The sequence below is a fragment of the Notothenia rossii genome, assembly GCF_949606895.1.
Source record: "Notothenia rossii genome assembly, chromosome: 7".
Lineage (NCBI taxonomy): Eukaryota > Metazoa > Chordata > Actinopteri > Perciformes > Nototheniidae > Notothenia > Notothenia rossii.
Genome location: NC_136905.1, coordinates 18,770,868 through 19,031,559, shown reverse-complemented (window position 1 = coordinate 19,031,559; position 260,692 = coordinate 18,770,868). Strand labels below are relative to the sequence as shown.

General features: G+C 41.3%; 18 protein-coding genes across 34 annotated transcripts in view; 8 read left to right on the top strand and 10 right to left on the bottom strand.

Annotated features, from left to right (window-relative positions):
- The first annotated feature begins 30,446 nt into the window (after positions 1-30,446).
- On the top strand, positions 30,447-51,343 carry nr4a3 (nuclear receptor subfamily 4, group A, member 3). Of its 3 annotated transcripts, XM_079641403.1 has the most exons (9): positions 32,351-32,680; positions 33,366-33,536; positions 34,281-34,362; positions 37,229-38,058; positions 42,530-42,659; positions 43,910-44,073; positions 44,208-44,407; positions 47,274-47,452; positions 49,404-51,343. In XM_079641403.1, exons 1-9 carry the CDS (start codon positions 32,594-32,596, stop codon positions 49,664-49,666), a joined length of 2,106 nt encoding a protein of 701 aa, XP_079497529.1. In that variant the 5' UTR covers positions 32,351-32,593; the 3' UTR covers positions 49,667-51,343. The 3 variants fall into 3 exon arrangements, with proteins under 3 accessions (XP_079497531.1, XP_079497529.1, XP_079497530.1); XM_079641405.1 differs by lacking the exons at positions 32,351-32,680; positions 34,281-34,362 and adding an exon at positions 30,447-30,577; XM_079641404.1 differs by lacking the exon at positions 34,281-34,362 and having other exon boundaries at positions 32,354-32,684.
- Positions 51,344-54,101: 2,758 nt separating this feature from the next.
- On the top strand, positions 54,102-66,212 carry stx17 (syntaxin 17). 2 transcript variants are annotated; one of them, XM_079694334.1, is made up of 7 exons: positions 54,102-54,280; positions 55,134-55,342; positions 55,442-55,507; positions 58,819-59,145; positions 60,341-60,391; positions 62,519-62,605; positions 64,746-66,212. In XM_079694334.1, the coding sequence occupies exons 2-7, from the start codon at positions 55,220-55,222 to the stop codon at positions 64,986-64,988; spliced, it is 897 nt and encodes a 298-aa protein (XP_079550460.1). In that variant the 5' UTR covers positions 54,102-54,280; positions 55,134-55,219; the 3' UTR covers positions 64,989-66,212. The 2 variants fall into 2 exon arrangements, with proteins under 2 accessions (XP_079550460.1, XP_079550461.1); XM_079694335.1 differs by lacking the exon at positions 62,519-62,605.
- On the bottom strand, positions 65,966-76,934 carry erp44 (endoplasmic reticulum protein 44). Its single transcript, XM_079694328.1, has 11 exons — positions 76,775-76,934; positions 73,969-74,041; positions 73,146-73,185; positions 72,691-72,806; positions 71,577-71,761; positions 71,364-71,479; positions 71,098-71,272; positions 70,791-70,902; positions 70,544-70,685; positions 68,347-68,449; positions 65,966-67,972 (listed from the first exon to the last, which is right to left on the bottom strand). Exons 1-11 carry the CDS (start codon positions 76,832-76,834, stop codon positions 67,862-67,864), a joined length of 1,233 nt encoding a protein of 410 aa, XP_079550454.1. The 5' UTR covers positions 76,835-76,934; the 3' UTR covers positions 65,966-67,861.
- Positions 76,935-76,938: 4 nt separating this feature from the next.
- invs (inversin) lies at positions 76,939-99,487 on the top strand. 4 transcript variants are annotated; one of them, XM_079694323.1, is made up of 20 exons: positions 76,939-76,956; positions 77,104-77,176; positions 77,883-77,989; positions 84,381-84,474; positions 85,254-85,420; positions 86,652-86,825; positions 87,431-87,598; positions 87,757-87,937; positions 88,648-88,757; positions 88,924-89,095; positions 90,359-90,514; positions 90,626-90,747; positions 91,833-91,940; positions 92,032-92,138; positions 92,220-92,429; positions 93,329-93,537; positions 93,746-94,310; positions 95,101-95,249; positions 98,644-98,730; positions 98,816-99,487. In XM_079694323.1, exons 3-20 carry the CDS (start codon positions 77,987-77,989, stop codon positions 98,929-98,931), a joined length of 2,898 nt encoding a protein of 965 aa, XP_079550449.1. In that variant the 5' UTR covers positions 76,939-76,956; positions 77,104-77,176; positions 77,883-77,986; the 3' UTR covers positions 98,932-99,487. The 4 variants fall into 4 exon arrangements, with proteins under 4 accessions (XP_079550449.1, XP_079550450.1, XP_079550452.1 ...); XM_079694324.1 differs by lacking the exon at positions 76,939-76,956 and having other exon boundaries at positions 77,880-77,989; XM_079694326.1 differs by lacking the exons at positions 76,939-76,956; positions 77,104-77,176; positions 77,883-77,989; positions 84,381-84,474 and having other exon boundaries at positions 85,365-85,497.
- On the bottom strand, positions 99,479-109,546 carry tex10 (testis expressed 10). The gene is made up of 16 exons (XM_079694327.1): positions 109,235-109,546; positions 108,525-108,728; positions 108,230-108,417; positions 107,804-108,130; positions 107,520-107,732; positions 106,762-107,014; positions 106,573-106,685; positions 106,176-106,423; positions 105,098-105,233; positions 104,028-104,197; positions 102,930-103,107; positions 102,079-102,301; positions 100,811-100,891; positions 100,453-100,637; positions 100,091-100,301; positions 99,479-99,976 (listed from the first exon to the last, which is right to left on the bottom strand). Exons 2-16 carry the CDS (start codon positions 108,705-108,707, stop codon positions 99,854-99,856), a joined length of 2,832 nt encoding a protein of 943 aa, XP_079550453.1. The 5' UTR covers positions 108,708-108,728; positions 109,235-109,546; the 3' UTR covers positions 99,479-99,853.
- Positions 109,547-109,818: 272 nt separating this feature from the next.
- On the top strand, positions 109,819-120,900 carry LOC307047388 (uncharacterized protein). The gene is made up of 12 exons (XM_079694329.1): positions 109,819-109,951; positions 110,229-110,319; positions 111,552-111,582; positions 112,555-112,632; positions 112,729-112,868; positions 112,951-113,076; positions 114,420-114,465; positions 114,565-114,624; positions 117,903-118,318; positions 119,889-119,993; positions 120,349-120,436; positions 120,597-120,900. Exons 2-12 carry the CDS (start codon positions 110,245-110,247, stop codon positions 120,635-120,637), a joined length of 1,206 nt encoding a protein of 401 aa, XP_079550455.1. The 5' UTR covers positions 109,819-109,951; positions 110,229-110,244; the 3' UTR covers positions 120,638-120,900.
- A 1,104-nt stretch (positions 120,901-122,004) lies between these two features.
- rbm12ba (RNA binding motif protein 12Ba) lies at positions 122,005-124,200 on the bottom strand. The gene is made up of 2 exons (XM_079694322.1): positions 124,017-124,200; positions 122,005-123,848 (listed from the first exon to the last, which is right to left on the bottom strand). The coding sequence occupies exon 2, from the start codon at positions 123,821-123,823 to the stop codon at positions 122,171-122,173; it is 1,653 nt and encodes a 550-aa protein (XP_079550448.1). The 5' UTR covers positions 123,824-123,848; positions 124,017-124,200; the 3' UTR covers positions 122,005-122,170.
- A 1,217-nt stretch (positions 124,201-125,417) lies between these two features.
- tmem67 (transmembrane protein 67) lies at positions 125,418-135,888 on the top strand. The gene is made up of 28 exons (XM_079694321.1): positions 125,418-125,978; positions 126,597-126,685; positions 126,815-126,905; positions 127,041-127,140; positions 127,733-127,796; positions 128,049-128,120; positions 128,214-128,276; positions 128,640-128,794; positions 128,922-129,030; positions 129,147-129,233; positions 129,695-129,760; positions 129,886-130,039; positions 130,251-130,371; positions 130,473-130,578; positions 130,964-131,020; positions 131,131-131,229; positions 131,801-131,899; positions 132,739-132,825; positions 132,929-133,028; positions 133,124-133,263; positions 133,361-133,501; positions 134,255-134,335; positions 134,431-134,547; positions 134,653-134,769; positions 134,863-134,970; positions 135,141-135,243; positions 135,335-135,477; positions 135,561-135,888. Exons 1-28 carry the CDS (start codon positions 125,771-125,773, stop codon positions 135,639-135,641), a joined length of 2,958 nt encoding a protein of 985 aa, XP_079550447.1. The 5' UTR covers positions 125,418-125,770; the 3' UTR covers positions 135,642-135,888.
- A 1,912-nt stretch (positions 135,889-137,800) lies between these two features.
- pdp1 (pyruvate dehydrogenase phosphatase catalytic subunit 1) lies at positions 137,801-145,244 on the top strand. 2 transcript variants are annotated; one of them, XM_079641402.1, is made up of 9 exons: positions 137,801-137,936; positions 139,954-140,213; positions 140,303-140,470; positions 140,914-141,125; positions 141,505-141,586; positions 142,175-142,269; positions 142,359-142,527; positions 142,620-142,838; positions 143,220-145,244. In XM_079641402.1, exons 2-9 carry the CDS (start codon positions 139,962-139,964, stop codon positions 143,598-143,600), a joined length of 1,578 nt encoding a protein of 525 aa, XP_079497528.1. In that variant the 5' UTR covers positions 137,801-137,936; positions 139,954-139,961; the 3' UTR covers positions 143,601-145,244. The 2 variants fall into 2 exon arrangements, with proteins under 2 accessions (XP_079497528.1, XP_079497527.1); XM_079641401.1 differs by having other exon boundaries at positions 139,949-140,213.
- A 5,243-nt stretch (positions 145,245-150,487) lies between these two features.
- On the bottom strand, positions 150,488-162,953 carry cdh17 (cadherin 17, LI cadherin (liver-intestine)). The gene is made up of 19 exons (XM_079694604.1): positions 162,855-162,953; positions 161,187-161,243; positions 160,603-160,698; positions 159,963-160,100; positions 159,722-159,857; positions 158,825-158,983; positions 158,327-158,479; positions 157,286-157,491; positions 157,048-157,179; positions 156,798-156,948; positions 155,712-155,921; positions 155,195-155,271; positions 154,931-155,119; positions 154,035-154,279; positions 152,993-153,123; positions 152,504-152,728; positions 152,287-152,397; positions 151,175-151,291; positions 150,488-151,029 (listed from the first exon to the last, which is right to left on the bottom strand). The coding sequence occupies exons 2-19, from the start codon at positions 161,232-161,234 to the stop codon at positions 150,938-150,940; spliced, it is 2,616 nt and encodes an 871-aa protein (XP_079550730.1). The 5' UTR covers positions 161,235-161,243; positions 162,855-162,953; the 3' UTR covers positions 150,488-150,937.
- A 1,811-nt stretch (positions 162,954-164,764) lies between these two features.
- On the bottom strand, positions 164,765-167,175 carry gem (GTP binding protein overexpressed in skeletal muscle). Of its 2 annotated transcripts, XM_079640168.1 has the most exons (5): positions 166,894-167,175; positions 166,372-166,796; positions 166,012-166,088; positions 165,699-165,903; positions 164,765-165,606 (listed from the first exon to the last, which is right to left on the bottom strand). In XM_079640168.1, exons 2-5 carry the CDS (start codon positions 166,724-166,726, stop codon positions 165,323-165,325), a joined length of 921 nt encoding a protein of 306 aa, XP_079496294.1. In that variant the 5' UTR covers positions 166,727-166,796; positions 166,894-167,175; the 3' UTR covers positions 164,765-165,322. The 2 variants fall into 2 exon arrangements, with proteins under 2 accessions (XP_079496294.1, XP_079496295.1); XM_079640169.1 differs by having other exon boundaries at positions 166,012-166,085; positions 166,372-167,175.
- A 6,817-nt stretch (positions 167,176-173,992) lies between these two features.
- On the bottom strand, positions 173,993-192,939 carry rad54b (RAD54 homolog B). The gene is made up of 16 exons (XM_079640166.1): positions 192,800-192,939; positions 191,777-191,955; positions 191,465-191,654; positions 184,246-184,464; positions 181,511-181,804; positions 180,422-180,584; positions 180,116-180,341; positions 179,644-179,730; positions 179,428-179,548; positions 179,185-179,324; positions 177,518-177,808; positions 176,910-177,073; positions 176,571-176,832; positions 175,973-176,039; positions 175,677-175,874; positions 173,993-174,731 (listed from the first exon to the last, which is right to left on the bottom strand). The coding sequence occupies exons 2-16, from the start codon at positions 191,921-191,923 to the stop codon at positions 174,511-174,513; spliced, it is 2,790 nt and encodes a 929-aa protein (XP_079496292.1). The 5' UTR covers positions 191,924-191,955; positions 192,800-192,939; the 3' UTR covers positions 173,993-174,510.
- On the bottom strand, positions 184,659-188,939 carry LOC307012958 (fibrinogen silencer-binding protein-like). The gene is made up of 2 exons (XM_079640167.1): positions 187,274-188,939; positions 184,659-186,215 (listed from the first exon to the last, which is right to left on the bottom strand). The coding sequence occupies exons 1-2, from the start codon at positions 187,678-187,680 to the stop codon at positions 185,660-185,662; spliced, it is 963 nt and encodes a 320-aa protein (XP_079496293.1). The 5' UTR covers positions 187,681-188,939; the 3' UTR covers positions 184,659-185,659.
- A 1,197-nt stretch (positions 192,940-194,136) lies between the features above and the next one.
- rnf41l (ring finger protein 41, like) lies at positions 194,137-199,321 on the top strand. Its single transcript, XM_079692935.1, has 7 exons — positions 194,137-194,578; positions 195,358-195,564; positions 196,708-196,847; positions 197,117-197,143; positions 197,656-197,818; positions 197,923-198,043; positions 198,663-199,321. The coding sequence occupies exons 2-7, from the start codon at positions 195,359-195,361 to the stop codon at positions 199,032-199,034; spliced, it is 1,029 nt and encodes a 342-aa protein (XP_079549061.1). The 5' UTR covers positions 194,137-194,578; position 195,358; the 3' UTR covers positions 199,035-199,321.
- A 450-nt stretch (positions 199,322-199,771) lies between these two features.
- On the bottom strand, positions 199,772-219,515 carry virma (vir like m6A methyltransferase associated). Of its 3 annotated transcripts, none has more exons than XM_079692932.1 (27): positions 219,400-219,515; positions 218,663-218,775; positions 217,383-217,469; positions 215,824-215,872; positions 215,580-215,742; positions 215,327-215,446; positions 213,827-214,054; positions 212,653-213,383; positions 212,033-212,170; positions 211,439-211,665; positions 209,660-210,187; positions 209,402-209,556; positions 208,846-208,928; positions 208,190-208,283; positions 205,470-205,858; positions 205,214-205,369; positions 204,693-204,928; positions 203,977-204,226; positions 203,301-203,518; positions 203,054-203,186; positions 202,654-202,794; positions 202,417-202,571; positions 202,105-202,201; positions 201,300-201,463; positions 200,855-201,204; positions 200,298-200,444; positions 199,772-200,212 (listed from the first exon to the last, which is right to left on the bottom strand). In XM_079692932.1, the coding sequence occupies exons 1-27, from the start codon at positions 219,460-219,462 to the stop codon at positions 199,953-199,955; spliced, it is 5,475 nt and encodes a 1,824-aa protein (XP_079549058.1). In that variant the 5' UTR covers positions 219,463-219,515; the 3' UTR covers positions 199,772-199,952. The 3 variants fall into 3 exon arrangements, with proteins under 3 accessions (XP_079549058.1, XP_079549059.1, XP_079549060.1); XM_079692933.1 differs by having other exon boundaries at positions 199,772-200,197; XM_079692934.1 differs by having other exon boundaries at positions 199,772-200,197; positions 213,851-214,054.
- A 1,000-nt stretch (positions 219,516-220,515) lies between these two features.
- Positions 220,516-232,790, top strand: esrp1 (epithelial splicing regulatory protein 1). Of its 4 annotated transcripts, XM_079691861.1 has the most exons (17): positions 220,516-220,640; positions 220,753-220,884; positions 221,234-221,395; positions 221,566-221,682; positions 222,045-222,156; positions 222,639-222,782; positions 223,279-223,333; positions 223,458-223,568; positions 223,702-223,834; positions 223,954-223,996; positions 224,268-224,587; positions 226,319-226,543; positions 226,870-227,122; positions 228,320-228,500; positions 229,691-229,832; positions 230,303-230,392; positions 231,434-232,790. In XM_079691861.1, the coding sequence occupies exons 2-17, from the start codon at positions 220,753-220,755 to the stop codon at positions 231,566-231,568; spliced, it is 2,355 nt and encodes a 784-aa protein (XP_079547987.1). In that variant the 5' UTR covers positions 220,516-220,640; the 3' UTR covers positions 231,569-232,790. The 4 variants fall into 4 exon arrangements, with proteins under 4 accessions (XP_079547987.1, XP_079547988.1, XP_079547990.1 ...); XM_079691862.1 differs by having other exon boundaries at positions 220,530-220,884; positions 226,870-227,110; XM_079691864.1 differs by having other exon boundaries at positions 220,530-220,884; positions 230,303-230,425; positions 231,434-231,571.
- A 1,244-nt stretch (positions 232,791-234,034) lies between these two features.
- epb41l4b (erythrocyte membrane protein band 4.1 like 4B) lies at positions 234,035-251,715 on the bottom strand. Its single transcript, XM_079691641.1, is given in 25 exon segments — positions 234,035-234,938; positions 235,116-235,249; positions 236,842-236,962; positions 237,120-237,272; positions 237,367-237,409; positions 237,412-237,421; positions 237,509-237,576; positions 237,579-237,621; positions 237,714-237,835; positions 238,588-238,727; positions 240,462-240,565; positions 240,680-240,713; positions 241,032-241,065; positions 241,577-241,686; positions 242,436-242,605; positions 243,172-243,241; positions 243,767-243,855; positions 243,944-244,031; positions 244,719-244,839; positions 245,379-245,431; positions 246,419-246,463; positions 246,770-246,848; positions 247,333-247,375; positions 247,674-247,778; positions 250,829-251,715. Coding segments are annotated over 25 exon segments (2,325 nt in total). The 5' UTR covers positions 251,111-251,715; the 3' UTR covers positions 234,035-234,874.
- A 1,554-nt stretch (positions 251,716-253,269) lies between these two features.
- ptpn3 (protein tyrosine phosphatase non-receptor type 3) overlaps positions 253,270-260,692 on the bottom strand; it is a 15,303-nt gene continuing 7,880 nt past the window's right edge. For 2 of the 4 annotated variants that reach the window (XM_079691632.1, XM_079691633.1), the window contains 9 exons: positions 259,861-260,017; positions 259,307-259,479; positions 258,999-259,089; positions 258,783-258,844; positions 258,525-258,671; positions 257,725-257,853; positions 255,772-255,917; positions 255,531-255,666; positions 253,270-253,916 (listed from right to left, as the gene is read on the bottom strand). In XM_079691632.1, the coding sequence (XP_079547758.1) occupies positions 253,842-253,916; positions 255,531-255,666; positions 255,772-255,917; positions 257,725-257,853; positions 258,525-258,671; positions 258,783-258,844; positions 258,999-259,089; positions 259,307-259,479; positions 259,861-260,017 (1,116 nt within the window). In that variant the 3' untranslated portion in view covers positions 253,270-253,841. Of the gene's footprint in view, positions 253,917-255,530; positions 255,667-255,771; positions 255,918-257,724; positions 257,854-258,524; positions 258,710-258,782; positions 258,845-258,998; positions 259,090-259,306; positions 259,480-259,860; positions 260,018-260,692 lie in introns of those variants that run through there. The other 2 variants (XM_079691634.1, XM_079691635.1) reach the window with 2 other exon arrangements.

Below are 260,692 nucleotides of genomic sequence, written 5' to 3'. Positions count from 1 at the left end.
GAGAAAATAATTTAGTATTTCAATATGTGAGCCCACACATGTAGTGACTTGTAAGTCTACCTGCCACTGAATGAATTAATGCAATGGCTGCAACTAAGGACAAAATCCTTTTTCCACAAAGGGAAACACACAGACTCTTCTTATGACTCTGTATGGTATCAGTATTGGGGATGTTCTTGAAGGAACAGTGTGTTCTTCTGGTCCAGCGCATGAGGCGTTGTGGTTTACATGTGTTTGAAAGAGCTCTCTATGTGTCTCTCGCTATCTACAATGCACAGACCAACAACAACAACACAATTATGTGCTCAATATGACAAGGCTATTGTCACACTTTGTTTGCGTTTCGCGCATGGCACACAATAAAAAGTCCCTCATATGTCACCTGACCAATGAAACAAAGTATGAATCTAGTTTGTTCCTGTGTTTGCATGTGTGGGCGAGTGAGTGGGGGCAGTGACGCTGAATGTGCCAATCCATAAGCCTCATCGACAGAAAAACTACTGTTCCTCAACCGGAAAGAGCATTGGAGGAGAAACACTCAAACTGGATGTCCTCAGAGCAGTTCAAACACACACACACACACACACACACACACACACACACACACACACACACACACACACACACACACACACACACACACACACACAAACACACTCAGCAGGCAGGAGAAGATGTCAATACTGAATTTTGGCAAAAATAAATATTAGACAGTGTATTGAGTGGGAGACAGAGCAGGAGAACTTGTAAAAACTAAAACTTGTTTGCACATTGTTTTCATACATTCTTGAGTTACTTAAACATAACAATGTGTATTTAAGCATGAGTAACTAATCAATAGCGATGACATCAGGCTGGGAAAAAGGATAAAGGATAACAGACATGTAACTGGAAGCTGATTGAGTCTCAGTTTAAACATTAAATATTAAGTGTCTGGTTTCTACTGTACATCACAACCTGGCTTTGCAGTTTTTATGTGTTGTGAAATACTTACATAATGATGTAAACACACACACACACACACACACACACACACACACACACACACACACACACACACACACACACATAATGAAGTCCATGGTCATTGTAAAGGTAAAGGCTACTGCTTACGCCTCTGTGATTACCTCATGTATTTTGTTTCTAGTCCTGTCTGCTTTGAATACGATGAGTCTTCCTGTGTTTCCTTGGTTTGTGTGTGTGTGTGTGTGTGTGTGTGTGTGTGTGTGTGTGTGTGTGTGTGTGTGTGTGTGTGTGTGTGTGTGTGTGTGTGTGTGTGTGTGTGTGTGTGTGTGTGTGTGTGTGTGTGTGTGTGTGTGTGTGTGTGTGTGTGTGTGTGTGTGTGTGTGTGTGTGTGTGTGTGTGTGTGTTTATATATCAGCCTTGTTGCTAATTTATCCCAATGGCCATTTGTGGTATGCAATCGAAAAATGTCCATGTGGCTTAAACATTTACAAATCACTAACAACTGTGTTGCATGAATACACACTGTATAGAAAAGTAATTATAGGCAGTTGGATGTGGTGGCAGGAAATTGAACAAATATTGTTTTGGGCTTTGATTGTCATCTTATTTTGCTAATTTGATGATCTTCCTCCAAAAAGCACCTCCCATAAGGGCACACACACATAAAAACACATAGATGCATGTATATATCAGCCAACAGCTGTTGTTGGACTGACAGCGGCAGGTTTTAAAACGTTGACACTTTGCCGAAACGTAGTTGGGGGTGTTGTCAAATGTTTTTGTACTCTGTGGGAAGAAGGCTTTTTGGGCTGAACATATTTGTCTTTTTGTAGGACCACAGTTGCCCCATGGGGAAGATTGGCAGAAAGGTTAATTGGCAGCACTTTTTCCAGCAGCCAGGAATCTCATCACAGTGTAAAAACAAGTAAAACAAAATCAAAACTAACTTTAACTACAATATATTTGTAATGAAGGTGACCAAACTCTATTTAATTACATCTCAAGCAGAGATTAAGTAAGGTATATGATGAAGTAATACACTAATCTCTTCAGGATAAATACAAAAATAAACACAGTGGTTGAATGAGTCACAGCATACTGCACAGTAGAGACTACTGGACAGATATTTGAGATTTTTGTTGTGCGAGTGTGCGCATATGTGCTCAAGTGTGTTTGTGTTTTTAAGCGCTGAATGTGGCTTGTTACCAAAGATCTTTTATGGCATGCTAATTAAAAATGCAGCTCTTCATCTGAACCGTCCAAGAAGCAACATAACACCAGAGGGAATTAAGACATGAGGCCTTGACTTTCCGCACATTGCGTTTCATCAAAGTCACATTACAAAAGGATCCAGTGAACGTAACCGTGACCCTCTGACACAACCTGTCATTTTAAAACCTAACCCTACAAGCCTCACTCATTCACACATCAATCAAACATCTCCCCCCACTAAGACTACTAACACCCACACCCACACACAAGCACAAGCACGCAAGCACCCTACATTCATGAGTGTATTTAAAGTACATGGGTAATAAGGTACAGGACTGCACCTGTCCTCTAATATTCTCCTCCAAATACAACCTCAGGCTTTGCATGTATGCATGTTCCAAAGCATGGCAGATCCATTTAGAGAATGTGAGCGTAAATGCCTTCGAGCCTTCATGTGTCTTTTTCTTTTTGCCTTGAGGAGGTTACATACAAACTAATAATCCTGAAAGCCTTTACAAAGACACTGCTTTATGCAGGCGCAGCTACTCTACAGTCAGATGGATTATAACACCAATAATGCAATAAACTTAAGGACTCTTAAGTGTTCTTAAGGGAGGAAAACTATGAATGTATTTATTTCAAGCCATATATTTAACACGTTTGGGAATTAATCTCTTGAGGATAAATTAAATAATAATCTTAGTACAATTATATACTAGAACTGCACTTGCTGCATTCAGAGGCTCTTTGAATGGCCACATGTGTTCATGATCGTTAAGATGGGAGGGAAAGTGCAAAAATAATGTGTGTATCCAGTCCACCCAGTTATTTGGATACACCACAAATAAATGGGTTCATATTTGGTCCATTTTGGTTTCATCACTCTCCTTAATAAAGTTGATAAACAAAGATACAGTACTGAACAGTATTGATGAAGGTCTTAGAAAAAAGCAAATATCTTTAGATGGAAAAATACAATCTGGATGAAAATCTTTTTTAACGAAGTTCAATAAAAGAAAATTATTTTGTCAGTGAGAATAATTTAAAATGGGACGAAAGGGAAAATCTTATACTAAGTGTAAAGTTGCACTGATGTTTTTTTGATGGTAGAGGGATGTGCAGTTTGTCATTTGGGTGAACATATCTTCAATCATCAAGAAAGTTGCTAACTTTCAGGATGCTGAAGTCATATTTTAAAATATAAATGTGTTAGTTTTGGTGTGGGCTGTGTGACATCATTTGGAAAAAAAACTGTTTCTCTCACCCTTGGAAACAGGATGTGTTTTTATCAATTATCTCTTATCCCCGCTGAGACCCCTCAAAACTCTGGCACACAAACACACACATACACGCACAAGCAGCCTTTGCCATTGAGAGGAGAGCCTTAGCCAATGAGAGGAAGCAGGGCAATAGAGGAGGAAGCTAGTGGTCACACTGTATGTGTTCATCATCAGCGCTGACAGAAATAGCTCTGTCAAAGAGAGTAAACAACACATCCCATTCATAAAAAAAAAAACAGCCAGCGAACGCCTACTCCCCTACAGTGCATCGAGAGGCAAAGCAAGACAAGTGCATAGAGAGACAGATACTGTACAGAGACAGACACAAAGAGAGATGGAAATATAGACAAAGTTAAAAAGAAAGTAACAAAAGAGAGGCATGAGACGTGGGGCCGCAGTTAGAGTTAGAAAGAAAGCTTGACGATGACGTCACATCCTCGTCACTACTGGTTCCACTTCTTTGGTTTGGAAACACCAGAAACCTACGTCACGGGGTGAGACACCACTTTCCAATTCTCACTATTTCTCAGTAAGTCACTCACACATACAATGACACATACACACACTCACAATCACAGACATAATATATATATATACAGTATATATATGTACTATCACAGTACATCATGTATAGAGTTACCCTTTGTAACACAAGTATCTTTGCATCCATGCGTGTTAATTGAAGCCACCAGCTGTTTCCCAGCCCACACATTGTGCCATTACACCAAAGCACTTTCCACTCACACACACAGACACACAATCAAAGGCTCACACAACATGGTAACCACGCAATGCTAGATAAGGAAATTGTTAGGCCTCGTTAAGTTACATGAACATACACTGTATGTGTGTGTGTGTGAGTCAGAAAGAGGAAGTGATGAAAGCTGCAATGGAAGGTATATTTTTAGAAAAGAGTCTATAACTCAGTTCTCTTTCCTGGATTAGCAAATACCCAAAATACAGAAATCCACTTACACATAAAAGCAACCAGTGAAAGTGCGCACTTCCTTGCCACAAACACCAATAGTCATCCAGCTGTTCACAGTGGTGGATCTGATGCAATGTGTGTAGACATTTTAATGGAACAATGTGGTGATCTGCAGCCAACAGAACATCCACAGGTCATCAGATACATTAACTCAGTTCATATGCACTGGTTCGGATTAAGTATCTCCTAACCAACCATTTGGCACCTATCTAACCCTACTCTATGAAATAACCCATGACACTACCAGGTGGTAATAAAGCTGTGTCATAACTGTACTGATGTCATATGATTGCCAGGGCACTGTAGACAGAGTGGGTGTTTTCAGTTCCATTTACATCACATGGTTAACAGGATGAAACCAGCAAGTGAGACCAGAGTGGGCGAGGTTGTCACTACCTTGATCACCAGACTACAGCCCCCTCTCTGTGTGACCAGACGGCTCAGGGAGAAAGATGGCAGATTGTCTTGGTGATCCCAGTTTCACAGTTTAAACCTCGATACCCACAGGACACAGAAAAGGCCTTCCTACAACACCATTAGTGTTACGCTATTTTAACCCGCTAGTGTGTTTTTCACTCAAACTTAAAATGCAGGCCCATGTAATGCTTGTGTTAAAGGAAACAATACAAGGTGCATAGAAATGTAGGTAACTCTTGGTACATATTTTTCAAAGGAAAGATTAGGTCTGATAGTGAAGTTACGAGTGCCTGTTACTTAAAATACGCCTTCTATACTGCATTTAGGGAAGCTGTGACATCCACATTTCGGAACAGTGACGTCATGTAAAACGTGATGTAACTGTGATACTGTTGTTTATTTAATTAAAATGGTTGTAGTTGTTGGCATATCATGTCGGAAGTGGGAGTTCCCCCGAAGGGATTTACTGCGTCAACAAACAAGGAGATTTCCAAAAAGAGCTGAATTACTACGTGAGGAACACACAATGCGGAAAAATCATAAAGACAACGACATATTATCCGATGGATCACGTGACTCCACAACTTTCTGTGAGGTGATTTTCATGGGGACTACCCTTCCTCCTGTGAAAACAGCTGTGTAATGGGGAGCAATGTCCAGTATGGGAACATTACTCAAATATCTTCACCAAGCTTTCTCAGCTTAAACTGGAAAAATACAATACACGCTGTTTCGGACATTTATCAGGCCTGAAGGATCTGACAAAGAGCCATTGGGAAGTTTAATCAGGCAGTGTAGGTTCAGTGTTTCGAACTTTAAACACAGGTAATTGGTTGTCAGTCATGATATTCGAGCCTCTGTAAGTTTAATAAACTTTTTACATATTTGTTTGTCTTTTGTAATGCAACATTAAATCTTTTGAGTGCCTCTTTAATGGATTTAAATATAATACTACCAATAAATAGAACAGTATAAGGAAGGAGACACAACTCTAATGTGTTTTGATGTTCTAGGTACAGGACATCATACTGAGGGAGGATATTTTAGATGCCGAATCTTTTTTAGAACCAACTCCAACCTTTCACAATAAACACACAAACATGCACACACTTACAAGTACAAGGGCCAATCCCCTCGCCCCCCTGCGGTATTCCTCTGGGGGGGTTAATGGACGCACTCACTCACCCTGATACTTTCCTCTTCCCTTGAGCTCATCTTCCAATGCCCCTGTCCTCCCACTCCCCTCTTTTTCCCCACTCCACTAGTGTTTTCCACCCCAGTGGAAACAAGGAGGGGTGGATGGCAGGGCCGCTCACCGGCGTCTACAGTAGTCAAAGGAAAATGGGTCAGATACAGGAACGGATGAGGGGGGCTTCTTCTCTCTCGAGCAGTGTGCTGGGGGCAGGGTGTGTGTGTGTGTGTGTGTGTGTGTGTGTGTGTGTGTGTGTGTGTGTGTGTGTGTGTGTGTGTGTGTGTGTGTGTGTGTGTGTGTGTGTGTGTGTGTGTGTGTGTGTGTGTGTGTGTGTGTGTGTGTGTGTGTGTGTGTGTGTGTGTGTGTGTGTGTGTGTGTGTGTGTGAGTGGGGGTGTGTGTGTTAAGAGGTGACTGGGGTGAGCTGGTGGTGAGAGCCTCCAGGGTGGCATCACCTTCAGGCCTTGCTGCAAGTGCTTCTCTCTCACAGAAAAAACATGACAAAAACAGACTATCATCACTTCTAGCTTTACTAAATATTAAAATAATGCAAAATCTAACCAAACCTTTATGGTTTAGGATATTTGTCTTTTATCTGTAAGTAGGCTTCACTTATACAAAAGGAGTGTGAGTGATCTTAAAAATTGGTTGTAATTCAGGACCTCTCATGTCTGACCAGGGTAAACAACACCCTAATGTTATCTCATAAACAAATACATCTATTTTGACGCTTGAATCTGTTGCATACGTCTATGTGCATGTGGGCGTCTTTGTTGTGTGTGTGTGTGCAAGCGTTTGCATTAGTGCATGTGTGAATGGTGTTGATGCGTAGGAGACAGTTACGTGTTTTGGCTTACAACCATGGCTGTGGTGTTGATGGTTTAAGTTGTCATGACGATTAGCAGGACTTCACCATGGTGACCATGACTGGACACACTCACACTCACACAAGCACTATTTAAATCCATTGCAAAATAATATGTCTTGAATAAGTAAATGATACAATTTTGGTTATTTCCTTTTTTCACAAAAACTGTTCTGCCTGACCTATTTTTCTTAGAGATAAAACCGCTTTTTGTCCAAATGGCTTATGCTGCACTCTTTCTACTATTGATCTTTTTCGAAATCAGACCATCAGCTCCTTTATTATAAGGAGGGTCTTAACTGGTTAATTTGGTTCCTTTGGTTAATGCAGACCTGACCCAGGACCAGGAAGTCATGGGTCCTGTTGTATTAATAAGGGTCTCATGTACCTGTGTCATTGTATCTACTTTCTGAGTGGATCCAAATGGGCCCACTATGTCACAATATGTTGTTAAGCGAGACATAAAGACTGTGTAAAAAGAAAGGGAAAATGTACTGCTGCTCAGTGGCTGGTCCTGTTATTGCCAGTGTGTTTCTTTTCTATTTGTGTTGGCTTATTTCCATCATATTTTGTATCAGATCTAATTATCCTCGGATTTAGTGGGATCATGCCTTCCTTTTCTCTGGTCCCTTTCGGATCTGGTCTTTTTATTTTTAAACAAATGTATGCCTGATGGATTCATGTAGTTTTTAATTTGGTCCATGTTGGATGAGATCTTAAAATCTCTGAAAGTATGATGCGCTATTAATCTGATATCAAGCATAATTCAGATTTATTACAACTTGAATCTTATTTTTGCGTTTTTTCTTTTATTTGTTATAATAAAATACTGGCCAAGTTAATAGGTTAGATCTGGGAATGTAACAAAATCCTTGAAGAGCAATTAGATCATTTGAATTTATTTTAAATGTATAAGTATGTTTTGACTACTTGTCAGGCTTTGTTTTAGCAAAGCCCCCAAATCCCAGCAAACAATATGGTGAGTCATATTGTTATCATAACTGATATAAATGATCGGCCAAAACTACAAAATGAAACCTAGATTGCTTACTCCTGTGCTCTGATATTTAAAATCTGAAGCTTCATAAAGCACTGGTTTGAACTTTAAAGAGCAATGATTTGATCAAATCAGTATTTTATCACAAATGTGACTAAATTAATTCTGGGATTTTTAGCATTGTTATTCTCCCCCAGATCAAACATGTTTACACTGTGGTGACAAGAGAGACGTAAATGACTCCTGTAGGATAAGGTCACAGGTCAGTTGACTGTTTCAACCACGACTCTCTGTGGCAGAGAGGGCAGGAGCCCACATAGTATCTCCCACACACACAGGACGCACTCAGACGTCAGCCAATCACACACTACGGTCTCTGACATCTTGGCTCTGACAGCTAAGCAGGAACAGCTGTGTAGTAGTTACAGGCTTCACCAGAGGAGAGTGACGCAACAACAGAAATTGTGTGTGCCTGTATGATATTGTGGGTCAGCAAAGCGTCCGTATAGGATAAACCACACTGGTGTGGTCAGCGTTGGAGAGATGTGTCACAAGGTCAACCTGAAGTTGCTTTCCAGTGAAAGGAGAAGAAGAAGAAGAAGAAGAAGAAGAAGAAGAAGAAGAAGAAGAAGAAGAAGAAGAAGAAGAAGAAGAAGAAGAAGAAGAAGAAGAAGAAGAAGAAGAAGAAGAAGAAGAAGAAGAAGAAGAAGAAGAAGAAGAAGAGAGAAGTCAGAAAGCAAAGGTGTCAGAAGTCAGATAGAATGGAAGAAAGTAGACAGACAGAAGCAGATTATGTTTTAGTGATTTCGTAACAGATCATCTTGTAATTTCTGGAGAAATAAGCCCAAAGCATAGATCTCATGCACTTTGAGTCGAGGTTAAGTCCACACAAATGGACAATGTATTTCCATGCTTTGCTGTGCTACGTGTTCATGTTGCGTACAGATAGTCGTGTGTGAATGGTCCGCTCCGCTGGGGAAACGAGGGAATCCTGCCCAGACATTCCATGGCACAGATTCCCAAAGAGTTTCCACTACAAGCAAGACACACACATGCTGCTTCTCAGGGTGAATTCCTGTCTAATGTTCAATGGGAAACAAATGAAAAACGTAAAAGAGGCACAGCACGGCCACTGTGACAGCTCCAAACCCGTTTGGTATATTAGTGTCATGTAGAGTTGCACTTAAGCACTTGATCAGGCAGGTTGTTGCTACTTGCACAGGTTACCGCAGCCTGCACCTAGTATGCAAATCCCTCACGCGACGCAGCTCCAAATGGGGCTTCCCATTATGCAAAGTAAGGGCAGCCCCTAGAATACAGGATAAAAAGTAACTTCTGCATACTGAAATATATTACACAGAAATATTTAAATATCTGGCTATTTGAATAAATTAATACCTATTTGTGAGTTTAAACTTCGAGAGAATTAATTAAAAATAGCCCACTTATGTCATATGACTTGCCACAAGACTTGAAGCAAATATAGATCATGTAAACACGTGATAGATGGAAGGTGAGGGGATCCCCAAAGTGTTTGCAATTCATCCGGAGCGGATCTTGAATAGCTGTACCAAATTTCAAAGCAATTCAAGCAATAATTATCAGAACATTTCATTCAAAAATAACAAATATCAACCTCAAAATGACATGAGAGGAACATTAAAGGGGCCTTTAGATTAGTTTTAGGGTATTTAGACTGTGAATCGTAAATGAAAAGTCCAGGTGGCTCACTAAAATCCGTAGAATAAAATATTTACCAAAATTCACGGTAATCACTTATCTGTTGAAATATTCCAATCCGGCGGTGGATCCACCAGAAAAAACAGCTAATTGACAGTTTGTAGCTTTTTTTAAAAAACATTTGAAGTTTGATCTGCTTGTTTTGGCTAACTCATCTTCATTTTGAACTGTAAGCATTATCAACAATCCTACAAAACAAAAATTAAGAAAGAAAATTAACTGTGACATGATATGACAGGAGCCTGTCATATCAATTGAAACACTGCAGCCATTGAACAAAAAAGAGCTCTGGTTTAAATAAGAAAGCAAAACGCTTTTCCACTCTCATTTTGCTGCTGCTTTCTGGCATAATGACAGTTTAACATTTCCTTTTTCTCCATCCAACCATCAGAGTCCCCACCCCCCATTCATTGATATATCCAGCCTCCTTTCCACCGCTGTCCCCACTGAGCAAAGCAGGGCAGTGAAGCATTTCCATAGACCTGGCCAGGAGAGCTTCCAAGGCGTCTCTCACACACACACACACACACACACACACACACACACACACACACACACACACACACACACACACACACACACACACACACACACACACACACACACACACACACACGCACACAATCACACAATTGTTGTTCCACAAGCTTTCCAGACACACACAGAAACCTAAAGCGCCAGGAATTATAAAAGTCCCAGGCACACCTTATCTAAAGAACAGATATGTTCATAAGTGAGGAAACAACTTGACTGTGGAAAAGGCATCTTTGACTGCCACACACACGCACGTGCATAAACACACACACAAAATGAAGTCCATGGTCATGGTCATTGTTAAGGTAAAGGCTGCTTACGCCACTGTGGTTACCTCATGTATTTTGTTTCTATTCCTGTCTGCTTTGAATATGATTCCTGTGTTTCCTTGGTCCCTGTGTGTGTGTGTGTGTGTGTGTGTGTGTGTGTGTGTGTGTGTGTGTGTGTGTGTGTGTGTGTGTGTGTGTGTGTGTGTGTGTGTGTGTGTGTGTGTGTGTGTGTGTGTGTGTGTGTGTGTGTGTTGTGTGTGTGTGTGTGTGTGTGTGTGTGTGTGTGTGTGTGTGTGTGTGTGTGTGTGTGTGTGTGTGTGTGTGTGTGTGTGTGTGTGTGTGTGTGTGTGTGTGTGTGTGTGTGTGTGTGCGTGTGGTGATAAGTGGACAATTATAGCAGGTGTCTTTCAGGAGAAGATCTAAAATACCACGCACACTGACTGATATAGACCTCTGCTTTGCATATTGATGTCATTTCCGATTTATTTGAATAGGATTGCAGCTAATGATGGCAGTGAGATAAAAAGGGATCTTTCTCTTATGCCAAAATCGTGCGCTGCCAGATGCTTTTGGAAATCATTTGTAAAGTAACAAGCAAAATAATATTATGTAACCAACTGATTTAAGTCATTATTTAACATGGTGTCAAAATAAAATGTATGTGTGCTTGTGTTCATATGTTTGTGGAAATATGTGTGGATTCAGTGACATGAAGCCCAGCTCTCCCTCCCCTGCTCGGTGTGGAAAGTGAACCGGAGCAGTGTTAAGTAGCTGCGTTTCCACAGTGGAAGCCTGTTCCTGGAGAGAAAGTGAAGTGGAAGTTCCCCCTCATGGAGTGAAGGAACACAAGGAGGGAAAAAGAGGAAAGACTGAGTGGTGAGTTTAAAGAAAGGGCAACAGAGAGAGGAGAATGTACCCGGAGACAGCAAGACAGGAACAGAGAGTAAGGGGAGAGGAGAGTGAAACAGAGACAGTGATGTCGAAGGCTTTGGTGAGGAGGAGCAGGAGGAGGGGGTGGTGGAAGTGGGTCAGTCTGAAGTCATGACCTGGCGTTGACCTGGGTCTGGTCTGGAAGCTGTCTGAGAGATTTTTAAGAGCAGCTTCTCTGCCTTATGCTGCCATGTTCATACAATATATTGATAGACACATAAAAAGTTAAATCCCAAATAAGTAGGATTTCCTAAAAACAATATATATATAGACCGAGAGAAAATATTTGTACATGGCTTTGCAAGTGTTTTAGAAACAAATTGTATTCATACAAATATTTAAGCCTCAAGGATCCTCTTTGTGCGTTACAGGCTGCATCATGTGAAATGTTCTTTTAAACAAACACATCTTTGATTAATGAATCTATGGTGATCTATACCCAACAATTACAACTAGACACAGGGGGCTTTATTTTAAATTCTTACATGAATCACATTACCCAGCAAGAACGAGGCCACTTTACAGCAAACAAAATATGTGTATTATAAAGTAAGGTTTTGTCATAATCTGGGTCAAAATGTTCTTTTTCAACCTTAAAATAAACGTTGCTTAACAACATGGACAGCGGGAGAAGTCGTGACCTGGTTCAAGGTGAAACAAGGAGACTTGTGAATCAGAATACACCATTTATTTTTTTCGAACGCCCCAAAAAACCGAATGAAAGGTCGTACAAAAATTATTAAAAAACATACGCAGATACAAATACAAATGCACAAATGTTTTTAGGGTTATGGAGGCCACTACATTAAAGTCGATCACACTTCTCATCCTATCAGAATAGTTTATTCTCTACAGTCACGGTACAATCATAAACAAAAGCGTCACTCTGTCCTGTCTAATAAACCCTCAGCCACTTATTAGATGACGATTTCAAAGTAGCACAGCAGCCAGCCAGACTGAGGCTCAAATTAAGTTATTTATCTCACAAGCACACAACTTTCAAAACATTACACAACATTACTGAGCAAACATTTAGACAACAGAACCCTCTCCCTAACAGAGTTAGCATGGTGAATCACATCCGGTGAGTAAGCAGATTATTCAACAGAAAGAGAAGGCAGGATTGCTGTCTTCCTCCTCCGAGCTAAAGCTGCTCTGATGGTCACTCCTACTGTCACAATCACTGATATTTCACATACATCAACTCACTGGTGAATTAGCAGGCAAGGCAAGGCAAGTTTATTTATATAGCACCTTTCAACAAAAGGCAATTCAAAGTGCTTTAAAAAAAATAAAAGACATTAAGAAAATGGCATTTAAAATCAGTCATTAAAAAGAAAAGATAATAAAAGAAACATTAAAAGAAAAAATACATGGATAAAAGTTACAGTGCAGTTTAAGATGTGAATAGTTCAATTAAAAAGCAGCGGCAAAAAGAAAAGTCTTCAGCCTGGATTTAAAAGTAGTAAGAGTTGCAGCGGACCTGCAGGTTTCTGGGAGTTTCTTCCAGATATTTGGAGCATAATAACTAAACGCTGCTTCTCCTTGTTTAGTTCTGACTCTGGGGACAGAACGTTTACCAGTCCCTGAAGACCTGAGAGATCTGGATGGTTCATCATTTAGCAGGAGGTCAGAAATGTATTTTGGGCCTAAACCATTCAGTGCTTTATAAACCAGCAGCAGTATTTTGAAATCTATTCTTTGACACACAGGAAGCCAGTGTAAAGACTTCAGAACAGGAGTGATGTGATCCACTTTCTTAGTGTTAGTGAGGACTCGAGCAGCAGCGTTCTGAATCAGCTGAAGCTTTCTAATAGATTTGTTAGTGAGACCTGTGAAGACACCATTGCAGTAGTCCAGTCTACTGAAGATAAAAGCAAGTTTTTCCAAATCCTGCTGTGACATTAGTCTTGTAATCCTAGATATGTTCTTTAGGTGATAGTAAGCTGATTTAGTAACTGTTTTAATGTGACTGTTGAAACTCAGGTCAGAGTCTATGACTACACCTAGATTTCTGGCTCTGTTGTTTTGAACATTGCAGACTGAAGCTCAGCGCTAACTTTTATACGTTCTGCCTTGGCTCCAAAAACCATTACCTCAGTTTTATCTTTGTTTAATTGGAGAAAGTTCTGACACATCCAGTCATTGATTTGTTCAATGCACTTACTCAGTGTTTGAATTGGAGCATAGTCTCCTGGTCAATAAGTTCAGTTTACTCATCACGAGGAGACCTGAAGTTGTGCAAACAGCTCTGAAACATCTTCAGTGGCTCTGAGAGTAGCTTCATAAAGTTTGAAGAAATCACCTTGATGATGCCATGCAGTCATCACGCTACTTAATTGCATTATGGGAATTGTAGGGCTTTGTGCTTTTCGAGCTTGGCCTGTTTAGAAACTTAAAGTCAGTATACCTCTACCTATGCTGTTTTGATTTGTACCATTTCTTTTTTGTTAGTCACCCAACTTTATGCCGAGTACAACTGTAACGAATGTGAGCTTGTATCATACAACAAGTTCACATCAGGATAAAATATATATATATCATGCTTCAAAGTTACTTCAAGCAGTGGATCCTAGTATTACAATCGCAGAAAGGCCAGGAAGGCAGAACCTCAAGCCTAAAAAAAAAACTCCAGCCTGCTTATAATGTGGTCTTTTTAATGTGTGTCGGCAAGGACGCTGAGATCGTACGTCTTCAAATGATGCTAAAAGACGTTTGTTTTTTAAATATAATTTCTCTAGCATGTCATTACACCAGCAGGTGGGTGTTTGGATGTGGGTGTACTTACAATAAAACAGATTTCCAATGTTCCTGGAAATTATACACAGGCGGCAGAACTTCTCTTAACATGTTACACCAGAAAGAAATCATAGCCACATTTTTGGGCACTGCACTCCCGCACTCCCACACTAGAGTCAGCACTTCCAGTCATGGGGAGCGGCACGCGTAAATACTAGCTCTTCAGGTATGCAGCTGGCCCTACATCAGCAGGGAATTCCTGATGCTGCTCTTTCATCAGAGGAAGTATTTCTTATGGAAATATATGGGAGTGTCAATGCGCACTAGTGGCTTCTGGGAAGACCACAATGGCACCCATGGGTTTTTTATGTGGATTGCTAGTACCCACGCAGTGGCCATGATAAGCCGTGATGCATATGTTAGATTCCCGTGCACAGGTATTGTTGAGCGCCAGGTTTCTATCGTGAGAAGAGGGTGAAATTTAAATGTCAGAGTTGAGATGCGGTGAATCATAAAAGGTGAACTTTTTAAAAGACAAAGGTCAAGGCTGAGTGTAAGCCAACTGAAATAACAAAATAAATCCTTGTGAACAAACGAGGCGCCGTGTTGTATTAGTTTATCACATTGTTGCACAGTGACTTTTAGTTTCTTAAAAAAAGTAAAGGAAGATGACTTACACAAGAGCGCAGTTGTTGTTGCCACTAATGCCACAGCGGGTAGTCCTGAAGGTGACTGCATAACGTTTTTCAGAGATTCCTAAATGATCAAACCTGCTAGCATGTATAATCTATTATTTACGATATTGTATACAAAAAACTGTACACGCTTTATCAATAGGTATTGTATTTAAATAGTTATAAATATATTCATTTGAAAAATATATGCATTGGATAAAAGAATCTAGCAGAGGTTGTTTTATATATTCTGTTAATTATCTATTATTATTACAGTATGTTCCTTTTTTGCATTCATTTTACTGTCATATTTATTCTTGTTGGCAAAACTTAATGACAGCATTTAATAATAAATTAAAGGTGGGGTAGGTAAGTTTGAGAAACCGGCTCGAGATACACTTTTTGTTATGTTTCATGGAATGCTCTTAACATCCCGATAGGAATGAATATCTTAAGTGCTTTGACAAAAAATCCATAAAAAAATGTGATCTGTGGAAGCCGTAGTACTGTAAAAAGCACGACCAATCATCTGAGCCGGCCCGGCTAAAGTAACTGGATGGCCTACCTGCCTGTCAGTCTTCCATCTGTGCACAAACTTATCTCATGCCCTCACTGGTCACGTGCACGTTTGTGTGTGTGTATTTTCAAATTCCAGCGCACTCGAGCTGGTTTCTCCAAAATTACCTACCCCACCTTTAATACAAAAATACTATTTAAAAAAATGTAGACCTTAATTTTCTTATTATAAAATGTAGAGAATATAAATCTAGAAAATGTTGACAATGACTATATTATATTTCCTTTTGAAAACCTGAAATAACAAACAGTTCTCAAAACGAAGTTTGACCCAAATAAGAAGTGAAAGTGTTTTGTTTCTGGTTTTGACTGATTGCAACTGGTTTCATACTGTCCAATTATGATGCAGTCTAAAAAAAAGTCTTAATAAAGTCATGTGATAGTTTTGTTAAAAAGGACAACTTTGAACAACCTTAAAGAACACAGGTTTCCCTTTTAAAGTCAGACCATCCAAAAGTTTGCAAATTGCCATAACTGATTCATATGCGTCTAGTATTGTCATTTTGGTGATGTTTTCAACAATATTCATTCTGAGAGCATTTTGTAGCAAATAGAAAAAAAGAACAACAAACGTTATTAAATCATTGGTTTCAGTGGAAATTCATAGAGCGAGGAGTTCTCTTGACTTTTAATCTACATGAACCAAAATATGTAAAAATTGTGAAAATACCCTAAATATTAAATGTTGAGGTTAGCTGCGAATCTCATATTTTTTAAATATTTGAATATTTGCAACAATCACATAATTTCCACTGAAACCTCATTGAATGAAAATAAGGTTTCAGTGGAAATTCATAGATCAAGGGGTTCTCATGAGTTTTAATCTGCATGAACCAGCTGTGAGTCTTATCTTTTAAAAAGTATTTGAATATTTGCAGCAATCACCAACAGCTTAACAAATCTGAAAGCTGTTGGTACCTGTAGATCCCTAAAGGTCAATCATCCATAAAGGTTAAGAAAGGTAAGTAACGTGTGACACTACATAGAAGATCTATTTGCAATAGTCCACCCACACAGCAAGTCTAAGGTGAATGGGTTTGATAAAGAAATGATGACACTTGATGAGTCACCTTGTAAACAACATTTTTAAATTATATGTGTATGCAAGAATCCACAGAAATATACAAATGTGCATGTTCACAGAGAGCTACAGGCTGAAGACATGATCAGACAGGTTCCTCTTTACAAGATGACATTTGCTGTTCCCTCTCTCTAAGCTAAGCTGCACATACCTGAAGTTTATAAAGCCTCATATATTACTTCTCATCAACAATAGATTCTGCACAACCTTTCAAGCATTTCATTCATACACTTTGAGAAAGAGAGTGCATGGCTGGTAGAGTTGTCAGTATTTGTTAACCCTTAGATGGATACAAATAAATGCATTGGGAATACATATAATTATAGAGTCAGTGACTAAACTGAACATTAGCAGACAGCTAATATGCAAAGTTAACTAAATACTGCGATGATACAACACACCATTAAATAAGTGTGTGTCTTTAGCATAAATGAGGTACAATACTGTACAATTGCTTTCTCAACCTTTCTTTGGTCGACTTTTCTGAGAGCAGTTTCACACTCTTTTTTTCTAGGAACACCATGTTGACGTGGCTTTTCACACCTGGAGTGCCTGTACGACCACAGTGTGTAGCTCAACTGGAGCAGATTAAGTTTCAGGGTTATGCTCAACCGCACCTCAGTGGTTATGGAAGAGGGGCATGTTTTGCTCTTTCATTTTCCCTGTGCAGATTTGTTCTCTCAAAAATCTAAAACTAGTGCTGAAACTTACCAAAACAAACAATGATTAACTTATTATGAATAGAAATTAACAAATCCTTAATGTAAGAAGCTTGAACCAGTAAATAGTTGGTATGTTTGCTTGACAAAGATTGAATAAGATGGCAAATAAATAGAAATGTTTTGATTGGCTTATCAATGAATGGACTGATTATTGCAGCTTTAGTTAAATTGCATAAAGTATTAATTAAGAACAAGCTATATATTTAAAAAAAGCACGTGTTGAGAAAGTATTTTTTCATATTATTATTAATTTATTATAATAATAATTATAATTAGAAACATAATAATCATATATATATATATAATGTATTATTTAAAGCAGTATCCTCTTAGCTGCTATTTTTTAACCGTTTGGTATGTGTCTTGTTCTCAGCGAGCAAATAGAGAAGGAAGGTATTCAGGTCAGGTTTGTAGTCTCAGCAAGTATGAGCTGAAGCCACTGTCCACTACAAGTTGCATTAGCAACACATCCGACACTTAAGAAAGTATCAAAAGTGTCAGCAGGGGGGAATAGCCCAAACAAGGAAACTTTCCACCTCTGCCCAGGACTGTGACTCATGCAGAAATGCAACCACTTGTTTATCTGTAAGTGTGTGTGTATGTGTGTGTGCGGGCATGTATACGTGTGTCTCCCCGTGGAAATGTCCATGTGGTCAATGTGTGACCCAGGATAACATTACTGTGAGCCGAAGCAAAGCGTCAAACACAAAGTACATATTTAGGCCTAATACGCAGAATAAAAGTCACAGAATACACACAACACAAGAACACATTCTGCTCAAGTGTTGAATATCTGAAGGGCAACGATGACACTGACTCAGCTACCAAAATGTCATCACTTTTCAATCCTTTATATTAATTAAGCCTGAACTGCAGTTATGAGCTTTCGGGCAGATACCTGAGCGCTGAAGTTGTGGGAGTGGAGCAGTGGGTTTTCAACCAGATGTTGCAAGTGTCTACCCAAAGCAGCGCCCAATTGTGAAAGGGCAACTGTTTCTCACAGAAAAGGCTGAATTCCCCAAACTTTTAAAAATATCATCCACAGTATCATTCAGGGTCATTTCCAGCATGTTTATGAATGTGAATATTAGGTTAATCCCCCATCCCTTGATGCACTGCTCACCATGTCTGTTCAAGTGGACACCTCCTGAATCTCAACCACAAGGGGAGCCTGCCCGTTTGTTATATGGTATTTCGATCTAAACAGGGGGAATCCTGTGATGTGAAACACTCAAATGACAAATCTTACATTCTAACAAACACAAACATATACACAAATACATTTGTTCCTGTTTCTGACGTCTCCTAGAAAGTGGCCTTTAAACAACTGCCTACACTGAGGTGACTCACATGCCGACTGTTCACATATTTCTACACTCTATCTTACAAATCACACCCACACACACTTAACCACTGGTAATTAAGTTCTAAACCTATAAACAAAGGAATGAACAAATTAATTATGTCTAGTAACCTAACCTCACATAACAGGTAAGTTGCAATGCATCGGATTTGCAGGTGCAATTTCTTTTTAAATGCAAGATAACTAAAGTGACAACAAGCATACCATATGGAAAACAGATTGGTTGTTCGTAAATAGTCCAAAACCATAAAAACCTGTGAGGCATGTCCTGGAAATGTTTCATCTGATGCCATTACTCAATACAGAGATTGCTTAATATTTGTACTTTTTTTTTTTTTATTGAAACCTGGCACACTTCTGTATTTGGCACACAAAGGTAAATTCTGAATATGCAAATTTGTATGCATCATTGGTTTATAGACCAGACTCGGACATGCATTAGGAAATATAGAATACTTTTATTTTGATTTCTCTTGTTGAAAAAATGCACGAGTGGAGGGCTCGCTGTAGATCTGCTCTGTCAGTATCTCCAGGATGTAAATAAGCAACCTTACTTTTGTACATCAACAATTGTCAACACTTGCACTTTTTCAGGGCCATGCACATGATCCTTGTTGTTACCCATGTGTTTGATCTTTGTATAGCTGACATGACTGATGTCCCCATCCATCAACAGACCAAACCCAACCACACAACTTGATGACCTACAGTAACTGAAGCATCTATTTAACAAGGAACAAATACATTTATCCATTTGATTGAATACTGTCTGTAGCCCGCGCACCCGCCCTAGCAAATAGCGATGACAGGCTAATAATGGAGACATCTGCTTTGTCTGCCATTATAACAAGAAGGGTGTAGACAAACTTTCCACACACAGTAATAGTTATTACAAGTAGTCAAGCCAGGTTGAATGATAAGCTGCTTTATATCACAATGAATAATACAGAGATTGCATTCCACCTCCAATTTTAATGATACATTATATACAGATACAATGCACTTATTCATATCCTAATTGTTAGAGAATCGCACACCAGAAAGACACTGCAACCGTTGATCTCCGTCAGATCATGCCTCCATACTCACGTGGACAGCACCAATACAGAAGTTTAAAAGGAAAAATTCCTTTGTAAGCATGCAAATGTGCCCACTCCCACATCTCACTGAACAGGTTGCTTGACTATCACGCTTATGCTTCAACCTTGAGTATAAGATATTGCTGCATGGAGGATTCCCTTACTGTATAAAAACATATACATGTACATAAACACAGATAAGCAAACACCTAATCAACCTAAAAAACCAACATGGGGCCAGGTTTCACATACACTGCCACACCCCCTTCAAAATGTATAGAGCAGTGAATCATGTTGTTAAATTTCATAGCAGGGCAATAATTAAAAAAGGGGATAAATCTGCCAACAAACAAGCGGGTGAAACTACAGAACATTACGAAACAAACTGCTGCACATTACCCTTCTGCACCTCTGATGGGAAACACATACACAAACACACAAAGTGTAAAAACACATCATGATAGCATCACATAATGGCTCACAATCCCTGAGTGATATACAGTACACCTCCTGTGCCGTGGCTCAGGGAACTACTTCCCTCCTGTCTTTGGGCAGTGGTGTGATAAGGCAGTGATGGGTTGTATTACTTCACTTGGGTACTCCCAGGGGGAATCCCCCTGGTGTTGCTGTGTATGTGTGTGAGTTGTGTGTGTCTCTTCAGAAAGGGAAGAATGCCACCATTGAGCACCCTGCCATTGCGCCTGCAATCCTCTCCCCCGCACCCCCTCCTCTCCCCGTCCTCGCTTGCACTCTGACGTACAGTTGGAGCAGATTTGGTGACACGAAGATAAAAGCCTTCCTCTGTTTCTCTGCTTTCCTCTTTCTCCTGTGTCACCAGAGAGCTGAGTGCTGTTCCCTTGGCCGTAGACATAGAGAGCTCATTCAAACTGACACAATCACTTTTCACTTCTGCTTTGTGATAATCCAGAGTTCAGAGTGTTTCTCTGCAATATGCCAACCATATTGTCATCAGCACTATACAGGAGGTCTAAAGATGCTATGCCACTTTATATGCTACAGCTGTGCTCTAATAACTGAGACAAGAAAGCCTAGTATAGTAGGTGCACTTTTTATGCAAAGGCCTTAACTTCCTCTCATAAATCTGACAACTCAGACAAGCCTACAGTTCTACACAGCGGCAGCAGACACTCAACCTGTCACTGCTATTCTTTATTGCCAGATAATTAGGTTTAAATGCCGTAAGGACAAAAAACATTAACTTGATTTGTAACATTCTATTTGTCAGTCAGGAAATAATGATACCAAAAATTAACTCACCATTCATATGAGATGTGTTTGCTCCCTGGCAAAAATGGCAACTCAGTGTGGAATTCAGTCAGGACAAAATATACCGTGCAAAAAAGCAAGAACAATATCAACTACAGTTCAAAGAGTTTTTCTAGTGACCTCCTCTTCAGCAAGTTTTGATTGTTCCATTTTATGGTTTTTAGGCCCTACTCTAAAAATTAAAACATGTCTCGACAGCCCCAGATTTGTTCAATTCACTCAATAGGCGCGTTCACACCGGAGTAATTTTTCCCGTACTTATCCCATTTAGTTCCGTTAGTATGGAGCTAATTTCCTGCCATAACTCCACAAACAAACTAAACAGGTTTTACAAATCCCTCATGATTCACTGACAAACACAATGTGGTTTGCAAATACAAAACACCATCTACAAAGTTTTGTAAAGAAAAAAGTTTTGAAAAGAAAAACATATCTATCAAATAAGCACATAACATTTTTATAATAAATCATTTTTCAGAGACAAATTCAGCATAGGTTTTACAAGTACACAACTTTTTTTTACAAGTGCACAACTTTTTTTTATACTGATATACAGTAAAACTGTATTGGCGAAGTCCCTCCCCTTCCGGTGGACCTCCATGGGACCTTATTTCGGAAAAATTATGTATTGAAGTCAATGGAGAGAGATAGATTATCTTTCGATCCCGTTTGAATTGTGCCACGAATTACACATATGATGTTTGTCAATTTAAAAAATAATTTCGCAAGTAAAAAAAAGAAAAATGTGTCGTAAAACTGTGAAGTAACACATTTTTTTATGTGAAACGCTCAATGAACTACATCTCTGGTCTCGCACAACAACACACGTCACCAAGATGGCCGTCACTACTGTCTTGCCAAAAAAAGGGATTGACTACCCTCACTATCACCACAATGAAACACGTCCAGAAGAATGTCATGCAAAGCTGCCTGCCTTCCTTTGATTCTCTCTGAACTGCCCGATATTTTTAATGTTTAATGTCAACCATTTGTGTAGATAGCATGAAGTAGAAAAGTTCGCCGATGCTAATGTAGCGTTAGCATTTCTTCCCGGGCTTAAATGGTGTATTATAGAATGATCACACCGGTGTGACAGTAGCCTACTCTTCAAAGGGTTCACGAAATATGACTACTACTCTTACTGTTTAACATTTTGGGTTACTTAATGTTACTTCATGTTAAGGCTAATAAAAATGACAAGGCTAAGGCTGTAATGCTAACTAACGTGCTTGCTACTATCTAGGTAGCTAACTTGATCCATCCACTCCTGGTCCTTTCATCAGACGGGACGTGAAAGAACGAGCAAGACCCATTGCTGGTATGATAACAACCTGGTACTAAGCACACAGGCATCTTGTTAAAGTTATCTTATCTTAGCTATCTCTTATTTAGCGGAGGAAAAATTGTGACATCAGTTATGACATGACTCACGCGACTCTGGGATTTGTAGTCTTTCTAGTTGTGTATTTTTCATAGTCTTATATTTCAACAGTTTTACGACAAACTGTGACTTTTTTTAGATGAAAATTATTTTTTAAGATTGACAAATATCATATGTGTAATTCGTGGCACAATTCAAACGGGATTGAAAGATACGTTTTCTCTCTCCATTGTCTTCGATGCATAATTTTTCAGAAATAAGTTCCCATGGAGTAGATGGGCGTGACTTCGCCACTCTATACACAAACTATACAAAAAACGCCTTTACGCTTTGGAGCTTGTTCATCCATCTGTGAGCAACTGCCAGCTAGGTCTCTCAGTCACTCACTCCTGATCGTTCACTGCGCAGTGGCAGCTGCTACGGGCCTGATGTGTGAAAGTGAAACTATCTGATAGATAGAATATAGGTAGCCTATCAAAACGGCCCAGCCCAGTGGGGTGTGATACCCCTCCAGGGAGTAGCCGGAACACTTACAAATGTGGACCGGAAGGATATAGGCAAAAAATATATATATTATTTTCTTTTTTTTTAAATGTTTTGCGCCTCCGGCCCACGCACAGCACCGGCCCACCGGGAAAACTCCCGGTATGCCCAATGGCCAGTCCGCCCCTGCTGTAAAGTAGCTTCTAGCTTCATGTTGAACAGTAAGTCAACATTTTCCAGAGAGCTTTCTTTGAAATCACCAGGTAACGCTAAAAAACATTACATTTAGATTGTATGACAAAGTTTTTATTTAATATCTCTGGCTAGCTATAGCTAGTTAACGGTTTAGCTTTCCACCGCGATTCAAAGTAACGTCAACGTAGCTGTAATTTATGCTTTGCTTATATGTTCGCATAACTTGGAAGTTTACTGACATTTACATACCTTGTTTACCTGGCTCAAGTGGTGGCTCTGGGGTTGTTGTGTGAGCCACCATTTGAGGATTGTCGTCTTTTTTAAGAAAGAAATGTTCTTATGGCCATCTTCAAAAACTCTGAGTCCGACTGACAGTTGTCACATCTCACAGGATAGGTACCTGTCAGCCAATAAGACAGATGTTTATTTCCATTCAACTCTCTGGTTGGTCTGGTGTCTTGCCTCTGTTGCATTCACTAAACATGGGAAATTACAATTCTGCCGTCCTCTCATGACGAGGTTCAGGTAAAGCACGGTTAATGTATTATATTATTGAGGGAGAGTTGTCCGGGGCTACAGAAAAAGCTCAGGCCAGGCGATGCCACTGGGCGGTCTTGTATAATAACGTCATATTTGCAGTCATTTGGTCATTAGCAACAGCTTGTGAGAGCAGTGCATTCATCGGTGTTCGTTTTAATGCTGCCAGTATGTTGACGGCCTGTGAGTTGATGGGACTTCTCATGCTCCCTAAATAATAGTGGAGCCTCGCAGCGGCGACACCGTGCCGCGCCACACTTTTCGCCGCATAAGCGCATAGGTGCGCCACACTTTCGGCTCAGTTGAGGCAAGATGAGGCCCCCTCCGCAAGGTGAGGCCCCACGCAGTCTGCATGATTCGGCCTGTAGGGAGGGACGGCCCTGAGTACATTTGCAGATGTGAAAGAAGTAGGCCTACTCAGATCGTGTACTTGGGTAAAAGTAGAAGTACCAGAGTGTAGGAATACTTTGATACAAGTTATAATCCTGCAATCAGAGTGTTACTCAAGTAAAAGAATAAAAGTAATAGCATGCATCAAAATATAGTTAGAGTACCAAAAGTAAAAGTACTCATTATGCAGAGCAAATCTACTCAGTTACTTTGCACTAATGAGGCGAGCAAAGAAGATGTTTTGTGAAGATTATTCATTTAATCTGCTTTATTGGACACCTAAGTGTTCAAACATTTCTGCCGTTATATTTTAAGTTAAAATCTAATGTGCAAGCTGGAGGGCAGTGGTGTCAGGACAGATTATGACACAGTGACAATTGATCATGACTATCAACGTTTCCCTGATGTAATGTGATTTGATTTTTACAGAGGACTCTGGCCGCGATGAGGCAAGAGTACTAAGGTGCTGTCTGTTATCAGTGATGATGAGCTTCTCTCCATTTCCACCATGACCCAGTGTCCACTGCCATCGATCAATGTTGAATCAGGTATTGTAATGGTGATCTACAGAAATTTTCTTTTTTGGGGGTTGTCGAAAGCTTTACAACTTGACTTCCCTGATCACACTAAAAACACTTTCAACTTAATTGCAATAGACTGATGGGTGCAAGAACAAGATTCCATGAAAACACCTGACTATTGTGGACGATGATGTCATTTTTTATTGAAGGAAAAACAATAAAAGGCATATAGTTGAACTTTGAACTGTGTCTATCCTTTGATTTGTTATGTGCAACTATAAATAGCAACATTTTAGGAGATTTGGTTAATGTTTAATAAATGTTTAAAGCACTTAAGTTATTAAAGTACAGGAAAATGTCAAGTTACCCAAATTTAAATTAATGTTTGATTCATTCATTCACACAGTATATCTCGCATAAAAATACTTGTAGGAAGTAGTAATTCTGAGTAATCTGTACAAAGTGAAGAGTAACCTTTATAGTCAATTGTTAAGTACTCACATGTAGGTACTACACTAAATAAGAATTTGTAAGTAAAACAGACAATGTACACCTCACTGAGGTCAGACAAGTACCTTTTTATTTGTTTTTAAGGCAATCAGTTTGCATTTCTTTTTCAAGTGAGGTTAACTAATTAGAATGTACAGTGTTAAACTGCATGGTGGAAGAATAAATGCAGCATGTTACAATAATATTGCATGAATGACATTGCAAGGACAAATAAAAAGGTTACAGAGGATGAAGTTTATGGTAAATAGATTTATATGTATTAACTTGTGGAAGGTATAAAGAATGTCCTTCTGATTTTGGTTTATCTGCATTTTGGGCTAACATTTTAATTGGTTACGGTAAGGGTAGATTAAGACACAAAGGAAATTAATATAAATCTAAACATGTCTTGCATGGTGACAACAAGTGCTTGTGTATGTAGCTGTGGTTGTGAATGAGTCACCTGACACGGGATGTTGGTGGACGCAGTTGATTACACACACGTCCAATTCTATAAAAAGGACACGGTCATAATCTCTAATCACTTCCATGTCTGGCAGAAAAAAGGGAGCAGGTTAATCTGGATTACACGTCACCATGGTGAGGTCACAGCCGAGGCATCCGATACCCTAACCAGCCAGGAAAGAGAGGGGAAACACAAAGACAGGTAGAAGACAGGAGACGATTAGAAACCCCCACATTTTTTAAGATGCAGTATCTATTTACAAGAAGGAGAGAACAAGTAATAATTCCATTTGCAAAATTCATATTTAGCCTTGTTTTGTTATTGCAAATGAATAACACTGAAAATACAATGGGGGTAGTCCTTTTAACCATAACTTTACAAAAAGTAATATTACACTTATGGAGAGTGAAAAGGTAACCACATGACCTGCAAACCAAATGAAAAGTCCACCCGACCAAACATAAACCTACACCATTTTATAATGTTTATTTGTTTTATTTGTAAATTAGTTATTGTAAGTACATTGTGACACACTTAGATCAAAGCATGCTTGTATATAATAACTTAATTCATAAAGACTAACCCTGGATGACCCAGACATTGCTTTAAATCTCACAAGAGGGAGAACAGAACAGGGCATGAAGAAGAACTATTAATCTATGCCGATAGGATATGTTTTTGAATTTATGAACCATGGAGTTGGACTGAAATAAACTTCATCAACAATTGAGTGTATTGAAAACTTGCACATGATGACAAACGGATAAAAACCCCATCAGAGCTGAACATAATTGATAATAATGCCTGGATTATCATGATAGCAGGGGCGGCTGGTGGAAATTATTTTAGATGGGGCTATTGTAATAGTGAATAAACCACATGGGGAACATTTTGAGAAATGACCCCTTAAATTATGACTTCTGGTGATGTTAGAGATATGAGAAGACTGATCAATACCTCCATAATCTTCAGTGTGGTTAGCTATGAATCTTCCAAAACTTCCAAATACCTTGTCCTGGACATAGTTTCTACAGTATACTGTTCAACAGTACAGTAGGCCCACACAAACTGCAGAACACCGGTTCTTTGGGAACACTCAAATGATTTAATTCCCATTTAAAATCAGGAGACTAAATACGAACATTATATGCAGACACAGACGTGGTTCAGAAACACAGAAATATTAGAAAAACAGACCATTAAGGCAAAAAACCTAGTTTGATGGATGCTGTCAAAACTCAAATATATACAATAATGTGTGTGTGTGTGTGTGTGTGTGTGTGTGTGTGTGTGTGTGTGTGTGTGTGTGTGTGTGTGTGTGTGTGTGTGTGTGTGTGTGTGTGTGTGTGTGTGTGTGTGTGTGTGTGTGTGTGTGTGTGTGTGTGTGTGTGTGTGTGTGTGTGTGTGTGTGTGTGTGTGTGTGTGTGTGTGTGTTTATTTATCACATAGTATCTGTCCCCGGCTGTTTGAAGAGCAAGCATGGGAAACAAAAGACAGCGTTTACCTGTTTGCATCCAGCTAGTCACACACACAGTTACAATCGCACTCCCTTTAATTGACATAATTAATAGATAGTTTAGCTTCTCACCATCATTTGCTGTGGCCCACTGATGTTAACGATCGTAACTGAAAGGCTGCCTGTCAAACGTAAACATTCAGCCACGTGACTCGCAAACTCTCGCGAGAGTTTTACACAAGACGGATCCTTTCTAGCCATAACCCTGCACCGGGCGCTGACATTGGCGCCCGGTGATCATCAGATTTGACGACGCTGATTGGCTGAAATTATGTTTCGGAGGCATAGTTTACAGATAGCAACAGTCAGCTGCTAGTGGCTGCTGCTGCACTGGTTGAGGGCTCCTCTCTTAGCGCCCAGACGAGAGAGGGTAATGATACACGGGCAAGGCCAGGGAGGAAACTTGTGACTTATCAGTAACTTTAGACATTGTAACACAATGTTATTGTAGATTATACATTTTACTGATACCAATTATATAATATTTACCTTGTTCATTAAAAAATAAAAAATAAAAAAATGTTTTTTTTTTTTTTTAAATATATATTTTTTGAATGTGGGAAGAGGTGGTGCGGCGCCCCTATGGGCCGGCCGCCACTGAATAGGTGTAATATTCACCCACTCAACCGCAGAGTTCACCCCCGTTTTGATGGAAGAAACAATACAAAAAATTATTAACAACTGTTTGAAAAAGTGTGATGATTGGAATTGAAGAGGGGATTTTTAAGTTGAATCACATTTTTAAATCCATGCACTGTTTTTGTTTTAGCTGAGCCCTGGTGGCATGTGATGTGCAAGCCCTGCAGCTGATCCTGGCACTGACCACAGTGTTCTGCAGCTTTTATCACCACTCAATCTTCATAGACAAAATGAGCATGACTGGAATGTTGAATCCTCTGCTAATTCACTGTATACTTAAATGTGATAAACGGGGAGAGTTTGGGGTAGTTAAACATTTTTAAAGGTTTTCTCTGAAAAGCACATGCAAAAGCACATGTATGCCTTTCTTATCTGTAGAGGGGATGTGTCTAACATGGAGAGGGGCTTCCTAGGGCAGACCGTTTCACATTAAGCTATACCATGAAGATGCTTTCTGCTATTTTTTACCTTCAGTCATAAAAGCGACTTCTCCTGCAGCAGCGTTGTATTTTGACAACAGTAATGTTCTGTCAGTCTCAGCTAAAAAAAGCCTCAGCTGGTGTGGAAGAAGCATCGCTGCTATGCGAAGATTGCAAGCCTGTAGTGTGTGTCTGTTCGATGAACCAAAGGTTATATCTTCGGACTACGAACTTTTTATTCCCTGCTCATCCCCGGCTAGACCATCCATGGGCTAGACAGAGAAGCTGAGAGCAGCAGGGAGATCCCCTCTACAGTTGTTTCTCCCTGGGTATGACGGCTATATCAGCTGACTGTAAAACAATCTCTTACTTACTTAATAACATAAATAACACTAAGTGTGCTGATTGTGTCTCATTACAACAGGTATCCTATATTGCCCAGGTCGCTTTTAGCGGGGACACGCTGTACGACTAAAAATACCTGTCTACGACTATATTTGGATTGGCTGGATCACAATCACACCGCTAAAATAGTCGGTACAATGAATGGGCTCTCTGCTATCTCACTGCCTCCGTGATGCTAAATTTAGTAACAAGGCTTGCGTCAATCACGAGCCTCAGTGCGTCAAGCCTTCCCCCGCCCCCCGGGGCTCGTCATTGGTCAGAATTGGGACGCTGACCGGACAATACGCGCTTCCTGATTGGCTCTTGTGATTTATTGTTCCTCGCAGCTCCGGAGACACTTTTTTAATTTTGAGGTAGCTGAGCACGATTGAAGGATTTTTCCTCCTCTCATATCCTGTCCACCGCTATAGTGTTCTTAATCTGGTTAGTGATAGTATTTCCTCACTATTGACTACATGTAGCTGCAATTAGATTAACTATAATATGCATGTTGCAATGGCCCCAGGATAAAATTGAGCCACATGTTATTTGTTATAACAATTTTCCTCAAGCATGGGTTAAATCCTTTTTTTAAATAAATATTAATTGTTCCCGTAGATATTTTTTATTACAAAAGCCCACTTTTAACTCTGTTTTATTGACAACCCCACAATGTAATTTCTTAGATAAAAATTGATCCCGCTGTAACTTCCCTTATCAGAATTGTTCTTTAAATAAGTGTCAATGTTATGACAGAACAAAGCGGACACTGTTATTTTATTTCAGCGAGATTACTGAAATAATTTGATTTGTTTTGAGAATTTTCTAAATACATAAATCCACTTTACAAAATAACATAAGCCCTGATAATCGACTAAATTACATGTGAGGGTGGGGATTTGAAATAATAGGAGTTAAAGAAGGTTCTCAAAACAGCTAGAAAAAAGCAATTTAGATATCCTGTCAGTTGATTTAATTGACAGTTGCAGGTTTTCAGTGTCATGACAAGAGAACATGACAGATCATTATTATTATTATTGGCTTATTAATGATTAAAGGCACAGAGTCAATATTGAACATCCTCTCAGACAGGCTGAAATAGACAACCATAAATAACTATGGCTGATGTTGCATGAAATGAAAAGTACAATAAGTATGCAATATAGTTAAGTATTAGTTGATTCTTTTTCATAATCAGAGTACCTTTATTTATCTGACAATGGCAGATATACGGCAGATGTATAGTGCAGATAAAGTGAAGAGAATAGACTTACATATTACATTTTTTTAAGCAAGCACATGTTATTAATATAAACACAATAAGTAAAAACAAATAACAGATAAGTGTACCATGGTAAAAAAAAAAAACTACGTAGTGGTAGGCCTACATTTAGAAAATAAAAATGACCATATAAAGTAATAGAAGTATACTCCACAAATATTCTTATATTTCTCAAAGGAAGTTTATCGCTTCTTTATGTGATTTGGATCATGTTAAGTGAACGTTTAGATAAATACTTCTCACTGATAAATAATATATGAAGGTATTTTTTTAAGCTCTTTAAATTAATCTTCCGTTTTATTGATACAAATGGCATTTGGGCAAATGCACAAGGACTGCAAGCTCGCACGGTGGACTCCTCTCTGCATCATCCGCTGCAACCATCAAACCAACCGCCTCTCTCTATCGTTCACTCCTCTCCCTTTCTCTCTCTCTCTCTCTCTCTCTCTCTGGCAGGGTTTATGTGTCTGGTACAGTATGAGAGCGAGGGAGAGAGAGTGCGCCGAGTGACGTCACCTCTCCCATGGCGTCACATTGACGTAGCGCATACCAGTGTGGAGGCAGAGCCCACATAAATGCACTATTTGACTTTCTCCACTCAGACGGCGCACATAAACAAACCCGCGTTACAACTCCACACTTTGCAAAGCACACCATCAGCACTGACAGACTCACGGGAGCGGACGCAGACACACTCCTTTACACCCGGGAGATTTTGATTGTGTAATGTTCTCTTTCATTTTTTTCTACTTTTTGGTAAGTTTACTTTAAATAAGGTAATAAGAAGAAACTTTTTTTGTCGCCGATGAATCCTGATCTTCTACAATATTACGAGAAAGAGATTTTTTTTTACATGTATATTTTTCTCAACATCTCTTCGACTCTTGGTGATTATTCTGGATGGAAATAGGATACTTCATGCAAGGTTATTACCACATGTAAAGACGGAACCGCTACAGCAAACCAGTAAGTAAACTCGGAATGAATGAATGAAAGTCTGATATTCTGCCGTAGCGCTTTTGACTGCCAGACTTTAAAACAAAAAAGATGGATTATAAATGTGTCCGCATGCTTTTATTTCCTAAATCCTAAATGTCAAGCTGAGTCTTCCCTTTAATATCACCCTCTGTCTGTTTCTCCCAACTTTGTGCGTCTAACCTGTTGATATGTCCAACTTCAACACGCTATTCATAATATCGCCTGATCCTGTGCCGTATGTCCAAAGAGCTAAATGAAGCTGGATTTTAATTTAATTTGCAGTGGGAAGGTATCATATCCTTTCTGGTTGTCATGGAAATTAGATGCCTCTCACTCACACAATGAATAGTGGAGTCAGACGCACTAATGGTCTGAGGGGAGAAGAGTAACCTACATTCAGGCAGGAGAGTTAAAGCTCTCTGATTTTTTATTTTCTGAGGGGTTATGCTGAAGGTCTAAAGGAGTTATTTACATGGTGTGTTGTGAGATATGTGTATGATTGTCTTTGTGACACTGATAGATAGACCATGAGCATTATAATGTTTCTAAAATAAAGTCTATACAGCATTATCATTATTAACGCTGCCTTGGTTTTTAGGATGAAAGCTCAACATGAAAGGTAATTTTTTCCAAACAGTCACAGAGTCTGAGCTGTCGCCTGAGTGGTGGCAAATGTCTCTAATGTCAGCTGTCTGCTGTCTCTGTGGGGACAAGGGCTCTCCTCTGTGTCCTTCATTGATTGCAGGAAGAAAAAAATTAGCCACATCAAATGTCAGAAGCCCTCTGAATAATTTCCTAGAAACATCTGATGGCAACAAAGACACCTAGTTCAAACCAGCTGCAAGCTTCAGGCTATCTCTGTGTGGCGAGTAACTACTGAGTTAAGGTTCCTGAGTAACTTAGTGGTTTTTCCTTTCCTTGTTCTCTGTTGTGTTCTTTATCTATTTCACACACTCAGGTTTACGCACGCGGGGATTCTGACAGGCTCCCTCTCAGGGGAGATTTACAGTACTCACATATTTCTCTGGTCTCTCCTTTATGTCCTCTCTTTTCTCTGTCTGTTTGCTGGAAGCTTCGCGCTGTCCAGGGTTATTGGTGTGAGGGGCTACCGGGGGCTACCGGCGCTCCGGGGCGCGTGCTTTACAGCTCTTATGTCGTTCACTTGGTTACCGGTGCGCGCGGGGCCAGAGCCCCACCGACCAGCTCGGCCTGAGAAGAAGAGAAAGGGGATCCGTTTGCTAATTTAGAGAGAAAAAACGGACTGAATGTCTCACTTTGCAGGAGAAAATAATTTCCCCCCTTTTAAGTGAGTTTTCCCTCTCTTAACACTCCTCGGAGGATGTGATAAGAGCCCATTTACGCACAGTTACAACCTTCACTTCAGAAGCTTATGAAAGAATTACTATTTTGTCTTGCATCAAGGACTATCTTATTTCTTATGCTGCCAGAACCAAATAGTTTTTTAAGCACTCAAATTGATTCCACACGTATTTGTGTGTTTGTTTACTCTGGTTTGACTTTCTTTATTTCAACATAATGTGCAGGTTCTGTGCAGCATTACATTTGTATAAAACCACATCCTGACCAAGGAAAGAGTTCAACTTCAGACCTAATGTTTTCTTTCAGAATTGTTCTGTAAGAGTTTGGAGAAAAGTGGAAGAGTTTGATGTGTTGACACAAAGATAAGAAATGACAGCAGGCTGCAGGTGCCTGTCTGTTGCCCTGAGAGTCGGTTATGGGGGCTGTGGCTTGTAAACAGACAGTACTGAGATGCACACCAGGATGTGGAGTGGTCTCTCTTATCCCTGAGGGTATGTGTGTCCGGCAGAGAGAGAGCTTGTGTATTTAAGAGAGTGTGTGACAGAAAGGGGGCGCTATGGGACTTGAAATCCGTCTGCCAAAGTGCGTCTCGCTGCAGTGAGGGAGTTGGAGGCGCCCGGCGCACAGGCTGGTTTGGTTTCAGATCCGACTCTCCAACATTTCTTGGTTTCTCTCTGCCTCTGGATGAACCCTGAGCAGGCGAATACGGCAGTGATCAGAGGCAAGAAAAGCGATGGCTTCGAGGCTGATTTTATAAAAGTTCTCACTTTTGTAGGTCTGTATTTCTATAAGTTTACTGTTGAAGCTGTCTTTCGAAACGCAACATTTAGATTATAATAATACTGGAGCACAGCTTAGAATGAAACTTGTCGCCCACGTAAGTGTAAGTCTTGAAATGAGCTAAAGGTCCTCAGTTGTGGTTCATATTATTTTCTTTGCAATATAGATTCAGTGTCATACTTAATGACAAATTGTTCTGTGTTTAATTTGAATGTGTAAGTATTGCGTTTGCTTTGTTTAAAATGGATTTACTTGTATAATGCAATGATCTTCTTTTTCTGTGAATGGCATCTTGTTCTCGCACAGAGGTTTGCACCCCCTGTCATCTTTCTGTTGCGTTTCATCGGATTTTCTGACTTTAACTTTCAAACGTTGTATTTCTTTTTAATTTAGTGTGTAAACATTTTTTTGTTTCTTATTGTATTTAAATAGAAGACTGACAACTTTTTTTTCTGGGCTGTAATACTGTGTGAAGATCAACCCACTTTAGAAGAAATTCGGTAAACGAAGTTTTGGAAAGCAGTGCCTATTTGAAAAAAAATCTGTAAAAGATCGATCAATGCATGTTTCTAAATATTGAGTGTGTATTGCTGCTTTATTATTGGCGCTGAATGGAGAGGACGGTACCGTTTTTCCGCCTCCCGCCACACCACTGACCCAGACATCTCTCCTCCAGACACAGGTTCGGAAGAGCGCGCCCAGCCGAGGTTGGAGCCGCGGCGATCGGACACTTCCTGTGCGACGCCCGCCGAGTCCTCCCCGCTCCAGGAACCCTGTCCCGGCCGCAGCCACGCCACCCTTCACCCCCGGACACTCAGCACCATTCAGCGCGAAGCTTTTCCATCAGGTACAGACACATCCCGTCCGTATAGCCTTCCGTCATTCGTTCTTCTTTCTTTCTTTTTCTTCTTTCTTTCACGTCCTTATATATTTTCTGGTGTGGCTCGGGTTTGTATTTCAGCACTTATTGTGGTGTGATAGGTATGTTTGATTTCTTCTGTTTTAAGGAAAAATAGAAAAACCGCCCCCCAAAATATGCTCCATTTAAGGGGTTAGGCTACATCAGAATTTAACTATATGGCTGTTTTCTAACGGCTGTCTAAATTCATAAGCAAATCATAAAGTTGTATGAACATGCTGTTGATCTGATCTTTGTGAGCGAGAGTTTCAGCTCGTGTGTGTGTGTGTGTGTGTGTGTGTGTGGTTGTTTGGGTGGCTCGCCATGCCGACTGAATTGACATTTCAATAATCCTTCTAATGACTCAACAAGGTCTTCAAAAGCCTTTGACTAATTCAGGCCAAATTATGATTATATGTTTCACTTGTTATATGTGTATATTATTTTATACTAAACCTGTCAAATGAATATTATAACATAATTTAAGGTATCTCCTGGATAAATTAAATAGATGATAAAACATTCAAAAGGATAAACTATATAGCAAATGGTATCTGTGATGTAAGGGTGCAGTATATAAATCACTTTACTCCTTGTGTGAGACCACTGAATTCAAACTCAAAATTCACTGACAACAAACAACATCCTCTGTTTTTGTATTTATGTTTGCAACTTCATGTTTTCATTTGTTAGATCTATGGCATTCTGACAATGAACAAGCGCGCACAGTTATTGGAACAGCTGCAGTTTGTCCAGTTGAAATGCACACCTCGAGGTTAGAGACTGTTTCCCTTCGCCTCACTATGCTGCACCACCTGTGTCTGACTCTGCTTGGGTTGTCTGTCCTCTTGCTTACACTCATACACAAACACACACACAAATACACATCTGCTTGCATGCAAGTGTAATAAAGGCAAGCTGATGGTGGTTTTGGAGTGTATGGAAGGTTTCAAGATTTTTCTGCAGGGGAATGAAAGTAAAGACGCTCTGGATACAATTATATTTGTATTGTTGAGTGTGTGAGGGGATGCGTACTTGTGAGCATGGGTGTGGGTATTACTGAGTGATGACTAGGCATGCCAAATGTAAAGCACCAAGTGGTTTTACAGGTTCTTCTTAGGATAAGGGTGCTTGTTATTGGCAGAAAGAGTGTATACAGGTTAGTGTTGACATCTTTAACATCATGAGAGGTGAAAAAAGTGTGTGTGTGTGTGTGTGTGTGTGTGTGTGTGTGTGTGTGTGTGTGTGTGTGTGTGTGTGTGTGTGTGTGTGTGTGTGTGTGTGTGTGTGTGTGTGTGTGTGTGTGTGTGTGTGTGTGCCACTATGTGTGCATGAAAAAATCATCACATCAAAAGTGTCTTTCCTCAGCTGACACACAGAGTCAATAATCAGAGCCCAAAAGATAAGAGATGCTATGTTTGTAGTCAGCTGTCAAGTAGATTATATTTGTTTTAAAACAATTCTTATGCCTCTCTTTTTTGTGTTTTATATCTATTTTATTTAAAGGTATATGTCTGCATAAGGCTGCCAACAAAAAAAACACAGGTGCAAAAACATATACAGTATACCTACACACACTAATGCAGCATTGGGCAGTGACTTTGACCTACTGACACAACACTGAGAGCCACAAAGTTCACCACTCTGCTCTGCTCACGATTGAGTTTGTTTTTCCTCTACTTACTTTGATGCCTAATCTGTTGCAAAAATACTTTAGGTATGACCCAGAAAGGCCCCAATGAAGCCCTTAATGCTGCGTGTGTGGTTTTCCACGTGGGTAGAGAAGAGTTGGTCACTAGTAGAAGAAGAAAAAAAAAATGACGTCAAGCACACGCAAGCCTACAGTTTGACTCATATCCTCAATTTAAAAAAACTCATGCAGCATTATATTCCCAATATGATATATAACCAAATAAATGTGAGATCTTGAATTTATTTTAAAAATAAATTACAGGATTATTATTTTTAAAAGGGGACAGTGCTTTTTTGAACTGTCTCTTTTTGTTATACCAAATAGGTACACAGGACCAACAGAAACATTAAATAAATAAATAAAGTGATAGATGAGTGTCTCCCTTATTGTTTTTTTTCTTTTCCTTTAATTACCGCTTTGAGTCATTATGTCTTTTGACCCCATACCGCCATACTGCCCCTCAGGTTGAATTTAATTGTGTTGAAGCAGCTTAAATTAATGTGTCACTCAGCTTCCGCCATGAGTGACAATCGTGTACTGCAGGCTGTTAGGCATAGATGACCGCAAACTAAAAGTTGTAGGCTATTTTCAAAACGTGTGCTTAAGCCTATTAGTAAAAGTTATTAGGGGAGAAAGAGTGGATTTCTGCAGGACTTTAAAATGATTTTAAAGAAAGAACAGGAAACGGGCTGTAATTCCCTGACTGGGGCTTCGTGCCTCCGTTTGGATGCTGGTATTTGTGGGTGCTTTAACAACAGCAGTTCCCGATGTGTCCCGTATTTGACTAGACAAATATGACGCGCGGGGAACAGGGGCGATTACGACAGAGCGCGCGCATGCTGGGCGTCAATGGGAGCCGCGTGTTGACAGTTCCCTGCTCAGGAGCGACGAGCAAACACCACAAACCCAGCGCTGACACTCATGACCGATTAGCCCGCACACGCATGCACACACACGTGCACGCAAAAGCAATGTTTTACGTAAAGGGTTTGATAAAATGAGACCATATAGTCCACGCACACAGATTAAGAGGTGGTGGCCTGTTGCTGTGACACAATTAAATCAAGGGGGGAAACACAAGACATACCGACTGGCGTCTGTTGCAGTTAGAGGAAATATCTGTGTCTGCATTTGTCAGTGTGTGTATGTGTGTGTTTGTGTGTTTGTGCATTTGTGTGTGGGTTGTGCAGCCAGCATTCAGCACCACCATGGGGTTCCATTATTATTTAATGTTATCTCATCTGCTTTGCCATCTGACTAACCGTACACCCACCCACACACACAGATACCCAGCACACACACATGTACAAACACACCCTGGTCACAGATACTTTTCAGTTTGTAGAGTGGATTAAATCTGCTGTGAATGCTTTGCCTCAGGATTGTGCACTGATGAGCTGCAGCTTCTCTAACTGAACTGACTGTAGGAGAGTCTTCATTGCCTGGAGGTTGTGTGTGTGTGCTTCACATGTCTATTTATTCAGAGAAGTGCAAGAAGTATTAAAGCAGGAAATGGTCTAAATGGCATAAAATAAAAATATTTTTTTAAAGATCCTATTAGGACATTTTTATAAATGAGCAAAATCTCTGAGATCTAAAGAGCTGAAAGTGACTGCCTGTTTCATCAGATATATGCAGAATCTTTTTATCGTGCACTGTTAATTGTTACCCTGTACTACTTTTGTGAGCATGTGCCTCCACCCTTTAAATTCACTAAAGGGTTGTTCCTGTACTGTGCTTCTGTGGGCAATCTCCTTCTTCTTGAAGTCCTGCTTTCAGTTTAAATCAGTTGTTAACTAATGTGTAATTTTCTCACTGAATGATTGTTGCCGTACAACTGTACTTTACTAACACTATTAAAATGCTTTTTGACTGAAAACATTTTGGAATACATCTGGTGTTATGTGCCACGCAGCTCTAACCTACGTCTGCTCTTTCTCTCCGGCAGACATGCCCTGTGTGCAGGCTCAGTACGGGCCCGCCCCCCCAGGCTCAGCCTACTCTGGCCAGTCCTTCAGTTACCAAGGCGACAGCTACAGCTCTGACCTCATGACCCCTGATTACACCAAGCTGGAACTTGGTGGTGGTGAGATCTCCGCTGCCGCCACCACGTCCCTCCCCAGCTTCAACGTCTTTGTGGAGGGGAGCTACGAGCCCAAGTCCTCCTGCCTCTACCAGATGCCGACACACCGGCTCATCAAGAAGGAGGAGGAGAGCTACCCGACGGCTCCGCCCATGGAGGCCATGTCCTCCTCCACCATGTACTTTAAACAGTCTCCGCCCTCCACCCCCACCACCCCGTCCCTGCCACCCCAGCCTGGCACCTCCTTCCTTTGGGACGACCACCCCCTGGCCCCTCCGTCGCACTCCCACTCTCTGGGCTCCCTGGAGACGGGCCCTCTCAAGTCGCCCCGCTTTCCGCACTTCTACCAGCACTCACCGCCACACAGCGGAGGCAGCATCGGGGGTTACGATAATCTCGGTGGTGGACTAGTTCGCACCTCCTCCTCTTCCTCCTCCTCCTCATCCTCGGTCTCCCATCCTCACTGTCCACCCCTGGAGCAGCCCATGTACCAGCTGCACCGCGGGGCCGGGGGCAGCAGCCTCGCCTTTCGTTCCCTGACTCTCGGGCACTGTGGCCCCCTACTAGGAGACAGCCTGCCATCGCCTCCCCAGCGAGGCCTCCAGGGAGAGGGCACCTGTGCGGTGTGTGGGGACAACGCGGCCTGCCAGCACTACGGCGTACGCACTTGTGAGGGCTGCAAGGGCTTCTTCAAGGTAAAAACCCTCAAAGCAAATAATTTATATCAGTGTTACTCCAAATCCTGAAACTATTATGAAAGCCTAAAGCTTAAACAATGCCATATATGGAGTCATTTCATATTTATTCCTTATGTTTCTTCCTTATATTCCTTAAGGTATTGTAAAGTACCCACTCCTCTTCTTGTCCTTTAATCCGATAAACAAACACAAGAGCAGATGCACATTCACATTCAAAACAGACAGTCAACCATAAAATATCATCAAGTAGCTGCATACTGACTAACGTTTTTGACTTAAGACATGTTTCCTGCAACCATATAAATAATCTTAAGAGTCACCACAACACACGCACAGGGGTCTTCTCTCCACGCAACCAAGTAGGCAAATTGTGTGTATGCATGGACTATGTGCTGTGTGATTGCTTGTGTTATGTGAGAACACAGAAAAGTGTGGTAAGTGTAGTTAAAAATAAATCCTCCTTGAAATCAAAGTTTCCTTTCCGAGCGTTTGCAGGTAATCAATGGCCATGAAACTGACCACATTTCTCTGACAATATAGAGGACAATATGAGTCAGTTTGAGATTTTGTCCGTCAAATAATTCAATTTAACACCCACCCCACTGTCTCACATCCCATGTTACAGCACATGTGGTCACACACAACTCATAGTTTAACGTGACCAAGTGACAGTTTTTAGTCGGACAGATTTTCTCTTACAAGTCATAAAAACACTAAAACAAACTTGTCTGGCATGTGCTCATTGAAATAACAGTAAACTCAGCAACTCCAAGTCATTTCTTTGCAGAGTTTTTGAATTATAACATATTCCGACACACTTGTTAAGTATTTCTATTGGTTGCATGAGACAAGAGAGTGAAATTAAGTGACAGCAAGAAGGGGGTGCACACACAGAGGTAATTGAATAATGCCTCTGGTAGGTGGAAATGAATTATCCTTCTTTTCAATTAGTTTCACAATTTGTTTTTATTTAGTAATTAATGAAAGCAGCGTCTGGTGGCAGGCAGCAGGCCCGCGGGCTGTCTGCTTGCTGCAGCGCTCAGCACACACAGCCTGTCAAACCTCGCTTTCCACACACATGCAGATGCAACTGACCATGCACACACAACATATGCACATGACCACAGATTCATACAGTAGCATGTACATGTGTTTCCAGTCTGTTACTCCCTGAATCCAGTGCAAGAGCAGAGACTGAAACATGCCTTACACACACCTGCTCTTTTCCTATTTATATTAGCATGCACATTACATCCATTATCCTGATGGCTTTATTGTCCCCTAAAAATATTTTCCTGACTATATTTAATTATCCCTGAATAGTTATCACACATTAAACTATAGCAGAGGCTTGCTGTAAATTGTTGTTATTTCATTAGTGCAATTTGATGGCACATATTCAATGTGAATTCATTTTAGCTGTTAAACAAAGAGTTTGTTTTTCCTGTTTTTATTATTTTTGGCAGAATAATGAAGTCCATTCACTGGTGTCCATTTATTTAGTGCACCCATTCAGAATTTGAATTTTTAAAGATAAATAAAAACTAGATCTCAGGTTTTAGTATACAAACATTAAGCTAAAAGCAAAAACACATTTTAAAAGGTGACCTGTTTTACCCCATGTTCTAACCGGTGATTTACATTAGCTTTGCTTTTATCAGACAAAATACAGGGTTCAGCGCTATGTGTTATTTTCACTGCATGCATGCTATGCAAGTCATGTTGCATACAAAGCTGGGATGTGGTACTGGCAGTCTGTGATGGAAAACTGAAAATAAAATGAAAAAGGTAACATACATTTTACTTATCAATTGAATCCCATAAAGAAAACCTTAAAATCAGCAGCTCAGAGCTACACATAATTGTTTCACTTACTGACAGACAGAGAGAGATTGCCTCTGATTAAGAAGCCAAGGAGAGGAGGGAAACGGGAGACAGAGGGAAGAGAAGGGCGAACAATGTCCCTAAAGGCTTTAATTGAAGCCAAAGCTATGTTATATGTAAAGAATCTGCCTCTGCATGCCTCTAGCCTGCCCCCCACATCACCCACAGCATGTGAGCTTCTATAAGCGTGCGCTTTTATGAATGTGCCTTCAGCACACACAACTCATTCTGTAACTCTGAAAGTCAATGTATAACTGTGCAATATTTCACTTGAATTAAGTCCTTTTCCCACACAAACATAATAGCACCCTAACATTTCTTTTTCTGATATGGCAATATTTAATTAAAAAAAAGAAGTTGTAATAGTGAAAAACCGCCAACATCATGGTATATTACAAGACAGATGAAGTTCACGAGAACAAAGTAAACTCCTCACCACACAAAAGAGTGCCTATTTGTCTACACATTGTACAGAGCGGAACACGGATCTACATATTTGCTAACCATATTGAGATAATTTGATCTGACTATCAGAGACTAGTTAGTTACAGAGCATTAGCTCTGATATTGAGTGTCTCTGCTGAGACGCCAGTCCTATTAGAAAGCAAAGTCACAAGAGCCCCACACACACACACCACACCACACACACACACACACACACACACACACACACACACACACACACACACACACACACACACACACACACACACACACACACACACACACACACACACACACATGCACACACACTCACACACACACACACACACACACACACACACACACACACACACACACACACACACACACACACACACACACACACACACACACACACACACACACACACTGGAGAGAGACAGGTGCCAGACCAACTAATGAGAGCTTAATTTCTCAGAACCTTAATTGATCATTTCAATCTCAGGCTTTTTTTGGAACCAGCTATCACAGGCCCTGAGGTCACTGATGGGAAAACTTCCTCTTATACAAACATCTAGGGTCAACCCAGCTGTCACCGACCCATATATGCTGCACGAAAACACATGTTTTATGTCAAAAGAGGAGTTTAAAGAAAAAGAGTGAAGGCTACCATTATAATACAAACCTAACGGCCCCTACACTCGACGGCGTCTTAGAGTAAAACAAATATTTTTAAATTGGAAGCTTGTCCTTGGTGCTGAGTTTCTAGAGGTGTCAATAAATGTTGGCATGCTTTGTGCGTCATCCAGCTTCTCATGCAGCTTTATGTTTAGTTCGGACTCTCACTAAACGGATGCTATTTTCCCTCAAACACATTAATGACCATAACTAACTTATCCCCGCGTGCACGGGTCACTGACCATTGAAAGGATGAGAGCGAGCCTCGGCGCCATGGCAACGGCTCTCATCCGGCGCGGGCGCCCATTACGCGCCAGTTCCGCACTCGCGCCGGAGCATATGGAATAAGTGGTGTGTTATTGGTCTCCCGGGGGCACGGGCATGTGTGGCGCGAGGGGTTCCTAATTTGATTTATTTGTTTGTATGTGTTTTCGAGGCGTTAAAGAAGAGGACAGACTGCGACATTTTCCGTGCGTTTCGTTTGTTTAATTTACAGTTTGTTCTGGTGCTGTCTCGCCTGAGTGGACTCGAGTCCAAGCATGACTGAGTATACATGTAAACACTACAAATGACAGTAAGTGTAGTCTAATTGTAAGCTTGTTTAATTTGATCCTTTAATTGTAGAGCAGTTGCACCTAAGGTAAAGGCTTGCCCAATAGTTTTAATCCAAAGGCGTCTTTACAGATTGGCAACATGCCACAGGAGGCCTCACCGGATGCCAAAGTTACACAATATGCTTATTATGGTCTAAATGCTTCTTACAAATGGGCTGTTTCAACGCAATATAAAGAATATGGTTTCTCCCTGCAGTGTCTAACTGAGAAATGTACTTCTAATTCTGCTCAGGGAAGATTTCATTGAGTAATAGAGCTCGGATTGAGAGCAGTTGTTTTTGACCAGCAATCAGAACTGCACGGGATTGGCCGATTGGTGTGCGCTTGCACGAGAGCAGGCGTGCTTTCATTGGGCCACCATCTCTATCTTGTCTTTCATCCAGACCCCACGTGGCCCGTTTCTGATTTCATTTTAATAAGGTCAGTAATAATCGCTCGAGCCAGCCGAGGAGAAAACAGCCCCCGCGGGGCCCATTGAGAGCCGCGCGATGCGCTAGGCCCCGGAGGTGCCACGAGCTGACCCGCGAGCTTCACAAACAATCTGATCACGCAGCTCTTACGGCCACTGTCCCCCTGTCTCTCGGGACCCGCCTCGCCACGCTAAGCACTCAGTCCCTATTGTCAGCTCCGGCGCTAATAAAATTGTCCCTCCTGCAGGCGAGGGTTGTTGGAAAATTAATTTTATCTAATTATACTGATGTCAACGCCGCCTTTCAGCGCGTAATTAAAATCTGACCTGCAAGCTTCTGCTTTCATTCTTTGATGGGTAAGGGGGAAACAAACTGAAATTGAATTAAACAAATCAAATATTAGGTGGCTGATTGTGTTTGGAGGCTGATTATCGGAATGCCTGTTTCTTCTCTCCACAGCGCACCGTGCAGAAAAACGCCAAGTATGTGTGTCTGGCCAGTAAGAACTGTCCTGTGGACAAGAGGAGACGCAACCGCTGCCAGTACTGCCGCTTTCAGAAGTGTCTGAGTGTGGGCATGGTCAAGGAAGGTGAGAAAAACATTTGATACACACTTTTTAAACAGATAACACACACACACACACCAGGATACACAAACCTGACCTTCAGTCCATGGTGATGAAGTTTGTCTCTGCAATCAGGGTTTAACAGGCCGGTAATTATCTGGCCTGTTGCAGCATCACACACATCCATGAAGCAGTAACTTCTCTCTGAGGTACAAAGGAAAATATACATTAACCAATTAGAACCTTTCACCCTTTGAACTCGGTATCCAGAGGATTTTAAAGCTTTGAAAGAGACACAAAGGTGAACATCCGTTGGAAACATCCTCAAACGTTCTCTTGATTTGTGTCATCACATCTGAAGCCGATACATAGCAGAGATGATTTGCTGATCTGTGTGTGGCACTTGTATTGCACCCATTTCTCTGAGGTTTCTCACCTGTTTCACACACACAGACTCACACTCAGGGCCGGCGCTTGGCATAGGCAGTAAGGCGAATGCTAAGGGCGCATCAACCCATGGGGGGCGCCGAAAATTGGGGAAATTTGAAATGGACAAATTTAAAATGAAAAATTTTTTTAATGTAATTTTCGTAACAAAACAATTTCCCGATTTTGGAACAACAAAGTACATCTTATTATCTTATACTAACAGTATACGCCTATATTGCGTACAGCGCACATAAACTATGGCGTGCCCCTCCCCCCCCCAAATCAGGTTAGTTGAACTGCCCCAGCCCCAGTAAAAAACAGAGGTTTATGTGAAATAGTTCTTTTTTTGAAATAATGGTTTTAGTATGCAATTATAGGTTTTAATTTTGTATTTGTTTTAATTTAAATAAATCAAACTCCCAAAAAACATATACAGCTTCTGTGTGTTTTTATTAACATTGGAATGTACTGTGATGCAAGCGACCGCGGTGGGGTGGGGGGATGCTAGCTAAAATCTTGCCTAGGGCAGCAAATTGGTCAGGGCCGGCCCTGCTCACACTCATAAATACACACACACTTGTCTATCCTGTTAACTGCATACAGCCGGTAGAACAGCTCCACTGCCATCTGCTGGCTAGTTGCCTCCTGTGTAGGGATTGGGGGAAGGTTAGAGAGCTCCTGTGGAAAAAAGCCTCAGTCATACTTATCCCACTATAAAATGCTGATAACAAGCCAATCAGGTAGAGAAGAGATGTTCTTTGTGCACGCTGCATAGCCACGACTAGATTCAACTGAACAACCCATTCATATTTGCATTTGGTCTGCTTTCTTTCTCTGCTTCACAGTGGTACGCACGGATAGCTTAAAGGGGCGCCGAGGCCGTCTGCCTTCCAAACCAAAGAGCCCCCTGCAGACAGAAGGGTCTCCTCCTTCCCCACCCCTTAGTTTGCTCTCCGCTCTGCTCAGGGCGTATTCCCACTGCACACCCCGTGACCTCGACTACAGCCAGGTACGCCCAATACCCCTTCTTTAGATCTAAAGAAAAAAAAATGAATGATCTAGGTCGGAGTAGTGCATGAATTCAATAAGAAAATATGACCTGTCTATGAGTTTATTCAGTAGCTTACCTCTGTGTCTCCACAGTTCAGTGCTTCGGACCCTCCCTCCTCCTCCTCTGAGGCTGAGCACATCCAGCTCTTCTACAGACTGCTCACCATCTCAATGGAGACCACGCGATGCTGGGCTGATCGGCTGCCTGGGTTCTCCGAGCTTCAGCGCGACGATCAGAACTTGCTCATAGACTCTGCCTTCCTGGAGCTGTTTGTCCTACGAATGGCTCACAGGTAAGAAAGAGGAGATGGAGACGGATGACACATTTAGCATTTCATTTCACTTAACTTGTGAACAAGTCTCCATCCATACGTACACATCTAAAAAGTCCTTCACAAGATAAAAAAAATGCACAACTTAATCAGAAACTGAATTTCCTTAGCAGCAACAGGCAGATAATATCCTTTAAGTGTGGAACTTTGTTCGCAAAGCTTTGTGCTGCTGTGTCGGTGTATTTCCAAAGTAGGAGGAGTGTAGCTGAGTAATCGCCATATGATCCAAATTATGAATGGAGTCTGCATCTATGACAGCAGCTACACCCACAGAGTTCTGCTCCGCTCGTCTGATATCTGACGCACAGAGAGCTCAGTGTGTGCTCCGCGGGCTAAAACTGTGCTAACATTGTGAACTGTGAATTGACAGGATCAATTCCATATAAAAGCCAGTCAGCTGAGAAACTGAAAAGGGCTGTTATGAAGGGAAATACATATTCAATTCCTGACTGGATTTAAAAAGAATAGTGGAAAAGGGAATCGACTTGATTTACTTCATGTGTCTGGTGGTTTGTGTGAGAGAGAGAGACCACGTGTGTATCGCTCGTGGTTACCTGTGGTGCCATTATGACTGCCCTTGCCCATCTTTGCCTCAGAATTGCCCCGGGTTACCGCTCTGCTCTTGTAAGGCATGCGGCTGGTTAAATTTATGGCGAGGACGGGGGTTGGGCTACATGCTCATCCCTTTGTCTGTGCTGTCGTCTAGGCCAGAAAACCAACACAGTCACACACAAGAACACTTACTCACACACACTCACGCACACTGATGATGTAGAATCCCAAGTTTCTCTCCTCCTCCCAGTGTAGGTCCAGGTGCAGGGTGGGTAGAGGATGGGTGGTGGCATCACAGTCCCAGCAGGAGGGGGATCAGGCTGGGACTCTGACTCACGCTCAACGGTGGACTCATATGGGCCCAATATCAAACACACACTGCTCATCTTCCTATCAGCCAAACTCCCACGGCGCAGAGGGAAAACTCACAGAAACACAGCACTGTTCTACTCTATCCATTTTTCCGTGAGAGCTACTGTAAGGATGCTGTCCATGCTCGCATCTTACTGTTGACGCAGCCCTACACTGACCCTGTCTTGAATGCCTTGCAGACCCCGTATGTCTGTATGCTTGAGTGTGTGTGTGTGTGTGTGTGTGTGTGTGTGTGTGTGTGTGTGTGTGTGTGTGTGTGTGTGTGTGTGTGTGTGTGTGTGTGTGTGTGTGTGTGTGTCTGTGTGTGTCTGTGTCTGTGTCTGTGTCTGTGTCTGTGTGTGTGTGTGTGTGTGTGTGTGTGTGTGTGTGTGTGTGTGTGTGTGTGTGTGTGTGTGTGTGTGTGTGTGTGTGTGTGTGTGTGTGTGTGTGCGGTGTGTGTGTGTGTGTCTGCGTGTGTACTCAGTGCGTGTAGAGTAAATTTGCTCCGCTCTTCTGAGCCGGCATTGCTGTAAGCAGTCCGTTACCAAACTGTTTCTGTGGTTATTGGTTGATTACCGTGGTGACAGTGTAGTCAGGAGTGAGAGGAATGTGTGGCAGACGTCCAGCTGTGTGTGTGGGCATGTGTGAGTGTGTATGTGTGTCTGTGTGTGTGTGTTTTGCGCATCTGTTTGGCTGCTTGTCTGCCAGCCTGTCTGTGTAGTTTTGCTCATGTGCTACTATTAGACAAGGGTCAAATAGTATTTTAGCTCATTGTACCAATAGGTCACGGCAGACCTTATCAGCTACGAAGATAAGAGGGATTTGGGTTCATATTGTTTTACAAGGCAAATTCCAGCCATTTATTTGTAATAGGAGTTAAATATATCCAACTTGACACTTCTATCGGTTAATTCAAAATTTTGAATAAGTAGCTTCACACACAAACACAACACACATTTTCTTTAAAGAAATTCAAAGTATGTAATTGTTTCACGCTACATTTGACGGAAATGTAATGAATGAAAAAAGGGAAATATAGGTGCACTAAGTAATCTATGCATCTTATCTAAATCCCCCTTCCCCCTCTGGCTAGTTCTGATGTTTTTGGATAAAAGTGGAAAGGTATTTTTGACTCTGCATGATCTACAGAGCTGATGATGTGCGACAGCATCTGTGTTTGTGTGTAATGCTCAGAGTGGGTGGAGTACCTCTTCTAAACGGCAGTAGGGCTCGTTAGACGTAAATGGTATTTCGCCTCATAACTGCTAAACCAATGTTTGTGCATGGTGTAATTTGAGGCTTCCTCTATATCCCCCCTTCCTCCCCTGTCTTGCTTTCTTATCAGTATCAGCTGTTTCTCAATCAAACACTTTGAGGTCAACACTTTTTCTCTCTCTCTGATGAAAGCCAGGTTCTTTTAGGCACTAATAAAGACTAGTCATAGCTCTCTTTCATTTACTTGTTTTCTTTCCCTCTCTGCTCGATGGTAAAGTAGAGGGATGTTATGTGTCATGAGTAACTGTTGGCTAAATAAATCTGAGAAGCTTTTCGTTTCCTCATTAAGGCTTTGTGTTTCCACTGCACACCGCAGCCTGGGCACATTAAAGCCTTAAGAGTTTACCTATCTGTAAATACACACTCAGCCCTCTGCCCTAACCCCTCACCCGACCTGCCAGAAGGAAACACAGGAATGTTTTAAAATGCTGTAATTTGGAAAACACAACCTTAATCAGCTGCATGCCTGTGTTTGATGTGTGTCCCGTTTCTATGTGTGCGTGCATACTGCCAGGTTCTCTCATTGTTTTTATTGTAATTGTTTCCTTGTCCAAGTATCACAAGCTATATTTACAATACTCTAAGGAAAATGCAGCATTTTATTGGAATAGTATTCTAACCGATGTATCCTTTTCTCTCTGTGTCTCAGGTCGATGCTGTCAGAGGATAAACTCATCTTCTGTAACGGCTTGGTGCTGCACAGGTTCCAGTGCCTTCGTGGGTTTGGAGAGTGGCTGGACTCCATCCGGGACTTCGCCACCCACCTCCAGAGCCTAAACCTGGACGCCTCTGCCTTCGCCTGCCTGGCCGCCCTCGTACTGCTCACAGGTAAAAACACATCAAAATCTCAAAAATCCCAGAAAAAACTGTTATATGATAGTGAGGAAAACTGCATCCTGTTTTCAAAGTTGGATGCCTCACTCCGCCATACACAAACAACATCTGTCAATCACACAAGCTACCCATGCGTGAATACAGATACAAATCCGTAAACACTTTCTTTCCTTTGTCCAGAGCTTTGCCCTCTGGGTGATTCATTGTGACAGTGATCAGGTGGATTCATCCACTGCCGTCACACATACGCTCAAATACACACACGTGCATGCTTGTTCCTACACATCTCCGCCTGAAACAAGAACCCGATACCCGGGAGCACCTGCTGCACCTGCCCCACACCTGGCCCTCTAATCAGTGTGCATGTGTGAAAAATGGAGAGGGAGTCTGCTTTCTATTTGACGTTGGAGCCGCAACAGAGAAGGCAATCATTTAGTGGTCAGGAAAGCAGATTAGAAATGCAAAAGAGATGTAGGTGACGGCGGATGCCTTTTGCAACTAGGTTCCCATTTCATCTCAAGAGTCAGAGGCTGTACATAAGTGTGTAAAACACCCCTCCCCCACCCTTCCTTACCTCACCCTGCCCGCCACCTCCTCCTCTTCCTCCACCTTCTCCTCCTCTGTCTAAGCCCTCTAACCCCATCCTCTCTCTCTGGGGGAGCACTTAACTCTGTGCCTGATCGACCAGCCCACTGTGGAGCACAGCTCTGGAATTGCGTCTGCGCTGTTCTCAGTGGCGCTCTGCCACCTCGGCAAAGCACACAGCGCACTGCCACCACAGAGCTACCAGAGCCACCAGGCTATCGACCGCTTCAGAGTGGCCTGTGCAGAAAGGCAGCCATCGATTCCTCCCCGGGAGCTCGCGCACAGAGAGAAAGAAGGGATAGGCAGAGCAAAGAGAGGGAAGCGAGAGGTCTAAAAAGCCGCCATGAAAGGACGGCTGGAGTGACTCCACGGCAGCAAACACAGAACAAACAAAAGGGTCACATAAACAAACAATAAATAAGCTTCAGATAATGGATACCTCAAAGTGAGACTGGTCTTAGGGACAGCCTCCCTGCAGACTGGCTGGTGTGTGTGTGTGTGTGTGTGTGTGTGTGTGTGTGTGTGTGTGTGTGTGTGTGTGTGTGTGTGTGTGTGTGTGTGTGTGTGTGTGTGTGTGTGTGTGTGTGTGTGTGTGTGTGTGTGTGTGTGTGTGTGTGTGTGTGTGTGTGTGTGTGTGTGTGTGTGTGTGTCTGTATGTGTGTGTCTGCGTGTGCGGCTGGACACCCTGTTCTCTGCAGAATGAGTTAGTGTCACATTAAGCCTAGTACGGGTGCCACAGGAGTTGCTATGGGCAGCAGTGAGTGTGTGTGCGTGTGCGTGTGTGTTTCTAATTTAATTTGGCTGCTTACAGAGCCGAATAATCAGCTAATTGTTGAGCACTTTTGTATCTGTCAATGTCTTAAATTGCAAGGACAATGTGTGTGTCTGTGTGTGTAAATGCTTTTTATATATATATGGCGTGTGTTTTGTCTGAACGTTAGTGTGTGTGTGTGTTTGTGTGTGTGTGTGTGTGTGTGTGTGTGTGTGTGTGTGTGTGTGTGTGTGTGTGTGTGTGTGTGTGTGTGTGTGTGTGTGTGTGTGTGTGTGTGTGTGTGTGTGTGTGTGTGTGTGTGTGTGTGTGTGTGTGTGTGTGTGTGTGTGTGTGTGTTCACAGTGTAAAGGGGTCTTATTAGGTTAGACTGTGTATTGATCTGTAGTGAGTGAGACAAGTTAAGGCCTGTTAAGAACATTAGCCATACAAGCTAATGAGGTGCAATTCAATATAAAGGATGTAGCTAATGCTCTGTCAGCTGAATGAGCTCTGACGCATGTGTGTGTGTATTTGTCTTTTTTCCGAGGATGTTATTTTTCCTGTTTAATGTATTATTTTCCTAACGTCTCACTTTCTTCCTTTCCACAGAGCAAGTTCCAGGTCTGAAGGACTCAAAGCGGGTGGAGGAGCTGCAGAATAGAGTGATGTGTTGTCTCCGAGACCACCTGGGCTGCGGGCCTTCTTCCTCCTCGTCCAAGGCTGTCCCCCCCCTGAGTCGTATTCTCAGTTTAAGGGCAGAGCTCCGTTCCCAGAGGACCCAGGGCCTTCAACGAATCTTCTACCTGAAGCTGGAAGACCTGGTACAGCCCCCTCCGTTGATTGACAGGTTCCTGGACACTCTGCCCTACTGACGGCGCGGGTCGACCATACGGAGAGAAAACACACATCACGCCCTGTTCAAGCCTCCCCCCCCCAGGAGCACGCACACGTCCAGAGAGAGACTTGCTCACCTCTGACTGATGCAGAGCAGAGAGCCAAAAAAATGCTTTTCACACAACAAGAAAAAACAATCAAGAACGCCTTTCACTCGAACGGACAACCAACTAAACGCTTTTCATCAGTATGAAAGACAATTACCCGAACGCTTTACTAGTTTTTCTTTGATCCTCCTGCTTTTCTCATGTGGGGGAGGATGACAAGGCTGAGATGGACGACAGAAAAATGACTTTTTACTGTCCTCTGTCTGTCTGTCTGGGTGGTAACTCATCCAGCTAAAAAGAAAGAAGGTTAAGGGTTTATATGTGTTTTGGCCTGAATCATCTAGTATGAGAACTTCTTTTTTAAGTAAAGAAGGAAGGGGTGATGTCGCTGTGTTTGAATGTTTTCAAAGCTTAAGATGTCCCAGTGAAACACAAGTTGCTGTGTATTCTAGTTCCTTTCTGCAGAAAGAAGGAGTAGGGAATTTTCGTAAGAAAATGTACTGAAATGTCAGAGGTCAGCCTAGAGACGCGGAAACATCATAAAGCAGATATTTCACACATGGAAGAGGCGGTTGAGTTGGGTCCTTGATTCCAAGTGCAATTTCTTAAGTGCTATCTCACTCCCTAAAAGGACGACGAGGAGGAGAGATTTAATTTCAAACTCTAAATTATTTTAATGCAAAGACTTGTCCTGTACTGTCAGTAGTTAAAATAAATAAAGACAGCCTCCGCCTGGCTTTAGCAGCAGAGGAGATACTGTGCACTAACGATTGATGACTGAGTCACCCAGACTTGAACTTGCTCTAGTATGTTTTTTTTTTGTATTAACTCATTTTGGATTCATAGGTCGAGTAGGAGTATGGAGCAATGAACATTGACAGAAACTGGCTTTTAAAGCACTTACACCCTGAGAAGGGCTAGAAGCACAGACACACACCCTACCTGCTCCCCTGGAGGGAGAGTCGGGGGGAGGAGGGTGCTCGACAGATAGCTGTATGTCCGGGGGTGAAACATTCCGCAGTCATGCTCTTTTTTCTATTTGTTTCTATTGTGGAGGCCGTGTGAGATTGTGGAGGACATGGTGGCATACTGTCTTTGTGCGTACGCTTAGAGAAGCCAGGATCATATGCATGGTGTTATAAGCTGTCAAGAGCTGACAAGAGCTGTCATAGCCTCGGCTCAACCTGTGTTTGTCAGACTGCAGCTCTATGGGGATTTCCCTGGGCCTCCTCCACCCACTCGCACTCACGGCAGCAGTTTGAAATATGAAAAAAAGCAAATTATATAGATATAAATATATATAAATATATATATATACAAAACTAATATTTTGGAGTGTTTTTAGCTTTTTCAAATATTGTGGTACGAGTTGTGCATTGTTTTTTGAAGAAGAGAAACAAAAAAACAAAAAAAGTTGCTGTTTTTTTCAATGTCCCTCTTTGGTTTGAGTTTCCTGTTCGATATTTTTTTTTTCTTTCTCTTTGGTTCACTGGATTTTCTGTTCAGCACTTTGAAATCATAAACTAGTTCTGATTATTCTGCTCGACTGTGTCATGTGTTTTGATTGTTGTTGGTTTTTTTAAATAATTAAACGACTTTCACACAAAATGCAAAGAAATTACATTGTCTCAAGACTTTTTAAAAGTAACACTATTTGAGTTGATTTTATTCACAACACGTGTGACTGGCTGGTCAGACACAAAAGCCTCTTAACAGGTAAAAGGCCTCACCACTCTCCCGAGGGACCCTTTGGGCTCTCTCAGAGACTAGAGGGGGATTAGGAGGGTGAGTAGGGGGAGGAAGAGTGAAGCGAGGACAGCTTCATGTTAGCATGAGGTCCAGATCAGCCTCCAGCCTCGTTAAACACCATCGATCGCCACGGTGACATTTCACAGCACATGCCGTCTATACTGTCACTGCCATCACTCACTCGTCCTCCTGCGCAACAGCGTGAGCACTAACACACACACACATACACACACATACACACACATACACACACATACACACACACACACATACACACACACACACACACACACACACACACACACACACACACACACACAGAGCTGTTCACACTTTCACTACAAGTAACTATCCATCACCTGTGTGTTGGAGAGAGACCTGTGTGTTGGAGAGAGAGCCTGTGTGTGTGTGTGTGTGTGTGTGTGTGTGTGTGTGTGTGTGTGTGTGTGTGTGTGTGTGTGTGTGTGTGTGTGTGTGTGTGTGTGTGTGTGTGTGTGTGTGTGTGTGTGTGTGTGTGTGTGTGTGTGTGTGTGTGTGTGTGTGTGTGTGTGTGTGTGTGTGTGTTCTGGGGGGGGGTAACATGGTGTCTCCACATAAATGTATGATGGGAATACAAAAACATACATATGTATCCTTTATAATAAAACAGAGATGTTAGGAACCAGACAAAACAAGCGCCTTTGGGGAGAAATAATAACCAGAAAGTGCACTTAAACATTGTTTCTGTGTGTGTAGGAAAATACCATTTACATCAATTTGCAGTGGAGTGTTTATGCCTGCATTTGTGTACTGTGTGTGCAAATTAACATGTGTTTTTCTTATTTCTACGACAGTGACATCTCTGAGTGACAAGTAAAATAACCCCAACACGAGGCCGATTGGTCTGCTCGAAGCTTGAAACACACACACTCAAACTGAAATGTGCGCACACATACACAGTGAGCTGTCAGTCTCCCGGCCAATCGATCAGTGTTGACAGATAGCAAATACCCCCAGTCTTAATTAGAGGCCCCATTAGAACATACACACACAAATATATATGCACCAGCACACACACATTCAAAGTGTATTCTAATCCATTCAGAAATGTAAAATGACCCCTTTCAGACTGATGATATCCAAATGTTTACATGTGAATAGAAACCTGCGGGTTTACAGAAACATTAGGGTTTTTTCACAGAACGAGAAGATAATTTGACAGTTTTAAAATCCAGGTTTAAATGATATTCATTATTGCTGAATTCCATTTAGCTGCTTCAGTTCAAGGGTCCTGTTTTTTTTGTTCATGCTGTCTAACACTTGAATAGAATGATGCTATTCATGTTAATGATTTTAGTAACACCTGTGTCTTTCCAACCATGCTGAGTTTGCTGAGTCTGCTGTGAAAAAGGGGTGTATCCACTGAGAAATCAGGATGTGTTGATCACACCTGCTCTAAAGAACAGTAAGATGCAGGAAGTAAGAAGTGAACGGGGCTTCCTGCTGCCTTCCACTCCTGCTGATTTACTTCCTGGATTAGACTGAAATGAAGGGCACCTGAGTCCACGCACCTGCACACACAAATTCTCTCTCTCTCTCACACACACACACACACACACACACACACACACACACACACACACACTTGTGATGATTTGCTATTTAGATTTGTACTGTCTGACTGTTCTTCCCCCTCAGTCTGCAACACTGGGAGTCCCCTGGAAGTGGACAGACAGACAGACACACACAAAGACACACACAGACACACACAGAACATGTGTACATAACATCACTAGGGGAAATCCTCTTTAGCTGGGGACTGTTTGTTTCACTGCGGCCCCTCGCGTGGAGCATCCGCTGAAGGAAGAGTGTGTGGGGTGTTGGCCTAAATGTCAAAGGCAAAAGGTGTCGAAGAAGAGGAGTTGAAGCATGCAATATACCCACTCACACAGGCTGATCTCAGAGTAGAGGAGGGGGAACCCCAACAATTATCTCCCAAACAAAACACAAACAAAAACACTTTTTTTTATTCCGCAGGATTGATGCTGTTTATAAGTGCAAGATAAAAGAAAACGTATCCAAATGTGTCGAAATAAATCCAATCACTTATCTCTGCTATAACCTTAGTCAGATATGTGTGAGGTATAGGTGTGTTTACCGATTAATGGGAATTGTTGATACGTCTTTTATTTCTCTTCATTAAGATCAAGTACTGTTGCAATATGATAAAGACATAGGCCTATATAATCCTTTAATTCTAATACATGTATTTAGTCTGGTTAATTTATTTCGATTTTATAGTATTACGTGTGGAAGAGAATCAAGAAATAAGCCTTAGAAATGTACATGTGAATCACAAACAACATAGTTTCAACCCATTACATATACATTTAATATTAAATTAACTTCTGATGAAAGCATTCTGAGTTTGTAACCCACTGGTCTGGTGTTATTTGTGTATTCTGATCCAGTACTATTTGTATCTTCTTTTATATGCTTTACCTTCAAATATAATTACTATAGATATAAATATGTTCTTATTATTGTATCGTTGTCTATATTCATGTATTTATTTATTCTTTTAGAAATGACTTGTCGTGGTACAGCGATCAGGAACACAATGTGCTGCGGCTGCTGGTGGAGGTCGGAAACTTTTCATGGACGCACTGAGAGGAGACTTGTTTACAAACAGCAGATTCAGAACAAAAACAGAAAGCTTTGCTCTAAACAAGAAAATAGTCAATCTTGTCAACAGTATGGAGGTTCGAGTCAGTCCTTAGTGAATATAAAATATATCTTGAAGTGATCATTTCAGGGGTAAGTGTCGCCATATAACCTTTAACTTTCGTTATCGTGTTCTGTAGTAGGCTGGTATTTCATTATTTTCGGGCTAATGAGTGAGCTAGCTAACATCTAAGACAAGTATTAGCTAAATAACCTTCATTACTAAGCTAACAGCTAATGACATGCTAGCCCGGTCATTTTGCTTCAGCTTTTGTCAAACTGTATGTCTCTAAGCATTATCAATTTCCATTCAGGTGTCTAAAAGCACAGTTCTCTTGACTTCTATAATTGGTAACTAGTCTGGTAAACTTACATTGCTTCTTAAGCCATTAAAATAGCCCTACAGTAGCCTCTACAGTAGGAGTAACATTGTCTTAAAGCATTATTATGAACTGCTGCTGCTAACAATTATTAGCATTGTTGTTAAATCTGGGGATTGTTTTTCTACAAGTACATTATAATAATAATAATAATAATAATAATAATAATAATAATAATACATAAATACATTTCTGTCATTTAAATCGACAACATGTCAAGTATTACAAAATGTCCGCCCCAGTTTTTCATATCCAAAGTCTTTCAATGCGATATGATATAAAACAGATAAAGGCACAACATTTGAATATTTGACAAATATTTCATTTAATTTGCTGTTTACTAATTTACCGATCAAGTTATTATTTCTGTGTACATGTTAAACTGTCAGTGTGTCATGCAAGTGATACTTCAGTTTCTCTTTTCACTGAAAGGATGTAGGCAAGACAAATAATTGTAGTCTTAGGGAGGTGCCAATTTGAGATATGTGGGCAGACTTGCATGTGTCACAGAGTTTATTCATTTGATTTACGTATTTAATAAAATCATACTCTGCTGGTATTTACAGTGTCTGTGGGGGCAGTGAGATAAGGCTGAGCAGGTGCCGTGTCTAAGTTACAAAGAGGTGTTGGCTGTGGGCAGTCAGCAGGACACATGGCAGAGGAAGGCAGCAAGCTGACTCTGAGGCGCTTGGAGGCACCGATCCACAAGTTCATTAAAGTGGCTCTGCCCACGGACCTGGAGAGGCTGCAGAAACACCACAACAACATACTGAAGGTGACGGATGAGATCTGGCTGGACACATGATCCCACTCTCACATCCACATTCTCACTTCCGGTCCTCACATGGATAACAGTTTCTCCTTTATTCCACAGTTCCAACAGAGCCAACAATGGGACCGGCTTCATCTGGAGCATGTCAATGCCAGCAGAACTGTGCAGGTATAACATAATAATAATAATAATAATAATAATAATAATAATAATAATAATAATAATAATAATACATGGGATTTTTGTAGCACTTTTCCTAATGATCAAAGACGCTTAACATACATACTTACATAACACTGAAAAACAAAAATAACCAGATGTGTGTGTGCGTGCGTGCGTGTGCGTGTGTGTGTGTGTGTGTGTGTGTGTGTGTGTGTGTGTGTGTGTGTGTGTGTGTGACAGTGATACTAGTCATCAGCTAGAAGTTGTAGTGTCTTGAAATATGTGTGAAACAGAGGCTATAAATTCTAGTTTATACATACCCGTCAAGTTTTTACAGTTAGAATACTAAAAGTGAAAAATGGGAATGGAGAAAAAACGTAAATAATTATCGATAGTATGATCGCGTGTGACCATTTAATTAGATCAGGCTGTACGTTCTTTATGGCAGAACCAATTGGACGTGAACCATAACAGACGTAAACATGTGCATCTTGTTTACAGTCGAAGCAAGGTTTTTTGAGTTTTGGTGAGGATGTCTGAGCGTGAGCACATGGAGATGGATGAAATCCAACACCACCCTCTGGTTTAAAGGCTAGCTTAGGGAAGCATTATGGTTTCAATGAAGTTGAAGTGAAAAAGGGCCTTGACAAAACACACAGTATGCAAAATGTGTCTCACTGGAAAAATCATATATGAGAAAAGATATTACATATTTCCTCCACCTTTAAATATTAGCAACTAGTCACACCGTGAGAGAATTGTCACTTTTGTATTGTGTTATTATTTTATTTCCAAAGTCACAAGCTAATAACTAAACCATCTCCTTGACTACTGAGCCACTCTATCGGTTGAGAGCGAAGAGATGTGATTAAAACTATCGATTAAATCAGTAAAATCTGTTAATTAAAAAAAACATTTAATACATTTCCTTAAAAAGCCTATACTACAATAACTTATTAAATACACACCAGGACTGGATCTGTTTATTATAAATAAATCAACTTTCTGTATAGAAGTTCGGCCTTACGAAATCAGGGCAACAAAAGAGCTGTTGCCCATTCTCAAATGGACCATTTTTTGTGTGTGTCTTCAAGTACTTGCAGTCTTGTTCACATGGTGGGTGTGAAATGTCTCAGAGGATGTTGTTGCCTGGAAGCCACCATGTCTCCGAAGGTGAAATAACTCCAAACAGGCACAAACCCATCCTCTCACCATTACCCTGCCAACTCCAGGGACACACACAGAGTGCTTTACCGTGTCTGCATGGTGTTAATCCAGAGAAGGGTTAGTCTACTCAGCTCCAGATGTTAGTGCACGTGGGCCGGTGTTCCATAGCATAACAGGATAGATGGATAGATGTCTGTAGACAGAAAAAGAAAGGAGGGCTGTCACTATATCAAAAATATGATTGCATTATCTGAAGATAGTATTATGTAATAATAATAATAATTCTATCAGTCAGATTGATTTCATGTTATTGTAGTTATTGTTCCTTTTTAGCAAATTAAACACACTCAAAATAAACAGTCTGTATCCATAGCTTTATAACAGCATACAGAAGGAAAAAAAAGGAGAGGTACACAATTATTAACCAGATATTATTCTGTGTATTATTACCATTATATCAATAGTACCAGTAATAACCACACCCTTTATAGATCGTAGGTCGGCTAATATGTCTATGAGATGTTTTTCAGTCTGTTTAGTCTGTTGTCCCTCCCCCTAGAAAGAACCTCTCCCCCTTCTTGAAGATTGACATTTACTTCCTAGCCTCGGTGTCCCCACCTTGACCGCAGCAGCCTCAGCACACACTGTGAGACAGGAGCGGAGTAATTCTGTTCTATCATGAATATCTGCTATTGAGTATATGTTTGGTGGGTCTGTCTGTGTGTTGGAGCTTCAAACGTTCACGGTTCATTTGCGTGCTGACAGGTGCCTGACCAGACTGCCTCTCTGTTAATCAGTGTGTTTTTCAGTTTCATGCACACGAGGACCAGTGTATGCATGTATGTTTATTCATGTTGTGTAATTAGCAGCGTGTGTTATCGGCAGTGCCTTGACCCCCTGAGCCCAGAGCGGGTGGCGGTCTGGAGGGCTGATGGCTGGGATGTAATCCTCCTGTCACCCTCAGGGCACGGTGCGATGAGGGGGCTCGTGGTTCCCTGCCTCATATCTGAACCTTATTAAGCCCACACCCCAACGCACACACATTTTCCTTCACTAGGACCATTTATTGGGATGCTCAACCTGTCAGCATGAGCACTTATTTTCTAATTGGGCAGAAGGGCCAGGAATTACATTTTTCAAAGGATTTAAAATGTGTTATTTGTACATTAAATTCATTGTTTAGGATAATTTAAGCTGTATCTCCTTCTTTATAAATAGTTTACTTAAAGGGGACCTATCATGCAGAATCCACTTTGTCATGTCTTTTATACATAAACATGTGTCCCCTCTGTGTAAAGAGATTCTGAAAGTTTCAGGAAAAAAGATTCTCTCTCTTTTTGTCCTGATCCATTTATATAAAAACCTGTCTGAAAATGAGCTGATCAGATTTTGGCCACTTTATGATGTCATAACGATGTTTTGGCTTGTGTAACCATTAGCCAATCACCTGAATCTCCTCCTAGAGCAGGGGTTCCCAAAGTGGGGACGCGAGACCCCGAGTGGGGGTCGCGAGATGATTACAAAATAAAAATGGAAAATTAAATTAAAAAAAATTGATTACTTTTTTTAATAATTTTTTTTAAAAATTATTATTAATAATAACGTTAGCGTAGACATTTTTTTCTCTGACAAACCACTAGCGCAGTGTTTCTCAAACTTTTTCTTTTTTTCCCCTGAAATTATTCACTAGCACCCCCCGTCGACAGGGGGTCGACAGTCTCTGGCACTGTTATTTTGGGGGTCGCGGGCTGAAAAGTTTGGGAACCCCTGTCCTAGAGCACCATTGTGTTTTATTTAACCAAATATCTCTCACAGAGGGGCGTGGGGAGTGGCTCCTTATTTTTATCTAAAGTAAAAGACAGAGAATCAGCACTTTTGAAACAGGGCTGAAACAGAGGGGATTATGGGATGCTGCAATGCACAATCTGTTTGGTATTTCAAGACAAACACTTCAGAGCCATGTTTTATATATATATATCTGAGACCGGTATAAATGGAATGTCTTGTTGTGTCTTCTGTGTTTTTGCTGTGAGACAGCTCAAAACAGTCTGCTATTAACAGAGACCCATCAGGCAGTCTTCACGTTTTACAATACATTTCTCTACCCTTGATCTCACTGAGAAACCTGCTTCTTCTCTGCCTCCCTGCAGCAGTTGAGAGCGAACATGAGGGAGATGGAGAAGCTGTGCATGAGGGTCCGTGCCGAAGACGCCCCCGCTCTCGACACGCTGGTCCAGCCGGTCAGAGACAGGGCGTCAGCCGCCGCCAGAGACTTCCTGCTTCTGCACTCTAACCCCGTGCCTCAGCCTGCGCCCAAAACACCACCTGCCGCTCAGCCTAACAGATGTGTGTCCAGCAGTTACCACGACGATGACGATGTTTGTGAGGAGCCACTGTCTGGCAGGCAAATCCAGCTCCAGCTCCCAGAAATCCCTGCTGATCAGAGTGCTGCTGAGTCCTGGGACAGCCTGGAAGAGGTGGGGGCTAAACATTCAGTCTGGATTTCATACTGGATACATGGATTTCATATTAATATTATTATTATTATTATTATTATTATTATTATTATTATTCTCCTTATCTGATTTTATTAATGTTATTAGTGTGTCTTTTTGCTCGAATGTTTTACGGTCCCTTATTCTTGATGTGTGAGTTCAAGGTGTACAGCATAGTGTTGGTATGCAAGACAAAGGTTCTCCTCCTTTAAACTTTAAAAACAAAACAAAAAGCCTTGCTCGTAAGATATCATCAAACTTGCTTCATCTGTAGCAAACAACAAAACTATTCCCTGACTAAAAATATCACTTTATATTAAAGACATAAAGACAACAGGTACTTTTAACCTATTTATTAAAAATGTATTTATCTTTCTAAACTTATCTCTATCAATGAATTGTTTTATTCTAAAAGAAAAATCTACCATTTTTACCTTCCTAAAAAGAAAGAAAGAAAATGCATAGGATGAAGGGTTTCTTAAACAACAGCTAAAGAGTTATGGAAGTGACCTTAAGAAGGAGTTCAGCCAAATGAAACACAGTGGGTGTTTTTCACAGCGGACACTTTGATTGACTGGCGTAAAAGCACATTACTAAAAACATAAACCCTGTTGTTGCTCTTTAAGTTTCCCAGTTGGTCGTGGCAGTAGGCAAAACACCTGGATCCTGAAAGTAAAGCAGCCAACATCCATTTTATTATTTACACCTTTGCTCTTCCTCATGTGTTTAAATGTCGCTGGATAGCTCAGTGGTTAGAGCTGGCTGCTCATATGCCTAAACTGCTGACTATTAAGCCGGTTCGAATCCCGAGCTAGCCTAACATTCAGGCAATGTCTCCCCCGTTCAACTCTATACATCTCTAATATAGACCCCAAAGATACCTATCTTCTGTGAAAAAGGCATCAATCAAAGCAGGGAACACAAAGTGCAACAAGGTGGTTTCCATACTTTGGCTGTACTAAATGTTGCTATAGTTACGTGCTTTATTTCCTGCTATTTAAAGATCATCTAATGCAGATGACCCCTCTCACCTGTTCATACAGATGCTCCTATTTAGCTGATTTACTGCTAAACATACAACGCACTTTACTATTCATGCTATTGTACAGTAGCTTTAGATTTGTGTGATAACTAAGTTTAACAATAAAATACAGGCGGTCATTTTTTCCTCTCTCAGGACCTGAAGGAGCTGAGTGGTTTGGTGACGGAGTTCTCGCTGCTCGTCCATGTGAGTACTCCACTGCTACGCTCACATTTCTCTTTCTACATGTGTGCACAGCTGAACAAAAGCAGTGTGACAGCCTATAGCGTTTCCAGGAAGTGGTGAGTAGTAGTGTTTGACCGTGTGCCTGTGTTGCCTGGTTAGGCTCCTCAGAGAGAGGAGGCTACACACATCGGCTCAGGATGACTGCTCGGGCCCCAGAGGCCCCTTCGCCCAGGCAGGAGGGGAGATTGAGAAGTAGTCAAGGGCGAGAGGGAGGACTTGCGGGAGGATGGCGAGTTCTCCACAGGGGGAGAGGTGGGGGACAATGGCTGCATCGGAGCAGGTGGAAAACAGACGGCTCAGATTATCACTCTATCCTCAGGGGTGGAGAGAGAGGAGCAGGCCGGCCGAGCGGAGGAGAGATTAACAGGGGAAAAGAAAGTGAGAGAGTGGAGATGTAGCTAGGGTAAAAAAAACAAGACAGAGGCATGGGGGGGGGGGAAGAAAGAGCATAGACATGTTGTTGTGGTGTCTCAGGGGTGAAAGGCGCCGTTCGGGGAGTAATATTCCAGCTCCGCCACAGTGGAAATACTGAGTGTGTGTTTGTGTGTGAACACGTCAGCTCCGCGCTCTCTTCTTATCTCTCTGTTTCTCTTCGTGTGTCTTGGAGGGCAGTCATCTGCCTGTCATGTGATTGCGCTGAATATGAAACCGACAAATATAGTCGTTTTAATTTAAGGAAGATTTTAAAAGCATCTTATGTGACTAACCTCTTTTAATTGCGTATTCAGTTGTATTAGAGGATTGTGATTGGATCTGAGATCATTAAAACAGAAGATATTATATTATAATATAAAACATAAGCAATGAAGTTCATTATCAATCTTTTCTTTGTAGTACTAAATGACTTTACGGTGCATCATCTGTAGAAAGGCATTCTTACACATTCATCACTTTCATTCTTTCCTAGATTTGCCCAAAACTCATAAATATACTTTAACGAAATAGAGATGCAACATTAAGTTGATAAGTTGATCCATAGAAAATAAATGAGCAACTGTCTTTCCTTTGTTTTTGATTTATAGTTTAATGTCTTTTTTGGATTATAACATGAAAATAGGCAGAGATGCAACAAAGGTCGCTGACTGAACTCGAAATGGCTCCCTACTTTTTGTCTGTAGATTTGCTGCTAGCTTCTGTTTCATATAATTGTGGAATTAATTACTTTAAGTGTTGGACTGTTTGGAAAGTAAGACAGAAGATGTCGGGTTGGGCTGTGGAAAAAAACGATGGACATTTTCGAATTTGTTGACATTTCAACGAGAAAAACAATAAGCAGATTATTCGATGAATTTAGTTTGTTGCAGCCTTATTATTTTGTTATGTAGAAAATGGACAGAACTTAATCTATAAAATAACTTTTAGCTCAGAGGAGGAGAAAGAGAGAATGGGTGAGGAGGAGGAGGAGGAGGAGGAGGAGGAGGAGGAGGAGGAGGAGGAGGAGGAGGAGGAGGAGGAGGAGGAGGAGGAGGAGGAGGAAAGTACTTGTGGTTGTTGTTTGGTCACTGTGTCCATCCAGCCCTCACATGGAGAGAGACAGCTGCCACTCTGAATATTTCATGAGATCTACACAATGCCACACACACACACACACACACACACACACACACACAGACACACAGACACACAGACACACAGACACACACACACACACACACACACACACACACACACACACACACACACAGACCCCACCCCCAGTGAAATCCTTTGAATATACCTACAACCTCCACACACACTCATACACACCCAACTTGTGTTAACTTGTGCCATGGAGCAGAATCTGTTCAGGAAAAAATAAAATAGAGAACACAACAGGTGTTTTTTTTTTAGTGTGTGTGTGCGTGCGTGCAGGTGAACGTGTGTGTGTGTGCGTGCGTGCGTGTGTGTGCGTGTGTGCGTGTGCGTGTGCGTGTGCGTGTGTGTGTGTGTGTGTGTGTGTGTGTGTGTGTGTGTGTGTGTGTGTGTGTGTGTGTGTGTGTGTGTGTGTGTGTGTGTGTGTGTGTGTGTGTGTGCGTGAACGAGCTTGCTTGAATGTGTTTGTGTGTGTGTTTTAATATGTGTTTGTGTGTGTCTCACCCTGTGCATCAGTCCCAGCAGGAGAAGATTGACAGCATCGAGGACAACGTCAACGCAGCCGCTGCCAACGTGGAGGAAGGGACCAAGAGCCTGGGGAAGGTGTGTGTGTGTGTGTGTGTGTGTGTGTGTGTGTGTGTGTGTGTGTGTGTGTGTGTGTGTGTGTGTGTGTGTGTGTGTGTGTGTGTGTGTGTGTGTGTGTGTGTGTGTGTGTGTGTGTGTGTGTGTGTGTGTGTGTGTGTGTGTGTGTGTGTGTGTGTGTGTGTGTGTGTGTGTGTGTGTGTGTGTGTGTGTGTGTGTGTGTGTGTGTGTGTGTGTGTGTGTGTGTGTGTGTGTGTGTGTGTGTCCTGATGATCTGATATGTGTGTGTGTAATGTTTGGGAGATGGGGAGATCGATGGCACTTTGCCTCCCAGCCATTCCACAGCGTTTGTCCCTATTGATCCGCTCGAATACGGAGGAAAGCTGCAATTAAGGAAATAGAGAGAGGAGAGCGATAGAGGGGAGGGGAGGAAGAGTGATAGAGAGGTAGGATGAGAGGGGGGACAACAGAGGATCTGTGTGTTTGTGTGTGTGTGGTGTTAAGGAGAGGTTTGAATGACTGTTTAATAGTTTTTCAGGAGCAGCATTGGCCTTCCATTATTCAATTCAATACACTCTCACACACTGAGTGTAACTCAGAAGGACGACTCAGTGCCCTTCACACGTATTACTCAATTGAAATGATGAACTTTTGCCTGTAATACTGAGAATGAATCACCTGTTTGTGTTAATGTACAACACACACACACACACACACACACACACACACACACACACACACACACACACACACACACACACACACACACACACACACAGACACACCAGTGAACACTGTTTCTTTTACCAAGGATTGTGACATTTTTCTAACTTTACTTTCACTATTTTGTTTGGTGATGAGAGGCTTGTGTGTCAGATGAAGCAGTCTTTTTTGATCTATGTTTTGCTCACACTTTAAAGAACATAATAGAGGCCTAAAGTAATTACACTGTAATTACAGACTCTTAGACGACACCAAGTTGAGATTCCTGTGTGCTGAAACAAACCTATAAATGCTAACACTGCACAGAACATTAAAAACAGACATTTCTTAGCTGCTTACACAGTCCTGCCAAGGCTACCTAAAGTTATTATGTCAATTACAAAAAAGTGGTATTAATCGAGCCGTGCAGATACTGAGTTGTCCTGGTTACTGAGATTTTTGCCACCATTAAAGAACAAATGAGATAATATTTTTGTGGTGTTCGATGCATAAAAAACCCCGATATTCAACCAAATCTATTCCATTTCATTTCATTGTTATTTAATGTTATGGCGTGATTCCATTCCCCGCCATAGGTGTTGGTTAAAATCAGCTGTTTTGAATGAAATGAAAGGGCGAAAAAACCTTTGACACTGTGAGCTGCAACTCTAACATTTATAAAATAAATTTCGCAAATATTAAAATATTCTTTTGAAAGGGTTATTTTAATTTAAATTCACCCAATTGGCGACACAAACAAAGGTCGACCTCTGTCACGCTGCTGCTGGATGTAGTGGGCTGCACATTAGACGGTGGGGGGGGAAGATAAAACAGATGAGAGGTATGTCAGATGTTTTCACGCGTTTGAAAGCTTGTAATCTGTCATCAGGTCATAAAGCGTCACACACACACACACACACACACACACACACACACACACACACACACACACACAGATATTTCTCCGTCCTCCACAACCTGTGCCCAGAGTCCTTTTAACTCGGCTCAGATTAAATTAAATATTCCCTCAATTGCCACAGGGGTGGGGACAAGCAATGCTAGCTTTTGAACTAGATTAATTTAATGGTGAAGTGTTAATCAAGTGTGTGTCCCTGCATGTGTGTGTGTGTGTGTGTATCTGTGTCATTAATTGTCATCAGCAAAGCGCACCTTCGACTCTGATGATAACAGCCGTAATAACACCCTGGCCACATCTCTCTGATTTCCTCTAAATGGAGATAATGAAAAGTCTTTGAAGCAGCTATGGCGGTGTTGATTTACATTTACACATGCAGGCTTGTTTGGGTCTTCTTCTTTTTTTTTCCTTCCTCTTTCCGTGGCTGGATTTGTGATCATGAAAGGATAGACGCGTCCAAACTCTACCACAAAGTACTAATGCCTCCCAAGGTGTGTGTGTGGATGTTAAATTAAACTATATCTCTTCTCCCTGTCTCTCCAGGCGGTGGGCTACAAGTTGGTGCTGTTGCCGGTTGCCGGGGCGTTGCTGGGCGGTGTGTTGGGGGGTCCCCTCGGCCTGCTGGTGGGGTTCAAAGCAGCAGGGGTGGCTGCTGCTCTGGGAGGGGGGGTACTGGGGTACGCAGGCGGAAACCTGGTCCAGAAACAACGCAAAGCCAGAGTGGATCTACAGATGAAACGACTGACAGCACCACCACCAGAACAAGAGACACACAAAGACAAATGACCCAACAGTCATTTCTATGCTCTGACCTCAGGCCTGATCACTAAAGGCTTCGACTAGGAGCTCTAACTGGACCTCCGGCAGTGTCACATTGCCTTAAAGAGACCCGCTGTAACGTCATCAGGCTTCTCTGCTCACATACTTTGATGTTCGGGTATGAATGGTTTGTCTGTGAAGAGGTCTTAACACATTTTATACACAGCTGAATTTGTATTCCCAATGCAACTAAACAGTTATTTACACTACATTATTAAGAATGGTTGGGTGAGATTTGGTGAAATGTCTCTTTTTTTTATGTCGTCAATTAAAGGTGGGGTAGGTAAGTTCGAGAAACCGGCTTGAGATACACTTTTTGTTATATTCCATGGATTGCTCTTACCATCCCGATAGCAATGAATATCTTAAGTGCTTTGACAATAAATCCATAACAAAATGTCATCTGTGGAAGCCGTAGTGCTGTAAAAAGCACGACCAGTTATTTTAACCGGCCCGGCTGAAATAACTGGATGGCCTACCAACCATTCTGTCAAATACTATCCCTAAAAAGGAAGGGCTTTGTCCCAGATTGTGCTTCTTCACCAGGGTTTGTCTCCAATGATCATGCCTTCATATTCCTTTAAGCAGGAAATAGTATCCTAATGTGAACAGCTGCACTACGGAGACTACAGTAGCAATGATGAATAGATTATGCATTGAGTCACTGTGGTTTGACCATTGCCTAATGTAACGTGTTTGTTTCATTGTTTATATAAAGTATACTGGTTATATTTACAGACTTGCTAAGTGTGAGAGCATAATTGCACAACGATTCCCAAAGTGCCACTGTCCAGCTCGCTTCAGGAAGAACCTGCACTGTGTTGATATGCCATGTTTTCTGCCAAATAAAATGTGTTTTTTTCCAACAGAAATGTGGTTGAATGAATAGATAACAGGGTAAATGAAACCAGGCAGAGACATACAAAACATCAGACAACACAATATCCTGTAAAATGGTTTTTAATTTACTTTTTTTCAACTCCTCTCCCCCTCTGAGATGACTTGGTTTAGAAATGGCATCCCCCCCCCCTCCTGTTGGTTGGCTGATATGTCACGATGCAGGCTTCTGTTGTCCTCTATGGAAGGGCTGGACACTCACTACAAACTTAGCAATGGGGTCCTCGCACTCTTAACCTGGCTTTGCATTTATTCATGCTCAGGGGATCTCAGGGATCTAGACATGTACCAAAACCTCAAAAGACATATAAAGAGACAAAACCAGTTTTAAGAGAACTTGTATAAAGTGGCCGACTTTACATTTCCACCGTTCGTCACATGGGTTTTCCCCTTTTGTCTCGCGGCTTTTTTTTTTTTAAAACACTGGGAAGTCTTTTCTCCCTTTGCATGATGACACATTTGACAACAAAAACAGCCATTTCATGAACTTTTACCATTTTAAAAGTACATCATTGCAAAACATTTGTTCCTCTTTTAGTTTCCCGGGAAAAACAACTCTGAGGTGGCACGGCAAATACTGTGCCTTTAAAAAGGTAGCAAGCCCCCTTTGACTTTGAATGTTTGACAGTAGTGGAGGTAATCAGCATTTTAGACACTGAACATTCAAATAATGTTCAGATTCCTTGGGTACAAAATGGACATAATTCCTGATTGCGTAAGTATCCATTTCCTTTGAGACAATACTTCATAGAGGCACCTTTGGCAATAGTTACAGCCTTAGGTCTTTTCACTAGGCCTGTAACAGCTTTACACATCAAACACTAATTATCTCACATTCTCCGTTTAGGTCTTTTAGATTCGGCTTTATTTAGATATGGGTTATCCTGTTTGAAAACAGACATCTATTTAACCTTCTGCCGTCAGAGGCAAGGCGGCCGCGCTACAGAAGAGCTGCACACAGCATGATGCTGCTGCCACCACCAGGCTTTACGGTAGGGAGGATGTCTTATTGGAGTTTTAGGTTTTCTTATGATGGCCAAAAGACTCATCACAAAAAATAAAATCCTAATTACATCCACTGTCATTCAGTGCTTTCAAACGGCGACACATGAAAAGGTCCAAGGGGGCGATACTTTTTATAAGCACTGTTAGAGACATCGTAATCTAGAAGCATTTAGTACCAGGGAGAGAAGGGGGTGCATCTCAACAGGCTGGAGTAGCTCTGTATCTTTATCTTCTGTCTCATGGTTTGATTTCATGTTACCCCAATCAAGCATTTAAAAATATGTTTTCTATTCCTTCAGAACTACCGTTTGTGGAGAAGATATGGAGAGAAAGCTACTTCAAACTTCTTATAACTTGTGCTATACAAGTGCATCAGACTAGTTGGTAATATTATTGAGATGCAGCCAGGAGGAGACTAAAAACGCATCTCTCGTCAGACAGGCTGAACTACCCACAGATAAGAACCGTACGACTGGAGTGAGGGAACTCTTCAGGGTTTTTTTTCCCTCTACAAAAAGCCAGGGTGATGTAAAAGAAATGAAATAAAATAAAATAAAGAAAACTCTGCATTTAATTTAGACCAACGATGAGACTCCCATGTAGCACACACATATTTACAAGCTCCGGAAAAAAAATTATAGTAAAAAGACTTCTCTTGATGTCCTAATGCCCCGCTCCCCTATCCGCACACATTTTCTTCTTTCCCCCCCTTCCTTTTGATCCAAAATAAAAATTGTACATGAAAGAGTTATGAAAATATAGGTTATTCCAACATGATTGTGTCATGGACTGTTTCTTCTCTTCATTCTCTCTTCAGTAAGGGTGTTGGGTGTTCTGTCCCGCTGGCCTGTCCCAACCCTAAACCCACCCCCCCCCCCCCCTCCCCCCGACCCTGGGGCGTGGCATTGAGTCACAGGATCTCTGAAAGGCTGTTGAGGTCACAGCTCGTCGCGGCCCCGGTTGAGGATGGTGTAGCGAGTCTCGCTGGGCGCCAGCTTCTGGAACGAGCTCTCCGGGGGGCTGCTGGCCGCCTCCCCTCCCGTCTCCTCCTGGGGGGGGGGGAACGCAAGAACAAACAGTTTAGACATACATGATGATGTTAAGCCATGGATGTTGCACCTTGTTTCTGTTAAGTGGTAGTGATGTGCTATATGTGACATGTATGTAGTAACGTGTGTTGTTTGTATGTTATTGTTCTCTTGCATCTGCTTGTCTTTCATCCTTTGTTTTATAACTAATGCTGTTTAAGTTTAAGGGCGTCCATTATCATCTGGCTGGGGACAACATCTGGAAATTAGCAATGTTTGCTAAAGATGCCCCATTTACTGTTGTTTGTGACAGTGGATCAATGGGGACTGTCCACAACAATATAAACAAATAAACTAAACTCTCAGTGAATGCCGAGTGTGTCACGCCGTCTGACCTGTCCAGGCGTGCTGTCCGTGGGGTCGGGGCCGTGGTGGAACTCTCGGTGAAGCTTTCCAGAGTGAAGGTCCAGCACAAACTGTCTCAGTTTTCCAGGGATACTGGGAGAAAAAAGAAAAACACAGAAGCAAACATTGAACATGATGCAGTAACCCATTTGTGTCCTTAAATCGTATCCTACATCTAACTTAATTGCACAAACCGGCTATAAATGAATAATTTCCACCTGATGGGTGCCGCCAATACATGAGCAGGTGTGTGTATTGTGAGATTTAGTCATAAGCACAATTGACCCCTCCGCCCCCAACTTTACAGGTGTACCTGTTCTGCTCCAACAGTGAAAAGACCAAAGCACACTGCAGAGCATCCGGCCTACTGATACTCATTCAGCCGGATCTGACACTGAGTTTAATAGATGTATTATGGGACCTGAGACAGTAAGAAGATGTCACAGTACAGCTGTCCAAAATTGGGCTGTACTGTAACAAAGATAAAGAGGAACGGGCCTGCATGGCAAATGAACTGCACTTACATGACCTTCCCAACTTTGTGAATAATTTGCTTAACAACTCAACCTTAAACACAAGTGAACTTGAGAAATGCTGACTTAAATATCTTCCCATCTTGCAGTCTGAAAAAGAGCAAAGGATCAATTCATCAATCCTGAAATGAACAACGTTCTCATCCTCCTGAGCCATAGCTCCAACAGGAAGTGGGTCCATATAGTCAAAGGGATGTAAGGGTCAGGGAGATAAGACTCAAGCATATCATACAGGGGCTGGTGTTGTGGTAGAAATTGGTTAAGGCAACAAATTCACTTGAATCCCTTGAACAGGCCTCTCGAACACCAGCCTGTTGGTATGAGTGACTGTGGGTTGGACAAAGGCATTCCTACACACACAGTTCAGCCATAAAGACAGTAGAGAGAGTTGACGCGAGACAAAGAGCTCGGTGCAGCAGCAGAGGACTCCAGTCCCTGCGGACATGTCATGAAGAAGCATTAATCCATATCAACGCTTTCCTGTGAAGTGCGCTTATTAACGACAGGTCATGAGCTGTTGTCATATCACAGATCCCCAGTCACAGCAGCATGCAGACACATGCACAAACACACACACACATATATATATATAACATACACTGTGCTAATGTAATTACAAGCTGTGTGCCACATGCGGGGGTGATGTGATGTAATTAGGTTGTGGAGGGCTGGTCAGTCCTGGGGGCTTCTGTCTATCTGATCAGACTCTGATTGGGGGCTAGGGGAGGCCGAGTGGTAGGGGGCAGAATAAATAAAATTAAGTTAGATTATACTGGATTAGTTTAGCACTTATTGCACGTGCCAAATCATGTCACATTAGCTCCGGTGTCCTGGCCCATTCATAAAGGACAGATTTTTTAGGAGGTGTGACATTTCTGTTGTTAAGCGCACAGAGTGTGTGTGTGTGTGTGTGTGTGTGTGTGTGTGTGTGTGTGTGTGTGTGTGTGTGTGTGTGTGTGTGTGTGTGTGTGTGTGTGTGTGTGTGTGTGTGTGTGTGTGTGTGTGTGTGTGTGTGTGTGTGTGTGTGTGTGTGTGTGTGTGTGTGTGTGTGTGTGTGTAATGAAATCAACCTAATTTAAGGAGAACTCGTGATGTACAATTTCACATACGGTATCAGTATCAGGCAGTAATTGTTCAAACATGTCTAAAAGGACGCTGAATGTATCAGACTGATTTGATACCTGGATGATTCATGTGTTCATTTCATTTGTTAAAGTTTTCATTTGGCAATTTATTTTCCTATGATACAAATAACATTTGAGTTTGAAAAATGTTTTCAAAATGTTTATGGGTGATGCACACAGTGTCTATATTCATTATTTATATGTATATATTCACTGTTTGGCGTATTTTGATTATCTTCTACTGATATGTATATCTTTATTGTTTTTTATTTGTATTTGATTCTATTTACTTCTAATTCATGTGCTATGTCTTATCTATGCTGCTGTGAAGGAAACATTTCCCAAACTAGGATCAATAAAGTATCTTTTATCTTATCTCAGTGGCAACGTAAGTATATGATGTTGGTATTGTTTGGAAAGACCACACATTTCATTATTTATCACACGTTGATAATAATGTGCATTTTCAAGAACTAGATTGCTTCACATCTACACTAAATCTGAAGGGGAAAGTGAACGTTGGTACTTACTTGAGGTCTTTATAGTCGGGGTAGACATACATGTGTCTGAACGAGTCTATAGCGATGACGGGACAGTCAGCGGGAGTTTTCTGGATATGGAGCAGAGGATGGCGGAATTTCTCGCAGTCTGCGTGCAGGAAGTTTATAGACCCTGAAGAGGAAACAATGATGTCATGGACCACTTCTGAAAACAAACAGTTTGACTCATGGGTAACCACAATCCCCATCCTGGATAGGTACTAAATGCCAGGCTCACCTTTCTCGCTGATGAGCTGGCGAGCCACTTCATGCTGGAACTTCTCTAAACTCTGCGTGTCTTCTTTCACATGGAACAGGATGAGGAAAGGGATCCCTTCTTCAGTCAACTCCTGAAAACACAAATACACACACAAAGCGTCACGGACAGATGGAGCCAGGGCCTTTCTGTGGCTCAGCAGATGGACTACTCAGAAGCCATGAATACTCTCCAGGCTGTTTGTGTGTAAACATCTCTGTACTTCGACATATCCAGATCCACACATCTAACGTCAGACCAGAAAGCAATCGTTAAAGCAGGAACAAACCTCTCCATTTTCAAAGGTGATCTCCCTGACCAGAGGCACACACTTGTCCTGGGCCCAGGCGAAGGTCAGGTCGAAGTTGGTGAGTGATCCGAGGTAGACCATTTCGGCGATGCTCTCTCCAACGGGCTTGTAGATGATATTGTCTCCGCTGAAGCGCTCGGCCTGAGATATGTCTCTATAAGAGTAACACAGAAAGGAAAATATTAGGATGAATACAAATCGAAGGATTCATCTAAGAATAAAACATAGATGGCGTTTTGTCTCACCCAAAGGCCGACAAGAACGTGCAGTCATCTCGAAGGATGTTGGCAACCTTTGCATATGTGTTGTAGTTCTCAGAGTCCTTACTCTCAAAGTAAGCTATGATGTTTCTCTTGCTTCTCTGTGGGAAAAGAGAGTACAAACATTAGCAGTGAGAAAATAAATGACCTTTTTGTGATTAAAATGACTGTTAATATGTGGGCAGGCTTTCCACTCACATCCAGAGTATTCATCTCCTCCATGGATTGCAGCTCTTTCACAGGGTTGACCTGCTGCTGGCGGATGAAATCAGCGATGGCCGCCACCGACCTCTGACCCCTGTACTCCCTCTTCATCATCATCCCATTGCGGAACATCTTCAGTGTTGGATACTTGGTGATGCGGTACCTCTGGGCAATGTCCGCTACACAGCGAGGGTGGGGGAAAAGTTAAGTTAAGAAAGACAAATCAATTGATGCAGAGGAAGCAGCGGAGTAAAGACACATGGGGACGGGAGGATGAGGAGGAGCGGGGACAGAGACGGCGGTTAAACCTGAAAACACTGCCTTCAGTCAGCTCTGAGCTCTGATCTCCCACATGAAAGCTGCCCCCCGCCAAGAGTAAATATTCTCCCTGCACACACTGAATGAGTGCGAGTGTGTGTGTTGGTGTGGCAGGTGTCAATCTCCCTGCGGGGGGTCTCTAAGCCTCCCGTCTTCACAGGAAGCAGCAGTTTTGTCATTAGTCTTCAAACAGTTTGCAGGTCATCAATAATTCTCTCTAATTTGCTTTATCTCAAAAGGCTGAGGCTGGCGGTGTATGTGTCTGTGCTTTGGTGTCCTGGGCATCTATGTGTACATATGTGCATCAAATGTACAGGGAGTGTGTATGTGCACCTTTTTCCCTTGTGTATATATATATATATATATATATATATATATATATATATATATATATATATATTTGAAATGAGAGTGTTTAAGTCTTTTAAGCCATCAGATCACCATAAACAAAACAAAAAACATATTTTCATAATAGAAATAATATAATATGTTCATTTGAATCCAAACATTTCTAAGATTAGACCACCTGTATTTGTTCTACATCATTGATCCAATAGATGGATCGATTGATACTTTATTGATCCCAAATTTGGAAATTGATTTAGTTGCAGCAGCAGGGTGTACAGGCATTACAATGTTAAAATCTTTAAAAGGTGGAAGAAAGTAGAAATGAATAAACAGTAAGGCTCTGGTAACTCCTGACTGGTATTTCTCATCATGTCTTAATGTTGTGCTGTAGGTTAAACAAACAAGAAACACTCAAATCCAATTAAAAGTTAGTAATACTTACAATGTTGGTCGCAGTCGACTCGGGCAAACACCACCTGCTTGGTTTCAGGGAACTCCTCCCTCACTATGTTAGAAGACTCCTCAAATATTGGGTGGAGCATCTGACTGAATCTGCACCTGCAGGAGGGGAAGTGGTGTGAGGCCAAAACCATTTCTATATCTTGTATGTATATTGAATAGCTTACGGAGTACATTGGACTCAATTTTGCAGCATATCAATGTTGACAATGATTTTAGACTATTAGAGCTTCACTACTTAGACTTAAAGAGATTAAAACAAACATCAATGTAAAAATCCTATCAAAAATAAATCCACAAAATCTTTACTGCAGATCACAGCAATCTCATTATACTTGTGTCATAGGGAATGTCTATATCATGAGCAACATTCATTTTAACATCCTTAACAAAATATAGAGAAGTCCAATGACAATGGGAGAGAAACAACACACTTACCAGTCTGCGTAAAAATTAACTATCGACACCGCAGCATTATCTGCAAGGAAACACACAGGAAATTCAAATAAGCCTCTTAACAATCTTTAAATACAGCCATGTTCATTTTGTTAGATAAACTAATTACGTTATGAGTGTTAAACCCACATTTTTGTTACTGACTCGTAGCTCATTATTTATCCATCATACCACCCTCTGATCAAATGTCTTTTTTTTCAAGCCAATGACTTACAATAAGGTCGGACCTTTAACGATAGGATTACATTGATTTCCATGTCATGCAAATATTTGAGAAACCACATTAGGTTAACACTAAACATTTGTATGAGGCCTGATGACAATCTGACAGCAATGGGTGTGGCCAATATGAACATATGTGTGGGATGGAAATAAGAACGTTTAATGGTGCTATCCACATCAAGAGCTCATTACGTGCATAAAGACAAACAAAAACTGAGACAGAGTTGTGAGACAAATCCTAAATACCTTGGTGTACGTAAGATAAAGGGAAACATAATACCTTTCTCTTTGAGACAATTGAGTTCAAGTGTTAAACTAAGATGTGAATGAGTAGTAGAGGAACATTTAGACAGTTTGACATGCTTATAAGCTTCCTTGGCCACAACCATGTGAGAAAAATACCAGGAAATAAGCTGTTTCCTCCTATCTCAAGTCCTTATGGCAAGCTTAGCCCACTAGCTGTTGAATGGACGGGCATGAGGTCTAATGATTTTTGCATCCAACTCTCAACAAGAAGGCCAATCGGTCAATTTCACTAAATACGGTTCCCTTCAGTTTTACAGAGTAAAGTCTGATGCCTTACTTAGGACATCATCAATGTTGGCTGAATCCAGACTGGTGATTTCTGCCTGTCCGGGAGTAGAGAGGCCCATCGCCTACAGACACAAAGGGTACAGATAAAAAGGTAATTAAAACATAAAAGCACAGACAGCTGGTTAAGAAAACGATGTGGGGGGGGGGGGATACAAGATCTTGAGATAACACATCTGCATTTGCCTAAAATTCTTGAAATGCAGGACCTAAATGACTTGAGACTGAGTGAAGCAACTGCTAATCCGCACAACCAGTGTTTACTGGGTCCGCCCCAGGCTTTGTATCCAGTCAGTGTTTCCGAGAGCTGGGCTAAATATACAATATAACATCAACACTGTCACCTTGCATGCAAAGCAATATGTAAATGATTCTCTCATGATCTCCTGTGTTTTGTGTGTTTTATGTACATTTAGACTGAAGTTTCAAACAGTGTTAAGAGGGATTTCCCTTCATTTTGATCCAATAAGAGAAGGTTATGACACAGAGATGGTAAATATAAAAGAAATGGTCAGGAAGTCACACAAACATGTGACACTTGATGAAGATCTATGCTTTTGTTAAGTAAAGGTATGCTTTATATGTCTTGTTTGTCTAGAACCAGTTTGTCTTGAACCTGCAATTACAGTATTTAGTACATGCTTTGTCACTAAAGTGGGACAAAACATGGTACAGTAGAGCTGCATCCATTTCTTACAGTGGGTTGACCGTTAAGCTGAAATATCTTTCATAGATCTGTCATATTTCCTTCCCCATATGTGTGGCCATAAGACACAATGATAATGCACAGTTCTATCAAACATCCTGTTTTTTTCACACATTTTCTCTGAAAGGTTATCCGTTAGACAACATGAGCGAGTACTGCAGTAGGCCTAATTATATTAGTAGGTTTGTGATAAGACAGTAGCCATTTGTTCGTTGGGCATCTCCCTCTCTGGTTTACTCAAAATAAACCAATATATAAACCAATAAGGGAATAAGTATGATTTACCAATTAATTCCATCTCCGATTGCAAAGCTGAAATAAATGTAAAGGCTAAATCTTTGAGGGCGAAATGGGGAAAGAACACCAATGTTAAAAGGGCTGTTGATGCAAATGTAGGTGTAGCCTGAATTAGCTCCTTTATTACATAACCTATTTTAAACTGGACTTCATTATTAAAACTTTATTTTTAATTAATAACTTATTGACACGAAAAGTGCGATCCCATATTTTTTTGCGTCATTGGGAAATGTACGCCCGCTTTCTAATCTCAGCCACTTTATTCAACAGTTATTAAAGTAACCTATAAAAGTATGCCTGCATTATCACTCCATCTGTGGTGTGATTTCTAACTTGAGATCCTTGTCAAACAGGATGTATGGGTGTCTTTCCTGAAAGAGTTACTGACATATTACTGGTATTTCGCTCTTTGCAAACCTTTGACTCTAATATGTCAACAACATGAAACAAGAATATGAACCTGGCTTTATCCAATGTTGACACAAGAGTTCTACATCCTGACACATCCTTGATCTACACTGTCTCAACTGAAAGAGGACCAGAAACACACAAAATATAATAAAATGTGGAGACATTGGGATATTTATCTCCCATTCTTTTACTTTTCGGGCATTTTACAGACCAGACATGTCGTTGATATCACTGTTTACCAAACTACCACTTTTTCTGAAAAATGCATCAAATGATGCAATATATGTTAAATACATGGTTTATACATGTAATTACTGGGGTTCCATTTCTTCTGATTACCTAGTTTGGGCGTGCACATTTGCCGCGCGCAAACCTACCTCTTTTGGATTTGGAAAGGTTGGCATGTATGAGAATGTGGCTAGGTTAAATTCTTTTTTAGAGTTGTGTTCTTTTCTAAGTTTCGTAAACTATACAATTCATTAAAAGAACTGTGAAAAAAGAAAGTCTCAACATTGTAAAATCAGATATAGTACATGTATACCATATAGCATGACACAGCTGCAAACTGATATGAAATGCCACACTTGCTGTGGTTAGGCCAATGAAGACACTGCTCTGCAACTCGGAGGAAAGTTATCTTTCAGGCCCAAAACTCTCACAACAGCAGCACAGCTGCGTAATGCCTATTTCCGGGTTGACAGCCAATAAGAATGAGCCACAACAGAGGAATTCATGAACCGGCGAGCACCATTCAGAGACACGAATGGTTTGACAATAAATGTATGCATCCATAACGTTACACAAAGAAATATAAATATTGATCAAACATAACTTATAATCCCTTTCAATCAATAGAATGATTAAACTAACCACGATTGTAATCAAAATTGGTACCCTGCTGTCAATAAGTGGTAACGGCTAATGCTAGCTCCATACTTCCTCCCCCCCTTAAAGTTATCAGGAGTCCAACTTTAGTCAAAGCATACAAGTTTGCAATATACGCCCTTTCTATATAAGAAACATCTTGATTAGATAAGAAGGATTATGACTTGTTACAACACTACAGCTAACGTTATTTAGCACCACCGGCTGAGTTGACATTGCAGCTGGGTAACTTGATTAGTTATGGCAGACGTTTGGCGAAACCCATTCCAAGGGCCTCCTTACTGAACCCAATAAATAATAACTGCACTTCCAGCAATGATCTGACTCCCTGGTGGTCTACGACAGTTTAAAAGCCACGTCTCTCTCATGTCAGCAGAGGCTCATCAGTTAGCTAGCAGCTAACCATACAGCGGCAGGCTAACCAACGCTAATTAGCCGGGGCTAGCTGGCTGTTGAAGCTAAATAGCAGTGCATAAAAGTCTAAAATATGTATTCTTACCAGCAGGACAACCGTGACGAAGCGGATATCGAGAGACGGATATATTGCTAACAGTTTCATTTTACAGTATAGATATTGGAGGCGGTGGTGTTTAGTCTTCCCAATGGTCTCGACGCCGCTCTTCTCTTCTAAAGTGCAGCCGGAAACCTACGGCGGAGCAATCTCACTGTGACCAAGGAAACGTGAGTGACACTTCCTGGTATTTGCTTGGCTTTGTGGGTGGTGTAGTTTTCTGAATAGCCAAACGGCTGAGTCGGATGTTGGAGAAAACTTCAATCATGGCAGTTTTATGCTTGACAACAGTAACGGGACTTGTAGTGTTTTGTCAGCGGCGATTCAACGGGACTCCTTATGAAGAAAACTTTCTCAAGATCTTCATCTGAGAGTAAAGGAACTTTAACGGTAAATATAACACCGACGAAAGAGGAGTGTAAAGGACTTGTCATTACAATAAAATACCTTTAAGATTATACTCATTTTATTCACTGTCACGCATTTGTGCTTCTTTAGCAGCCTACGCTTATGAATAACTGATTTCTCTTGAGTAAGGGGGATTGCATCATTATGCCTAACTTTTTGTAAAACTCAATGCGACCTATTTTCCACCAGCTAGCAATACGTTTTTAAGCTTTAATATGCTGTCTATGGTTTTAGTTGTTGATTAAAAATGGTTGTTACACAACACTTAGTTAGAAAACCTTTAGATGGATGGATGGATGGATGGATGGATGGATGGATAGATAGATAGCTAAGAAAATGTAGGCATTCAGTAAGGAATGAGAGATAAAGCACAATAAAAAGCCAGCTTTATGTCTGGAGTGCTGTTAGAGGTAATGCAAATACACGAAAGTAAAGTAAAAAACGTTAAATAATATTTGTATAACTGCTGCTAAATCAAACACAGATTCCACAACTCAATACCAAAGACACTGTTGTCCACAAAAGATTATTGCACCTCATCAGATAAGATTTGAAAACTGTTGTCACAAATAATGTCACTGAGGCATCCTCCCTGTGTCTGTAATCAGTTCAGTGTGCTGGCAGTTATTTGTGTGAACAGGTGGGCTTGTCTCAGTATGTGAGTGATCCTCTTTCTATGGCCCAGCAGGAGCCAGGATCAGGGCAGGTAGGGGACCTGGATGTGCAACCACACCCACCAAGGATGCACTGAACTGAGAAACATCTGCTGAAGTGCCCCCCCTTACAGCAGCTATGGTAAGAATCCAACACACTCAAAGCATCTACCCATATTTAATGAAGTGTTCTATTTACCAAAATAGTTTTTTCTTATTTTTTGGTGTATCTGTCAGTTACCTCGGTCCCTCCACTGTACTACAGTTTTGTAATTCTTTCTCTAGAGTCAATACCCCTCAGACTACTTATAACAAACCTAATTGTGTGTGCTGAAGGTCTAATTGTTAAGGAGATTAAGGTGGAATGTTGAATTGAATCCCAGCATTAATATTTTATGGGCTAAAGCTGTCCATAGGGGGTTCACAGTGTGTGAGCAACTCACAGATGGAGACAGAGCAAGATTTCTCTCTCTCTTCCTGTCAGTGATCGAGTAAAAAAGAGCTGCAGAAAGTCATTTTTGTATTAGTAATGCTGGGAAATAAGTACCAAATAAGCATCACGATATACAGAAACTATATTATAATATATCACAATATGTGCTTAGGCATGTAACAAAACTGGTTGAATTGACTATACTTGATTTAGTACTCTACTGTCTGTCAATGTGAATTCAAACTGAATCAATTACTTTTGGTGCAATTATCAAGAATTTCATAAATCTTAAGCTTTTCTTAAACTAGAAAAAAAACAACATCCCCATTATTCATGTTACTAAGAGTCAGAACTAAACATGGAGAAGCAGCGTTCAGTTATTATGCTCCAAATATCTGGAACAAACTCCCAGAAACCTGCAGGTCCGTCCGCTGCAACTCTGACTGCTTTTAAATCCAGGCTGAAGACTTTTCTTTTTGTCGCTGCTTTTAATTGCACTATTCACATCTTAAACTGCACTGTAACTTTTATCCATGTTTTTATTTTTGTATTGTTTATTTTATTATCTTTGCTTTTTAATGACTGTTTTTAAATGCCATTTTCTTAATGTCTTTCATTTTTTGTAAAGCACTTTGAATTGCCTTGTGTTGAAAGTTGCTATATAAATAAACTTGCCTTGCCTTACTAATATTCATTGATTAATATTGGACTCAAATGTAGTCAAAGTGAATTGGTGAATATGAGTCTGGTAGTTTGCTTGTCTAGTAAATATGCATGTCTTTATTCTGATTTTGAAGTGCATCATTTCTCCCTCTATTTTTGGAAATAAGAAGTACGATATATTTGAATCCACATCCATAACAAGTTGAACTCTGATGTAATAAATAAACTGGAATGCTACAAATTCGTAATTTTTAACAATGACTAATGTAATTTGGGTTTTTCAAGGAATTGATCAGTCTTTACCAAAATATATGACCGATGCCTTGTACACCAGAGCCAAATGGGTCTTTTTAAATTGACTGCATCGTCTGAAAAAACAACAAAAAGGTGTTTTATTCACAGTGACATTTAACAAACAAATCCAGGCTATCTTTTAATTTGAGAAGCCAAAAACAGCAGCTGGCGCTTGTCTTATGATTTCTTTATGCATTGAATTGTTATTTGTAGACTAACCAAAACAAGATCATAGCATGGGAATATTTTTCTTTTAATCACATGTTACAGAGTACATTTAAGTTTTGACTAGTGTGTATTATGTCTTTTACTCAGCTGCAATCTACACATGAGTAAATATTTAGGCTCGTAACCTTACATTTGTACTTTGGAGGGAACCTTGTCTGAAGACAGTGATATCACACCAGTTCAGCACAACCTCATATCACTCTGCTTGAAGTCTAATTTGATTTGTCCATCTTTTCCTATTTTGCCTTTTCATCCCTTTTCTGTTTTCTCCATCTTTTTCCATTTCGTATTGCTTCCATTGATTTTTTGTTTGTTTTTCCAGCTGATTATGTCCCTGTACTCTGATTCGCCGGTGGGCACATTGCTCTCTGCACTTTAATTGGACATTTAATTAGATCACAGTTTTAGTCCAATTAGACTCAGAGGTGCTGGGAAAGGATATGGAGGGGAGAAGAGGAAAAAGTCCCCAAGCTGCTCCCTGTCTCCCTTCCCCCTTCTCGTTCTCTCCCCTCCTCTTCTCACTCATTTTCTTCTTCTGTCTTTTTCTGTCCGCCTTGCTTTCTCTCCCCCCCTCCTGAGGGCGGCTCATTAGTGATATAATGGGATGACACAAAACACACAGCTCCCCTAACTCTTAGTGGCTCAAGCCGTGCCTGAACCCCACACACACACACACACACACACACACACACACACACACACACACACACACACACACACACACACACACACACACACACACAGAGACAGATAGTGTGACAGGGACTGTATCAGCTCACTTTTGCAGTAGTTGTGCATTTGTTTTTGGTTTGGTTTTTAATGAAATCTCTCTTATTCTAATACCAAAGCTACGAAGAGGCACGTGAAAGTGTTTTGCTGTTATTAGTGCCTTTGATTATTTTGCAGGACCACCTATCATTCTGTCAGTCACAGCAGCATCGATCAGCCTACACACACACACACACACACACACACACACACACACACACACACACACACACACACACACACACACACACACACACACACACACACACACACACACACACACACACACACACACACACACACACACACACACACACACCACAAACATTAACGACATGCTGGGCCGAACCCTATCGACTCAGTGGAGTGCTCCGGTATGATATCACTAGACCTAATGAGACTAAGATAAGCCTCATTACCAGCAGCGCTCACTCTCTCACATGCCAGTCAAATGCAGGGCTATTCTGCACCAGTTTTAACTCCCCTATGGTTCCGCCCTCTCCCCCTTTTGTTGTCATAGTTCTCACACAGAGCTCTGTCTCAGAGCATAAACAACCCAGAGCCCCAGTAGGACAAACACATGGGCGAATGTAAACACACACCCAGATGTATTGGGATCTGCACACACTTGCGCTCAGGTGTAAGTCCTCGAAGGACACAACACCCTCTCTGTCCCTTAAGCAGTCACACACACCGCCTTCTTTTCTCGCTTCCTCCTAACCTCCGCCCTCAGGAGAAAGATAGAGACGTTTCAAGTTATTTATTATTATTATACGCATACAGAATAACAGTGGAGGAGCTGTTGTTGGCAATGAATATCTTGGATAATTAAATATGTATTTAAAAAAAAAAGTGAATCACCCAGGTTAAAGCAAATATGAAGCTTAAACATAAGAATTTGATGTCAAAATATAGAGCTGACGTAATAACAAAGTAAAATAATAAGCTACAACAAGTGTTATAAATGGAAATTAGAATGTTTTTGTATTCCTTTTTTAATGGCTGAGGTGCAATTTCAACTGGTGGGTTTCTGCTGTGAGGGAAGATGTGTGTGAATGATATAATCAGAAAGTCACACACACATCCTACACTTCATATACCAGATGTGTCATCCCATCTGTACGTGTGTGTGTGTGTGTGTGTGTGTGTGTGTGTCTGCTGAACGACAGGCAGCAGGCAGGGGTGTTTTAGCCACAAGCGTCACTACCTGACCCCCGTGGCTGTGAGATTGACAGCTGTGGTCCCGCCTAATTGCATTACTCTCCCAGGTGATTGGCTCACACCCTGGGGGCTCATTTGTCAGGATGCATTGTGGTAATGATGTAAATTAGCAGATCTATGTGTCACTCAGCCTTCTCGCCCCCTGCTGATTGGCCTCGCTGTGCCCCAGGGCCCGGCCCCCAGCTAAGGGAGCTAGCTCATTGGTCCTTTGGGAACCAGGAAGTCCCCTAGAAATATGTCTTTCAGAGTGGGCATCCCTGTGGGCTGATATTATCCTTCCTCCCACCTCTTTAACTGTCAGTCAAACCAGGAACTGATCCCTGCAGCCTCTATCTGAGAGATACACCCACACTCACACACACACTCACACATTTTCACACAGAGACATGTAGGTGGTAGGTGCACCCATAATAGCCCCATGTCGACTGAGAGCCTTTACACACTCCGTTATAACCGTATAAACGTACAAACCTATGGTGCAAACATATTGTGTGTGTGTGTGTGTGTGTGTGTGTGTGTGTGTGTGTGTGTGTGTGTGTGTGTGTGTGTGTGTGTGTGTGTGTGTGTGTGTGTGTGTGTGTGTGTGTGTGTGTGTGTGTGTGTGTGTGGAATTGAAATAAAGGCCACAGGCTCTGTTCCCCACTGCTAACACAGCATGCCTTAGCTATGTCCTCTATCAAAAGCAGACAACTTCACAGTGACAGACAGGCAGCTAAAGCAAAAAGAAATAGACCCACACACACACACACACACACACACACACTTGAACTCTCCGGTTTCTTTGCCTTGCCTGTTTGTTTCCAAAGCTTAAATTGTTAGTTATAATACGTGTCTGGTGGAGGCAGCGATGTGTATTACAGCTCTCCTGTAGTGTTGCTGAAAGGTTTGGTGGGTGTTTCTGGGTTCTTTGTTAAACTTACTGTGGTTATATGAGGCCGAATATGAATAAAGACTAAATAATGTCAGCATCAGCATTAATCAATACTTATACAGATGCACAATCACTGGGTCTGGACCTCAGCCTGTGATCAATAGTTTACTCTGAGTTATTGTCTTCATATTAACAAGCAGAGTGCTCCCTGAGGAACATGTATGAATGGCTAAATGAGACCACTCCAACCCTCTCAACAGGACCTGGTGTTGTTTTTACACCCTCCTTTGTTTGACTTCAGACACAGCATTGCAAAAGCCTTTTTGGATACATTTGGATGCACTGTAGGTGTTTCCAAAACACTCAGGTCCTCATGAAACTCTAATTGCCTGCTCTATGCGACTGAATGTCCCTCACATAGATCCAAGTATCGACTCGCGTCCCTTAAGTCAGTGTTTGTCAAAATTATGATTTTTTTTTTAAATCTAAGATTATTCGTAGATCAATTTCTATTTCTTGTGACTCAAAAATGCAGACAAATATCAAAACAAGTCACAAAATAACTGAAAAAGTTTGAAATACGCTCTTGTCATGAAAAAAATATACTGAATATAAGTCATCCGTGTAAGAGGATATTAATAACAGTATCATGAAATTACTCTTTGTGTAATGCGGCCATGTCATGTCTGCTATTTCTGCATGTGTTAGATATTAGTATTAGCTGTGTGTGTGTGTGTGTGTGTGTGTGTGTGTGTGTGTGTGTGTGTGTGTGTGTGTGTGTGTGTGTGTGTGTGTGTGTGTGTGTGTGTGTGTGTGTGTGTGTGTGTGTGTGTGTGTGTGTGTGTGTGTGTGTGTGTGTGTGTGTGTGTGTGTGTGCGTGCGTGTGTGTGTGTGTGCATTACTGACTGAGCAATCATTCTAAATTAGAGATGTTTAGAGATGTTTGTGGTTGATTTTGGTAAAGCCCCTGTAAAAACTCTCTCTCACGGAAAATAACTTCCCATGACGTGGCACATGTGCCAAACACACACACATAAACACACACCGATGCTCGCACACCCCTTTATGTGCCGCACCTACCATCCTCCTTTACCCGCTACTTTACAGTAAATGTGTTAACTAACCTGTATTCAGTCTCCGACACTACTTGGCAGAGCGTGAGAAAGCAGTGAGCATGATGGGTAATTGCCATGCTGCACGCAGTGTCTACAGGAGCAAGCTTTATGAGATGACGGCGGAGGAGGAGGAGGAGAGGGGGAAGATTTCTTTTGACAGTTGCACGTTTTTAAAACTGTGACCAAAGTAATCAGCCTGCCTACACTTTATCAATACTTGTTGTCTTGTTTAAAGCTGATATTAGGGAAACATGTCTATTTGTGTGGCCGATAATGAAAATGTCTTGGAGAAAGCGCAGATTGTGGCATGAGTTTGTGCCTCCAGCGTTTATGTGTTTAGGGGCAATAATTGATTTCTGTGTTGTGCCCCGCAGGGCTTGTCCCACATCTCTAAACCCACACACACACAACAGCATGCACACACACACAGCCAGGCATGCTGCAGTATTAATGAGACATGAATAAGACATGAAGAGAGACCCCCCTCTTACATGCTCACACAGGGTCTCCCCCTCCCCAGCTGCTTCCTGTCTGCAGATTACCCTGCTTTCACTGGGCTCTGGTTAAGTGGGGCCAGGAAGAGATTTAGCCCCCTCAGCAGGAGCGGACACACACATATGCTCATGGGCGCACACAACGTGCACACACACCCACACTTACTGTAATAAAACATCAGAAAGTATCTGCTTTATTGTTGTTGACATGGTTTTAGAGGATCTAAATACCTTTACACCTCTATCTTAAAACAAACACAATTAAGCAATTAAGCAAACATGTAAATGTTGCTTGTGTGAGAGTTGTGTGAGTTTTTTGTGGGATGTGTTTGCAGCTAAAAGAATGGTAAGGAAGCATTCTAGCCTCAGCATAATGGCACTGTTTTTAACAGCGAGTGTATGTTGTTGCAGTTCAAGTTGTGACCTTTTATATGTTTTCTTTGCAGGCGACGTCCTGCCCAGGACCCGTGGCTCTCAGCTCGCAGGTCCATGCCGCCGCTGTCAATGGAGATAGGAGCGCCCTCCTCAAACTCATCACAGGTAGATAAATGGCTTTAAACATATTACACTACATACAGCGTGTCACATCAAGACTCACTTTTATAAGAAGTAAAGTATTACTTTTCTTATTCCTATAAGGACCATTTCTTTGCATTTGCCCCATCTGTAGAGGGTCAGAGAGCAGGGACAGCTGCAGCAGCTGCTAGGAGTTTGGGGTTTTGCACAGAGAAATCAGAGCAGGTGCAGCATGGTAGATTGAACCGTGGTCCATCTGCTAAATTGTCCACTCTTCTGCAAAAGTGCTGACATTATCCGGACATATAGCAATATTGTTATGCAATCTTCCGAAGTCTTAGAAATGTCTGAACAAATATATTAACAGCCTCAAAAGATGATCATCGCATATTCTCTTCGTCTTCACAACCAAACAGCTTCCAGCTGTTCCAAGTACATTTTAAAATGTGGAAGCGGATTTCCTATTAAATGCAAGTAGTAAAAGGCTGCAATTTAAATAAAAGGAATTCCCTTTATAAACAATTTATAACATTTTCCATCACAAGCCACTTAATTGTACTTTTTTAATTAATTGCATATTCCCTTAAATCTTGGTCTCTATTAACGCTTACCTGCTGACTCAACCTGTGCTGTGTGTGTGTGTGTGTGTGTGTGTGTGTGTGTGTGTGTGTGTGTGTGTGTGTGTGTGTGTGTGTGTGTGTGTGTGTGTGTGTGTGTGTGTGTGTGTGTGTGTGTGTGTGTGTGTGTGTGTGTGTGTGTGTGTGTGTGTGTGTGTGTGTGTGTGTGTGTGTGTGTGTGCGCAGCAGAGCCGTCACTGCGGGACAGAGAGGACCAGTTTGGCCGGACCCCCCTGATGTACTGTGTCCTGGCCGACCGCCTGGACTGTGCAGAGATTCTGCTGAAGGCCGGAGCCTCGGTCAACAAGACCGATCAAAGCCAGCGTGCCGCTCTGCACCTAGCCGCTCAGAAGGTCTGAACATCCACAAAGACACGACGTACACTGGAGCTGCTTCACATCAGCCTATTTTATAGCATAACATTGTCAAAGTTAAGTCAAAACAATTAATATATGGATTGATTTTTTTTTTTATTCAAAATGAATATGAAGACTAAGTGGGATCTCTTAAACTGTGAGAGTCCAGTGGGAAGCCAGTGCCCCCTAGTGGCTGAAGTTGTAGTTTAAGAGTTTATGGGGGAGTATATCAACTGATTTATAATCCTGCCACACAAACACTCAAATGTAATTCACACACAGTCTTTGAAATATTATTATTTTGAATGGAGAAAGGGCCGTTTCAAAATGTTTTGCCCACCCTTCTATATCAAACAAGGAGAGATTCATGTTATATTCACTTCAGTCTAGACTGAGGAACAGTCAGAGGAGAAAATAATAATTAAACAGGGTGGCGGGTTGTCTCTCGAGGTATGTGGTGCTAATAATAACTCTTTATAACTCATTTATTTATCTGTGCCTCCTTTTATGGGAGTGTACAGATTCAGGAACATCATATCATTGAAGAAAGAGGGGAGGTAATTGGGGTCTGTCTCATAGATGGAGTGTGTGTGTGTGTGTGTGTGTGTGTGTGTGTGTGTGTGTGTGTGTGTGTGTGTGTGTGCGTGTGTGTGTGTGTGTGTGTGTGTGTGTGTGTGTGTGTGTGTGTGTGTGTGGGTGTGGGTGTGGGTGTGGGTGGGTGGGTGGGTGTGGGATGCTAGCGATGGGAAGCCCTGTCTCTTTGACATCTGATCAATAAGTGGCTGAGACAGGAAGAGAGGCCAGGGATTACCGATCTAATTGGACTGAGAATAGGGAGGACGGGAACACACACACACACACACACACACACACACACACACATACACACACACACACACACACACACACACATACACACACACACACACACACACACACACACACACACACACACACACACACACACAAACACACACACATAGTCTAGATGCATGCTCACACACTAGATAGATCTGTCAGACTGTGGCGATATGTTCAAATATACAAATCACACTCACACGTGCACACGGCACGGCAGCATCGTATCTCACACCGTGCCGTCCAGCGACAATACATCACCTGACAGGAGTGGTGAGAGACCAAAAGTAAGGAGGACGAGGATGATGGTGATTCACTAATATTGAGGAGAATTGGGGATTTCTGAGAATATTTTGCTCGTGTGTCGCAGGGGAATTTGCGCTTCCTGAAGCTGCTTTTGTCCAGGCGAGCTAACTGGCTGCAGAAAGATTTAGAGGAGATGACCCCACTCCACCTTGCCACCCGACACCCCTCCCAAAAGGCCCTCGCCCTGCTGCTTAAACACATCGGACCTGGAGAGGTTGACACCCAAGACAAGAACAAGGTAATACAGTGAAGATATACACTCTAAGTTGTTGGATGACGGTTTCCTCAGTTTGCCCTCAGTCAGAAACCAGCCAGTCTGGGCGTCCAATAACCTGCAAAGACATAACTGACAGACTGAAGATCTTTCATAGAAGCAGCAGGAATTTAATGTCACACACACACAAACACACAGAGGCACACTCACACAGCAGTGGACGACATAACAATCTGTGGCTTTGTCCTGTGTTCTGCTGATAAAACCACAAACACACAAACACACGGCCCTTTGTCCGTTTGGGCTGATTTGTATCTGACATCAGTAGTTGGTTTTGTAATAATCCAATATGCATCATCGTGTCAGATGACAGTGGTTTCGGTAAATCTCAGAATAGCTCAGTAGCCGTCATGGCAGCACTATCTGAATTACAATCTCAGCTCACTGCCGGATCTTCAATAAGAGCTTTGTGAAGCACGTAGCCCTCATAATTCCTGTCAGAGTGGAGTAATTTCTTTTAAAGTGAATGGAAACCTCAAACCTGGTTTTTTAACGGCCTCCTCTGTTTTAAACTCCATTCATCTTCTTGGGCACTTTTTATCTAATTTTCCCTCTCTTTGTCTCTGCAGCAAACGGCTCTCCACTGGTCGGCTTTTTATAACCGACCAGAACACGTTCGCCTCCTGATCAAGCACGACTCCAACATTGGCATCCCGGACAGCGAGGGCAAGATTCCTCTGCACTGGGCAGCGCACAGTCAGGAGCAGAGCGCTACACAGACTGTCCGCTGCATACTGGTACACACTACTGTACACACACACACATACACATTCATACATATACACACTCACATGAATCGGTCATAATCACATTTCATCTCCACTTTTTAAACAACAAAGCTTCTTTACTGTGTTTGTCTTTTTCTGTGTGTTTGTGTGTGTGTGTGCCTGAGAAGGAGGCAGCTCCCACTGAGTCCCTGCTGAACTGGCAGGACTATGAGGGGCGGACCCCCCTGCACTTCGCGGTTGCTGACGGTAACGAGGCAGTGGTGGAGGTGCTGACGTCTTACGGGGGTTGTAATGTGACAGCTTATGATAACCTCTTCAGAACCCCGCTGCACTGGGCAGCTCTGCTCGGTGAGTGAACACACTTCCTGTATGTGACCTGCTGCGGCCTGAATGACTGATACACAACCAACAATATGGATTTCCCCCACAAATGAATTGAAGCCAAAATGGCAACATTTATTATTAGCTGCACATTTAGATAATGTTTTTTGTTTTAATCCATGCTAGCATTGTGTCTCTAGGGCAAGGATACCATACTCGCTTTACTGTAGGGGCTGCTTTTGCAAAGTGACATAAGGTAAGGGGCCAGTTACGACTTTTAGGCTTAGGCTTAGCTTGGACCTCTGTAGGGAACTGTGGCACTTTAAAACAAATAAATATTGAGTCTTAAACTCTTTGATGAATTACTATGAAATTGTGTACAGACATTTATGGTCACAAGAAGATGAATCATACTGACTGTGATAATGGCTGACATTTTAAATCTTGTGCCAGGTGACATTCCCATGAGCATTGTTTTTGTGCTAATTAGCACATGTTAGAATGTATAACCAGGATGATTAGAATAGTCAAATAGAGTGGTAGGTAGGAGTGTAAGTGACAGTTGACTTTTGTTGACTTTCGTTGAGTTTCTTGCTTTTCTGTTACCAGTTCTGTGAAAGTCAACTGAAATTACAAGGGGCCTTTGTATAACCAAGCAGTTGTCCTAACTCCTAACTGTAGATCCTTTTTCACTATCAGTCCCCCTCACATCCCACTAATGTAAACATGTTTTTCAGGCCATGCCAAAATAGTCCACCTGCTGCTGGAGAGAAACACTTCAGGCACTATTCCCTCAGACAGCCAAGGAGCAACACCTCTGCACTATGGGGCTCAGAGCAACAATGCTGTGAGTCTCATTCAATGAACACGCAGAACTGGGAATCCTGCTGAGTCAGCATCGTGCATCTTTATCCAAAATGTAATATCGTTGATAATGGAATAAAGCCGTCTCATTATGTATCTTCAGCATCTCTTTTAAAATCCCAAAACTGCCCGTCTCTGTGCGCCTGTAGGAGACAGTGGGTGTGTTTCTGTCCCACCCGTCTGTCAAGGATGAACCCGACCTGGAGGGGAGGACGGCTTTTATGTGGGCCGCTGGGAAGGGCAGTGATGATGTCATCCGCACCATGCTGGCCCTCACCCCTCACATTGACATCAACATGGCCGACAAGTACGGAGGCACCGGTGAGCTCCTGAGAAACAGGGGGGGCAACTGATGCTCCTAACAAATGTGACCAACACCCACAACGTTGCCCCTCTTGCTCTCTTTTTTGGCTTTGCAACAAACAAGCTCTGTTGATTATTCTGTACACAAGCACACACACTTTTATTAAAGATATCCAACATACAATATACCAGGCCGATAAATTGTTGACAATGCATATTTGTGTGTTATGTTTCCTGGAAGAATCTCAAAGCAATATCAGACATGAATCACAGGGTTTAAAAAGTTAAGCAGATTTCTTATGGACAGGCTCAATCACTTTTGTGACGAGAAGTATGACGATATAATTAATAATTATTGGTCATTTTGTTATTTTAGGAGTCGGTTTTAGAGTTTTTTACGTGGTGTTTCTTTGTAAATCAAAAACCCATTGTTGACTTCAGATTAAAATGTATTTTTATTTTGGATTGCGTGTCGTCAACCCCGCTTGGACCACTATTTAAATAAAGTTATGATTTCTCTATCCGTAATAGGCCATGAGAAGCAGGTCCTTTTTGGCTGTCTGTATCCGCTTAGAAAACTCAATATGTGCATCCCTAATATTGTTTTTTCAGAGCATGGCTTTCTGCTTGTTTTAGGCTAGGGGTGATGATGTCACAGGGGATTCCCCCAAAGGTGCAAGAGAGACTGAGGGAGAGAGGGAAGTGATACTGTCAGCAAAATTAGTGTGAGCCCGCTGAATAGACTCCCTTCTCTGCCAGCACTGTCCTCTGACACACACACACACACACACACACACGCACACGCACACGCACACGCACACGCACAAAACATTCACATATGCACACACGACTTACTGCCATGCACTGACTCCCAGGGCTGTTTAGACGTAAAATCTCCATGGCAATAACCCCCTCTGCTCAACCAGGCGTTCATTGTTTATGCATGCAGAACATGCAACGGTTGAGTCATCCTAATGAGACGGTGTGAAGGGCAGTGGAGCTGACTGGTGCCCCGAACACTTCCATGCACTTGACTTTAGTCGGTGTTGTCTGGGGACTGGACAGAGGCTGAGGAGGGGGGGGACCAAGAGGCTTAAGTGCATCATTAAATGTCTCTGCCTGTTTAACCCGCCATTGACCAGGCCTTAGCCACAACCATAGATTATCATTAACCAATAGAAAGGAGAAGTGTTCCTTAGGCGGTTTATTGTCCAGCTAGATTCAGGGACCTCCATCTTGGTTTTTTTAAATGTGTGTGTGTATTTGTGTGTGTTCCAACAGCACTGCATGCGGCCTCCCTGTCAGGCCATGTGAGCACAGTGAAGCTGCTGCTGGAGCGGGGAGCGATGGTCGACTCTTTGGATGTAATGAAACACGCGCCGCTGTTTCGGGCTTGTGAGATGGGACACAGAGATGTCATTCTCACACTCATCAAAGGTTAGTCTTGTAATTGGTGCACAGTTGGTGCAAGCGTCCTGATAACTATATAATATCCGTTTCAGTACCACAGTGTTTTAAGTATACATTATTATTTATTTATGAAAAAAGGTTCTGCAAGTGTGGACCTGGTAGACGTGGATGGTCACGCTGCGTTGCATTGGGCAGCTCTTGGAGGCAATGCTGAGGTCTGCCAGATACTCATGGAGAATGGGATCAGTCCCAACGTACAGGTATTAACGCGTACACTCAAAACATACGCATACACCTCTGGTACAAAGCACTTCTGTTTCGTTAAATCCCTTTTTGATGCTCACCATTCACATATACATATTCTTAATAAGATATTCAAGTCGTTTTTCTTGTTTTCCATCCTTAATCCTTGTTTATTGCACTAGAACATTTACAGTTTAGCAAAAGGAATCCCTAGGGGTCATTTGAAATCAATCTAGTCAAAATGAGATGTTCTCACCATCCATCTGTTGCACTTGTCCATCTGTATACGCCCAAATTTGATGGCAATGAATGACTACTACATTTCAATATATATATAAATGTAAACCCTCATTTGATATGAAAGACAGCTTTAGCATTCTGTACGTTTTGGCTGCACCACACAGGGAAATCTATCCACTGAACATAGATTGCAGATTTGTCGGCTCGAGCAGTATGTCCAGTATAAATCAAAGGATAAATGTGGAATCCTCCTCTGCATTGCTTTACGAGCAGTGTGTATAAAAGCAGGGAGAAGCTCTTAAAGGTCACCTATTATGCAAAATCCACTTTTTCATGTCTTTTCTACATCAAAATGTGTCCCCTCTGTGCAAAGAGATTCTTAAAGTTTCAGGAAAAAAGATTCGCTCTCTTTTTGTCCTGATCCATTTATATAAAAACCTGTCTGAAAATGAGCTGATCAGATTTTTGGCCACTTTGTGATGTCATAACGATTTTTTGGCTTGTGTAACCATTAGCCAATCAGCAACCAAGGTAACCCCCGCCCACCTTATCACCTGAATCTCCTCCTAGAGCACCATTGTGTTCTTTTTAACCAAATGTCTCTCAGAGGGGCGTGGCTCCTTATTTTCATCTAAAGTAACAGACAGAGAATCAGCACTTTTGAAACAGGGCTGAAACAGAGGGGATTATGGGATGCTGCAATGCAGGATCTGTTTGGTATTTCGAGGCCAAACACTTTAGAGACATGTTTTGTATATAACTGAGACATATAATATATTGATGAAAAACAGTACCTTTATATCCTGAGCTATTTTAAATTGTCCTACGCCTGACTGTTAAATATGTGACTTCTCCTGGGTAGGACCAGGCAGGACGGACTCCTCTGCAGTGTGCTGCTTACGGCGGATACATCACCTGCATGGCTGTGCTCATGGAGAACAATGCAGATTCAAACATACAGGACAAGGAGGTAAAAAAAAGCATATATATGTGAGCTATGTTGAGATTTTGGACACAAAAATGTAGTTTGAGTAAGTGCTTTTTTTTATATGGGTGCAAAGGGGCGGACCGCTCTCCACTGGTCATGTAACAATGGCTACCTGGACGCTGTGAAACTGCTGCTGGGATACAACGCCTTTCCTAATCACATGGAGCACACTGAGGAGAGGTGAGAGCCTGTCACGAGGAAGGATCAGCGGGTGAGGAGAGGGTGAAACACATGAATGACTGTGGTGTTTGTGTTGTGAAGGTACACCCCTCTGGACTACGCTCTGCTGGGGGGGCACAGTGAGGTGACTCAGTTCATGCTGGAGCACGGCGCTCTGTCCATAGCAGCCATCCAGGACATTGCTGCTGCCTCCATCCAGGCGGTCTACAAGGGCTACACCGTCCGCAAGGCCTTCAGGGAGAGGAAGCAGCTCTTCATGAGGCACGAGCAGCTGCGCAAGGATGCAGCCAAGTGAGAGAGGAGCACACACACCTACACACTTCCATATTTGTGTATATAGACATAAAAAGGCCACACATGAAGCGAAGCATCATGATCACTCACTGCTGTTTCTGTCTCCATTATCTGTCTCTGTCTTCTTCTTCTTCTCGCCCCCATAGGAACAGTCACACTCTCTTCATATCTATCTTTCTCCCTGTCATCCCTGCACACACATACATCTTCCCCCTGTCTCTCTCTCCTGGCTTCTTCTCCTGTTGCCATTTGCTCACCAGTCTCACCTTTATTCTGTCTTACATAACGCTTGATTTAAACTCTTCTCATTATTTCAAGCAGGAAGTTTTATTGAGTCTTGATGATGTGTTTTTCAAATAAACAACAACAAATATCTCACCTTCTTATTAGGGCTGCTCGATTATGGCAAAAATCATAATCTCGATCATTTGGGTCAATAATTGTAATTGCAATTATTAAATGCGATTATTCATTGACTTTGAAAACATCCATTTATTGGAGAGAAAATAATGTGAACAGTATGTTTTTAACAGTTGATTACCCTGAACTTTAAGTATAATTCAACAGAAAAACCCCAAAAATATATATTTAAAAATAATAATAATAATAATAATAAAAAATTAATCGTTTTATTTCGATTACGTTGTTTTCGTAATCGTTGCACGCCATAATAGTAATCGCGATTAAAATACGATTAATCGAGCAGCCCTACTTCTCATCTTATCATATTTCCGATTTCCTGATTGATAACCAAGCTGTGAGCCATTTTTCTTGCTCGACGACTAAAACACATAATTTTTAAACAGTTTTTAACAATTTTATTGAGTAGTTATAACATAGCTTAAATGCATTAACCTAAGACCGCGATTAGACCGAGCGCTTTTCTTTTTGTCAAGGAAACGAGGAGAAGAAGAACAGCGGAGGAGAGAAGCTGTGCAGCTGGTCTCTGTGGACGCTGCAGAGAAGAGAAGGGGCCCTTTGGTGAAAACAGAGCAGGACCAACTTGTGAATATTATAGAGGACTTATCCATTAATGACTCTGTGGTGGAAAAAAAGAGATCATCAAAAGCTGAACGCACCAGAAGCAAAGAGGAAAGACTCAAAGGTACAAGAGTGTCTTTCTCATTTGAGCATGCAGTATGAGCGGTTATATAAACTGACAAAATGACAAAATGCTAAAAACTCCAAGAAGATTATATTTAGTTGGAATTCAAAGCCGCTTTTCTACAAGTAGACGCAAAAAAAGGGCCAGCATTTTAAAATATAACCTCTTTGATAACTCATGTCTTCTTTTTATCCCACCAACCCAATAGCCCACAAGAGCAAATCCTCCAGAAAAAGTAAAGCATCTGAACCACATGAGGTTCATGATGCTTTGATCCGCAACTGTCATGTGCCCGGTGCTCTCCAGACCACCAGGCTGAAGGAGCTTCTCTCTCCTGCCGTCTGCAGCCCGCCACCCAGCCTCAAACCCCGACCCCCCTCCACGCCCAGAGTCAGGGAACGCCCCTCTTCAGGCACGTGCATTCCTTCCATCAGCGTCGCAGGGACAGACACTATTAACAGAGAATGCATCCCTCTGAGAAAGAAAGATGCTCACATGACTGTGCACACTGCCGCTGGCAAGGATGATGCTCCCACTGCTCTACAAAAGCACAGAAACCACAAAGAGCAGACTTCAGAAAAGGCCGCCACCAAAGACCAAACTCTCATTCCCTCATTAAGAGGCAGTTCATCTTTAGATCATAAAAGCCCCTCAAGAGAGACTCAGTCTGCCACACAAGCACCCATCTCAACACGCACGCACAAGGAACACAACAAAGAGCAGCGCAGGCGGAGGAATGAGGCTGCGTGCATCATCCAGCGTGCATGGCGGAGGTGAGTTTATGTGTGTGTGTGTGTGTGTGTGTGTGTGTGTGTGTGTGTGTGTGTGTGTGTGTGTGTGTGTGTGTGTGTGTGTGTGTGTGTGTGTGTGTGTGTGTGTGTGTGTGTGTGTGTGTGTGTGTGTGTGTGTGTGTGTGTGTGTGTGTGTGTGTGTGTGTGTGTGTGTGTGTGTGTGTGTGTGTGTGTGTGTGTGTGTGTGTGTGTGTGTGTGTGTGTGTGTGTGTGTGTGTGTGTGTGCCTGGAGGGGTGTTCAGTAGCCGAAGCCTCTATGGCGGTGGGAGATTGGCAGTGCCATGTGGTGCCCACATGTGCACTCTCCCACATACAGTACATGCCACCTTCTCATCTCTCATGTAACCCCCCCCCTCGATCTTCGGTCTGGATGCCATCAACACTTGAGCAGTGGGGGGGACAGCGTGGGAGAGGGGTGAGACAAGGAGGCAGGGGACAGACAGGCTATAATTTCGAGCTTTCATACCGGTTTAACAAGAGGCTAAAAGTTCAGCCGTGCTGCTCTAATAGCTACCAGCAGCCTCTCTTTGCTTTTCTCTCCCTTTTACGCACTGTGTTCCTCTGAGAGGCTGCCCGTCCGCAGCGGGAGGCCCTCTGTTTCCATTCAGCTTCACCATTATATTCTGTATGTGCTGACTATTAACTGCCTTGAATAAACTTTGTTTACTTTGTTTATGCTTGGTGAATATTACTGTGAGGTTTTGCCAGCTTTTAAACCTTTGAACACAGTCTGAATTATTTTTTATTTAACATTGTGTATGTGCGTCTCCAGGTTCCACACACGCAGGAGGAAGGTACAAGCCTGCGAAGAGGCGGAGTCAAGTGATTCAAACCACGCCCACAAAGGGAAGAAGATGGACATCCGAGCCCAACCCGCCAAACTGTCAGCGAGTAAGAGCTCAGTTCTACAAAGTATCTACGGTAAGATCACTGGGTTTTTTGTGTTGCGCGCACAAACCAAAGATAAATAAAAAGATATACAAATTCAACAGGGTTTCTACATACATTGTGTGGAGGAAACCTCTGTGTAGCAGGACGAGTCACCGACTCAAAGGAGACACGGGGAGAGCTGGAGCTTTGATGGCAAACTCTGATGGGTTTATTTGGAGCTTCGGCCGGAGAATTCACAAAACAAGAGTCAGAGGTTCTGACTTCACGACAGAGTTGCCACGTCAATTATGAAGAACTCTACCCCAGACCCATGTATTTAGTCCAGAGAGAATAATCAACATTGTGCATAACAAGATAGAATGATAACACCTCAATCAGCTGACGCCAACAGGCAGGAACAGGGAGACAAAACACTGAGAGCACATCAGCCAAGGTTACAGGTGCGTGTGCTCAGTCAGGACAGTTTGACATGGGTCAAAGTTATGGGCCTTGGAAAATATTTCCCCAACGCATTGCAAGAAGGGATCAACATCAGACAATTTAACTTCAGCAAGATAAAATACTTTTGATTAAAAAAAGAAACATTTCAAACAGTAGTAAATATGTTCAACTTCTTGTGGTGTTTATAAGTAACTCCCTTCCTAAACAGGAATTGTTTTTTGATATTCAAATGTTTGTTTTTGATCATTAGGAATCAAAAATCAGGCCCCAGGGAGAATTGAACTCCCGACCCCTGGTTTACAAGACCAGTGCTCTAACCACTGAGCTATGGGGCCCTGTGAAGGAGCTCCTATTTGATTAATGTTATAAAGTCACCTTGAACAATCATGGGTGTGGATCCTGACAAGTTCAACAAGTTCGAGGAGTGTCCTGAGCTTTGTTATGCAGCACCGGGTGACTGAATAGGGAGATTCAAATGACATGATATGTTACTTCTTAGACATCACATGACCTTACTAGAGGGTTTTATTTTCCCTGGGCAACCCTATGCCCAGTTGAGGTGGTTCATTTCTAGATTCTCAGTCAGATGTTCCTGGCCATACCTTTTTTTTTTTTATTACACTCTACATTTGTTTTTTTATATATATTTGTATTGAAGACACATAGAAAAGACATTTGGTACATTGACAGGGACCTCAGTTCAAAGCTACTAGTAACCATTTAGTCTCTACTATTGTGCATCAATTGACAAGCCATACATGGTTAATTTTCACTTGAAGGCATACAGTATGTAGGCCACCTTCATAACTCAAACAGACCAGATAGCCAAAATATAAGGGAGTAGTGTACCGACTGACAGAACTAAACAAGATAATAATAATAATAATAATAATAAAATCAAAAATAATAATACTTAAACAATACAATAGGAATAGGTTTAAATGGTCCTATACCTGAGACAGGATACTGATGCTGGAAAGCATGGCACAAATACACTGTGGCCCCTGGTCTGTCATTGGATTTGTTGATGGCAAAAATAATGAATACCACCTACTGTGAATTATTGTCTGTCCCTTGAGTAGAAACTTTCCGTGATGTCAGTGATGTTAAAACGCCTGTCTTGTTTACGATGCGAGCAGATGTGCAGAATTCTGTAGATTACAGTGAGTCGTTCAAAAGCAGCATTTTGACAACCTACAATATGAGAACTATGGCTTCAGGTACATACAAACACACATTGGAAGCACATCATCAGGATGGTTTTGGTACCAGTGTAGAACACAGTGAGCGACAAACAGGAACCTGTGTAGATGTCTGGGCGACGCTCGGATCACACAGCAGGACAGTATCAGCCGGCTGTCCTGTGTGGAGCCTCTGGAGCTTTCACCCCTCAGACAGGCCTGACCTTCATCACACATCACCAGGTGATGATGGGGGAACAGGCAGAAACCTTGCTGCGCCAAAACATACAAGCATGCACACCGTCACTGATTACAGATAGACAGATAGATAGACCCCCGACGTGGTTTCCCCCTCCCCTTTTTCACCTCCCTCTTTTTCTCTCCCTCTTTCTCCCCTTCTCGCTCTCTGACAGTCCTGGCACTGTGAAAAGTTCAGAGCTGTCAGGGGGAATGTCAGACGACTGCGTAGAGCTATCAGCTGAACACACACACACACACACATTCTTGAGACTCATTGTCACACTCCTTTTTTTTCATGAGAATTAGACAGGCATTTGAAACACAACTCTGGACCGGGACACACTGATATGTTAATCATCATAAACCATTTTCGAAATTGCCTGTTAATTACTTTATCTCAAATGTGATTTCATTTTAATATCTGTTCATCTTTCTGTAGATAGACATATGTGTTTTTGCATTCCCGATAACAAAACTGTGTCAAAGAATTGCTGTGTGAAAGCTTGATAGATTTGTTAATTACAAATACTATACCTATGCAGTGCAAATGTTGTACATTAATATGCAATACCTTTACTGCACATTTTAAAGGACCAATGTAATGACTTTTAAAACTTTTTTGAAATTAAATGAAACAATAACACTCATACTGCCGGAGAAGAAACCCTCCAACTCGAGTACAGTATACAGGGTTTTGATTAATATAAATTCAGTGCAGTAGACCTAATCCAGTGGAAGATGATGCCCCCTGCATTAAAGCTTAATGATATGCTTCATTAATCCCAGAGAGGAAATGTTGGAGTTATTTACATTACATCACACATAGGATCCTTGAAGCAGGTGGTTGTTTTGGTGCTTTGCTCAAAGACACCGCCCCAAAATGCTTCGCCTCCTACAATTCCCCCAAAAATGTAAACCTTGAATATCAAAAATGTAATTAGAGACTTTTGCCTTTATTAGACGGACTGTGCGCAGACAGAAATACCAGAAAGGGGGAGAAAGGACCTTGACTTACTTACTGTTACCAAAACAGGCCGCTGTGCTAAGGAGCCAGGTTTTGTTCATGGGGTGCCAGCCTAAGAGATGCCCGGACCGCCAGATTCAGATGTAGCACAGGGATGCCGATTACACAACAAATGTCCTCCTGTCAAATCCTTGTGTTTGGTGTCGAGTTCTAAATAGCTCTCTTAATACATAGGATGTTTTTTTGATCATTTAGATGTACATTTGTGACCGCTAATGATAAGAAAAGTGACATTCAAGGCCCTAGTGAGGATTGAACTCACGACCCCTGGTTTACAAGACGAGTGCTCTGAACCACTGAGCTATAGAGCCTTTGACGATGATTTTAATATGTTTACTATTAATAGGACTACACCTTATACAACGTATGGGTGTGTGATTGACTGGATCAACAAGTTACAGGAGTGTCACACCAGCTGATGGGATGCAGAAATTGTTCACCTGATGTCAATGCGAATCAAAAAGGGTTGTATAAAAAACAGCATATTGTAAATCAGCAAGAATCCAATATCCAAACTTTTTTCTTTACCATACTATAGGAAACTCTATGGCCAGAAGGGGGCGCTCACTTCGGGGCTCTCAGTCTCAGCTGCTCCTGGAGATGCCTTTCCGCACCCAAAGCCAGCGTACGTTAATGCACATCCACAAAAACACTGTTTTAATCAAGTTAAAGTTTACACAAGTTAATTTTATCTTCTTTTTTTTTTACAGTGAGCGGTATCGAGGGTGTGCATCTGACTGACGCCATGAATCAAGCCAAGCAGTACTCTTACCACCTGAGGCCACACAGCGCTGGACAGGGGACCACAGGCTGGGGGAAACATTGAAACCCCACACACACACACCTCATGTTCTTTGATGTTTTCTCAGCTGGCTGGCGGCCTTCCCTCTATAGAATTACTTTACACATTGTTCGCTCAATGTGCCAAGATTTCTAAAATTAAGCCATATGACATCAGAGCCATGACCTCACAGGGTGGGGTTAAGTCTACAGAAATGGTGTGTGTAAAAGATAACCTTTCATCCATTGTGAAATGAACACACACACGCCTTCCCACTCATTCTCCATCGCTCTCACACACACTGCGATAACCTTTCCTTCTGTTGTGGAGAATGAGGCAGTCTATCAACAGCCGGTCATACAGATAGCCCACCTGCAGCCCTGCAGCCCCACACACACACACACACACACACACTTACAGTTGCTCTCCACACAAGTCTGGTCTTCCCTCTAAAGAAACATTTGTGTTTCTTTACTATGAATTTTGTATTACTTTAATATGCATTTGCACAATAATAATCCAACTTGTGTCATTTGATATACCTGAATGTTGTTGTTTTTTAAAATGTGTATTATAAGAAATAAAACAAATATTGACAGAAGGTAGCCCAATGGATTTAGCTTTATTTGCTCCCTTTTTAGTAGAGATTTTTTTTTTATCAAAAGAGGCCAGGTGCCCCGGTAAGCCCTGGATAACATCCGGCAAAAGTACTCCAAAGAGGCAAAGAATGATACACAATTACCAGTCTAAGAATGAAGCAATAAAAGAAGCACACACAGAAAACAAAAATAGAAGTTGAATGTGGAGTATCCATTTTCACTCAAAATACAAAAACATGTCACTCCACTGTATCTCTGACTGTAGGTTTCGTTGTATGTACTCGTCACATTTGTGCTCTGCGAGTGTTTTTGAGTCATTGTAAGATGCTTGAGAGGGTGTACTGAGCAACACACCGGGTGCCGGTCGGTCAGTACATGTCTCGAAGGCCCAGGTTTCCACGGCGAGCGGAGGAGCCGTGAGCCACGGTGACACTGTAACAGTAGAGCAAGTCGGTCAGCCACTGCTCCCTGGTCGCACCCCGGGAATACCTCTGAAACACACAGAGAGAGAGAAATAGGTAAATGCACTCCATGAGAAGCTTCATCTCTCCATCCAAATCCCTAAAATCCCCCCCTGTAGTATTGTGAGTAAGAACTGTGTTTACCGTGAGCTGCTGTATGATGTCCTGCAGCAGGGCAGCGTTAGCCAGCAGCTGGTTGTGGATGGGTGTGTGCTGCAGCAGCATGGACAGGATCTGTCCGAGCTGTGGCAGCTCCTCCTCGCTCAGATCTCCAACACGCATCAACTGCAGAACCATTCTCAGCAGGCGAGGAACGCTGCTCAACGCTGACACACAAGCACCCCATATTGCCTCCCTGCAAACATGACACATAGGTGTTAGAATCCCAATCCCATCTTTAGCGAATGATAATGGGGAAACTGCAACTGGTGAGGTCAAATGTCATATCAGTAGGAGATTGTTTCAAAACAAAGATCAGAACATGGTTGTAGTTGCTCAACACACACCGTTTGTGGTTGGTTTCGGCAGGTAGCTCCTGCTCCAGGGAGATGAGCAGATTCATCAGGCTGAGGCAGCACTGAGACAGGAAGCGCAGCACGGGCTCGATGGGGAGGACGGACAGGTCCAGTAATCTGGATACAGCTCTGAGCAGCCCGGCCGCCATACTGTCAGGCACCACCCCCAACTTGATCTGAGACACACACACACACACACACACACACACACACAAGATATACAGGATGTTAAGTCAATAACGTGTTTTCATGTTTTTCAAATAAAACATCAGTAAAGAAAAAAAAAAAAAAAACTAAATGGAATGAAATCACGCTCTAAAAAAAACTACGACTCAACAAAACTTCTTACCAGGTATTTGCAGATGCCATTTTGTACGATGTCAAAGCACTGAGACTTTGAACCCAGAGTTTCCAGACAGTGGCAGACTTCCTGTGAATGAAACAACAAAATTATTTCATATCAAAATCATTCCTTTTCTGATAAACTGCTTTCAAGAGGGAGAGACCTTTAAATGTAGGCAACGTGACCACAATGCTTTGTGCTGGTAAATGGAAGAATTAAAGGTTTCTTGTTAGATTTTGGTAGAAATCTTTTTACGGCAATGGACTGTAAAGATGCATTTTCTTCTTTAAACACAGGATGGTTAAAACAGCGGTAATCATATTGAAGATAAATGGAGGGAAAGAAAGAAAAGAACAGCTTTACCTGCAATAATCAAACCACTGATATTTATGCTGTCTGAATAAAGTCAGGCCTTTACCTCAAAATACACTAAACAGCATCTAAATGCAATTCCTGCTGAGGTGACGACAAAAAGCCGCAACAAACTTCCTAAAAGTGAAATGTAAGGCTCAGCTTTGCCCTCATAACTTCACATCCAAATCACATTTCTCATAATCTTTTATCAAATTGAGTTTAGAGCGTGCCGAGGTGCAGCAGTGAGTCGCGGGCCACTGTGTGTCAGAACATTGCACCTGTTGGCATTCTCGCCGTCATTAAAAACAATCCCGTCTCATTAGTTGAACCAGAGTTGACACAGTCCATCCCTTAATGTTGCCCCCCCTCGCCACCACGTTCCCCCCCTCCTCTTTCCTGCCACTTGCCTGTGATTGACTCAGACAGGGAGATGAGAAAGGCAGGATCTGAGGGCTTAATTGAGGAGCTGAATTAGTGATTATAAGCCCCCCACTTGCTCACACACACACACTTGCCCCAGGGCACAGTTACGTTAACTGTAATTTCTTTGGAGAAATGTCACACTCCCATCATGCCATGGGCTCTCATTAGCATTTGTGCATATGCCCGATAACCACACATGTCCAACCTGCGCAACGCGATAAAGGTTCCCCTCTTAGCCGTAGTGCCACGATAAAGCTTCCCCCCTCTGAGCTCTATATGAGAGACAGCGAGGGACCAGCGGGCGCAGAGAGACCACAGCGCTGTCCAGAATATCAACACTTTTTCATTTTCAAAACAATGTCATTTCGTCCACCTCCTTATCCTTTCTAGGTTTTTCTTTAATGTTTCGCCCAAGTGCTTCTGATTGGCAGCGGCTTTGGTAAGAGTTTGAACGTATGAAAGGTTTGGGGAAGTGATATGAAAGACAGTGAACGCACCTCAACAACATCCCAGTGGTGTGTGAACTGCTCCATCGGGGTGGGGTACAGGCTGAGGGGTGAGAGAGGGGAGGGAGGAAGGATGCTCTCGTCGTCAGCCTCCTGCAGAGCGGCAAGCTTCTCCGTCGAGAAGCCCGTCAGGGTGGAGAACAAGAAGCTGATGTAGTTCACGTCCTCCAGAGCCGCTTCCTGGCTGCCAACCGACCAGCCACTCAGGGATGATCTGGAGAACACATTCAACTAATTATAATATAAAAAAACACACAAGCACAAAGAGAATCAAACATTTCCACAGCTTGCAAATCATGCAACTTCAAAAAGTCACACTTTTTCTACCAAGCACTTACTTTAATTTCCAAATTACAATTTCAGTCCTATGCATTTTTTAAGTAATTATTAGTATTAATCATATTGAGGACAAGGACGCACAGAAACATAGTTATTACATGGTTCCTTGTCGAGAGGGAAGGATGGATCCATAACAGTAGGAAATGTGAGGGAATTACAAGTGTGTTTTGAAGCCCGTGAGGCACATGCAGACATAACTATCATTGAGACGACTGCAGCATTCCAGCTTCCCAAAGAGCTCTTTGTATTATACCCATTACACACATCCCATGGAAAAAATACCAGGACTCTATCTGAAAGTGCAATACTGCCATCTGATGGTGACAGGCTAGAGTGCTCTGACTCTCCAACCCCATTTCCTGACAAGTTTATCTGTTCGTCCAGCAGTAAGGTCATTCCTGCACTGTCAAAAAGGTCTTTTTCTAAACAGGAGTGTCTTGTGGAACACACGTTTTCACAAGTTCATGTGGCCTCTGCAGGTGTTAGGGGATGCTCAAGCTCACCTAAAGTGTACAATACGAATGAGAGAGGCAGCGAGGCCGGCAGAGATTCGTCCGGTGGTGCAGCAGCAGCTCAGATTGGCCAGAAGAGACTGGGACATCTTGGGGAGAAAGTAGAGGAGCTGCACCATCCGCTGCTGGGACTCTGCTGGTAACAGCACCACAACTCCTTCCTGTGGGTCTTCACACACACAGAGACGCACACTTTGCATGTTATTACGTAGAAAGAAAAGTCATTACGAGCTTTAGGGATGAAAGATGAAGCTTTATCAAGAAAAAGAGAAACCAGGAAAACCAGAATGTGTTGAAGTTATTAGAAAAAAGGACAGACGGATGTAGCTGCTACTACAGTGACGGCTCAGATAATGAGTGTGGTGTTCTCCCTCTCTCTGACGCACATGCTGATGTCTGAAGCGCTCAGACAAAAGGAGTCTTGTGAGGTTCAATTGCTGGCTCTGTGGCAGTTTCTATCAGACCCCCCCTCCCTCCTCCACTCCAGGCCCCCTCTGTCACACAGCAGCTTGACTTTCTGACGTTCCTCAGAGCAGCGGATTTGAAGAGGGGTTTGCCGCTCTCCGCCTCTGGTTGTAGTTCATTTATACAAAGCTGTGTGGGGCGGGAAACACGCAGTAACAGCGCCGCCTAGGGAAACTATGGAGTAACTAAGTATCTTTTTTCTTTAGTAAATGAATATTGTTTCTGCATTCTCTATCATATTAAACTGTTAATGCATTTGAAAAGAAGTATGTATTTCTTACAACATTGAAATAAATAAAAGATCTTGCTTAAAGCGCAAGTCATGACTGATCTGGAATTGTATTTAACAAAACCAGAAAAAGAAAAGATTACTTTCTATTATTCTACTACCCCTCTTTGGGTTTCAAACGTTAGCCCCTGACCCTGATCAGTGCTGCCACAGAAATGTGCCGTCTGATGGAAAACACCTGACAGGCTGAGTGGATGTGTCCAGAGGGGCAACAAATTCATACAAGAAACATTAGAGCAATAGGAATCTGATGAGTAAATTCAATATAAGAAATCACATCTGATATAGTCTGATCTTGGTCGTTTTGTCTGTGCCTCTGATTGAGTTGTGCTTACCGTAGAGCTTGCAGGCGTTTGTGAGCAGACTCTTGAGCAGGTCTTTGTGTTTTCGAGAAGCGGCAGCCTGGATGGACAGGATGAGTCGTTCAGAGAGAGTGGGGTTACGGTGGCCCAACTGGGACAACTGCACAGGAAGAGAGGCCAACCAACGACACAGCACCTTGCTCCTACAGAGAATAACATACAGAGGCACACATGAACCAAGCAGGTATTGAAAGGTGCAGCGAAAGGTTTTTGAAACTTAAGAATTTGTATTTGTGAGTCCGTAAAACTATTTTTGCATAGACACATTTTGTCAATATGATTTCTTTACATTTTTAAAAGCCTCACAAAAAAAGTAGGGTACTGTTGTTAAATACCCAAAGGCAAAAATGACTTTGTCGTCCATTTCCTTTGCAAGCAAGAATAACAATCCATTGTTTTTTCATGAAGACATATTCCTGGATCAGTTGAGTTAGACGTCATTATATATATGACCGCATATATATTGAAATATTGCAATCAGGTATTTTTGCATTAGTTGAGAGAGACATGAGTAGAATATTGCACTTTAAAGTTAACTATATCTTTCATCCTTTCTGTATTGTTTGCATTATTATATTAGTTAAATAATGTTAAAATATTGGAAATATTTATTGTAACAAGCTATTTGTTTTTGGTTTCTTGCACTACATTTAAATCGTCTGAATGGCAGAAGGGATTGCACTTTGAAATCTGTTTTCTTATTGTATTTAACATCACTATTGGGATATTAGACAACCTTTTGCATATTAGGCTCATATTGTGCTGCACCAATTTCAAGTAGACAATACAAGATGCAATGCTCAATCTCAAATACTTCCCAAAGGTTATTGGGCTGTGCTCAAAATGCACAAAAGCTGAGCTTGTGAGATTATTAACATTATTAAGGTATTGAAAGTAACGTTCCATTAGTTGGATTTTAAATCACCAAAAATACATTGATATACAAATCAGCTACCCTACATATGTTACTACTGCTGTGATACAATGAGCAGCACGTGCTTTAAATCTCCAGTTTGAAGGTCCTATTCAAAAAAAGAGGTTACCTTGCTATGTGTGTGTGTCCTTGCTCTTGCAGGTAGAGCTTGCTGTAGAAAGACAGCAGCAGAGAGCGGGTCTGTAGAGTCAGGTTCCTCTGCTTATAGTAAACGTACACTGCTGCCAACAGGTCATCTGTCACTGCTGCACAAACACAAACACATTGATGTTAATATTCAGTGTTTCCCCTAAGTACATTCAGCAGCGGCGCCGCGCGGTGAGACAGAGCACACCTTTATCTATTTAACATAGTTGTAAAAAATAAATTAAGAAATCATTCCAATGTGTACTATAGGACAGTACAAAAAAACAGTTTAAAAGGGGAGGGATTAGTAAAATATGCAAAAAGACAAAGAAAGAATACTAACTAAATAACATAAGATAAGAATAAACAAGTTTAAATGATTTGTTATTGGTTGTGATCATATTCTAAAGATGTTTGGATTATTGAAAAGTATACAGCCCCCTTTCATATGAGTGTTGAGAGCTGTATCCATAAATTCATTTTGTGCTGAAAGTGCACCAGATTGATGCATTTCACTTCAACTTTTAAAAAATCGTCCCGGGGGTGCATGCCCCTCCCAAACAAAGCAGGTTCAAATAATTAAATTGCATATATTTTATTTTGATTGTTTGTTATGTGGATGTGTAGATTTGTGTTACTGTATGTTCAATAAAGGTGATTTAGCAAAATACACATGTAGAGCCTCAAGAGCCTTTCTTGTGCTGGCAGACACAGAAACATATTGGCGGGGCGCACTTCGCACGCACTAAGAAATACCAATCGCTCCGCGCTCACATTTTGCTGGGCCCGCGTGCCTTAGCACCGCTGCTACGACTCCATCCTAGGGGAAACACTGATCTTACAATACAAATATATTCTATTTAAAACCCTAGTATCAGGATACTAACATATCCTCTTGTCATAAAGCACTGAAAAAAACGTATATCTATTAAACATGGGGAATTGTCCTGTGTCCCTAATTGCTTTATAAATAACATTGAACTCCTCTAATCTCATTGACCTCATGCTTTTGTGTCTATTAAAACCAGACACTGTTTCACAAACACACAGCACATGCTTACTTTTGCTCCTCTGTGTGAGCACCATCTTCCACACAGTGCCCAGCAGCATGTGCAGCTGCCTGTAGCTCAGTTTCACTCCGCTGCCCAGAGTGTCTCGGACAAACGTCCTCAGAGGCGTCAGCCAGTCTCCGTCTGTCTCTCGCCCGAGTCCTTGTCTCTGGCTGAGGGAAACCATGACTTGGCAAAGTGTGATGTTAAGGGCCAGAGGCTCCACCGTCAACCCCGGGACGACTGCAGTCTGCTTACTCCTAAAGGAATAGTTAGTGGCATGAGAGAAGTTAGTAAAAGATTTATAAAATTGAAGGTACGATTGCAGTTCCTGGGTCGTTTATACTGGGATGATCAAAAACAATAAGTAAGGATGTTTTCTTGACATATTCACTCAAATATTCCTTACCTTTTGAGATCCACCTTCTTTCTATGTCTGGGTGTGTCCCGAGCATCATAGGGAAAGTTCTTCATGAAGTGCTGCTTAAAATCTCCCAGGTATTCTTTATAAAACCATGCATCCTAAAGAAAGGCATTTTTTTAAGTTACTACTTTCTTGTACAAAAAGACCACTGTGTTATATTTGTCCTCTCCTCACCAATGCATCCTGGTGCTCCTGCTGTGGTGCCAGTTTCCTCAGCAGCTGCAGGATAGACAACACCTGGAACATTACTGACATGGCATCAGGGCTGAGCATGTGAGCGCCCTCAGAGTTGTTCCAGGGAGAGTCACTGGTGCTGGCTTCCACCCACACCTCCAGCAGGAGAGGCACCAGTGTGGCTGCAAAGCTCTGAACAGCCTCAGCTGAGTCCAAATCCTCCCCCACAGCGGGTCCAGTGTCAACCTCTGGTCTACACGGCCAGGGAATATAATAAAGAACATGTTAAACATATATTTATACACATATATAATATATAGAATAATATGTTTAACTGGGAATTTAAAAAATATTTTTTAACAACTCTAAATTTATTAAAATGTTCAGATCACATGAGTCAGAAACAATCCTATACAGCCAGCCAACTAAGCAATCCAAGTCTATAATACTTAAAGTAGTACACTAATACATACATTATATTGATGTGGCCTTATTTTTTATCTGCAACTGTACACAAATACCAGGTTTGAACCAAATGCATGTAGTTTCAAAGAAAAAGCTGCGCAGCATTTCAATTTAGATTTAGAATTTGAATGGATAAAGCTTCAAAACCTCAAACTAGGTACAGCCCTACTATAACAATGATAGTATTTCAAGTCAAATCAAACAAAGTAAAGTATTTGTTATGTCATACGTTAAAATAAATCTTGTCTCTGATTCCTATTCCTTGAGGGTTGCAGGAGTTTGTGGTATTGTACCTGAGTCTAAAGGTGGACCGTGGAGTTGGTTTGGCCCCAGAGTGCTCATACACCTTCACCCCGACCTTGCTGTAGGTGAGCTCTTCCCAGTTGAGATTCAGAGCTATTAGCCGGCCCTCTCCACTGGAGCCAAATACTCCTTCAGTTGGACTAAAAATATCACTTTCCTCCACTGGTCTTTCCTCAACTACTGCCTGCAGAAAGCGCCCAAGCCTGAAATACAAAACAAGAGTTTAGCAGCTAGAAGTCAAATGTAACTAACTCTTTAGAATCTGTGTGCTTACCTAAGGAGCACAGTGAGCCGCCACTGCTGACTAGTCACAGTCCTGTTAGGGTTGACTGACAGTGTCCAGTTCCGCGCCTTAGGGTCCTGGGCTTTTTTGGAACCTCCACTGCCTTGTCTGTGAGAGATCAACTCGAGGAAGTTAGTGAGGAGAACGGCAGGCCTTGCTGCTAGCAGGGCAGGGTAGTGTTCCAGCAACACATCAAGGATCTTCATGGCGTCCTCCTGGATGCTTATCTCGATGTGGGTCATCGCACAAGAGAGATGGGCACTGAGGACGGGGGAAAAAGGAGCCACTCGTTCTGCAGGCACAGACTGTGCAATGAACCTGGATGAAGAGCATCATTTTAAACAGTTAAGCCATTATCTTATATTATATTATCTTTACTGTACGATTAGATTTCTGTATTACTGTTACTTTCCTAACCTGAGCACACGTGTAGCTGCCAAACGAACATTGCCATCCTTGTCTGTGAAAACAGCTGCAACTTCAGAAACCAGGCGAGAGAGTTGCTGCTCTAACAGAGATGGATTAAGGGACAGCAACTCTTTCAGACCCAACAAGGCACTATGTTTGATATTGGCACTGTAATGGTGGAGTTGTGACATGAGGTCCTGGTGAAGGAGGAAAAGGGAAAGCATACAATTTGTATTATTCCAAAAATGCATTTGTAGTGAAAACATGCTTTTGCATACAAGTGAAACATAGGTGAATAACTTACATTCAAACCAAGCTGTCTGTGTGTGGTTGGGCCGCTCGTGTCTCTCTTTAGCTGTTCAGTTAGATGAATTCCCTTTGAGCGGAAGTTGGTGTTGGTGGCATTATCAGCTTTGGGTTTCGTCTTTCCCACCTTTAACTTAACTTTCTGGAAGTCATCCTGTCTCTTCTTCTTCTTGGACTTCATCTCTGCAGTCTACACTGCGGTCTGCATAACCAAAACATAAAAGTGACATAATGAGTGCTTTGATTTCAATTTCAATGTAATTGTGTATACTTATTCGAATACTCAACTATAGTACACATGTTAGGTACTTGTACTATGCTTTAGTGTTTACATGTTTCTTCTACTTAACCATTTTTCATACTGTTCTTGTCAAGTAAAAACCACATATCTCTAGTTGAGTTTATTGTAATCTTGCATGATAAACTAAGAGATGAAACGCTCCTTAATGGATGGTACTGAAAATGATTATTATTATATTGAAAAAGTTCAGATTTGCACAACCTTTGGAATGGACCGCTAAAGAAAAGTAAACATACATTTATTAGAACAAACAGTACAAAGAGCAAATGTTTTCTCCGAATAGTCAGACTAGGAGAGCGTTCAATTAAAAATAAAACTCTGCACCTGTATTAACGTTAGCTAGCTTGTAGCTAACCATGACGTACCATGGTCAGCAGCATGCAGGACAGATCGTTTATTTTACTTACCAAAGGGAAAAAGTATTGGCTTATGCAGTGGTAAGTTTATATAACATCAAACACACACTCGGTGTCTAGCGTTAAAAGGTTGCCCCTTGCAAAAAATGATCAATACATATGAAATAAATTGTTCTGTCTACAATCTCGTGCTGATGCGTCGGGTCCTTGGACTGTGTGTGCATATCAAACGCACCCGGTGAGATGTTGGCACAGCCACTGCGGGGCTTATAATTAAAAACCTCTTTAGCTGTGAACCCTGTTGCTGTTTATACAATGTTTTAGGCACTTAATTTGCATTAAAGATGAATAACATACAATAGTTGTCACCAAGTGTCTGAGAAATATAAAAGTGTTCAATGTTGCTCCAACAAGCTACAACGGTAAAACCTGGCTCACAAAACAAACGCACTACATAGTTGTCCTCACAAGTGCCTTAGCAATATTATAATAAGGAATTAATAAAGTAAATTATATATTTGATAGATGTCCTATGCCCAATATTGGATGATTTAGTGTAACTTACACTAATACAGATGTATTATGAGGGTATGTTTGTTTTTGTTTTATAGTGCTGAGGTAAAATTGTCCAATATCGTATTTTTCAAACTGGCAGAAGCGCCGCTTCCCCATTGGTTTCGAGGCTGCTTTGTTTTTTAACAGCATAGCTATTCTGCGCTGCCGACCTTGTGCTTGGAGAAACTCGCTGTTTGTTTTAAAATACATCAGGTAAGTTTTTTATTAGATTACCCTTTAACTAGTCGAGATACATATGATATTTGGTGTATAGACTTGCGTGTTGCGTCCACAGCTAGCGTATGATTGACAAAAAGCCGTTTTATTTAAGCCTCGGCTGGGCCTCAGTTGAAACCATGTTTGAAACCAAACAACGCAACGAGTTTCTGCTCAGATAAGATAACATGGACGAATGTGAGCGTGTTTATGTAGAATATTAATTGCCTGGTTTATAAATGTTTTTGATACGATCTCTTTCTCTGTCTTACAGTAGAGAAACTAAGGAAATGGAGGCTAATTCTTCAGCTAACAAGCATCCACCTAGAAATGGGCCGCAGTCCAATCCAAAGAGAAATAACAGGGTAAGACGGCACTCAGCTGAAAACAACACAACTTATAAAACTAAACTCATATAACAACATGCACATGATGCTGCCTTCTCATAAAGAAACCATGATTGTTGTGTTAATGATAATGTGCACTGGCTGTTGTGGTGCGTGTTTGAGAGCCAGGCGATAGCAGTCCTTGCAGGTGGACTTGGTGCCAGCCCGTGTGCTCTCAGGCTTAAAACGTGCCCACTCAGTGGTCCTGGCCTTCCATATGTGGCCTGTTATCGCTGTTGTGATTCAAAGGAATGTCTGTGTTTAGCAAAGTTTAGTTTGTTGACCTCAAAATGCCAATATTTCTTCAGTTCACTGAAACAGCTTAAAGTTTCTATTTCTGAGACTTGGGTTCACTGAACCAAAGTCTAAGGGCAAGCTTCTCAGTTTTTACTTCTGAGAGCAGTCCTGTTGTGAACCAAAAATGGCTAAAGTTTAGCAGGGCTCCCTGTGGGATTCTGTAAAAAAAAAGCGGTTAATAGCATATTTTTACATTTAATATGCAAGTCCGCCGCTACAAACCAAGACTATCAATAAACAGCACTTTTTTTTATTGCAACAAATATAAATGTTACAATTGTGAATTTGCTTTTTCGTGAGAGATATTTGCGCCAAATGGAACATTTCGAATTCCCTTATGAAATTCAATTTGTCTCAGGTTGAGTAATTGCCATGATGGTTTCCTGAGAGAAACATAAATCAAGGCTACAACGTTTTGAAGGAGCTAGTTCTTTGCCCCTCTTTAGGAAAAGGGGTGAATGTTTTGTTATTTGTGTTTGCTTATTTCACCTGTCAAACTTGGATGCACACCCACAATGGGTGTAAGGCCAAAATACACAGTGGAAGAAAACACAGGAAAAGAAGAGCAAAGACTTGGTGCAACATTTTAATTTCATTCTCATTGGGAAATTACTGAGGTCTTGATCTCAGGCTTCTTTCATTTGACCACTGTGGAATGTTTGAATATTACACTTGTCTTCATTTAAGTGTATCAAGTCTCTCACATGATTCAGACACTATTTAATAATGTGTCTGTTTGACTGTTGCTGCTTGATGCAGACGTCCTGGGGAACATGGGAAAATAATGACTCCATGGCATATATAGTGTGGCGGACATGGACAAGAATAATCAGTCCTCTACTAAGTCTTATCCTGTCACTAATGCCTGTATGTGTCTCTCTCCTTCATGTGGGTTAATTCCCTCCTTTTGACAGAGAAAGCAGCCGCAGCATTCTGCTGATATAGGTAAGTCATTTATACACAGTGCCACTGCCAGTGCTAAGAGGAGAAGCTTGAGATCTTGTTGATTTCCCTGCTTCATTTGATGGGTGGTGGAATGTTCTCCACTTTTTGAGACTGACACTCTCAGAGGTGGGGGCTGTTGGGTGCCATACATGGTTTTGCAGTAATAATCTTGCAAAACCTTTTCCAGTATCTTCTTGCCATAATGCTACTATTGTAGATTTTTTTTTTTCAACATTTAGAAGTTCTGAACAATTTTAGAAATTTCAACCCATTCTCCTAAAATGTTGCTACATTATAAGACCAGCACCATAAGCTCCAGTAGTCCCTCGTGACACCTAAAGCAGCGGCACATACAGTAATACAACCATGCGGCTGCAATGGTTGCAAGTTTTGTTGCACTTTTTGTGCTCTTGTGCTTTTTTTGCTCACCAGAAAAACTTCTTTAGACTGCTGGATGCAGTATTCATTGTGGTATTCAGTTGCCTGTGCTACACAGGCTTGAATGCTGTTAATATTTTTTTATCTAAGTAAACCTTTACTGCGTTCAAACATTAGGACTGCTTCCTTAGTGCAACACAGAATTGATTCTTCTGTGGTTGACACAGTGAGAGACGGTACATTACGGGAGCTGATGCCCTGCATCAAAGCCTAAATGGGGGTTAGCGGAGAACTTCTGTTCCTGTCCTTCCCTCTGGCTTCAAAGGCACACAGGAGTTTGGGTTTCTATAAGTTGTTCAGTTCACACATAATTCTAATTAATTGGTCATCACCAGACAATGAAGGCAGTGTTGGAACCTAACACACTTTCTGAATTTCAGTGTCTTCCTAACTATGATTATTATGATCCCAGGGGTCACCCCATAAATGTATAACAAAGTGTCCTGCTGAAATAGTCTTCTGGACAGGAATGTTGTTCAGTCGTGTGTCACGATAAAGCTCTTGCTTTGTGTTGACCACTGTTGTGTTTTCCAGTGTTCTCCAAAGGGGCAACTATCCAGACCCTGCCCGCTCTCAGCAAACAGTTGAAGGGGCTCACAGAGTGTGTCATTGGTAAGCATAGGGCACATTTCCCTACTAAACATCTACTTTACCTTCTTCTCTTTCTATCAAATGGATTTTTAAAAAATGATCATGACTTGTTTGCAGGTCTTCAGTATGTGTGGGAGTACCGTAGCCCCAGTAAATCTGTCCCACCACACTACCAGTGCAAACTCTGTGCCGTCTCCCGCTTGCAGCATGATATGCTTGCCCATGTGAAAGGCTGGAAACACAGCTTCAGATATTTGGTGAGTATTGATGGCTTTTTAATCTGCCCTAAATGCACAATATTGGGAAATGTTTTGTATATATGTATTTGTCTTTACACAGAAAAAGGTGTACCCTAACAAGGTAACCCATGAAGAGGAAGAGGCCATCAGGGACCCTGCTGTAAGAAAAACCATTAAAGAAGTTTCAGCCGAGGTGGAGAAGACTGAGGGAAGAGGACAAATCAAGGTAAGTGTCAGATGTATATCCCTGCGAAATATGGCAGAAAAGCTGTGTTTTTATCTTCCTGGGAAGGATATTGCTAGATTATTTGCTTAAAATGACCATTGGAAATTAATTGTCTGTTAAGGGGTTGCGTTGGCTTGCAGATGTAGATGAGAAGGTTGAATACAATCAAGAACAGCAGTTTTCAAAGTGTGAGGCGTGCCTCCCTGTGGGGGCGCCAGAGAGCTCCAGGGGTGCTCTACCAATTTGGGTGGGGTGGGCTGGGCTGGGTGAGATTCCAGGGCTGATTTTTAGTCCCAGTCCCCCCCTGCCTCCGCCTACCTGTGTGAGTGCGGGTTTTCCGCATTGACTTTGATCAAAAGCAAGTACCGGTCAAGGCTGCAGCCAGAGGATGATCTGCGTTTATTCCTGTCTGCATTGCATCACCGCATCATCCGCCTGTGCGCATCAAAGACGCAGACTAGTTGTTCCCACTAAAGTAGGGGTGAGTGTAATAAGAAGGCAAAGTGGACGTTCAGTGTGTTGCCGGGAGCATATAAGAATTTATCCACGATGTTGAAAATGTAAAAAAAAAAAAAAAATTAAAGTTTAAAACATAAAGATAAAAAAGTTATTGTTTAATGTTTTAAGGAGGTGACGCTACTCAGCCAATCAAATCGGTGCAATCAGTGAGCACGATAGATTCAAACACACGAGACAAGAAGAGAGAAACAGTCGGAGTCATTTCAAATGGCGTGCTCAAAAAAGAGAGAGGGAGACGGAGCGAAAACAGAGCATTTAATGACATTTTCTCTTACTGGACCTCTTTGAAATGCAATTGAATACCCCTGCATTATAACAACAACAATAATAATAATAATAATAATAATAATAATAATAATAATAATAATTGGGAGGGGGGGCGCGGCTGTTCTTATGTTCTCTGAGAGGAGGCTCACCTTCCCACACTTTGAAAAGCCCTGATCTAGAAGGTCTAGTTTTAGTGCCACATCCATGAACTTAAAGGCTTATTGCACTGCAATATAAGTCATAACATCCTTAATAAGTTAGATAAGATTAGAAATCTATTTCAAAGGTTGTGAGGGGTAACAATCTATCAGGAATGTGTTTATTGTAGGCTTGCCTGGCATTTCAGCTTACATTGTGCCAGATTAACTGTAAGGCTGCATTTTGACAGCCTTTACTGTTAAATAAATGAAAAAGGAGTATCGACTTTACGCAGTGTTTTCCCAACGGTTCTAAATAAAATATTCTTACTTTTGCGATTCAAGGTTTTACATTTGAGTTTGCTTATTTTATTCATGATTGTGGATTTGACATCTTTTTGTTCCTGTTGTGGCTTTTAGGTCATTCTGAAGGAGCCATATGAAGTTCTTGCTTTTAAGGGACTCCGTAAGTTTCTCTTCTATGAAATTGGTTTAGTAAAAAGGATTTCCTGTTGGTTGTAAGCCTAAGTTGAGAATGTCTCTCATTTCCCGTTGTCCCTTACAGGTTCTGCGGCTCCTAAAGCTACGGCTCCACTTGCGCCAGGGATGGGACCGCCACCCTTTGGTAAGTCATTTTTATAATTTAAGCTAGAGCTGCAGCTATAAGTGAACTAATCGATCATCCATCGACTTAAGAAAGTACTTGTCAACTCTTTTCACAATCAATTCATCTTTAAGTTTACCTCAGTTTTTACCTTCTCGTATATGGAGATTTTCTGCTTTTGTTTAAAAAAACTAAAACGGCAAGTATACATACAGAAGTACCCTACTGTCTTTCATATATTTTTGACAAAATATTAATTTACTTTTGTGATGTCACTAAATCAGGGTTCTTACACCTTTTCCAAAGTGAAATTCAAGTGCTTTTCAAGCATCTTACAGCTGTTGTAAATTACATATTTATATACTCAAATGATTATTTCCCTACCTCACATTAAATCAGATGTTCTTTATGATAAACAACCAAATGTGTGTTTCATAATAGCATTCTACATGAGGATGAAAAATTAAAGAAAAGAAAACTAAGTTTAATATTTCAAAATGAGTGACCCATCTATACGTAGACAGGGCATTCCATATAACCTGGCTGAGCCAATATAAAACAATCAGCCAAATAACTTTTCAATACATTATTGATTACTATTTTTGAGGTACTTTTAGGTTGGCAGTAAACACAAGTCAGAGGTAAATGGTGTACTTTTACTCCATTACATGTATTTAATACCTTTTAGATACTTCACAGATGTGGATGAATGATGTGAAATATAATCAAGTGTTAAATCAGACTTTAGTTCCACCTGGAGTAAATCCACCAGCTACCCTGCAGTATACAAAGTCATTCAAACTAGCTGCACCTTTACCAGCTTTGAGAACACTTTAATGATCAATCATTATAAAACATATCATATCTATTATTCTGAAATGGACCAATCTGCACAATGACTACTTTTACTGTCGCCACTTTAACTATATTTTCATGAAATAAATGTAATCTATTTATTTGTGTTCACCAACACGATTTTCCCCTTTTTTTCGTGTCACACAGAATGATTTAAAAGCAATGTATTTCTATTGGTAGTGTTTCGTGCCTGCATCTTTTTGTCCGGTCGGGTCTTGGAAGACCGGAAGCTGTGGGGTTCATAAAAACATGTTCTTACTCAATATCAAGCCACGATTATTGTTTTTATTTTTAAATCGTATAATGACGGGCTTTTTTTGCTGTCTGTGAGGAAAGGAAATGGGGCTCAGAGCCTCAGAATACTGAAATCTGTATATATATTTTTTTTAGGGCTGTCAAACGATTAAAATGTTTAATCAGATTAATCACAGCTTAAAAATTAATTAATCATGATTAATCACCATTCGAACTATGTCCAAAATATGCCATTTCTTTATGTATATCGTTACGGGAATGGAAAGATAAATGAAAGAAGGCGGATATATCCATTTAACATTATATATATTATAACATTTTTCTGTGTCAAAATGAAAGACAGCCCACACACCTATCAATCATCAAACCGTGGGGTCTTAATTGATTACGTGTTGATTTCTATCAACGGGGGAGTACTTCAGGAAAGACGACGACGGGGGGGTTTTAGCGCAGTTCTCCAGTGAAGGGAGGGAGTCTCCCTCCGCAGCCGGTTGGTGTAGTTTTGGCACAATTCCGTTGTACAGACCGACGTTAACAGCAGCCCTGTCTGTGCACACGGAGACCGACTCTGTCCGCCTTCTGGAAAAGCTTCACAAGTACGTCGGTACGAAAATGCGCTTTGTGACACAAGTGACGGTACGCATTTCAGATTAGGCACATAACCTGCTTACCAGTTATGTGCACCCCTGCACTAAAGCAAAAGTATTCTCCGTCGGGACTTCCTGCAACAACACCACGCCGTTATCTTGATTCTGATTGACCAGAAGACATTATCAAAGATGTTCTATTGAGAAGACGATCACTACGTGACGAAAGTTTTCAAAACCGTTTCTGGTCTTCAGTATTTTTTCCAGACAAGTGGCTACTGAAATCAATCTTAATAACTACTTTCTGTGCAATTGTCGGCGCGAGTTGGCGGACTTTATTTTGCTTACTTTAACATCATTTTTCATGGTGGGGTTAAGCCATTTCTTGGTATGGGTGTAGCCTACCCCAGCCATACCCTGTCGCTGCCACTGGTGGGATGTATGGGGCGGGCCATTCTGTACATGCGTTAAATGCGTTAAATATTTTAACGCAATTCATTCAAAATGTAATTACCGCCGTTAACGCGATAATTTTGACAGCATTAAAACAAAGTATTGGCTTTAAGAATATTAAACTTGTTTCCGCAAATTCAGATGATAAATACAACTTTGAAGCTTGTAACGGCATAATTACAAGCGGAGAACGGAGTAACTTAACGTCACATCAGGCATAACAACAGCCGCTACACAATACACACAAACGCAAAAATACACAAACACACACACTCGCAAGCTTCCCCCAGACCAGTAACACAAACGAAAATGTGTCTTCGGGTCAATGTGACTGATTTCGATAGAGCAAGTTGCATTTGGTTTAGGCACGAAACATACTACCAGTAGAAATACATTGCTTTTAAAATCGCTCTGTCTAATATTTTGTGACTATAACACGAAATGCCGTGAGACTGGGTTGAATTAGTGCTTCATCCTCTGAACATCACAGGATGGCGACTGTAAAACACATAACATAGGTACGCTCCTCTGAAATGATTGTCCCCTGCTATTATTATTATCCCTCATCGAGTTCACTATTCAGCTTGCTAACGTTAGCTTAAACAAACGTAACATGCAACGTTAGCCTAATTTAAAATGCTCAACTACGGCGTACCTTTCATGTGGCTCTTCAGCGCATACTCTCCCATCGTTATTTTTTGAAAACTTTGAAGGAGGCTACTCGTGGGATTGACCCTTGTCTTAGCCATGGCTTGTATTTGTCCTTCTGCTAGCCAACGCTCGTTGTAACTGCAACCTCCTGGCATACTGTCATCTAGCACTCATCAGAATGCCCAGGTCACACATAACAAAAACACTTGCAGGTCACGCGCATAGTGTGGGAAGGCTGGAGCAGAGCTGTTATTTAAAAGCGAAGCAATTAAGCGCGCTCAGTTCTTTATTTTCTTTTAATCTAAAAAGCGAAGTAAAGCATTTACAATTTCAAGCACTTTATCCCAAATTCAAGCACCATTCCCAAAATTCAAGCACTTTTCAAACCTTGAAAACACCTCGTACAATTTCAAGCATTTTCAAGGATTTCCAGCACCCGTACGAACCCTGATAAATGCTGTTTTTCCATTGACCTAATATGCAATTTTAATGTAACAGGTCCCTCAGGACCCAGGTTCTCCGACTCAAGGTTTTCAGGGGAGTTTCCTCCTCAGCGAGGACTTCTCTCTGACTATCCAGGGGCAGAGTATGGGGAGCCCGGCTTTGGAGGCTTCGATTACCCGACCAGACAAGAGTCCCTCGGCTCGGGAATGGATCAAAGATCTTACCCAGATGGTATGGGTCATCGCCCAGCTGGGATCAGAGACAGTTTTGGATCAGGTGGTGGAAAAGGTGGCTATGGAAGGGGTGGATTGCTGGAGGACCCGGTCGGTATGTATCCTGATGAGTACCATGGCAACCAAATGCGGAGGAGCCAGATGAACAGACCAATGGACAAGGCACTGGAGAGACCAGGCTTGATGGGGGCTGCTCCAGAAACTGGCAACCTTCCTAATACACTCCTCACTTACCTGGTACGAGTTACATTTCTCACAGCAGGTTCCTCCATAACTTAACAACTGTCCATTTATTTTGTAAAATTACTCGTTTGTATTAAAGGTCCCATGTCATGCTTTTCCGGTTATTACCCGTCCCCTTGTGTGTTATGTAGCGCTTTCTGCATGTAAACGGTCTGCAGAGTCACAAACCCTCAAAGTACACCCTGTTGCGAGTAAAACTCTAACACAGAAAAGACCTGTCTATGCTGCCCCAGAACGCCTCGTTGGAGATTTTTCTTTTTCCATTGTTTTCTTCCCGAGTATGGTGACGTAACCACGCCCAGGTCCAAATGGACCGATCCGTGGAGCTCCACACACACACACACACACACACACACCTTTTCTCAGCTGCGACTCTGGATTTCTCAGCCTGAGACAGCGATACACCGCGAAACTCAGGCTGAGTTCAGGTGAGTTTCGTGCTGTCTTGCAGACCCCACACAGCAACCAGGAAGCGACCCCAGTAATCCAGCTCACACTGTCTGCAGCAGCGAGCCCCGCAACGTCCCGCCAACACGGCACCCAGACCCCACGCAGCATTCTCATGTTTGTCATTACTGGTGTCATTAGCCGCGTTCACACCGGAGTACTTTTCCCACTTTAGTTCCGAAATGTCGCGTTCACACCAAAAAGAGCCGGAACTAAAATTAGTTCATGAGAACCTTTTTACCCCCTTTTCCGTCCCTGCTCGAGAGCAGGGACTCTCATGCGGCTCTCTTGTGAGAAAAGAGCTATATTTCTGATTGGCTGGGCGGATTGCAAACCACGCCCTGTAAAACTCAAAAAAAGTGTTGTGAAGCCACCATTTTATTATCCTCGCATTAGCATAATTAGCATTAGCATTAGCCCAGCGCAGAAACGCAGAGGGACTAATTTAAGGCAACACAAAATAAAACATGGGAGCGGTGGAGATGAGGAGGTGTCGGCGTTCTGGCGATTTACTCGGAAAGCTTCAGTAGAAGCTGCTGGGAGTCCCAGCAGCTTCTACTGAAGCCAGTCCAACTCCGGGGACTTCCGGCCGGGGATTTTGGGCGGCAGTATACGCCGTGAAGTTGTTTGCGGCCTGCCAGTAAACCCAAAGCAGAAGAAGAAGAAGTGACGTCAGCGGTTTCATTTGCCTAATCCACCCCCAGGGACTTATTCCGGTGTTTACGCGATCTGTATTTAGTTCATCAGAACTCTTTAGTTCTGATGAACTAAGTTCTCATGAACCTTTGTGGGAAAAGTACTGCGGTGTGAAAGCGCCTATTTTCTGGTTGTTAACGCCATTGAAACACATAATCACTGATGTTCCGCTATAACGGTGGTGGACTCATCAGAAGAGAGCTGACCAATGAGAGTACAGTGGGCTCATAGGGAGGGGGGCAGGAGCTCCAACAAGCCGTTTAGGACTGAGTGAATACACATACTATACAGAGATGCTGTATGAGAAACCAATGTCATTTTGTTCTAGTATACCTCAACAATGGAATTATGATCAGTAGAAATGGACATGACATGGGACCTTTTTTAAAACGTTTATTAACTCCTTAAATTATATTTGAAGGATACTTTCCGGATAGAGAATGAGAGTGACGCACAGCTGGTGCTGAAGGTGACACAGAAACTGACAGATGTACTGATGGACTACAGACTGAGGAGCGTATCGTCGGTATGGAGCTTGTTTTCACTATGACCCGTTTCTGTTCTTGTATTTATTTAGTAAAAACAAATGTAAGAAAGACATTTTATCTGATTTGTATGAGCCCATATTTCTCAGTATTATCTGTATTACTATTACATATGTATTTAGAAACCTGTGCATGTAAATAATTGGTCTACATCTCAATGTATAATCATTTCAATTGTTTATATTTCATTTTCTGGTTCTTACTCTTTAACTTATTAACTGTTTGTATGCACCATGTATACACCAAGGCAAATTCCTTGTATGTGTAAAACTACTTGACAAAACCCGTTTCTGAGTCTGATCTTTTCCTAAATGTTTGTCTTCATTTCCTCCTCAGGGTTCTAGTCTGAACAGCTTCTCCATGAGCTCCACAGGCTTCTCCTCTGAAACCCCCAAATTGATGGGCAGTAGCGATCCATTCTCAGGTATGTGACCAAGTCTCCTCTGAGCCTTTCCATTTGAAGTGAACTCAAATGTAGAAGTTTATCGGTTGGTCATTTGTTGACCTTCTATGTATCACATATTCCTGTTGCTTTCCCAATGTTCTATATTGTGCCATTTTAATGTGTTTCTGTCTCTCTGCAGGTCCATCCAGGTACTCTACGGGACCCAAGTATTACAAATGAAAATCACAAGCATCAATTATGACCGGGCAAAATTTGAAAATGTCGATTTTATAATTTCTTTTTTTACACTGATGCTTTTAGGCATATTTTTTGTTGCTACTTAGTGGTCTTCCTTTTTTAATGTTTGTATCTATTTTAGAATATGTGAAGATTAAAAACTTGGGAAGTAAAACAAACATGTGTTCACCAGTTTAACTCAACATAAGTGTATGCCTATTCTTTATTTTCCAAGGCCCTGTTCTATTAAAATGAATGACATTACAGGTGTTTGTTTCGTTCCAACTTTTTTCACAACACAATCTTCAGGGTGTTCAGATATCTGGGATTCAAATCTGACCTATTGTCCTTAGCCTCATGGCATCTCCTCTTTACTCTTTGTTCCTGTCCCATCTTTTGAAATGATGCACAGATAATTGGTAGTGCTCAAATAGTCTGAATATAGTCCTACAAGTCTTCAACTGGTCTAGTTTCAGTGAAAATATCAAATGACTTCAAGCTTTCCTTAACTACATTAATAGTTTATTTCCTCCATGACAAGTTTGTTGAGTTTTTTTCCTTCCCATTATCATTTCAGCAGCATTAAAGCTGCGAGTAAATCCTTTTCTTAGATATATAGCCAGAAAAATATAACCGGAGAGCGCTTTCTGCATGTAAACGGTCTGCAGAGTCACAAACCCTCAAAGTAGACCCTGTAGCGAGTAAAACTCTTAACACAGAAAAGACCTGTCTATGCTGCCCCAGAACGCCTCGTTGGAGATTTTTTCTCCGAGTATGGTGACTTAACCATGCCCAGGTCCAAATGGACCAATCTGTGGAGCTCCTCACACACACAGCCTTATCTTTTCTCAGCTGCGGCTCCGGAGACAGCGATACACCGGCTGAGTTTCATGCTGTCTCGCAGACCCCACGCAGCAACCAGGAAACAACCCCAGTAATCCAGCAAAAACAGTCCGCAGCAGTGAGCCCCGCAACGTCCCGCCAACACGGCACCCAGACCCCACGCAGCATTCTCATGTTTGTCATTACTGGTTTCATTTTCTGGTTGCTGGTCTCATTGTAACACAATCACTGATGTTCCGCTGTAACGGTGGTGGACTCATCAGAAGAGAGCTGACCAATCAGAGCACAGTGGGCTCATAGGGAGGGGGGGCAGGAGCTCCAACAAGCCGTTTAGGACGGAGTGAATACACATACTATAAAGAGATGCTGTATGAGAAACCAATGTCATTTTGGAACATCGAACAATTTAAATCTATTCTAGTCGACCTCAACAATGGAATTATGATCAGTAGAAATGGCCATGTCATGGGACGTTTAACTCCTTAAAGAGGAGTAAAAAGGTAAAGAAAAGGTTAAAACCCAGAATGAACAGTAAAAAAACATTTATTTTAGAATACATGGAATGTTCAGAGCTAACGATATTCTTAAACATTTGAAAAGTAAGAACAACTCAACATGTTGCAGAAGTTAAGCAAAGTAACAGTTGAAACAAACTTAGTTATGGCCTTGAGCCACAATGTCTGCATTTGAGCGTTAATGTTTAACTGCTTCAAAGTTTTTTGCCAAGACGTCCTCCATTTGTTTCATGGTAATGCAAGTAAGAAGTAGTTTTGTCCCCTGGAATTCCAGGCCATGGAGCCTGTGAGCCAGTGAAGCAAGTTTTGGAGATTTAAACTGAACCAGAGCCTCACCAATACTCTCCCCATTGCTGTTACGCAGTAAAATGATATTATTCTTCTTGAGTCTGAATGTGCTGAAAAGCATTTGTATATGACTTTCTTGGACATCTGCAGGCAGGTTTCTGACGAAAAGGCAGGTCTGAGCTGCTGGGTCAGATGTATTGCTCGGCACAAGTGGATTCCGTTTCCCCTTGGGTCCACTATTTGGACAAAGTTCAAGACTTCTGGGTAGGATTTTGGCCATCATCTCTTTCATCCTCTTTTTAGTGATTGATGAGACCTCAATGGTATCCGAACCCACATGGCAGCCATTGAGATTCATTGCATAGTCATAATCCTCAGTGCACTCAAATATAAGGAAGGCTGTAGCTGATCTGTTGCCTTCCTTGTCAAGCAGATGTAATACATTTGTGTGTGCAATGTTCGGACATCCAAACAACTCTTTTATTTCAGTCTTGGTCATCCCTTTGTGTAGATTGTTTACCATGACGTTGTACTCCACAGCTGGCGATATGGTAGTGATGGAGTCACAGTCAGCTCTTGGCTTTTTTGCCAATTTTGATGGAAACTGGTTGATAAACTGCCTCCTGAGCTGCAGCGCAGACATGTTGTTTTTTCGGTGGTGTGCACTTTCCTTGAGAGGCTTTTGCTTGGTTTTTACTCTCTGCCCAACATTAACAGCAGCTTCACATTCCTGCAGTGCGCTGGTCCACATCTTCTCAGTTGCTGCACGCACCTCCACACAGATGGGGCCCAATGACTGCTGATTGAAGTGAAGAGCATCAAACGCATCCTGTGTGTTTGCAAACTTCACGAGGCATGCGTGGCTACGTCCCAACTCAACATCCACGATGGCTTCCTGTACTGTCAACCCTTGGAAAAACTGGCAGATGTCCTGTTTTTTAGTGGAGGCTGGCAGACCAAAGAGCCTGACGTAGCCTGGTGTCTTTTTTGGTGACATAATTTTATCAACCACTCTTGGAAAGTCAACCGTTTGCTCTGCCTCGGTTTTTTCACCTGGACAGGTTGACTGGAGACCTTTAATGATAGTATACATCCCAAGAAGAAAGGCAGCTTTGAAGTCTTGTGAGTCTGCATTTGAAGGTTGTAGATTTGAAGTATCTGGATGAAGAGGCTCTGGCAGAGTGTTGGCATCAAAAGGGATATCATTTGAAGGCAGCACATTAGCATCTGAAAATGGCTGAGGTTTCTTCACAGGAGGCTGTGGGGGGGAGGGCTTCCTCCTCTTCAGCAAATATTTTAGTTTTTTCTCAAGCTCTGCCATGCTGCTTAGGTGTAGACTAACTTTAGAACCTTTTAGTAACCTTCCGGTGTACCGCAAAGCAAGCTGTGCATGTTTTTCTAAAGTAAATGCAATAAATGCTTCTTGCAGACTTCCTCCCACGATGTACACTCCTCCGTCAGGTATGTGAAAGCGTCTGAAAAACCTCCGTACATCTTTAGTGCCTGCCTTCACATCAAGACCTTGCAAGCGCAGAATTATCATTTTTTCACACCCGGTGAGATGGTGTCTGAAAAGTAAGACAACAATGGTGAAAACAAAAAAAATGCAAAAGCGAATTGTTGAGATTTCGGCAATGACGAAAACACGTGGTGTGTTGTTCGCACCGCTGAAAGGAAAATAAAGCCCGGGAATTGTAGAAAACTTTTCTGTCTCCGTGAAAAGCTCAACTACTCACCACAGCATGGACTGTAACTAGTTGTTTCTTCGCGGGCTTTGCTGTTGCATTCTCTCATGTTAGCCTCGACTAGTTGCTGAAACACTTCCTCTTCCCTTTATGTATCTATCCGACCGCCCCCACTGTTGCTCAAGAATGCGGTTTATTCAGTCAATCTGGTTTTGGTCTGAGCCTGGTTTTGGTTTTCCCCCTTTTTATACTTGTTGTATGTGACGCATTTCCGCCACCTACTGGACTGGAGTGAGGTCAGAACAGAACTTGATTTACACATTGATTAACTGTGTTAGGCACACAGAAAACTAAAAAGGAAACGCCACACATTATCACATATCTTATATGCATTTCACCTGCACAAAAGTTTTTCTTCAGTCCAAAATTAATGTTTATTTCAGTTCAACTAAAATCATAACACCCAGCCAGCCCCATGGGTTGCTTTTCTCTGCAGAGCTCTTTTGTCCCTACCAGTGACAGTCGATGATCCACACGCACTGAGGAAAAATTTCATATTTACACCTTATGATTCAGTCTCAACCTTTGAGATCATTAAGCTTAAACAACATTTTTAAAAAAACACAATACCACATACATAATAACAGACTTCAGAGGAAGTGAATAAGATGCAGCTGCAGAGCATGTCGTTTCCTGCCAAAACTCATACAACTCAATGTGTGGTGAACCAAAACATCTTTCCAGTCAACAGAGTTAAAAAAATGTCCTTCTGCAAATAAAGGTTATTTAGCAACAACATTACATATTATGACTAACACAATCTGTATTGTTTTGTATCCATATTTTTTTCCACTTTTGCCTTAGCCTTAGTAAAGTGGTGCACATATTTCTCTTTCCTTGTCACGCCTCACATTTAGAAAAAGTCTATATTTTTTAATTAAATGTACCTATAAAGATACTGCACAGAAGGATGGTATCTCAGAAGAAAACATGCTTTATTGGATTCATTAAGACTGCATGAAGGTTGTAGATTTGAAGTATGTAAGAGTTGCTGTGATAAGGCAGTTTTGCATCTGGAGATTGTCTGGAGATAGTTTCTTCACTGTAAGTTTAAGGTCAACAGTTAGACCATTTGAGAGACTTCATTGTATCGCATGGCAATCATGACACTTCTATCAAAGATGAATGCAATTCAAATTTTAAATGAGATTCATTGTGTCTTAACAAGGCCTTCCAGGTTAAAACACACATCCCACAGTACATAGTTACTAGCCTTTTTAAATAATTATAAAGCATCTGCTAACAATTAATAGTTAGTCATAGACTGGCAGAATAAGTATTATTTGTCTTGAGTATAATATAAATTGATTATATTTTACGTGGCAGCTGGTTAAAATGGAGCTAATTTTAATGTCTTTATTTACTGCTAGGTAGCTTAATCCATGACAATATATCATAATCTATCAATGGATTTTTGTATGAGGTTCTAGTAACATAAACCTGCAGTAACTAGCTGTGGAGGAAAAGTGTGCAGTACAATATTGAGATATAGGTTAAAAGCACAACGTACAAGTACATTCAGACACTGCATTGAATAGGGCCTTTTGAAATGTGTTTATTCAAATAGAAACCCACAGATAACTTGTATTTGTATTGTATTGCTTCAAATGTATTCATATTATTATTATTTACAGATTAAATTCAGTAGGTAAAACGTGACGCACACGTGAACTGGTCACGACGTCATCACGCATGCTGAATAGGATTGTGGGTAAAAAAAAAACAAAGAAGGTCCGTTGTTTACCATGGCGACGGGGACGCTACCGTCTGTTGTTAGCAGATACAAAGTGCCTATTATAACATTATTTCTGTCTGTATACATAGATATTTTTGATTGCCAGCAGTTTGTCATTACTTTCAAGTCTCCTTCAGAGTGTAGTGGGGACACATTTTTCGATATCTCAAGTCTCTCGTGTGTGAGCTGCGGTTCAAATCAGCTCCGGAGCACAACAGGTAGGTTACCACCACACAACAAGTAGCATACTGACAATATATATGCCAATAAAAACGTGTGGTTTATCAAAAAGAATTAACTCGAAAATGACTCGAACAGCCATCCACGACCCAACAAATCCACAATGAACTGGGTAACAGTTAGCTAGTAAAAGGCTAGTTAGCTTAGATAAAAGTATTGATGGGGAAATGGGGAAATCCACCTACAAACAGGATGCACAGTTTGACGTTTGAATGAATGCCTCTGTGCCGAAATGCTTTATTTAAGGAGATATACGATAACATTGTTTCTGACTGATCTAAAGTCTTGTCATCTATTATGGACATACTTCACAGTAGTTTAGATCACACAAAAAAATCAAATGTGTGGTACTGTTAATATTTTCCATAATCTAATAATTACTCTCTATATGTGTGTAGGTCCTTTTTTCTATTTAACTAGTTCATCAAAAGGTAAAACTCCATAATGATTATAAGTCATGATTTATAGCAAGTATTTCCTCGAATTGAGGCATGAGCCCATTACCTTAAATATCACAATAACTAATATCTAAAAACGTACCCCTCTTCAATCCCTGTTTCTTCTAATCAGCATAAATTCTCTCCTTTTGTTTGCAGGACTGAGCTGCATTTGCAAAACTGGTTACCAAACTCTCATAACCGACAAGACATCCATCACATGTCAGCAATGTCCCACTGACAAACCTGTACGTACAATTCCCCTGGCAATTGCTGTTAATCTCACATTATACTGTCGATAATGCATCTCACTTTCACTTCACAATTGCAATCCCATTGGTAATATTGGTTTGTTGACAAGTTGTCTCTCATTATAGGCAGTAATTACAGATGGGTTTGGGTGTGTCCGCTGTCCCGGCAGTCTCAGTGATGAGGGGAAGTGCCAGTGCCCACCAGGCAATATCCTGGGTGAGTCACCATAGACACTACCAGTCATGAATAGCAAACATGCTTCTCAAAGTTTTAAATGTTAAAAGTGCGTGCTATAAATTTAGCAGCATTTTGTGTTAAAAAAAAGGCTGAATATGGGCTGTTGTTTTTCAGTGGAGAGAGATACCAATGGAAACCTTCTGGATGAGGCCAGGTGTGAAATATGTAATGGAAATACCCCTGGTTTGACTGTGCCAAACTACAGTGGAGACAAGTATGTACAGCACCAATACCTCACAACCGAAACACTGGTATATTCAGTTTCATACATATTCACACTCAAGAAGTCGTCCAAGGCATCTGAGTTAGTCAGTGCAAATCCATGTATTGTACTGTCCTGTAGACTGATTACATTTCATGTATTAAAGCATGTTCAGTTACAATAGTCCAATAGTCTAATTTAAGAGGCGAGCACTGCTACAATTTGAGTTTGAAAGGCTGGACGTGGGATTTATCATTGATTTTAAAATGTAGAATACAGAAAACTGTTATTATGTTAGATACTTTCTTTTAATGAAAACGGAACAATCCTCTTTTGAGGGATATTGATTCTAGTCTGTGTGTCACCCTTGCACAGCAGACCTACAGTCTTGCTGTATCTTCCCTTTCTTTATCCCTCTGTGCCCCTCATAAGCACTAACCCTTAAAACCTCATAGTTATTACAATGCCAGATAAAACTCTTTCACACAAGTGGTTTGTTCTGATAAATGGCGTATGAGTGTTAACTGCCTGTCTCTAGCATCCCTAGTGTGATAAGAAAAGATTGATAGTACAGTATGTAAGGTTTTTATACTTTGTTTTTCAGATGTGAGAGATGTCAGGATTCCTTCATTAACTCCTCCTGTGTGTGTAACCCTCCTAATGTCCTGGTGAGCCCTGCTGACCCTTTTTCCTCACACCCTCCTCCAGACTCATCATACATATTCTGAACTATCTGTGTTGTTGTATTAGCTGTAAAATGTCTCTACTGTAGGCTATTTTTATTATATGTACAGCACTTTGGCTCGACCAAAAATCGTTTATAAATGTGCTATATAAATAAAACTTGATTTGATACACACACCATTCAGTATCAGACTCATTCATTAATGCATCTTCACTGGTTGGTATGCGATTTGCAGGCCGGAGGTCTATGTTTCCCTTCAGGCAGCCTCTCCACTAATGTGAATCCCAGTGTTACCTATGCTCAGCTGGTGAGTCTTCCCTTTCCTCTCTCACTTGCTCACTCAATTTTGTTTATATTGATGCAATCTGATTGGTGTTTTCCGCTTTTTTTCCCCTTGCAGAAGTTCAGTGTCCAGTCTGCCTGGTTTGTCAAAAACCTGTACTCCTCGTCAGCAGCCTGCCTTGTAATTTCTAACTCTTTATTTTACTGATCCAACATTATGTTCGGACAGCAAGAATATTCTATCATTTACAATGTGGTGTTGTAACTTAATTGTTGCAATTGTGATAGCTGTTGGTATTTATGACAATTCATAGCCTTTCAAATAAAAAAAATGCAAATTCATGCGAAAATGCATCTCATAAATGTCCACATGTAAATACAAGGATACAGAAAGGGTTGTCTTTTGTTAAAACAGCTTTTAGAACACATTTTCTGTGCTGTGAAATTGTATCTTATACGGATCTTTTACTTTTATGAGATAAGGATTTTCTTAACTTTCTGTGTATATTCCAGCTGTTTCATAAACAGTTTTGTATTGTTACAGGTATTCTCCAACTTGACGGCATGTCAGGCTCTTGGGAACATGTGTGTGATGAACATGCATTCCTTCAGCAGCGTCTCCAACGACGCCTGCGGCCTCTTTAACACCATCTTCAGATCTCAGGCTGCTTTAAGCTCAACTCAAGACATCTCTTACTGGTAATCAACACTATCATGGCACACAGTATGTGTATATGTTGTGCCATCTATACAAGTTATGGATTAAATAGCATGATTTCTAACCATATACTGTAATTATTTTGCATTTTGGTTACTTCGTCTCTAGGAGAGTTAATCTGCCGTGGCTTTACTACGGGGACGAACCTGGGCTGGCAGGTCGAGTGCTTCAGACCGATCCTGTTCCCATTAAGTTCAGTTTCAGAGGAAGAAACAAGGTCAGTGATGAACTTGAATCATTCTCCAGTTATCACAATGAAATCAACGCTTAAAGATTCTACAAATTCAGCATTAAACCGTTTTGTTTATCTGACACATTCTGTTTGTCTGACAGAACACGGACATTAGGCTGCTTGCTGCTGTGTATAATGTCAGAGGAGAGTTCCTCAGATGGGAACAAGTAGGAGCAGGTAATCTCCAGGTAAGATGGAAAATGACTTATTAAAAGGTTTTACACCTGAAAACAAAAAACAAGTGTTACTTATTTTAATATATGATTAGAACTGCCTAGTTTTACAACATTGGCCCAATAATGAAACCGAAAGTCATTCTTCTCAAAAGACTGACTTCAAGAGATTGCACAGTTGAGATTTCCCTCAGTATAGAAGAGTTGACCAGAAACTGAATTACAAAAGCCGTTTGTTATTGTTGACTCCATGCTTGTTTGTTAAGCATATTCATTTAGGTGTATCTGGTAAATACTTTTACTTGTTACTCAGTTTCCCCAGCCATGTTGGTTACACATGTTCATACATTTCCTTAAGTAACAATCATGACAGCTTGAGCATATACATTTTGGATCGAAAACATTTTGAAATGTGTTAAGTGCTTCATACATAGTATATAGATAATTACACCTTTCCACCTTTGTTCTTCTTTCAGCTTTGTCCAGGAACAACTTCCAGACAGTCTGCAGCCTTCAGCTTTGGCACTGCTTACCAAGAGAGTGTGAGTATCTGTTCTTTCAATTGATCTCAGGGACAGTGCACAAACTATCTTGCGATGCCCAGTTGTAATATAATATAATGTGTGTGTGTGTGTGTGTGTGTGTGTGTGTGTGTGTGTGTGTATAGTGTGATCTCTCAGTAGCAGACTTGTTGGACGCCCACCCGGAGCCGTTGTTCTATGATGTGTTTTTGGATCTTGGTGGAGGCGAGAACAGAAAACTTCTCCCCCTGCCTACACTGGTCTATAACCAGCAATACAATGGGCGCCTAATCAACCAAGGTGGGATTCTATTCTGTTTGAAGTGTGTGTGTGTGTGTGTGTGTGTGTGTGTGTGTGTGTGTGTGTGTGTGTGTGTGTGTGTGTGTGTGTGTGTGTGTGTGTGTGTGTGTGTGTGTGTGCGTGTGCGTGTGCGTGTGCGTGTGTTTGCGTGCGTGCGTGCGTGCGTGCGTGTGTGTGTGTGCATTGCTTTAATATATCTGCCATTTTGCAGAGAGCATGAAGAACTGGTACCTGTCTCGACGCGTGTTTGTTGTCGATACGCTGAGTGGAAGAGAGAAGAGCACCAGTTCCCTGCCCAAAGTCATCCGTGTAGTCAGCAGTGTCAAAATAAGGTTGGCTGCCAATACTTCAGCTTCATATAAAATAAAAATAGTCAAAGCTTTTATTTGTAACTGTTTGAGAAGTGGTTTTTAATCAACCGTGTGTTTGGTAGGTTCCAGCTGGTTCCCCGAACCCAGGACGGACAGGTTTTCCCCCCTCTGATGACTGTGACCTACAGAGACGTTCCAATCACGGATATCAATACACAAACTGTGACTGTGAGTCAACACACACAAACTATAGCTGCTGTTTTCAATCCTAATTTCTTTTTTTTGCGTGTTGCTGTCTCTTAATTTGTCTCATATGGTTACATTTTGATTGTCTTTTGATACAGCTACTTCGTACAAGCAGTTATTAATACAAGAGATGATGTGGCCACACGGACTAATCTTCTCTTATGTGAAACTCTGAAGGTGCATTCTGATAAATAGAGTTCTGTCCTTGCTGATATGCTCCAAGACAGCTACCTGGCTGGCACACTGCTGTACTATGCTAGAACAATAGGTCCCTCAAAGGTCACGGCTGTATTTCTCTGTGTTTTTGCTACTAAATCTCCAAAACAAGCCTTTGTTTAATATGTTGAATAAATTATTCTGTTTGTAGACAACTTTTGCTGTGGCGTATGAGATGGATCAGAATGAGGCTCGCATAAAGACAGATGTGAGTACAAACACGTATTGTTAAATGGCCTAATATGACAAGGAGAAGCTCTTGTGTACAGTATGTGTTATGGTATGAACTGTGTCTCTGATGGTTTTGCGTATGCACAGACCGCTATCGGTGTGATGGCTGGTGTGGCCCTTATCTACTCTCTGCTGAAGACAGTTAGCTGGAAGAGGAGGATCGCCTCTCCGCTCATTGATGCAGAGGTACTGCATCTTTGAAAAGTCATAACCCCTTTTAATCCCACCCCACACTCTTCCATGCCCAGGAATATCAGAACTGGGGCAGGCCAGCTTTAAAAGTTAGTGGTAATGGGAACTGTATTTCCCCATCTTTTATTTCCACTTACTGTAACTGTATCATATTCCTCAATTTATTTAATTGTGTTTCTGTTTCAACGCTTTGTGTGCAGTACAGCTGTTATGTTTTGGTTTGTAGTGTATTTTCTGTTCTATATTCAAACAAGAAAAGGTCATCACAAATATATGTCCTTGTCAATCCACACTTTAGTGTAAAGCTTGGTAAGGTACGTTTATTTATATAGCACATTTCAGACGCAGAGGCAATTCAAAGTGAGAGGAACACAATAAATAAACATAATGGAATAACAGATTAATAAAAACAATGCATTAATGAGATACAAAATAGTTTAAAAACGACATTGTAAATACGGTAGGTGCTAAAACAAGTTAAAAGGCTTGTGGGTAAGCAGCTCTAAAAAGTAGTGTTTTTAGCCTCGACTTATGTAATGTATGCCTCTCCCTCCTTCTCCCTCAGACTCTGCTTAAGTTTTTGATTTTTTATGCCGGAGATCTGGCCAATGTTTTCTTTGCCGTCACCGTGGGGACCGGACTTTACTGGCTCATCTTTTACAAGGTTAGTATAAGTCCTTAGGGGCTTTCTTTTATAGGATTGATACTTTCTTTTGTTGAGTTTATACAAGTATCTTAATTCTTCTCTGAGACCTTCTTTAAACTTTATTTATTTTCCACACACAATTTGTGTTTCTCTTGTTTTTGCATGGACTTCCTTCTCTATTTCCCCCTCTTTGCGACTTTTAGACGTTAAAGGCAAGTATTTTTCCTCCTTTACCTTTTGTTTCTAAACATCATTTTCAATGCATAGATTTACGTGAGATTGTTTGACTGCTGTGATTCCAGGGTGTCCACGGGGTCTTAAAAAGTATTAAAAGTTGATCAATCAATTTAGCGAAAATTAAGGCTATTAAAAAAGTATTAAACGGCATTTTCCAAGGTGTTTCATTTTGTAGCTTGTTTTCAATAAATCTATAAATGGTCCAAAGAGGTTGTTTTCTACAGTCTGCCTGAATGTAATCATTGCGTAGGTGTGTAGTGTGATTCTGTGTAGTTTATTTATGGCATCCCGTTGGATTTGACGTCATCTGAACAGGACATCGCACGCTCACTGCTTGATAGCGCGCGTTTACGTTTACGCCGGTTGCTAAACAACATCGTTATGGGGAAATGCAAGTCTGCGTCCAAATGGTTGGAAGATAAGGAGGAAGGACAATCAATACTGTATACAGTAAATGTTAGGTAAAGTGTAACGCCAATGTAACCGGTTAAAACTCAAAGTGGCGATGAGGTCTTAAAATGTATGGAAAGGGTCTTAAAAAAGGTCTTAAAAGGGATTACATTTGACTTCAGGATTCCTGCATATACCCTAGATTCATTTGTCTCTGTGTTTGTGTTTAGGCTCAACAGTTTGTATCAGTGCTCTTACCACTACCTGCTCAGGAGGAACAGTTTGTGACCTACGTTGGTTGTGCCTTTGCTCTCAAGGTTAGTCACTTACTAAACATATGTCAACTTGTGTCTTTTTGAAAGCTAGATGGTGTGCCTCTGTAAGGAAATACAAAATATTGTTTTGTGTATTTATATCCAGGCTGTCCAGTTTCTCCACAAGCTGTTCATGCAGGTGTCCATTGATGTTTTCTTTATTGACTGGGAGAGGCCACGATGCAAAGCTAACAGAACGGTTCAAGGTACGAACAAATTGAGATTATATCTTAAAGTCTTAGCAAGAAAGCATATTCTATTTTTTATTTTATTCCATTCAACATATTCTCTGTTGTTTCAGCTGCTGGTGAGCCGAAACGTGACCCCTCTCCTGTCAGCATCTGGAGGACCTACTTTGTGGCCAATGAATGGAACGAGATCCAGACCATCCGCAAGATCAGCCCCACTTTTCAAATCATGGCCGTGCTCTTCTTTCTTGAAGTACATCTTTCAACAACACATCCAATCAGTTCTTTCAGTATTTGTTATTTAACGGTTCCTCATTGATTACATTGCTAACATATGTTGTAATGTTCAGGTGCTAGGGTTCTCCAACCTCGCCCTGAGGGACCCCTGGCCAATTTTACAGCGCTCCTCTCAGGAGTACACCCCCTCATACAGCATCATGCTGCGCTACGGTCTGTCCTCCACACTGTGGCTCTGCATCGGATTTCTGCAGGTAAAACGTCCACCAGTCATTCTCCTCTCTTTTCTGTCACTTGCCCTTTGATTTCTCACCTCTGCTTGTCTTTCTTAAGAATTGAGGGGAGTACTGTAAACCAGAGGTGGGGGACTCGAGTCGCATATTTTTGTACTTGAGACTTGCTTGACTAACATTGATAAAAGACTCGACTTGACTTTGACTTGGTATTCATGACTTGAGACTTGACTTGACTTGAGACGGATGACTCTAACTAAAATTAAATATTTGCATTTGTTTTTGTATTGTACGGAGGGGAATGAAAAACGGTTACGGTTACCGGTGCGCCAAGGAGGAAGTGGAGCACACAGGAGACAACCGTTTCATTGCAGACTGTTAATGTTTATGTGGGGAAATGACAGTGCATGCAATATTTGAGATATATTTAAAACTGGACTTCATTTTAGGGACATTTCGGCTAGGGATGTAAAGCTATTTGTTTAAGCACCGGATCGGCAAAACATGTGAGTGTGTAAACCAGTCTGCCTTGATCTCTGAATTAATGTCCGTGACTCTCACAGTATCCGGAAATAAATAAATAAATGCGGAAACTGGAGTTATTCATCAGAATTTCGTATGACTTGACTTGTTTGACCTGAGCATGACTTGACTTGACTTGCTTGAGTCTCACCACAGTGAACACTTGGGAATTGCTTGAGACTTGTAAATGTATGACTGTAAACAGTAACATTTTGGAAAGTTCCATTAAAAGAAAATTATTTATCCCCACAGGTTATTTTCTTCACTGTGTTTCATGAGCACTTTATAGAGGACAAAATCCGTCAGTTTGTTGATCTCTGCTCCATCAGTAATGTAAGTATCAATGTCTATACAACATTTTAAACAATTGATATGTCCTGAATTGTTTTATTAAGTGTAAATCCTATTTGTCCATGTTTTCTAATCAGATTTCCGTGTTGCTGCTATCTCACCGTTGTTTTGGCTACTACATTCACGGGCGATCAGTACATGGGCATGCAGACACAAACATGGAGGAAATGAACAACAATTTGAATAGAGAATCTGTATGTACTCCAACAGATTACATGATGTGTTAGAAGCTCTAGCATATTTATGACATTGTTGATTTCACATTTAATCCATTCTCTTTCTTCCTTTTCTGACTAAAGGAGTCCTTGTGTGGTCAGAGAGGTTTACTGCCCAACTCAGACACCCAGACCTTTCAGGTGTCTCTCACCAACCGCCTGCGACTGCAGTATGACAGGATACGGGAGCAGATCGGCAGGGTGTGTGCTTTCGCTGTTGTGTTGATCTGAACAAAGAAAGAAATGTGCTTCCTGGTTTCCGATTTTAATGGTTGCTTGACTCCTGTGCTGCAGAGGAACGGGCCATCGCGGCTGATGGACACATCCTCAGCGAACCAGTTTGAGCAGAGGGCCCGAGGATACCAGACCATGAACCACTTCCTGGGATCCGTTATAGACCATGTCAGTAGAAACGCACGCTCGTTAATTTACACAAGCACATTGAACCCAACATAGTTTGATTGTATAATTTATTTGTTACATTGTAAAGTAAATGAGTTGTTTACATTAATTGAAAAATGTCATGTGGAGGCGAGATTGTTCTGTTTCTAACATTGAGTTATTTCCCTCAGGCACATCCTGACATGGACTATATAGTGAGAGACAAGCTGATGTTTGAGAGGGTCATAGGGATGGAGTTCCTCGAACCCAGTGAAAAAAGCATATTTTACAATGGTAATGACTTCAGCCCAGGTATGCTGTACATTTCTGTTTGTTTATAAGCGCATTTATGTTTATTTAAGGTCTGTTTGATTTTCTCCCCCAGATGAGGCCCACACTTTCAGTGACGTACTGTTTTATGGAAATGAGGCTACGCTGCTCATTTTCGACACTTTGTTTTTCTGTGTCGTTGACCTCGGGTCTCAGAGCTTTGTGCTTGCAGCTGTGCTTACATGCGTACAGCAAATAGTAAGTATTAGGGGTATATTGATTATGATACCTTCAATGCGTTTAAATGAACATAATATTCAACGACATTTCATTATTTACAGATATTTCGCTTGATCCGTAACACTCTGGGACGGAAGAACCTCGCCAACAAGACTCTGGTGGATGAGAGATTTTTGATATGAAATGACCTGCTAAGTGATTGGTAGTGTCAGTGTTGTTTAGTGGCATTCCTCTTGACGATGTTTACTGTTCACAGCTTGGGCAGCTCTTTTTTTGTACTTTTCTTTGAATATACTGTATTTTCACTGCCGCTTCTTGATGTAAATATCATAGTTTTTTGTAAAGATGTCAATGTTTTTATTGATGAAGGGGTTTTGATACAAAGATCGTCTTGTTTTAAGATAATTTTATTAAAATAGATTTTTCATATTTTCTATGTCATCAACGTTACTTGTCATTACAGACATTCCTTGCTTTTCCTATAACATGCTTTCCAGTTTGTGTTTTAAATACATATACCACTAAGGATGAGAGTTTTAGTGGAGTCACGTTGCTAAAGAATAACAGGTTTTAACTGTTCAGTGGGAAAATGTTACTCAAGTAAAGTACAAAAGTATTGGCATCAAAATATATTTAAAGTACCAAAAGTGAAAGTACTCATTATGCAGGTTGCCCCATTTCAGAATAATGTATACTATATTTTGTGATAATAATTATTGATCCATTTAATGGGTTTATCAAAACTGGTCAAGGTGCAGCTAGTTATGACTTTTTATAAAACGGACAAGTCAAATCAAGCAATCTGATTGGTTCTTAGCCGTGATATACTGAGCGTATACCACGGGTAGAATTGTAAGTTACTTTTCACAACAAGCCAGTATCCCTCCGCGTCTGAGAAAAACAGTATACCGTTAGGCTGAATTGCTTTTCATACTGGAACAAGAAAGCAGTGGAGAAGTAACGGGGCAGAAGCCTCCCTTTTTGACGCAGCGGTCCAGACATAGACATCAAACGGCAAAACATATTCCGTGTGCAGTTCCTTTGACATTAGGGCAGGGATATCTAGATACTTTTGAAGGTTTAACATAATGAATTGTGCTACTTTTAAAGCAATCAACGATGTTTTCAAATCTGTAATCAAAGAGGTCTGCAAAAACGCTATCGACCAATCAGATTGCTTGATTTGACTTTTCAGTTTTATAAATATATTTAAATTTCTTCCGTTACGAAACAAACTTACAAAGCATAAAATGGAAACATTTAAGATTAACTTCGACCTCCGGGGGGGTCTTACTATAGTATGGAGGAGTGGATTGAGCAGTGCCTATCTCCAGAAAAAAAAGCACCTAAACTACGACATGCAGAGCTCCGTGAAGAGCAGGTAGACCAACTGGAAAAGTACCACCATTCAAAAGCTTTCTGATGCGGGTCTCGAAACAAAGCAGAGAAATTATGACAGTTGTTAAAGCTCTCTCCAGAGCTACTGGAAGCCCAATCTCGGGGAAAGTCTCGAGAAAGTGGAGCAATATCCTCGCCACGCCAAGCAACAGCCTCGAACAACCTCGACCTATACAAGTGACCAAGTAAGCCATGCTACTGATGCTGGACAGTTTTTCAGTGGGTGCACAATAAACAGCAACATACACATTAATGTAAATAAATAGCCAAATAATCGATCAACGCTCTCTGTCTAATATGATCGCTAGCTGTTAGTGTTGTTGCATAGCAACCACCTCGCACTATGTTTTGTGCAGAAGGCAACGGAGGGACTATTTTATTTTGAACATCATTATTTACTAATAAAAACTATTTAAATTAGAGTGTGTATTTTTCTTTCATATTGCCACACTTGGTAACCGTTTTATAAAAGGGGCCGAACCACGCCCCTTAGCTGTGATATAATGAGCATATACCACGGCCTGTCGTGAGCTATTGCTTAAGTTTACTGCAGGGTAACTTGTGAATTACTCCAGGTGGAGTCTGATTATAAAAGTTGATTATATTTTACATTATCAACCAACATCTGCAAAGTAAATGTAGTGGAGTTAAAGGAAACAATGTATCTCTGTCATGTATTGAGCAAACAAATTGAAATACTAAAGTACATGTCTCTCAAAATTGTATTTGAGTAAATCTGCTTAGTTTCATTGTATATTACTGGTGTTCAAATCCATAATACCTTATTAGGGGGGAAAAGGTGGTTGCTATTACACAACGCATTATTTATTACCAGTGTTATCTTCTTGTTAATAATACATAATGCGTTGTCGTGTAAAAGCCAGGCCCTGATTTTAAAAGGCTCTGCTCGTGCGTGAGGGGCATAGACTGTATGAGGGGCTGCCGTGACGTCAGTACGTCAGTACGGCTGTCAGCGCTCAGCGTTCAGTTCCCGGTGTGGCGCTCCTGAATGATACAGACCGGAGGGGTCGTGTGTTAAGTCATGAACTTCACTAACTTCTTCACAGCCATCGTTTAAGGTGAGTCTGAATGTTGCTCTGAACTCTTCAACCTTTACGTATAGAGAGCTTTGAGCTGGTCCCTTGATGTCTTGTGTGAACAGACATTATGCAGTTGGAAGTTGGTGGGTGTAACAGTAACCCACTAGCTAACCTAACCATTAGCATGAATGTGGCTGCTGTCCCTGGTTTACTGACGCACATCGCTTCTATAGGAGAGCTTACCTTTACATTACCTGTTAATGCCAGATAGGTGGCTTAATTCTGCTCTGAGATGAATGCTCTATGTTGCAAGATAAGCTAACTGCACTCATGTTAGCTTGTGGTTTTGTTGACTTGCTACTACAGTAGCTTCGAGAGGCTAGTGATGACAACTTTCTTGCAGAGCTCGGAGCTGGGACGGGCCCTCTGTAGTTTTGGTGACTCATACATAGTTTGAGTTTTGGATGATGTTGGGCTGCTAAGCTCAGTCAAACAGAGAGGGTTCACCCTGGGTCGTTTGCAGAGTTTTGCACTAAAACGTTTTAGAGTCACTTGAGCTTTGATCACCTCTGCTGCTGCAGCTGTATCCAGAAAGGAACTGAGCTCTGAGCAGCTGCAGATGTAATGCATTATATTATAGATTATAGATACGCACTCAGGACCCTGTTCAGTAGGTCAGCATAACGAGACATAACATTTCCTGGGAGCCAAATGTCAGGGCTGAGATTCTTCCCAAAGTTATTTGTAGCCCTGCTGACCTAACGTTAGGCGAAAATGGCAGAGTTGGTTGCAACTCAAGTTAGAGTGGTCTGCTAATGCACATTTTCCTGCAACATAACGAAAAATGTGAAAATCCAAACCAAGTGTGTGCACAAGGCTCAACTGTAACCTGAGTATGGCACGATAACAAAGTTAGAACAATTTATCCTTGGTTTTGTATTTCCACATTGAATGATTGCTGAGATAGCAGGATATTCTATTAGGGTGTGCACTGCATGCAAGAAATAAGATGAATAGTTGGATGGAGTTTTATTAGAGAAAAGTTTCCCTTTACATCTAGATAAAGGTACACGTTTACTCGGCACACCTAGCTAAATCAAATGCAGTCTAATAAAACAATTGTGTAATAAATCAATCTTTATGATTGTTTTAGTCAAACTGTACAAGAGGTGTTTATTCAACTATTTGTTCATTTTGAAGATCATAACGTTGAACCTCTAAAACTCTCTAAAACTGAACATTACTGCCAAAGAGGTAGGGTTTATTGCAGAATTATTATATTAGATTGCATTAGATTTGCTAGATTAACCAAATATACAAATATGTGAGTATTTGTATTATATTGTTGATCTGTATCTAAATACAGAACAATATGCAGCAGAAACAGGGGCATGTAAACGTCCTTTACCATTAAACTATTGTTGCCACTATGACTATAACAATCTTCAACACTGATTTCAACCATTCCAGTTTTTCACCAATCCCATCTGTGGTCTGAAAGTTCACTTCAAGACTGACCTGACATTTCAAAAATTCAAAAAGCTGACATAAAGACAAATATTTACTTGTAAACTTGTGAGCTGGCTGCATTTCACCACATGGGAACGGCATTACGTTTTTGTCTAATGTTCGGCTCAGTAACCATCCGGGGTGTTCCCCAGCACAACGACAGTTTTTATCAACAACCGGTTTAATCCATTGAACCAATTTAATGTGAATCGCTCTGGCATAATATGTGAATAGTGGTTGTTAGGGATGGAGTTTTAATCCCAAAGATTGGATATAATTGAGACATTGATACTTAAATAATTAAAAAGTACACTGGGTGGGTGTTGTTATATACCAAAACAAATCCTCACCTCCATAAGGTTGTGTTGAAGGTATTTAAGGTCCTTCTACAAACTGTCCCAACTTGTAATTTAACCTCATAATGTCTTTCTGTTTTTCAATGTTTGCCTAATGGTTCACAGAGAGCCCACTTTGCTCTGTGCAGGTGAATGCCTCCTGATAAAAGTACTTACAGCTGTTGCTGTTTCTCTCTGTGCCTGCAGAGCAGCTTCAGCCATGCCTGTGACGTCTCAGCTGCTCAGGGGTTTGCCTCGTGCCAAGCTCTTGGCCTCCGGTCTGCTACCATGCCAACAACACCAGTCCCAGCTAGGACTTATTACTAACCGACCCCCCTCAAGATGGCCCTCTCATGTATCGCAGAGCCATCAGCACTCGAGAAGTTACCAGACAACCTCAGAGCTCCGCAGCTACATCCTCACACCGCCGCAGGTCAACTCCATCCTGAAAGCCAACGAGTATAGCTTCAAGGTTTGTGGTGATTCACTCAAACATAAAGCGCACCTGGCCTTCTCTCTATGTTTACATGTTCATCTTACCATTTGATATGATGATTCCAGGTGCCAGAGTTTGATGGGAAGAATGTATCATCAGTGATGGGCTTTGAGAGTAATCAGCTGCCGGCCAACGCTCCTATAGAAGACCGCCGAAGTGCAGCCACCTGCCTGCAGACGAGAGGAATGCTGCTGGGTGTGTTTGACGGCCATGCTGGCTGTGCCTGTGCACAGGTAACGCTGACTGTTACATGTACTGTTCTTGAGAGGCATTTTTTAAAACTCAAAACAGCATTATACATCTCCAGTGATGAGCCCTTGACCTCATATAACCCTATTAATAACACAGGATTGCTGTATCTTCCAAATGTAATAGAGACGGATGTTTCTTACATCTAAAGGGACTGTCTTGTTGAGTGAAATATCTTTAACTAACTTGCAAACATTAATAATTTAGTTTGTGGCATGCACAGAAGCACCTGAGGAAATTAAGTTTGTAACCTGGCTGGTTGGAGGTTAAGAGCTTACTACTTTTTACAGACACTAGGAAACATACCAAGTAATATTTAAGAAATTGAGATGTTAGACCTGACACCTTTCCGTTCCAACTACAACAAGACAACTACATTTTTTCCACACCCTGATGCATCAACATTATATGTGCTCTTCTCTGCCAGGCGCTGAGTGAGAGGTTGTTTTACTACATCGCGGTGTCTCTGCTGCCCCATGACACCCTGTGTGAACTGGAAGCAGCGGTGGAGGCTGGCAGGGCCCTCAGTCCTATCCTGCAGTGGCACAAACACCCCAACGACTACTTCAGCAAGGAGGCTCAGACTCTCTACTTCAACAGCCTCCGAACATACTGGCAGGAGCTAATAGATCTGACCAGGTGAGAATCAGAGGGTACACAACAAAGTCTGAAACAACAACACTGAGGCACACATGCAGGCTCCTTCATTCACTTCAGTGAGACCGGTATGTTCTCACAACTGCACTTAAGGCACTGCCAACAAACAGGGCACTGTCTGCTGGAGATGATTATTAGGCTGTGCAAATACTTGGTTTAGAAATGTGTAATTTAAGAAGTCTGGTTAGTTGGCTTTGTCGACAATTCAGACTCTACTTCCTGGTTTCCTATTTCATCTTCTTCTGTACCTTATAGCAACACGCCCACACCAACACTGGCCCGTTATTTTGCTAATAGTGCCGTTATCTGTTCTCGACCTTTCTTTCTGTGTGGTTAATACATATTACTCTCATTTTTTCAGCCCGGGCGACGTTCCAGACACACACGAGGCGTTGCTGAACGCTTTCAAGAGGCTGGACAACGACATTTCCCTGGAGGCTCAGGTAGAAACTATCAGCTGTCTTAAAGTGAAACGCAGGGGTGTCAAACTCAAAGCCCGCCGCGGGCCAAATCCGACCCGGCCCGCAAGAGCTTGCAATGAATATAATACATTTATTATACAGTTACATGCCGCTTTACAGAAGCACGTTGCCCATAAACTACATGTCCCACAATGCCTCTCATTTTGTGACAGGCGCAATGAAGACACTTGCAATTATGTAATATAATACATAACTTTTATATATTATATGTTAATTATATAGTCTTAAAGTTAAAACAGGCCCTTTGAGTGCAACCATAATGCTAATGTGGCCCGTGATGAAATTGAGTTTGATACCCCTGTTCTAAATTAACAAAGTCATTCTTAGTTTTTGGTGATTTTACACAAGTTAAAACATAATTTCCAAATATCTTATTCCATTCCCCTAAATACTTCACACTTTCAAGATTCATATTGAATATCACTGTTGCACCATGGCAGCAGTACAAATAAATTCTAGGCATCCAAATGTAAACTTTTATGGATTAAAGAGATTTAAACTATGTACCCTATCCTGTCTGAAGTCTCACATGGTCTCTCTGCCCCGCAGGTTGGAGACCCCAACGCTTTCCTGAACTACTGGGTTCTGAGGGTTGCCTTTTCTGGAGCAACGGCCTGCGTGGCTCACATCGATGGATCAGACCTGTAAGGAGGACAAACACTTCCACATGTTTCTGTCAATGTCATTAGCTAAATATATGTTGTTACTAAGCTGTTCCTTACTGTTTTTAAAGGTACATTGCCAACTCAGGAGACGCTCGGGCAGTGTTGGGGGTTCAGGAGGAGGACGGTTCGTTCACCGCTCACACACTCTCTAACGACCACAGTGCCCAGAATGAGGAAGAGGTGGCCCGGATACGAGCTGAACACCCCCCTTCAGAGAAGAAGACAGTTATACGACAGGTAATACCTCCACCAATGTGCTTTATGTGGTTGTTGTTGTTGCAGCATTTATTAAAACCCCCCTCCCCTCTTTCTGTCGGCCTCTTGATCAGGACCGGTTGCTCGGCCTGCTCATGCCGCTGCGTGCTTTTGGAGATGTGAAGTTCAAGTGGAGTATTGAGCTGCAGAAGTGTGTGTTAGAGTCCGGGCCCGATCAGCTCCATGAAAACGAGCACTGCAAGTTTATCCCTCCAAACTACCACACCCCCCCCTACCTGACCGCTGAGCCGGAGATCACGCACCACAAACTGCGGCCACAGGACCGCTTCATGGTGAGAGGAGACAAATCCGCCCTGTGTTTGTTTCAAAAAGTAATGGCAGTAACTTTTCCTAAAGGAGATTCCTACCCTTAAATTCAGACTTTATTACTATTTGTTCAACTTTTCCCACACATTTTAAACGTAGATACCCCATTAAAAGGTGCTCTGAGGAGATGACTTTTCCACAAATTGTATAAAAGCATTCAAGGGAATTCCTTTTCTGAACAACATTAATTTCTAGTCGCACTATTAGTGAAATTGGTTAATAAAAATATTCTGAAATGAAGCTAATTTACTGTTCTAACTCAAGGCATGACAACGTATGTGAGTAACTTAGCTTATCTGATGTTACAATCGTGTGTTTTCTGATTCCTCTTGTTTCTGTCCCTGCAGGTGATTGGCTCCGACGGCCTCTGGGAGACGCTCCACAGACAGGAAGTGGTTCGTATTGTGGGGGAGTATATAACAGGGGTTTCCCAGCGTCAGCCCCTCAAAGTGGGGGGCTACAAGGTCTCCCTGGGACAGATGCAGGAGCTGCTCGACGAGAGAAAGGCTCGCGAGTCTTCAGCTTTCGAGGATCAGAACTCAGCGACCCACCTGATACGCCACTCGGTGGGAAACAACGAATTCGGCACGGTTGACCACGAGAGACTGTCGAAAATGCTGTCGCTGCCCGAGGAGCTGGCTCGCATGTACCGCGATGACATCACCATTATCATCTCTCAGTTCAACCCTCATGTGATCGGAGCCCAGAGACAAGACGGGCAGTCCTGAGCTGTACCTCCACCGGTGTTTCACTGCAGATAACGCACATTTGTGTAACTGTGTACTTGTACACATAAGCCCACTGTGGACAAACAGGGTATAATGAGAAAATATCTGTCCAGCTGAATTGTTTTAACTCTATTTAAGTAAATACCTTGTATATTTGTATGCAGTGCTACAGAAGATCCAGTTCCTCGTGAAGATCTTTGTTGGATGGAAGTCAATTATATGACGATATTTATGCTCCCAACATCCTCTGGCAACCCTTGCATACACACCTCTCTGCGTGGCTGATAAGACGCTGTTACAAACTGACTTTTGTGCCAAAAGACTCGACCTCCTCGTCCGCTGAAAGACTCGGGTTGACATTGTAGATCTTCCAAAGAGCATAAGGGTTGGGACTCGATGCAGCACTGACTCAACCTGATTCTCTGATATGGACTCAAACTGGGCTGTGCCATTGTAACACCAACACTCTTTCTCGGGTGTTATTTCCAACTCACTCACAATATGTCTCTGCCCTGTATCTGCTTAACATGCACGTGTTCTGCATTTACACTTAAGTATTTGAAAGATTGACTCCAAAAAATGTTATTGATATTTGATCTCCTCACCCAAACAAATGCACCCCCCTCAGTGCTGTTGGCATGTGCCAGATTTACATCCTTGACATTTTCACGCCCCCTGTTGCTGATTGGCTGGATTAGTGTTGTTGTTGCTCTGAGCTACTTTGTTTGTTTCCCATTTACAGACCTGTGTATGAACCACAGATTCATTTTTCAGTGCGTAAACAGAACTGAAAGCTAGCAGATCGTAATAAGATATCGACTGAATTGGACAAAAAGTGTCACTGACTCCAACTTTAAATTGCTGACGTTAAGCTTTAAAGTGCTTTCTTCCATATTGGCACTCTAGTGAACAACTTGTGGGGAAAAGATGGTTATCGGGAAGAGAAACAATGATTCAGTTGCACACAATGTTATCAATTTAAATAGATACTGGATACCTCCTTTTAATCTCTTCAAATGAAAAGCAAAGAATAATCAAACAGATTTCATTTCAAAGTGTCACGAGCCAAAAAGGTTGGGAAACACTGAGCTATGTTTTCAATATGCTAAAACACAGAGTAATAAAATAGTCCTACAAATATTGACCGTCTACACACTTATGTACTGAAAGGAGGACATGCATGTGCACTACAGGTATTTTGTCTTGATGGTGATTAGGTGAATTACGGTTCATATATATACATATATAATACAACCCTAAGTTAAATGAGAGTTTTGTAGCTTTTTTTCCAAGCTTTATGGGTTAAAAGGGATGCTTGTTTAGGGTTCATCTTGCATTATATTATTTATTAAGCATTTTCAGTTTGGGTGACGGTTTGATTTATATATGACAGCTTTGTTGAAAGCAGAAGCACTCTCCTGATACTCTCCAGTTAAACACTAAGGACAAGGTCGAAGCGTTGTGTTTGAGCCCACAGGAAAGAGCAGAACATTTGAAAGCAGTTGTTTGAATATCAGATTATTTAAAAAGATTTTACCGTACATGTATGTTACACATCTTTATTTACAGTTGTATGTATGAAATGTAACTTATGTGGATTATGTTTTGTATATGGAAATGCTTTAATAAAACACATAATACACACCACTGGGTACAGCTGTTTTGTGTTTTGGTTGACACAGACTGGCTTGGTGGTGAACACACTGCCGCGCCCCTGAATGCAGCGCGACGCCCCGCTAAGCGACAGCCACCTGAGGTCAGTGTGTGTCAGGCAGGCAGGTCTCAGGTTGCAAGTGTGCCGCTCTCTGCTCAGTTTACATCAGTGCATCTTATTATACTTTATTATAAGGCTTAGTCGAATACTCGATTCCGATTGGTCAATTTACATTTCGGAGATTGTGAATACTCTCTAACTCAATAACATGACCGTTGCTAAGGAGGATCAAGGGAGTATGTGCAGTCATATCAATCGTCGGCTGTGAATGCTTCTTTTTAACAACATAATCTTGTATTTTCTAATGTGAAGTATTTTCTAATCCTAAAAAAAATGATATTTGTCATGGCATAGGCTACTATACTAGGACTCTTTTGTGATTATTTGTTTTACATACTTGACTAGTATAAATGTTCCTCCTAATGATATATAAACATGAATTCACAGAGTGCAACTTCCTTTTTAGAATAATGTACATAAATTCACATTTGCCATTGCAGCTCTCCTACCTCAAAGGCTGAGAGATACTAAATGAAGTACAGATAAAGGTCGTTCTTCATACTGAATTGCTACCCCTGTATGGTGTCCTTCAACAAACCGTGTTTTGTCTGTGGATAAAATACCTCATGTTCAGATTGTATTCTTCTGCCTTTGTCTGCTGGGAATTTAAAGTTGAAGGTTAGCTTCACTCTGCTTGGGACAACATTGTCTGGGAAGCAAAAGACTGTATTCCAAAAGAGTCCGAATTTTCTTTCTGGTAATACTTATATATAAACATTTTATTTTGACCCCACTGACATTCTCAATGCAGGATATTTAACTGTAATGAGGTACATTTACCATTGTATTTCCTCCACCACTGACGGTCACAGCACCACGAACACAGTGGTTTGAGTTGTTATTGTCAGGAGACAGTCAGTGAACCACCACTAGATGCTGCTGCAGTATCAGACATGACAAAGTGTCGAATAAGAGACAAGGTCATGGATTTATTTGAATATTTACATTATTATGCATCAATTTATAATGTTAGTTTGACCAATACTTGTTTACAGCAAAATATCTTTATCACTAATATAACAACCCAAAGGACTCTCAAGGTTTTTGAAAACATAAAACAACTTTTTTTTAAAGAACATTGCTAACCTGTTAAGAAAGAGTATACATGAAACTGCAAACTGGCTGATTTGATTGCTTCTGTGTTACTGTGACAAAGAATCTCTTATATGATTCCTGATAGCGACACATTGTATGAAACATATTGTAGGACATTACAGACTTTACATAGTTTTGAAGTGGGATTGAGTCACAATAGTCCCTGAGAAAAGAAACGTGGGTTTGATCATCATCACGTCGTCAGAGTGTTTGATTTATAAGGGCCATGCGCTCAGTTTCTCAGAAATAAACATAATGTTTGATCAGATGTTATGCCTCATCCCCGGATGTTTTTCCAGGACTAGGTTACAAAAGCAGAATGAGTGACTTAACTTTAAGGAATGTGTTTATGTGCTGCCTTCTTTTCCGTTGGATTAAGGTGCACAACGTGTAATACAAATCCTCCCACACAGCTGTCTCTCTTATTTACAATAATATAACAGAACTAATCACCCAATTCAGTTAAAGTAATCCACCACAAGGGGCAGCCAAAGTGTGTCAGGCCTCCAATGTGGAAATGAAAACTCACTGTTTAAAATGACGCATTCGTTTTTATACAGACAGAAGTAGATAGAGTTTATTTAAAAAGTCACACAAGTACGTAAATTACAGATATGTTTATTTGTATGGGAATAAAAAGTACAAATAGGCTTTCAATATGTTGCGAGTTCTTCTGCAACATTTCAGTTTGGTGATCTACCTTATAGTTTACTGCAATGTCAAGGGAAAGGGGGGTTTAACTAATAAGTAATATCCAACATGTAAAAAATGATTTTTGAAGAAGAATAAAGTGGTGGAACACTTCTAAATATTGGAATAAACTAAATATTCTGAACTGCAATAATGAAAGATGGAAAGCTAACATTTTTTGATTATAAAATTAGATAATATTGTATTTACTCCAAATATTTACATTTATTTTCACTTCTCTCCCTGTAGACATTTATTTGTAACTTCAGTGTCAACTGTAACGTGACTAAGGATTTCCTCATGGACTTTGTGATACTTGTACATGTATACTTCTGTAGCATATTTATTTAAAAACAAGGCCCGGCCCCCCCACTGACACTTTACCTCTGCCACATCATCATAGACTATATGCATTACATTAATGTTCATACTCCTAGATGCACATATTCTTATTTCACATGAATAGTTTATATTCTAAAATTCATTCATATCATTCTATTTCCATGTAAATCACTGCTTTATTTAATTTGTATTGCTATTTAACTGTATTTTATTTTATTACGGTGTAAAATAATTTGTGTTTTATATTAGATTTCTTGTTTTTTATATTTCATGTATGCACCATGACATCAAGTCAAATTCCTAGTATGTGCGAACCTACCTGGCAATAAACCTGTTTCTGATTTCTGATTCTGATTCTGATGTAACTGTGAAAATAATCTCTTGAGTGTGTTCTCACATGCTGCGTACAGTACTTTGAATTTAAGCCATATGTTTAGTTCTTGTGAACATTGTGTTTTGTTTGCGTTAATGCCGCTTGTCCTTGAATATTAAAAAGCATGATAAAAACACTTTTCAAATGAGACACAAACGATGATTTACTGACAGCTTTTTGACATAACTTGTAAATATACATTAAAAGATGGTGTCAAATAAACAAAAGCACTGCTGATTGTGATGGTGAAAGAATAACATAGTATTTCTTTATTTAGATAAAAGGGTTCGCAGCACATTGGGGTAAAAACAATTGTGTGTGACTGTGTGGTGATGGTGTGGGTGTGTGTGTGTGTGTGTGTGTGTGTGTGTGTGTGTGTGTGTGTGTGTGTGTGTGTGTGTGTGTGTGTGTGTGTGTGTGTGTGTGTGTGTATGTATGTGTGTGTGTGTGTGTGTGTGTGTGTGTGTGTGTGTGTGTGTGTGTGTGTGTGTGTGTGTGTGTGTGTGTGTGTGTGTGTGTGTGTGTGTGTGTGTGTGTGTGAGTGTGAGTGTGAGTGTGTGTGTGTGTGTGTGTGTGAGTGTGTGTGTGTGTTGTGGAAAGTGTTGCCGGGATACAGGCAAGGAGAGAGTGCAGACATAAACATTGGAGAGGCTACATGTTGACTTTTTGGTGATGTGGTTCACCCACTGTTCTCCGTTTTGCTTTCGGTAGCTGCAACAGGTCACATTCAATTACTCATCTCACACGTGCACACACACATGTACACACACACATACACACACACACACACACACACGCACACACACACACACACACACACACACACACACACACACACACACACACACACACACACACACACAAACATGGCACAAGGTCAGGTAGGACAGTGATTCAAGACAATTGTATGTGCAGTGTTGGAAACTAGTTACCAGTACTTGAGTACAGTTTTAAGGTACTTTTATTCACTTGAGTATTTCAATGTTTGCCTTTGATTATACTCAAACACCACCACACTCTACTTTTTACTAATACATTTATCTGACCTCTTTAATTAATTGGAGATTCAGATATATCATTGAATATTAAATATAAATCAACTAATAAATGATGATGTATTACTATATTATGCTGCCCAAAAGTATATATATACATATAACACATTATTGTCTCAATAATACAAATTCAATAGTGTCATTTATATTCTGAAATGGGACAGTCTGCATAATGAGTATATTTTGATGCAAATATGTTTGTGAGATTTCTAATACACAAGCTGTAACGGTGTATATCCACACTGTGGTCACGCTACTTTTACTTTGACCTCCCCCACTGCACATGTTGAACATTGAAACTCTCACATGTGGTTTTGAGAGGGATTTTTTTGTTGTGGCCTTTTTGTGCTGCATAAAAGCCCACAATCATTCAAATTAATCCTTTCAGCACTGTGGCCCGTCGCCCACTGTCACAAGAGATGACTCAGAGTCGCTCTGTGCAGCACCAAGGCCTTGATTGCCCAGTGACAGACTGGCATTGATGTGGGGGGGGGGGGGGGTGGGGTGGGCGGGCAAAGACGGATGCAATAGTACTGACTATTAAAGGTCCCATGTCATGGCCATTTTCTACTGATCATAATTCCATTGTTGAGGTCTACTAGAATATATTAATATTGTGCAATTTTCCAAACTCACATTGGTTTCTCATACAGCATCTCTGTATAGCATGTGTATTCACTCTCTTCACCGCTGAGAGAGTGTGTGTGTGTATGAGGAGCTCCATGGATTGGTCTATTTGGACAAATGGGTTCATTTGGGTATTGGCACGTCACTATACCCAGGAAGAAAACAATAGAAAAAGATAAATCTCCAACGAGGGGTTCTGGGGCAGCATAGACAGGTCTTTTCGGTGTTAGAGTTTTACTCGCTACAGGGTGCACTTTGAGGGTTTGTGACTCTGCAGACCATTTACATTCATAAAAACCTTCATAACACACAAGGGGACGGGTAATAACCGGAAAAGCATGACATGGGACCTTTAAAGGTACAGGGGTAGGTAATAATGGAGAAAGCAGCTCGAGTGCGCTAGAATTTGAAAGTACACAACCGGAAAAAATGTGGTCCTGCTTTTTACAGCACCACGGTTTCTGCAGATGAAGTTTTTTTATGTATTTATTGACAAAGCATTTAATGTATTCATTGCTATCGGGATGTTAAGAGCATTCCATGGAATATAACAAAAAGTGTTTCTGAAGTGAATTACCTCCCCCACCTTTAAGCACATAATAAATATTAGTCGGAAATGGACTGGAGAGGAGAAAAACGTATTTGAAGTTTCAATGTTTGAAAGATCTGCTGCATCTAATTTCTTATCTGACATGCACCGTATGTACTTCACACACACCTACACAAGCAGCATACACACACACACACGCACGCACGCGCGCGCACACAAACACACACACACACACACACACACACACACACACACGGACACATGCAGACACACACACACACACACACACACACACGCACACACGCACGCGCACGCACACACACACACACACACACACACACACACACACACACACACATAATGATAATGTGAAAACAAAAGTGTTCCCCAGTTTCTTGTTTATTTGGAAACAAAGCAATGACTATTCCTTACAAAACACAGCAGTTATTGTTTATTACAGACAGAGACATTCTGGGTTTAAGATGTTTCTAAATAAGAAAGATATTTCCAGCTGTAACAACACATTAAGGCAGAAGAGAATTACTCACAAACGGTCTGGGCCAAAAACAAATTGGATTATGTGAGATAGTTTAGCTGCTAATTAAACAACCCGAGTCTAGGAGTGAACTTCAAATAAAATATGTTAACAAGCTTTATAAATGCATGATTAGCATGGGGCCACCTGACAGTTATTAACTGTGCACAGCACTTAACTCTCTCTTGTAAATACAATAAAATAATGTTGTGTTAATATGTGTGTTTGTGTTGGTGTGTGTGTGTGATTTTGTGTGTGTGTGTGTGTGTGTGTGTGTGTGTGTGTGTGTGTGGTCTCTAATTAATGGGATTCTTCTCTTCTTCATCCTCATTCAGGTTTCTCTTGTTCCCTTTATTAATACGTTTGATCACTATGACGAAGACAATGACTGCAACAAGACAAACAAAAAATCAGTCACCAACACGATACTAGATAACAACACAATATCCTACAGTATGAACAATGCCGGTTAAAACGTGAATTTGTTTTTCAAAGATAACAGAGTAATATATATGACAGTTTGTCAGACTTACGGCAGAATCCCAGAACGCCGGCCAGGATCCCGATGGTGGGTCCTATCCCAAAACCGAGCTTACGGTCCACTGGCGCCATGTAGCAGTAACCCAGCTCTGTGCAGTTACATACTCTCACTGGAATATAGGGAAGAGACACACACATGGCATCAAACTTTATATTTATAACGAGGAGGCAGCTTAGGTTAATCGCTGTATACGAATCGCATGAAAAGACACAAAACCAAAAACGATGACAGTTAATCTCTCCCATTACATTCTGTGTAAACTGTCTCTGTGTAAAAATGTTGGTCAATTTTTCACTTTAAAACACAGGTTTGTATTTCAGCCCATATTATAATAATTTTTTTAAACGTTTTAATTAAATCTGACCACTGTTTTTTCTGCTTCACTGTGTGACTCAGCATTCAACATTCATAGTGTCTCTCTAAACGCCTACTGGTCTCCCTTTCCTGTCTTTGCAACTAAGCCCCAAGCATATTTGTCCTTTATAAAGATATATATCTTGTTCAAAAGATCTTATTTCATGTTTAGAAAAGCTTAAAAAATACTATAGTGTTTTCTAAAACTCATCTAGTTTTTAGCAAATCAAACAGGAGGAAATGGTTGATTTGTTGGGGACTCATTTTAGCGGCAGATTATCATGTGTTATAGTTAACAGGAACAAGTTGCTGAATATGGGATTGATTAAAACACAATTACTGTGCCTGTGTTTATGAAATGAAGGAATATGTGTAAATAGGTATGGATACAATAGGGATATGTGCAATTTGACGGACACTATGCATAGGTGCAATAGGGAAAGTGCAATATTTGATTTGTGTATGAATGCAGTAGGGAAGGTGCAATATTTGATTTATGTATAAATACAATAGGGAAAAGTGCAATATTTGATTATGTATGAATGCAATAGGGATATGTGCAATAGGGAAAGTTCTGTACCTGTATGTTTCTTGGCCATGTGATATGTGATCTCTGTTCTGTATCTATGACTGATTGTCCTAAATGTTTTATGTTTATTATCTCGATGCCCAAGACAAATTTCTCCTATGGGAGACAATAAAGCTCTATCTAATCTAATATTTTTACTACATATTGGGCTTTGAACTCACCCTCAAACGACTGTGTGACTCCCAGGCCTGCACTGTCTTTAATGCTAATGGGAATTACAAAGGTTTTATCTTCAATCGGAGATTTCCTCAGAGTCAGTGTGGCTGATGAACCTGTATAACAGACAAAGAAACACAAGAACAGTGTTAAGATTTGTAAAACGTTGCAGTTAACACTTTCTCTGCTTTCTTAAATGACTAGTACAGAACGTCAGCGTACCGTCAACGGTCTTCAGTTCCCAGTTGGGAGATTTCTTGCCGTGGGCGAAAGCGAAGGTGAACGGCTGGGAGAAGGGAGCGCTGTCTGTGTCCTCGGCCTTGATGATGACAGGCTTGGCGTTCTTCACACAGATGAAGGCCTGCTTCTCCGTCAGTTTGGGGAAGTTGTCGTTGACATCCAGCAGCCTCACAGACACCACACGCTCAGAAGACTTTTCTGGGTTCTCTTTAGAGATAAATCAAAAAACATGAGAAAGTTCTCGTGAAACTAGTTTATTAAATAAAGGAAAACAATGGTCAGGTTTCAGTTTGTAAGAACATAAAATACTAACAACATTAATAATATTATCAAGTTATTGAATGCACCTCTTTACCAATTTTCCTTTGTTAAAGAGATCTTCTTAGTTGCTCTGCTCACCTAGATGTTTTCTTATAAATTAAAGGCACAATCCTTGAGAAAACATGACACTGTTAGAAGCTGATATCTCACCCTTCTCAAATGCAGTGACAGTGACTTCAAAAGACTCCAGCATTTCTCTGTCCAGCTTTCCTTTGGTCTTGATCTCTCCTGTGGCAGCATCGATCTCCAGCCATCCCTGAGAGTCACCGTCCAACGTGAATCTGAACAACAATCACACACAAATAAGTGTGTATATTAGCAATATATATTATAAATCATCCACAGTACACCAGGCTCTGGACTGGGGGCCAGGGTGGGGATAACGGTAGTCAAAACAATTCAATAGCCTGGCTTGTGTACATGTCAAGTCCTAAGTGTGTGTGTGTGTGTGTGTGTGTGTGTGTGTGTGTGTGTGTGTGTGTGTGTGTGTGTGTGTGTGTGTGTGTGTGTGTGTGTGTGTGTGTGTGTGTGTGTGTGTGTGTGTGTGTGTGTGTGTGTGTGTGTGTGTGTGTGTGTGTGTGTGTGTGTGTTCAGTCCTCTATCATACATCACATCTTGTTTAAGCAGATAAACAACATGGATACAGACTAAGTGTTGTCTCCCTCAGGTTTTTAGGAGTGTGTTTTGAAGTCCGTGTAAGGGTTTGTAGCTCTGAGCTGTTTTTGTGGTTATTTCCTTTAAATAAAAAGTAAAACAATTATTAGTAATTTGATGTGTAGTTTAACATATTTATTTTCTAAGATATTTAATAGTTCAACATTTCAATAGTTGGGAATTTTCTTAGTTGCTGATATTTTATAAAGGTTTGTAGGAGCTGTTATTGAAGGGTTTTAGAGGTACTTCATATTAAAGCACAAGGCAGAGATTATTCTTTATTTCTACTGTTTTCAACAAATACCAACAGTACATAAGTCTATCTCCAACTTCCTCATTTTAGTTTTTTCTATGCTGAAGACCCAAATCCTTACATTAAATGTAATTCATTTTGTTTCATAAAGAAGGATAAATATTAGGGATGATATATCAGGCTGTTGGTAAACTGACAATACATGTACGAAGATTCAACTCCTACTTGATTTTAGTCTTCATGGTAGTTGGTGCCTGCTTGGTATGGCCTGTGTTATTTATTTACCGGATCTCTTTGCCCTCTGGATCTTTAGCCTCCACAGTGAGCAGCACCGATCCCTTGGTGGTGTTTTCGGGCACCGTCACATCCAGGATGTCCTGACTGAACTCTGGAGCCTCGTCCACGTCAGTGAGGGACACAGTGATGGAGGTTGTGGATTCGCTGCCGTACTTCAGACCCTTCATCAGCGGCTCCGTGTTACGAGCATCAATCTGGAGATTGTAGGTGACGGAGGACTCGAAGTCCAGAGGCTGTCAGGAGACAAGCAGGCGGGTTAGAAATAAAAAAGGAAATAAAATGTTGAAGGTCACAACACAGTCCTGACTCACAGGTTACATTTCTTGGAGAAGATGGTTGCCAAGAAAAACTCTCCACTCTGCTTATCCAAGGAATTGTATATTTAAAGTCGTGCTAAGCAGCTCTATCTACACATTCACCCACGACTACTTTCTATTTTGTCACACAAAAGTAATAATTCAGATCCAGCAGCTTTACGAAGAATTACAGAAAAGAATGACCAACTATTTTGGTAGTTTTTTTATTCATTTATACCGGAAAAAAACACATTTCCTTCTGAAACGTGAGAATGTATAGCTTTTATTTTTTATATTTTAAAAAACGTTACACAGTTTTGGACTGCTGATTGGTTCAAACAAACAATTCAAAATAACAATTGCTTAGACTGGGATTTTTGTTCTGCCATATTAAAGAGTAAAACACGTTTTTATTGATAAAACAAATCAATAAAATATAAAAGGATTAAAAATAGTAATCATCAGTTGCAACCACATATAAGCATATATAAGCATATGAACGAATCAACTAACAGTTCAACACGGAACAGTTCCAGATCCAAACCATTGGAAGACCACATGGGAGATGTAGAAAAAGGTGTTACGTACCTTAGATACGACCACATGGCCAACGCCGTCGCCGTCGGTCTGCACACTGAAGACACCTTCATCATCTCCAGCTGTGATGTGGAATTCGATGAGCGAGCTGCCGCTGTCGGGGTCATCGGCATCGGTCGCTTTGATGGACAGCACGGTGTGTCCCACAGGAATGTCCTCAGACAGAGACTGAGTGCCGTACTGCACACAGAAACATGAAGAAAATCAGCCAAACAGTGTGAGGAAAACGCGACAGGAAGTGGCTCACATACTTACATTGGTCTTCTCAAACTGAGGCGTCTCGTTATTGACGTCAATGACCTTGACGACGACCTTACATTCTGTGCTGTAAGCTGTGAGGGGAAACATTATTATTTTCACCTTTAGTGATTAGTAAACTACCAACAACAATAAATAAAATGAATTCAGTTTTTTCAGAATTCACAGAGAACATACATTTCCGGGAAATAAACAAGGGATTGTGCAAGAAGCTTTTAACATTTAAGAAAAACTAAATAATATATAATAAAATGAATTAATTCAGGGCTTTTTAACTTTAACTTAACTAAATAATTTTTAAAAAGTTTGTATCTATTACAAATAAAATAACGTTTGTTTCCTATAATTGCCCATTATATTGTAGAATTTGCAAAAATAGAAACAAATTTGGATTTGAAGGCAAAAGCTTGAGTCCATTAAGTTTTCAAAATGAATAAAAATATTACAACCATTTGACCAGTTTGTTTTTGTGTGACTTTTGTTTTCAGGTGTGTGACATGACACAGTTTGTTACCTGGGTCGTTGACTCTGACGTTGAGGTTATACACATGGTGGTCTTTCCGCTGCAGAGGGCGCAGTGCCTGGATTCTTCCGGAAGCAGCGTCGATGGAGAAGGCATTGGGGGAGGTGGCTGGAATCTGGGACAGGATGGTGTAAGTGAGCAAAGAGTTTATTGTCCCGGCCTGATCGTCATCGTGAGCCAACAGCAGTCCAATCAGGCTGCCTGGAAGCACAAGAAACAGACTGTAAGAATAAACAGTCCAAGGGGCTCTGGTTACAGTCAAAGTAAACCCCGCTGTAGAAGACTGCAACGTTGACCAGAAAGGAGTAAACGCATTTCAGGAGTTTTGTGTCAAAAATATCAATGATAACAATATATATTATTCAGAATGAGATGATTTTAGCCTACATCACAGGATGTAACAAACTTTGTTCTGTGTGCGTTTATCAAAGGACAAGAATAGAGTTTTCTCTTGTTTAAATTTCACCCAATTTCCTTCTTTATGATATAGATATGTTTAATTATGTGATCTCAAGACAGGTGGTATTAAAGGTTAGTCTTTAACTTCACTTTAAGTATCAGTTAGTGAGTTGCAGTGGAACAAAGTACATTTACAGTACTTAGTTCAATTTGATCTACTAGACTTGAGTATTTCCATCTTATGTTAAATATGGTATTGTATCATACAAAATATAATTAACTTGTAAAATATGATGTATTATAGATGCGTCCCTGCAGTATATAAAGTAGTTTCAATTTTCACCATTATTACCAGCTGCAACATTATAGTAATTCTTACAGATAGCTGAATCTACAGTTATTAAACATTAAATGTAAAGTACATATAACACATTATGTAATGATCACACACAAATACACACACACACACACACACACACAAACACACACACACACACACACACACACACACACACACACACACACACACCCACCCACACACACATGGACACACACACACACACACACACACACACACACACACACACACACACACACACACACACACACAGACACACACACACACGGACACGCACACACACACACGGACACACGCAGACACACACACACACATCGTACCTTCAGGCTCGTCCTCCTGCACCTCAAACTCAGTCTCCATATTTTCACACACGGGTGCGTTGTCGTTCACATCCCCCACCAACACGTGAATCTCCATGGGTGGATCCGCCTGTTGCTCGTTCTCATCCACTGCGGACACCACCAGGATGTACTGAAACACAAGTTCAACAATCATCCCTAGAAGTGTGAGAAGTTATTGTCATGTAGGATAACAGTGAGTTATTGGGCAAACTAAGCTGTTATTGTGTACCATGTCCTTGTCTTCTCTATCCAACTCCTCTGTCAGATGTATTTCTCCTTCTTCTGTGATCTGGAAGGGGAATTTGAGCTCTCGCTCCTTCTGAACTAACGTGTAGATGGCATTGGGCTCATTGGACTGGACCTGGATCCAGACAGGGAGGAAAGAGGCCAGATCGCGAAGGTTAGATTCTGGATATAAAGTGGATATGACATGATTGCAATTCTGCAGAGATAGAATCCCTCCGTACCTTTGCGATGACCTTAGGGTAAGACTCCTTCAAGTGCTCTTTAATAGTTATCGGGCCAGGATTGACCCAAAGGTTCTGCTGCACAACAATGTGCATAATGGCGTTTCCACTCAGCGCCGTCTCCGACGCTCCTCCCAGGTCCTGCACGCGCACTGACAGGGTGAAGTCTGGGTCCTCCAGGGGGTCCACGTTCCTCCTCCTCAATTCTGACACCACAGAGGAAGACACACGTTTTAACTAGAGCCACACAGGCAACAAAAACAAAGACTTTGGAGGGTTTAACATGACAAACTTATTTGACTAGATCTCTAATTTCAGAAAGATGAGTCACATGCTTCTCCCCGTCTACACTCGTCACCTCATCTCCAGATAAATCACACCAGCAGCACCAGCAGCTGGCAGGCGTCTCTTCCTCTGTGATTCTGTTTTTATCTACATTAACACCACCTGTCACTTTCACATTTGTTGAATGTGCTGAACTTGTAAAGGTAATGTACAATTAGTAAGTCATTATTTTTTACTTAAGGTATTTCCATTTTCTGCTAATTTATACTTCAACTACACTATATCCCGGAGTGAAATATTATACGCCTTACTCAATGATTTTTATTTTATAAATGTAGTTAATAATTTCTTTGCAGATTCAGATTAGAACTTTATTGATCCTTTGATGAAAATGGCAAGCTGCCTAGCAGTTTATAATATTGTAAAAGTATGCCAGATCTTTACCAGCAGCAACATTTAGGTAATATACATTTGAATGCATCACATTTTTATTCGAAATAAAAACATATGATCCACTTTACTCAAATTGACCCTTCTGCATAATGAGTACTCTTACTTTTAGTAATTTGAGTACATTTTGATGCTAATACGTTTGCACTTTTTCTGTTAAATTCTTAATGCAGGATATTTTCTTTCAACAGATTATTTTTACACTGGGATATTTATTGTTTAGTTCAAGTAAAATATCTAAGTACTTCTTCCCCCGCTGAGTATGTGTAAGCATGTGTATTATTATTTGTGTTGCTGGGTACAAACCTGCTTTTTCCACACAGGTGAAGAAGGGGTTTTCCTCATAGGGGATGTTCTTCACTGGGCAGTAGTCGTCAAACTTCGTCCTCAGAGCGTCAATGCTGCGATCTTCTCCTTTGCCATACTGGATGCCTTCTCTAGCCTTAAGCATCTTTTCCCCTATTTAAAGAACACACACACATTAAATACTGTTCAGTAAAATGGCAAACAGCTCACAGATGTAAACAAGCATCTTCAAACTCAGCCTTATTTACAAGCTCAAAGTAATCGGTGATCAACATCACGCGATACCTTCAGCCAATCTGCCTCCAATCAGCGTTAATCTCGCCTCACAAGATGAGCTGTGTAATCTGGATTTACAGTGGCACTATACTGCCAGATTACAGGCAGAGATGGACAGATTACAGACTTTCTCACGGAGGGTGCTCTTGGTTCTGTGTTCCCCGACGTCTGTGTGTTCATGTATGTGTGTTAATGACAGTGTGTTAATGAAAGTGTTAGTACCTGCTTCTGTGGTGGAGATCTCTCCGGTATGGGGGTCCACCTGGAACAGAGGGACTTGGTGGTTGTTGGGGATCTGGCTGACCAGGCTGTAGCTCAGGTGAGCGTTTGGAGTCTCTGGGTCGTCCCGATCAAATGCAAACACTTGTGCAAATGGGTTACCTGAAACAACATACAAAACTGATTTATAAAAACTGAAGTCTTATCCCAGTGAAATAATCTCTGAGTATTTCAAACCGGAGAAATGCAATGATGTCAGGCAACAATAAGGCTTAACCCACACGCATGCCAGCAATCCTGCTTTCTAATGCTTCTAGATGTTTATCACACAGTTTTTTATTGCCATACACATTCAAAAGTACATCATGTATTTTCCTTAGAGCCTTATTATTGCACAGTAATACAGCTGTAATGAAGGACATTTTTTCCTGCCAATGCATCCTAAAGAGCAGCTACATCGAATACACTACAGCCCAATGCCAAAAAGCAACCCTTAAAATACTGTTCTCCTTTTTAATTTTCCCTTAGGCAATGAAAAAAAGTATTCTTATTTTATAATATATATTAGAAAATGCATTCATATTGTATGTACCCTTGGTGTCACTCTACATTGAAACATGTCTCGTGAAAAACCTTAACAGTATTCCTTTTTTACTCTTTCCTGTTTTCCTGTTATTCTCTAACGGTTTAAGGTTGAAATACAATTATTTTCCGATGCCAATGAGATACACAACTCCTGCCAGAGGTTTCACACAATGTTACTGATGCACAGGTGGCATTAACCCTCCAAGATGTGAAGCCATGCCCCAGCAAAGGTGGGGTAAAAGGAAGAAATGTCTCCCTAAAAGCCACTCGAGCAGTTTTCACAAATACCCGGACGTTCACCAATTTAAAACACACCTGTTGGACTGTTTTCTCTGACCACAGCTGTGTAGGTGCTCTGGTTGAAGTAAGGAGCATTGTTGTTCATATCCACAACATTTATCGTCACATAAATTGGGCCATCCACAACTTCCTCATCTGCCAGTGCCTCCACCTGGATGAAGCCACACAAACAAACAAGCACAAGTACATATAAATAAAGTTTTATAGTGACTAAATTTATGCTGTGTATTTGCAAGAGGAGAGAGGACCACATTACCATGAGCATGTAATGATCTTCTTGGGACCAGTCCAGAGGCTTCTCCAGGTACAGCCACCCGTCCTGTGAAATCCTAATGTCTTCCTTACCTTCTCCACTCAGCCTGAAATTATTTACACCTAGATGGGTCACCTGAAACTATGAAGGGAAAGATGGTCACTTAACGATACAAGTTGTTACGAAACACATTCACTGCAGGTAGGACACACATGTCTTTCTAGTGATTATCATTATTATCGGAAAACAGACTTGAATAAGGTCACCATGCATAACATATAAATACATGGCGACATTGTGTAAGTCTGGTCTTTGTTATATCTGAATAACTGTTTTTAAAAAAGCTTTCATTTTCACCTATCCAACATAATAGAGCTAGACCGCTTTTTCAAATCTCTCATGTAACCACATAATAGAAATTCACATAGAACAATTTATTGATAGTTATTGTTTTTAAAGATAACAGCCTATATTGCTCAATCTCTACCCGGGAGTCACATTAATTATCAACACATTTATAATTGTTAAACCTCTGATGCGTTGAAGTAGTATGAAGTAGTGTTTGAGGAAAAAGGTAAATATACATGAAAATTGTACTTAAGTGTAGTGTTTGAATAATTGCTTTTAGTTATGTGTGTAATACCTGATGCATGGCATATGGCACTGGTGTCCCCTCTGCCACATCCAGCTGTGTGTTCTCAAACAGTCCCTTCTTTTCCTCCAGATCTTTCCCGAAGGCCTATCAGAACAGAAACAGAGGTCAAAGGTCACTGACTACACTAGAGGCTGAGGTCAAACTGAACCTCTCACACTCACACACACATTAGCACTTTCAACTTGATACTGCAGCTGAATGTAGTCAGGCATTGAGGGCATGTTTTACAGCCAAGTTATTTATTGAACCAAGAATACATGACAAGTGGGGAACTCTTGTATTTCGCTGCAGGACAGGGCAAAGTCTACGGACAAAAGACTAATGCTTAGTTTAGTAATATTCACACTTCCTTTATGCGTTTTAAATAAGTAGCCAAAAGCTTTCTTGCACACATTTCTTTAACTTAGTTATCAATATTTTCTTTGTTCAAGATTGTTAAGCCTATACTTCCTGCACCTATTAATTGTTCATGAATGAATCCAATAGCCTTTTAAGAGGGTCCTCTGATTGTGCATTTACTATGAATATGAATTAAAGGATAGGAACAACAGTTGGCAGTGTTATGTACTCACAATGCTCAACAGGAGTGGGAGCAACCACAGATGCATCATGGGTGTCATGATCACAGCCTGGGAAGGAAGAGGAGATATGGGGGATAGGTGTTATTAAAACATGGTGAAAGGGCCCGGGAAAGAAAGAGGTTGAGGAGGCAGAGGTGACATGAGAGGATGGTTTAAATTAAGCCCTTGAAAATAAAAAGACATTATATAAGATTTGAATACTGTGCCCTGCTGTTAAATTCACATCTTCTGCTAACGGGAATTATGGGAAATGGTGTCGATAATTGTTACTGAGTCCTTCTAGAAACAATTAACCCCAGTGTGCTTCAGTACACGACTTACTCTGTTCAGCAAAATTAGTTATTGATTCATAAAGACAAGGAAAATGTGTCCTTGGATATCTACACATGAACATGGTATCTCCTTGTGTGGCTCCACCCACACATCCAGCTCAACCACCCACCTCAGCACACAGCAGAAACTGAAAGTCAGAGCTCAATTGAATCGCCAGACTTTTAAAAAACAATTTTTCAGACAGGGTATCAACATGACAAAGGTACCCAAAGCTCAATGTGGAAACCTCAATGAGTTTACAGCTATCTCAGAGTTTAGAATAACATAACAGCCTCCATTTTGTGTTTGTATAGGTGGGTGTGGTTTCATTTTGTATAAATTGATTGATAGCAAACACTGTCTCTCTGACATCCAAAATGTACAAAGTGTTTCAAAGACGTTATGTCCAGATAACAGCAGAATATATGTTCAATACTGTTTGAGGGAACATCACAATGACTACGCTCTGGACAATGACAGTATTCATTCATGTGGAACAAGACTAAACTAACTGATTGTGCTAAGAAAATGTATCAGGATTGTATAGAAAAGTTGTCACGTTTGAGATATGCAGACTTGTAAAATGCAGCGTAGAGAGGAGGCTAAAGTCTGCGGCCACAGAAAAGTGAAGGTGACATTGAGTCGCGGCTAATGACCTTATTGTAGCACAGCACACCTTTAATGTCACCGCCCTGGTACACTCGTTAATATAAGATAATTTAAGAAAGCATGGTAACTTTTGTTCAATTTCGCTTGAGTTTAACTTTAATTCGGATTTTGTTTCCATAGGATCACTATCTCTGCTGACGGGAATATTCAAACAAACAAGATATTTCTGGCACTACCATTTAAAAGAAATCACTTTCAATTTAAGCTTGACTTCCTGTGAGGAAAACACTCTGTAAGTGGATGTATTTAATGTATTTGTCGCAACAAGGATTGATGTAAGTATGATGAAATAACTTCGGTGTTGCAGGCCCTTTCTTCCTCCTTTTAGCAAATTGTCTCAATGACCTTTGTCAGTCTGCATTTCAGCTGTTATAACATCAAATATAGTGCCCCATACAGGTATTATCCCCTGAAAGCCAGGCACTGAAGACAAACCAGGAAGCCACCAGAGAGGAAGGACAGGTCGAATGTCAGATTTGCCAACGCCTGATGCAAAGGCCCTGCCAAAGTCAACTGAAGATCACAGCCTTTCTGAACCTAACTAAAAGGACCTGGCACACTGAACACATCCAGTTAAACCCAAAGAGGCAGATCAGTTTCTGTCCAATTCTCACATCAAAATCTACTCCAAATATTCAACATTTCCAAAGCTAGGAGACAGAGAGTGAGCAGACTTACCTTTCCGAAGCGATCTAGCGAGTCACTCCCCAGACCTCAGAGTGATCTTAGCAGCCCCATCCTGTCTGGTCAAACGTTAACCAAGCGCTAACCAGCTATGTTTTATTGAATCTAATGATTGTCTAATCTCCCTGCCCTCATGAGGAGCTAGCCAATGGGAGAGAAGCTGACAAGGGAGAAGGAGACAAGAAGAACAGAACAATGATTCAGACAGTACTGTAAAAGACAAACAAATGATCACTTAATATTAGTCACTGATTTTTACATAAATACTCACCAGGTATAGATTGATAGTGGATTATAGTAGCAAACAAACAAGCTGAAGGATTTTCAATTGAGTATTTTTGAGACAACAGATGTGTTCATTGAAAAGAAAAAGAGAAAAACTTGGAATGAAAAGGGTATAACAATGGGGGTAAATGTATGTAGAAATCTGCTATTCAGCATTTTAGTTTCTAAATTCCCCTCAGACTTTGACCTATGCACCTCTGCACTGTTTCCTGTTAGATTTTCCATTAGTAGCAGTGCCTGATAAGAGCTGTGTGTGCATAGACAATAGGACTCACAGATTACACTCACAATCCATTGCATCATAAGAATGCAAACCTATGGGGTCATCTAGTGTGATTCAGCAGGTCAAGGGACAGTCTATAAAAGTCTTCAACAGCAGGTGAGATTCCTCCCTAAACTTTCCCACCTCTAGAAAGTTTATAACGCCATCAAAAACCTGAAAGCCCATGTTTTTCTTCACGTGTTATTATTAATTGATGGTATAGTTAATAGGAGCATTTAACATAGACAAATGACAAAGCAAGTTGCCAAACAAAATCTGGGGGATTAGAACAGGAATGTAAAAGTAAATGCTGAATACCCCTAGATACATTTAAACACACATAAAAACATAACATTAAAAGAATAGAGATGTGTACAGCTTTTATTTCTGAACTAACACGAGTGGTATCTCTCTTTAAAGCGGTGAATTTGCAGCACACTTCAAGTGATCAGGTAGCCATTTCAAGGAATTTGTTCCTTTCACAGAAAAAGCTGTCCAAGCAAAATATGTTTTATCTGACAGAAGCCACATCAAGCTGCTCTAGTGGATCTGCTGCAGCTCTGTAATCTCTTGCTGTATTTGCTTTGAAGATGACGAGTCCAATACACTCAAGCTTTATATGATAAAAAAAATAATGTGTGTAAGAATCTTGTTTTAACTTAAAATGTGGCAACAATAGTACTTTATTCGTTTTTTGTCCAATATTTTCAAGATTTGTACTGCTTTCACATTCATCACCCGACCTCACATTTAGCCAGAATTATCTCCAAAACACCCTAATGCTACACAGGCTATTATCATGGGCTAAAAGCTGCAGGCTTGACAAGCTGCGGAAAGCTGCTTGGAAACAACACAGAGCTTTATGTGAATCTGCAACTGTAGAATAACAGGCTGTGTGTGAGTCACCGTTTCACAGCACCGTCATTTAACCAGAACCTGTGAGTTGATGGCTCAGTGGATGAAACCATGAATTCAGATGGAGGGGACTCTGTTATCTAATGTTTGCTGCTCTGCCTTCTGATAGATGTTCTGGCTCCAACACCATCTGCCTGACGGTCACTCAAATGAACATACACAAAACACTTCCTGGGAATGTTACCATGGCAATATATTTTACCTATTTTCTCTAATGCAGACAGACAAACATAAAGAGGGGACTTATGTGTTTCTAAAAGTTCAGCTTTAATGTGACCTGACTCATCTTTTGACAGCTCAGTTGTGTCTCCTTTGTATCAAAGCTGAGTCACCCATCTCATTGTTAATTTTGAGACGACAGACAACAAGCAACAGTTTTTTTGTATTATTCAAAATTGGATGATGTCACTTTATTTCAATAAACAACACTGAAACATACAAGTAGCAAAACACATCGTGAGTCTGTTATTTATTACAGAGTGCAAAGACAACACGTAATAAATCAAATCAAAGAAACCACTAGAAGATCATCCTCATATTTAATCATCAATAGCTTACAACTGGTAATCTCAGCACTTTGACAGACGACACGATTGGCAGGGATGAGAGCTAAAGGATGAGGAAAGAGAGATGGCAGGAGAGAAAAGAACAATATGAATGCATTTGTTCAAAACACAGAAACGTCACAGCTTTCTCTCAGTTTCCATCAGTAATCCTCCAACATTAATGCCTCATAAACACATGAAGTCTTTGCGTCAAGTCCATTGCAAAGGCTGTGCTCTTCCACTCAGTCTGCTTTAGAGAGCAGCATATGGATGAATTGTCGAAAAGTTGCAAACACCTCTCAGGTACACCAGCCGTGCTCAGTGTGAACACTGAGGACTGAGGTTTGAACCATCCAACGTTTAGCCCTTCAGAAGCAGGTGTCACCATGTTCTGCTCTCCAGGTTGGAGTCTGCTTTAAAGGTTTGGTGCAGTTAAACCAAACTCCGTCAGGCTCCTACAGCACGGAGAGATCATGGCAGGACTTAGACTTGAGCCATAACGCCACACTGGGATTGTTCTTTGCCACCACCTTGTCTAGGAAGCGTTTTGCCTTCTTAGGGAGGCTCTCTCTGCGTGCGTTACAGTTTATGTGCCGGCGGTGCCTGTTGGCTTCCTTGGATTCTCGGCGTAGACGCAGCTGTCGCACCATGCCGTGAAAAGCCTCCCACACGTTGTGCTGCATGGCGGCTGAGGTTTCAATAAACTTGCAGTCAAAGACAGCAGCGCAGGCACGACCCTCTGAAACAGAAAGCCAATGATGAGTACTTAAATAAGTTAAAACCTTACAGTGAATAGTGCTCATTACGCACAGACAGGGATAGTATCCTCACCACTGACAGACACCTCTCTGCGTCGCACCAGGTCACATTTGTTCCCCACCAGGATGATGGGTGTGTGTTGTGCAGGACGGACGCACCGCAGGCTGATCCTGAGCTCAGAGGCTCGCAGGAACGAGGCCCGGTCAGTCACAGAGTACAGCAGCAGGTAGGCATCACCTGTCTGCATGCAGGGCTCCTGAGCACATTTGTTGTCAGTCTGAAAACACAAATAAAAACAGTTAGATTCAATATTTTCACTTAGATGTGTACAGTCAGTGTGCCATCATCTGAGTCACACAAGTCAATGTAGCTGTTTCTGTCTCACCTCTGCATCCCATGTGTCAAGAAGTGTCAGAGTTGCAGGCTCTCCATCTACCTCAATTTCCTTCTCACACACCTCTTCTGGAAAGAAACACATAACAAACAAAGGGGAACACTTTAAAAGTGAAACAATAGGCTTATATAAAAAAAATAGGAACAATATTGTGCTTTTTTAGTGCCGTTAACAAATGCAAGGTAATAGCCTACACACTGACATAATAGTGTTCTTATCAGATGTTATGCCAATACTAGATTGTATTATGACAAAAAGTACGTTGTCATTTATTAATGTGGATTTCTTTTTTTTGTTGCCGTTTATCAAAAATAAAGTTTCACTATAGTTATATTTGTCGTCTTTCCTCACCTCCACACAGCTCGCAGTCGTCGCTGTCCATGCTGTCTGCTGCTCCGGCGAAGATGTTGGCGAAGGCCGTCTTTCCGACCCCGCTGGCCCCCAACAGCACCACCCGGTACGGGCCGCCGGGCTCCGCAGACTCCCCGGCGGAGTCGGTGGAGATGAACGAGTCTGAGGACGACCAGCTCAGGCGGCTCCCGTCCGACTCCCCGGCGGAGTTGGTGCAGGACTTGGAGCGGGAGATGCAGGCGGGGACCCGGGCGAGGAGGCTGTCGGTGAGCTGCTGGCTGCCTGGGTCGCAGATGCTCCAGCGGTGCAGCTCGGTCTGCAGGCGGAGGCTGTGCCGGCGCACACTGGACAGCATGGTGCCGGGGGTTAACGTGAGGGTGAGCTGGATTTACCGGTGGGATTTAACCGATGTGGAGCTTTAACTTCTATTAGGGAAAACACCCTCGACAAAAAAATTGTTTTACAGTTTATCCGCTTCAAAAACACATAAAATGCCAGTTTGTTTCCTGGAGATTTACTTACAAAATGCACTGAAGTCCCGTAGAAACAAGACAGTAACACAAGTAGACTTAGTTTATCTTCTGCAGTTTTACTCCAACAGTAAGTTATTGCACCCTGCCTGATAAAAATAAATTATTCCTAGGCTACTATAAAGATCAGATGCAAAAACAAGTGTCCCGCCTTAAAAAACTAAGTTCACAGGAGCATTGCAACCATACAGTCTATGATTGCAACACATTTGATTGGTAAATCCCGGAGCGATTTAATGTGCCTGCTACAGTCTGTCAGTAATCTCCATCTGAGTTTGTCTCTAATGCTCTGATGGGGTTTCCCTGCAGTTTATATAAAGAGGAGGATGAGGGGGAGGAAGAGGAGGAAAAGGAGGGGGATGACACAAGTGGAGCATGAGTGTTCAGTGTGATGTGTTGGGTATTTACTTTCATGACTCATTCGCTCACTGTCTGGCAATGGACTGTTTCTCGGCTTATATCTACACCAATAGGCAAGAGGGATATAGAATTAATCTATTAACAAATCTTCACAGAATATAGATTATGTTTTCTGCAGATTAATGTGCTCTTGACTTGCATTGATAATTCAGAGACATGGGCTGGAGACCGGTGGTGCAGCAGGGCCGTTTCTAGCTTTTTGGGGGCCCTATGCAAGATGCTGTTTGGGGGCCCTCGTTTTTACAGTTTTTTAACTACAATGGGGGGATTTTTTTTGTTAGGGAAGCCTTAAAGAGAATCTGTGGAGATGCATAAATATGTTACACTTTAAGAGGAAAACAGGCTAATTTCACAAAAAACAAGTAATTGCAACTTACAAACAATTATATTAAAAAGGTCAACAATAAGGCTCCTCTATGTCAATAAATGCAAGAGATGCAGCATTTTCTCAACAATGTATAATTTACATTTGTCATCTTCCTCAGACGTCACTCATTGGGTGGCAACGATGATTTGGACTTTATTACCCCAAAAACACAAGCCTCAGCTTTGCTATCATTGCAGTTTAATTGTGTTTATATCCTACATTTGATTTTTAAGCATATCATGCTTCACCGAACACAGAAGGGGGCTTGGCTGTCTACAAATAAAGACAGCTAATTTGAATTCTCCCAAAATATATTGAGGCTGAACCTGAACTTTCAGCTTGGGGGCCCCCTAGTGGCCGCGGGGGCCCTATGCATCTGCATAGTCCGCCTATAGGAAGAAACGGCCCTGAGTGCAATGTAACTTGAAGTACATTTATTATTAAAGGTGGGGTAGGTACGTTTGAAAAACCGGCTCAAGAAACACTTTTTGTTATATTTCATGAAATGCTCTTAACATCCCGATAGCAATGAATATCTTAAGTGCTTTGAAAAAAAAATCCATTAAAAAACTTCATCTGTGGAAGCCGTAGTACTGTAAAAAGCACGACCAATCATCTGAGCCGGCCCGGCTAAAGTAACTGGATGGCCTACCTGCCTGTCAGCCTTCGTTCTGTGCACAAACTTATCTCGTGCCCTCATTGGTCATGTGCGCGTTCGTGTGTGTTGGAGGAGGGGCTCTGTAAGGAAGTCGTAGATTTTTTCTGGCTGTGTACTTTCAAATTCTAGCGCACTCGAGCTGGTTTCTCCAAAATTACCTACCCCACCTTTAAGTGCTGCCGCCTATAAAGCAGGACTATATTAACTTTTTTAGGACATACCTTTTTATTGGATTCTAGTCCACTTTTTATTTTGTGATTAGTTTAACGCAAACATTCAGCAGTTTATGATTAAAGTCTGGATCTTTTCATGTGAAGCAGTGACTTCAAATCAATTTAGTGTCCATTATTATACAAAGCCCTCACATTATGTGCAAATGGATTGGTTTATATTTTGCTTTACATTTAGCCTATACTTTTTTTCTTACAGAATCTTGAAGATAATGCACAAATAGACTATTGCATTCAGTTTAATGTTGATTGTTCATTTTAACTCTAATTACATACGTTAGATTTTATGTTTTACTAGTAATTTATGTATTTTGTTGACTGTACACGAGTCTAAACAAAAAAAAAATGTGTCCACTGCATTCTGGATGCATCTTGTAAGCTATTGAAGGCTATTTGCATGGCTCACAGCAACTCCATGACCCTCACCAATAAAGGGCATTATAAGTGTCAGAGAAGAAAAGAGTGAGAAATAAGTAGAGAGGAGTGGGAGTAGAGTCCTTGATCACGTATCTGGACGGAAAAGGCTGCTTCAACTGTGGGAAAATAGTAATACATAAATGCTGTCTTATGAAACCTAGTTTTTGGATAACATTTGTTTTAAGTAAAAATATAAATAAGAAGGCCATATAGATGTAGGCGATTCAATACAAATTCACTAATGGTTAAAGTTTATATTCGTGTCACAAACTCTCAGCGCAGCACTGAAATGAGCAACGTTTGTGTTGCAATGTTCAGCAACAAGTGGAAAAAAGTTCTTGTTTTGCAGCCAGCATTGATCTTTCCACATTTCTAACAGAATGCAAAATGTGGCTGTCAAGAGGAACTTTAATAGTGGGGAATCATTAAACCTGAAAAAACAACAGTTTGAGGCAAAGTGGATACACATGGGATGCATGAAACGTCACAGGCTGCACAGATCATTTCTAAAGCAAAAATGACCCACTATACCTATTTAGAGCCTCCGTATTGAAAAAATCGGCTTCTTTTGTTCATCTTAAGAATAAGCTAGCAATTAGATGCTATCATCTTTGGCTTTGTGTTTTACTGTTTTATTTTATTTAATATTTTATTTTGCAGACCAATCAATTACATAATGAATAATGACCTACAGTAGTGTTCATTTAATGACAATAATCTTCAGTCGTAGCATAATTTTAAATGTAAAGACTGTATGTAAATGCAGGTAAATGCATCTGCTTACCATCTGCTACAATTAAATGAATTATTTTGTATATGAATTATTCAAATGTATTGATATCTCTTGAGGATAAATGTGTTTATAAATGGACTTCTGTGCAAGTGCCAACGCAAATAATAGATCCAAATCACGACTGTTGCCTGTTCAACGTGACGGATGATTAACATGCATGCTACATCAAACTTAAGCCAATAAGGAAAGCATTATTCTCAAATTGTATTCTCTTTAATCTTGTACGCTACAGCTGCTAAAGTTAACATACAAGGAAGCAGTATTCAGCAGTCTATTGAGATTTAAAAACCATCCTTGCTAAAAAATAATAATTAGATGATTTTAAGAGATTTTGGCTGAGAGGTTAAATAAATACAAAATGATTCTGGTCACAACTTTCAGGAGCATTGCCAACACAAAGACATGTTCTTGTCTACTTAGCACCAACACTAAAACAAAGGAGTGACAGAAACTGAAAGATAAAAGATGTGGCTGAAAGCTGATAACAGGTTTTATATCATACTACTCAACACACCCTGGGTTGATTTCATGGCAGATTTATTAGCTGAAATTATTTAGTTTGGACTGTTGGAAATGAAAACATGTTTTGTCTTCTGCAGTTCCTTTCTGTGTCAAAGGATATCAGAACAAAGCTTTTTATCAGGAGTTACTTTAAAAAATTGCTTTGCGAAGAGGCTTAGCATGTTAGCATGAGATCCACCGCCGGCAGCATATTGTTATACAGCTGGAAACCACCCGTTGGTATTTTGTTTACAATCCGTCTATCAGAATACACATTGTTCCAGAAAGACCCGGCCTTACATCACTCTTAACTCCTGAACATCAGATTTAAATTTGCCAAAGCACTGTGTCTGTGAAAAAGAGAACGCAGAGAGAGTTATTACAGTAATTGTGGGATTACACAGATTTTTTCGGCTGTTGTTTTTCAGGACTTCTGTATCGGGTTGTGGCCTCACATGCTGCTGTGTATTACAGCGCTGATCTGATCTGCCCGACAGATGATGGGGCAACATTAAATCCTTGGTAAGTGCTGGAGCAGGACCAGGATCAGGAGGAAGAGGGGGGGGGGGGGGGGGGGGTGATCCGGCTTGCCGCATGGCAGGGTCATAGCATAGTGATGGCTATAGAAGGGAGCTGAATGTGAGACCTCTTGGTTTCTATTTCATTTAAAGACAAACAAAAATAAAAAGCACTTATAAGCACTTACATACTAACAGAGCATTTATACACTAACAAAGGACTGGCTTATCTAAAGCCAGTTGAGTAGCACTTGAAATGTTTTAGCTCTATGAAACCTGATGTACTTACTGTTATATGATTCTGTTTTCTGATATCCGTTTGTATCTTCTTGGTCGAATGCACTTATTGTAAGTCGCTTTGGATAAAAGCGTCAACTAAATTAAATGTAATGTAATTTGTCCACGTACTGTAAAACATACTTTGTCAGGTTGACAGTTGAGATGTGGGATAAACAGTCGACATACAAGAGTAAAAAACATAGGACATTGTGACTTAATAAAGGCCGCACAAAATCAAGAGTATAAGCGATAAAAGGGGCGGATATCAGGGACAGGGACTGAATTGTCCTGCTTGAAGGGAAATTCCAGTGATTTCAAACACAAATGAAAACTTTTGAAGGGAGTGTACAAGATCTTGTTTTGATACAGAGCTGCAACAGATAGATCACAGATCAGAGGAGATATTAACTATCTCTACTTTGATCTGCTTACAGCAACTGCCAAACGCTGCAGTGATCTAGTTTCAGATTTCTATGAGTTCTCTTAGTTCAGATGTGGGCCAAGGAGGTCATTGAGGCTCCATTTTAACAAAGTAATAGCTAAGACCATTTTAGATCGATGTCAGGGAGGACACATCTGATACTATAATCTTGTCATCGGTACCTCAAACATATTTAAATCCAATCTAAAATGAGAGGAATAATAGATGACAGGTCACTCTGTATTCTGAACGGTAGATCAAAAATGTGTTGAGTCCTCTTTGTAAACAGGAGGAAACAGGATAAACAGAAAGGCCTCACATCATTTTGGATACACGTTCATTACTTAAGACTTTTAAATGACATGGAAGTAAAAGGCATTAAAGTCAATTTGGTTGACGTCTATTGGCCTCTGTGTCTCTATATATCTATAAAGAGAGCAGTGCAGAAGAGACAATGTATTACAAAGAGAGTGACGCAGATTATCATCATCATCATCATCATCATCATGTCATCTCATCTAAAAGGAGAACAGACAGGAAACAGAGCCCTAAATGGTGTTTCAAAGACAGAAGCTTTCATAATGTTAACATAAGAGTCATGCCCCTCATCTTGTCCCCAATTAATGTCTAGATTAGTCTCTTCAAACTCAAGTGTAACCAGTCAGGTGCCATCAACTCAAGTAGACTGCCTTTACTTCTGGTACTGATGTATCGTCAATAATTCTAGGAATGATATTATTGAAATATAAGCATTGTGACCTTAGTGTGTGTTGATACCAGAGGTTTGAGTTCCTGGGATCACAGAGAATACACTCCAAATCTGTGTTTCAGTCTCTCCATTAAAACAACTGTATCTCTTCCTGACCCTCCAGCGCTGGAAAGTTGTTCATGCCGCCGATATGCCAGGTCTCTGAGCCGTCTGGCTGGAACGCATGGCTTAATGATGGATTGGCGATGCAGCCAGCAGCGGCTTCTCAGAGCTTCACACAGACCAATTCCTCCTCGTGCACACAACAGCACATGGCCTACGAGGCTGGAGGATCAATATCCTGCTTTCATATAACCATCGTCTGTCCGACACATTTCAAATAACAAAGTGCTTCAACACATAATAGAATTGCTCTGGAATAACATACAGTATTTTTACATTGACAAAGCCCGGCCAGGGTGACAGTTGCTAGGCCACCGTTGGTTCGTGTCTGTAGGAAATCAGTTTCCCTTTCTTAACGTCTGTGCTTTGTATTGTGGTAAAAATACAGTTCATTTTAGCCATACTAGTGGCATGGCTTGATGGAAACGTGTGTTGGTCAGTCAGTCAACCACTTTGGACCAGACTAAGGACGGGACAATTTAGGATTTCATTGCACTTGTGATATTGTGATTGTGGTGAAAATCCTCCCATGAGCTGCCTAAAAAGCTTTCTAATTCTAGAGCAGTAAAAAAAAAAAGAGCCTGATTTTCCTCTAGAAAAAGGAGCTCGGATAGCAAACTGTAAGGGTCCCTTATACCAGCCACTACCAAAGAGCGCCTTCATTATACTTACATGTGTTTCTTGATCAATTGTAATATAAAGAGATTCCACCAGGTTTTAGAGCAGTTTAAAGCATATTCGGCCATGATAATGCAATGTCCAGACTGAAAAAGCTCAACAACTACTGGAATTGCTCTCAGTCTTGTTTTACTATCCTAAATGCATTAGCTTCTGAAAGAGACTGGACTGGCATCAACAGTTTAAATTCACATTGTGGCCACAAAGGTGTCACAACGATACGTCAAGTATGGCACACACAGTATGGCCTGTAGAGCTGCGGCCGCTATATTCACTAAAGGGAAAGCTAAACATCTCAGAGAAAGAGAGAGAGACCCATTTATTATGCAACAACATGCTGAACAATCACGCAAAAATGGTGAGCATCCCATAAATAATGATTACCCTGTTTATGTAAATACTTATTGTGTTGGAGCTCTGTCAATCTGACAGACGCGAGAACAAATCATATGTAGATTCAGGACGCTCCCGCGTGCAACGAGATAACTCCCACACAGCAGCTTTGTGTTGAAGAGCAGGAGCATGTTGCAAAATGACAGACTGAACAGAACCAACTGTGGCCCACATTTAAAAGAAATGCTGACACGATAAAGAAGTTGTCCTTATATCAGATTAACTGAGAATTTAAAGAAACATTTTTTTTAAAGGGAGACTCAGCTCCTGATGCACACGGCCTTGAACTGGAGTATTTTCTATGGATGGTTGTATACACATTCTCTCCATACCACCCAAGGTCTGTCAACTAAACATTTCTCAGATCGACATAAATCCTCTAAATATTACTCTAGAAGGACACAGAAACACCCCTTGAGCGTGCTTATCTACCGAGTGTGGATATAAAACATACCTGATACACAAACACTTATAATCTGCCTCATTCTTACACGCATCTGAAGTGGTTGATTTACCAGGAAGAATTATTCACTCAATAGCAAATGTTCATTTTAAGAGCCTGTTTTCACACATTGAATTTCATTTATTTTATGAAGTTTTACAGTAAATTACTTTGAATAAATAAAGAACAATGTTTAAGAATAGATACAGAATGTCAGTAACGTCACTCATTGCCATCGTTGGCCGCGCTGTTGAGTGTTTGTTGCCAGGCTGCTGTCAAAGCCCAGAGAGCCTGAACGAAAACATGTAAAACGAATGTGTGTGTGTGTGTGTGTGTGTGTGTGTGTGTGTGTGTATTTGTGTGTGTGTGTATGTGTGTGTGTGTGTGTGTGTGTGTGTGTGTGTGTGTGTGTGTATGTGTGTGTGTGTGTGTGTGTGTGTGTGTGTGTGTGTGTGTGTGTATTTGTGTGTGTGTGTGTGTGTGTGTGTGTGTGTGTGTGTGTGTGTGTGTGTGTGTGTGTGTGTGTGTGTGTGTGTGTGTGTGTGTGTGTGTGTGTGTGTGTGTATTTGTGTATTTGTGTGTGTGTCTTCTATATCTAGAGTGTAATCTGTGTGTGTCTGTTCACGGAGCGGTGTGAGAGATGGTGGTCTGGAAGGCGAAGGTGATGTGTTTTCGTGCGAGATCGAGGTAAGGGTCGGAGAAGGTGTGTGTGTCACCAGAGAAATGTCTCCATTGCATCAGCTCAGACATGCTGAGAGGCTTCTGTGGCGCCCCCCCGCGGTCACCTTGATGACCGAGCTGGCATGGCCTAGCAGAAACCTGCTCGTCTTCCTCTTCAACAGCTAAGGGAGAAGAAAACAGGGAGTTAAGCAAGCTCTTAATCCATAAAATGATCATTTTAATCAGTTACTTAGCCTATTTAAAATCATGAGGAAAATGGTGCATGTATCCAATTGTATGCTCAATACTACCCAAACGCACCAATTAAAAAAAAAAAACTTATCATGCTATACTTGAATAATATAGTGTAGGACCATACCTATATAAGGCATATTTATACTTTTTATTTGTCAAAATACCAAACAGATCATGCATTTCAGCCATTCCTCATTTCGCTCAATGTAACACTGTCTTTACATGGGCTGATTCTGTGAGAACAGCACCATCTACAGGCCTGGCATATGTACTACAGCGTCTCCAGCGCTTTCCAACGGCAATGTCCGTGGCTGTCTCCTCCTGATTGGTGGAGTTGGCCCAATAGCCGTAGTGCCACTTCTGTGAAGTCAGAGAAGTGTTCAAATCTGCATCAGTCTGTATCAGATCCGTTGCAGCCCCTTTTTAAGAGATTTGTGTATGGAGGAATATTAGAGAGGGTTGTGTTTTCTGACACTTGGTGAGTTCCCTGGAACACCTGGGACACATATTCATGTATAAAAGACGTACAAAAGTGCATTTTGCATGATAGGTCACCTTTAATATATAAACACTTCCACATAAAATGTAACAAAATTGTGTTTGGGAAGTAGTAGTCGAGCATACCAATAGATACATGTAGCCTGAATAATATCGAAGTTGTTTGTAAATGTTTTGCTGTTTTCAAACATGGCCGCCATTTACTTAAATTTCTCAGTTTTTATATTTGACGTTTGCAGTGAAGGTATGCATGTAAAACCGTTTTCTTCACAAATTGAAGTTAAGTAGAGCAATATATTCAAATAATTATTTTGGGGGCTAACTGTCTTTTTAAAGACTCAGTAAAGTCAAATGCGTGTCGCCCCGATGCCTACCGTGGGCCGAGCCGTCCATGCTGCAGCTGCAGTTCAGCAGGTCGTGTGTCAGACAAAGTGTGTCTGTCAGGCTAAACAGATCTCGCAGTTCACTGGTGGAGAAGCTGGTGTGCTCCGCCTTTTTGCCCAGGTCCACCACTGTCCCAGAGAGCCCTTGTTTGGCCACCTGTCTCTGGAATATACGCTCCTCAATAGTGCCTGAAGGGAAATAACACACACCCAGACATAAAGCTGGAGTCTGGATCATGATATACCGAGCAGTCTGGCTGATTGTGTGAGCATGTGAGTTTTCTGACCTGCAGTGAGGAGACGATAAATGTGCACAGTCTTCTTCTGACCATCTCTCCACACCCGAGCCATGGCCTTGACACAGAAGGGAGGGAAAAGTTCGGGGAAGAAAACACACAAATGTTCACAGCACCATCTGGTGGATATGTATGTATATATAAGTGATGGAAGTCTGATGGAAGGGCCAGAGTGAAACAGGGTTCAATTGATAGTTTTCACACCAGCCTAAAATCAAAAAAAGCTCTAAAACCACTATTTGGTTGACCCGATCCAGAGAGGTCGGTGTGAAGGTCCCCAAAATATGTGCTTAACACCGAGGAGACCAAAAACAAAGAAAGCAGTGTTAAAGACTTTCACATTTCAAGTTAAATTCAAGGCTTTATTGTCATCGGTACATTAGCTACAGTGTAGATATGGCAATGAAAAATTTAGGTCACAGGCTCCTCCAACAGTGCAACATATATATAGGACATGGAACAAATACAACTGATAAAATAGTGCAAGAGAATGTTTGGAGATGTGCAAGTAAATACAAATAAAATAGAAATAGTGCAAGAAGAGTCTATATACAAGTAAATTCTAAGCATGTCTCAGTGTGTGTTTTACCTGCATGTCATTGGCAGGGTTCCAGTCGATGTCATACAGCACCAGGTGGGAAGCCCCGATCAGATTAAGCCCCACCCCGCCTGCTTTGGAGCTCAGCAGAAACAGGAAGTTCAGAGAGTAAGGACTGTTAAACCCGTCGACCAGCCGCTGCCTCTGGCCGGTGGGGGTGTGTCCGTCCAGTCGGCAGAAGGTGTAGCTCATGTGAACACACAAGTCTTGCAGCATGTCAAGTGTCTTAGTATAGTTGGACACTACGACCACCCTGCAGGGGCACACACACTCTGTCAGTATATATGGACAAAAGTACACACTTACAAATGCAAACACCCACACACACACCTGTCTGTAGGGTTGAGTTGTCTGATGACGCTCAGTAAGTCCGACAGCACCAGAAGTTTTCCAGAGTCAGCCGTGTTGAGTCCACCTGAAGAGTAGGATTCTGGGAAGAGCTCAGCCAGGCCGTCGTATAAAGTGTTCTCCACTGAACCACTCTCTTGTTTTTCCTGAGAAATATAACACAGTACTTACAGTTAAGATTGGGGGGGGAAATCTCTTGACACTAAGACATAAATGCAAACTGCTTTGAACACAGTTGGTGCTGTCCAATCAGATCAATGTCTTAAGTGGCTGGATGAATATTTAATAAAAACAATTGTAATAATAATAATGAAAAGATAATTTATAAAGCCCAAGTAATAACATAAACTGCAGCTCAAACAGCTTTACGAGATAATCAAAGTTAGAAACACAGGTACTAAAATCAACACAACATACAAAAACCATAAAACATGTATGAGAAATATAAAGAAGTTAAGTAATGAAAACAAAGACGATATAAAAAGGTTAGATCATAAATATCCATGTGGAGCTTTTTCGAAAAGCGATCAACTCGTCTCATTAGTGATGGGTTCTGTTTCCCTCCCCTTCCTAGCAGCAGAGAGCGTTACCTTCACGGTGGAGTGCAGCAGCCCGGGGTGGTTGCAGAGCTTCTTCAGGGCGGTGATGCAGGCCAGGTGAGTGTGAGTCTGCGTGGAGCCCTGGAGGCAGGCTCTGAAGACTCTGTGGCCGAGGAGCTGCTGGTACAGGTCCCGCTGCAGAGGGGAAGGCTCGCAGAACAACGTCCAGTCCAGACGAGGAGGCAGGTAGCAGTTGATGATCTCCTGCGTCCGTCTCAGGATGAACATCCCGGTCAGACGAGAGAGCTCCGCCGCTCGCTCTTCCCCCAAAACCCTCTCCTCCTGACGGCAGACATTCAATTCAATCAGGTTTATTGCCAGATAACCTTTTCTTTATACACTCATTCAAATGTTTGGAATTGCATGCCACAAGCTTGATCAGGTAAAGTTTGCTGGCTGAGAGTTATATCCTTATTTTTATGAATGATGTTTCAGGTTTTTAAAGTATAAAAAGTCTTCTTTAAAAATAAATGTGACTTTGCATGAAGCAATGTGTACAGTTTTAAAATGGGCACATGTTCCTTAATCGGTGTTAAGTGCACAATTAATTGAGCAATAATATAGATGTATATTATATTATATAGCAACTCTTGGGTTTCCAAAGTTGAAATTGGATAAGGGACATTTACTTAACAGGGTTAGGACTTAAAATGTAGTTTACAAAAAGGTTTTTTAATATAACCACTGAGTTGAATGCATAAAAGCCAAAGAAAAAATTGGGTCCAAAGTTCACGCAACGTTTAGAGCGCAATTGTCCCGTTGCAGTTATATAAAGATCGAGGGTCAATTACATTTTTCTGGGCTGGAAAACAGATAAAAAATCTGTTGCGACAGGGACATCGACTAAATGGAAGTAATGAAATGCTTATTTTTTGGGTGGCACAAAACATAGATTTGGTCCCTAAATTAAACCGTTTTAGGCTCTGTAAGAATAGCTATTGTAGAGAGAAGGAAAAAAACATGAATACAATAGTTGATTCCCAAATGTGCATTGGCAGTGTATGTACTGTATATATGCAGCAGTATATGTACTGTATATAAGCAGTGTATGTACTGTATATATGCAGTGTATGTACTGTATATATGCAGCAGTGTATGTACTGTATATAAGCAGCAGTGTAAGTACTGTATATATGCAGCAGTGTATGTACTGTATATATGCAGTGTATGTACTGTATATATGCAGCAGTGTATGTACTGTATATATGCAGTGTATGTACTGTATATATGCAGCAGTATATGTACTGTATATATGCAGCAGTATATGTACTGTATATAAGCAGTGTATGTACTGTATATATGCAGCAGTATATGTACTGTATATATGCAGCAGTGTATGTACTGTATATAAGCAGTGTATGTACTGTATATATGCAGTGTATGTACTGTATATATGCAGCAGTGTATGTACTGTATATATGCAGTGTATGTACTGTATATATGCAGTGTATGTACTGTATATATGCAGTGTAAGTACTGTATATATGCAGTGTATGTACTGTATATATGCAGCAGTGTATGTACTGTATATATGCAGTGTATGTACTGTATATATGCATATATGCAGTGTATGTACTGTATATATGCAGTGTATGTACTGTATATATGCAGTGGCTATATCGAAATAAAAAAAACTAAAAGGTCAGAGGTTGTATTACCTCAGCACAGCCGGGCTGCCTGGAGCGTAGAATGGGCTCCTCGTAAACCTTCTTATACCCAGTGGACGACCCGAGGATGCCCGGGTTAACAAACTCTATAATCGCATAAAACTCCTGCAGGTCGTTCTGAACCGGGGTGCCTGCAAAACACAAACACACGTTTTTGTTGTGCATTGTTTGTCAGAGACAGTTTTCCTCCAGCTTCCTCTGTCAGGAGCTCTGTATCTCAGCGACGGTGAGTACCTGTCAGTATGACTCTGCGACTACAGCTCAGGCTGCTGATGGCTGAAGACGTCTTGATGCTGCTGTTCTTTAATCTGTGGCCTTCGTCACAAATCACAAGACCGAACTCCACTTTCTGTACCTGTAATCATGAGAACACCATACATTAATATAACAAAAGACAATAAAGGCTAATTGAATTGTAGAATGCACACTTGCCAGACAAGGTGAACGTACCTGGTCCAGGCAGCGCAGCAGCATTTCATAGCTGATTACAAGAACGCTGTGCAGAGGAGATAACACAAACTTCTCGATCCTGTTGTCCTGTACGTATGTCAACAAAGGATGAATAATATTAATGATTTCATATATGCTAGATTAAGGAAAAGAGGTGATTCAGAAAAAAGGCCAACAGACCAGGAGAAGTCATAGATCACCGTAAATTCAATATCAATTAGATGCAGAATTCAACAAGAGCACAGAGGTACCAAATACACAATAAACTATTTAAATGGCCGGTTTAAAAAATATATTATGCATCACTTTAAATAACTGTAGTTTTGATAGCTTTCACTGTTACTGATTATGTTGTTTTGTTACATGTCAGATGCTGAAATCTCTTAAAACACACAACATGTCATTTCGGACCATAGAGGTCTCTCTCTAGTTCATCGAATAAATAATCCCCCCCCCCCCCCCCTCTCCTTACCTGATCCACAGTGAAAACGTTGATCCGCTCTCGGCCCAGCCACTTGTTAAACTCCGCCCCCCAGTTGTGTACTAGGCTGCCAGGAGTGACCACGAGGACACGCTTAGCAACCGGTTTCCCCCCGTATGGGCCTTGTTTAAGCAGCGTCCAGGCCAGCGCCACGCTCTGGAGGGTCTTCCCCAGACCCATCTCGTCAGCCAGGATAGCCCCGTAGCGCCCCACAGCTCTACACAATGAAACACATGAATATCATCTGTTGATGAGACGAACTACAGAAGATAAGTGGTTCAAGAACGGCTCCATTACCTCAAGCCCATGACACACTCATAGAGGAAGAGCAGGCCGTCCCTCTGGTGGGGGCGCAGTTGGGTCGTCAGGTAAGGGTCAATAACAACGTCCACCACAGGAAGCCCCGCCTTGTTGTTAGACCACTGGTGGTTAGCGGAGGGACGAGGCATCACCAGAGCACCTGAGAAACATCCAGAGTTCTGAGTATGTTTCCACATAATGCACACTAGAGGCAATATAACAAGATGATTTCTTTATTGTTCACATGAACAATTTTAAATGAACTGTAAAGTTAAAGATATATTGACAATTGTACTAGTATTTCTATTTTATACATCTTTATTTTGATCTGTTTTAATTGTTAGTGTAATAAGCACCAGGAAATGTTTTGTTGATTGTGATGTGTGTACCTGCCCAGGGCCTGCAGGTGGAAATGAGCTTTAAACTATAACCTGGCATATAGCATCTCTTCTCTCTTTGAGATTTATAATAAATGTAATTTATATAGGGCTTCTCATCTGCCAAGACAAATCTCGGAGCACTTCACAGCAAAGGACACTGATACAATTTGAAAGATTAAAAAAATAATAATAAAGAAATGTTTTAAAGTCGGAGATAGCGATAAAAATGGCAATACTCCAGGTGTACCATGCTCAAAGTTTATTGGAAGGCCTGCCGAAAGAAGAGGGTCTTAAGGCCGGTGTTTTAACATTTATGTATTTTTTTGCATGGTCCCTGTTCAATAAATATATATAAACAAATAATGTAAAATGATCTTGTTTTCACAGTCCATAAACTGATTGTTCAACACAAGAGAACATATATTTTGAGAAACAAAGTAATGCATGAATGAGTATAGTGCTATTGAGTATAAGTTTAGATTTTATAAAACCTAATGATATACTATTCCTCCATTGATCCCTATTAAGACTGTAAAACCCATGCACAAAGCGTGAGTTCAGCTTCTGAATAACTTACATACTGCTCTTATATTCCTTGGCCATCCAGGCCTTTTATTTCCCGGTAAAACCCTTACTGGCGTTCTTGCAAATCATGTTTACTAACAATCCTGACATATCATAAAGAAGTATTATCATTACTACACACCTGCAGCCAGCGGGTCATGGCGGGGTTTGCAGGTTTGTTCCTTCTCTGGGTTGGACCCTGGATGATCTGCTCTGCCTGACAGCAATGGGGAGCAGAAAGCTTTGGACCCCGAGCCACGAGAGGGAGGTGGAGCCGTCTTTGATACTGGCTCCTCTACCTGCACCTCTTGGAAACAACGTCCCCTGGCAAAGTCCTCAGCTGAGATGATCCCCATCACCTCCACCTCCTTCCCTCCGATCATCAGGGTCTCTCCATCAGAGAGGGAGGCCAGCGTAGACACCTTGTAGCCGCTACCTACACACAAACATGCACAGGCATACACAATGAACATATGACAGTGTGTATTGGGAAAAAAATGAGTTTTAAAATGTTCAGTAAATCTACTTAAAATTGTACATCTTCCTTTCATTGTCCCCAAGTGACCACAAAATGTATGTATGTATGTAAAAGTATTTAGTCAGCCACCAATTGTGCAAGTTCTCCCACTTAAAAAGACGAGAGGCCTGTAATTTTCATCCTAGGTATACCTCAACTATGAGAGACAGAATGAGAAAAAGAAAATCCAGAAAATCACATTGTCTGATTTTTAAAGAATTTATTTGCAAATTATGGTGGAAAATAAGTATTTGGTCAATAACAAACAAACAACATTTCTGGCTCTCACAGACCTGTAACTTGTTCTTGAAGAGCTTCCTCTGTCCTCCACTTGTTAACTGTATTAATGGCACCTGTTTGAACTCGTTATCAGTATAAAAGACACCTGTCCACAACCTCAAACAGTCACACTCCAAACTCCACTATGGCCAAGACCAAAGAGCTGTCAAAGGACACCAGAAACAAAGTTGTAGACCTGCACCAGGCTGGGAAGACTGAATCTGCACTAGGTAAGCAGCTTGGTGTGAAGAAATCAACTGTGAGAGCAATTATTAGAAAATGGAAGACATACAAGACCACTGATAATCTCCCTCGATCTGGGGCTCCACGCAAGATCTCACCCCGTGGGGTCAAAATGATCACAAGAACGGTGAGCAAAAATCCCAGAACCACACGGGGGGACCTAGTCAATGACCTGCAGAGAGCTGGGACCAAAGTAACAAAGATTACCATCAGTAACACACTACGCCGCCAGGGACTCAAATCCTGCAGTGCCAGACGTGTCCCCCTGCTTAAGCCAGTACATGTCCAGGCCCGTCTGAAGTTTGCTAGAGAGCATTTAGATGATCCAGAAGAGGATTGGGAGAATGTCATATGGTCAGATGAAACCAAAATAGACGTTTTTGGTGAAAACTCAACTAGACGTGTTTGGAGGAGAAAGAATGCTGGGTTGCATCCAAAGAACACCTACTGTGAAACATGGAGGAGGAAACATCATGCTTTGGGGCTGTTTTTCTGCAAAGGGACCAGGACGACTGATCCGTGTAAAGGAAAGAATGAATGGGGCCAAGTATCGTGAGATTTTGAGTGACAACCTCCTTCCATCAGCAAGGGCATTGAAGATGAAACGTGGCTGGGTCTTTCAGCATGACAATGATTCCAAACACACCGCCCGGGCAACGAATGAGCGGCTTCGTAAGAAGCATTTCAAGGTCCTGGAGTGGCCTAGCCAGTCTCCAGATCTCAACCCCATAGAAAATCTTTGGAGGGAGTTGAAATTCCGTGTTGCCCAGCGACAGCCCCAAAACATCTCTGCTCTAGAGGAGATCTGCATGGAGGAATGGGCCAAAATACCAGCAACAGCGTGTGAAAACCTTGTGAAGACTTACAGAAAACGTTTGACCTCTGTCATTGCCAACAAAGGGTATATAATAAAGTATTGAGATGAACTTTTGTTATTGACCAAATACTTATTTTCCACCATAATTTGCAAATAAATTCTTTAAAAATCAGACAATGTGATTTTCTGGATTTTCTTTCTCATTTTGTCTCTCACAGTTGAGGTATACCTAGGATGAAAATTACAGGCCTCTCTCATCTTTTTAAGTGGGAGAACTTGCACAATTAGTGGCTGACTAAATACTTTTTTGCACCACTGTATGTCTGTATGTATGTATGTATGAAATTAACATTTAAAGTGACATATGTTAAAGATTTGCTTAAAAGGACCAGTGTGTAGAATGAAGTGGGACCTAGGGATGAAGCCAATTGAATAACGCTAAGCTCACCCCTCCCTTTTCAAGCATGTCAGAGAACTACAGTGGACTTCGGTTAACAAAAATGCAAAAGGACCTCTCTAGGTCCAGTATTACATTGGTTGACAGAAGATCATATAGAGTGGCTTAAATGTGTGTTAATTGTTCAAAGATGCCATAGTTTAGGGAAAGTGTTGACTAATAAATGCCTGAATTTGTTATGCATTTGGTGTAGACTCAAGTTATGGCTCAGTTGTTGGGTGTCTTTTTGATCAAACAGTTTAATCATAATCCCATTGGGATCCAGGAATTGTACAAAACTAAGCAAAAAGACAAAAGTGGTGTTTGGGGATTGGCTTTTTTGATGCTTTATCTGAGAGGCGGCTTACATTCTCAGACTTTGAAATCCCTTATCAAAAAGGCGACAAAAGCACAATTCTTTGTTTCAGGTGATAAAGCCTAATGAAAACAAAGTTATGTATAACATATTTATTTGTATGCCAATTGATCACAGGGAAAGAAAACTGCCACGCCCCTTTTTCTCCCACCGAACTTAATATGACGATAAGTAAAGACTAAATCTAAACTGGGGTGTCTCTGTCTCACCCTTTCCAATGTCCTTCCCCTCCATGTCTTTCAGTGTGGCGGTGCGTCCTCTTGTAATCAGGACTGCATCGCCCTCCCAGCGCTTGTGTTTCTTCTTACTGGCTTTACACCACATCACACTGAGGTACCGCACTCCATCCTGACTGCAGCCAGCGTCTGGGCCTGCCGCTCCAGAAAAACCGACTGACCCTGAAGTCAACTGAGGGTCACCATTCAATCCTGCAACACAAAGACATATAATATTGTGAAAATAAATATCTAATACAAACTTTGCATAACTCACCAGCAGGGGTCACTGCTGCACCAGTCCACACATCATGCTAGAGCTTTGATAGACCACTTCATAAATTCACAAGCACGAAAACTTAAGTGCTACTCATGCCATGTTAGAAATAAAAGTGTAAGGACCCTTCGACATCATTTGATTTTGACAAAACACCAAAGTAAGAGATCTTCCTAAGGGAGGTTGAAATCATGAGAGCGAATGTTTGTTTGTAATAAACACAAAATCAGGAGTATTTATTTTCTTTTTTTATAAAAACAAGTCCACATAAGCACAAAGTGTAAAAGAAACTGACAACATTCATTTACCAACAAACATTACAATACAATCAAAGTCACATACATTAAATAACGATAACATCGCAAATCTAAGTCCACATTTTTGATCGCCTAACTCGCCATTAATTCAGCAACCAGAGAGAATTAGGACTTGAACTCACTTCGATGTAACTACAGCAACTCACAGAACAAGATTTGTCATCAGTAGCATCTCGTGTTTAAGGCCTTCAGTTTAACTTGTGCTTCAGTGCTGGGGTTCTGCACACTTCTCAGTTTTACAGAGTGTAACTTTGTTTTTTTGTGCTTATATTTCCTTGTTAACATACAGAATACTGTATAAGCGCCGCTAGCTTGGATACCTTAAAGTGCTACAAGATACTGATTTTTTTCTTTTTAAGATACTCCAGTTAGTAGTGAATCATTAATAATATGCTTACAGATGCATACATCATAGGGGCAGATCTATGCAGGATAAGCACCATCGTGGTACATGCCATTTATTACTAATAATATTCCTTTCAAAAAGTTGATATCACTTCTTATTTTTTTGCCTATTTTGGCTCTCACAGTGTTTATAATATGGGCATGTACAAGTTGTGTTACTGCTTCTATTAAAAAGTGTAAATGAAGATACATTAAAACAATGACAAGTATACACACAGACTGGTCAGGCTTATCCTGCGATATGCAAACAGGCTTTCCGTGTACGAGGCACTATGTTTCCAAAAGAAAATTCAAGTTCTGAAACAGCCCTCCAAATAAAAACTGATGTGTGATAGCTCCTCAGCTTCTTCTCCGCTTCTGCTCCTCAGAGCCTCTACTTTTCAAACACTGATGTGTGTGTTCATGGTCCCTAAAGAGGAATTGGCAGTCCGTGTCTCAGTCGAGCAGCTCTTAGTTTCTCCACTTTGATCTTGGCTCTCAGAAGTTCCTCTTCCAGATCCTGTTTCCTCTTCAGCCCCTCCCTCTTCTCCTCCAGGTACAGGGCAACCTTCTTGTGATTGGCTACCACCAACTCGTGCTCCTCTTTGGCGAGGTGCAGAGAGCGAAACCTGTCGGGTTCGTGGTGAGGGTAGAGGTCGTTGGGAAAGAGGTCGCAACGTAACGGTATCGGCGATGTGGAGAGGGTGATGTTCACGGAGGAAGTGACGGGGGAGAGGGATACTTCGTAATCGTGAACGCTGCCCAAGTCGTGCTCTGCCTCCGGCTCCTGGCCTCCATCCAGCCCTGGCTCCGAGTGAGTGGAGAGGATGGGGAGGTCTGGCGGTGGTTTTACATCCTCTTCAGGGTCCAGCTGGACCACCTCATCGGGGATACTTGGGACAGCTGCTGAGTAATCCTGGAGTCCAGCCAGAGAGGAGCTGCTGCCAGGGTGTTCCACAGGAGAGTTGTGCTTGCTGTATATTAATCTACAAATGGAATAAAGGATACAATTAAGTCAGACGAGAGTGCTTAACCAGCATTTTTCAAGGATCTACTGTCAAATAAGACTATACAAGAGGAAATTGGCAATTTACCAAAGTAAAAATAACACATTTATGCTGGTTTGTTGCCAGCATAAATGTGTTATTTTTACTTTGGTAAACAGTACTGTTTACCAACAGTAAATAACATTTTTCATTTTTATGTCTATGGTTCATTTTTGGTGCAGCTACACAACGAGTAGTATGCAGAGGCTCAATTCTCACGATACAATAAAGGTGTTGCTTCAAGTATGCAGATGGCGTGGTGCCATTTTGTATTCTCTGTGGTTCCTACATGTGACGACGTGAGGCATCCTAAGACATCTGATGTACAATTTTAAGTGTACATGACTCTCTGTACTCACACAGGCTCAGAAAACACAGTTCAGATGAATGTTTTTTTTAAGTTGAATGATAAATTGTTCTGTTTTTTGTATTACGAATTATCCTTTCTTTTTTTGCTATTAACCCTTGCCAAGTCTTAAATAAACTGAAATGAAACTACAGGGTTTTTTGTCTTCTGTGTGCTTTCATGACACAATATCAGTTGTTCTGCCAAATTTGCTTCCTTTACATAGCACTGGAAAATTGGAACACGTTTAAATAATTATTTTGGGGTGGAATTTTTTATTTGCAATTGCCTTTTCCAAACAAATAAACAAACACTACAATTGACCTTAAATTAAATCGGCAGATTAATCAAAGAAAATCTGTTTTTTTATGTGGATAAAAGAAAAAACTACTAATGAGTAGTTTTCTTCCAGTAAATAACAACAGGACATACTGTATTTTCCTGTTGTGCCTGACGATGTACACAGAGTGTGTTATCAAGTTGGTTTCTGAGCTGTGAGTTCAGCCCCTCCCCTCTCTCCTCTAACAGATGAGTCAGCGTCCTGACTTAAAACTGTCAATGTTCTTGCTAAACTTTCAGCTGACTGTCGAGTTAAACCTTTAGGTCTGTAATAAATGAGTGTATGTGCTCGTGGGTGCATATCAAACTGTACCTGCGCAGTGCCTGGTCCTTCTCATGGATGGGCACGTGCTGAAACAGGTGAGGGATCATCTCCATGATTCTCCTGGTAGGCTCAGAGATGCTCGATCTGTACTCTGGCTGGGCGTGTCTCCGCTGCATCACTTCCTGCTTTGCTGACTCCTTCAACCTCTTGTAGAGGGTTCTGAGGCCCTGAGCGGTGCGATGGGGTCTGTCTCCTCCCAAAGCGTTGTATAGCTCGGCAACAGTTTCCCAGCACTTGTTTTTGTCCACGATGACTGCATGCTTGTTGGTGTGTTCCTCCAGGATGCGGATGTGAGGACGGACCAGCTTCAACAGGTCCAGCTTCTCAGAGAGGGTGAAGTTGGACGAGCGAGCTTTACCCACCATACTGGACAAAAACACAGAGCTGGATGCCATCTTATAGCATAGCGGTCCCTCGTAAGCCAAGTCCAGCCTAGTGCTTACTGCGTTCAGCAGCCACTCTCAAAACTGACGCTCCTTACTCTTCCCACCTGTCTTTTTTGTCCCTGCTGCTGGGTTATCCTGGTCCACGGTGATAAAACCAACTATGCTCATTCCCATACATCTCAAATGTACCTTCTATTCTACTTCTAAATGAAACATATGCTATTTCTAAAATGTGCATGGATTTAAAGTCTACTCCTAGGTTCCCTCTCAGCCACGTTGCACAACAAAAACAGCCTGTGCTGCACACAATAAGAATCAGGCTTAACTAGGCCAGCCTCGTTTAGGCCCCCGCCTACCGCGGAGGGCTTTGGATGAATTCCTCCCAGCTTAGGCTGACGTAGTTAAGCCGCTTAAGCCCAGCCCGACCTACTTACAGCTCGGTCTCTCTAAAACCCAAACCAAGCACAGCACAGAGCACAGCACAGAGCACAGCACTGCCTCAACATTAGAAAATAGGGACGGCAACAGAAGCTCTGTGTCCTGCACAAATGTGTAACACTGCCTTTAAGTAGTGTATTATTACAGGTTATTAGGGGTCAGGGGGTCTATTTTCCCAAAGTGAGTGACGCTCTGATGTAGCGCTGGTTTAACTCTGTATAGGGGGAGGGGTTTGCGAGCGAGCTGCGCGTGCCCGCGGGAATATCAGCGTTTATCAATTTCCAGCCGTCTACAGTGAAGGAAGGTTACAAAAATAACGATTCATATGATTAAAAAATGTGTTTAGGAAATGCGAATAGAAAGGGTACTGAGGCGAACACAAAGTGGTGTTTTGTGAGGAAAACAGCGGCACTAGTTGCTCGTGCAGGAGGAGGCGGCTCACTGATCCCGAGCACAGTCCTAATCTTCCCCGCGCTGCCGCTGCACTACCCCGCAAATTTACATAATGCTGGACCTGCTGTCACTCAACCCGCACGGTTTAACATCCAGCCCTCGTGTGTGTTTGTGTGTGAGTGTTATTATTAGCCATAGAGACAGGACAGTCGGGCACTGCGGAATAGGAGAGCGGTGTTACATGATGCGGCTTCTCACGGGTTTTACGTATAAACTTGTGAAAACCATTCAATGGACATTTAACTGGAGCACAACTTTGCCGGTTTATTATAGAGTAGTCAAATCAAGGAAAAGCATCGATGATGTAACGGTGGAGGTGATGTTTACAAATGCATCTAACTGTGTGATTATAGTAAAACCATGTGGAGAGAAGGGGGCAAGCGTTATTGGTTTGATCTTACAGTGGTTGTGTAGAGTGAAAGCAGACTGCCTTCTGCATCCAAAAAGGAACTGAATGAACAACAAATACGTATTTTGCACATACATTTTAAGATTCTGCAACCAAAGATAATAACTGTGCACTAATTAATTTAGCTAAAGGTATTTTTTTATTATTATTTATTCTACTAATTCATCCAAAAAAGAAAGATAAACAGAATTAGTAGAAGCGGGAGGGCTGAAGCATAGCTTATGGGACGTAGCCCTCCCAAGAATCATCCTAATATAACATTGGCATTATTGCGTCACGTATAGAAATTAAGTATAATAATATATGCATATAATAATATATGCTATAAGCATTGTGGACCCTTATTTTGACTTTTTGTGTGTTCACACATACACAAAATATACATAAGCACCATATGTTTAGGTGTATAAGTACACAAATGCACTCATATACACCAATACAAATATTACAAGGCAATTTCCAGGCCTGAAATAATAATTCAACCGCATAACGATGAAAATAAATAAGAAGGAACAAATAAATAAAAAGTAATGTAAACAATATTAAATAAATAAACAAACTGATAAGATATTATTTCAAAAAAAAAATATTGATTCTGGGAATACCCAATATTTGTTAGCTGGAGTAAAAGTGAATTTAGTTTTGAATTGTTGATGACAAGTGATACTTGAAAGGTCTGGGTGAAGTCCATTCCACGTTCTAACTTCGATTATGGATAAACTGTGTGATTTGATGGTTGTTCTACAGGGCTTGCTACACAACCAGTTAGGATGTTGGGTATTTCCTGACTGTGTTTTGGAACTGCTTTTGAATGTTATTAGGCATTTTGTTATGGAAAATGTTGTGCATAATCAGTATTGTTTTAAGCTTTACTATGGCAACACATTTTAATAGATTGAGTTTTTTTAAATATGGGAGTTGTGTGTTCATATTTACAGACACCACAGACTATTCGTAATACTTTTTTCTTTGGGATGTTGTTATTTTTGGTAGATTTGTTGAGTACGTGTTTCCCCATATTTCGGAGCAGTAGTAAAGGTAAGGGAGAAATAGACTGTTATAAAGAGTTCTGAGTATTTGTTCCTCGAGAATGTTCTTAGTATGATACAAAATACCTATTGTTTTTGACAGTTCAGTTTGTACATAATTGATATGGTGCTTCCAGTTGAGTTTTTTGTCAACAAGCAGTCCTAAAAATGTACATGCACCAACCTTTTCTATCTCTGTATTGCAAATCCGTATAATGCAGTCATTTGTACTCTCATTTTGTATTGAATAACATGTCATTTGTTTTGGCCACATTAAGGGATAATGTATTAACTGCAAACCAGTTACATAGTATTTCTGATTCCACATTCACAATTTTAACAAGATCGGCAAGATTATGATGGGAGCAGAGAATGGTGGGATCATAGGCAAACAAAATGAATTTTAACAGGTCGTAGGTGTTGATAATGTCATTTATATAAATCAGAAACAGTTTTGGACCTAAAATTGATCCTTGAGGGACTCCACATGTTATAGGAAGCTTGTTTGATTTCGCCTCGTCTATATCCACATATTGTAGCCTATTTATCAGATACCTCTTAACCCATTCTTTTGCTTGACCCCTTATGCCATAATGTTCTAATTTGTGAAACAGTATAGTATGGTTCACAGTATCCAAAGCCCTTTTAAGGTCAATGAATATATCAGCTGTAACAATTTTTTTCTCAATGTTGTTGGTAATTTCTTCAACCAGTTCAATTACTGCTGAGGAAGTAGAGTGATTTTTCTGAAATCCATATTGGCTGGGGCATAGTATATTACATTTGCTGAGGAATAGCTCCAGACGGTTGTTGAAGACTTTTTCCAACATTTTTGAAAATTGTGGCAGTAAAGAAATAGGTCTATAGTTATTAAGACTTAATTTATCACCAGATTTGAAAACCGGAATCACCTTCACGATTTTCATTTCATTGGGGAAAATACCTTGTTGGAATGATTTATTGCATATATTTACTAGGGGGGCTACAATGTTTGGTGCAACTTGTTTAACAATATTCATACTTAGTCCTAAATAAACTTTGGACTGTTTACTGTGTTGAGTATTGACAATATCAAGCCGTTCTTTTTCTGTTATTGGGTTCAAGAACATACTACTACGATTTGATATTTTTTGTATCAGTTCATACACATGTAGACCATGTTCAAAGTTAATTGTCATATCTCCCAATATGTTAATATGTAGTTCAGTGATATGTAGGTTTCCAGACAGCCTTTTCATTTTTGTATTGCAGATGATGTCAGATAGCATATTATGTAATAGTGAAATAGGTACAACAAGAAGCATTTAATTAAATATGTGTTCCCCTCACTCTCACAGTACTTTACACAACCCTACCTATAACAAAAGCAGCAGGGACAGCACCTGTTCTAACGTGGATTCGTTGCACAATCTGCACATGACTACTGTTGCCCGTAATATCCCAGCCACAAGTCGTTGTGTCTTACCTTCGGGTCCGTTGTCTTCGGAGTACTCTTCTGAGACAGTGGTAGGATGTTTTGCCTCATTTTCCTTACTTTCTGCCACACTGAGAACACGAGCCAGGGCCCTTGACAAGGTTGGAGCAGGATGGGCAGCTTTGGGCTGGGCATCAAACTTTGTTTTACCCAAAGCTGGTGCTGTTAGACTTCTCTGGACCTGCAGAATGAGAAGAAGGCAAATTCAAATTAAACAACAACACTGGATGATAAATGATGATTAAGGGAATCAAACAAATACTGAAATATTATACTGTAGGTTAAATGTTGTGAAAATGTTACCTTTTCCAGTGCATTGCCTAAACCAAGTTTAGGGCTAAGGGGCTTGAATTCAGCTGTGAGAAAGGAAGGAGATGCTCCAGGGGAAACAAACCGAGGCTTTTTCACAGCATTGCCTGAGAGCTGGCTGGGAGCTCCTGAGCGTCGCATGATGCTTCTGGCAACTAACAATCGTTTATATCCTAAAGATAGAAATGCATTATTATTAATACAGTAATTGATACCGGCAACTCATTAGGTTTTAGTCGGCACTACACCCAAGGACCTATCGAAGCTCTGACCAAATTAAAAATATGTTTGTTCAACTAAATAACAAACTTTATTTTTCTATTAAAGTGTTGGTTGCCTTGTCCTCAACAGGAAGATGGTAAACTATTTATGTATACATTTAGACCAAGACAAAGGGAAATACAAATCTCATAATACTTCATGATGATCAAATTCATTAAAGCTTTAATACACAATTAAAACATAATTCTAGTTGTACCATCACAATTACAGCTCAACCCAGTGTTATGTTACTATTAAGACACACATTTTGCCCTGGTAGAGTGTGATGAGTACGTTATATTATTTTGTTCTCAAAAATCCCGTGTCAGGTTCTTAGTTTTACTGATTTTAAGAAACAAAATCTACATTATAATGTTGGTGTCACTTGACTCTACATCAGTCTAATAGTTATTATGTTAACACTATGTCTTCTACTTGTCTGAATAGACATCATGTAATGACTTAATGCCATTCACTCCCAATATGTTTCTATATTAATCTGGTTGACAATAGTATAACCCTAAGCTTTCTATCATTTTCAACCTCTCTGAAAGGCTTGGACATGATACACCTGGTTAATTTAAAATGACTAAAGGATCAAGATCTACCTGCATAAACCCTCTGCATCACAGTGAGTGACATGTTAGCAAGCTAGTTTCCCAGCAAGCTAACAACAATCGCTAACACTTGTGACAATATTTAAACTCGGCTTTATGATGTCATGTTTGATAATGGGTGACAACGTGTCGTACATACCCGATCGGACTAAACGTCTAATGAAAACATTTAAGATGATAGAATACTAGCGTTTTCCAATAAAAAACAATCGTCCTGTCTTTCTTTCTAAAACTCTCGATTCTGTTCGGGTTCTCCCCGGTTCTCCCGCTGAATGATTTGAAGATCGTGATTGGTTGAACCACGGCAGTGGGCGTGGTCATATTTAGTTGGGTGCGCTTGATTTTAATATCGTAGTAATTTTCATTTCACGGTAACATTGAATTTCCCCGTTCTGTCATTCCCTGGGTTAAAAATCGAGCACACCCATTACCACCCTGTGCTGACCTCACGTTCCCCCTTTAAAAACATCAGAATCAATCTTGAGATGATTACGTTTGTTAGGTTTTGCATATCTTAATTATTATGATACTTCCAATAAGGGTAAAGTCAGGGGCACGAGTCCGGGTACCTTTGTATCAATTGTTTTTCTTTCTTAAACCAGTAAATTGCTTTTTTGTCTTAGATTTTTCAATATTAAATGGCCAAATTATTTTTGTTCGAGGGTCAGGGCGGAACTCTCTGAAGTAATTTCATTAAAAAAGCCCTCTTGTGGTAAAAGACACTTAGTACACTATTCTTAACAATATAGGCTCCAAAAGGCATTTAAGCCGGTCTCAACGGCCTATGTCCAACGATATCTTAACATCTTTACCTATCAGCTACTGTCGTTTACCGTCAGTAGCTACTGTCGTTTAGCAGACGAGGGCTTTTGTTTTGAAATGACTTCCGAGAGTTCCGCCCCGCCCCTCACCAAAGGTCCTTTGCTCATAAAGTCATTAAGTCTATGCAAGGTAAAATAGCTATAAAGCATAAACAAATAAGCATTGCAGTCGAAGTGGTTTAAAAGGGGAAACTGTTAATTTGACTTCATATTCAAATATATCATTTATTCAAACCAATAAAAGTGATATAACACTTACCGGTGCCTTTCCTTTGTTTTAAAGAAAGAGTAAGAAACACATTTTTTTGTGGTTTGAAAAAAATAAACTTGTAATGCACATCTCATTCCCAAGAGCGAACACAAAGTATGACATTACTTCATTGGATAGGTCAATGGACACATTTATTTCACTTGTAATTGAATATGATTTACATTATGGGAGGGCCCCTTTTCGTCTCTTTTTTGTAAAGGATCTGATTATTTCTTCCACCAGTAAGTCTGTCAGAGCTTTAGGTTCATAATATATGGAGTGCTTTTTGCTTTTTGTGGTCTGACTATGTGTCATCTGACGTTGTGTAGTCTGTAATCCAATCAGAGGGAGAGAGAGAGAGTGTAATCCATGTTAATCCCACATCCAGAGAGTGAGAGAGTAATGTAGAGTAGTGTGACAGACAGAAAACAGTTGAAGGACAGCAGTAATCTCTGAAGACACCACAATCTTGTATTGTATGTATTGGTGAAACAATGATGAAAAACACACTTCTGCAGAATGTGTCTGTTTTTTGGGTGTCTGTTTTCCTGTAATTCTGCCTGAGTCTCTGATCTGATCTCGTCTGACAGCTGTCTGCCTGTTTCCTGAATGCTGGTTGTCAGGGATACCTTTCCATGGAGACACACTCCCAAAGGTGGAGGGGAGGGCTTTAAGGGAAAGAAGACCCTCACCTTGATGGAGCCACAAGTCAAAAAGAGAGAATGAAGACAAATAGATTGTTGTAGTTGTGCAGAGATAAGAGGGAAGATCTCTTGAGGTGGAACAAGTGGATTCAAATTAACAGAACGAAAGAAGAAGAACGAGTTTGATGAAGTTCTTTTGTCAGGTAGGAACTTTATTGTAATTATTTTAGGTTGTTATGGTTAAGGGAGACATTATAGGTGACAAAGGTAAACAAAAAACTATATCTAATAGATATCACCATGACACTTCCCCAGTAGATTGCTTACATTGTATACAACTAATATGCAAATAAGGCATTACATAGGTACTAACCTGCAAACATTTATTGAACCAGAAGTAGAAAATAAAGCCAGGATCCAAATTCTTGTTTTCATTTTGTTTACATACGTACAACTTTTTTGTACAACGTTTTTTTAACAGAGGAAATTCTGGTTAAAAGTAAAATAAATTAACTAATTCTGAGAAAATTCCCTTTAAAGATAATTATTTTAAAATGTCATAATGTCATTAAGCAAGACATGACAAGTTAATATGGTTAACATATAACTAAGAACATTCACCATAAAACTTCCCCAGTTGATTACTTTAAGTGAAATATAGTGTTTTGTTTAAATATGCAAATGAGGCATGCTTTAAAGCTAACTTTGAGTGAATTTAGGAAAATCTACAGACAAAGTGACGTAAAATAAACACATGAATGTTGATTTTGGAGGTTTTCTTATTCCACTTATCTAAATGTAGACATGTATTGGAAGCCACATATAGGCCTACCCCAAACCATTAAAAAAAACTCTGTTTACCAAACCATGAAAGATAGATGTGTTTTCCTTGCAGTGTCTTGCCTTCAAACAAAGAAGAAACAGATGAGATATCTTCCCTTAACCTTTGCCATTTCTGTATAATCGGTCTGTGTGGTTGTAGGATGGGCTATGATCTGGAGAGGTTTGTAGGCTATGTGAATGAGGGTCTCCTGTGCTGTGTGTGTCGAGACGTGTTGGAGCGCCCCCTGCAGGCGCCCTGTGAACACGCCTACTGCAGCGCCTGCATCAGCAGCTGGCTGCTCCATCACCACTCCTGCCCCGAGGACAGGATGCCCCTGGATGTGGGCAGTCTCAAACCACTGTACAGGTCTGTCTCTGTAAATGTGTGACAGTTATTAACTCTTTATTGTAATGCTCATTCATATAGGGTCAGTTTACCCCAAAATACAAACAACTAATATGTTTCCTCTCCCCTTTAGTTATATTTATCAATCTAAATTGTTGTGGTTATGACATGCCGATTGTTGGAGATATGAGCCCAAAGATGTCTGCTTTCTTTCAAATGTAATGGAACTACATGGCACTCAGCTTGTGGAGCTCAAAATGCCAAACATGTACATTAAAAAAATCTCTGTCCAGAAATCATGACACAGTTACTGAAGATAATCCACTTTTTTGTGAGCATTTTCATTTAGGAATTATTTTCTTTGTACTGCACGAGTCCTAGTCCTACTACAAAGCGTAAGGAAGCATGCTTCTGCTCATTGACGAGACACTCATATAATCAAGTGTCACTTGACAATATTTAAAAAACGTATATGTTTACGCATAATATATACAGAGCCTCATAATATTTGTTAAAAGGATAAAAAAAAAAACAATTTCTGTGCTCATACCAAAACAATATAGATGACTCAACTACAGGTAGGTGAAATATATAGGCGGTTTCTGATTTTGTGGTGAACTGTCCCTGCAGGTTTCACATGTCCTTCTTACTGGCCAAGCCCCAGCCTACATCAATGACCTGATCCACCCTCACATCACAAACCGGGCCCTGAGGACCTCTGAGCAAGGCCTCCTAAGGGTGCCCCGAACCAGGCTAAAGACTAAGGGGGACCGTGCCTTTGAGGTGGTGGCCCCAAGGCTTTGGAACAAACTCCCCCAGATAATAAAAACCTCTGCCTCAGTAGAGATTTTTAAGGGGCAGTTAAAGACCCACCTTTTCCGACAGGCCTTTGGGTCGTCGGAGGAGATGAGTTAATAGCTGTCTTTTATTGCTGTTTCATCCTATGTTTTATCCTATGTATTACCTGCTGCTGCTTTATGCCTTTTATTCTACATGTTATTGTTGTACTTTGAATTGTGTCCTGTGTACTGTACTGTAAAGCACTTTGTACATCCGTGTTGAGAAGGGTGCTATATAAATAAAGTGTTACTTACTTACTATTGAGTGGTTGACACATGTACTGATCTCTGTGCTCACCTTTACTTATCTTTATTTTCTCTGCAGGTACATGCGTAATGACCTGAACCGCCTGCAGCTCCGCTGTGTGAATGCAGCTCAGGGCTGTGAGGTGGTCTGCTCCCTGGAGAGCCTGCACACACATGAGGATGAGTGCGAGTTCGCCTTCATTTCCTGCTCAAACACAGGTATGATACCTCACACTGAGCTCATTGTTGTCCATGTGTGGATGTGAGGGATATAAAGGTAATGTGACACCTGTGAGTGGGAGCAACAGGTGGCTCTTTTGTTGTCATGGCTACCTCCCAAAGCTACCTATGGGACTCCCACAGACCTCACACAAAGTGCATTCAGGGTCAACTTTCCATCACTCTTTAATGAGCAATTTAAAAGTGTGTATGTATATACAAGCATATGCTCTTGTGCTCACTTTGTGTCTGTGACCTGTCGTTGGCAGGTGGAGAGTACATATGTTACCGCTGTGGTAGGTACAGTTACAGTGTGTGTGCATGCAGTGTGGCTTTTTGCAGTGTTCAGTACTACAAGCACTTAAAGCAAAAGAACATTTTACACAATATTTTACCTGATATTTCTCTTGCTGTCTGTGACTGCTGTGATCTTTAAGAAGTATCCCATTTGGTCTAAAATGAGACAAAAGTGCAGCGAAGAGTGAAGGAAGTTGGGTTGGTCAATATGTTAGCGGTGGAAAACTGTTTCACATATTGTCCTTGTACCACATTATTTTTTCCTTTTTACACTCTGCTTTAGTATAAATGACATGTATTGATTTTTATTTTATTAACACATATAATTAAATATATTTAAAGAAATATTGTGCATTAGAGGTTAGAATCCAAAAGTGGCTTATCAAGATATTACAGTATTCAATATATCTTGGCATAATTAAAATAAATAGGATACAAAATATATATAGATTGAAAGACAGTGTGTGCATGGGTGCTTCATGTGGGGCCTATCCATCTGTGCTCCCTGCAGGTTGTCCTGTGCAGGTGGAGAGGCGGGGTCTGGAGGCTCACCTGTCAGAGTGTAACTTCCGCAGCAGGGAGTGTCTCAACGGCTGCGGACACACACTGCTCCCCATCGACCAATCACAACACAACTGTGTAGCAGAGCTGCGCACAGAGGTGGAGATGCTCAGGTGTGGTTGTAATATGGCTTCACTGTTTCTTAATCCTTAACTCAGAAGTAATTGCTGCAATTTAGTTTGTTAGTAATTAATGTCCTACTGAATGCGTATGGCAGGGCAGAGATGCTGTGCAAGGTGGAGGAGGTGAGGCGAGAGATGGAGTCTCGGTTGGACTCGCAGAGGAGACACATGGTGCAGAAAGAGTCGCAGCTGAAGAACGACGTGGAGGAGCTCAAGGTGACCAGTCTCATGTTTTTAACTCCTCTGTATTTCAAGGTACCAACAGCAAGGCTGAAGTAAAGATTCAAGGGACTGCCATTTAATCAAGTTCCCAGTGAGAGCTTTAACAGCACATTTAAAAATGGTTGATTCATTTTAACATTAACAGTACCTTTGAATATTCCACAACATATTTTTTACATTCATTTAGTATTTGTTCTTAATAAGAGGTTAAGAGGCATACTTTCACATAAGATGATCTTAATCAGCAGTCTTCTTGGAAATGTTGATGTTTTTAGTTTAATTTCAGTTACACTTTAGTTGCAATTCTGTATGAAGTACAATGTTTAAAATAATTATTTATGTTATATTTATGAGGGAGAAAGAACTATAGATGGTTTTTAAAGTTGAGATTCAATAGGAAAATTATTCTTAAATAAATGCTGTTAAGGAAATGAATAATTTAGTACTTTAAAGTGACAATTGTCCAGGGAGTTTATTTGTTTATGTTGGTCTCCAATTATTACTCTTTCAATACATATTTCTCAAGTAGAACTACTTTTAAGACCTACATGTGTTATCCACCTCTGTCAATAACATGCATGCTCAGTGATCTTCTCATGGCCTCTCCTCTCAGGACCAGCTGTCCCGTGTGATGTGTGACATGCGAGCGCTGCTAGGAGCAGAGCGTCTGAGGAGGCAGGAGCTGGCTGAGGCCGAGCTGGAGAAGAGGGAGCTGCTGGAGCTGCTCAGAGACCTGCAGCCAATCAGGAGCCAGCAACCTGTGGACCATCAGACCCCTGGGTGGGAGCTCCACACTGAGCCAATGAGACCCCAGCAGAGGGAGGCTTCTCTACATGCCTCCAGTCTGTCTCTACATTCAGCCCAGAGCCCCATAACAGGAGCCCCCCCCTCCCCTCTGCTGGGTGAGGGGACGCGTAAGGGCGGGACCAGGAGCCTGACTCTGGACTGCATCAAGAGGAAGAACCGGGAGGTGACGGTCATCTGAGGGGAGACTGGACTGCTGGGGAGTTAACCCTTCCAGAAAAGATTAAATGCATATTTTTCTTATATTTGGCTGTTTAGTAATTAAAGTGTTTTCACAGTATGTTGGGGCTCATCACTTATCATTTGGTAAAGAACATATAGATGATCTGCTGTGGAATGAACCAAGTTGTGGTTGAAAGGTTAATACATCTTGTAGACTAACCACTGATATGATCTGCTGACAGAAAATGTTGCCCTGAATTTTGCATCCCTCAGGTTTTTAAATTAAAAAAAGTGTGTTCAAGACAATTTCTTTGAATTCTAAATGATTCATGTTTTCCTCATTAGTGATCGGTCTGATTACATTGGCTTAAGAACGTATGGTTCTGAGTGTCCTGTAAGAACTGGAAGTCCTGGTTTTGCAGTTTGCAAAGGCACGTATTTTGGGTTCAACTTGGGTTGTATATTATGCATCTTACTGTCAAACCAATATGTACTTTGTCTGCGCCTTAACTTATTCAATACGCCAACGTTTATCTTAACATTTTTTAAATGGCTGCCCTGGATGCAATGCAGTCTTTTCACGCTCTCATTTCCCATTGTTGTCATGCACCTTGGAGAACCTTGAATGAGGTGTAATTCTGCATTTCTATTTAAAGCACGATAAGGCTAATAAGTGCAATGATAAAAGCGTGTTAACTTTAAACAGTTAACCTTAAAATCATTATTTCATTTTGTGTTAAAAAAACAAAGCGTACGCTCAGTTGCTCTGACCTTTATTCTCCAAATACAACTCATAACAAAACATAAAACATCAACACAAACTCGGTACGTCATTGTGACAACATCATCCCACCACGTTTCCATGGAGACAGTATATATAATATCCTGATTGGTCCATTTGTTGCCATGAAAGGCTGCAGTCATTGCCCAGGTGGATTTACCTGGTGAAGGAACGGACATGTCTTCCCCTCCCACCTCCGCTACCCCCCCCTCCACTGAATTTACTCCCCTGAGATCCTCTTCCTCCTCCTCCTCCTCCTCCTCCTCCTCCTCCGCCTCCCCCACCGCCTCCTCCAGCGCCGCCGCCTCCGCCTCCTCCTCCTCCTCCTCCGCTCAGCCACGACAGCCCGGCGCCCCCCCTCCCCCGCTGGGCTCGGTCCCGTGGAGCCAGCCGATACGCACCTGGAGACAAAAACACTGCATTATTAGTTCAGTGTTTAAAGGTCCAACGTGCAAATCAAGTGTGTGTGTGTGTACTGGTTTGGGGGTTTAGGTTTCTTACTTGCTGGGGGTTGTCTGGAGGGCATGGGCCCCCGTGTGAAGTTGCTCTGCCCCCCACGGGGTTCACTGTAGGTTCCTCTGTGGGTGACTCCTGGAATTTGGCCACTCCACGATGAACCACGGCCCCCTTCTCTGCGAGTGTAGTTACCTACAGGACCAAAATAGAAGATTTAGCTTCCTCTAGTGGCCAATCAGTAGATCTTTCCTGCAGTATGCTCCAACAAGGAAGAAATTTAATGAACTTTACGGTCTGGAATACAAATAATATGACCTACACAATAGGGATACGTATTTGTATTATTACTCATAGTATTCTGTGACAATTATTCTATTAATTGATCAATGTTTAGGCGGGCAATTGGTAATCCAAACATCTCGAAGCCGAATGCGACGTATAATGTAATATTTAGTTCACAATGATATATGACAAAGAAAATAAGGAAGCCTTCTCATTTAAGAAGCTGGAACAAAACCTCCATGTGTTGTGTGGTCGCACAAGTTATAATACCAACAACTAAGAAATCTTTCTATAACCAGCGAGTGTCTGTGTGTACGTACCGGACAGCAGAACCCCTTTGGGCTGTGGTGGAGTGAAGAAGCGAGTCTGGCTGTGGAAGGTGCCCCTGCCTCTGTTGCCAGTGAACAGTCCTCTGGTTGGGGGTTTTGGGGAGCTCTTGGGGGGCCGTTTAGGAGGCAAAAGTCCTAGAGGAGTCCCAGTGTCTTTAAACTCTGCCGCCACAAAGTCATCGACGTGCATACTGGGAGGACGGGAGGTGTTCTGTTTGCGCTGGCGGAAGATATCGTGCGGTCGGTTGAGATTCTGTCCGAACCCTCCTCGACCTCCACGGCCACGAGGAGCTGCCATGATGTGCGCTCGCTTTGCCGGCTCGATGTAGTCCGACTTACCGCTGAAGAGACAAACACAATAAATAAAGACGTACGTTTTTTGCACAATATACAGAACACATATGGAAAGAAATAGACCCAAACACTGGACCTATACCTTGTAATAAACGTCTCATGCTTGTGTTTGCCAAGTCGGAAGCCTTTGGGAGCCTTAGAGTGACCCGGGGAGGAGGGCTCCGACAGGAAGGAGCGCTCCAGCTCGGCCTTCAGGTCCAGTTCTGGACAACACTCCTGAGCCAGACCCACCAGATCCACCTTCACCTGCAACACAGACACAAAGGCAATTATAGACAGACACAGTGCTTCATAACCTTGCAGCATCAGCGTCATGTGTAATTCAGTTTTTAATTTTACGTTTCCAAGATTCATGTGTGTAAGTGAAGATCCGAAAAAAAGGAAGCATGAAAGCATAATTAAAAAGAACTTGGCAGTGAAGAAAGGAAAGAAAGGCACTTTACAAAAACATTTGAAAAACCAAAAAACATTTGAGTAAACCACCGAACATAAATACTGCATGGAGATTAGCACATTTTACAATAACAAATCTGTATATGAGCTGCCACAATATGACTAATCCATGAGTCAACAGAAAAACAATTACTTTCCATTTTAATAATCAATTCATCCTTATAGTAGATTTTAGTAAACTAATCTAATTAATGAGATTTCATGTGTTTCTCTCTTTTATGTCATTAAACTCAATATCTTGGAATTTTGGTGAGAGAAAACATTTAAAAGGCATTCCCTTGGATTTTGGGATATACATGTCTCTATATTTACTGACATTTTATATTAATTAGATTTGACATTCATTGGCAGATCAATCTGTAACGCAAACAATAGTGAGTTGCAGTGGGATTTACAATTTTGCCATAATGTATTGAAAGTGCATACACACTTACCAAATCAAGGTCTGCTTCGATGTCGTCAGTCTGGAACGGAGAGAACCAGAGGGTCTTCAGCTGCTCATCCAGAGCTTCGGACAGAATGAACACTGTCCTACAGAAAACAAAGAGACAGAGACAGGCAGGCATATTTATTATCACATCCGTACTGTAATAAGTGCAGGTGTAGTTTCAAAGAAGGGTGTACACAGGTTTGTTTAAAAGTGACATTTCCCTGGCTGGTAGGGTAAGGGCCTCCCTGTGATCGATGACTGCATTTGGAAAAAGGGAGAGAAAAAGGATAGAGAGAAAAAATATGTCATTTTGTACCTGTGATTAAACTGAGCCCCGAGGGTCTCGGGTGCTGGCAGAGTGGGCTCAGTGTCGACGGCAGGTGGAGAGTCAGTGGCCATCTCCAGCGTCTGCCTCAGAACGACCACAGTCTCCAACATCGTCTCCAGGGAATCGTCCTCCTTACATAGTTTCTACAGACATGAGTTACAGAGTCAGTTAACTGCCATCATCACTTACTTTGCAAAAAGCGTTACACTTGTGTTTGATTCGTACCGTAATCCTTTTCTCTAAAGTAGGGAGTGGGTGGGACTCGGCCCCCTCCCACTGCAGCAGAGCTTTCATCTCGGAGCCCGACAGCAGCCGCTGAGGAGTGAAGGCTGACTCCTCCCCCGTCCCGTGTGTCTCGTCCACACACTGCAGGACAACACAGACAGATACAATAATAAAATACAACGATGACATATTATACTCTACAAGACATATTAAGTCTTGCACGGTTCATTATTAGTACACACCTCCAAAATGCTTTAAAAAAAAATCTAACTTTGACGTTTGATTTTTAATTCTTAAGGAATTCCAAATATATTTTATAATTTCTACAGGTGGACATGTCTTGGTACAATGCCCTGTCTTGTTTTGTGACTGCCATTAAAACATTATTCAGGTTACTGACCATTGTTTCTGTGTTGAGGATCTGTCTGAGGAAGTCGAGCAGAGCTGAGAGCAGATCTGCCGAGTCCTTGCTGAAGGCCAACACCAATCTCTTCAACAGCGAGCAAAGACCAGCGCCATGTTTCTTTAGAGCTCTGACACAAAGATAAAGAGAAATAAAGTTATCTACCAGAGAGAAAGAAAAAGGGTTTAGAAAAAGGGAGACAGTGGTGGTGATGGCAAGAAACGATCAGGGGACTGTCATTTACACTTTGAAGTGGTATAGTCCGTAGTCGTGCTCGTTGAGGAATGCCAGAGTCCTGATACAGGTGAGGAGGAGTGGGACGCTGCTCTCTGCGTTCCCCAGAACCTCCAACAAGCCGTTACACACCGATGAGATCATCTCTCGCCCTGGAAGGGAGTTGGCCAGCTGCTCAGCCTCCGACATGCAGCTTTCACCAGGAGGAGACACCACCAGAGAAATGTCCTGGGGAAGGGAATTCAGAAATTTAGCTTTGTCCTTTTCTCTGTCAAGACTTTATCACATTATGTTATAACCAAGCACTCTAAAGGCCGCTGACTTGTAACCATAGATGCACTTGCAAATAATATTGATTTATGGGTTGCCTTTACACCACAACAGTCGGTGTTCATTTATACTTTGATTATTTTAACTTTAATTGTATGTTTGATCATTATTAGTTAACTACTTTCCTCCGTCCTCTTTGTGTGTGGTGTGAGGCAACAGACAAATATGACGTTGGAATTTGTTTCATTTCTACTTTTTAAAAGATTGTTGGTTTACATGAGTGACTGTGTAGAAGAAAATCCAAGCATTTTACACATGGCATCTTCAAATATAACCATAATCCTAACATTGAAAACATAACAGTTAAAAGCATATCCAAACGTTTAAGGTGTGTGCGAGCCCGGCACCCTGCTTACCTGGTCACACAGTGACTGTAATATTGTTCCCACTAGTTCGCTGCATTGCTGCTTGGGTAAGGAGCGGTCCGCTGGAGGAACCAGCAGAGCCAGCATGGGGGGGAACAGATCGGCCAGTTGCTCGTCTCCGGACACAGAGCCGGACAGCAGGTGCAGCGCTGCGCTCTTACACGCTTTCTGTGACACCAGGGCGTCCATCAGAGAGAGCAGCCGCAGGACTTGGCCCCAGCACACTATCTTCCCCTCAGCACTGCAGTGAGCACATTGCAGACAATTCAAATACAATTCTCATTTTAAACTCACACAAATGAAATTCACTAAGAATGGATGCAGCAGCTTACAGCGGCAAGAATTGCAACAAAAAAACAAAACAGCTATCTGTTCCGTTTCAAGCTCAAATTCACAAAAGATAAGATACTAATGCGATTGCAGAACCAACCCTTTCATAAAGTTGCTTTTGGGTCAATAACACCACAGAAAAACACAGCTTAAAAACTGTTTTTGCTATGAAATGACACAGAAAGGAGCCAAATGTATGCATGTTGCCTAATTGAAACGTATACAGGGCACAGGAGTAGTGAGATTATATGTGATTGGGAGTGCAGTCGGTGTGCACTTCAACCTTTCAAAATGACAGGTTGTCTTGTGCAGGTTTAGTGGCCTGTAAAGCTGCATAGTCATTTCCTAAATTCTCCATTGAGTGTGTTTTCACTTACGGCTGCAGCTCCTCCAGCAGCAGCTCCAGCAGGCTCTTCATGATGAGTGTTGCCGTGGGTGAAGAGAGGTCAGCCAGCTGAACGCACATCCTCCTCAGCATGGCCAGGAGGGGGGGGCAGCTGGTGGCGCACGCACACCTCAGAGCCTCAGAGAACACTTTCCACTGCGCCCGTATGTGCATGCTCCACAGCTTCCTCGTGTTCAAGGCTACCGCTACATCTTGGACTGATATCACCTGTGGAACCAAAAGAATATTAAGGTTTGCGTGTAGATATATATTCTAATGCTAAATATCCAATCCAGTGTTTCCGTATATTCAGTGGAACATGTCTGTGAGTCCATGAACCAACCAACTGTCTGGTGCAGACTTTAAAGAGTAGAGAACATCATCTGCTGCTGCTGTGTAATTGTGTTTGGCAGATACTACAACCCTTTAGCCTAGTCACCATGCTCAGGCCTTGGGAATCAGTGCATATTTGTTTCAGGTCAGATAGGGGACGAGTATGATATATTGGGTAACCTGAGTGCTCTGCATTGGCAGTGGAAGAGGCAGGAGCTCAGACAGCAACGTCAAACCAGAGAAGAGCCCTTCAGGAGCCTTCAGCAGCGAGCCCAAAACCTCTTTCAGCATCAGAGACCAAGTGTTACTGGCCAGAGTCTCTTCTGTGTGAGTCACCTGCACAAAACACATAAAGATTTAGATTAATTACCATTTATGACACTTTTAGTCCAATATTTACTTCAAAAGAAGTGCTAATACTGTTGCTCATTCACACCTCTTCATTAACACCCTGTGTGAAGGTGAGCAGTACGTCCACGATGAGCGCCTGCACTCGAGTTTCCTCTCCGTCTAGACGTCCGGATGCGGGGATGGAGCAGACGATCATGTGGAGCGACACCAACACACTGGCCACGCGAGTGTCCCTGAATTGGAACGCTCCCCCACGCAGGAGCTCCGTCAGCATGGTGCGCAGGAGTCTCAGTGTGCTGATGCAGATACTGATGATCATGCAGCGCTGCGGTGTGGGGCCCATGTGTCCGTGCACACGCCACGGCTGCAGCAACAGGCTGCACAGCTTCTGAAGGACACGCACGCACGTGTCCAGTCCCTCGCCGGAGAACAGCTGGACCCCTGCAAGATTCCACTTCAGATCCCTCTGCTGACCTGTGGAAAGAAGATACAATCAACGATCATGAACACAGTAACCAGCGTTACAGCTTAGAAATAATACCCTGTAGAGTGTTTGACCACCAGTAGCTATTAGTATACATTACAGCCAATGCTCTCTCACTATTACACTAACCCAGGGGTCTCCAACCTTTCTTCATCTGAGAGCTACTTTGAAAAAATGAAAGTGGCCAAGAGCTACTTGCATCGCATCGCTTACATTTATTCACATAGCACTCATCAGTCGAATTAAGCTACTTTTGTACACAAGTGAAATTGCAATACCTAAAGGTTGTCAAAAATCTTAACTTCACATCAAGGTCCAAGAAAATGACAATTTCTCACATATTATTATGGCCCACATAGTTAGTGCATCACTGAAAATGCACATAAATGTCCTTAATCACCACCGTACAAGCATCTTATGGTACATGTGTAAAATAAGTGCATTCAATCTTTTTCACAGTCAGTGAGATGACTGGCGCTGCATGGAGTCCCCCAGAGAGGTGTAAGCTGGAGTGTACCCACTTAGGTTCACTTTAATAGAGTCATTTAAATGGTCATCAGTCAGTCTTCTTCTGTATTTATATTTCATGACATTGATGTCAGAAAAAGCTGCTTCACAAAGTAGAACCAAATAAAGCAGACATGTTCAGTGCTGCTTGGTGAACGTTTTATAGTTTTCTGGGTCTACAAGGCTCCAGAAATGTTCTGAGTTTTGCTGAGACTTAAGCTGAACATGATTTTGGAGATGTATAACCTCCACCTCCATCTCCACAGGATTGACACTGAACAGTTCAGCCATCTTTTTCTTTGTCCATAATAAATCCATTGTATAGGTCTAGCCTCCCTATATCTGTGTTTGACATTTTTCCATCCTCAAAAACAAAAAAACTAATACTTCTGCAGTCTAGCTGCAGCTTCTAGCAACGGTCTTCTGGTATTTATCAACTGAAAATAGCAAGAGGACATTCATACTCTGCAATCCAAGACTTGATTAAATCCACCAAAAACCTGACGTGATGATAACGAGTGTTTTTCAAAAAAACACAAATCCCTGTGTGTCTCTGTGCCGCAGCGACACGGACTGATTCAGAGCGGTCATTCTGCTGTTGGTTCTGGACTGGTGTTGGTGGAGAAAGCAGACTGCTCCGTGTGTGGTGTCGCTGTGCCGCTGTCACATCTGTTCCTTGATCACTGCGTCACCGACCAATTTGATATTCGTGTCACAGAAAACATTCAAACACAAAAAAACGTTATTGTTCAGCAGTGGCCGAAAAATGAAGAAGCAACGTTACTACGCTATAATCGAGCGGTGAGCTACTGAAAAGCTGCCCGCGAGATCGACGTGTTGGAAAACCCTGCACTAATCTATGGGTGGGGATAATCGCAGAGGAACAGGCTTGTAAAAGCAAAAGCAGAGAAGATCTCTGGGCTCTGAAATCATGTTTCTTTACCTCGGTTGATTACATTACTTTTGTATTTGCATACATATAGATATATACTTTATTCATCCAAAAATTGGGAAATGATGTTATTGGAATATATACCGTAATTTTCGGACTATAAGGCGCACCTGAATATAAGCCGCAGCAGCTAAATTGAATGATGTGTACATATATAAGCCGCACTGGACTATAAGCCGCAGGTGTTTTAATGTTTAATTACCATATGTAAGGGTTCGTGCACAGAGGGGATTGTCGGGAAAGAGATGGCTGTTTGAGGAAGCTCCCATTTATTAACATTTCAAAAAACAAATTGCATATTTGCATAACGTATTCAAGTGTTACCATTTAGTGCAATAGTAGCTGCAGAACGTGTACTGTGCTGTGTAAACTGTACTGTATCACATAGCGTTTCAGACACACAAACTTTTCAACTTTCAAACTTAAACGGTGCGCTCCCAGCGCACGTACCGGCAGTGATCTACAGCAGCGGTTTTCAACCAGTGGTACGGGGACAAACTGTCTCGCTCTCGTAATGTCTGTCTGTCTTGCTCTCGTTCTGTCTCTCGTACCACTCTCGGTTCCACTTTTACGCGCTACCTGTCTCACTCTTTTCCGGCCTCCAGCTTTTCCTGCTGGAGCCCGCCGCTTAAAGGTGGGGGGCGCGGCCATAGAGCCCATAGAGTTAAAGGTGGTGGACTGTAAACCTGTAAAATCCATAGATTTAGGAGGTCCCCTAGTGGCCGTTAGCTGTAAAAATCCATAGATTAGCCGCACCGTTATATAAGCCGCAGCTTCGAAAAATGGGGAAAAAAGGCGCGGCTTATAGTCCGAAAATTACGGTACTTATTATTACATCCTAAACAGTGTTGTCTGTCTTTACCCTCTACAGCAGGCGGGGGGCAGGCGATGTGACACAGGACCCTGAGAGCAGACACCATGCCAGTTCCCTCAGCAGTCAACACATGTTCCACATTCTGCAGTCAAGAGAAGACACAAGTAAAAAATGACATATAGCACCGTTATTTGCATACAACCTTGACTCTACCAGGCTAATGGCCGGTACCTTTTTGAGCCGTTCAGGCTTGTTGGGGAAGCTCTGCATGTCAAGGGGATACTATATAAACATGATTTATAGTGTGTGACTTGTTGCTTTGTTAACAGCTTAAGTTGTTTCTATAGCTTGAATGAGCCACTTCTTCAGCAGCTTGCTTATAAGTGGTGAGATCAATGTACGGTTTTTCCTGATGAAATAAGCTCTATAACTCTGCATTAAATAAAAATGATGAAACTGTAATCTAAGACTCCTTGCAGTTTATGTAAGTATAAGAGAGTGATTACTTTACTGAAAGAGTGAATACATAACCCGAGTTATATGTCATAATAAAGTCATTGGCAGCAGCCAAAAATCTGCCAACTGAAGACATTTATCACTTGCTGACTTAAAAAGACTCAGAAATGATTATGACTGTCTGTTGGTGGTGCGGGGGAAATGCTGCCTTACTTCAGCACTACGTCATGTATAGGAGAGAGCTGTACCTGTTTGATGTAATCTATGAGGACGGGAATGCTGCCGATCTCAAAGCGTATTTTATCCAGAGGCTCCAGCCATTTGCCAAGCTCTGAAGTACAAAGGAAGAACAAAACATAAACAATTAAAAAAACTGAAGATTTAGATTTAAAAAAAATGGACACTTATGGTATGATAGTTTAACCGATTTGTTCCAGGAACTGACATTTTGAATTTGCTGTGATTAACAAGTTTTCATGTCTCATGTTCCCAAAGAACAAATATAATAAATGGTTAGAACATTACTGTATCTCAAAAAATACAAAAAGTTACATTTAAATATGCCATCTGTGAGGTCATGACAAGTTGAATATTAAAGAAATTCACACATATGCTTTGTGAATAAATACACACATTTAATAAAAAAACAATGATAGCGAAGTCCTATTTTAAAAAATTCTTGACTTCATAGTTCAAGTGATCTTAAAAATTAAAGTTTAATGTAACGTACTTTGGCACCAGATTTCAAGACGTTAGAAGAACCGATAATGCATTTATTGTCATCATATTAAATAATAAATGTACCCTGTAACTTGGCATTGGTGTCGTCAGCCTTGGCTATAGCGACCAGTGGAGCGGCATATTGTTCCATCGTCCTCAGGTCGTTGGAGGTCTGCACCACGAGGAGCACCAGCATACAGGCGTAGTTATAGGTCACTGCTTTGCGAGCTTTGGCCTCACTACAAGAAAAGATTACAAAATAAGTCAAAACATACTCAGAAGTCATACATTTAAATAAAACCACTGCATAAAGAAAAGGACATGAGTAGGAGACAGCTGTACCCCTGTCCGTCCTTGCTGTGGTGCTGGAGCAGGGTCACCAGACACGACAGGTTGTTCTCCAGGCTGAAGACGTGGGCCACTGCACTGCGGCCGGTCTGAGTGAAGGTCATCAGGTAGAGGGCATGAAGCATGCCCAGGACCTCCGGGTTGTCCCCTTCCTCTAGCCCAACCCCCCCCTCACCTCCTGCAGCCACATGGCTCATGAGCTCGGACACACTCTGCAGAGCGTGCAGAGCCTGCATCAGCCACACGCCAAAGCCCTCCTCCCCAAACCCTGGCCCCGTGACCCCTCCCTCTCCCCCTGTAAAGGTGGTGTCCTCGCACTCTGCTTCTACCATTGACGCCAGGAGACGCAGCAGCAGGTTGGTGGGAGTGGGCTGAGCGAGAAGGAAGAGCAGTCCTGACTGTGTGAGCGACAGGAAGCGGAGGATCTCCCGGACAGCCTGGGTGACCCCGAGGTGACCGGCCGCTGCAGCCGCTGACAACACGGCCACCGTGCTCTCCAGGAAGTGGCACGCATGCATATACCTGAGGGATGAGAAGGTGCATTAATACAAACCCAATCAAGGAGTCCCAGCTCCATTCAATTTTAGTTTATTTTCAGACGTTTTCAGTCTTATGTTCGAATCTGTGACAAAACAATACAAGTTTATGCAGACTGTGGGGGAAACTTCTGAAGCAATTAGAGTCAGGACTCAGAGAGACACGATGAGAGCTGGAGCTTTGATGGCAAACACTGACGGTTTATTTGGAGCTTCGGCCAGAGAATTCAAAAGACATGTCACGGGCCACGGTCTGACCACACGGTTGAGAAGCCAAACCAATTCTGAAGGACCGTCCTGTAGCTCCAGGTTTTAACTAGTTCGGAGTGTAATAATCAACATTCTTCAATAAATAGACCAAACAGACACTGAATCACATTTGTTGTCACTTATGGCTCGGGGTCATCTACACCCCGAGAAGGATGTTTTCCAGGTGTCCCACAACAATAACTATCTCTGAACAAGAGTTGCCCGGTCACAAACTGGTAACAACAACAAAATGCTAGGGCAGCCCCTCCTTAAGGGAGATAGCATGCTGCCCAAGGCTGGGCATCTGCGTCAGAGGGCAAAGGGTACACATGTATACAGAATTATTCCCTGACACAGACCATAATCGTTTATTAAACCTAATATTTTTACATTTATCTTTTTGTACAATACAATACGCATTAAATGTATTGAGTGAAATGTCAAGAAACTAAATCAAATGCATGTGTTTTATATTTTTTCCAAAACGTATGACCTCTAGTGTGTATATGGGTTTTGGCTAATTGAAATAAATACATACAGCGTTCATAAGATATATTTTTTAAATACCTATTTTTTGTATTTAAGTGTATTGTAAACGTAACTTGTCTTTCTTTTAAACACATTTGTTAATCTTTGTTCCTCTTTCATACTATCTCTCTTTAATTTGGAACAACTTCTGAATGCAGTCTGGAAGCTTCTTATCTTTGTACTTTTTAGACTAGAAGTGCTGTTCTATTTGTTCCACCAAATCTATACACAAACATACGTTTATAATTCACATGCGTGTTGGTCTATGGTAATTAGTTCCGTTTATAATTCTTATTTGTGGCAAAAAAGTGGATTATATGTATGCCTTGTAGACAGTAGGTGTGTATGGAACTATAAAAGAATGTTACAGACACTTCAATCCAATTTCATCAAATATTGAAATTGGATTGAAGTGTCTGCACTGTGCGAGGTTTGAGGTCATATGTGTTTGTATGTTTACCTGTACAGTGTCGGATATGGATCGTCCCTCTCCTGTGGCCCTGTTATTCTAGCACTGGTGGGGAAGGCTTTGACAGGCGGCTGCACCATGCAGTAAGGGGCCGTCTCTAGCAGGTGATGTAACTCTTCCAAAACCCCTGCCAGCCGATCCAGCTCAGCCTCGCTCACAGGGGACGAGTTCAGGGACGGCTCCTCTTCCATGGGGATCTCAGAGTCCTCCATCTCCTCCTATGATAGTTAGCCATGATTATCATAAAACATGTACTAAGTTAGTAACATGTGTGTGTGAGAATACGTGTGTGTGAGAATACGTGTGTGTGAGAATACGTGTGTGTGTGAGAATACGTGTGTGTGTGAGAATACGTACGTGTGTGTGAGAATACGTGTGTGTGTGAGAATACGTACGTGTGTGTGTGTGTGTGTGTGTGTGTGTGTGTGTGTGTGTGTGTGTGTGTGTGTGTGTGTGTGTGTGTGTGTGTGTGTGTGTGTGTGTGTGTGTGTGTGTGTGTGTGTGTGTGTGTGTGTGTGTGTGTGTGTGTGTGTGTGTGTGTGTGTGTGTGTGTGTGTGTGTGTGTGTGTGTGTGTGTGTGTGTACCTGCTGTGGTTCACTCAATGTTGCTGCTGCCCGCTGCAGGTCGACCAGCACCTCATACATGTGGCTCTTCTGTAAAATCGCGTTGCCAGCAGTAATGACTCTCACTGTTTCTTCACGCAGGAACATGTGGACTAAACGCTGTGAAAAGGACATACAGCAAAGTGTGAGGTATGAGTGAGGCAAAAATGTAACATGATTTACTTACATTACAGCCAAGGCAGTGAGTGGTTCAATGAAACACAAGTAGATATAACAAAGAATATTGGCCTGACTGAGTCTGAGAGTAACTCAAGGTAAATGGTAATGGGCAGCATCTCAAAGAACTTTGACACATACGATTCATCCATTCACACAAACATCCACACACAGGCAGCCTAATAAGCTACCACCTGCCCAGGGGAGATTCATATTCACCGCCTATGGTTCATTACATGCTGTATTTAAAGGCCAGCTCACACTTGGATCAAATGTAAGGCTTGGTTCTATTTGGGATTTGTATTCATCTGTTTAAGCACATCAGGGAAGATCAAGTCATTTAATCTAATTCTTGTTTCTTATGCATCTAATAAAAAAAATCGACAATATACTATTTTCAAGTTTGTACACTTAGTGATGCTTACCTGATAGCCACTCTTCTCCGACTCTCCTGCATGTAGGAAAGCCTCTGCTCCAGCGGGAATACTGGTCAGAGCCCCCAGAGCTCTCAGGATGCTCAGCTTCAGTGTAGAGGAGACATGGTCCGCTTGGATGAGCTCCAGCAGCACACCGAGAGCCCCTTCACGCAGCAGCACCGAGAGGCCCTGTGGGCACTCGGCAAGCTGTGATAGTAGCTTGGCACCAGCTTTCAATTGTCTGAGATTAAGAGCAATGGGTTGTTTCAGAGCAATCTCCATATTCAGAGCTTGGAGCGCCCATTGTGCTAAAACTCCAACAGGTTCCTCCAGCTCGCCCTCTCCTTGTTTGATGAAATGAGCGAGGCCTTTGGCCAGTAGGGCAGGGGCCTCTTCTAGAGCAGGGACCCAGCGGGCATCCCTGTCCTCTCCAAAACTGGTCAGCAGCTCTTTGAGCTGGGCAACAGCGTCTGCCTCATTATCCACTGCTGGTCCTTCTGTACCAACAGAGTCCATGGGCTCTTCCACAATGGCTTTCTCAAACTGGGTATCAAAGCGAGTCTTGTATGGAGGGGTGAAGTAGATCAGGGGTCTAAGTTCTCGCTCATATGGGTCAAACTGGACAGGTGGGACAGAGGCCAGGTCCTCAGGAGTGTATTCCATGTCAAACGTGGGCAGCTTGAAACTGCCATTATCCAAATCATCCTCATCACTGGAAATCTGCTCATAGCCGTCATCACCTAAGAGACAGAAGAAAGGGGAAATTTGACAATATATATTACAAAGTTCCATCATAAAACATGTGTCAAAAATGAAAAAAATGAGGAGGCAAGCGACTACTACATATTCCCTAGCTAATTCACACACAAACCTTCATCACTCCACTCATGCTGGGTTAGTTTGACATGCAGGATGAGACACAGCACACGCATCAGCCATGGCTGTGAGGATGTGAGAGGTAGACCTCCACATGACAGCTTATGATACCTGTCATAAGCCTGCAGAGCAGCCCCGAGGTGAGCTAGCTCAGAGTTTGGAGCACCAGACAGATGACGATGGAGGCAGCATGCCAGAGAAAACACACTCTCTAACTCTCACTCATCCCAAATGGACCCGTCCCCCGGGGAGTTTGCATCCATTTGGGATTGCAGACTATCCTACTCTCACAAAACAACTCCCCTACCTTCCTCCATCTCCTCGTCCTCACCCTCATCTTCCTCTTCTTCTTCCTCCTCTTCCGGGACACTCCCCTCAGTCCGTGCGTCTTCTTCCTCCTCTGGCTCCTCCTCATCGCCCTCTTCCTCTTGTTCAGCATCTGAGTATGCTTCGTCAGCAGGCAGCGATCTCTCAGGTGACACGGCCTCCAGGTAGTCTTCTCGGCCCTCTATTGGCTCCACTTTGACCGGGCCCACTGTAAATGTCAGAAGAGGACACAGGGTTCAGTTAACATACCCACAGGGTTCAGCTAACATACCCACAGGGTTCAGCTAACATACCCACAGGGTTCAGCTAACATACCCACACGGTTCAGCTAACATACCCACAGGGTTCAGCTAACATACCCACAGGGTTCAGCTAACATACCCACAGGGTTCAGCTAACATACCCACAGGGTTCAGTTAACATACCCACAGGGTTCAGCTAACATACCCACAGGGTTCAGCTAACATACCCACAGGGTTCAGCTAACATACCCACAGGGTTCAGTTAACATACCCACAGGGTTCAGCTAACATACCCACAGGGTTCAGTTAACATACCCAAAGGGTTCAGCTAACATACCCACAGGGTTCAGCTAACATACCCACAGGGTTCAGCTAACATACCCACGCGGTTCAGCTAACATACCCACAGGGTTCAGCTAACATACCCACAGGTAGGGGTGGGCGATATGACGATATATATCGTCGTGACGATATTAGGTCTCCACGATATGCTTTTTCAGAGATATCGTATCTATCGTGATAAAAAAAAAGAAAAAGCTTGAAATGCTATCTTGGTCTGTTACTCCTTTTTGTTTTAGTTTCTGTTACCTTGTAGGTGGTTGTAATGTTAAGTAACTTGAAAAATAACCATAATAACCGACATGAAAAAATATCGTGATATATATCGTCTATCGTGATACTGCTTGAAAAATATCGTAATAATATATTTTTCAAAATCGCCCACCCCTACCCACACGGTTCAGCTAACATACCCGAAGGGTTCAGCTAACATACCCACAGGGTTCAGTTAACATACCCACACTGTTCAGTTAACATACCCACACTGTTCAGTTAACATACCCACACGGTTCAGTTAACATACCCACAGGGTTCAGTTAACAGACCCACAGGGTTCAGCTAACATACCCACAGGGTTCAGCTAACATACCCACAGGGTTCAGCTAACATACCCACAGGGTTCAGCTAACATACCCACAGGGCACATGCACAAATCTATTGTATGTTTATAATTAAAATTGACTATTAAATAAGAAGTACATCTTATCACACCTGTACTATGTTACACTATCTTATTGTTGTCAAACCTTTGTTATTAAGGTTGTTTGTCAAAAGATTATTTTGGAGGAGTTACAAGTTACAAAATGGTGTGTTTTGTCTGCATTTTTTTTTTTTAGAAATGACAAGTTTTATAAAAAAACAGTGGCAGATATAATTTGATAGCACAGTGCAGTTCTCACCCGTCACTTGGACCTGCTCTTCATCATCATCATCTGGGGGCGGAGGACCAGGCGGAGTACGAGGTCCCCTTGGTGCAGGTCTGGGTGGGCTGCCATTGTACTGCTCATCTTTTTCCCACTCTAAAAAAAAGCAATAAATTGACAATATAAAAAGCTAATCTGGGAAAATAAGAGATACTGTGTTTATTGGCTGGTTTAGTATCAGGGGTGTGGAGGCCAGAGCGTTGGGTACTTTCGGTTAAATTATGCCCACCTTGTTTGATGATCCGCTTGGGCCCGCTTTGCTGTTGAGGGGGGGGAGGTGGAGGAGGAGGGGGGGAGCCTGCAACAGGTCCATGTGAGCGATCTGCTGTCCCGTACACTGCTACAGTCAGAGTGGTGTACCAGCCACGCAGCACTAAGCCGTCTGTGTTCACCTGTGTGCACAAACCCATTCGGTTATTCACAATTCAACAGAGAAATACAAATACATATCTTGTTTTAGGTCAATCATTTACCTTTCCACTGGGTCTGAACACGATGGACTTGTTCTCGTCATATTCCAGACTGAGGGCAGAAAGCAGAACAGAGCAGATAAAACATCAGTGAATATATATATAGATAGAGAGAGAGAGAGAGAGAGAGAGAGAGAGAGAGAGAGAGAGAGAGAGAGAGAGAGAGAGAGAGAGAGAGAGAGAGAGAGAGAGAGAGAGAGAGAGAGAGAGAGATAGATAGATAGATAGATAGATAGATACTTTAACTATCCCAATTTGGGAAATGCTTTTGTTACAGGAGCAGTGTGCTCAACATTAAAATACAAATACTTAAAAAGTGGAATAGAGTTAACAATTAACAATAAAAAAAGTCAAATAGGCTTATACTACAGGAACATATAGGCTTATACTATGGGAATATTTATATCAATGCTGAACAATCCTTGAACTTGTGTTTGCTTGTTCATAATCTTAGGAATTTAAAAATAGCATGCGACTGCAATTAAGTCTAGAAATCAGTTAAGTCCTGGATAAACCTGTTTCCAAACAGCAGAAAAATATTGTTGTGTAATTATGTCTAAAAAACACTTCCTCATCACCTGTATCTCCCCGTTCCTTTATCTAATCAGGGGCTTAAGTGCAGAATACCTTTTTTTCCTGCAAGCTACCAGACAGTTTTACGTCACTACGAGACACTGGAAGTTGTTAGCTGTGTTGGCAAGAATCTGGCGACGTGTGTCATCATATATAAATAACTATTCAATGTACTGTGATACTGTACGCATGGCAATATATCGCAATTTTTTTTTAAATCTAATTTTAGGGGAACACACACGAACACAGCAACATCTGTAAAAGATCTGAGAAAAAACTTACCTGTGTTTTTTTGTTCAAGTATGAGCAGGAAGCTTTGTATATGCCATCCAACACATCTATACGGTCATATTTTGTGTAATTTTGTATTGCTATATGCAATGAAAAACTCATTTTCAGCTATATCACAATGATCAGGACCATCTAGATCATGATTAACACATTCATTGGCTTATAAGAAGGATTCTCATCCAAAAGCATTTTGCTGATTATTTATTTTTGGTTTTGACATTTTGAAGAGGTTTACATGGCAATCAGACCGGTTCAATAAGAATGTATTCCCAATTCCAAGCGGAGATAATACCTAGGGTGTGTCGTTTTCAACGGCTCTTACACAATGCACGCCTCTAAATACAATTTATGCTCTGCTGCCACTGACTGTGCATACCTCTGTTATTGTGGGAAAGGGATAAATATGCTGTACTCTATCAATCAATTAGTCATCTATTTCACCTCTAAGTGTTTGTGACACTGTGGGTGGGGTTAAGTTTCTGGAGAGACCAGTTTGCCAGCATAGGAACAAAGACGCCTGAATCTGGGTGGGTGTAGATACACGTGCCTCTGGGAACAGGGCTCAGATGCTACCACGACTGGTTCTTCAGGTGACTTCCTATCTCAAGCAGTTTGGAGGTTTGATCAGGAAATACTGACATAGAAGAGAGGCTTGGGGGGATAGAGTATCAAAAGGGGATAGAGAACATCATTCTAACCTGCCCAGTCTGTTGAACACGTGATTGTTGGGTTTGGTGACATTATTGAAGAATAAATCCAACTGGAAAGAATGAGGTGACGTCTCCCTGGAAACACAGAAACACATACATTTATGTGGCAGTCAGGGCTATATGGATATACATCAACAAAGGGGTGGGCGTTTTGACAATATGGAAGCAGACGTCAGATTGTCAAGTACACATTTAAAATGTATTGCAATTCCATAAAACTTCTTTATCATAAATTATACTATGCACGGGACACTATAAACACAAAATGTGATTGTTGGTTAGTTATTATACTGCATCACATTGATGTAGGTCAGGGGTCTGCAACCCGCGGCTCTCGAGCCGTATGCGGCTCTTTAAGCAGGTCTCCCTTGAAAAAGAGATCTATGATCTCAAGGGACCAATCTGATTAAATAAAGGTTTGAAATGAAATGAAGCCCTCTGCTCTGGCTCCCTGAGCTTAGACAAAAATAAGAAGGAAATAAAATAAAAGTATTTGTAGGACTATTTAAATGTTGTTGCACGGTTGAAAATTTTTTGTATCTTGTATTTTGAGGTGATACTTTGACAAATAAATAAAAAACAAAACGATTTTTATTAGGTCAACTAAAATATGCGTCATATCCTGCGACGGCGAACTATGGATAAATCAAAGAAAAGTATCGGAGGATCACAGGATTTAATTCTGCGTGGTTAGAGTTATATGCTTTCAAGCAAACGATGCTGGCTTACCGGTATGTTTGATATGTAGAGAGAAGTTGTCAAAGGTGCTGCAGCCTTTACGTATCGAGGAAAAACACGGAAGAGGAAGACAGCTGACGATATTCAGTCATAATTCAATCAGTTAACTCTTTTTAGGGTGCAGCTATATGTTTTATTTATTTCAAAGTGGGTCAATTTTAATAGTATTTATTTTCCTTCAAATGTGCAGAGGACTCCCCAAGTGCTGTGTTAAATGTATTTTAAAGTAGACCTGTGTATTTTTTTGTAATTCTCCTTATAAGAGTTCTTTGTTTCTTATTAGAGGTAAACAGTTTTATATAATGTAATAAATAATACATGCAAAAAACTGTAGTTTTTGTCTATGATATAACAATAAATACAACTTTATAAGTTATCAAGCTATCAAATATGTTTTGTGGTTCCAAAAAAAATGGTTGGAAAAGGAGGCAAAATGTCTCTTTTAGTCAAAAAGGTTGCAGATCCCTGATCTAGGTGGACCTAATACACTGGCACTTACTGTATGTCACTGAGTGTTATAGTGCTCTTACCCGAATGCTCTGCTGTCAGGTAAGTTGCTGTGTGCTTTGATGCCCGGAGGAATCACCCGCACCTCTGTGATCAACACCCCGCAAGGAAACCGCACCACATCGATGTTGGTCAACTGAATTGCATTGAACACCATAATTAATAAAAACAAACATTTAAATAAAACAATAAAATCCAAGTTTATTAACGTAGCAGAATGTCAAACAAAAAAACGTTTGTGTCAGTGGGGCTTTACAGATGAACAAACATGAATGACAGTGCTAAAAGTCAAAGAAAATGAGAAAAAGACAATATAGAATGTAAAATGCAAATAAAAATAGAATGAGATAAATTGAGATAATGCCACTACTAGTTAACACTAATACGACAGATCACAACAGACACTTCTGATGGCCATGTTTAGGCTAAACAGTAGCATTAGCCACTCTGCTAACTAGCAAACAAACTGCGCAAGGGGGTAACTGTGTGACTTTATAGGGTTATGTACATACAAATCTATTTAACTTATAACGCAACATGAGTTGTGAATGTAGGAAAGTATGCAACGTGAGTGCAATACATGCTGTGAATTGTTACCACAACAACCAGGATATATTGCTAATGTTAGCCATGCTATCATCGTTAGCTTAGAAGTTTAGCATTGATCTCTAAAACTCCTGACTCTGAAAAGTATGAGTGTTCAATGCTGGCGGATATGAGGTAAATATACAAGAGGGTGGTAAGGCATGACAAAAATTACCTCTGCACTCTGGTGTTTAAAAGTGTCAAGAAAAAGAAGCTCGGTTGAGGTGTCCCCCGCCATCGCTTACTGCTCCGTTGGGCCAGGGGTACACTTCCGGTCCGTGTGGGTGAACACTTCCGGAGCACAAATGTAAACATCAGAAATAATAAATAAATAAATATTACTTTAATAAAGAGAAAATAACTTGTATACCTTAATTACACTAACATCATGTAACTATTTTACTTACTAATACCTATTTGTAATGTATTATAGCATATTAATATCTCGATATCATATAATGTAGTTTATTAGCCTATTAGTTATTCATGTTACTCAACCAAACAACAGTAAAAAGACAGTTTATGTCAGTGCATAATCTTTTGGTGTATTTAATGGTTTAATTCATTAAAGTTTTCATTTCATTTTTCATTCATTTCATTCATTTTTCCTTTTTGTGTATTTTATTTTATTTTATCAGTGTTGTTTTATATAGCCTACCAACACTTTATTTCTGCGGTATTGGTAATAAAATAAAAAATGCTTTATTTTATTGTTTTCTGTCAAGTAGCCTACTGTACATTTAGCAAATAAAAAAAACGAATGTAGCCTATACCAAAGTGCTTTTTTACTCAGAAGTTAGGCTGATAAAACAACAACATTAATAAGTTAATATAATTCAATGAATGAAAACACAATATGTTTTATTAAATTCATAGCATAGCATACACTTACTTCACAAACAGAATGAACTACCCACAAATAAAAACAAGAGGGGATCTTCCATTTTCAATATAGGCTACTTTCAATATGCTTATAGCTTACAACTTTATTAAATAATATGTGTGTAAGTAAGAAATTCCTAATAGGAATTATTTAATTATTTAAGAGCACGTGGGTACACCTTTTTATTCTTCAACTAGACCTCACCCTTTTATCATTGAAACTTGCAGGGCCCCGTAAATTGTTAATCAAATAGATACTCTAATTAGTCCTACTTTGATACTGAAAAATATGCAAAGAAACGTATTGATATTTCGTTCCTCCATGGTCTGCCACGTCCTAATCTGCAAACCACCTGAAGGAGGGAGGGGGCAGGTAAAGAGTCACGTGGTCACACAGGTAGATGCAATACAAAAACGGGGCACGTTCAGCCATTACTCGGAGATGGTGACTGCGGGAGGTTTCACGAAAGATTTTACAAGCGACGAAACTTGGATTTACGGACTTCACCTTTGGGCTTAGGTGTCACAGTAAAGGTGTTTATATACATTGGCTCCCGCGTGTTGATTTAGCAGGTGTATCTTCAGTTCCTGCCTTTTACTTTTTGTGCAGCATTGGATAATTTTTTTCGGCGGTGTTTGTGCTCAGATGACGGCGCAGGTAGACTACCTGGTGGTGTTTTTCACCGCCACATCTGGCGCGAGTGGAGAGCTGCTGGGATCCGACGAGAAGGAGCTCGTGCAGTTGGTTTGGCAGCTGGTGGATGTAAAGAACAAACAGGTGAAACTTTCTTATTTGTCACAGAGAGTTATTGTTAGTATAAATCAGGAAATGTAGTGGTAAACAACTCAAGTCGGAAATAGTCTCCAAAACACACTACAGCCATTTATAATACTGTTGTAAACATCTATGAGCTTAATTTTGGCTCTTAAATTGTTAAGTAAAATGGGATGACTAATATATTCTCATAAAGCTGTCTATATTTAAAACAGACTCTGACTCTGTTATGTGTTAATATAAATGTAATAAGAGTCTCTATTACTACATTTAATGTTATTTATTCAGGTTTCAGCTTCTATGAGAGCTTCTGCTTCTATACTAACATGTGTTTTCCTCTTCTCTGAACCAGTTGGGCAAGGTGAATGAGATCCTCATTAAGCCTGACCTCTCAGAATTGACAGAGAAAAAAGAGGAGGAGGAGGATGTGGTGGAGGAGAGTGTGGAAGAGGAGAATGGATCCGGAGCAGATAATGTCTCCACAGCCTCAAGTTTTGAGACAGCATTAAACCTGGTAATAACCTACCTTAAATCATAACAATAAGCAGCATTATACCTGGTAATAACTTACCTTAAGTCACTACAAATAATGTTTTTTTGTTACATACTAACTGTGGAGATACATGAGGATATATTGTCAGCATTTTAAATTATGTTCTAAATGTTTAATGCCTCGCCTTGCAGTTTCATTTAGAACTGTCAAACGAGGTGAACAGCGCGGGCGCAGGCACGTCGGTGTGTTTGTGTACAGACGGGCAGCTCCACATCCGCCAAGTGATTCACCCCGAGGCTGCGAGCAAGGTGAGCTGAATGGGTGAACGCCTTGCAGCCAGGGCGGATGTTCTCCAGGAACCTTCAGCGCTAACACAGTCACAAAGAGATATGTTGTGTCAGCACTGAGCTCCTGGTTGAATTGAAATTTGCAGTGAAAGTTGCTCTAGAGCCAAGAGCCGCTCATGAAAACCTGTCCAATGACACACGCCCATGTACATACCACCTACACGATGAAGCTGATAATATTTCCCTGAATGTCTTTAACCTGTAAAGTGTAAGAGAGAATTTATTCACCTGGCATGAGCAAACATTGATATGATGGCAATAAAAAGGCAGCTGTTGAAGGGCCGCTGGGTAACATCCGTTTCTTTAATGTCTCCCCTCTTCAGAACATCCTGGTCCCAGACTGTTTCTACTCTTTCTTTGACCTTCGGAAAGAGTTCAAGATGCATTTCCCCTCACCTGACCTCAAGGCTTTGAATGTACATATCATGGCAGAGTGTATCCTTCATTATGTCACTGTACATTTTTGTAATATTAATAATGCATTCATATTGGATTTTATTTTTGGGTTATTCGTGCTCAAGTATAAATCTTGATCTTTTGTGCCCCTCTATCGCTCAGAAACACGTATTAGAAGTTTGTAAGCCACGGGTGTTGGCTGCAAGACTGGAGGTTTTGAAATGCAAATGCAAATAGGGAAACAATGGCAGCACCTTACTCAGCGCTCAGTGAGCGAGTGTGTGTTTAGCCAACAGGGTAAACCCCACACACCCACTGAAACAGGATAAACTAACCTCTATGTGTGTGTTTTTCTTTTATCACGTGCCCTTTTTTTGTGGCGTTTCCATTTTTCTCAAATGTTACACCTGTCACATAATCACTTTGTACACGTATATCAAAACCTTCTTGCTGTCTCCGAACTGTAAACTGCTTTTATTTGGCTGTTCCTTGTTTGCTTTCCTTGACTGCCTCCCCCACAGCTCTTAGTATGCCTGTTGATGTGCCCCCCATGTGGGATCCCTCATCCACACTGGATCCCTCTGCCATACTGACCGCAGAAATAGCTGTACAGCAAGTCCAGATTATGGGCAGCATTGTCCTGGCCCTGCTTTCTGAGCCATATAGTGAGTACCATATATGACTTTACACAAAGGTGGAATATTACAGACTTGTCATTGAGTTAGGCCTCAAAGCTTACTGTGTGTGTGTTGACAGGTAAGATCAAGTGAGCAACAAAAACATTGTTCAAATGATATTGAAGGAAACAGAAAACGAATCAACTGTTAATTTAGACATTTCTCTTCAAAAGTGCTAATTATTTGTTGGTCTCAGATTCTCTAATGTAAGTACTTAAGTGCTCTTTTTTGTCTTTCATGACACTTTCCTCAAATTCTTTGGATTATTTACAATACATCTGACATAGCAAGCTATTTGAATAGGTTGCTTTCATTTAAGGCATTGACGTTATATGCCAAACAATTAATCAATAAATATAGGTAATAGATGAAAGATTCATCTACAAATCAGCAGTTTGCTCTAAATGTATTTTCTGTTGAAGTACAGGTCAGTTTTGGTGTAATTTGTGATCTCATGTTTGCCTCTATTGTTTTCCCATTACAGGCCACACATTTACTAACCAGGAGAGAGTTAGTGAGAAGTTTGAGAATGGCACTTGGTAACTAAAGTTTGCTCAATATAAATATTCTTGTTGCTCTATGCCTCTGAAATCAACTCCAAGTTCCACGTCTGCCGTGCTAATGTCTCTGTGTGTGCGTGCTTCTTCTTTTGTGTGTGTGCAGCAGTAAGATGGAGAAAGTGTGTGACAACTCAGTGATTAGAGCCAGAGGGTTGCCCTGGCAGTCTTCTGATCAGGACATCGCTCGATTCTTCAGAGGACTCAACATTGCCAAGTATGTTGGACCAATATTACCAGCACTCTCATTTATGAATTTTGTATCTTTAAGTAAATGTAATATACTAAAAACCTGCTGTTGACACAAGGTTCAACCCCCTCTCTAATGCTCTGTATGTTGTGTTGTTTAGAGGAGGGGCTGCATTGTGTCTTAATGCTCAGGGGAGGAGGAACGGGGAAGCTCTCGTTCGTTTTGACAGTGAAGAACACAGAGACCTGGCGCTGCAGAGACACAAACACCACATGGGCAACAGATACATAGAGGTAACCTGTCTTATCCTTAAAGTCTGCATGAAATAAATGGATCAGCCACTCTACCTATATTAATCCAATCAATTGAGACACAAAGTCTTAACCTTTGTCTTGTTCCTTTCTAATGGCAGGTTTACAAAGCATCAGGAGAGGACTTCCTGAAGATAGCAGGAGGTGAGAAGATATAAAAATTAGTAAAATTAGGTTTGGTGTTTTGTACACAATATAATTTGACCATATTAAGTCCTGAAGCTCTTGGGTGCCGCCTGGTTTAAAAGGGAATTTACTGTTGTAAAAATCAACACCCAAATTATTATCCAAATAACAAAAATGCAACCAAAAAAACACACTGTTTGGAAAACTTAATGCTGTTGAAAACCACACTGTGGTCCTTTTTATTTGTATGGTTTTAGTTAAGGTGTGTCTGTGTCCCTGTGTGTGGCAGGTACCTCCAATGAGGTGGCGACGTTCCTATCCCGGGAGGACCAGATCATAGTGAGGATGAGAGGTCTCCCCTTCATCGCCACACACGAGCAGGTGCTGGCCTTCTTCTCCCCGGGGGACGGCCTCAAAGAGTTGTGTCCGGTCAGCGGAGGGGTGGACGGCATCCTGTTCGTACGCTATCCAGACGGGCGTCCCACTGGCGATGCTTTTGTCCTATTTGCCTGCGAGGAACATGCCCAGAGTGCTCTGAGGAAACACAAGGAAATCCTGGGCAGAAGATATATTGAGCTGTTCAAAAGTACAGCAGCAGAGGTCCAACAGGTATGTCAGGGTGTGCGCCTTGATGTGGGTGTGCATCTTTGTTTGTCTGTACGTGTGTTTGCTAGCTTCATTATTTTAGCTTTACATGTGTCACTTCCTTTTGTTCTGTCTTGTTTTCCTCTTTGCTTGCTGAGGGTAAAAAGAGGGTTTTAGGAAATATGTAGGGATGTAACGATACCAAAAACGATAATATCGCGATAACAAGTCCACGGTACGGTATTTGTCGCGATATTGAATAATAAAGGGAAGAAGAAAAAAAATCATAAATGTTATTTTTTCAATAAAACATTTTTTTACTCGGAAAATGTTTCTTTATTACATAATAAATCTGATTTTTACAGCATTTGTGTAGGATAGCAGTATTTTAAAGTGTCAAAAACAAAGTGACAGTAACAGACTGGAACAAGAAAACCAGTGTTTTTGTACCTACTGGTACTACCAAACAAAGTAAGCATTTTCTTTATGCCACTGCATCTCACAAATAAACAAGGACATTTAATAATCAGACCCTGCAATAAAATAAATCGAGTTTCACTTTAGTTTTTCAAGTAACTCAACTCAAACTCACTAGTCACTCACTCAGCATCATCAGACAGGTTTTTAGGAATATGAGAATGTCCACATTTCCAGGTATTTATAAGCTGGGGTGTTTGGGCATTTACAATATCCCCTGCTCTGGAAAAAACTCTCTCGCTTGGTACTGATGTTGCTGGGACACCAGTGGTCGCGTTAACCGAATATTTTATTTAACAATGACGGAAAAATCTGAAAGCAGTCTGTCATTTTGACAGATTAGAACAAACTCGGAACAGCGCCAACGTTTCCCCAGAGCCAGGCTCTGATGTTATGCCGTGTTATGCATGCCCTCCAAAAGGAAATGATATAGTTTCCAAACCGTACTTTGCCGTACAGATCAATACATGTCTGGGAGGTTTTGCTTTACGCTGTGCGCGTCCCGCGAGGTGCATGCACGCACGGCATAAGATCGAAGATCTCAATGGGACCACCTGGTTAAATAAAGGTTTAAAAAAAAAAAAGTGTTTAAAAAAAAAAAAAAAAAAAAAATTTTAATTCTTTTTTTTTTTAAATCGCGGTAGATTTTGTCAATCTCACGACGGTATTGGGAAGTTTATTTACCGCGATATTCGGTATATCGTTACATCCCTAGAAATATGTGTTATTTTGTTTATGCACACAGCAGGGAGTGTGTGGGTGTGTTACTTTTCTCCTCAATTGTTGTTGGAGTTGGGCTTGTTTCCCTTCAACAAATACTCTGTGAAAGTTTATTAGTCTCTTTCTCTTTTGTTGGTCTTTCTCTGTCTTTCTCCCTCTCTTGTGAGTTGCAAACACGTTGACTAATTTTCTTATCTTGGCAGAGTGATAAGACCACAGCCCAGAGCCATATCTATGCAGAGGCTTTACCTCGTACGATCATGTATGATGGACTGAGAGGTTTTATTGCTCCTCTCTAGAAATGCAAACAAGCCAGCGTTTGTCTCAAATAGCATGTCTTTGTTGTACACAACATTTCTGCTAAAAGTTGGCCAATACCATATCTGTCTTTTACACGCTTTCTTGATTTTAAATGTAACTATTAATAGCATGTGTGTATTATGGTGTTTAGTGAACACATATGTTGGGTAGGGGAGACAGGCTACACTTAAATCAGCTTGGCCTCCTTGACTGTTTTTGCTCCAGGCAGAGTATGTAATTTATGTTTGTGTGTTTTAGGTGTTGAACCGGTACTCTTCGGCCCCTCTGATCGCTGTGGCCCCTGCCCCCTTGGTGTCCATGCTGCCCACAGTGTCTCTCCTGCCCCCTCCTGGTGGTTTGAGAGACTGCCTGAGGCTCAGGGGGCTGCCGTACACAGCGAGCATAGAGGACATCCTCACCTTCCTGGGCGAGTTTACACAAGATATCAGACCACATGGCGTGCACATGGTCCTCAACCAGCAGGTACATGCAACAACCGCACTGACTCACCCATGGACTCACATTCTCTCCGAGTAGGTTTTCACTACATGATTATAAACGAAGAGAACATGTATTACCGCGATAGTAAATTTGCAAAAAACAATCAATAGTGCTACCGGTGGATTCACCTTTAAAGGATTGGGGGTGGGAGATAAAGCAAGAGCGGAAAAACAGAAGTAATTTAAGAGGCGTTTTATCATTATCTCCAAATATTACCATGTGTATTATTAACCTGTTATCAATATCTTCCTGGTAATTTGCGACACCCCATCTCTAACACAAAGCGTGACCTCTGACTGTGTTTCCAGGGTCGTCCATCAGGCGACTGCTTCATCCAGATGACCTCAGCAGAGCGGGCGATCCACGCCTCACAGCGGCTCCACAAGCACGTCATGTCCAGCCAGCGCGGGGCCAACAGCCGCTACGTGGAGGTGTTCCCCTGCAGCGCGGAGGAGATGGGCCTGGTGCTGATGGGAGGCTCGCTCTCACACACACATACACACACACACACCCGGAACAGGAGTGGGACAGGGCTCAGCCCTCCGCCATGTAAGTCAAGACGTAAGTGCCGCTGGGAGCTGGGGGTGCTTCGGGACTGCAGGGTAGGTGGGCTCCTGCCCTGGGGGGCAGGGTGGCTGGGTTTCCTCCAATCTAGTACTATAGGCGGGTCTGACAAAGAGAGGATAACAAACTGTGTGTTGGTGTGTGTGCGTGTGTGTGTGTGTGTGTGTGTGTGTGTGTGTGGTACCTCCTTGCAATTTAGTTTGATTCAATTGCCCATCTGCATGCACCGAGAAACCTCACGTGTTAACTGTTATTCTACCTTTTCACCTGTGTTGTTCACACAATCTGATTGTAGTTTATCTTCTTCAGTGGCATGTTTGTTAATTAATCTTAATTTTACCACTTTACCACTGCTTGATCATAAAGATCTGACGGGGTTGGAGAAGTGTAGCGACACAGCTACTCTGTAAAACTTCAACATGGCTTACAACTCTCCAGCCTTCTCAGATTGGTAGTGGTGGTTTGTGGGATTCAGCCTCAGTAGACCGGCACACCTCAGGTGTATGCGTCTCCTGTGCTTGACCAATCAGTGCAACTGTGGGTAAGGTGTGCAGAGCTGAACGCTGTTGTGTAGAAATGTCTCTTGTTCTCCGTGTCTGTAGTTCCTGACCATCATGCACTGGTGCACTCCTAGTATACAAAAAGAGGCTCAGTTAAACAGAGGTCTAATGTGTGGCCGGTAGTGACCGAGGATATGATTAAACAACAGGACATTTTATTTAAATTAAAGCTTACTATACTATACAAACTTAATGGCACACAAAGTCAGTAGCTACAGTAAATCAATGAAAAAAAGGTAACAAAACAAACGCATCAAAATGAAATAAATCTGGGTGCACAAATGTAGCTAAACGTACAGTAAGAAACGTTAAACTTTGGAAGCAGAGCTGTGGAAAAAAGTGTACGGACTGAATATCATTAAATAAAGAGGCACCATTTATCAAAATGCAGGTCAGTACTGTATATTTTCCATAACAAAAAGGGTACTTTCTGTTAGCTTCCTTAATTTTAAATACATCTGAAAAACCAACTTTCATAAAAGTAGCTGAGTAATGGCGGTCATTGTTTGCTTGTTTGCATGAGCGCCTCTCTCAGAAACAAACATTGACCAGACTTTATCACCATAACTCTAAATCTATTACTGTTAGTCTGTTTTTAACTATTGCTCCTCTCCCTCTGTTCTCTCTGCTCCAGGTTTATCTCCACCCTCCTACTCCTTCGGCCACGCTCAACCCGTCATGTCGTCAGAGGCGGCTGCTGCCCTCTACCCTCAGATTGGTCAGATGCTGCTGGCCCCACGCCCCCTGCACCCAGGACATGCATACTACCCCGCCTCGGCTCAGCTATACATGAACTACGCAGCCTACTACCCAAGGTAAACAGCGATGTTACAGGTGAACAGAGAGACAAATGGGGGCCTTTCAATACAGCCCTTCATGTTATCTGATTCCTCGGTCTAGGACTTCAGACTTTCACGTGTATGAGATCCCTCAGTTATCTCAATATCTTTTAAACCAGTCCTCGGATTATTCCTAACAAGGACCCCATGACTTATTATTTTGTTGCATAATTTTATCATGACAAAAGTGTGGTTAATAGTTTTGACAAATGAAATACATTTGACTAAGAACTCTCATAGCAGGAGATCTTAAATGTTTCAGAATAAAGATATTTTAATCGAAATAACAGGGTTGAGTTCAAGCAAAACAACCAAAACTTAACTGGTTTAAAAAGGTTCAGTGCTTTTCACCATGTAGGATATACTGCCATGATGACATTTTCTAATCAGACATGCTTTCAAATTCACTTTCTGTGGTAATCACAAATCAAATGAACCGCTTGAGGGTTGTTAGAGAAAGATTTAAGATCTGAAGATCCTGTCATTGTTTATTTGTTGGCTGTGTGCTGATGAGTGAGTGAATAAGAAAAACAAACCGGTTTTGTTTAGATGTTTGATTTACTGAACCTTACGTTTGCTTTTATAATGGTAACTAGAAAAACATGCATGCAATAAAGACATAACATATACTGAATTTAATTGTATGTTATGTATATTGGAGAGCCCTTTCAAAATTCAGTATTTTGTCACTGATATTCAATTTTGCGTTCTACTTGCACATTTTCCCTGTGACCTTCCACAAAGACTGCATGTTATGTCAACTGCTTAAACATTGATTTGACTGCAATAATTTGCAATAATACCGTAGTGAAGTGTATTTTTTTAATAAATCTGGTATTTTATTGTCTCCAAAGCCACCAAAAAGAGTGTGGAAAAGAGGTGTAGTTTTGGTTCAATTGTGTCTTTACAAGGAGAAGGTTGGGAGAAGGTCAGTTAATAACTGAACGCTGTGGTATCAAAGACCTTGGTAAACTTCAGTGACCTCTGTTTCTGCTTGGTTAGCCCTCTCTGTCATTGAGAAAGCATTTATAGACGACGCCCAGAGTTACTCTCAATCTCCTGAAGCGTATCTGTTTTGTTAGCTCAGAGACATGCAGTTTTCAAGTTGGTTTTTTTCTTAGATATTTTTATGATAACAGTCTGCCTTCTCTCTTGTCTCTCTCCAGTCCACCTGGCTCACCCACCGCTCTAGGTTTCTACCCCACCCCCTCCTCGCTGTCCTCCCAAGGGGGGTTGATGCGCATGCCAGGTCTGACATACAACAGCAATGGAGTCAAAGACCTCATTAATGCAGTGCAGGGATACCAGGTAAGAGACTTAACCATATATGCTTAATAACTCTTCATACAGTTCCTACATGCAAATCTTCTGTGGCTTCCTAGCTCACACACATCGCTGCAGGATCTAAGTGTTGTATTCAAATCTTCCTCTGCTGTGGGTGTGTCTTGTCAGGCATGCACTGTGTTTGCCCAGAGGCTATCAAACTAGTTTATCCTGTCTCCTCTCCCTGGTTTGTCACACATGCACTGCTGCTTGCTTCGACTTGAATCAGAGAAACTTAACTCTCGTTTTAACTTGGAGAAGGATCCCAAGGATATGTTAAAAATATATATATATATATATTAAACTAAGAGACATGTGGAGTGAGAATGTGCAGTTTGTTTTTTCACTCTTTCATGTTGGAATTAAAAGGTCCTTGTGGCCTTTAGGTTAGAATATATGGTTGTTTGTCACTCAGCCCCTGTCTCTGTCATTCCTCCCCCTTCATAACACCACAGTATACCCCAGAGGAAGCTCTCATGCACGCCCACGGGGCTATGCACGCTCACGACCCGACCGGGACATTGCTTACACAGCCCAAAGAATGGGTGTGTATTTAAGGTGTCTAAGGCAGGTGGCAGGTAAGGATTAGCTCAGTGAGGGGTTTAGTTTGTCCATGGTTGTAGCTGCGGCTTGGGTTTGGAATGGTCATCGGGGAAACGGGGCTCAACAGCAACATTCCCTATGCAGACATAAGTGCTAATCACACGCAGTAGCAATAATTGACACATTCTCGGTTTGGGTTGAGTGGTTAGAAAAAAAAATTGAATTTGAATCAATCCCTGTTTTTTCTCTTTAATTGTTGTGGCTTTCATCGCAGCGTGATCGATCTGATACAGGCTACTACATTTATGTCTTCAGTTATTTATTGGCTAAAGCGATAGCCAAGAGGATTAAATGACCGTTCCTAAACCCCTCCAATCAGTAATTTTCAAATGGTAGCTTAGCTGTGTTATAGCAGACCTTTTAGCTTTGGATTTCTGTCTTTCTTTACTCTTTAACTCATGAGTTAAGAAGATGGTGTTTTTTAAAATCATCTTTCTTCAATAAAAACACCACAATAAAAGTGTGAGGGTTGGATTAGACACTGTTTATCTGCTTTAATATGAGTTGCAAACGTTAGCATGCCCGGCTTACTAACGGAAAAAGAAGTAGAGGCATAAACTCATATACAACTCCAAACTGGGTCAATTTTGATTGAATTAATAAAGCAACTATGGCTCAGCAAAAATTAAGCATTTTGAGTACTGCAACTGCTCTCATTCGCACTTCCAACTAGATTTTCTCCAACCCCAAGTTGGGCTTATGGGTATTGTAGTATTTAAGCAGTAGTGCAAAATGCTTGACAGGCATAGCAACAGTAACTAAGGGGGTGCAGGGCTTAGTGAACGGTCGGTGGTGGTGGTGGTGATGTTGTGAAATAATGACGGGTAATAACAGGTGTAGCCTTGAGGTGGATGAGAAGGTGATGGGTAACATCTGGTGCTGGTGTTAGGGCTCTGTGTTTGGCTCTGTTACAATGGGATAATTCTCTTCTCTCTCTCCTCCCCCTTCCTCACCCCAAACCCTCCTTCCTCCCCCGCCCCCAGAGTCCCGCAGATTCCATGTCTCTCCTGAGCAGCAGTCTGATTGGTCAGTCCAGCGGAGGTGAGGCTTCTCTCATGTCCCTCTCCGGTCTCATGGCCAAACCGGGGGGGCAGTACCTGGACCTGACCCTGTTGTAGGGTCACAATTTAACAAAGGTCATGTGACGATTTGTTATATGTCAAAGACTTGTAATGTATTGTTAGGTTTTTAAAAATAGTCTTTTAGATGTGTTATTTATATCTTTAAGATCAGAAATTAATGTATTTTATACCAAAATCATTGTGCCCAAAAAAATAGCAGTTTTGTCTTATATTGCACAGTGTGTATTTTAAAAGCTTTATAGAGATGTTTTTACATGTAAGAATATTATAATCATGATGATATATTTGCTAGCCAAACTTGAGAATTATGAACTAGTAGCTACATTTTTTCCAAAAGCTTCTCTGTGAAGAGTGAAAGTGTGTGTGAGTGTGTTTTAGTGTGAAAGAGATTAAATTGAGTATTATGCATGGCTGTGTTGATACGTCTTAATACTCAATCTGTTTATGCAACTCATTTAATGTGTTTATATACACTTGATACAGTACACAGTGATTGTATTGGAAGCTTTAGTGCATGAAGAAGTTAGTAGTACAACTTTTAAGATGTTTACATAATGCCAAATATCAATGCACTGCTAATCAATAAGACTACTAATGAATATTATAGCAGTATCTTCGAATGATAACATATGTTACACTGTGAGTTTGTCCAACAGTCAGCCTTCACTTACAAAATGGTGACATCTCGCACTCATTAACCCCCTCGTTCCCTTTATATCTGCCCTATACGGGTGTGTTTCCATGTTGTGAAATGCATATGTTGTCTTGCCCTTTGTTTTTGACTCACATTTGAACAGAGGACAGTCCCACTTCTCTGTAACATAACCACAGGGTTGCATTCTTCAAGAAGACTCATGTCACAAGCTCTCATCTTACTGATTGAATCTCAGGAGCCAGAGGTGGTTTCTGACCGATTTAATTACATGTTTTGCTCAAATAAGACCACAAAGATGTTATCAGGTCATCACACTTTCCTTGTCTTCTTTTCAACATCTATGTGGGGGATGCAAGACAGGTTTCCCTGCAGAAATCGTTTTGCCATTTCTCTTGTTAGCTGAATCATTTGGAGAGTTGAAAAGCAAAGGTAACAATGAACACCTCTGACGTGTATATTGTGAATAATTAACTTCACTGCCACTTTTGCCCTGTTTGGGCTTCATGTTGCTGTACACGCATCATACTGTACAGTGGGAGTCCTGCTCAGGATGTCAAGCTGTGTCAATGCTGAAACAACAATAAATATAACATGTGAAGTCTGCCAGCTATCAGGTGTTTAATTTCTCGATTTGCCTTTACTCCACCTTGCTGTGTACTTACTGTGTTGGCTGTATTTTGGGAGGGTTTGTGAGGGAGCACAAACACACAGGTGTAGTTGTCTGATGACAGAATGTTGCTGGAGGCCAAACTGGTAACTCCCTCACGCCATCCTCCGTGATTACTGCTGCGTTTCACACACACACACACACACACACACACACACACACATATACACACACACACACACACATCTGAGAGGATGGCCCTTTTTTAAAAGAATAGAAGGAAAGCAGACAACCACGTCATACCCCCTCAGGGCAGATTTGGCATTGTGTAATACAATCTTGTGCACCCCACCCAACTTGATTTCTTTTAAAAACACACACTCAAACACTGCCTAAACCGATATAGCAACACCATTAATATCATTATAACAAAGCCCAACATGCTTTTTTTTCTCTTTAACTTTTATCTCCTCATTGACTAAGATTTAAGTGGGAAATTATGTGAGAAAAAAATGCAGCTCGGGTTCAAAATAAGTTATTACAAAACTAATCAAAAAGGGCTTTTTTGCATGACAAAGTGCAACCTCTGTGTAACAATTAAGCCTCAGTTTAAAGGTGTAATTTGCACAATTGAAGTGCAGTTTATAAGATTCAAAATATTGTCAATGAAAGTGATTTAATCTATGAAGTAGTATAATACGAAGGATATAAGGAGCTGCTGAAAAACGATTATAGGGTTCTTTCCTTTTTTCTCTACGGAGGGTTCTCTGATATATATTTTTGTTCTTTTTCAGCAAAGCAGGGGATGGCCTTTATCATTACATTTCTCCAGAACTATGTATTTTCTTTTCTTGTGAGTTTAATTGTATGAATATATAAATGAAAAGTGGTTACTTCCAAAATTACTTAGTCTTGTTTGTTGTCTCACCCTCATAATTACCTGTCATAATCCGCATTAATTCTGTTGGATAAAAACCTCTGTAGTGCATTCCTCATACCAGAGCATCTCCGCTGCACCTTGTTTTGAACATTTATTCTAAACAAGTCACAGAGGGATAATTACAGGCTGACTCACTGGACCCAACTGTACCTTATAGGTGTGTAAGGAATAAATGAGTAATATCCAATATAACAACATTCCCTGAACAGGTGGGTGAGGCCTACACACATTCAGCACACAGGGCGAGGCTCGGCCACATTCCCGTGTCGGCGCGGAGACCAAAGACGATGCTTTGCAGAATTATCAAACTGATAATGTGTCCTTTATTAAGATCAACAAAATCAACACATACAGAACAGCAGCAGATCATCAGTCACGACAGATGTGTTTGTGACAGAAAAATAGACTGAAACCAAGTTGTTGAGCAGCAGGCTTTTGCTTCAACAATAGCTTATTTGAACAGGACTTCTGAGATCAGTTTTGCATTTTGACCTGTGATATAAAATCATCAATGTGCTCAGCTGTGACTGCACATTTGTCTCCTTCTAGTGGGTGGATTGAGACTGCAGCTGTAAAGTCTTACAATCCAGCCTCAACATCTCCCACACATGGCTGTTCTTCACTTTCTACACACTTTGTTCAGGTTCAAGTTCTCTAAACACTGCAATTGTATCTGAAAAATAGATATCTGACATAAGGAACTAAGCCTGCTCTGTAATCAACATATAATGTATTTTCACATTTCCAAAAAGTGTAGAGATCAATAAACAGTTTAGGCATCAAGATGGACATTGATGTGATGATGACAAAGAAGTAGAACATAACCCCAAAGCAAATTAGATAAATATTCATCATGTAACATGTATCATGAAGGCAGCACCAGTCACATCTGTAGCTTGTCTGTAATGTTTGAAAGTCCATTTTCTTCTACCTCACTTAGTTTTTACAGGTTCATTTGAAGTAATATAAAGAAACATAATCCTAAAGTAAGAATTAAGCAAATTGCCTTTATGCAAATATATATTTATAACTGCTGAATGTATTATGCAAATATACAAATGTTGATTGCAGCCAACGCCTTTGGGTCCTCTGCACTTTCCTCACTTAAATGGTGGGTCAGCTGCGCCAAGGGTCAATGTCTCAGAGCTCCGTCATCAAGAGGGCTCTTAGTATCTTCTCTCTGTCCAACCTCATTTCTTCTCCGCTGAAAACACAGAACAATACAAAACTCAAATTTGTTAAAAACATCTAGACTTGAGTCCGAACAATTGTCCTTCTTCCTGACAACCAAATCGCCATGATGCCCTAGAAAAGCTTCAGACCACTGGATGAAGGTTTTATCAATTGCACAATGGGAACAATGAGAGTTGAGGTGTATTACCTGTCAGTATGGGCAGCAAGGTAAGGGGCCAGGCGAGGAATGGAGCTATGGTAGTAAGAAGGGGAGGGGTGGGGAGAAGGCGAAGGAGAGGGACGGCATGGACTACCCAGCTCCAGAGCTGGCATATTTTCCATCTGGAAAAAACATCAGTGTTCACACACAAACATTCCTACGTTTGCTACATGTCATATGAAACAGATACAGTGTACCTACAGCCACCAGACTCCATTCACAAACACAGTATTTTAGCCACAGGATGAAGGAGTTCCTGGGGTACCGCTGCCTCCATCAGTTAGTTTGTTATTTTGGTTGGATTCAGTGCTTTGATTTGTTTGGATCTCACACAATAACACAAACAAACTAATGTAAGGTAGCAGTAGACCAGCATCTACCGCATTATGCTTAAATAAAAAGTGTTTCAATGGAAAGAGCTATGATAACAGTTTGCATCCCTTATGGAAAAGGCGGTTTGAAAGCAGACTTTATAGTGAAATATGAAAATATTCTAAATACGTACACCAGAACTGATATTAACCATGGATAGGCCTAAGCCTCATACAAACCCTTCTTAAAAACATCTGAACTATCTCTCTAAGGCAGGGGTCGGCAACCCCTGGCACGCGTGCCAGCATTGGCACGCGGCACCGTAACCAGTGGCACACTAGGAATAAGTGGAATAAGTGTGCAAAAATAATTAAATTGTATTTTCGGATCCTGAACGAGACCGCCGCCAGAGCGCGTCTCCCCGTTAACCTGCAGAAGGAAGCCATGCACGCAACGCAGCCCCGCTCTCTTTATCTCCAGGTGACATTCTGCCGCTTTCCTCCGTGGTGCATTGCTGATCGCTTCACCACGGAGGAAAGCACTTCACTAATTACAGTACCCATAAGGAGCTGTACAAATGCCGCAGTTTTTGCGTGGCTGTGTATTTAGTTGAAAGCCCAGTGTGATCTGCTCATCTCTCATCGACATAATATGCTACAAAGGGGCGGACTGGCCATCTGTGTGTTGAACTTTCCTGTCGGCTCCCAGACCGTAGTCGAGGAGGGCAGAAGCAACAAGCTTCAGGTTCAATAACCCACTTTAGAGAGAGGCGAGCTCTTCTTGGTGAGGCCGTTGCATTTATTTAGCTGTTTTTCTGTTTCACAAAATACATCACAGACCTCTGTGTTTTCTGCTTCCTCGTTTCACTTCCAGAAACATACACACGTTCTCATCCATAGGTTCTCTCACTGTCGCTCTACCATCCACAAACCCACATACACAAACCACAGCGCGCTCTCTCTCTCTCTCTCTCTCTCTCTCTCTCTCTCTCTCTCTCTCTCTCTCTCTCTCTCTCTCATCTCCTCTCTCACTCTCTCTCTCTCTCTTCTCTCTCTCTCTCTCTCTCTCTCTCTCATCTCTCTCTCTCCTCTCTCTCTCTCTCTCTCTCTCTCTCTCTCTCTCTCTCTCTCTCTCTCTCTCTCTCTCTCTCTCTCTCTCCTCTCTCTCTCTCTCTCTCTCTCTCTCTCTCTCTCTTAAAGGGACAGCGATCTCATCTCACTCTGCATGACCCTAATATCATAGCATGTGTGCTCTGGAGAATCACAGAACGGACGATCGTCCTTATTATTATGCCGTTTAAACCAATTATTTAAATATGTTTGTTAAATTCGGTATCACGTGAGTTGCGCTATCAAAAGGTTGCCGACCCCTGCTCTAAGGTGTGTGTGAGAGTGTGTGTTACCTGTGGGTATATGGACGGCTGTATCTGTGTATCCAATGAGTTGGTAGATCCTGACTTCCCTGCACTCTGGGAGGAGATAGCTGCAAGTGCTTCTGGGAGATCATTTTCATCTTCATGGTTACTGTAAGAGAGATAAATACTGAATGACTTACAAATTGCATTTTAAAGAGCAGGAAAAAGTGTTCTTTTTAGAGGATTTGTTTCAAGAGTGCAATGCCCCTGTTGCGAAAGCTCTGGTGCTGGTTGGGAGACAGTAATCAGAGGTGAAGTTTACTCACAAGCTGAACTGTCTGACCAGTCGTTTTCTGCGGTTGGTGCTCGTGTTAGACCTGGGCTGCAGCCTCTCTGGCGTTGGGTTGCGGTCTTGCAGATGTGGCATCTTGTCTGCTGTCAGACTGGATGCAGCTGAATCTTGGGAAGAGTTCTGATACCTGAGGACCAGAAACATCATCACACAGAGTTCATCTTCCACCCACTTGTGCAGAAACTTGTGTGAGCATGAAAGGATAGGATGAGAGCACTGACCTGTCAATGAGGGTCTCATTCGAGTTCTTCCCTCTGGGCGTTGGGGAGCCTCCTTCTTTATTGTAGAGGAGAGGAGGATACTACTGTTTGTTACATTACACAAGGATGACATGTGCAGGTTGAGCTTTGCTTTGGTTCTCACCCTGAAGGCTGCTTCCATCTGGGCCTTGAGGATGTTGCACTTGAGATGATCAGGAAGCATCGCCGGGAGACAGGAGGGTGGAGAGACTTTTCAGAAAGCTGCTTCTCCTCTCCCTGCCAGGAAACAACAGAGGGAGGAAAAGAACGTTAGGAAATATCCTCTTGTGAGCAAAATGAGACAACAGTGTGTGGGGGAAGTGTCTGACCTTGTTGTCCATGTTGACCTGCAGTGAAGGCCAGGGGGGAGAATCACTGTCTGACTCCAGAGCTTTGAGCAGAGACTGAGAGATGTCCAACTCATCTGCAGGGCAGGGAGGAGCTCGGCGCTCTAATTCGCACAAAGTTGAATTGAAAGATTCATTATGGGCTACAATTGGTATTGTAGAGACATAAGCATGAACAGGCTCAGGAATACATGATACAGTTAGTATCTGAATAGTTAATTGTGTTTCTATATTACATTATTAACGTATAACAAAGGGGCACAGTTACTACGAAGCATTGTATATAAACAAAACAGCTAAATTGGAAAGAAAGAAATGTGTGGAAAACCCGTGAAAATGTGTTTAAAAGTCACGTTCAAATCACTTCAACTTATTTTCCGACAGAACCCTTTTTTTTTTTTATCTAGCCAGATTGCCATATCAGTACAATGATGGTGAATTACATTGGTGGTCCTCAGAGCATCACCATTAACAGTTTTTACATTTTGCACTATGATTCTTAAAAGTGACAAACATAACGTAAAATGATACGTTATATAATAATAATAATAATAATAATATTAATAATAATAATAATAATAATAATAATAATAATAATAATAATAATAATAATATACACTGTATTTGTGAATGGCAGAAAGCTCAAAGCACTGGATATTTCACAACCCAAAATTCGAAATTCATTTACCGGTAAATGTTATCCTAAAAGTGCAGTTGTACGGTTTGTGTGGGATTCAGATCAGTTGAGTCTTAAACAAACCACAGGATGCTGACCGACAGTGATAAACATGAAAAGAGCATCAGGTCCAGACGTATCACAGATTGGACAGCTCTCCCTCAGGCTGACAGTACTCACTGTTCCTGGTGTGTGTGTGGCAGAGCGTGTTGTGGCTGTGTGTGTGGCAACCGTGATGGTGGTGGATCTTGCCCGAGTACGAAGTCTCATTATCTTCCACGCTGAACTGATGGTCTGAAGAAGGACTGCTCAGAGGGAAACTGAAGACAACATGTAAAAGCACATTTTTTGTCCTTCTTTTCTCTAAGTTCCGTTTTTGTATTCAAATCCATTTTTTCTTATGATTTCAAATTCACGACTCAAGGTTTTTTGTGGCATTCATCAAGAAATGTCACTATAGGTGTGGGAAAATATTATATTCTGTATGACTGTTACAAGTGGGCTTAAGATATAAAACAATGAAGGACACATCGTTGCAACTTTTTTCATTTCTGCAATTATAAACATTTTGTTTATTTAAAGCAATATGGCAAACTCCCTAAATGCATCATGTGATTCGAGTAAACGTTACAGTCAACACACATTAACAGCAAAACATTGGCCACATTTGGTGTAAACAGTTGGTTGATTAAAAAAAAGTATATAACCTGCAAACAATGTAAAGTATGTTCAAAAACCAGTCTCTGAAAGCACAACAACACATATGCAGTTCATGCTCCTGTTTCACACTGAACTACACATTTTAAAAGCAGCTTAATCCCTCAACCAGTATGTGATCAACTCAACCCCACCCACCTGTTGAGAATCACATCACTTTATCTCACTCAGATTAAAGTGATTTCAATAAATTAGCAATAATTTAAGGCACGAAGATAGATACACTTTAAGGCAGATTTGTGATCTAGCAGTGCACATACAGAAGGATTAAAACCAAGACTACATGAACATTTCCACAAACAAAGCAAGGCACAAAGTGTTCAAACCCAGTGCTATATTAATTTAATTTGTGTTCAAGTGGTGTATTTTATTCTATATTAAGGGATTTCATAGTGTGATGCTTTAGATATTTTTCTGAATATATGGATAGAGAAGAGGTGTTTGAGGAATGAAACTGAAAAAAGGCTTAAAAACGTGTACGTTGCATGGTGGCATCTTTTTCATATGATTTCTACATTGCTTTATAAACACATAATTGATAAAGTCACACTGAGCCTAATTGTCCTTAATCGTATCGTGTGTATTTAGATTTGATTTGTTACCCTAAAAAGAGTAAAGTTTTTGATGAATATTACATCAAAGGGTGGTCAGTTTTAAAGTGCCTCAATTCCCTACATGGACCAAATTGAAATAACTAACTTCCTGTTGTTTTCAGAACAACGGTATGCGCCTGTCCCTTTTACCTCACGTAATATCTTTACCTCACGTCCCTCCCATTCCACCTTTTTGGGATATTTCATGAAGATGTAACACATGACGGGATGCGACAAATAGATGATGACAGAGGGGATGAGGGTGATGGAGATTACTTTTTCCAATAAGTCCATCAACAGAGCTTCTCTCTCTGGGACGCCAGTCTGTGTTATTCTAAGTGTTAAAAGTCTGGGTTGGAAACAGATTCCCAGTTCAAACTGAGGTCAAAGTGCGGTCATGACTTTATCCCTGTAAACCACACTGATGGATCCTGGGAAGGTGCCGCTGGTTCTCTCCGGGAGGGGACGCTGACTGGGCGCCACAGAAGGCCTGAACATGGCGGGGAGATGGAGACACAGACAAAAACACACAGGACATGTAAGATTTATGAGTGACATGGCACGATGAAACAAATGTAGGCAATGAGATGAGTGAGTTTGCCTAAAAATAGAAACTTGCCCTCTTCTCAATTTCGGATGAAGAACCCTTGAGACTGACTCACATCGTCTTCATTAAGCAACGACATCCTCAACTTGAGTGTCTCTAAACCTGGTCTCTGTGTCTTCTGCGGCCGGTTGTCTTACCTGTGAGGTGGCGTGTGACCCGAGGGCTGCAGGTAAACTGGAGGCGTGAGAGCTGGGTGGGCCGGGTGCCACGGCTCGTGGCCAATAGGAATGTTGTGCTGGTACTGGAGGGGAGGATTGAGGAGACGCTGAAATTAAATGTTGTCACAGGAGCGAGGCCAGATCAGTGGCTGCTGCATGTGTGTGTGTGTAAAAGTAGGTTATCTGAGGTCACTCACTCGATGAAGGCTGGGATCAGGGCTGGCGTGGGAGCTGGACAAAGGAGACAATAATCACTGATATCAGATTAACAAACCAACTGAAAACATTTGATTTTGAGTGTTTTGAGCAACAAAGTATTCCCACAAGCTGTGGGACAACCTACAAAGCAGGGGCCATTTTACTTTGTTTTACAAAGGGCTGTTTTAGTCTTAGCGTTAAGATTATCCAAGCCGTTGTGAGGATTAAGGTCAAGGTTAGGGGATAAGGAATTAATGTAATAAATGGAATGTGGAATGTCCTCACTAGTACAGCAATATGAATGTGCATGAGTGTAACGGGTATATTTGTGGGTGTTTTTGTGTGTTTTACCTGATATGTTGTGGCTTTCCTGGAGAAATAGCAGCTGAAAGAGAGAGGTATGACGTCAGGTAAGAGAGAATAAAAGCAGAGCAGCAGCAACTATAAGACAGTTTTATTTTCATTATCTGAACATTTGTCTTTGTCCTTTCAGTCCAGACTCGAGTTGTCACTCCAAACATCATCTGTAAATTACACTTTAATCTTCAATTAGTTTTGTCTTGCATAGCTTAAGTAACTCTGAATCCAATAAATAAAGTGTGGCAGTAAATACAATTTGCAGTATGCACCTGATTGTTCATGTATGACGGATTATGAGCTTGTGAAGCTGCTGTAGCTCACAAAAGAGAGGAAGTATGGAAGAGGAATGCAGGTGATTTGGATGTGACACTCATGTGTACAAATCTGGGTTATTTGTACGCAGGAAAGAGTAGTTATTACGTTTTTGTTGATATTAGAAAATTATTTGGAAGGCTGATGTTTTTAGAGACTGCAGCTTTTTCTTTTCTCTGAGATAATACAGCCAGTCAATGTTTGCACGTGCTGATAAGACTCACCTTTGCCCAGGGACTGTGTGCGGGACGGGTATCTCTTGCTCGGCCGTCTTTCGAAAGTGCTTGCTCTCCTCATTCTGCCTCCATGAGTGGCCTGATACTCTGTCTTACCACTGAGACGAACAGAATAAAACAGATACAAGTTGTTAAAATATCACAATATAGTCTGACTTCGTTTGTTTAGAATTAAGTTCTGAGGATTGATTTAAAAACTAATTAAATGCATGAAAAAAGTATCATATAAAAGCACAGCCTTTTAACATGAATGAAAACAGGTTTGTAGTTATTCAACTGAAGGAATTCATATAATTTGTATCGCTATAATTATATTTAATTGGTTATTTTTTGCTCTTAAAATATGTATTCAACACACTAAATTGCTTATATATTTTTATTACATTATTATATATTACCAATAGACTGTCTAATAACAAGAAGCTCCATATAAATTATCAAACTGGATTTCATTACACTCTACAAGTGTTTTTTACTCCAGCTGTAGTTTCAGCGTTTAATCCAGTGACCCCAATGTGAAACAGACTTCACGATGCATTGTTTAGCTGCTCCACTGAATGCCAGGAAGTGGCCTTGAAGTGTGACAATAAGCTTTGACCATCTCTGATAATAGTCAGAAGAAAACAAACAATAAGAAGGGAATATCTCAGTCACCATAGGAACAGTTCCATGTAACCATAGATACACTGTAACCATAGATACGCAGGCTCTGTTAAATGTGACACATTATTCCCTAGATGCTGAAACAAGTGCCGGCCACAACTACCTGTCGGAGCCAACTTATATGATCCTTTTTATACACTTTATGAGTATGAAGAGCAGGTGTGAGTATGTCTCCGAGCTCTACCTGAATCTGAAGCGAGACCCGAGGCGAGTGAAGTCGCTGCGGCTGGCGTTGCCTGTGGTGGGTTGGCGTAGCCGGAAAAAGGAGTGGCTCTCCACGGCGCACTTCCACAGGTGTTTGCAGATCTTGGAGCCTGCCAGCTGGAACATGAACGTGTGCTCCTGCTCCCGACCCTGCACAGTCAGAAAACAAGCAAATACTTTTAGATTCAAGATTCAAAACCTTATTTTCATATGCACAAAAGCTACAAGGTGGTTGTTTGTAATACAAATATGAAGTGCTAGGCTCCTTCAATAATGTGACATACAATAAACTTAACACATACACTTGTGTATAGACTCTTATGGCACTACTTCTATTCTATTTTATTGTATTTACTTGCACTATTGTATCTGTTTTATGGTGTTGCACTGTTGGAGGCCTGGGACCTAAGATTTTCATCGACATAACTACACTGTAGCTATGTACGAATGACAATAAAAGCATTGAATCTTGAAAATGCAGGAATAAGCATGAATAAACTAACTATATACGTGTAGAGTTGAATGTGTGTGTGTTTGGGTGTGTATGTGGCTGTGCTTGTTTGTATGCAGGAAGTATGGAAGAGGAATGCAGGTGATTCGTATGTGACACGTTGGGTACGAATCTGGGTTAGGAATAAGAAGCATAGAGTTGTTTTTAAGTTTTTGTGCAGGAATTGTTTGTATGCAGGGCTGTGTGTTTGTGACAGGACACAAACCTGATCGTCGTCCTCCACAACAACCAACGTGAGACGACTCTTCTTAAAGTCCAGCCGGGTGATTTTGGGCCTGGATAACACAAAGAGACACACATGGACAAAAAATCAAGGACTCTAAATCATATTATCAATGGCACCCTGTTTTCCCATGACAAATGGGGACAACTTTTTTTGAAATGTTCTATTGAAGTGCTTGTCTTGGTTTTTCTTCAAATTTAGCTTGATCTTATCCGTTTGGTAATATGTCTAAACACGTCTCGCTGATTTTAAAATGAGACTCTTCCTTGAACAAGAATTGTTGTTTGACCGGATCAAGCAAAAGGTACAGAAAAACATATCCTTTCTCTGTAGGATCCTTTCCATAATGTTTTCAGACCCTTCAAATAACAATTTGATCCTGTCAGTGACAAAAACAATTTAAATTGCAGCCAAAATTGGACCATTTAAAAAATGGTTGTCCCTTACGTTACTTAGACACAAATACATTGGAAAATAGGGTCCAGTTTAAAAAGTTTGGAAATTACCCTTTAAGGCCCACAGCCACTGCACTTACTTTGGGAACCACTGGTATACAGATGTGTTTGATAATACTTACCAAAAGAACAGGCCGATTTTGTTAGAGCCTTCAAATACTAAAATGCCCGTAGGAGTAAGACCGAGTGCATATTCTCCTCCATCTCTGCCCTGAAGACAAAAACACACATACACACCTTTAGTGGTCGAAAACCTCTGTAAAGTAGAGACTTAGTGACAGTAAAATTCACTCACACACCTTGACAAAGTGCATATCCACTCCGTAAAGTTCCAGCCACTTGCATTTGTTGAGAAACAAAACCTCTGCTTCTGACGGAATCTTCCCCCTGAGGATTAAAAAAAAAAGACAGTGCTTATAAATAAATAAACATCACTTTTACCTCAGCTCAGGTCTGGTGTTTTGGGCAACTTTATTTGATAAAGATAACCATCAAAATCGCTACCAGCTGCATGACCGCTACAGGTAATTGGTTAGCTCTAAGAGAAACAGGGGTGCTCCTTGACTTAGTCTTTCTTTTGTGAGTAAGAATGAGAGTCAGTGTGAGTTTTGTCCTTGTGTGGCTCAGGCGGCTTGGTGAAGCGCAGCATATGTGTATGTAATCTAATCCGAAATGGGACCAATCAGACCACGGCTGCGTTAAATACTGCCCAGAATCAATCAGGACCCTCCAGGGATTAATCCCTTAATCCTTCATACAAACCAGTGAGAGCGGGGCTGAGTCAGAGGGGGAGAGGACGGGGGGGAGAGTGAAACTTAGACGCCCTCATCAGTAGAAACGCTGGCGCTGAAAGGCAGCAGCAGAATTACTTCCTCTCCTGCTTAATGCCCAGCTTTTTGCCCCAGTTGTTTCTCAAAATAAGGAGATAAACCCATTGGATTCCCTCCAAAATGTTGCCTGACAGAGCAAAAATATTGGGGCAACTAGTGGACGTGCATATGTATAAATGTCCCGGGGTTGACAAAGTCCCATTTTGAAGTCTGACTATGAATTCATTGCAACGTTCAAACTCACCTGAGGTCCAACCACCTGCTGAAGATGTCGGCCTCCATGGGCGCGCTCTGTTTGGGAGTGAAGCGAAACTCAGAGACCAGCTCAGGAGAGTGCTCCAAAGGATCGCAGTCTCCCATCTCACCTGGATACAGATTCACACAAACACACATCAATTAAAAACACTAGGAAATTAAGAAATACAGATTAGCAGCATGATTGTTGCACTTTGTTTCACCATTTACTACTATCAATAATAGTCACTTGCATGTTCACGCTACACTCCAGTAAATCAAAATCTAATTGCAGACTAAAAACACTTGACTTTACTGTCTGTCATGTTGGTGCCTTTATGAAAGCTTTGACATTTAAGATGTGAGGCCAGGCTGCAGTAGCCATCAAATTCATGTAGTACTTTTCCCAGAGCACAAAGTACTTTTCTCATCTTAGCTTATTGCTTGTCCTCTGGGTTTGATTTATAGATTACACGCATCATAAATTCCTTGTTTTACTCCAATCATGGTTACCAAAATACGCACCAGTGAGCAAGAGACCTGTCTATGCTCACAACTGCTTTACCACCCAAAATAACTGTGACAATAAATATATTAAAAAATGAAATAAATAAGAGGACTAAATTAAATGGCCTCTCAAACCTTTAAAAATGCAATCCACTCCACTTACTTTGTAAACAATATGCCGCCAGCTCTACTGCAACATCATACGGGCATTTCAATCTGAGCAGAGAAAGAGAGGCACTGGTGAGGAGCGTTCTTTAGTGTAGTCATAGTGAACTTGTTCTCATGTGATGGAAAGTCATAAAGCGTCTGAATGCCCTACACTGCCCGTGTGTGTGTGTGTGTGCATGTCAAGGAGAAGAAGAGCAACCCTTTACTAAAATAAGCAGCCCTCTGCTGTTCCTGATCTTGAGCTTTATAATAGAGCTGGACTCCGGGGATCCGTGGCCCAGATAGAGTCAGAAAAATGGAGAGGGGTAACACGCTATCTGAGTTTGTGTTTGTGCATGCAGGTTTGTTTAAAAGAAAGAAAAAGTCCCCCAAACTGTAATGTAGGTGACCTGTGTGCATGCTCCCACAGGTGTTTACATCAGGTTTGGCACTACTTTTGAGAACCACAAAGAAACCACAGATGAAGAGAAATAACCAGACAATAATATAAATAACAAAACACTTCATTTTAGGGCAAACGTTTCTTCTGTTCATAATACTTCAATTCAGTTATTTCCTTTTACTCTACCAAGCAGTTCAAGCATAGGCCTATTTATCTTTCATCACACTCAATAATATTTAATAAGGTCAACATTAATCATCTTGAAACCACTTGAAACCACCGCTCTCCATCTAATAAGTCTTGTACAACGCTTTAAACATGTTTACTTAAAATTCATGGTCATATTTAGTAACTGTGTAAACATTTAGTTCTCCAATAGAATTAAAGACAAAATTGTCTGTGTTTGAAAGTTGTATGATTTGTGATGATTAAACCACCAGCAGGTGGCTGTCTCACGGTTTAATAAACATATCAAACAAACATCTGTTACCTGACTTGAACTCCCAATTACTTATGTTAATTGTCGAATAGTTAGGATGTAATGTGATATATAAAACAGTGGTATATGTTTTTACACATGCATTTGTATCTGTCTCAAGTTGTATTATAATGTCATTCTGAAATGTGTTTATTAACATGAAAAAGGGTCTTACTTTGCGGAGAGAATATCTTGTCGAAGCTGCAACACAAACAGATATCTGATGGTGTAAAAAAAGACAACAACACAGAGTGAGATGCAAGCCACAACAAGAACATAAATCAATTGATGTATCACAGGCTTTTCCTCATCTCCGACACATCATTTGTTTTAACAAGTCTTCGTCCACTTGGCCTTGATTTTAATCTGCCCACAGCAGCAAAGTAATTAGCCCAACGTCCCCTTTGGACCTCCCCATTGGGCTCCTGAGAAAACCGTGAGTGTTCGAGTGTTCGAGTTCTTGTTCGTGTGTGTGTGTGTGTGTGTGTGTGTGTGTGTGTGTGTGTCTGATTGGTGAGATTTTTACCTTGTAAATTCCTCTCGCAGGTTATTTGGCTCTGAAGAGTAAAATTTCACTCTGAAGAACAGTCTGTAATGAGGCCCGTCTAAAAGACATAACGAGAGAGAGCAAAGTGTGTGTGAGAGAAGGAGGTGGAGAGAGAGGAACAGGTAGGTGATTAATTCAATCAAATCATAGCTTGTTATGATTTATTTGATCCATTTCATCTCATCTTTTAATCCAACACAGGCTTCAAATCGTTATCTATCCATATTTCTTTTTAACCAACTTTATTTTGTATTGTTTATTTCACTTCAACATTGATCAGACTTTCTTTCAGGCTGCTCAACTACAGGAGGACCAGCGAACAAATAGGACAACACAGGTCTCCCCTGTCCCATTCATCCGCCTGTTACAAGCTGCAGAGCAAACAAGTGTTATGCTCCTAATGCACATGATAATCACCATGTCAACATTGGATAATGCGCCACCTGCTCCCCACTTACCTGCTTCCACATGAATACAGCACGATCCACACTTCCCTGCACTCACTAACACAAACACAACTCAGGTACAGTAGGCCTACTTACCTCGGATCTGTTTCTTAATAATCTTGGACATATCCAGCCATTGCTAGAAGAGAAAAAAAGGAATAAGCAGATGATTATTAGTGATATCAGCTTGTTATTTATATATGTAAATATATATTTCCTCTTAGAGAAGTAAGAGCTTCCGCCAAGGAGTTTATGTTTGTATTTGTTTTTTTGTTTGTCAGGGTTACAGAAAAAATGCTGGTCGGACTAGTGCAAAGCAGGGACCACAGAAGAACCTATTACATCTTGTTTCAGATTCGTATCACGAGTGGATAAAGGCATTATGTTTTCAATCACTTGTGGTAACAGCCTTGACGGAGGCCTTTCTATTTACTCACGGAGACTTGTTCTGTGTCCATGTACTGCAACCCAAAGTAGTCCGTCTCCACCAGATCTATGTGATACATGATCTGGTCAAAAAGGTCCTGGCCTTTGGACTTACTCTACAAAAGAAGAACAAAGAGTTAAATATATGTCAGCTGGGCTTTTTCTGTGTTTACTCTTATCTCTTTTGCTTCAGTAACCTGATCTTCTCGAGATAAATTGAGTCTTAAAACTTGAGTTTCACTATTTGGGTGGCTGCCGAATTGCCTGGTTATTTAGGCATGAACAACCTTGGTATCCATAACAGGAGCAAAATGAATTAGAGTGGATGTGAAACTTGGATGTTGGTCAAGAAGAGAAGGAGAAGCCGTTGAGAGAAAGATTCTTACTGAGGCTTTTGTATTGCACAACCATCTAAAGGTTGTCGAAAACTTTATCTGAACATTAAACAGAAGTACCTCACCACCAGGACGAAGGCCAAACCCCAGTCTGAGCCATATAACAGAAGGTGGGTGTGTAGAAATATGACAGTCTTGTACTTTGGATCCTGATAACCAGACTAAACATACTGGTGAGTGTATGAATGTGTGAAGAAATCAGTGGTGTTAGAGGATTGGGCAAAGGGGGGGAAACAGGCTGTTGCTTATTGCAGCATGTCATTTTAGAAAAGGAAGATTGAAATCATATCACAGGAGGGCACATGCAGTGGCAACAAGGTCACACACACTGCTGAATATATTATAGTCTCTGTTCCAACTTGTGTTTTGTCTGCATTCAACCCGAAGTGACAGGCTAATAAGCTTTAATAGGCGAGTTTCAGCTCTGTTCAACAAACCTGACATGAACAGACTTGTTCCAACACCTGTGACTAAGCTGCCAGTTTGAAAAGCCCTGTGTCATTGTGATGTTGATGCTGTAACACCTCTGCAGAATATGTGGCTTTGTATTAGTGCTTAAATCTCCCTAAGAGAAATACTGACTGCCCTGAAAACACACTTTATACTGTCCGAGAGTTTCAGAGGTGACGCATGTACGCAGCAGCTTTAGTGACACATGAAACCTTTAAAATGAAAACATCTTACGGGAAGCTACTTACGCACGAATGCCCACACGCTCGCTCATCATCCCACCTACCCTTCATACACTTGTAGCACTCGTCTGTGACACAGAGTCCCCACAGTGGTAAATCAGATCAGGGAGCCGGGGAATTGAGGGAGATGGATGGAGAACAGAAGAGAAGAGGAAGAGGAGGGGAGGAGGAAGAGGAGGGGAGGAGGAAGAGGCAGAGTGTGAAAAGAGTAAGACGATGAGCAAGGGAGCAGGCCACAGAGTGAGAGTAGAAAAAGATTAGGAGGGAAGACTGTACAAGGCGAGAGAGGGGGGAGGCGGTCAAAGAAAAGCGGAGATTGCTTGAGGAGGATCAGATACGGGCAAATAGACTGAGAATGAGAGGAAGAGGGAAGTGAGATGCTGTGAAAGAGCAGACAGGAGGGGGCAGCTTCAGGTCTTTCTTAGATTTCCCTGCAGTCAGAAATGAGCAAGTATTGTGATGAATTGACTAATCAAGACCATCTGGAGCTGCAACCCTCATCGTACAGAAAGATGCTCCCACACTAATATCATAAAGGGCACTATGATACTACGGGTGTGTTTGCAATTCTGTAGCCCTTTAACAAAAACATTGTAAAACAAAAGCCACAAACTACGTCTCAGATAGGAATGAGTCCCAAGCTCGATAGAACTCAATTTAAAGTGATATAACAGATAAACTGACTAATCCTTGAATAAGAAAAGCAAAAATACCCAAAACGAATTAGTTGTTTACAATTTGCTTAAACACAGTAATTTATCCCAAAACATTTGATTCATTATTCTGTCAATCCACTAAGAATATCATTATAGGCTAAATGTTTGAAGCTTAATGCGGCAACAAAAAAGTGAATTTTCCTTATCTTATAATTACAAAGTTAATGTTGATTTTACAGTGTTGTTGCTATAGCATAATGACACCCAGGGCCGGCCCTTGGCATAGGCAGTATAGGCGAATGCTAAGGGTGCATCAGCCCATGGGGGGCGCCGAAAATTGGGGGAAAGAACAAAAATTAAAAAATGGTTTTATTTAAATGTCATAACAAAACAATTTCCCGATTTTGGATCAACAAAGAATATCTTATTATCTTATACTAACAGAACTAAGCCTATATTGCGTACAGCGCAAACTGTGGCCACCCCCACCTAAATCAGGTTAGTTGAACTGCCCCGGCCCCAGTAAAAACCTGAGGTTTATGTGATAGTTCTTTTTTTTGAAATAATGGTTTTAGTGTGCAATTATAGGTTTTAATTTTGTATTTGTGTTAATTTTAAATAAATCAAATAAAAAAACATATGCTTCTGTGTGTTTTTATTAACATTGGAATTTACTGTGATGCAAGTGCCCTGATGATAACATCTGTGTTGAGACTGTTTCCATATTAGCCTAACTTTCACTATGCCAATCAATCTGTCTGCCAGCATCAACAAGGATTGATTTACAGCACAAAAGGAAGTGAGTCAACCATCAATGTATGTTTTTTTTCAGTCATCCACAGTAGCGAAAATGGCAGACTGATCAATAGCTGAAGTAACTGTGGAAGACACATACATTATATACTAACTGTTGTAGCTATTAATTACTAGTCTCTGAAACAGAAAATGATCTGGGTTTGCGACAGTGGCGCCAAATAAATAATAGCATTTGGAAACACTAAGTGAAGAAAGTTGGCTATTTCAACAATTAAAAAAAAAATGTCATCTGCATCAATGCTATAAATAAAGAGATACAAAACAATCAAAAGATTTAAAAAAGTTTTACATATGACCAAGATTGTGCTTTTTCTAACTTTTACCAGGCCATAATAAAATAAACTTGAAATAATTCAGATCCACCAGAATTGCAGTTTCTACTTAGGCTACATTTTGAATTTAAAAAAGCAAAACTGTCATCAACCCTGATGCACTCAAGTAGCTCATAGTTTTTTTTACTATGAGAGGGGGCCAGAAGGAAGCCAAACAAGGACTACATGGGGGGCCCGAGCCGCACTTTGACACACACTGACCTAGCCTACCACCTAGTCCTGCGCCATATACTTTGTTTACACACTGTGCCGCAATTAGCACACGGGACACTCACAGGCAAATCCACACTGACATCCGAGCCGTCAAGCAGCAGTACCCGGCAGGTGATGGTGGTCCTCGCCGTCCCGGCCGCCGGGATGTGCACCACCGCCCCCCCGCTGACCACGGCGGGTGCATGCACGACCTGCTGCTGATGGGCCAGGAGCAGGGGGTTCCCGGTCACCCCTCCTGCCCCCCCACCTCCTCCTCCCCCCTTACCGTCCCGCTCGTCCCTCTCTCTCGTCTGGAAGCGGCTCCGGGAGCGGCGGCTGAACGTCCGGCGCAGAAATCCCATCATCTTCCTGATCCACAAGGTGAGGAGGTCCTTGTTGTGTCCGGGGAAAGTGTTCCACACAACAGGCGGAGAAGCCGGGGTCCTGCTTCTGCTGCTGTCCCCGCCTCCTCCTCCTCGTCCTCCCCGGGGCGAGGAGTCACTTAGCAGGCACGGAGGAGACTTCAGGGCTGCCGATCAGTCCTCCGGCTGGATGTCGGCGGGGGACCCTAGCCGCATACTAATGAAACTCACGCAGAAAGACCACCGAGGCGCCAACCAGTTGATTAACTGGCCCGGTGTGAACGACTCTCACGGAAAAACAAGCAGCCGTCCTCCTCCCCCTGTCCTGTCCTCTCCTGTGCACCTGCCGCCTGCTTTGCTTGCTGTTGCGCACCGACTCTCAAATACCGGAGAAATCCCGAACGACGCTTCCGCCGCGGGAGTCACACGGGGCCGGGGAGGGGGAGTAAAGTCTGGTCACCTCTGCACCGGAACCCCGGGGGTGGTTGTTGGTTATTCCCACCGGCGAACCGAAACTACCTCACAGGTAAAAGTCAACCAACGAAACTGGACAAACAGTGTGTTCTGCGCCTGCGTAAAAACACAGCGCAGAACAAACTTCTGTTCCTCCACAGGCCGACCCAGCAGCGCCGGTAAACCAGCGCCACCTGTCGGACACCCGCCTTTATCATGATTGGTTCCCAAGGTGCGGTCCAAGGTGCCTCAAGGACCGATAAAAGGTTTCCAGGAAGTCCCCAATATAACGATGTGTCACTATATTTATAGAACCTTAGCCTGAATAATTTCACAAGTCCCAGTCAAAACACAACACCCTCATGACACTAAATAGTCTACAATAATACATTAATAAAAAAAATTGTAAATTGTCTATCCAATTATATTTTCGTCGAAACAGTTACCATTCTTAAGATCTATAAAATCTCCTTCTCTTCTGACTCTGACAAAAACTAAAGATTTTTCATGTTATGAATTGGGTCAAAGTCAAATCGTATTTTGACAAATCAAAAATAAATGAAATCTATACATTATTTTGAAATCAAACAAATATGCAGCAAATTCCTTAATATGACCCCATAATTTCCATTCCAACACCACAAACCATAAACAAACTGGGTCAATCAATATTAATGGTTGTTAGAAGCTAAATTCTGACAGCAAATATGAAGTACATTGTTAACACGCTGGCGATGTAGCTTTTTGTGCAAAATACTTATAGCTCATGACATAAATATAATGTATGTGTGAAATTATGAGATTCATCATTCTCCAAAATATTGTAGTGGTAGTTTTTAAAAAGCATACCAAATGTTTGTGCCTGCGTTATACATATGAGAAAAGGACAGCGAAAATAATAACATAATTAATAAAACAACAGAAACCTGCAACGATTCTTAAATCCCCACAGCCATAGTACATTTAGTGATTGATTATTTATTTTAAAACAATATTTTTTCCTAACCAGACACCGTTTGGACTGATTTGCATTGCTGAAAGAGTTTCACTGTGATGTTGCCAGCTTTAGAGGAACTCAGCTGAAGGTCAAATAAACAGACTACTCTTTTTATTTCAGCAGCTTCAATCTGCAAGGAATAGTGAAAATCGCATGCATAAAAGTCACCACAGAGCCTTTTAAGTACTCATTATCACCAATAAGTTCACACAATGGCCATTTGAGTGTATGGCTAACTGATGAAAGCCATTGCATTTGAAGTATTTGTTACTTATCGAGTCATTCTTTTCAACTCTTAAACTAGAGTTATACATGGAACGGGTCTAAACAGGTAGGTGAAATTGCTGTTGTGTAACTGGAATTGTTATGTACATTCATTCATATTTAATTCCAAAATGTTTATTGTATTTATTATATATTTATTTAAGAGAGTATCTCACACAGCAATGCACTGAAAAGAATTAGGGTGTTCCTTTTTCCATCATTGCAAATTGGAGCTGTAGTTGATAAATAACCTTGACTAGTGCAGAGTAATCTGTCCCAGGAATAAATGCGGATTGTAGCCCCTCCCACCAAAGTTAAAAGCCAGATGTTAGAGATGTATTGTACAGCGGGAAAGGGGTTTAACATTGTAACTTGACATAATGAGAAATCCCTATTTAATCATGTTATTTTTGACACTCGCTATGAAAGATGGGACAAAGCAGACACATGAGTATAAATCAGAATTTATTAAGTGTCTTAATAATTTAACAGTGTTGAAGAGTGGAGTTTGGTGCTCCTCTGTGCTGTACCTTACAGTATCTGCTGTACTGATCTAAAGGCTGCCATTCTCTTCATCTTTGGACACACAGATAAACAACGATTAAAACGATCCAGGTCTGCCTCTGCGGCGCCATTCGATCCATTGGGTTTCAGTTCAAGGCACAAATAGCTTCATAAGTAGAGGCAGCATTCTTGAGTGGCCTCTGGGACAGAAATGAGTAGCTCACATCAGTATTACATCAGTCTCTATGGAGACCGCAGCCTCTACGAGCTTCATAAGCAAACACTAAGGCCGACTAGGTGTAAGATTCATACTCTCACATTGAATATAAGCTACGCAGAACACAGACAGCTGTACTCTGGAGCTGGTTATACTCTCATTATCCAGTCTGTGTACCAGGCAGGCGGTGGCAGAGGTTAATCTGCTGTAGTGCTGTAAGTCCTTCTGTGGCAGTTGCCTGCAATGAGATGAGGATGAAACTGGAAGTGTGTCTGTTTTGGTCCTGTTGCTGATTGGAGCTACGGTGCTGAAGATCCCTCCTGTTTCTCTTTGTAGACTCGCAGAATGGCCTCACACACAAACTGGAACTGACACTGAAACACAAAACACACAAAGAGTTTCCAGCTGTTACACAACAGTGAAAGTGCTGAATATATTAAAGGAAGTATTCAACAATGACCTGATCCTGTTTGTCAAAACAAAAGCCGTATTCTTCAATCCTAAAAGTTCATTGTTGTCCAAAAGCTATAAAAGAATACACATGAGGCAATACTCACTAACAACCAAATGTGTTTTAATACACGTCAGAAAAATAGTCACCAGTGCAGTTTTTGTTTCTTTTCAAAACCTTTTTCACTGATTGATATATTTCAGTGAAATATAAAGTGCCATATTTACAGCCATGTTGCAAGAATTACTAAAGGAAAAAAAGCTCCAGCTACTGAGTAGACCTTGTGGTGAGATTGAATTGTTAACGGTGTATTTGTGACCTATTTTAATCTATTTTATTTTCAACAGTTTCACAGACAGGCTCAGGATCTGAAAAGAATTGAACCACATTTGGTTTGCTGTTTTTATGAGGTTTGTTTTCAATAAGGAAAAAGGATATAGTATAAATCAATGCCAACCTTTTCCTTCAAACATGTGTTTATCCAGTCTGTGTACCAGGCAAGAAGGTTTGTCCTCTGACTGTGCATGTTTTCCATCAATGTCAGGGATACAAACATATGAGGGGAAACCTGAGGAAGCCTTCCATCAGCACAAACGCATCAGAGAGAAGAAGCCCACGGGACTGGATCTTCTTTCAAAATACGGGAGATATTGGCAGCAGCAGTGGCCTAGAAGCAGGCTTATGACTGGAGGGCTGCCATATTCCCAGCGCTACCTCCTATCAAAGCAATGAGTAACACTTTCCTCTCCTTCGACCACTGAGGTGCCACAGAGCACGGCTTCCAACCTCAGCATGCAAATGATGAGCTTCTCCAGCTCATCAGCCATCAGCGTATAAACTGTGGCAGCCAAGTGTGTGTGTAATAATGAAGGTTATAAATGACAAGTTCCAACATATGACAAGAACTGGGACGTTGGCCATTTGAGAAGTCTTTTTCGAGGATTCTACTCTCCCTTATTAAAAGTTTCTTTATAAGGTATATTCACAAAATAATATAAGCTCTCAAGACTTTTCAATCTCCCAGAAGCTTTAACTTTATCAAACCAAATATTCTGAACTCTCAGAAGAATTGCACTGAGCATAATCCAATATTAAAACACTAGCTTCACTATTTAAAATAGTAAATGCATTTGAACAGCCTGTATTGAGCCAAGAGAAAATATATGACTATGATGTTGGACAAGAAAATAATTTTGGAAGTAAAAACACCTCAAAGTACAACTTGCTCACCCCAAACTTTTAACATCTTCTGTTGCCTAAAACATTTTCAAAATAAACAAGTTATATGTGGTTACATCCCCCCTTGTCAAGCCTTTTTTACCGAACAGATATTCCTTTGTCGGAGACAAATCGGTTGGATATATTTATATATGTATATATGTAATATACCCAACCAATCCTCATAGGTATGTGCGTATTGCATTTATTTCATGTTTTATCTGATTCAAATTCTCTCATCAACAGGGTATCATATAGCAATAATAAAGAAAACAAACTTATTATGGGAGAGAACAATCACTGTGGTGGTTATCCGTACCGTGGTTTGAACCATCATGGCTCGCTGATCCCTCACAGTTTTGACGATGTCCAGCGGGAACACCGGCTGACCCCCATCCAGCTGAGCTAGCGCCGTCTCCATGGTGATCAGAACACCTGTCCGTCCAATCCCAGCGCTGAAATTCAAAACACACACACGGCGTTGAGTGAACATTAGAGGCGTGCAGGCAGTGCTCATTAACATTTTACCCTATGAGTGTGTGAGTGTGTGTGTGTGTTACCTGCAGTGTACCATTAGTGGCTCTTCACCTCGCCTCCTCTCCCTGACCGAGCTGATGAACAGCAGGAAGTCTGAAGGATCATCGGGTACGCCGTGGTCGGGCCACGCAACATATTGCAAGTGTGTGACTTTACGTTCCTCACCTCGCTAACACACACACAGAAAAAAGAAGGAAAATATTTAAAGTCCTGTATTTGAAATGGTAAACATGTAACCTTTAGGAAAGAGTAGATGTATTCATTTAGCCCAGTAAGTTGCATTGAGGTTTATATCTCTTTTAAAAAAGGGAGACCTGGTCAAGAATCAAGTTGCAATAGTAAAAAAAAAAAAGCGGCTGAAAGTTGACCCAAATAAACTCAGAAATGATAACAGATATCGTGGACCGAATAGATTTGAGCTTTAAACTTGTTCAATGATACACTGTTGTGAAGATTAAGACAGTCTGTAGATGCAATAGCTGTATATTTCACCAACATAAGACTAACTCTGCAGCGCCACAGGCTTAAACACATAATATTTAGATTGCAACAAAAAATAACGATGAAGTGCAAAGGCTGAGCAGGTGAGGAGATCAAACCCGCACTTGAGAGCTGAGGTCAGGAAGTGAAGAGGGAAACAGAAAGATGAAAACAGGCAGGATAGAGAACAGCTGAGTTTAGAATGTATAACGGTCATGTGGCCTGTGACTCCACACAGGGGATTAACTCGCTCCGCCAGAGGAACAGATGGGCCCACACACAGCACTATCTCTGTGTGTGCCTTTATACTTCATGCCTCTTTGAGCATTATTTGTTTATTTACCTGTTTGCCATGGAAGTCCATGTGTAAAACAGGTAATTTAATCTGATTATCTCCCATATAAAGGGTTTTACACTTCATCAGATACACCTTCCAGACAGACCTGCCCACCCACACCTACACACAGGTAATACACACTAACACTGGCCCGCCCACACACTCATTCAGACCAAGCCATCCACACGGAGGTGACTGTATGTTGGCTGAGGATATTATGCTGCCTGTGGAGAGATCTGTAATGTGACATATGGCACAAACATGGTACATGTAACTGCAAACATATAAACAGATCTGTGTTGTGAGACCATGGTCATGCTTTGCTCGTTTTTCGTGTGGATATGAGAGCAGGTGCGATCTTTGCTAGTAGGGCTGCATCCAATTATTTTCATAATTGATTTTCCTACAGACTTTTTTTCTCAATCAATTGTTTGGCCTATAAGAAAGAAACGCATCAATATTATTACATCATAATATCCCAGAGTTAAAGGTCTTGTTTTCTAGGGTTTAACATTTTAAATCTTTAAACAAACTATTGACCTGTTTTCCATTCAAAGCCGTCTTTGGTGTCCCTCGAGACCCCCACGAATGTAAGACTGAAGCTGACACTTTTGCTTCCTCACTCTCTAGATGCCTAATTGTACTTAAATGGAAAGATGCACACCCACGGTAACCCAACCTTTACTCATTGGATCCGAGATGACCTGCTTTTTACTAAGTGAGAGAAAATAAAATACTCCTCAAAGGTTTTCAATAAAGTATAAAATCCTTTTATAAACCATATTAAAGAGAAAATCCAATTATTGGCTTTTCTGTACGACATGCTTCTTTAATATAGCTCTCTCTGCCCTTGAGAGCTCTGCCCTCATGTTTTTTTTACAAGAACAAATTATTTTACAAGAACATTATCCCTATGTTAATTCCGGTTTTTTATTTTTTAGGTTCATCTTTGTTAAAAGGTACAACAAAAATGTATCCAAGCTAAAGTACAAACCCCAAAAATATAGATCTTATTATAATGTTGAGAAAATGTGCAGGAAAAGCAGCTGATGTACACATTGGAGAAGCTTAAACAAGAAATGTTGTTGGTTTACATTTACTTAAAATAGTTGCCGACCTTTTGATCGGCTAATCATTGCAGATCTATTTGCTACTGTACCTGTGTGTGTGTCAGTGTGAACTGTCGCGTCACATACGCCAGGTTACACTCCTCAGAGTGACACTTCACTCGCATGTGCCCATAATCCTTCACTTCCGGCGGATGCGGCCAGTACTGGTGGCACTTGGTCTGCAAACGTATGACATTGGCGAGAGATTACATTACATGCGACATGAGTCATCCGTCAGGATACAATTAACTGCTGCTGCTGCTACATGAGCTGCACTCTGCTCTCATCAAATCAAACTCAAATTCAAGAGCGCCGCATGATCCACCCGGCAGTTAGAGGAACAAAAGCAATTCATCAGGGGCAGGATGAGAACTGATTGTGTGCGTGTGCGTGTGTGTGTGTGTGTGTGTGTGTGTATGATCGTCAAGTGGGAAGAAACTCAGGGCACTTGACAAATATCAGGACATTATCAATTAATGAAAGCATCTGGTTACCAAGCAACAGCTGACACAGAGACATCTTCATTCAGCAGGACCTTGATAAGTCGCTGTGTGGAAGTGTCTTCCTCTCTCTTTGGCATCCTGTTCACACTTTACAATTAGCTATTCTCTGCACTGTAAAACCCTGAAATTACTCACAACGGTGCCAATTTAATATTTTTGTGTGTAAATATCACAGATGAACCTTGTGATTACAATAATCAAGTAACAGGACACAGCGCTGCAGTAATCACTGTGATAATGCACCGCTCATAGTGAGCTGTGTAATGTAAATAAAGTGTTTTCCTTTCTGTTGACTCATTTCCATTCCTGTGTAAATTAAGCTGTTTACAGTATAAAAGCATGTATACCCGTCCCCTCTCGGTGAGAGTTGTTAGCATGATGATGGTGTGTGTCTGTTGCTCCCAAACACTCTGCCAAAAGTGAGTGCAGGTCTGTGGCAATGGACCCTGAGCTGCGACATAACGTAAACACACACCAGACTCTGGGGGCTCCACCTACGAGACAGACAAATAAACACACACAGATGCAAACACTACACAGAGGATGAGTTTACATTAAATGTCGGACAGAGATAAGACACTCAGTTTCACATCAGTGATGCGCACCGTGATGTGGCTGGCGTTGATGTAGTCCTCCTGGCCCTGGAGCACCACTCTGGTGGCATCGTCTGAAATGAGAGCAGGACGTGAGGGTCGTAACCGAGCAGTTGCCACACCGCAGGCTTGATCAATTTCATTTCATGATGTGCGACAGCGGTGAGCTCAAGATCACGGTAAGAAGTTGGCACAGACACACAGGTAGTCCGAGTAATCAGCACTTACAAGGTAAAACATCCTTATATCGATTCTTGTCCATGTTCTCAGAGAGCCGAGCACAGTTTAGTGTCAGACCAGGCTTTCTCCTGTATAGATTCTACAAATAACAAGCATAAACACAAGCGTAAACACACACAGACACATACACAAATCAAATATACAAATTCCAGGCCTGCGCCGCCATCTGTCCCAAAAATCAACACTTAAACGGCTCAAAATAACTGAGTGGGTCAAACTAAATCCTGCTTAAAATAAAGACATATTTTGGCACTGCTTATAAATATCCATTTGCAGTTTAGTTCCATTTCAAATACCTCAAAATGGAAACACAGAGTGCCAGATTGTATTCCTCTCTCCAGCTGTCTCATTGACTCATCCAGTGTTGTGACCCGCTCAGAGGGGCTAGGTGGTGGTCGGCCTCCCTGTGATTGGCAGGTGAGCGTGAGGGCGGGAGGTAACTGCAGCAGGGGTGCCACCCGGCCAGGACCTGAGGAACCAAGGTCGGTTCAAGGCTGTAATAAATATTCATAGAAACATGGCAGACAGTGTGTAGACTTATGTCACCTGCTGCGTCACACACACACACACACACACACACACACACACACACACACACACACACACACACACACACACACACACACACACACACACACACACACACACACACACACACACACACACACACACACACACACACACACACACACACACACACACACACACACACACACACACACACACACACACACACACACACACACACACACACACACACACACACACACACACACACACACACACACACACACACACACACACACACACACACACACACACACACACACACACACACACACACACACACCTTTACGTCTGATGAGCAAAGCCAGTTCTCTGGAGTGTGACTCTCGGCTGGCTTTTATGAACATGACAACCTGATCATGTGTGTGTTCAGAAATGTCTCGACCGTTGATGAGAACTATCAGGTCTCCCTCCAGGAGTGTAGGCTCACATCGACCTGCCTACAAACAACACAGAGTCATTAAAGAAGCTGATATCACACCACACGTCAATCTGAAGTTCATTCTATATCGGGGTCTATTAGTGCAGATATATAATAATAATAATAATAATAATAATAATGCATTTTATTTATATAGTGCATTATTATTATTATTATTATTATAATATGAGGATTATGGTCTATGTCAGCAAACCGGTAACAAGAAAAAACCAACATGACAAACTGAGTCTGAGCTACACTAGAAAACAGTGTCACCAGTACATAGTTTGTCCACCAGAGAGCACTTTTAGGGACATTTTTCAACTGTAAAAAAGTATCGCTCATTAATTAACTTGGCAACAATGACAATATATATGAATCTAGGGAATCTGAATCAAGATATTGTGTTTGTTTTGAATTGATATTTTCTTTAAATGACCACTGATCAAACATGGATAACTGTATTGACGCTCAACATTCCACATACTAACACGTGCTTTTTAAATCTTTATTATTAAAGATTCTTCCGAACTCATCGACTAATTGTCAGCATTTATATACACATCATATACATAAATAACATCACAATAGCCTTTTATTTTTCTAGCAAGCAACCAATTATTTGCCCTTATTCAAAATATGTCATCATCAGTCCGTACTTTGAATGATAATTCCTCATTAAGGAGTTTTGACG

Bases quoted from the DNA above. Each gene is read 5' to 3' on its own strand.
- esrp1 (XM_079691861.1), top strand. From the start codon at position 220,753: ATGACGGCGCAGGTAGACTACCTGGTGGTGTTTTTCACCGCCACATCT. The intron at 221,683-222,044 runs GTGAGCTGAATG...TCCCCTCTTCAG, and splicing joins ACCCCGAGGCTGCGAGCAAG to AACATCCTGGTCCCAGACTG. The intron at 223,997-224,267 runs GTGAGAAGATAT...TGTGTGTGGCAG, and splicing joins CTTCCTGAAGATAGCAGGAG to GTACCTCCAATGAGGTGGCG.
- invs (XM_079694323.1), top strand. The intron at 89,096-90,358 runs GTGAGCTCCTGA...GTGTTCCAACAG, and splicing joins CGACAAGTACGGAGGCACCG to CACTGCATGCGGCCTCCCTG. The intron at 98,731-98,815 runs GTACGTTAATGC...TTTTTTTTACAG, and splicing joins TTTCCGCACCCAAAGCCAGC to TGAGCGGTATCGAGGGTGTG.
- LOC307012958 (XM_079640167.1), bottom strand. From the start codon at position 187,680: ATGGCATCCAGCTCTGTGTTTTTGTCCAGTATGGTGGGTAAAGCTCGC. The intron at 186,216-187,273 runs GTACAGTTTGAT...TTCCATTTGTAG, and splicing joins AAGGACCAGGCACTGCGCAG to ATTAATATACAGCAAGCACA.
- rbm12ba (XM_079694322.1), bottom strand. From the start codon at position 123,823: ATGATAATTCTGCGCTTGCAAGGTCTTGATGTGAAGGCAGGCACTAAA.
- nr4a3 (XM_079641403.1), top strand. From the start codon at position 32,594: ATGAACCCTGAGCAGGCGAATACGGCAGTGATCAGAGGCAAGAAAAGC. The intron at 44,074-44,207 runs GTACGCCCAATA...GTGTCTCCACAG, and splicing joins GTGACCTCGACTACAGCCAG to TTCAGTGCTTCGGACCCTCC. The intron at 44,408-47,273 runs GTAAGAAAGAGG...TCTGTGTCTCAG, and splicing joins GTCCTACGAATGGCTCACAG to GTCGATGCTGTCAGAGGATA.
- rnf41l (XM_079692935.1), top strand. From the start codon at position 195,359: ATGGGCTATGATCTGGAGAGGTTTGTAGGCTATGTGAATGAGGGTCTC. The intron at 196,848-197,116 runs GTATGATACCTC...TGTCGTTGGCAG, and splicing joins CATTTCCTGCTCAAACACAG to GTGGAGAGTACATATGTTAC. The intron at 197,144-197,655 runs GTAGGTACAGTT...TGCTCCCTGCAG, and splicing joins GTACATATGTTACCGCTGTG to GTTGTCCTGTGCAGGTGGAG.
- LOC307047388 (XM_079694329.1), top strand. From the start codon at position 110,245: ATGGAGGCTAATTCTTCAGCTAACAAGCATCCACCTAGAAATGGGCCG. The intron at 111,583-112,554 runs GTAAGTCATTTA...TGTGTTTTCCAG, and splicing joins GCAGCATTCTGCTGATATAG to TGTTCTCCAAAGGGGCAACT. The intron at 119,994-120,348 runs GTATGGAGCTTG...TTTCCTCCTCAG, and splicing joins GACTGAGGAGCGTATCGTCG to GGTTCTAGTCTGAACAGCTT.
- tex10 (XM_079694327.1), bottom strand. From the start codon at position 108,707: ATGAAGTCCAAGAAGAAGAAGAGACAGGATGACTTCCAGAAAGTTAAG. The intron at 107,015-107,519 runs GTACAATACCAC...CTGGCCGTGTAG, and splicing joins CGGTCCACCTTTAGACTCAG to ACCAGAGGTTGACACTGGAC. The intron at 99,977-100,090 runs GTAAACACAGTT...TGTGTGTTTCAG, and splicing joins ACATCATACAGCAGCTCACG to AGGTATTCCCGGGGTGCGAC.
- virma (XM_079692932.1), bottom strand. From the start codon at position 219,462: ATGGCGGGGGACACCTCAACCGAGCTTCTTTTTCTTGACACTTTTAAA. The intron at 215,743-215,823 runs GTAAATGATTGA...TTGTGCACACAG, and splicing joins TGTTCAGACCCAGTGGAAAG to GTGAACACAGACGGCTTAGT. The intron at 204,227-204,692 runs GTAAGTGAAAAC...TGCTCACTGCAG, and splicing joins CTGCTGGAGGAGCTGCAGCC to TGCTGAGGGGAAGATAGTGT.
- tmem67 (XM_079694321.1), top strand. From the start codon at position 125,771: ATGGCGACGGGGACGCTACCGTCTGTTGTTAGCAGATACAAAGTGCCT. The intron at 128,121-128,213 runs GTGAGTCTTCCC...TTCCCCTTGCAG, and splicing joins GTGTTACCTATGCTCAGCTG to AAGTTCAGTGTCCAGTCTGC. The intron at 128,795-128,921 runs GTAATCAACACT...CTTCGTCTCTAG, and splicing joins ACTCAAGACATCTCTTACTG to GAGAGTTAATCTGCCGTGGC.
- rad54b (XM_079640166.1), bottom strand. From the start codon at position 191,923: ATGCGACGCTCAGGAGCTCCCAGCCAGCTCTCAGGCAATGCTGTGAAA. The intron at 179,325-179,427 runs GTACTCACCGTC...TGTGTTTTGCAG, and splicing joins TCGCAGAGTCATACTGACAG to GCACCCCGGTTCAGAACGAC. The intron at 175,875-175,972 runs GTCAGAAAACTC...ATTTCCCTTCAG, and splicing joins TTATCGTCTCCTCACTGCAG to GCACTATTGAGGAGCGTATA.
- stx17 (XM_079694334.1), top strand. From the start codon at position 55,220: ATGGCAGAGGAAGGCAGCAAGCTGACTCTGAGGCGCTTGGAGGCACCG. The intron at 55,508-58,818 runs GTATAACATAAT...GCCTCCCTGCAG, and splicing joins ATGCCAGCAGAACTGTGCAG to CAGTTGAGAGCGAACATGAG. The intron at 59,146-60,340 runs GTGGGGGCTAAA...TTCCTCTCTCAG, and splicing joins CCTGGGACAGCCTGGAAGAG to GACCTGAAGGAGCTGAGTGG.
- gem (XM_079640168.1), bottom strand. From the start codon at position 166,726: ATGCTGTCCAGTGTGCGCCGGCACAGCCTCCGCCTGCAGACCGAGCTG. The intron at 166,089-166,371 runs GTGAGGAAAGAC...GTTTCTTTCCAG, and splicing joins CGACTGCGAGCTGTGTGGAG to AAGAGGTGTGTGAGAAGGAA. The intron at 165,607-165,698 runs GTGAGGATACTA...TTTCTGTTTCAG, and splicing joins CAGAGAGGTGTCTGTCAGTG to AGGGTCGTGCCTGCGCTGCT.
- pdp1 (XM_079641402.1), top strand. From the start codon at position 139,962: ATGCCTGTGACGTCTCAGCTGCTCAGGGGTTTGCCTCGTGCCAAGCTC. The intron at 141,587-142,174 runs GTAGAAACTATC...TCTGCCCCGCAG, and splicing joins ACATTTCCCTGGAGGCTCAG to GTTGGAGACCCCAACGCTTT. The intron at 142,528-142,619 runs GTAATACCTCCA...CCTCTTGATCAG, and splicing joins AGAAGACAGTTATACGACAG to GACCGGTTGCTCGGCCTGCT.
- cdh17 (XM_079694604.1), bottom strand. From the start codon at position 161,234: ATGACACCCATGATGCATCTGTGGTTGCTCCCACTCCTGTTGAGCATT. The intron at 158,984-159,721 runs GTGTGTTTTAAA...ATGTTGTTTCAG, and splicing joins CAGAGAAAACAGTCCAACAG to GTAACCCATTTGCACAAGTG. The intron at 151,292-152,286 runs GTGAGTTCAAAG...CCTATATTCCAG, and splicing joins AGTCACACAGTCGTTTGAGG to TGAGAGTATGTAACTGCACA.
- erp44 (XM_079694328.1), bottom strand. From the start codon at position 76,834: ATGAAACTGTTAGCAATATATCCGTCTCTCGATATCCGCTTCGTCACG. The intron at 74,042-76,774 runs GTAAGAATACAT...TTGTGTCTGTAG, and splicing joins TCGTCACGGTTGTCCTGCTG to GCGATGGGCCTCTCTACTCC. The intron at 71,480-71,576 runs GTGAGTGGAAAG...CTTTTCCCACAG, and splicing joins AGGAGATGAATACTCTGGAT to AGAAGCAAGAGAAACATCAT.